We start from the raw sequence: 243,793 nt of genomic DNA, 5'->3' as shown, positions 1-243,793 counted from the left end.
CTGAACAGAGTACAGTCTAAGAGTCAGGTAAAAGCATTTCTGTAATGCATTAACGAGGGCAGGCAGCAACGTACTATGCAGCCATCAGGCTAGGGCTGCTGGCTCTCCCACCACCAGAGTAGGTATCACATAAATATCAAAAGCATATACAGTGATAAAAACTAAACGCTGGAAGAATTTTCAAGGCTGTAATTGCAGCAAGCTAAAAAAAAGTTATAGCTAATCTTGGGAGTCACGAGTCTGGCTTTTGCTACATTCCTTTTTTAATATTTGGAGTCACTAATAGTTCAAGACTGTGCGACAACAGGCTGTGAAGGGAATCACAACTGGTCTAGATTTAACAAAAAGAAAATCTTTTTAAGGAAAAATATTTTGCACTGAGATGGGCGGGAGAATGAAAGTGTGGGAGACAAGGAGGGATTCTTACCATTCAGAGAGCTCACCTCCACAGACCAGAAAACCCAGCCTCCTGAGCTTAATTTTCCTGTTTAAAATAGCAGTGGCAAGCTTGATGTTCTTGCCTGCCTTCCATGGATCACTGTGCGTGACTGCTAGCCGAGGATGCGCTAGAGGAGGAGCCCCTAGATCATCCCACTTGCCAGCTCAGCAGCTTGCTTTCTTTAAGCCCAATTTAACTGGTCCTGAAAGCAGATATATGCTGAATTCAGCAGTGCACTGCATGTATTGGAAGTGTCCTTTCTCCTCTGCAACAAGAGGTACACTGCAAATGTCTCAAAGCCATAAGATTTTGGTAGACAGATGGTGGCTTTAGGAAATTTTAAACCAGGAAAGGACAACTATCTTGACTCTGTTGTCAACCGCTTGAAAACCACTAACAGTAGCACTAGCAGATTAGAATCATTGCTTTATTCTTTTATTTTCATGTACATAAAGGGCAAAATAACGTAATGTATTAAGAACCACTGTCATGATTCATCCAATTAAGCAGTCAGCAGCAGAATTACCAAGACATAAATACAGCCTGTCATACACATTTATATATATGACCCTGTCCCTGATGATTACAGGCTTTTTCTTGATGGGAATGTTTACTGAAGCCTGTATAGGCAAGAGGATCCAATACACTGTTGTGATTAAGGTTAGCTAACAAAACAAAAAAACTAAGAAATCCCACCCTATAAGGTGACATCACACATGAAGTTCCAAGTGGATTTGGGTCTCAACTGCAAAACAAAATACATGAAAGAAATATGGCATTTTAAGTTTCTGCATGTTTTACAATATCTGGGAGAGAAAAACAATGCTGCTGTTTGGCTATCGAGGCTCTGTTCCAAGCAAAAAAAAAAAAAAAAAAAAGTAGAAGCTTCTTCAACTTTGCATCACTGCCAACGCAGCTAATATTATCCTTCTCTGCGTGCAACCAAGGTGGAAATAAAGACAAGGACTCCCCATTGCAATAGCACTTTCAATTGCAATTGCAATTTCAATGAGGAAGAAAAAAATTCGGGGTTTTCCTTTAAAACCAAGCATTGTTTTATGGTAGTGCCCATGTCGGTGAGTAAAGAGCACAACCTGCTTTTGTAATAAAAATAATAATAATAATAATAATAAAAAAAAGCACATCTGATGCAACAGAGACAGAAACACAAATAAAAAATGCCCAACCACATATGCTCCTGGAGGATGGCCTGATTAAACTGTGTAAATGGAAGATTTTTTATTTGAAACAGTCCACGCTAGGCACTTGATGACAATTTCTTGTTTAGTTCCAGAGCTCTAACATCTCCATTAGCTTTTGCATTTTCTACAAGTACCTGTGGAGAAAACAAACAACAGAAAACTGAGAACTTCATGGTTTTACTGTTAATATATCACCAGCTGTCTCAAAAGCATTTTAGTTTCTGCCATGCAGTTTCCCTAAAAACCCAAGTAACCTGTAAGTCCAGACAAGAAAGATATTCAACATTACACGTAGCTTGCTCAGACATTAAGCTCTAAAATTATAGTCACTTGCAATGTGCTAAAACAGCATCATTTGCTGCTTATGGCTGAGAAAAAGTCTGACAAGTAAGTTCCCTGCTGCCAAAGAAGCAAGTGGAGCTAAAGGAGACCTATCCCCCTGTAAATGCACGCTGGCCTCCTGCAGTAAGTATGTTCACTCCATTTTGGCAGACAAATTTGTATATTCTGTGCACTTACTTGAACAAAACTGCCAAGATTTTCTTTCTCCTCCCCCATCTAATTTAGATGTAGTCTTTCTCAATTTACTTTCCGTAACTTGCATTTGCAGCCTTTCTACTAGTTAAAATAGCTGCCATGTCAGTCTAATGTTCACAGACGTACCAGAGGCTTATGGCACTTCTCTTGTAATTGCAGTAATGTTATATATATTAAAAACAAAACAAAAAAGGAAATCTTTACTCTGGCCATTATTTTTATTGTACCCACTGGTAGAGAGTACAGATGGCTGCCCAAAAGCAAGCATAATGAGATCATATCAGGATCATCTGAACTCATTATTTCTAGCTCTTTTACAGACCTCTGTGATTGCATGTGGATTTTTGTCAATGCTGAGCCTACTTGATATGTTTTACCTCCAAACATACCTCACTACTGATTCAGAACTTCACTAAAATACAGCTGTTAATTTGGGCAAAAGAGCTCATTGTACCAGTAGCAGCAGTCAAGAAATAATTAATAGAGGGTATTAAAGTTGGAGTAACAAAATTCCAGTTACAAGACAAAAATGAACCACCTTAGTTTGCAGCATGTGAAAGAGCTGCATGGATTTTTGAGTTTGACCAAATACATTTGTCAAGCACTATGACCAGGAAATAATGCACTACTACACGTACAGTAAATACATAAAGGACAGAAGCATTGCAAGCTACTGTTCAGATCTTTCAGGTCAAGGACACCACACCATTTCCAGCCAATCTAGAGGGAATTAACATTTTCTTATTGCATTAACATGTTCTGGCAAAATTCTGATAAACTGGTCCTCATGTCTACTGAAAAGACACTTGTAAAACCTTTTCCAATTGGAGTTAGAGAAAGATTTTACTGTTGCTTTTCATTAGTATTGCATGGAGGAAGGGAAAACTTTCAAACAAACTGGATGCAATTTTGAAAACTGAGGTGAATTTTGCTAGTGTGGAATCCTTAGACCTGCAACCTGTAGAGCAAGAGAGTTACAATCTCCCAGGTCTCCCTCCACCCCAATTTCAAGTTAGAAGCACAGTATTTGATGGAAGTTGATTGAATTTCCGTATTAAATCGACTGCCTTACATCTATTAATTCATAATCATCTTTGGCATACAGATGTTGCAGAAGGTACCAGCGTGCAACAGATACTATGGTTTCTGGATTCCCAGGCTGATATACCAGTCTTTCCAACATTCGACGAGTCTCCCTAGAAGCATGAAAACACAATTCAAATAAACTACAAAATTTGGATGACTAGCTTGCATATAACTTTTAAGACCTTAGCGATTAAACCAGAATGCCTCTTTAGATCTTTTGAGCACACTAGTATCCCATATAAGCAACAATAATCAAAAGTAACATAAAGGAATGTCCTTGTTTCCATACTACCCAAGGAAGCGGGAGAGGTGAGATGCATATTCCTTTGTTTCCTATGTGACTGCTGCTTTCCACCTAGAATGCTAAGGAATACTGCCCCCATTATGTTTAACATCAGACATGTAAGTTAGTGCTTTAGCTAGTAGGTGACCCAGAATTAGACTGAAATAGCAGATTTTTACTGCTATGATAACATGATAAACCTCATGCTGTCTGTGAACTCAGCCCAACATCTGATTTCCACAGGTGATCTGCTTAACAATATAGCAGATATTCTGCTGTTTAAGAGCTATAAAATAAATCCTTTAGAAGACAGATGAGGCCATAAGACAGAGCTACTAGAACAAGAGTCTTACTAATCCCCAAATAATTAAATATTACACATAAACATATTTAATCCAGCACTCACAAAACGTACTGCAGTTTCTGTAACACACAACAGAGGCAAGATGTGAAATGGCAGAAGAGAGGAGAAATTTAAGTAGAGTACTATGGGAGACTAAAATCCTATTTAGCTGATACTGCCTTGCTGCTAACTTGTACCAGATCAAGACATATTCAAATTCACCACCATGTCGATAGAAAGCTGGTAAAAACTGGCAGTTAAGTTTAAAGATATGGTATTCACCCACTGGTGCTCCATCAGCTTTGGCTGTTGTTTCAAGAATTCTGTCCTTTGTAACTACTGTGATTTTCCATTGCATTATGATTTAGTGGGCTGTTGAGAGATTACATCTATTTTTGTTTTATTATTTTTAGTTAAGACAAAGTTGTTCCAGTATTTTGAAACATATCACAAGATCTATTTGGTCTTGCTAGAAGTCTATTGTTCAAGGAATTGAATATCTTCAATTGTAATAAAACTGATTTTAACTGGTTAAGTGAGTTTTCAGTCTTTTTTTTTTTTTTTTTTTTTTAAATGACAATGGCCACATAATCACATTAGGATGCCTGTAACTTTTCTACAAGTCCACAGAAAAAGTAAGCAAACTCAGACTCTGGAGAAGTTAGTTTCTTAGAAATATCTAACAAAAACATATATAAGTTATTGAACAAATACAGAACATATGTAATATTCCAGTTTTCCATGGTTAGTTAGGCAAAAATTTCACAGAATGCAAACTAGACTTAAAACCAAACTTAAAGTAGGAAGCTCCAAATCCTCTTCAAAATAAGGTACCTCAAAAAGACTCAATGAGCACGTCTGGTAGAATAACCTTCAGCTATTCAGGATTAGATGTGAAACCCAATGAAGTCCAATTCGAAATCAAATTGGATCCCAGCGCTGATATCTGTTTCCACGATGCTATTTAACAGGGTCTTAGAAAAGTGTGCACTTGTTGACTGTAATTTATTTGGATTACATGCCTTTTTTTATTGGGGGCGGGGGGGAAAGCTGTCTTTTCTCCTGGTATCTTGGTTATCTAAAAGCTTTTGGAGAAGAGGAGGGAAATTCTGCTGATTCCTTATTCCCCACACCACCACCCCCCACCCCCTTTCCCTTTTAACTGCCATGCTACTTCAATAATTCTTATTTTCAGTTTTCCTTTAGTTCTTGAGTTAGATCCAGGCATACTGACCACACTTACTTTTAGACAATGTGTTGCTTTCAAACATAATAGATCATTCATACCTTGCTCCCATTTTGCGATTATACTGCAGCAGAGCTTGCAGGAGTGCTGCCAGGGGGCAGGAAGAAAGTTTCAAGGCTTCAGTCGTTGCCTCCTGAACCAAGGATGGCCAGTGCTCATTTGAGACATTAGCCTATGATTAAAACACACGCAAAGATCAGAGGGCTTTACTGTAGCATAAATCAGTATTTGTTTGCAGCTGCCTAGAGAGTAGGTTTAATTCAAGCTGTTCTGAGTTACAAATCTGCTGTCGGGTTAGTAAGAGATTTGGCAGGTTAGTAAGAGATTTCTTAAACAAACGAAATCAGAAAAACACACACAAACTACGTTGATTGGAAGGGCCTGGAAAAATTATGTTAAATATCCTCAGAGCTGCCTTGCAAGCATTCCACTTGCTCATTTATGCAAGGAAGCTTTTTATTTTTTCTATACATGTCTCGACAGTGCTTGTTTTAATCACAAATCCTGGTCTGCTCTTCACTTTGTAAGTCTTCATCCCATATACAAGACTATTCTAGAAAGTACAGCTTATGCACAGAAGTGGCTGAGGAAGGTAATGTCTTATGAGAAGTAAAAACCAGTTCGATGATGGTAATTTAATTACTTAATGGAACAACTATTCAGCAAATTACTACATCTTCTGGCTTAAGGAAAACTTATTATCCTCTATATCTATCAGAATAGCATTTAGTTTTCTGTGCTTGAAGAGGTGCCCATGTTTTTAAGTGGACAGATAAGGGACACAAGCATTTTTGAAACAGAGCTTTCTCAGACCTGAGCAAGGTTTTGATCAGGCTTTTGCACATTTCATTAAACCAGTACAGATCAAAGCAAACCAATGGAAACCCACTTTCAACTGTTCTGCTCATGCAAAAAGTACTGAAGAGAGATAGTTAATTTAATAGAATATTTCATGTTAATTATGTTTTCTTATGGTTGTAAATGAAGTTTCATACATTCCCAAGCAGTTCAGGCCAACATCTGAAGAGGCAGTATTAGTTCAGTGAAGAGAGTATACAGAAGTACCTTGCAACCTGCAGAAACTTTTGCAATAACAGATTTAGAAGCTATTGAAAATGAGGAGCAAACCACTAGGAAAAGGACAGAAGAATTATGGGAGGAAAAAACCTGTCACTACTTGACAAATTCTGCCTTTTGAAGCACATGGCTCTCCCACTTGTGAGAAGGGAACTTGTCTATGCTCAGAAGGGTTCTCTTCTCCCCAGAAACAACAGTTCTGCAGCTTTATCCTCACTAAAACCGACTGCCTTTTCTTATATAAGCACTCCGGATATATGGGGTTCCTTTGCCTGATTTTGATTACAGCTGTTAGCTCAATTGACAATTAAAGTATACGAAAAAGTGTTAGCCAAGATCACAGCAATATCTGCCTTTTCAACTAGGCTTTAAAAAGCCTGCTAGTGCACTTCAAGTTTCTAGAGACAGACGGTGCTTAAAAAAAAAAAAAGACACTCTCTATGAATTTAGTTACATTCACCTGATTCTACAGTGCAAAGAGTACTGCAGTTTTCCTTATACCACAAGGTTTATGTTCTCTTTACACTTCAAGGCAGGGCACCTTATCTAAAGATGGCCATATAACAAAGTTACTTGAAACCTGAATGAAGGGTCCAAGCACCACTGCAGTAAGAGTTTATTAAAACTAGCTGCCTGAACTAAAAGACGGAGACTTGAGGGGTGGGTCAATCTGGATGATCGAACTGAACCTGTTATTAGAGAAATAAGCCATATTGAAAGAATCAGCCTTTTTAGGTACACAGTGGTTCTAGCTGATTATTTCACAAAACCTTTTCTATAAAGGAAGATTCTAAAAACAGCCCACTGTCCCTTAAAGTCTTATTTTATTCTCAAGTTGTCATTCATAAAATGCAAAGTCATTTAAACAAGGGTTTCATCTGGAGATTACAGAAGCCCTACATTACACGAACTCATGTTAAACCATATAGTTACATAATTTTGATTACCCTACCATGCAGATTTCCAGTGCAAGCATAGCTAGCCTGAGCAGACTGGATAACTTCCCATTCCAGCTGCCCTGCTGTGATGCCAACTGCAGACTCTTTCTGTAACACATCTCTGCTGCAACCATCATTCTTTGAGACTGATATACTTTTGCCAGCCACTGAAAATAAACAGCCAACACAATCAGTTAGGGAGCCACCAAAACATGCATATCATCAGGTAATACCATTTAGTTCAATTTATAAGAGTGCCAAAACAAACTGTTAGCTAAAACACAGCCACCGCCCTCCAATCCCTGTCCTGTATTCCAACAACATACTGAATACTGCCCTGCAGGAAAATGTAGTTTCCTGATTGCAAAGCTGGCAGTGCACCTCACTGCAGTAACATTTCATAGTCCTCTCAACCATTCACGGTCAACTATTTGATAGCTATTTTCATCTGGAGATTGGTCACAGATGAACAAATAACGTGGCTGGCTTTGTCAAAGTCACTCTTCAGACTAAGAGAGTACCGTGGGGTGCCTCGTTTGTCCCCAAAACTTCTGTAGAGATGAAAGGTTAGAGTTTCTCCCCTTGAACAAAGGTTCTTCCAGCCTACCTGAGCAATGTCAGGAACTTGCAGACATTAGAACTGGCTGTCTGAGCTCAGATAACCAGTGTACATCTTGGGCTACACAGCTTTTGACCCAGCAGACTCATGCTGGAGGAGCTACGTGGGGCAATGGAAGCAGGCACATAGATCTGCAGTTCCATGCTTCTGCCAGCATAAGCTGTCCTGGGATCTCTCACCAGGAGGAGCAAAAGGCTTCTCACTCCTCCCTCATTAATCCTGTAGCCATGTTACATTTATCAGAGCAGATGCAGTCACAAGTCTGCAAATCGCTGACATGTGCATGAAGATGTTCCAAAATGCGTAAGTTACATTTAGAAATATTCTTTGCTGGGACACCAAGCAAAGAAACTTTTTTAAAAAAAGGATTCTCTTACTTTCAACAAAGATCCTTAGACTTCTGTTACCTAAAGACTGCCAGGCATTAAGAGGGACACAATTCTAAGCCCTTTCTGATGCACAACAGTTATTAATCATTAAGTACTTTCTGGAGTTTCTGTTCTATTAGTACTAGTGAGATTATGCATTCTTGACCTCAAGCTGCAGGACTTCTTTGTGAAGTAAAGCATCCATTCAGGATGCTCAAAAGACTTCACTGGCCTCAGTACTTTGCAGCTGGAGATACCTAGAACTTAAGATGTGAAGGAGAAGACAGAAGAGGATGTTCATAAAAATAAACAATGGCAGCCCTAAAAGGCCAGCTTTTCACTATTTTCCCTGCACAGCATAAAGGTGGAACAGCCATCAGAAAAGCAGTTCAGCAGCACTCCTAAATGCTGCAAGAGAACCACTTAGACAAAAGCCAAGAACTTATGCAAAAAGTAAAGTTAATGGCCCCTCTAACTTAATAACACTGCAAGGCATCACAAGGGATACTTCCAATTAAGACAAAACATTTATTAAACCATTAAGTTTAGAGCCAGAAAAGATGAAAGCACAGATCTATCCATTATGAATAGATGTAGCAGCCATGGAAGCTTTTTCAGGACACCATCCAAGCCCTGAGATTAGAGTATCTTCTTCAACTGAATACCAGAAAGATCTTGCCCAAAGGTATCTGTTTTTTAAGTCTGGGCCCAAAGTAAAACAAACCCTTTCCCCCCCAAAAACCCACACTTCATTTTCTTTTGCTGTCTGTGTGCAAGATGACACTTGACCACTCAAGGGATGCTTGAAGAATATTACCTAAACCCCCAACTCCATTTTCAAGATTATTACTAAAATAGTAAGAGTATATAATCATGTCCCTCTCACATGCCCCCATATTTTGGGAAGCCAATTTGAGGAAGTACTGCAGCTAAGGAGAGATGAAGTCTCACAAGCTGTGATCTGCAGCCTTATAACAAGGGAGACAATGACCTCTTCGGCATCCTCTCTCTGGTCTTTTGACACTGAAATCACTTGAGTGAAACTTACTGCAAAGAGGTATTTACTTATTGAACAGGCAGCGGGACTATCATATATCCTACAGCTATCCAGCTACATGCAGGACCGCACACTGCTAAGATTAGCAAAGGAAGATAACGGCAACAGTTAGAAAAGTGAGTGGTCTCACCAGGGAGACCTACTGGCATCTGTGAGACAGTCTGAGAAGGCTGTCTCACAGAAGCAACATGAACCAAGTTATAGCATGTTCTTACTAACTAGAAACGCTTGCTTGGGATCCCACAGAAGGGAGTCAGCAAATACTGCTCCCGGATGACTTCTGTTCCTCGACCCCAGCCTCAACTGACTCAAAAGAATGAGACACTTAACACCAGGAAATTAAGCAGAAAAGTCAAGAAAGGCTTATTCTAAGTTGTCATACCCCAAAAAAGAAAGTGTATATTACTGTATTAGGAAACAATTTACTTCTGTCTATTCTTATAGGTTATGAAATATTTTACTGGTTTCTGCTCAGATTGCCAAGTCCCAGATTGCTAAAGAGATCAGTGTCAGAGGTTTACTCCCAAGTTTTTACTTGTCTTGCTTCCAAGTCTGCTTGTTCTTACTAACAGTCCCTTTTATTTCAACTATTACAGAAAATCCATATAGCATTACAGCTTTATAAAGAACTGAATATGAGATGGCTTCTCTCTCGCTGTCAGTGGATGACTAAAAGCAAACAGTGAAACAAGCCCACTCTCAGAGAGCTCTCTGAACAGGACAGCATACAAAAAAAATCAGGGAGAGAATCCAGACTTACTTGCCACGCTGCAACTGTTGAACTGGTCATGACTGTCTTGCGAAGCTCCTCCAGGACGGTATCTGGAAGCTCTTTGTGAGACTGTAACAGCTGCTTACACTGAACTTGTCTCAAAAGCAAGAACAGACCTGGGTGCTCTGGGCAGCTTTTTAAACCCTAAAACCAAATCAGAACTCTACAAGGTATCAGAAATATCATTTCCAAGTATCAGAACACACTTAGGTTTTTCCATTTGGGTCTTCGCAGAAAACCTAACATTGAAAACATTCCCAGGACACTTGCAAAAGAGCGTTTTCCTCCCCTTCTCTGTACAAGAGGTGGTCCAGGAACTGATGCATGGAAGTGTTTTTTCCTCTTCCTGTTCCCAAAATACATATGAAATCTACCCTAAGTTTTGCATATGTCCAACCTTTAGAGGTTTCTGAAAGCTAGACAGGAAAATGGTAAACCTGTACCTTTCTAAGAAAGGAAAGATGAATAAATCCTTTAGTTCTCTGGCTTCATGATCATTACGAGTACGGGGCTAATAAAAGCAAAAATCTGTCATAAGGCTAAAAGTGATCCTGAGTATTTCCCAAGTGACTTTGGTTCTCATAGCTAAGGTGTCCTATTCTCACTGGAATATAAACACCTTACTAAACATTTCCTGTTCAGTAACAGCAGATAAGAGTTTATTTCTTAGAACAAACTCACCCGAAAGAACAAAGCCAGAAAACTAGCCACCTGTTGCTTTATTCTTCTCAGGTGAAAGATTTGATATGTCTGCAAATCACACTATATTCTAGTTAACTTGTTCAAACCAGGATACATCTGAGAATTTTAGCTCAAATGAGATTTTTTAAGACAGAATGCTTACACTTTTCATCTCCTTCCCTGGCTCACCTTTAAGCAAAATATATTGCTTGGGGGTTCTTAACAAGCTTTTGTGAAGAACACACCTATGTAAGAGAATTTATGACAAAAAATATTCTAGAGGCTTAATTAGCCAGAGATAGGGCATGAAAGCCAATATAAGAGGCAGGTATTTGCTGCAATTTTTCCCCATTAGCAAGTGTGAAATTCACGTTGCCTGTCTCAGACTGAGAAAGTGGGATGCCTGACTCATCATCTCCAGTTACATTGTTTTCTGGTAATTTCGAGGCCAAAACTGTCAACGAGAGTTAGCAATACCAGAGAGTCTGATTCCCTGTTTCTTCCCAAACTGCAGGCACTGACTCTCTTCACACCAGACTAACTATTTAACCAGTGAAACAAAAACTAACCATAACCAACCCACGCCATCACCCTGAACTATCACTGTGTATGTGTGAGGACTTGCAACTCTTGTAAATATAAGACAGGTCAGTAGACATGTTGGTCAGAAAAGTAAAACATCTCCCAGCAAAGAAAGACATAGGAAAGGATTTCCCCCTAGAAAACCAGCATCTTTACTGAAGCTCATTTTTAGGAATTAACTCCTTTCCCAAAGGACATTTTCCTTTGTGAAAATCAGGGACATGTGACTGAGTTCAACTGTTATTTTGCTCATGTTCTGCAAAGTCTTCTATTCATGAAAACATGAAACAGACCCAGATATGTGTACTTCAGGCTTGCTAACACAATAGTTGCCAACTGCATTGACCCAAGACTTTTCTTTTTTTAAAATTATTAAACTTGGATTTGTTTTTCTTTAATGCTATCCTTAATGACTTAGGCAAGTCAATCTTTTTGTTTGTAGTCAGAACTGAATTTAGGCTCTGAAACAGAGAATCAATACAACTCAACCACAGAACAAAAGGCAGTTCACTTCTCTGACAGTCTCCTACCAGGATATGAAGCTTTGAATTTCTGTAATGTTTCACTTAATACCAGGTTACTGAAAAAAGGCAAGAAGGAGACACCAAGTTTTGCTACGATGTGTCATATCTTGCTTGCTTCAACTATTTAGACAGTTTTGGTATTGCAGGTAGAATAATTATCTTGGGTGTGGAGCTGGGGGGAAGAGATGCACCAGCAACCATTGCAGTTAGCAGCTCTCCTGGCATAGACAGTTGCTAATTCATTGATTACCTTTTTGTAAAGCACAGACAGACAAGACATAATTTTAATGCAATTCTACCACATTCTGCCAGCATGCTGCCATCATACCTTGCTACAAAGTGCTTCAGCATCTGAGATCCTACCAGTCTCTTCTAGACCAGTAATAGCTTGACATAGAGACCAACCTTCAAGAGCCTTGTTGTAATTAGCTGGAAGGTTGTTTTCTCCAGCTGCAAATACAGATAAAACACTTCACTATACATGCTGTAGTGCCATACTATGTCACATGCTCACGACCTACTAAGGGAGAGATTAGAAGTGTATTAGTCTGATAGGGCTTCCTTCATTAGCAAGAACATCAAGAGATGATGGAATTAAAAACAAGAAAGGGTGAGGGGTGGGGAAGCCAACCATTATGAATTAATATTCTGAATAATCAAACAAACATGGAATTTTAATTTCTTTGCAAAATGCTAAGGACCTCAAGCAAGAGTGAGGTCTATTAGTATGGTTTATCCTTCTACTGGAAGAGTTATACAGTTCATTGATTATTTGGGACTTTTTTGGTAAACTGTTCCTTTGGTCTAATATCTTCATCCAATCATTTAGATATCAGTTCAGAAGTATTGTTTCAAAAAAGCATTTGAGGCTTTGATGGGGGAGGGTTTGGGGGAGCTACGATCATGTTAATTAACCCTAACTCTGACATTATGATTTAGTATGTTTATGGGAAAAATACAGTTACAGCTCAAATCATTACCAAGGGATTCTCAGATTATTTACAAGCTTCTCAAATTCAGAAGAGAATTGCAAGCTTAGTGCATTTCAATTTTTGAAAGTTTTATATTGTCATACTTTTGGCTGAAATCGTAGATACGAGAGTCATCTCTAGATCCGTTCGCTTTGGCTCAGTGTTGTTTAGACAAACGACAGTGTTTTCAGCATGACAGGCTGCCATTAGCACTGCCCAGGCAGCAGGATTATCTAGAAGGAGAGAACTGTTAAAGGGAACTTGTGCCTGTTCTTAATACATTGGTATACCATCTAGAATGATCTTTACCACGTAGAAAACATAGCCATCGATGGAACCACATACTGTATAAAAGAGATAGCAAGAACAAGGCAAATAAATCAACCAGATCCTTACATCTGCTCCGCACATGGCAGTGGGTAACTATTTGCCACTAATACGTAAGACTCTTCAAGTCCTAAGACAAAGATGCTGCTTCTAAAGCCATCTAATAGTTTTTACATGGCTACTGCTATGCTGATCTGAAGCTGCCACCTGACTTCTGACTACGTAGATTAAACTTCATTGTCATTTATAGAAATAGCAGCAGCAAAAAAAATCCCAAAATACCATGATCCACAGCTTTCAGTCACACAGACTCAATCTTGTCCAACCACCAGTATGAAAGTTATGATGATCATGGATAGGTGCCTACTTCTCATATCAGCTAATTCAAGCTCAGCATTACCCTGACATAGGCAAGTCAGGAGCAACTGTGACCGAAAGGATCCTGCTTCTGTAGCCCTGAACCGTACAGAGCTCATTCAAAAATTTCAGCCATGTAAGTTTTCAGCTCAAAGATTATGAAATTTGTCTGGAAAATAAAACAAGGTTTGAGGATCTCAAAGTAAAGTGTAAAGGATAACGCTTATGAATAGTAGTCATGTATGTACCTGTGGGAAAGTAATTAAAGTTTTAACTTGCAATCCACATTGATGCATCAGAGCATTAACACTGCAGAAGGAACAATGTTTTGGTATTTCACTTTCAAGTGCTACTTTTCAAAGCCCTGAAAACCCCACTAGATTTGCATTTTATACATTTAATGAAGATCATCATTTAACCAGCATACTGTAACAGAACATTTCCAATCCAAAGTCTTAAGCCAGATGAATAGATCTTTTCTGCTCAGTGTCCCTGCCCCAGTGTTCTGTCCCTCACAGAACTTTTTTTTGTCTAATATATGAAATAATAGTTATCTCTCCTCTGACTACATGATAAACAAATTGCCAAAGTTTTCAGAACAACTGTAAAACTCAGTTTTGTTTTGTTTTTTTCCCCTTGTCTGGTTTAATTCAACAGACCTAAACTTAGAGTTGAACTTCTAACTATTATTCTAAGCATTCTCTACAAAACATACGGGTGATTAATCCAAGGGAAGCACATTCTTGCCTTTGTTCAGGCAAGAGTTTTGCTTCTGATAAGAAAAACAAACAAAAAAACCACTAGTATGTTGGAGAAAAAGAACAACCTGGACAGAGATGGATTGCCTTTTGAATATTCTTCAGAGGATTGTTTTTCTGATCTTCTAATGAGTGACATCCTGCTGCCAACTGATTAACTGCAATGTTCAGCAGAACTTTCTACAGAGAACACAAAAGTGATTTTTAGCAGTCTAATGTAAGGGACCAGATGGGATTCATTTTAGGATTGTTTATGGAATTATAAGTCTGCATTTCAAGAGAGAAATTCAAACCTTTCCATGGTTTAAATCAAGCATACATGCAACGTTTCCTGCCACAGCTCCCCCCTGCAAGATAAAAAATGTTAAACAGGTTAGATGACTGATGAATGCAGAACTTTTAAACAAAATACATAGCCAAGATCTTTTTGCCTGTCTTAATCAGAAATATAAACTAAGTTTTTACCATCAGACATCTCCCTTTCCTGCAGGACAATCTAGTTATAAAGAATTATGAAAAGCTATTCAAGATTAAAGCTGCCTTGCTAGTTTCAGCCCCATATAGAAAGGGATTCATTTTCAGGTGCTATTTCAGTTTGGATAATTGCCATAATTTAAGACAATGAGTATTTGGAAAGGAGTTAACAATGAGCACGAAAGCAGGAAAGAAACACTGGCTATTACAAAAAGTGATACTGACTAGACTAGCCAAATTCAACATGCAAAAATCTTAACAAAAAAGAGTTTACACAAGGACACACACACACTTTTTCTTTTTAACCACTCTGGGCTCATTCCCTATAAAAAAAGGCTAATGTGATCATTTCTGGGGATGACACATGGATTTAGAGTTTACTGTTTAACATGGAGGCATCAGCCAGAAATCAAAAGTTCAAAAAACTTTTTAAAGTTTTTGAAAAGAGAGAGAGAGTAAAAAGAGATGCTAAGCTTGTATATCTACAAGTTTCTCTCTTAAGAGCTTTTGAGTCCATTCGGGGACCCTTCTGTTAGCATAAGCGTGTTATAATGACTGCCCTGCACAGCAGGGCTACAAAGACAGCAAGTAAAAGGTCTTGTATAGCTTTTTCCTATAATTTGAGTATTTTTTTCCTGTAAGTTTATTTCAAGTAGGTAAAGGATCACTACCCAATGAAAGATGGAAATAATTGTGTCGGCAACTCGCTCAGTATTTACTTGTATACGTAAGCCTCAATTTTTCCTATTAACTAGTGAATGCACATGTATTGAGGCTTCTTTGTTGTTTTCTGGTTAAGAAACACACACACAGCTTCTACTCAGGACATAAACACCACAGATGTATTATAGCAGCTCACTTACTTTTGCATTCTGTGGCGTATAAAGTGGAACTAGTCGAGACAGGAGAGACCAAAGGGCAGGATTATCAGGGTTACTGGAAAAAGAACAAGGTTATTAGACTTTCCAAATTCCACATTAATCTGGTCTTCTGTGACTCTGTAGGCAGTTGCTATAAATCCCAAAGGGATTTTTTTATATTAAAAAGAAAACACACTGTGGTAGCAAATAGACATAGACAGTAATTTAAAACACACAGTCAACAAAATACCAAAAAGTTATCTTGCTAGTTAAAGAAATGAAGTATACAATATACATATCAATATTTACAGGCAGAAAAGAGAGACAAAACCTAGGATTAAAGATCTTGTCCTCACAGTCTAAGAAATATGGAATTTTAATTGTAGTTTGGGGAAAAACAGTCTACAAGCAGGACAGTTTCTGAAAACACCCAGAGAGAGTACCAGGTACTGCTTGCTTAAAGGCATTGATTAAAATCCTCCCTCCCTATGATGCTTAGGTTAATCATAATGCATTTAAACAAGGATATTTAGCAAACAGAATGAACTGCCCCAGAGGCCGTTAAATATTAAATAAAAGTCCTAGACACTTTTCTAGGTTGAAGGTTCTGCTACCTATGGTAAAAAATACTTTTCTAGAACAATCAACTTATGTAACAGTTAAAAAGCCAACAAACCAGAAACAGAAAGCCCCAAACAAGCCACAAAATTTGGGCAACTTGACCCCATAAATCAATAAAACTTTGTTTTTCAAGCATGCTGCAAGCGTGCAGAGATTTGCTTACTACTCAACATTAAACAAAATGACACATTTATAAGACAATTTAAGACAGACAGAATACGTACCTATGAATTGCTTTGCAGACTTGTCTCCGGACCCCCACGTTTCTACCTTGCAATGCATAAACAGCAGCAGTAATAAGGCACCTCTCATAAATGCTATCTTCCCCTTTGACATGCTTCAATAATTCTTTTAGTGCTGCTGTTGCAAGTGTAGCATCCTGCTTCACCAGCCCTAATGCGCACAGAGCCTTCAGACTTTCTGTACTGGGTTCCTTTAATGAGCTGTTGAAACAGAGGGAGGAAAGGAGACAGGTCATTGGGGAACACAAATTAAACTTGTTAATATTACAGTATTTGTTACTTTGGAGTCCTCTTGCTCCTGTGTATGTGTAGTGAGAACACCTGTGGAAGATCTGATGAGGAGTCAGTGACTGGCAGAGTATGCGGTAGCAGGCCCAGCATGTGAAACTACACACTGACCAAATTCCCACCAGGGCCAGGAATGCATATTCTGTTTTGTCAACAATGTCTTCATGCACAGTAGTCTCTCAAGGTTAGCATAGCTGAGATAAGGAAATAGTGCTAGTAGACTTAAGGGGCCCTTAGGATACAACAAGTTGAGTCCCACCTGGGCATCTGACCCACACGTCTGACCCATGCCTTCGGCAGCCTCCCATCAGCAACTCCTCTGCATGGTTCTCGGGGCTCCCCGTGCAGCTTGCAGTACAAACCCTTTATTAAATCTATCCTGTTTAACCCCTCAGGAACTTTGAGTCTCTCTCTTCACTGGTATCCGACCCTCACTTGCCTGACTTGCAGTCAGGGTATGAATTCCCAATTTATCAATTGTTATGGTATGCTGAATTAATGACATCTTAGTATAGGATGCTGGATCAAGCTAGATCAGTATTTCTGAGATCTTAGGATAAAGAAAGAGAGCAGTGGTGATGTGGTACTTCAGCACTCAAGCTCACTAACTATAAATATTTGGCAAGAATTCACACATTTGTTGCCCTCAGGAAGTAGCCATAAAATGAACAGTGAGAGAACATCCAACACCAACACCTATATCCTCTTCTTGAAGGAGTCTATACTTCTAACTAGTGCCAAACTAGTTGCAACGTTCCTATTTACAACTTTACAACAGAAGTCCAGTCAGAAACGAGCCTCTGGTATAGAGCTTTTCTTTCAATTAGACCGTTCGAAGAAATTAAGCCTCACAATTTATTGCAGCTTAAAGGTAGTTTGAGCACACTTTCCACAATCAATTAAAAATGAATCAGCCTTCACTTCATTATAAGAGGCCGTTTAACCTTGTATCAATAGTATTCAAAGCTTTATGGAAGAACTACTAGATACAGTTCAGCAAATTACTCTGGTATAGGTGGTGAAGTCTAACTCAAGTAAAGATAATCTCTTGAACTTCAACTCTGGTGAAAACACAGACCAAGCTCAGTACAAAACAACCAGAAACAAAGATCTTAACTGATGTACTAATTGAAAGTATTCTTACACCAAAGGTATTTCAATTGTCAAAAGTAAATTGCAAAACCAATTTAAAGGAGGCAAATAATGAAACAGTATGTGGCAACAGTTGTTACTGAGAGTTAAAAAACTGCCATGTCCAAAACATAATTACAGACTGAAGTGCTGCCTTGTTTCATTTATCGGATGAGTATTATGAAGTTCCTTTTCAAGCACCTAATTATTACTTTTGACTTCAAATAAAAGCAAAAACATAAACATCTTATTCTATGCTTTGTTTTCAGTTCCTACAAAAAAAATTCTTAAGAGTTGTTTAAATGCAAACTTGAATACTAGGAAAAAAATTCTTAAGAGTTGTTTAAATGCAAACTTGAATAACCAGCACTGAGTCTCTTACGTGATGCAAAGGCACATCCCTCCCATGCGTAAGTACAGTTTATCATATCAGCTATAAAGACATAGTCATTACCAAAATCCCTATGCCAAGCTGGCCATGAGAAAATACTAAAGGCAGCCCCTTGTACAATGCCCTGCTCAAGCCCTTTAGACCATCTAGCATAAATTCCATGATCTGTTTGAACAGAATGTACAGGGTTTTTTTCTTATTACTGAAATGCCACTGTATACTTTTGCAGGACTGTGCTTCAGATCTAAGTCTAGACAGATTTACTTAGTATTATTTTCTAGAGCGTTTACTATTTTTTTTCCTCCTTTAAACACAAGTGACTAACATCATGTAGGAAGTTCTCATTGTCAAAGTTTATCATAAAAATAGAACTCTGCAGTGACTAATAGGATGTAGGAAATATCAGCTCCCTAGCTAGTTAATCATCAGTTATGCAGGATTTAGAGCGTACTAGGTCACGGACCTTCACTATTTCAGTAACTTTGAGAATCTGCTGGCAAGATGGAGACAGTACAGCCAGTATTGGAGTTCTGTATTGACAGATATCTGCCCTTAGAGGCTGAGATATTAGACCTTAATTCATAGCTACTAGGAAATTAAAATGAGCGAGGGGTTTTTAAGTCTCCAGAGGCCTGAAGAAAAAGACATTCATGATGCAAGTGAACAACTGAAAAAGGTCTGCTTCGCTTCATAGGGAATGTACAAGACTGTGCTCATCTGTGATGCCTGGAACACATTTTTTCTGGGAATTTCTGACTATTTAAACTTAATTTGTTTTTATTAGCCACGTAGATTTATTACAAAGAACATAAGTATTCCCTAATGAGTAGGACAACTACAAGTTAACATCATCTTAATGATAAGCCTATTAACGCTACAATGCAGAAAAATTAGACACCCAAACTGCCCAGCCTACCAGTCCCTCCACTATACAGTGCTTTTTAGTATAGAACACCACACAGGACCTAAAACAAAACGGACAGCTAGCATTAATAGACTGTAGGGAACACTATCCACTCTTGTTTCTACTTCACAATACAAAGCACCTACCTGAGACCCAATAAAAAAAGTAGTCTCAAGGACTTAGCAGTACAATCAAACATTATACACTGATTATTTTTCTTTCCACTCACCATTTAAATAGCAGAGTCTTTGCAGCATCCACTTTGTTCTGTTTATATTCTATTATTGCCAAGGCAGTCAGGATATGGGCTTTATCTTGTTCAGACTCAGCAACAGACAATGCTCTCTCATAGGCTGGTAAAAAGTCAAGATTCAGAATTAAAGTAGGAGAAAAAAGAATACAAAGATTATAAAGCCTGTGGAAAGGCATGCTATTAGAATGCATACACAGAGAGGCACTGATTTTATATTCACTAAATTTTTCACACCTCAAATACACCTCAAATCGTAGGCACAGGACAAAAAAAGTTGACTAAGAGCTTAGGGAGCAATTGTGTGTTAGAAAATGTCAAATTTAAAAAGCTGTTTAGATTCTGGGAGCTGTTTAAGATGTAGCAAGTGGAAACAGATCTGAAAAGTCAATATCCCTATATTGATTTAAAAGAAGAAGAAAAGAACACCATCTAAGGATGCCCCTGTGGTAGTTTACTTAGGAAACTGTACTTGGTATGGACACACACAGCCCCAGTTACAAACTGGGGATGATTTAAAATGCTGAGCTGGCTGCTCCACTGTGAGTGCTTAAACTTGTAAACTGACAATTCAGTATGCCTTTTAGAAGCCTCAAATCTTAGCTATAGAGTGCTTTGAACAACAGAGTAGTCTCCTATCTAAAACTGTTTTTTCCAGAAAAGTCAATCCACTTGAGACCAAGGGAAGCTTAGAACACAACAGTTCAGTGGGCAAAAATTAAATACTTATAATGAAGAAACATAGCTTCCTTAAGTACGTTAGAATAGTTCTAGCAGCCTGCTTAGTCTACTGATTCAAATAACTATGGAAGTTCTACTTTACTCCTGCATTACGGACTAAAGAGTGCGGTGAGCTGAGCTACAACTTGGTTGGTTAGACAAACAAATTTTGGCAGTATTAATCTTACCAAGTGCCTGATAGTGCCTCAAATTAGGCAGATGCTTACCTTTAATACTTTCTTGTAAGAGCCCCTTCTTGAAGTAGGCTAATGCTATTCCCACAATGCCATGAAACTCAGTTAGGGGTATTGATGTGTAAACTTCAATGGCCTTATCACACTGACCAATGCCACTGTAAAAATAAAGTGTCACTGGTATGAAGATGTAGCAACATCTGCTATGACTCAGACAAGTTGTCTATCCAGTCCAGTATTCTATTTCCAACAGCAGTTGTAAGCAGACATACGGAAAAAAGCAAGACTAGGACAAGAATGTGCAGTATTCCCCATCCTCCTCTTCCTACACCAACTACTCTCCCAGACTACCTGTTGCATGAAGAATAGTGAAGAAATCCCCACTATCTGCGAAAGCTGTATTTAATGACGTCACCTTATGGTCAACACAGTGAAGTGAGGAGGGAGTGGGAGAAAACAGCGAAGATGAAATATGAGCATAAAAAAGCAAGCCAAAGTAGAGAGGCATGTGTGCACATACATATACACACACACACACACACGCACACCGTTCTTGTTCTAAGACTACCATTGAAAAACTCATACAGGATTGTGTTTTTTAGAACTAATTAGTAGTTACTGGAGCTTTACACTTGCTAAAGTTGCACACAGGAATCCCCATGCATGCAGCCTGGATCTGAGACTATGGGAAACTGAAGAGCCACTCCTAAGATCCTCCTTAAAGTTAAACTCCTCTCATCCTAGAAGATCCAGTGTCATGTATCAGAATTTAATCATATATGGAGTGTCCTTAGAGAACTGACAAAATCTAATCAGCAGAGCTTGAGTTCTCTCTCTTCAAAGAGCACTCTGAAATCTTTACCTGTTTAGATTTGTGACCCTGTGCTTCCTCAGGACTATAAGAAAATTGTGAAAGGAACTTACAATTCTAAGTAAACTGCACTCTTCAGAAGAAAGGTCGCATCCTTGCACCTAACACCCCAACCACACATGCTTCAGGTTATACTGGTCAATGCAAATACAAACGTCAAGTAGAAAAGATTGCTGATCAAGGTTGAAGCAGCTACTTTACACAACCTAAGACTAGCTGGGTTCAGATCCATATCTACAGTGTGGAGATCATTAAAAAGTTCATCGTTCTGGAGACCATAAGACCACTACATTGCATGGAGACTGCATTAAGGTGTTCAAGGATCAAACTGGGGGGAAAGAGAATCACTGATCTGTTATAAGCTGTGAACAGATACAGCAATTCCTTGTAGTTTGTTATGTATGCTACAGGTTTCTGAAGCACCTATACAGTTAAAACTTGTTTATAGTTAAAAATGGTTGGTTACTATATTCCTTTCTAGAGCTACCTTTCGCCTTTCAGCCTCACCCATGGTTTACACCACTGCATTCACTACATCCAAAGCTGAAGTTAGGAGTTGAAATAATAACACTTACCACAGTGATCTGCCATAGTTCTGCATTGCTATATTATATTTTTCTGTATCTTTAGAGTTTTTCAGCAATGAAGCCGCCCTTGAAATAACCACAATTATGAATATTTACCATATGACTATAACGCACATATTTTGACATTTGTTCTCAGAGCAGAACAGATAAATGTGTTACGCAGAAGTCTCTTACTATACTAATTAAGCACAAACAGAGCTTATTTTACAAAGTTTTAATGCATTAGCAAACATGCTCAGCAAACACTATTTCCTTCACCACCACCTCCTCCTATCTGAAAGGGAGAAAGCAGAAAATAAAAAACAAAACCCCAACAACCTACAGTAATTAAAGTGAGACAGAGACAGGAACTAAAACAAAAAAAGAGGCTCCATTAAAACAGTTCCATCAACAAATTCAAGATTACATCAGGGATCTGTTTAAAAACAAACAAAAAAAACCCTTAAATCTGGTATAGTGAGTTAACCAAATATCCTGGTAAGAAAGACACACAGTCTTGGGACACCTTTATTCTTCCAGTTGTCCATTCCCATATAACAACATCTCCCTAACCCCCTTACAGTACAGTTAGCTGGGATGTACTTTGGAATTTAGAAAATAAAGTTTATTACAGGAAAAGGAAAAAACCTAAGTTTTTCAGCTGGTATGGAAAAAGAAGTCAAGGAGCTTCTATCAGTAAATATCCCAGGATGTATAGTTTACCTCTGATAGGCATCTGTTGCCTGCCTTTTTAGATGCAGATATTCATTCAAATAACCAAGCATTGTGAAAGCAGATGCATCATCTGGATTTCTTTCTAGAAAAGCAGAATTGATGGTATAAGAGAACATGATCAGAAAGAGCTGTGAAAAAGTATTAGAAAAAAATGTTGCTACATTGATGCTACAGTGTATATACATATATGAAGCACTTTGCCAAGTGCTTCTGTCAGTTGCTCATTGGAATCATTTTGATAGGCTGCATGCAAATAAAGAAGAGATAAAGACCCACAGCATCAGGCTAGCTCAAAAGTATTTCAGATCTTATCACACAGATGTCACTGACAGGCCCAATATACTGTTTTTCAGCCTGCAGTGGCTTGGGTTTTTCTGGAATGAAATAAACTATCCAGCTTTTATTCATTCTAGTAAAATACTAATAGAACTCTAAGGTTTATTTTCAACAGTACAACTTTGGAAAGCTTGTGAATAGTTAAAGCACAGATTTGTCAGCTATCATCCCACTCGAGGCTTCTAACAGTTCTCCACACACTAGAAGGGGTCAGACAGGTCCCTCTTGCAATCTGTTTAAGAATAGGCATTTTATAAGCAGAGAATACACACATTCTCACACTTTTTTCATTTTAAGAGCTTGCACCTTATTATGTAGCTCACAAAAACCAGTAACAGATTACTATTCGAAGAATTTACAACAATAGATAAAAGAAAATCCACACTTGCTCTACCCATACTCCTGGCTAGACAGGCACAAGCCTACCCCCATAAGGAACAGTTCCCAGCCAGTGTGGCCTCCTAAGAAAAACTTCAGCAAGACACAGAATATTAACGCAATGGTGTGCATCAGTTAATGAAGTTATACAGCATCCAGGAACAGGCTTATGCCCAAACAACATGGCGCGTGGGCAGACGAGTTGGCATGTATCTGTGCCTATCCATACAGGCATACCCAAAGGAAATCTGTTACCAAATATTTGGTGACAGATATGACAAGGTTTTGGTGTTGTTTTGCCCAGTCTTTGAAACAAAATCTAGGGGAAGAACATGAGCAGAAAGACCGAACTCATATCACTATTTCATCTCAGTATGATCATAAGAACCAGTAGCCTATTTACCCTATTTTGGTTGTCAATTTTACAGTTCAAAAGCCTCTCCCCCAACCCTGCCAGATCACTCTTCATCAGAAGTGGTACATTCATTCATTCTGAATGCATCTTAGTCAGGTTTTCGATAGTTCAATGAGGCATTTAAACTACCTACCTGTATATTTGCTCAACACCACCTGGGCTGCTGGAATAGCATTCATTTGAACAATGTTGTACAAATACAGCTCAGTGTTTCTGTTGCTTTTATCCTGCAGTGTTGAACATACCCAATGGGCATAGCCTTTTGCTCCCTCAGTCTCAAGAAACAAACAAAGAAAAATAGGAGTCATTAAAACTGCTTGAGCAACAGTGAAATATTTAAAAAACAGAATTGTTCTTGTAATTTTTAAGGTAGAGCCTCAGCTAAAAATATCAGGGTCAGTGTTTTCTTCTTCTGTGTAACAACACTAAATGGAACTACTGCAAACACAGTTGTTACGACTTGTCATTTGGGCAAAAGAATTCCCACATTAACATATATTATACTGCACTACTGAAGGGATGACAGATGAGAAGAGTTACAAAGAACGTAAAAGTCATCCACTTTTGCTTAGAACTCAGAGTAGTGGCAATATCTTTGCTCTCTCCTGGAGCAGTTGTAATTTATGCTTTTGATTTCTGTCCAGTTTTGAGGAACATCAAGAATGCACTTTCATGACTTGGGAAGCAGATTTCTCAGACCATTCAGACTATAGCATTTATTAAAATAACTGCTTGCTTTTCAGTGTCAGAGCAGGCCAGGAACAACATCATGGAATCCAGACAGTCTCATTTAGAACAAGACCCTAACTGTTCCATCATTCAGTACACGCCTATTTAAATAAATAAATAAATAAATAAAAACATCACCTAAGTCGAGAGATTAGATATTTAGAATCTGCAGGACAAGACAACTATTATACTCACATGCATGCTAAGTTCAGTTGTGTGCCTGAAGAGATCCATAGTATCATAGCTGCCTACTTTCTCTGCAATAAGAGCCTACAGAGAAGAAATTGCTGTGATCAGGTACTTCAAAAATTATGACATTAACAAGAAACACATCGGAACACATCACTTTAAACACACCTTAGTTATTTAACATGAAGACATTTTCTTTTCTCATGCCCTCGAAGAAACATTGTTTTAAAGAAGAAAAACATCAAAGGGAGCACAAGCAGTCTGCACCGCATCAGTACTTGAAACTTAAGGTCTGCTGCTGCTACTTTACATTCTTCAGAAAAAATGTTTTCTTTCCTATGTTAATACAATCTATAATAATATCTGACAGGAGCTGAATTTTGACATGCGATGGTGCTAGTTCTTCCCTGGAATTCAGTTTCGAGTAGATATTAGCAGATCAGCAGCATGGGATTATAGAGGGCATGTATGGTGATCATAATAGTAGAAATACCCTGTGATTTGTACTTATTGTCAGATGATAGATGCCCTAAATTATCAGTAAGATCATATCCAATCTACAGTGGTAGAGGGAGGAAGTTACCTATAAGGACAGCTTTTACATCAGGTACATCAGAGACTTACTGCTTCAGGGCCTGAGAAGAGTTAAGCAGTGCCAAACAGTGAGCTTGTGATACAGCTGAAGTTTCTGAAGTAACTACTATGAAGACAGTGCTTTGTTGAGAAAGCTCAATAAAAAGCTTCAGAGCACAGAGCAGTGTTCGTTTATACCAGCTAGTTTCTTACACAGCTTTGCAACAGCATCAGCCACGTAAAAACATTATACAAAGACATATGAGTTTTCAGTAGCTTTCCCTACACAACACCATGGAAACACAGGGTTCCATCCGTCCCCTGAGGAAGTCGTTCCCTCTACTTAAAAGCTTACATTTAATTTTTAGGAACATGCTTAAGTGCCAATGAAGAGTAACTAAGATGAAGTCTAAATCCTCTCTACCTTGTTTAACAACTACTTTTGGTGCACAGTTTTATAATTTCTCATGTCCTACCTGCCCGATCCAACACATTAAGTAAGAAGGCTCCAGAGACTGGGCTGTCTTGAAGGCCTCATGAGCTTGCTGTAGAATCAAAGATAACAATTCTATTGAACTGTCTGGCATACTAAGACAGCACTGTTGAGTATACACAGTTACTGATATGCAGTAATGGTTTTCACGGACAAAATTAGGTCAGTGCTAAAAATATCTACTGTGCCATACCAAATTACAATGCAACACCCAGAGAAATTAAAGCAGTTTAGTCTTACTGAAAAGGTCTTTACAAGACTAAAACTCCCTTCCCTTCCAAATCTACTTCCTCCTCGTAACAATAAAACCATTTAAGCTGCCAAATTTAATTAGAAAAGCTAGCATTTTAAAGCCAGGCTCTGATTTTGGAAATTTCTATTTCTTCCATGAAAACATAGATAAACAGACATCTTTTTCAAAGTTGTTAAGCTGATTTACCACCTGCAAGTGATGTTTTGCTCTAGCTTGCATATGGTCAGTGTTCTTCCCTCAATGCAGCACAAGGTCAGCAAAGTCTTAGCATTAATGGCCTTAGAGGTAAGTAATCTGTAGGATCAAATTATTTTTCTTAAAAATAATTCTCAGTCTGATCACCACATTTCTCACATCAAAAATTTCAAAGATGTTCTGTAATTCTGACCAGCAAATAGGATTAAATGTAGTTTGAGCTGCATAACAAGTCTGGACTTCATTTAAATACTCTGTAATTTTTCTCCAGAGAAACCCTGAAAGTCACACAGAACTGTGGCAAATCATATGATATGCTGATGAGCAGAAATTAGCTACCTACGGGAAACTCAAAAATTTTAAGTTCAGTTTACTTGTGATCTACAAGTATAGAGTTCTTCAAACTTGGTATGCATTGGTTTGACTAACTACTTATCAGTCCTTTGAAACAGTTTTTATTTCATAAAATTCTTTGAAAAGCAACCTCAGCAATTTACAAAAAGGTTACTCAACTTCATCCACTCCAAAACAAATATTTAATTCATCTGTACGACTCAGGTATGGTACAGTTGCAGATTTTATTTCATACAAAGGAAGTATATTCCTTGAATCTGAGAAGGATGCTCTCACTGTTTGCCCATACTTCTGCTTCCATATACTCCCTTAAAAAAAGTAAAGGGAAGCTATATTTGAAGATAAGAAAAGGGAATTACCTCAATGTTTCCAGTTGCTAGATACAAAACCCCCAAGTTGGTCCAAGCAACAACATTCTAGACAGAAGAAATAAAGTTAAAATCAACATATTATTGCTATACTCAAAAATAACTCCGCACCAGGGGAAAGAAGTTTTAAATGCCCACTTGAAACAGATGGTAGCTGCCTACAGCACTTACGATTTGCTCAGCTTGAACAGATTTGATGAACGAATGTTGAGCAAGAGCATAATTTCCAATAGCTGGAAAAGAGAAGAGAGCTAGATGTAACTGCGTTTTATGAACAGCATTAGTCAAGTTGCCTTCTAATTTAGGACATTATACAGCTAGGGGCTTCACTGAAGACTCACCACTACAGGAAGCAACTACACCAAGTGCATTCCAGTGAAGATGATTTTTGCTGTCAAGCCTCACAGCTTTTTTGAGACACTAGAAGAGAATCAAGCATGATTACATCAGTAGAAGAGCAAAAATTATGATTTAATACACTTGCTTATTCAGAGACTTAGATTTTACTGAGGACAAAGATTATGCATAAAGGCATCAAAGCTGATTTAAATTTTATAGACTATATAAAAAAACCCCCACAGAGGCCATACCTGTAAAGATTTCTCTAGCAGTTCACTGATCTCATTCATGTCAGTGCCCATTGCTGTCAGGTGCTCTGCTTGTCGATAATAATTTATTCCTAGATCACACCATATGTTAGGCAAAGGCATCAATTTTAAAGCTCTGCCGTAACATCTACAGAAACATGAATTAGAGAAGCATTATTCATAACCTTTCTATGTGAAGACTAGAAAACTGAAAAAATACACAAACCAAGTAAATGTGCATAAATACAAACAAAACCCAGAAAACAAGACAAAGTCAATGACAACTACACAATTATAAATGAAGCAGGAGTGAAAGCTGTCAGACACTGGAGTGGGGTTTTTTTGTTTAATTCAGACAGTCACCTTCACAGAATCTATCCTGGTCTCAAGAGAGTCTGCACTGCCCACCAGTTGCGAAGCCACGAATGTATAATATATCAAAACTACGTTAGGTGTAATATGTATGTTATCAATTAAAACAAACATCACATACATTATTTTAGTCATTTGGGAGTTAAATGGACTTCACCTAGGAAGTATGTTATTTTATACAATTCTTTGAAAAGCAACCTCAGCAATTTATCAAGAGGTTATCATGTCACAGTAGAGATTTACTAAGCAGCTGTTTTTCTTGTCTGTCTCAACTTACACATCCAACTGCACGAAGCTCAGAGGGAGCCACAGAAGAGGCCGCAAGAATCCTATAATTATTTTCTATTGACATGAGCTTCCAGGGCCAGGAACAAGGAACTTCTGGTGTAATCTAGATCCAGTACTGAGGGCTAGAATTGATGACATTTTTATAAGAAAGCTTAGAGTAGTACCTTGGACTTTGATAGTCCTGGGAGAATTAGTTAGCAACTACTGCAACTTCTGCATTTAAGATAGCACAATTTGTTGAATGCCAGGCAGGATGTAGCCATGCTCTGGAGATAGAGGCAAGAAGCAGAGCAGTGCTACATGACAGTGCTGATATACATGGTGGCAACCCTGGAAACATACCCTGAAATGAGTGGTGTAATTTGGAAGAAGTGTGAGGCCCCATCTATCCACCTCCTAAATCTTCACTCAGCATGCAAGTGCCAAAAGCATGTGTTTACTTTTGCTCCTTCTAGTCTAGAATACTTGAGACCCTAATAATATGCACAACTGCTGAGAAGCACTCAAGAGTAAAGACTGTTACCTTCCTCCCAGGCTGAGCAGCTCACTTTTCTTCAGCATCTGTTTGTCTGCATTTTTACCAAGAAGGGATCCTAGAACTTGAACATTCACTTTGGTCGGTGAAACGACGTGCACACTAGTACATGTATCTCCAAGCAGCTTCCAGAGGGAAGATACATCAGGACGGCACTTTGTTGCTCTGTAAATTAATGATTTTAAGCAAATGCACGCAACACCTGTTCAGACATTGCAATACCCTTTTCTGGAGGGACAGGGGGAGAAATAGACAGAGACCAAGAGAAACAGACTACAACATGCCAATGTATCTCAACTTCATTGAGACTAAGAGACAGTTCTGAAAATTAGCCATTATTTAGTGGCACATCAATTAACTACACCCACTTTTGCATTTCAGAGCATCATATTTATTACAGACATGAGCAATTTGCAGAGGCCTGATGGACCCTCCTAAAAGAGCAGCTACACCAAGGTTTAACTTAGGATACTAAAGCTGTTCTGTCTGAAACAGAAAAAAAAAAAGATTGCGGAAGGGATGAAACAACCTCCTCTCATCCACCAACTTTGATAGGATCCCCCTCCCCCAAATATAAGGGTGACAGCTGAAGAGGAGTATGTGTGATTTCACACTTGTACTGTAACCAAAGGACTCAGTATCTTTAAACAGAAGACAGAAAAAAAACCAAAACTCTGAGACTGTTTGAGTGAATGGTAGTTAAAGTCCAGAATGCATTATTCAAACCATTTTCAGTAAGCACATGCTTATTTCTAGATTAGAAGCTTCGTCCATTTGATTTCAAATTTAACTGAAAGTCCCCAAACATTAAACTCTTACTCTTCTGCCTGCCAACCCACAAACCCAGTGGGAATTAAGTATTTTAATATGTAGTACTAACCTTGTAAAAAATTCAAGAGCCTGCTCTATGTAATCCACAGCCTTCCCATCAAGATATTTATCAAGGGCTGATCTTGCCAACATGAGATAGCACTCACCAAGTCCTGAAAATAAGACCAAAAAAAAAAAATCCTCTATGAAAAGATGCCTGCACGGTACTGCCTGATAAAGGCAACAGGGTGGGAGGGTGTAAGGCCTGCTCGGTGTTCTTCTTTATGTAGGGATTTATTTCTTGCATACACTATGCCAAAACCAAAGACCCACAGAGACAGACTCTCCTGCTCAAGATACTTTGCTTTTAATCTACCCTAACAAGCATGAAGTGTAGAATAATTTGAGCATTAGAACAAATATAGGTCATTATTAAAAAAAAAAAAGTATTTGTACTTTGGGCTTAACTAGAGCACCGACGAGAAAACCACTTTACATAGCTAAGTCTTTGACAACTAGAAGGTACAGCAACTTGCAGTTTACACTTGAGTGAAAGACATTATCAAATCATTTTCAAAGACAAAACATAAAAAGAAGAATGTCAAGCTGGGCAAAATGGGAAGTCTACTTTGGAATGCCATGGTTTTTACTGAGGTGATTGAAGCCAACACTATTTAATCTTATTTATGTAAGATTTTACCTCATACTGAAACAATTCCAACTATTAAAGGAACCGCATCTAATACCACAACTCCTAGCATTTTGGAACTAGTAAGGTACTGCTTAATTTATACTTTTGCTGGCAAAAGCCATCATTCCATCTTCTAGTAAGTTACCAAAAACAAGTCTCATGCATTCTTGGTATTTATTTGCAAAGTTCTTAAGCTACCTTGCCCGTACTATCCTGCCTTGTGCCTATATCAACTACTAATCACTGCAGATGCCATTTTCCTTTGTGAATTACAGCACTGTGACAAGCATAGTTCACTCAAACTAGCTAGCATCATGTTTTGCTAGCATCTTAACTTGCCCCCATTAGTTACTTGTCTCGACTATGAAGAAGTGCCAAGATCTTGACCTCTCCAGAGGTCAAGAAACTCTGTAATCTGAAAACAAAATATATAACTATAGGGAACAAAAGCAGTTAAGAACTATGGTGCAACAGGCACAGGACAAACATACCGTTTGGTAACACCAAATAAAGAGCTTAGAAAAGACACATTCAAGCAACATCAGTGCAGTTATTCTTTCACCTACTACATGTGCAGCAGCTCAGTTCAGAAAATATCTAAACTGATCCCAATGGTACCAAAAGTACACTGGTGTATGTTTCAGAGGGTTTAAAGAAGGTACACTGCAGATAGCAGAACAGGCAGAGCAAACATTAGACATTCTCTAAGATGAAGAAGATTGTTTTTAGACCAGAAGTAGCATCTGCAGCTAACGAGTCAGAGATTATGACATGAGGCATGATGAGAGAAGATGTGGGAGATTTAAGAATACATACATAGGGAGCTGGGGGTGGGTGGGTGGGGAGAAAAGTATTTTCTTGATGGAGTGTGTTTATGTCTTCTCTAAGCACTTCATTAGAGGAAAAGCAACATCCACTGTCACCTACAGGCCATAAACAAACACATATGTATACACAATTGTATATGACTCCTTTGCAAACTGCTACTGCCCTCAACTGATGCCTTGCTGGCTGACAATCAATAAAGCTGCCTACCCGCAATTCTCTCCAGTTCCATCATGGAGTTTTTGCCACGTCACTTTAGTCTGACATATTCCAAGAGACAAAATTTAAGAGGAGGAGGTAGAGGGAAAACTATCAGTGGCCTTTTCAGATGAGAATCTTCTACTGGTACGGTACTAACCAAACACTTCTGATTTAGTTTTAGAATAATTAGCTGACATTCATCCAAAAGACAAAGGCCTTTTACACAATGAAATAACATTCCATAACTTAAAAACTCACACCTGTACCAAGCAGGGTGCAGCCTCTGTATGAGAAGCAACTAAAATATAGAATTATTCAGATAGATGTACAGACTGAGAATGATTGAAGACTAAATAGCATAGATGATGTGAACAGAACAGTAATTCACTGGCTATCAAAATTTCACCTGCTCCCAGTATTACATATCCTGAGGATCATGGTTCAATATCACTAGGAAAGAGGAGTTCCTGTTCCCCTGTTCCACCCTGCTCCCAGCTACATACTAAAGATGCCTATCTACAGCCACCTCTAACACCTGTGACACTCCTCTGGATAGGTTGCTGCTATTTTTAAAGGCTTGAAGAAACTCACGGAAGGGTCTGAAACCCCAGGGTTAAATACAAGAGGTGAGGATCGCACAGTCAGGAGCAGCAGATGATGAGCACAGCCCACCTTTTAGAAACTGCAGCCTGGCTCATTGCCTATTGAGTCATACACAGCTTTTGACTACTTAAGTGGAACTGCAGCATCTTTAGCTGGCTTCCACTTTCAACTCCTCTACCATCTGGCTTGGTAGCTGCACAGGAATCCCACACATCGGGATTTAAGAACTCTTCAGATATCTGTAGGTTACTACACACTAGCCTTTTTTTTTGCATGTGGCTCACAGTACTCTACACATTCCACACCCAATCCTACCCTTCCACGTAGGCAAACCTCAATACATCTCAATAACCTCTTAATGAGACTGAAGCACTACATTGTGAGAAGGGAGAAAGAGTTAACACTTTCAAATTCAGACATATTACCTTTCAGTGCAGGCACGTACTCTTTTGTCTTTTTTAAGATTTGTTGATACGTAGCTATAGCATCTTCGTATTTGCCTAGAATCTGTTCAATTGCTGCAGCTCTGTAAATGCTGTACACAAGCTCTGGATTCAGCTCACTGGCCTTTGTGAAGGATTTTAGAGCTGTTGTGTAGCTACCTCTGCTCAAGTAGGCCTCCCCTAGAGACTCCCAGCAGTTGGCATCTTTTGGATCAGCTCTGAGAGCTGCCTGCAAACTGAAGATGTCAAGATATAAATTCATTTAAATAAAATGCACTACAATTTAACAACAACAAAAAAAGAAACTTTCCTTGCATTATGTATTCTAAGGACACACAAACAGAAATGTACAATTATACAGAGCTTTTAAACAAGGCATAGTAGCATTTTCATCTTCATAGCGCACATTATACAAGTTTAGACACTGTACCTAATTTTGGTTCATTATTCAGTGCTATACCGTGCTTGTCTATGATAAGGCTGTCACCAAGCTTGTTAGCACAGAACACTGCTATGGTGAAGAAACTACATTGTGCTAATTCTGGAACTGGAGACAGATGCAGCTTGCTCATTTCCTATTGTTTGGTAAGGCCATCCTATAATTAGTTAATTTATTTTCAAAATCTGCTAAGATCAAAGACTATTTTACTGGCATTTATGGGAAACTGTTTAAACCAACTACTACTTCTCTTACTCAGCCACTGCTTGTGATGGCTGACCAGTTCTCAGGTAGTAAAGTCCACGATGAAGCCAGGCCCATTTTGCTGTACCAGCACTTGCTTTTTCGGTTACTTCATTCAAGATTGACAGAGCAGTGTCCTAACAAAGCACCAAAAATGCCAGGTTAGTACATATCCATATGTGAAGAACAAAGTTATTGTTTAAGAAGAATACTTCTAATCCAGCAAGTCATTAGCCTGTCTAATCTGTTAGTTACTATAATGAAGAAATGTTACAGAGTCTTTTTTCCAAAGCCAGCAGGCTGAGTGGCAGAGTAAAGGAGGAAATTATCACATCTAAAGATGTCTTTTCGAAATAGACAGTAGCTTCCTGCAAATTTCTGTAGAGACTACTTTCAACTAGGCAAGGGTTAGGAGCAGCACCCTTAACTAGACAAGGGTGCAAGTCTTTGCAGCAAGTCAGATATTCAGTCTGACTCTCCAGATGTTCCAGCAGTCTGTCAAAGGATGCTGGATGGTTATGGATGCTTTCTTGCTTTGTATCACCATAAAACTAAGAACCTTTTTTATATGACGCTATATAAGAAATTAAAAAAAAAAAAGTTCTGAGGACTTTGTATGTTTTTTTCCCCCTCAAAGGATCAAGGGAGTAGAAGGAGAAAAGTAGTGGCACAAGTCACACATGAAAAGAAAACTTACCATCTCTTCATGTTCTCTATTGAAAAATCCTTCCATCTAAATCACATTTTTCATCACTACAGTGTTATGCTTTACTCCTCCACCCTTCTCCACAGAGACACATAATCCAAAATTGAGGCATAAAACTGAAGCTATAAAAACTGCTGAGCAATGACAAAACATCTGTTTTTAGATCCTATTCTCAAAGACAGGAGAAGTCTGAAGTGATTCCTCAAAGAGTGAGATTAACAGAAAAACAAAACACCAGTAATCCAAGACTGTGAATGTACAATACCATGTCTCCAAGTTCCACGCTCAAGTCTACAGCTGCTGTTCCTGATTCTTCATCAGTTCCATCTAGTTCAAAAGCTTTTTTATAGCAGCCACGAGCTCTACTTTTGTCTCCAGCAATGTCTCTGTAGTAGTTACCTAAACAGCAAAAGACACTTCCCAAGTAGCTGTCCAATTTTGCAGCCTATAAGGAATAATATGAACACAATTTAAGAGTGCATTTTGAAGGATTATAAATACAGATCCAGTGATAATTACTTGTATGGTCTCTGCTTATCAAGTTATTTAAGCTTCTCCTGTAATACATAGAATATTTAAACCTTGTTTAAATCTCAATTTTAGAAATATTAAAACATCTGCAGAATCTGCCAGAAACTTCACAACACAAAGCATTTTATATGAAGTATATGAAGTACTAACAAGCTAAATGTGTTAGCAACAAGCAGTTCCTTACTATATAGCATTTTTAAGAGGTTTTTATTGTTTGTTTTTTTTTTAAGGTTCACTTGGCAGACTAGTTTATACCACAGAAATCCACAACTCTCAAGCAGCAGAACAACTTTGGCAACAATGAAAAAAAACGCTCACATAAAATGCTTTAGAATTAAAGTATTGTTCACTTCAGATACACTGTCCAGTGCCCTCTGTTTTTATCAAACAAAAAAACATAGGCAATGGTTCAAGATGCCAAAACCTACAACACTCACGCAGTGAGTTTGCAATCTCTACATTCAGGCTTTGTATACTCGCATGTTCCCAGTAACGATGCCAGATTACATCTTTTCTATTCACATTCTTATCTACGTGCAGAGAAAAAACCACAACCAAAACCCCAAAAGATCAGGAAAAGCGTATAAATCAGTGGATTTTTGCAGACTTATTTCCTTGGATAAACTTTGAAACCTTAACACCATTCCCATCCTTTTCCCTTTCTCACTTTTGTTCAATTTGTATTTTGGCCTCCCCATTTCAAAATGCCTTCAAAGTTCTACGCTGGACATCTATAGGCCTCGACTCTACAGTCCTAGAGGAAAGAAGATCGAGAGAATAGTCACTACATTTGGCTACATCAAAGGCCAAATGAATTAGGTGAAAGGAGGAAAGAAACAGGGAGACTCCAAGTAATTGCACAGCTCCCCTGCAATGTCTTTTTGCACAGTTGAACTTCTCAGTTTACAGGCTCTGGAGGCTTGTAATTGGTAATAAGTGGACTGAACAAGCAGCCTCTCATTCCAGGCAGTGTATTTTCTATATTTGGATTCTGATACAGAAAAATGCTAATTCTACAAGAATAGTTAGAGAAGTTTTTACCTTCAAGAAGTGAGTGAGAGTTTTTCCTTTGTCTTTTTTTGTCTCATCACTCATGAACCAATATGTGAGCCCCAGATACTGATGATACTCTGCAGTTTCAGCCTTTCTTTCAATAGCATCTTGAAAACTAAGTAAAAGAAACAAAGGCCAGATCAGACAAACTCTCAGAAACTGAAACCCACTGTATTCTATTCTCCTCCATGTACCCCCATTAGAGAATCAAATGCAATACCTTTTTTCTGCCTGTTCATAGTTCTTTTGGGAATAATGGATCAAACCCTCAAGAGCATGGGCCTCAGCCAGATCAGGGTGGGACAACAGAAGCTCTTGTGAAATCTGCAAAAGGATATTATTCTTCCCTAGTTATTTTCATATGAAATTAAAAGTTTTGCTAAGCTTATAGCTTACAACACTGTACGAACCTTTGAAGCTTGATCCATTAAACCTTTGTTTAGATAAGCCCGACCTCTGAAAGCTAAAAGCACTGGATCACTGCTTGCACCTGTGATCTAGAAAACCAAGTAACAGACACAGTCAAGTTACTCTCTCTCCAGATTAAGAAATCAAAGATGTTCAAAGCAGGAACACTGCATGACAGTAAGGACAGGAGGGGAAAAAAACCAAGAAAACCCTACACACACACACACACCCCAAACACCCAAGAAAACCAACATTTAGATTTACATAGGAGACTCTTGAGAAGCCTTGGAAAGAAAAGGATTTTTGGTGGAGAACAGGTAGCAAAGGATAGAGAGCAAGGACAAAGCTGCAGAAGTCTAAACAGTGAGCAAGTACATACACTAAACCATGCAGCATAACAGCGGGAAGACTGAGTAAGAGAAGCAACCTCTGCTTAAAGCTTTACCAGTCAAACTTCAAGCAATTTGCTCTTGTCTATAGCGACAAGTACACAGAGGACAGAGAAGTAGCATTATAACCATAATTCAAATAAAGACAAACACAAGCCACAGAACTAGCAAGAACCCAGGAACACTCAAGCAAGACATGACAAGGTCAAAAGGGGCAGCTTTAAAAATTAGAATGGCCAGTAACAAAAAGTTGTAGGAAAGCCTAAAAAACAGAGAAGGACAGACTGTTTTCTCTACCATAGCTGGTAAAGAGTTGTCTAAACGTCACAGAAAGTAAAAAGGAGGGGCAAGAAATACACAGCTTGAGTTTTTAGTGCATAAAGCTGAGACCATGTTTTTGTAAAACAATGTTTACATCAACGAAAATACCTGTTCAAGAGCATTTATGGCCTCTTCTGCAGCATCAGCATCAGCTATTTTAATCAGAGCCTCTGCTTTCAACTGAAGGATAAGGTTTTTCTGCTGAAGACCAGGACTCTCGAGAGGTCCAAGAGTTTTGAGAGCTGTTGGCAAGAGAAAAAGTTTCATCAAATAAAAATGGAAAAGGAACAATAAAGAGGATCACTGTTCCCAATACCTTAAAAATCTTAACTAACAATTTTTAAGTCTAATGGAGCACCACTTGGAGTTAATTTTTTCTTTTATTTGGGCTTTCCCCCTTATTTTACAGAAACTATTCTATATTACCCATGTAATTTCAAAACTTCAACCAATTTTATAAAGGTGCTCTCAGACATATAAGAGAAACTGAATGTCTTCTAGCTGCTGTAGCATTGTAAATTGAACGCTACATTTTTCAGATCCAAGCTCCAAAGAAAAAGCAACTTCAAGAAATAAACTGTTTTACATTTCACTGTTTAATTAAAAATGTTACTATTAACATCAAGGATTTAAATTTGTACTTGCAACTGTAGTATTGGTTACTTCTCCAATAAACAGTAAAATCTTGCTCATCTCAGAGAAAGAGGACATCTCTGTTGAGCTTGAGCATTCCCCAAAGGCAAGTACTTGCTGAAAAACTCCAATTAACTCTGTTTTCACATAAAATGAACTTTTGTATAACTTGATACAGCCAATTTGTCCTAGTATCCTGCCTCTAACTGCATGTGTCTAGAAACAGTGCAAGACCAGGGCAAGCATATAGTGATACTTTGTCAGAATTCTCTCACTTTCCACCAACTTGCAACTCAGTGAGTTCCTAAGGCAGAGGTATTATCTTCCCACTTAAAAATTCTTGGCTGATTTTTCTATTGTGAAATTTCTCCACTCACTCTTCAGACTCAAACCTTCAGCATCCACAGCATCTTTTAGCAAGGCACTCCATAACTTAATTATGCTTTGTTTTAAGAAACAAACTTTTGTTTGTTCTGAGCCTGCCAGCTTTTAGCTTTGTTTGATACTAACTAGTTCTTGCATAGGAAAAGAAAACCCTTGACCTCTATTTATTCTATTCTATTTGTTATAACACCATTTGTAATTCCACAGATTTCAACCTCATCTCTTCTCTAGGCTGAAAAAGGACTTTCCAGGCTATTTAGTTGTTCTGATATGAAGCAATTTCCATACCTTTGATCATCCTTGTTACCCTTCTGTTAACCTTTGCCATTATTTCTGGCATTGTTTCTCACTCTGTGAGATAGTGTGGGTTGGTTTCAAAACTGTACACACAATTCACCATGCTGTGAAAGTCCTCAGTGCAACTAACATGTTGATGTTGTTTCACTATCCCTTTCCTTGTAATCCTAATATTTGACCTGTCTCTGAAGCTCCTGCTAAGCAGGCAGGGGGGAAAGAAACAGTCCTAATTTTTCGATATAAAATCACCTCTCTGTCTATTGCAAAGAGACATTAGAATAGCTTTATGAGAACATTTCTTCCACAACCTTTATGATTTTGCATTTATTGCTATGAAATTTCATCAGCTATTTTAAAACCTAGTCACCTACTCCAATAACCTCCTTTTACAATTTTTTTAGTAAGTTCTAACTGCATCAGAAGTAGGCTTGGTGAACTTATTATTCAACATTCATAATGGACTACAAAAGAGGATGAACAACACAGGTCCCAATGAAGATGGCATGGAGATCTCTTTCTAGTGCGAAAATTGACTGTTATTACTACGCTGTGTCCTAGCTTTTAACTTATTTAAGAAAAAAAACAAAAACACACAATACAAAAAAAACCATTCAATGCTAAAACTCTACTTCTTAACCCAACATTGTGTAATTTCCTTAGCAGCCTTGTGAAAACTTACCAGTTTACAGCTTGGAAATCAAATGTAAACTATATCGCATGTCCCTTATCCAAATGGTAGCAACTCTTTCAAGGAGTTCTAAAAAGCAACTTCACTTTACAAAAGCTATGCTGTCTATTCCCCAGAATCATTTTTCTACATTGATTCCCTAATTCTACCCTTTTAGTTTTTACTAATTTGTGCTTTAAATACATTGGGCTTACTAGTTTGCAGTTTCCCAGATCTTTCCTAAAGCCCTTTTAAAAAATTAGGGTCACACTAACTACCTTCCAAGTCTTTGGGTACCACGACAGTTTAAGCAAGAAATTACATACAACAGTTAGCACTTCAGCATCTTTATGTTCCTTTAGGATTCCTACGTGAATATTTTACAGTTTCTCAATGCTTGTTTTTCCTTTTATTTGTTTTATAGCAACTTCCACCAATGCTTTAATCTCAGACAAGTTCATTGATAAGGATTTCACCTGCCCAACTTTAACATCCTAGCTTCCTCTCTAGCAAGCATGTCACCTTTTGAAGGTTTCCCCCTTGTTTTTAATAACTTCCCATGACTGTTAAGCCAGGCCTGCTTACTTTTACTTCAAGTCTTTCCTGAGAAGCTTTTCACTGTATTTGTCCCGATCAGCAAAAAGTCCACTTTGTGGACTTTTGTTTATAACCGTTAAATAGTTCTATTCTGATTAGATAAGCATCACTAGATCAGAATGACTGCCCTCATTCCCAACTAACATGGATAAAAAGTTACTCTCAGGGTAAGGTTTCTTAAGATGTTGTACTATGCAACATCTCTGCATTCGACTGTATTTTATATTAATCTGATCAGTATCTTATTTTGTGAAACTAAGTATGAAGTCTATTAGCCTAAAAATTCATGATGCCTATACCTGTGGTCCCAGGCAATTACCGGTTGTTTGGCCTAGTTGGTCAAAGACCAGCCAAGACCATGAGAACATACAAGCTTTTTAAATATTGCCCATCAGTTGGCTTTCCTGTTCTGATCAGTCAAGCATCAACTCTATCCACCAAAACTAAGCAGCACAAGTTGTTTTTCAGCCGTCATAAACAAAACAAAAAAACAGAAGACATCAGCATGAGCAGTGAGACTGCAAAAAACAAAGGACTACAGGTGCTACTAACTCTGATCTATCATGCAAAAGCAACATTGATAGGATTATGTAGAGTGGTGTACCCCTGCATTTGCTCTTTCAATTAGCAGGCAGTTACCTTGATTGCAGGAGAGGACAGCTTCTCTATGCTTGTGCATTTTCATCTGTGCCTGTGCCAAATAATACCATGCTGCCGGACACTGGCTAGTCTTCTGCAAACCTAAGAGTAAAAGAGTTAAACAAACAAAGCTGCTTAGGGCTGCAAAGATGCTATAGGTGGTGGATGCTGTATTGCCATCAAGAACATTATGACTGGATAATCAGAATGAGACTTATAGTTATCAATTTTTTGAGTCTTATTTTAAAACTGTCCTTGACTTACATGCCCCCAAAATAAGGTAAAAGCCAAGAAAAATGTAAGCTGTTATGCTTACTTTTGCACATGCTGTATTATTTTCTGAAGATGTGAAGAGGAGATGGTGAAGAAATACACAACACCAGTCTAAAGTACACTTTTGTTTCAAAAGAAAAAACCTTCAGTTTGATCAGAAATCAACACTGAAAGCCTGCAGACTGCTTCATGAAGTTTTATTCAAAAACCTTAAAAAGTAGAGCAGTTCGGGAATATTAGGAATTACAAATTCCAAGTGTATTCTTAAATAGGATGAATGCTGGGACAGAACATCCAATAGTTTTGTAAGGCAGCGGTATCTGACTTCCACAGAGGACTTTTTTTTTTTTTCTCCTAGACACCTGAAATTTTTGTTTCAGTTTTAGCGCAAGACATATTATTTCAGTGTGGGCAGGCTACTCTAGCATACCCCAAAATCCAAATTAGGGAAACAACTTAGTATTGTTCAATTTATTCATCAATGACCTGGATGAAGGAACAGAGTGCACCCTCAGCAAGTTTGTTGATGATATGGGAGGAGTGGCTGATACACCAGAGGGCTGTGCTGCCATTCAGAGGGACCTCAACAGGCTGGAGAGATGGGCAGAGAGGAACCTCTTGAAGTTCAACAAAAGGAAGTGCAGGGTCCTGCACCTAGGGAGGAATAACCCCATGCACCAGTACAGGCTGGGGGTTGACCTGCTGGAAAGCTGCTCTGCAGAGAAGGACCTGAGAGTCCTAGTGGACACCAAGTTGACCATGAGCCACCAATGCCCTTGTGGCCAGGAAGGCCAATGGTATCCTGGGGTGCATCAGGAAGAGTGTTGCCAGCAGGTCAAGGGAGGCTATCCTCCCCCTCTACTCAGCCCTGGTGAAGCCACATCTGGAGTACCGTGTCTAGTTCTGGGCTCCCCAGTACAAGAGACACATGGAGCTACTGGAGTGAGTCCAGTGGAGGGCTACCAAGATGATTAATGGACTGGAACATCTCTCATATGAGGAAAGGCTCAGAGAGCTGGGCCTGTTCAGCCTGGAGAAGAGAAGACTGAGGGGGGATCTTATCAATGTGTATAAATATCTGAAGGGAGGGTGTAGAGAGGATGGGGCCAGACTCTCTTCAGTGGTGCCCAGTGACAGGACAGGAGGCAACAGGCACAAACTGAAATACACAAAGCTCTGCCTGAACATGAGAGAAGGAAGAAGGAAAAACAAACAAACAAACAAACAAACAAACAAACCCCCCCCCCCCACCCTTTACTGTGAGGGTGACTGAGCACTGGAACAGGTTGCCCAAAGAGGCTGTGGAGTCTCCTTCCTTGGAGATATTCAAAAGCCATCTCGACACAATCCTGAGCAACATGCTCTAGGTGACCCTGCTCGAACAGGGGGGTTGGACTGGATGATCTCCAGTGGTCCCTTCCAACCTCAGCCATTCTGTGAATCTTACTCTATCCCTTGGAAAAGGGAAGCAAGATGGCAGAGTGGCCTGGCTGACTCATGACTGCTTATATCCCAAATGCTTCTATTCCCAGCTTTCTCCATAAGCCAGTTTTGCCCTTGTCATGTAAAAGAGTTGAATATTCCACAGGCAGAACAAAAGTCGGTAGTCCTGTTTTCCCACTAGTATATTAAAGAGTAATTTTTGCAGGGCTTTGTCATTTCAATACAAGCAACATACATACTAAGTTGTAAGCCAAGGCTTTAGCAAATCTGGCTACTGTAAAAAAAAAAGTCTTTATTTCTTTTTAGACACCCAATACAAGTGTTCATATATTTACAGTAAACAGGTCTAAAATGATATACTGTAGGTTATAGAGAAGTCTTTTTTTCTTCTTTCTATAGAAATGCAGTGACTAGAGGAGTTGCATTATATTTTACTTTACACATTCTCCATTCCCTGATGCAATTGCTATTGCTATCTTTACTGCTTCGTTTAGATAGTCTCCAGTAACAGCCCGATCAAGCAAGTTTAAAGATGGTAACAGTACAATACTATAGAGCTGACTGTGATAGCACATAGCAATGATGTACTTCAGAGAAGTTATATTTAACTATAAACTTTAAGCTATATTTAACAGACATCTAAATCCTAAACCAATCTCAGAGCTGAGTATTCTTCTACAGGCTAGTGGGTCTTTTTGCTGCTTGCAACAAAACTGGCAAGATACTCTACGTATAAAATCCTCCAAATATCCACCATAAACCAGCTGCTGTTCAAGCTGAAGTATCTATACTTCATATTATATATTTACCTTCAGTAAGACTCTTAACAGCCTCTTCATATCTTCTTTCCTGGAGGCATTTTATACCTGAACCAATAATGCCTGGACCACTACTTGAGTCCATCTCCACAAGCCTAGAAAAACAGTGCAGGGCCTCTTCAGTGAAAGTACCTAGTTTCAGGAAGAGAAATATTCTGTAGAGCTGTAGATTTAAAAAAGAAAAAAACCAAACAAAACAAAAACCTGCAACAACATACCTTATCTACATAAATAAACGTCCTTAAAAGTGACACTTCTCATTTGAGCTCCAGGTAATGAGCTTTTAAAATTTATTAATTTCTTTTCCAAAGTTACTATATACCTAATAAATTAAAAAAAAAAGCAGCAGTAACCTAAATTCTCATTACCTCCAAAAAACTGTCAGTCCAAAACCTGAATTTTATCCACTCATGTTAAATTACTACTCAAATACTTCCTTTATTAATAGAAACTACTTCCTTGATATAGGATCCTTAGGCTTTTCGCCTAAGCCCAGCTGAATGCCCTAAAACACGCTGCCACAAATAAATCAAAATAGTTTCATTCCAGAGTGGGTGTTGCCCACCTACCAAATCACTGTGATAAGCTTGCTGAAACAGTCTTACTGTGAAACCACTAATCTAATGCTTTGGCTTAACTGTAACTGATTCCACTATTTTACACTTGTGTTGAACTGTAGATCTAGTAGTCCTTGTTCAAAGCAACTGCTAGGACTTGCAGCAACAGATTTTGAACTACTGTTTAGAAAAAAAATGTATGGCCTCATCTGACAAATGTTGCCTTTGATTTGCATTTTGAAAAGCTGACTAATATTGTAAGCCCACAAATTTGGGGCATTAAGCACTATGACAGGGCTGGAATGACTCAGATATAAACAGACAGCCTTACTAATACCTAAGCATCATCCTCCCCACCCCAGGATGACTGCAGGAAGGTGAGATGCTGTCAGAGAGTTGGTATAGAAAAAAACATGCCAACCAGGTTCTCCTCCTCTTTGGAAACTAGAGTCTCTGCCTTTCTCTCCCCCATCTGTAAAGTATCCTCATGTGGAAATGCAAGTTGAGACTTCATTTGTCAAGTTATGACTACGTATTTTTGTATAAATGAAGTTTAAAATTCTGATAAATATAGACACCAAGACCAAAGTTGTTTTCCCCCAAGCACAACTACCCATAGTTGCCTGAGCTCTGTAATAGTTCTTGGCATAGAGAAATAATTCTATCCTACAAAAAAGACTTAGGCTCATGTTTGCAGTTCTAGAGGAAGAGAAATTAACTCTCAGGTGCTTACTAGGCAGAATTGGTAGAAGGGAAAGACTTGTACGTTACCATAACAACCAAACTTCACTCCAAGATGGAAACTCAGCAATTTTACACCTAATGTGATTCATAACAGTACATAATGCACACAGCAGCAAGCTGTATCTTTTTCAATAGAGATTGTCAACTGCAAGAGATCTCAAAAGAGATGAATAAGAAAGGGCTTAAAAATTATCCCTTTTAAAGATCGGAGGGGGGGGGTATGTCTCTTTTTTCAGGTTTGTTTAAAACAATCAGTGTGTTCTGCACAACTTTTCTGTGAGGTGCACAAGCATTTCTTGCAGAAGTAGGATGCTGTTTGTTTTCACTCCTTCAAATGAAAATGAAAAATTCTCTTGTTGTTTTATCTTGCTATGTTCTTCCTCAAGCCTAACTTCAAAAGTGAAGAATGCAATCTGCTACCCAAGCAGAAAAAGTTACTTCTCTTTATTAAAAAAGGGTCTTTTTTTCTGATTTGCTTTTCTTAGTTAAAATGCATTTTAGGGTAGCCAACTTCAATTTCTGATGCCTTAAACAATCAAAGAAAAAAAAAAAAACAAATTAGTAGCTACCTTTGAAAACACAGAAGCAGCATACAACATTAATGACATGTTGGTCAGGAAACTCCTGAAAACAGCAGTTGTATACTTTTTCAGATCCCTGCAGTACTGAAGAAACTATACTATTTTTTCCTCAAAGATTCTTCTTCTCTACTTAGAGCAAACATCAAAACAGATTTGCTCATTCCCTATTCACCAGATACTCTTGTGAAGAAAGTTTTGTGAACGTTTCTTTTTTAGATGTCAGGGATTTTCTGGGTCAAGAATAACCTAACATAGCCCTTCCTCATCCCTAAAGTATTGACTAATGGTCTCCATGCTCTCTTCAAAACTTTGTAAGCTAATCTTCATTTGTCTGGAGAGGCTGCTTTTGAGTTTCATAAGGCATGGGTCCTTTGTGACTTCATACATTACCAGAATTGGACTTAACTGAGTATACATGTTTACTTATTTAGAGTCACCATAAAGTTAGAGCCAAGAAGTAGCAAAGCCACAGAAAGCTAAAGAAACAGCAAAACAATTTCACTTCCAGATAGGTAGAAATATAGCACAAAAAATAAACAATATACTTGCACAGGGCCCCAAAAGGTAAAAACTTGTAAGATGGTCACTAACTATAAAAAGAGATATTTTAAGTCCCCAAATATCTAAAACCATCCTACTCACCTGACTGAATAAAGTGCAAGCAAAGTACTTCTAAAGGATAACTCAAGGTAGGATATACAGCCATCATATCATCACAGGTCTTCTTCAACCTAAGCGTTTCATGAGGAAACTTGAAAGGAAAAAAAAATTTGTATGTGAACTATCAGATGTGGAATATTATGTCTATCCACTGAAGAAAATAGATTAAAGAATTCTTACTTTTGACAAAAACTGAATAAAGTCTTTGTAAAGATTTTGGTGCTCTTCACTGGGAATGCTGTCAGAAGAGTTCACTGCATGTTCAAATGCAGTCAAAAGCTGAAATAAGAAATAATTAGGAGTGCAACAAGCAATAAATCTAAGAATATGTATTCTTCACAGTCAAGTGCATAGTATTGTCTGGATCCTACTCACGAAGCTTATACTCATACTGTGAACAGAGAAAACTACAAAACAATCAAGTTTTACGCTGAAGTAGTACTCAAATAGGATCCAAAGCATGTTAGTCTACCAGTACCAGACGAAACAGTAATATACTGTTTCATAGCACAAGACAGCACAAGGAAAGCAAAAATTTGTAGGAAGCTAGATTCTTCCTTGTACCTAACTCTACATCCAAAAGAGGATTTGGTACCACAAAACCTAGGCTATTGCCTATGCTTTGCTGTCAGCCTTCCCCCCACTGTCCTGAAGAAATCTAGTCTTTTATTTCTTGACCTACAGCTTGTTAAAAGTGAAGCGCTGAATAAGAAGTTGTCTTCAATCCCACATCTTTCCAGGTTCAGGTGTCTTATTCTGAGCCGCAGAAAAATAAACTAGAGATCAGCAGGTAAAACCCATTCCTGAAGATTTCTGTAACTTTTTCCAAAATTCCTTTCCCTTTTTCCTTTAAAAAAAAAAAAAAATCAAAAAAAGAGCAGTGCTGCAAGCAGCACCTCTTCTCTGTAAGAACTCATAACTTAGAGCACTTGCCACCTCAGAAGGTACAGGATCCAGATTAAATTTCCTCTGTCTGAAATTAATTCAATTTATATCTTCTACCTTTCTAGAGCATGGCTACAAACCAAATTGGGGAAGAGAAGTCTCCACCCTTACTATTGAAGCAAGTTTGTTTTGAAAAAAACAGATAAATAAAACAAAATTTATTTCACCTACAGAGAACACAAGATCAATAATTTATGATCCTTCTGCTTGCTCCAATTAGTTTTGACATTCTCCTAAGAAGTGGGAGCTTACAATCTAGAGAAGAGAATTTAAACCCAAAGATTGCCTGTCTATGATAAGTACCTTACCCTTTGAGCTTCTTACAGAAAAATTCCCAGTGAGGTAGGAAGAAATAGAAAACCAGTGCAAAACTACCTGCTCAACATATGTGCGCAATAGGGGGTTACTGTTTTGAAGAATACTGACATTCTAGACTCTGACAGAGCTTATGAATACGCTAGGAGCTGTTCTATTCAGCCATGATAACACAGTGATGTTTCTGGTAACATGCAGAAGCACAGTGATGTGACACTGTTACAGCATAAACCCAGGCTTCTACAGAGTTCAGCTGGTGGTTAACAAGGAAGCTCCAGAACAATCATTTGGATTTAGGTGCCTTATTTCACCTAAGGTCTACTTCAGGGACCTGCACCCTTACTGTTTCTGTTTCCAAATGACTCAGAAGCCAAAAGGTAAAAAGAAAAAAAAAAGTCTACATTTTCTTGAGGAGCTTAGTACCCCTGAAAGTTAATGAGAAACACAGTCATAAGACTTCTATGTTTTTTTAATGCTTCATATAAAGTATGGCTGCATTCTGCATGTACATATCTAGATGAGTAGGAGTGATTAATATTACCAACTGCTCAGTCTCATTATCCTGATTTTGTGTACTGTCTGCCAGTAACTGGATCATCTTCTTCCAAAGCTGATGAAGCTCTGCATTATCTGCACCTCCCTCCTGTTTTATTTGTATAAGTTTGTGCCATGTTCGAGCCACCTGTAAACAGGACATAAATGAATCATGCTGTAACTCTTTCAAAAAGATTAGAGGTCTGATATGAGCTTTCCAATTACTGTCAACTCTAAGCAATGAGTTTCAGCTTTCTAGAGTAAGAGGTCAAACAGTACTAAGTGTTTGGCAAATAGGATTAACAAGTTACTGATGTACATTATTTTGAATAGTCAACAGATATCATAGGTTAAATACTACTATATTACTAATGTACTTCAACTTCTGCACTTACATTTGCATAATATACCATTGCAAAGAAACTCTTGCACCATTTCTTCAAAAATTTAAGTGAAAATAGAGCAATCATAATTCATACACAGAAAAGTGAAGAATTCAAGATGTTCTGACCTGCTTCTTGAAGAGCCAGAAAGCCTAGTGCCAGGCAGAGTAGTTAAGGAACAACTGACAAAAAAAAAAAATGGGCGTTTTCTATAAAAGGCTGAGAGATAGTTACACAAAGGTTGTAGAAGGGGAAGTGAACACTGGATGATAACACAAGACGAGTACACCAATAGTTTAAATTTGCCTATGCTAGACTAAGCTTTATGTTAAATAGTAATAGAATACCTTGAAAGAAGCTGTGGGTGCTGGTGAAGTCCTTCCTACGATATCTATCATGCACACAGATGGGAAATGTTGTAAACAGTAACAGATGAGTTAACTAATAGACCCTGACTAGGAGAAACAGAGGAAGGAGCTTGCTTCCATCCCAGAGCAGGCATCAGGGTGATGTTTTGAGTAACTATCAGGATTTACCCACTGTCTGATTAGAAGAACAATAGGTCTGAAAACACTGCATGGGGTTCTTTGAGTGTTCACTCAAAGATGTCTACCTTCCAAGATACAGTAAGTAAGGGAGACAACACCAATAACACAAATTCTTATTCTGGTTTTTGGAGGAAACCAACAATAAAAATTGACCTAGACAGTCTTGTAAACTCTGGTGAGGAGAAAAGCAGAAAAAAAGCCTTGTCAGATCTACAACACTAAGAACAGAAACAGAAAAACAGCAGCAGTACATGCTGAAATTTCAGTGTGGAAACATCAACAAGACTGAAAAAGAGAAAGCAGGACCCTGAAGCCTAACTTGTGGATCAGTGTGGTTTATGAATGGAGTCTATATACTAAATTACTGACACTGACTAGTTTTAGCAATTGGTGAACAAAAAAAGCCTTTGGAGCTAACAAATAGTCTTGAGGCTGTTAATACAAGACTTGAAAATGTTTTCATTTTCCATTGCTGGACGAAAGGTCAGAGGGGGAAGATGGTATAATGTAAGAGGATACACTGTCTTGTAAGAAAGCAAACTTTTGTAAGAGTAAAGAAAGAGCAAACAGTAACTGCAATAATAAGTATCCTGTATTACTACAGGCACAGTAGGCAAAGACAGAGTTGAGCGTTACAGCCATTTAACAGCTCCACCTAGTGGTAAGCTGACAAGGGCCACTTACTTCAGCACTAATGCTGACATGGGATTTGGGAGTGCTAGGTGGGCTGATGCCCTGCGACCAGCTTTGCATCTCCTTCCCACTGCGTATAGAATGCCTGCAGCTAAGCCACAGGCAATCGAGTTTAGGTTGTTGACAAATCCAATCTCACACTATGGCATGCAATATCAGAGAGAGTCCAGGAAGGGATGAAGAGCTAATGAGGTATCTGGAGCTGGCTAAACTAGAAAAAGTATACCCAGCTTGCACGTAAATGTGCGTTTGGGATCATGTTTGTGTTGACTTCCAGAAATAAAACAGGAGAATGAAGTCGCACCCTTTTCTTCAGCAACACTAACATCCTTTGTCAACTTTTGTCAGTTTAATGGATTGTCTCCGAGCCTGGTAAGCCGTGGAAAAGTCAGGCACATCACTTAAATCAGTTATGCCCAGTTGTGGTCTACAAGGAGACCACAAGCAATCTTGGGTTCAGAAAACTTGAGATTCCTAGATGAAGAGCAATTAATTCTTACAAAAAATATCCTTCTGATCAGTAAAGAGAAAGTGAAAGAGTTACCTACCTCTAAATATTTCTTTTCTTGATGATATAGCTCCACAAGCTTGTTACATACATCACACCATTTCTGCTTGTCACCACTAGAAAGGAGGAAGAAAAGCCAACACAAATAAGCTATTTAAGTTTTCCAAGAAATAGTGAAAGATCTTTCAAATTCTGTCAAATAAGTTTTTAATAAGTTAAGTTTGCCACGCAAATCTTTACAACAAATACCATGGATTATCCTAAAAATTTTGCTTATTGCTACTTTAACTGAATAGAAATGACTTCAAGGATTGTATTGTTCTTTCTGAGCAATTTTCAAATTATGGAAAAAAAACCCGTAACACTTCAGTCAGCTATGGGCTCTGGTGACAGTCAGTGAGTTAGCTGTGTTTAGAACCTTACCCATACAAACTAGATGACTTATGTTCTGTGATTCTAAAGCCAGAGAAAAACAAGCCTACCTATTAATGATAATAATGCAGACCACGAACTATTTAACTACAGTAAGTACTTCAAGGCAGTGAGTTTAGACAGTGGACATCAGATAATACACAAATTTTCTAAACTACTAACATAAAATACAGTTATTACAAAAGTTTTTCCCTTATTAAAAGGGACAGGAATAAGAACTATTTCTACTCCAACTTTACACTACAGAAAACCTGAGTAGTCAACTCTCATCCTTGGATATGACAAGGTTTAAAAAAACAAACAAACAAACAAAAAAAAACCCCAAAACCCCAACAACAACAAAAAACCCACAAACACACCTCACAGACTATCCTGTGCATAAACTATGGCATTCACTGGACTTTTTTAAAAAAAAAAAAAAAAAAAAAAAAAAAAAAGGAACTAGAAATCTTAGGTTGAATTGTGGTATTTGATATTCTTTACCTTTCATAGAGTTCCAAGAGCTTTTGGTAAACATCTGCTAAGTCTCCCTTGACATCTGTTTGGTTGGATTTCTCATACAAATTTGCTAGCCCCTTCAAAATAAAACAGATTAGATTTTTCAGAAACAAGTAACATTTGATGTTTGCAATTGTAAGTTAAATTTATATTGCAAATTTTGCCTACAAAAAAGATTACATTGCCTTCAGCAGGGTCAAATACCAATGCGCAATCTCTGAACAAAATTTGTGTTAGTACTTCCTGTACAACCTTCTGAATCTACTCATTTTAAATGAAAAGCTCACCTCATTTTCCTAACGGATGTTGACAACTATTTGAAACTAGCAAATACTATGTAATCTTGTTTGCATACCAGACAAAACATAACAAAGCACACTAAATGACAGGGTAGATGCTCTATATCCAAGTATTATACAGCCTTCCACAGTAACAAAGACAGACAGAGGCTGGTTGCTAAACAACTCATGAATTTTCAGTATTCCTTCAAATCAGGCACCAAGAGTTGTACTTAAAAATGTTTTATACTGAAAATGAAAGAAATTTTACTACATTAGAAAACACTGGATTTTGGTATCTGATAAACAGATACTCAACCTTGGGCTTCACAAGTCTCCAAATAACAAATAATCATGTCATGTTACAGGATATCATGCACAAACCACCAGCATGGCTATTCCAGATGTATATTGACTTTCACTGTGATGGAGAACAATAATAATGTAATTCATTCCATACTAGAGGCTAGAAAAATAAGTTATTAAATAAAACACTTTCTTCACTATGGGAGAAGCGATGTCAAGTGTTTCCTGAGCCATGAGCATGGCAATTCAGACTGCTTCTAAGCATGGACAAACTTATGTGTGTTTTAATTCTTGTGCTTCCCAGCATCTTTCACTGTTATCTAATGGAGCTAAAGATTACCCCTGTTACACACACAGGAAGCCTTTGGCTTTACTGTGGACACACAGATAATCAGAACTTCAACTACTGTGAAGCTTCACTAGAACTAGAAAAACTTGGAGGCCCTGAAGAAAAGATGATGCAAATCTTAACTCTTTTTTTCCCACATTTAGCTCCAGTAACACTTTTCATGGAAAGAATAAAGCTGACCAGAACGTGAATGTACCTGCCATGCCAGTAACTGGTTCGGTTCCAGTTCAGCAGCCTTCTTATATGCTCCTCTGGCCTGATCAGGCTGTTCCAACTCAGCAGCCGCCAGGCCAATAAATACCCATGCATTGTAGTTATTTTTCTCTTGCTTCAAGACTGCCTATAAATATGCAATTTTAAATAAAACTGATGAATAAAATGCATCTTACAGATTCATGTACTGACTTTTATTACTAAAGTTTTGTGAATTCTTCTGTATGGAAACATCAGAAGTTAATACATTTTTAGCAAAAGGCTAAAATTAATAACTTTAGCTTTCTTATGCCAGCAAAAGTTCATATTTGAACTGTTCTGCTAGCAATTGTATCTATAACTCAGCAATTAAAGCACTCCTGTGGAGTTCTTGATTAGAAATAGATTTTCATCACCACTGCTCTAGACTTAATATCCTCTGTTCCATATGCAAGCAAATGTAAAAAGGGAGAGGAATGGAGTTTACTTGCAGGCAAGCAACATGTGCAACCAGTCAAGTTCAAACTATGTCAACAAAACATAATTATGTCAACAAGATGCTCCACACTTTCTGCATTACTGTACAATTGTAGAGGGAAAGGAATGGCAAACACATACAAGTGCAAAAGTAATTATTTTCCTAGTAAAGAATTAATTACCTTGCAATGTTTTAAGGCTTCTTTATATTCTTTATTTCTTATTGCATCTCTAGCACTCTTTAATGCTGCTTTCACTTCCTTATTTGACATTGTGGCTACTAAGTAAAAAGAAGACACAATCAGCTCTTATAAAAAACATACTGCACTCAAAGCATTGTTTATATCCTACTGCAATTACATAAGAAAAAAAGAAAAGCACTCTAAGGCAAGATTCTTGCTGCAGTTATAGGTAGCACATCTGCACAAACACAGAAGTATAGTGCAACAGGCCAAAATGCATACTGTGTGATCACTCCACTAGAAACTCCTGAATCAAGTAATACTGTTAAAATACAGTACTGTTAAAACTACTTATGCTTAGATACAGCATAGGATTATGTCAATATTCCAAACAGTCAAAAGATACAAACTAGTTATCCCAGAATAAGATGTTGGTTCAAGTTTAAGACAAATTTAAATAGGATGAGAGATGTTATATGAGAGTCACCTTAGACTCAAAGAACCCTAGCATATGAAAGACACTGCGTACATGCTTTATTTCAAAGCAGGAATTCCTAAACAGTGATCTGTGCTTAAGACACATATCACACTAGGCCTGTGCTCAAGAGCTTCCTAAGGAGCGTGTGGCAGAGGGTGTTCTTGCATGCTGTTTACAGCGGTATCATGGTCTGCCTGCCATTTATATTCGGATGTGGGCCACAACTACCCTCTCCCTTCACACGCGTTCATGACAGATCCTGCTTCTGAGCACAGATGCATAATGATTTAAGGGCAGGGGGAAAGCATTTAAGGACAACTCCAAGAAGTACTCACGTTTACAAAGTCTGCTATAGCCATACAGTGTTTTGATGCATATGCTACATAGCCTAAAACAAACTTTAGAAACTATATAAACATCATAATCATAACTGTCTAAATAGGATGAGGCTGAAATTGTGGCTGGTGCAAGCACTACTGAGACTGAAAAAGTGACATGCTAGAGAAGAAAAAGCTTTGAAAAGCTGCAGGAAAAAAATATAAGGACTGGCTCAAGAGCCTAGCATGAAAATAAGAGGGAAAAGACAAAGGAAGGTGGCTGATTTTAAAGATTCTCTTACAACCTAAGGAAAAAAAAAACCTGTGAAACTTACATTGCTCAGCCTGTCCTGAGGATAGAGCTGGCCTGCTCAGAGGGAAAAGGCTCCTCAAATATCACAAAGAAACACGGAAACTTTCACGTCTGGATTCCATTTTCGCCTGCAGAGAAAGCCGGCCGTCACGCAAACGCACCCGCCGGCCCCTCAGCAGAGCCCTGCAGCTGCAGGGCGCCAGCCGCGCAGGGCAGCAGATCCGCCAGGCGCCTCCGCACAGCGACGCTCGCGTTTCCAGCCCCGCCAGCGGGCGCGGGGGAGCCCGGCACCGCCGCTGATCGCGCACCGCCCTGGGGCCACGGCGGGAGCGGCCGCACAGCCACCAGCGCGGCGCCTCTTCCCCTCAGAGCCGCCGAGCGCCGCCGCTCGCCCCACCGCAGGCCGGGCTGACCTCAACGGCCTCCTCCCCGCTCCGCATGGCCCCCGGCCCCCTTGCCCCCGCCGCTCGCCCCACCGCAGGCCGGGCTGACCTCAACGGCCTCCTCCCCGCTCCGCATGGCCCCCGGCCCCCTTCCCCCCGCCGCTCGCCCCACCGCAGGCCGGGCTGACCTCAACGGCCTCCTCCCCGCTCCGCATGGCCCCCGGCCCCCTTGCCCCCGCCGCTCGCCCCACCGCAGGCCGGGCTGACCTCAACGGCCTCCTCCCCGCTCCGCATGGCACCCGGCCCCCTTGCCCCCGCCGCTCGCCCCACCGCAGGCCGGGCTGACCTCAACGGCCTCCTCCCCGCTCCGCATGGCCCCCGGCCCCCTTACCCCCGCCGCGGGGCGGGACGCGCCGCCCAGCCCGGCCCGGCTCCCCCGCGGGGCCACGGCGGCAGCCGCCGTCGCCCGCCCACAGCCCGCGACCGCCTCACCTGCCGCTCCGCGCCGGGGCCGCCGCGCACCGCCGCCACTGCGCAGGCGCGCTCCCCCGCCCACCTACGCGCCCGGCTTCTCCTCCGGCGGCCGCCATTTTGCCAGCCGCGGCCTGTCTTCGGGCATTGTGGGAGTTGTGGTCCGTCTCGGGCCCTGCCGCCCCCGCCCCTCCCCGACGCATGCTGGGAGCTGCAGTCCCACCGCCCCGCGCCGGGCGCCGCCCTCCCGAGGCACGCCGGGAGCTGTAGTCTGGGGGGGCGGAGGGCGCCGCGGCCGGGGCGCCGGGTGGCTGCGGGGAGTGTCCCGTGCCCGGGCTGCGGCCCTGCGGCGGAGCGCTGCGAGGCAGCGGGGCGCCTCAGGCTGCCCTCAGGGCGCTGCTGCCTCGCCGCCCAGCCGGGAGCGGGGCGATGTGCGGCGGCGGGCCGGCGGGGCCGGGCGGCCTGGCGTTGCTCCTGCTGGCCGCGGGGCGGCTGGCGGCCGCGGGGCCGCCGCGGCCCAGCGTGGTGCTGGTGGCCTGCGACTCCTTCGTGAGTATCCGCGGCAGCGGCCGGGCGCGGCCGTTTTCCGCTGTCCGGCGGCGCCGCCCGCTGGGCGTGCAGGAAATCGCCGTCTTGATAAGATGCGCTAAAATGGTCCCAAACCGCTGCGTGACCGGTTCCGGCGGTCAGCGGGGGTAAAGCTCGTCTCCGCAGCTTGGCTGCGCCTGGAGACGTGTCCGCGGGACTGTACGATAGGGCGGCAATTAGTGAGCAGACCCGACACGTAAAACTAATGCTTTTGGGGGGCGTGAAAAGCAAGAGGAAAGGCGCTGTTTTTGCCATTGGAATTCTAAGAACTTCAGGTTTCCGCAGGGGATGGAGGGAGGTTGTTTATAGTCACAAATAAAATCACTGAGTTAAACTTTTGGGCATCATCTGCTGAAGCTTCAGGCATCGTTTGTGGGCATCATCGTCAGACTTTTAATGCGTACAAATGATATTACTATAAATTTGTCAGATGAGTTTTTACAGCTGAAACTGTATAGGAACCAGTAGGGATGTTTTTATAAATTCTAGTGGCTTTATTACACTCATAAATTTGTTTTAATCCCACAGAGTGGTAAAAAAGGAATATCTTTTTCATTCACAAATACATATACTAAATATATTTTTATGGTTAAGGACAGCACAGTTGGCCATATTTTTGCATTCAGAACTATTGGTCATTTTATATAAAGAAAGCATATAAACTAAGGGTGTACATCTACATTTTTGCATGGAATTTTAGGTAGTACATTCTATTTTACAATTTTTGTTCTTAATTTTAACTAAATCTGAAAAGAATAAGCAAGATTTTTTGTGTCCTTTTATCACTACACAGAAGAGATCTATCTGTCCAGAAAGCTGCCAATGTTTTTATCAAGGTTTTACTCTGAGGAAAGCCTTGCTTTTGGGGTGTCATCTGATTCTCACCTTTCTGTTAAATATAAGCTCCTTGTTTTCACATCCAAGGTCTTTTACATCCTATCACTTCTCATTTGCTGTTGAGAAATCAACACTTAGCTCCCAGTCAGCTCAGGATGCCGTCCTTGATTACACACTAAAGAGCACTTTCCTGCCTTTTTGCATGTTGCTTCTCATTCTTGGGAACTATTTTTCCCAAGTATTTGGGAAATGCATGTATTATCGTTCTTCAAACACTTTCTTAAAATACTTATTTGCCATGATATCAAAGATAAAGCAATAGCTTTCATATTACATCTCCTTATTTCCTTTCATTCCTCTTCACTGTATTCTTTGATTATTATTTTACTGTGAGAACATAAGCTTTCTTTACATTCAAAAGTAATGTGTGATCTTTTTTTTGATTTTCAGCTTTTACTAAAATAATTATTTACTAACAATTGCCAGATTCATAATAGTTTCGATTTGGGGATTTTATCAATGGCCAGTTTGTTTCAAGGGGCAACTCCTTTGATTTGCTGTTGGTCATATCTGCTGATTTTTGGTTATGATTCAGCAGGAGAAAAGTGGTAGTTCAGCTAAATATTTTCTGTTGAAGAGGTAATATCTCACTGAGTAATTCTTTTCCACATTTTTCACATTAAAAATACAGTAAAAGTCACTGTGCAGTTCTGTACTGAAAGTCATACAATGATGCTTACTGGGTCCAGCAGAAATCAGGAACCCGTTGTGCCAAATCAGGCTTGCTCAGTACATGGCCTGCAGAACGTTTTTTGTAGGCTGGTGATGCTTGTAGACGGTGTGTGGACATAAGTAAGTTACCACAGAGTAACAATCATTTGTCAGCTATTTTACTGTGGTTTCTGATATGTGAACTATTTTTCCTTAATAAAAATAAGATAATTTAAAGTAATTAGTAGGTTGGTCCACTGACTATATGTATTAGAGGTAAGAATTTGTCTGTTGGCATTTATGGTACAGAGGCTGATGTGGTGATTTGTACACGTTTGTATGTAGTCTTTGGTACAAATGAGCCAGTAGCTGGTGAATTTGTAGCTTGAGTTTGATGCACTCCACTGCCTGCCTACTTGCTCCTGCAAACTAAATGCTGTGCAAAACACAACCTTTAAGCTACCCATAAGCTATATCGTGGCTATTCATGCTACTGTCACAAAGTTAGGGGAGGGTTACTCAGGTGCCTAGAGTTGCTAGGGAGCTCTATTAATGTCTTTGCAGGTTCACTGTCAACAGTCCTTTCACTGAAGAGCAGTATAGTTTAAGACTGGCTGAGTCAAGATGTCTTACTGAACCAAGGGAAGAGACACAAGTAATGGAAAAAGATAGTGACCTAAAACAAGGCTGTGTACAATTACCTAGTTTCCCAACATTTTAAATTTTACACAGTAGAAGTATTTATTAAAAAAAAAACCCTCAGAACTTTTGCAGTCATTGATTTAAAATCATAGCTAAAGAAATGGATAAAATGAAGGGTCAGTAAAGTATCACAAGGGAGCCATTGTAGACTGTATTTCAATTGGGAGAATAGCCTCCCTTCAGCTTGCTAATCACTTTTCCCAGGTGTAGTTTGGAATAAGTTCACAGAGGCGTGGTGTGGAATAGGAGAGGGTTGAGGATCACAGTTCTGGTGAGACACACAGACGGGCATACATACCAGTGCACAAGTCTGCATCAGGATACTGTATGACTTCTTTTAATTTTTTTCCATGTCTATCTCTATTTAATGCAGTATGGTAGGATGGTGAAAGAGTAACAATTCCTGCAAAAATTGGAGCTTAGAATGCATATAGCAGTACAAAGGAAATAATTTTATTATGAAGTACAGCTATCTATAGGTATAGCCTTCTCAACACTTTCTTTTCCATACTTGAGTAGAACTGCCAGCATTTCAGTAATACCGCTGCAGAGTAACGAATGTGAGAATTACTGTAGGCAATAATTTGGGGTAGTGCTGATTACATAGGTTTTTTTTTTTCTGTTTGACTGCAGGATGGACGCTTGACATTTTATCCGGGAAATCAGACTGTGGCCTTGCCTTTCATAAATTTTATGAAGAAGTATGGCACCATCTTTCTCAATGCCTATACCAATTCTCCAATCTGTTGTCCTTCCCGTGCAGGTAGGACCAAATAAAAAATTTAATAAAAGAAAATGATAAATTCTTGGGCTTGTCAACTTAAATGTATCCTAATGATGGGCATAGTTCAGTTTTGGGTCTTTTTGTTTTGTTTTTTAGTAAGACCCAAATTAGTGTATTTCTGAATTTATATAGTCTTCTGATATTTGGGCCCTTTCTATTTTCTGCTTCTCATGCTTCTTCCTTTCAACCTTCTTGTTTTCTTTTTCCAACTACTTCTTAGCTCCCAAATTGCTTTGCAAACTTCTCTGAAGCTTCAGTATTTTCTAAAAATCTTCAGTATTTGTATTGAAATTGTCAGCTTGCCTGCTGCAGTGCTGAAGCTGCATTCAGAACTACTGTCCCTTCCCAGTACAAAGGTAATAAATCTCTTTCCTGCTGTCAGGAAAAAGTATTAAATAATAACAGCTGAATAAATGAGTAGCTTTTAGGAGTACCTTCAAGTGACATTTATTCCAAACATTCTGTTAAATACATAATGTGTCTTTCAATAGCTTTAACTGAATACTTCAGTATTTTTCTTGACTTGCTGCAGTCAGAGTTAGTGTCCTATGTGCAATTGCTGGAAATTTAGTAGTTCTTGAATCAAAAGTTACATCTTAAAATGTTTCTAGCCTTTTTAGTTGTTGCAAAGACCTCTAGAGGTGAAGTAAATGAAATTTCATCTACAGTTGAAGAGATCCCCCTTTTTCTCGTGCCTGCATTGGACGAAGCAACCTGTCCTGACTGCAGCAGAAACATGCTGTCAAATCTAGTGTTGTATTCCAGTTATGCATAACCTAGTACCCCTTTTTGTTTCTCTGGGTCACATTTTAAGCGAGTGAGATTATGTGAATGTGCTGTTGGTCCGTGTGTTGTTTTCTCATTAGTGATTTTTGAGCCTTTAGCCAGTTTCAATTGCTAAGAACAGTAATCTCCTGTTAGGTTATTTAACTTCAAAAATTTTTGTGAAAATAGCAGCTGGTGCTCGCAGTGAGGAAGAGAATTCAGCGTGATCATGGTCATCACAAGCATGGCTCTGAACCAAGGGGGTATCTCTTGTTTACCCGGTAGCTTGGAGACCTGCAAGGAACTGAGGGTATGTCTATCGTGGAGGGGTCAGAGATGATAGTAGAAGAGGAGGTGGCCAAGGAAGACTTGAGGCTGATCTGAGGCCTTATTGTGGACAGTAGGCAAGGAGAGTAAGAGTATTGCCATAGTATGGGATTACACTCTTAGTGCTTACAGAACATTTCCGTTGCTCATAGAATAGCCTAGTTTCATTTTAGGATTCCCTTTGACTCTTAAATTATCATTGGGAAGAGTAAACCATTCTTAACCAGCTGCAAAGAAACAGTTAGGGGATTTCAGTAAAATAACTTCTCTTATAGTTCCTTTGCAACTCTTATTTCGGTTTCATTTCTTGTTGGCCTCTCCCTTAATAATTTCCTTTGCTTTAACACCTGGCAGTGAAGTAGATTACATAAAAATAGTAAAACTAAGAGCATATAATATTTATATAAATAATATACTCTAATTCTCTCCACAAACATACTTAAATTTAAATTCACAAAAAATCTAACTAAAGTGAGGGGAGATGATGCTCTGAAGCAAATGTGAATACATGACAGTTTTGTCAGGATCTGTACTACTGTGGAATTTTTTTCTGCAGTCAATAAACATATTTCCTTGTCTAGAGAAAAAGCTTGATTTAATGACTGTACAGCATCCAGAAAGATGGGACCTTGTTCCATGATTGAGGCTTCTGGGGATTATTTAATAAATGTTATTTGCTACTCAGATCGATGATGAAAATAAGATTCAGGATATTAGAACTTTGTATTCCCTGTTCTATTGGCTCACAATGTAAACTTTTCACCTTTAAAATAACAAGAAGGTTGCCATTATCAAGTATATTCATTTTATTTCATCTTATTTTTAGATGGAAAGTACCAGTTATGCTACAAAAAAAAAAAAATCTTTTCTTTTTCCAGCTATGTGGAGTGGTCTTTTCCCTCATTTAACTGAATCTTGGAATAACTTCAAAGGCCTAGATCCAGGTTATGTAACGTGGATGGATCTCATGCAGAAGCATGGCTACCACACACAGAAGTATGGGAAACTAGACTATATTTCTGGACATCATTCAGTGAGGTAAGCAGATAGATTGTCCTCTCATGGTATGGAAACAAATGAATAAATCATGTAACAGTTTGGCGAGTGGCTTCTGTCTCTGAAATGGTAGTAGCTTTCATTTAAGAGGAATTGTGTTAGGAACCTAGCAAAGTTCTGTCCTGCAACTTTATGCAGATGCAAACATATCTCATGCCGATGCACTTTGTCTTTTACCTTTGTCTGGAAGATGAAGATCAAAATTGTGGTTTTGCCCAACATGAAAGAAGGTTATATTTAATAGTTGGTATTGCTCACAAAGGAAACGCAGAAGTGGTTTTTGCCTTTCCTTGAGACTTCTTGGCTTGATTATATTAGCAGTGTAGGAAAAACAGAATAGAAAAAAATACAGAATAGTATTTGAGTGTTAAGTGTACAATCACAAAACATTGGAGATTGGCTATATATTTTTATAGACTCACACTGGACATCTAATACTATAAAGTGTTTTTTTTTTAACATAAGACTAGAATGAAAGCAATTTATGAAAAATATCTACACCTTTAGGGACCAATTGCATTATGTTCAAAAAGTAATAAGCATAATGTGTCTGGATAGTTGGGACAAAATATAGTGGCTTCCTTCTGTGCAGTTGTTTTTTGAAGATGCTCTATTTGCCTTACTAATAATGATGTTCACTGTTGAAATATTAATGATAGGTACCATTTGGGTACCTTCTTTTTTGATATTAAGCTGGTGGTGCCTTCAGATTATAATATCCTCCCTTCCCCAGGTAAAATGAGCAATCAGAAATTGAAAGGACACATTAGTAATTAGTAGTATGTAGCATTTACACACTGCTTTTCATCTGCAAAGTGCTTTATAAATATTACCCACTTGAGAAGAAATTTAGCTGCCTAAATTAATAAACCTTTTCCAGTTTCGGATGACAAAAAACAGAAGGAAAAGCTTTCTGTTTTTCTGTTTTTCTTTTTTTCTTTTTTTCTTTTTTCTTTTTCTTCTTTTTTCTTTTTCCTTTTCTTTTCCCTTTTCTTTTTTCTTTTTTCTTTTTTCCTCTTTTTCCTCTTTTTCCTCTTTTTCCTCTTTTTCCTCTTTTTCCTCTTTTTCCTCTTTTCCTCTTTTTCCTCTTTTTCCTCCTTTCCTCCTTTCCTCCTTTCCTCCTTTCCTCCTTTCCTCCTTTCCTCCTTTCCTCCTTTCCTCCTTTCCTCCTTTTTCCCCAAGTGGCAAGTCTATACTGGAAATAAGGGATTATTCAAGTATAGACTTGCAGCAAAAGCTTATGATGTTCATGTTTATTTTCTTTGCTAAACAGTGTATATATTTAAGTACTGCTAATGTTTCTCTGTTGTCTCTGTCTACACCTCTGCTTAATAACATCCCATCTAAGCTATGAACAAATGGGTTTTCTTCCTCAGGTCTTTTGCTCTAGAATCTTAATTGAAGACTGCATTATCCTTAACACTTCTCTTTTTCAGTAAGAAACAATTAAATATACAACATGCTAAAAGTCATCTGCTTATAATATTATTTTGACTCTTTGTGCTTGTTTGTTTGAATGATAGAAAACTTTCTGTTGCTATCAGTGAGGAACATAATGGGAACAGTAAGATGAATGCTTGCAGTTGTTTGTGTTCTTGTAGGTTAAAGATGCCTTGTTGTGAATGCCCCAGGCATCTGTGCCATTTAGAAGAGCGTAGTTGATCTTAACAACATACTGTGAGGTGCCTGTTACAGAACTGTTCTTTGAGAAAGCAAGGGGTCAGATTTTGTACTATTTAGTAATGCAAGTCACAAGTGATTCTGTGGGTGCATCATTCTTAGGCATTTCTAGCACAGTCTTTCAGTAAATAAAAATTACTCTGAAAAATGAAAATTATCTGCATTATTGTACAGACTCTTGCACTTTTGTGCAGAGAAAATTTCATGTTGTTTAAATGGTATAGCAGGCACTCACCCTGCTCTTCACAGGGATAGAAGAAATGTCATAACTTTGAAATGTTTGTCTCTAATCTTAAGTCACTCCAGGTTTAAAGAAGAACAGTTCTAAATAATTCCAGGATGTCCTGGGTATTCAGATGATTACAGGAACAAAAGGTGGCACTGAAAAAAAGGTTGGTCACACATAAATATCTGGATTTCGAAAACCTTCCTATCATTTGTCTGAGCTGAAGACTATAGAAGAGTCTTGCTTCAGTGCAGTCTCTCAGGTGGGGAGTGCAAAGTGGAACAAAATATATAGTCCTTAGTACTCAGCAGAATTTTATTTTATTGGAACAAATTTTAAAAAAACCCTTAATGCACGACTATATAGAAGAGGAAGGTAATTTTTATGTTGTTTAACTTTCTAAGTTAGTAGACTGTGCCCACACACAATCTCATACTCACATACATACTTGAAAAAACAAAGATGTGTGTCCAGGTAGTATGAACAGGATTACTTACTTGCATGCGATAGGACAAGGGATGCCATCTGATGAGGTCTTGGTGTGTTTCTTGGCTTCTTGTTGATCAGCAATGATGAAGTGGGGTGCATAGGTCTTTTACACCTGTTAGGAGTCAAAAGTTGTTATAGTGTGATATTTTGCCTTGAAGTCTTGCTTACTTCATGCTTCAGGAACTTTAGTTTCCTCATTTGTGGGTATCTGACTGTATTCTGTTTTTGTGCTGGAATAACAGGAAGAGGAATGGCAGGTATAGTGCACTATAACCTTCTTGCCATTCTGTTATTGGAGTGTGAGTTCTGGTGACAAGTCATCTGCACTGAGGTCTCAATGCCGACAGCATCTTCCTCAGTGTTTACCTGTTTTACTGCTGTCATTCATGTCCTTGGCTACTGATGCATGCCATTGCTTTAACTTTGCTCTCATACTTATTTCTTCTGGTGCTTTCACACTTGCATGTTTTTGTTCATACCAATTTTATTATTTCTGTTACAAATCTCTACAGATTGAGAAATAGATTAAGTCAATTCAAGGTTCTGCGAAACTGTAGCAGCATCAATATCAATGGCGTCATGACCATGCACTCTGATTTTTCTCACTCTGCAATGTATAGATTTATCTGCTGTAGTAATGGGGTTTGAGTCCCACAAAGCAATGTATATGGATGTCGACATCCTCTAGCAATGTACAGGAAAGTTCATATCTATAGTAGAAGTTCTTACAAATTTCGTGCAGGCTTAGGCAAGTATTGTGACGTCTTTCAAATTCCAGTCATATCATAAAACTTATGGGCTTTTATTACTTTGAAGAGTTGACTTTTTCTATTAAATGAAAACTGCAGTTATGATGTAACCATATAATCACATAATGTGATCACATATTTCTTAGTCTCATGAGGTTGAATTCGTAGATACTTCAAAGGTAACAGAAAGATACTGTGAAGTATATGGTGTTGCACTTTCTTTCACCATCTTTTGTCTTAGGTCCTTATCAAATTTCTGATTTTTTTTAACTTGCCTTTCAGTGAGAGTTTGAGATCTGTACTTAACAAGATCAAGCCCTTATTATTACTTGAATAAATGTGGGTGGAGGTTGAGAATAAACTAAAACAAATACAGGGTTAGTCAGCCCTTCTGTGCCTACACAAGAGGAATATGAAAATGGGAGCTTACACATTTTTCTTTCATTTAAAAAATAAAAACTGCAAATAAAATTCCTCGGTCAGAGAAACTGTGCATCTCATTTCTAGCATGGCATCTGTGCAGACATTAAAAATCCTACATAGCTAATTAAGTAATCTATAAATAGTGTGGAATAGTTATAATGAAGGTGTCTATTCATTGTTGAAATAATTAGAAGTGTCCCGTTGTTTTAATTTCTTGTTAAAAAGGAGACTAGCAAAGGGAGATAGAACAGTTCAGCTAGCATGAGATGGATACTAGATTCAGTGGAGACCAGCTTGTTCCAAAAAAAAAAAAAAAAAAAAAAAAGATTTGACAACACACAGTGGGCAGTATTATCTCATTAGAAACTTATCTTAAGTGAATTTTGCTTAAACAACAAAAAACACCGCTCCCCCACCCCACACAGATACTTACCTAATAAAAAAGAATTGTTAACTTTCCTGCTGCAATATTAAGTTATTAAGTTGTTTAGCTGTATGGCATAAATGGATTTTGCTTTTTCCTAAGATCTTGCAAATAGTGCATTGCAAAGACAAATAAATCCTCTCTTTAGATATGGAAGTTTACATATTGTAAAAATAGAAATACATAATGAAATATACTAAGTATCCATTTGAATGTGATTTATTTGTAAGATGATTAATCAGATTTGAGGAAAATGGCTGCTAGGAAATACTTACAAAGAAATACATATAAATGTACATACTTACATACATACAGAGAAGGGTCTAGATCTTCAGTCTCTTGACTATTAAATATGTGAAACCTCTGCTGCCTATCTGTTAAAAAGACTGCATTTGTCCTTTTGAATGTTAGTGGCTGTTTTCACGTAAGAATTAAAATAGATGTAGGCATTGATTATTATATAATTATTTTCACTTAGATTAATAATAACAGTAATTCATTAAGCCTTATCTTCATTGTTAAACATTGTTATTTTCCCATCCTTTATTTCTTATTGGCTTTATCCATTCTATGCTTGTTATCTTTAGAGAACTGTCTGCTAGCGAGGGAGATATGATCCCCCTTCATTAGAGCTGGGATTCATTAGAGTTGGGATTTAATTTTGAAGATTTTAAATAATTACCTGTCAAGTCCTTGCTCCTTCTGTTTAAATTTGAAGGTCGAATTTAATACTGCCCCCTTTTTTCACCCCTCCACCTAGTCTTTCGAAGACACATATTACAGCATATCTTTTTCTCCTCCTCTCCTTGAGGATAACTTTTCTTCTTGGATGTGTCAAGACGTCGTCTGTGTTGCTCCAGAATGGGGGAATGGTCTGAGGGTTTTTTTTGGTTTGCATTTTTCTTTTTTTTAGCTTTGTCCTAACCTCACTCTGAGTGGATGATCAGACTGGTCTGTGGCCTAAATAATGTATTTTTCTGTATAAATCAACATTATGACATTAGATGCAGTTTGGCATTACACACATAAACCTTTACCATCATCTGATTTTTATATTTATCAAATATATATTTATCAAATATATATATTTCTCTGTAGGTGGTCTAGCTAATTAAATTTGTTCTGAGTAATTTGATTAAGCCTGTTTATATTGAAAGCATGTGTGAATCTAAACGAGGCATTCAAACAATAAAATATTTTTTGTTGTTACAGATAAACTTAGTAGTTTTTCTGGAAGTTAAAAATATACTGGTAAAATTCCTGTGAGCACGAAAGCAGTTTGATGTTCTTTAAATATAGATAATGATGTGTTTTAATGAAAGTACATGATCAAATCTTGAGCAGTTTCATATTTTCTTTTATCATTTCTATGGTGATGTTAAAATTGCCATGAACAAAGTGAAGATTAGTAGAGATTTTAAATTGAGTGTTTCTTTCCAACCTTTGTTTACGACAGTTTTGGTGTCATTCACTCTGGCAAAGAAATACGGACATCTGCAGCTCAGATTTCTGAGTGTTTCAGAGAGGCAACAGTTGTAATGATATTAGAAAATCTGCTCCAAAAATATTTTATCATTAAAGTGGTGTCTTTTTTTTCCCCCTTTCATTTCTCCCTAAACCCTTTTTTCCTCTGTTATTCCCTATTCTGTTATTCCCTATTCCCTATTTGTCGACTACATCAAAAGGAATTGTACAGGAAAAATCCCTGTTACAGATTTTTGTCCTAAGTGATAGTGTTTAAAAAAGCTATAAAAGTACAATTCAGAAGACAATTGTTGCTTCTAAAGGCAGCTACTCCAGGCATGTTACTTCCCAAAGGACTTTTTTGAATAACAAAAATCCAAGGCCCTGTTTACCAGATAAATGGCATATGAATCAATGGCAAAATATGGAGCAAGGTCAACAAGATGCAGGTGCTATTTCTGAATGTTATCTTGCAGAGGCAGGAAGATGAACCATTCTGACATGAAGTTATCATAAAAAAGAAAGAAGATTCAGAGGCAGAAATATATGACTAAAGCTATAAATATACAAAGCTTTTGGTTAACGTAGTAACAATTTCTTTTATATAGAAGTTACAAATAGAATGCAGCTACAAATGTAGGACAAGTTAATCTGGAATTCTTAACTCTTTTTACTTGGAGGAAAAGAGAAGAAACCACTTTTCACTGAATATGTATCTTGCATATTTGTTTTTAGTAACCGTGTGGAAGCCTGGACCAGGGATGTTGACTTCCTGCTCCGACAAGAAGGGAGACCCACGGTCAATCTTACTGGTAGTAAGACGCGTATGAGAGTGATGGAAGCAGACTGGCAGAACACTGATAAAGCAGTAAATTGGATAAAGGAAGAAGCCATTAACTTTACTCAACCATTTGTTCTTTACTTGGGATTAAATTTACCACATCCATATCCATCACCTTCTACAGGAGAAAATTTTGGATCCTCTACATTTTTAACGTCCCCCTATTGGCTTGAAAAGGTATGTGAAGATGGAATTTAAGTATAAATTCATTTATAACTGTATTATGAAAGGTATTTTATTCCTCACAGGATAATAGTTTTCCAGTTCAGACCCAATTTTCATATTTCAGTTTACTGTAAGAAATATTTGGATGAGATACTAGGTTTCCAATTAAAGACTGAACAAATAGAAGTGAAGAATTTCTGTTGGTTATGGGAAAGGAAAAGGTCTGTTGGCAGTAGTCACTGATTCAGTAAAGAAATTTGTGGTTCAATGGCTAGAAATATATATTAAACTATATATTAAACTATGAAATATTTCCTGTACTCAGTAATGATCTCAAGCTCGTTGTTTATAACATATTCCATACACTGCTTGTTATAAATGATGTTATATGAAATCAGTCTGTCTGATTTTTATAGTGAGAGATTGACTTTGCCTGGACTATTAAGCTCGAACTTGAAGCCGTAATGCACCATTTAAGTCTGTCTTTTCTGTTAATTGTTTTCTTTACTTTTCTAGCTCTTTCAGTTTTTTTAGAATGCAGAACAGTCCCATTATTTGCATATGTGCAAAGCCAACAGATACCATTCCATCCTAAAGGAGAAGTAAACATTTTTAATCTGTCTTTTATGTGGTCCCCAGGTGCCCTCATCTGTCACAGAACTATAAATAGATTACCAGAGCTTTCACTGCATAAAAGGCATTAGATTTTCTGTAGTTGAAGAACTGAGAATTAGGTTTGAAAAGATTTTACACTTACTTCAAAAAACATACACAGTTTATATAACATTTTTGGCCTTTTCTACTTGGGGAAATGCAAAATCTATTTATCCAAGTGCAACAAAAATACAGAGATTTAGAAAAAAGGATATACAAGTTAAGGTTGAAAGATGTGGTTTCTTTTATTCTAACAATGGTCAGAAGTTTGTGAGGAGAGAAAGAGCAGGAAAGAATCATATTTTTTTCAGAAAGCAAGATCCAGATTGGATATTAAGGAAAACTTTGTAGGTGCTAACTGCTAGGACAGAGAGAGGTTTCTCAGGAAGTGGTAGTACCTTCTTTCAGTGGGTTTTAGAACAGATTAACTATAACCTCTCTGACAAGTGTTAAAATTAATCCCAGTGAGGTACTTGACCTTCCTCATTTCTTGATGTCCTTTCCACCACTATGTATACATATCCAGTTACATGAACCACATATTATCATTTACTGACGACTTGCTGATTCAACTGGAATGTATCTGTTTTGGAAGAAGCGATCTTTGAAAATAACAAAGATCAATCTCATGGAGAAATATGAGTGCAAGGATGAAGAACTTGAATTAAATTATATGTTTACTGGGGACCTAATAAAGAGTGGAGTATCAGCATGGTATGTTTATGAAACCCTGTGTTGCTAAGCAGATGGTCTGCTGCATTTTGCACCAGCTGGCACCTTTCTGGGGCGTGTGGCTTTCTTCCTAGATATGAGTTACAACAAGGAAGCATAGAGATTTTGTGAATCCCTAAAACTAGATCCTAGTCCGATAGAAGAGAGTTCCATCTTCTGACCAGTCATGGATGGAGGTGGACTCTTTCTGCTGCCATTACAACTTAAGCAGCTAATAAATACCATTTGATGAATCTAAAATGTGACTTAATGTATCCAAGGACCTTCAGTGATGGGAGGATGTCTGAAGCAGTTGTCTGCCATGATTTAATCTTGCTTGATTTCTTCTTGTAGCCATTTTCCTATAGGCCCTAAGGAGACTTTGTGTTTGATATGTCTGTTTTGAGTATTACAAATCTGGGTTTTATCACTGTGTTGTGGGCACTTCAACTCTTGCTGTATTGCCAGCTGTTTAGAGGACTTCATGTACCTGTTGGGTAACTCAAGAGAGATTGACAGTTGTGGGAGGTAGGGCTTTGTAGGTATTGGAACATATGGCCCAGTGCAGTCAAAGGTATCATATGCTGCAGAGATGTACACACTATGCATGTGACTGTCCAGACAGCTCTTAATTATCCATACCAGAGACACAGAGATTGGACCTGCCTTTGGGCAAATCCAAGTTCAGTTCAGCAAGGGTTGGTACTTTAGGTGCTACACCAGTAAATGAGGATGTAATGCTTTTAGGGTACACTTGGATCTGATTATTTTTGTGCTGCACAGAGCCATGTGGACACTAAGTGTCTTAGTTACGTTATTAGGGAGAAGTGCTGTGAACGTGTAGGGCCAACCCAAACATGGAGCTGTGCCTGCAGCCCAGGGTGCATGCTGCCCAGACACCTGAGCTGCTGTTTGTGAAGTCAGCTTTGGTGCAGGAGTGCCAGTGCTGACTCACAGATGAGATTTCCAGCAGGACTCAGGACCAGACTGATGGTGTGAAGTGGGAACCTTTATCGGAGCTCTAAGTGTATTATTCTGTATCTTCTACTACAGGAGGTATGCTAGTATCACATTTCTCAGGGATAAAGGAGAATTGAGTATATATCTCTGAATAGGAAGTAGTGCTGTCTTTACCATATCTGGGCTAAAACCTGTCCTATACGGATCTGAAACTGGGGCAGGTGATAGGTAGGAAAGTCGGGAGGGAGACTTTGGTCACCAGCTGGAGCCTGGAGAACTCTTTCTGCTTCTGAATTCTCACTTCTGAAATCTCAGCTTTCCCACTGGCACAAAGCAAATCAAGTGGGAGCTCCATGCAATCACTTCCTCTTTTGTATTAGATTTACGCATTCGGTCAACATATTTCTCACTGCAAAATGAGTAATTTTAGCAACTAATATCATTAGAGCCTGTGAAATATCTTTCCTGTAATATTTTCATTAGAACACAGAAAAAAAAATGTTACTGTAGCTTTTTTGGATTATATTGCACACTGCTGTAAGTACTCTTTTGTACATGTCTTGACACTTTTGAGTTTCTCAGTACTTTAAAGGGCAAATATCTAATGTCTTTGATTTGCTTATTTATCAGAACTTGCTCTTGCATCATCATAATCTTGGCTTCAGCTCTGATTATTAGGGGAGATTTTTTAGAGATAAATGAGAGCAACAGGTGTGCTTTTATTATTTAATAAAGTCATTTTTTCCATATTAAGATTACATTCTTTTCTGCTTTGTAGTAATCTGTACTTTAAATCTGCAAATTAGAAGTAATTAGCTCCCTTAAATGTAGCACTTTATTTTATATACTTAAGAGAATGCTTACAAGTGTGACTGCCTAGGCAAAATACATGTGTTATAGATTGAAACACTAAAGCTCATACTCAAGCACACGAACTCCATGTAAATGCCAGTTTGAATATACAAATCTAGCGTTACATGTAATTGATTGGCTCCTATTTTTTCATTTCAAACTGATTTTACACCTCTCCTTTATAACTAAATAGCTTGACATCTTTAGAAACAAATAGAAATGTATTGGAAAATTGGACTACCCTGGTGAATTCTTTTTATCAAGATACGAAGACTTGTCACCCACCCTTCTGGAGACCTTCCCAGTAAATTTCCGTGTTGCTGTATAGGTTCATATAACACCCAGTCTTTTTGATACATATGGTTCATAGTTATCCTTTTATGAGGCACTATGCCAATACTTCTGTAATTACTCTGGAGTACAGTTCTAGAAAATTGTTCTGCAGTATCTCTCTCTCTTAAAAAAGATATCAGCTGGCAAAGCACATATTTCTGGCTCCTAGCCTTAGTTTCTAGCTGATTTTTATAGCCCTCTTGTCTAACTAAATGACTCGATACCTGTGAAAACAGAGGGAAAGTATGGAGGAGGTACCAGTACCCTGTAACAGATAAGCAGCTGGTGTTTCCTGGACCAGAACTTGAGTACTGTTAATTTATACCTTAAAGTTTTTAATTAAATGTGTTTGTAAAAAGAAATGTTTAATTCACTTCCTGAAGTAATTTAATTTTCACTTATTTTTAGGTAACATATGAAGCTATTAAAATTCCCAAGTGGTCTTCTCTTTTAGAGATGCATCCAGTAGACTATTATTCATCTTACACCAAGAATTGCACAGGAGAGTTTACAAAGCAAGAAGTGAGGAATATTAGAGCATTTTATTATGCTATGTGTGCAGAGACAGATGCCATGCTTGGTGGGTAATGTTTCCTAATACAGTGGGGTTTTTTGTTTTGTTTTAAGAAAATGCTGATATGGGGTTTTGAAAATAACAGTTCAGATGTGGGAGTAAGTCACTCTAGGTATTTCTTAATCAATCTATATGATAAATAACTGGATAGCTTTTAAGGCTATGTGAATTAAGGGCAGGCTGAAAAGTACTAACAAGAAAAAAAAACTGGAAAGAAATGTAAATTTGGGAGCCCAAGCAGTTTCCCTGGAGACGGATGTCATATGCAGAGATTGATCATGGAATGGTTGACAACTACTACTCATGGATTAAACAATAAGTGAGCTTTGGAAGCTTTCCATATTAGGGTATACCAGCATATTAGTGAAAATTAAAGAGAAAAAAATTAATTAAGTATTCAGAATTCTTTCTGGTTTGTTGTAAGATCTACATATGTAAAAAATTATAATACAAATTGGTCTTAATTCATATTTTATTTCTTGGTTTGAGAAGTGACAGTAACAGAGCAAGCATTTATTTGCATTCTAATATGAAATTCATGAATAAATAAGCTAGTTTTTTAGCAATGTTAGAATGATTAACTGATTTTTTTAAGAGACACATAGGATTAATCTTTTGCATTTATGAAAGAAAGGAGACCAACAGGGGCCTGACAGGCTTGAGGGAAAGAAGGTGTTGCAGAGTAACCCTGTACTAGGATTTAATTCAGCAATGTGTTTTAAGTTGGTAACTAGTCTCTTTGAACAAGAATCATCTCAGTGAATTAACATTAAAGATGTGTAAGTGTTTTGCTTAATTCCTGGTTTCGTTGATCCTGGCCCTGTCTTCCTTGCAGAAGCGTAAGGGCTCCTGTGAGGAATTAGGCACAGGAAATGGATGCACCTGCTGATTAGGTACAAGGACCGTCAAGAGTCTGTCACACTAAATCTAGTATCCTGACTTCTGCTGCCCTATTTACTTCAGTTGCGTTAGCTATCTATTATTAGTTATGATGGAAATTATCCAAAGGTTCTCATAGCAAAAACGCATCTCATCCTCTGGTATATCCTCACCCTTTGAAACTTTCACAGCTGTTGTTCCAGCTGCCTCCATGGTTCACTGGGAGGCAGACCCCTGCAACCTCATTTACTAGTGTATGTTGTTCGGGACTGGAGTCTTTGGGCTCTGGCTTCTATGGCAGAGAGAGGAGTTTCAAGGCCTTTGAACAGGATACTCCAGAGTTTGCATGCTGCTCTGCAGGTATACAGAAGTTTAAAGGAATATTCTGAACATATTTTTTCAATATATTTTTCTTGTTGCAGGTGAGATTATTTCAGCTCTGAGAGATACTGGGCTTCTTAAAAGAACAGTCATCATATTCACTGCAGATCACGGAGAACTTGCTATGGAACATCGGCAGTTCTATAAAATGAGCATGTATGAAGGAAGTTCCCATGTTCCTCTTTTAGTTATGGGGCCAGGCATCAAACAGCAGCAGCAAATATCAAATGTGGTATCTCTTGTGGATATTTATCCTACTATGCTTGGTGAGTCACATCATTTCAAATGGAATTAAAGTTTTTTCGGTTACTAATTAGTATTATGCTTCTGTATTACAGTCAGAATTAGGTCTCCACTTTCTGAAGCAAGTTAGAAGTACTAACACAATTGGAAATAACATTTGATCCACTAAACATGCATTCAGATTAATAAAAAATGCAAAAAGTGCATATAAGAATTAAATAAAGGAGCTGAAGATGTTCCTTATCACTGTTACTATCATCAACACAATTACAGAGACTGACTATATATAGAATTGTTAAAAATCTTTTCTTGTATTTATAAGATAAACAATCAGACATATTTTAGAAATCAGTAATCCTTACTAGCCTATTTACCTATCCTATATACCTAACAATCCTATATACCTAACAATTTACTATAGAAAATACATTGTAAGTGCATCCAGAGATGGGATTAAAGCTCAAAGGATGTTAACTTTATTAGCTTATCAAAGGAATTTCCTTTTTAAAGGGTCATGTGGAAGAAACATAAAGACCTTTCTATAGGAAATGTACAATTGACCTGGACAAACATTATAAGATATAAGGATGGATACATGTCTGTTATGGGACAGACAATCAAATAAAAATGACTGACATCAAATTACATATAGACAGATGGAAATTACTTTTTAAGAGTGAATTTTTGAATGTCTCATAAATCACATAAGACATAAATGCAATTGGAATATTAGGTGAAATTGCCATTTTAGGCATTATCTTTTTGTGATCTTTTAGGCTACTGATCAGAAAAAACTTTCTTTTTAAAGCAGTCTTCAAAGCTCTTTATTTAAGAAGCGTCAGGTGTGCACTGCAATTGCCTGAGGGAATCTGGTGCAGTAGATAAAAATGTACTTCTGTAAGTAAAAGCCAGTGAAGAACCCTTTTGTATCTTCTTTTAAGCTGTTTCCTATAAGTAAGTAAATTTATTTGCCTGCCTCTCCTCAAAACTTTCAAACCAGTTGGCCAGTTGAAAATGACATACACTTGACTGGCTTTCTTTTTGTGTTCCAAATTCTGAGATGGAACCTGTATATAAAGGAATGTGCCCCAGATATAGTCTTTATATAAGTTGTTGGTATCACACTTAAAGAGTTAAAATCTCTTTCTTTTTATTTGTGCCTTTTTGCCAAATAACGTATTTGATAAAGTGGTTTGCCATCCTTCCTTTTCGTCTCTTTCTCTTTTTTGTTCTCCCAGAACTCTGTAAGTTCTTTCCTTCTGTTCTATCTTCCTATAATCTGAATGTCGAAAAAGGTGAAAAATCAAGGTGAGCAGGAAGACATGGAGAATCATCTCTGTCAAATATTAACCCTTCAAGCAGCACGCTAACGTTCACTAGTGAGGAAACAGACTGCAAGTGTTTGTTCATGATAAATATAATCCCTTTGCTTTGCATTCTCTCCTAAGACACTGTCCAAAGGCTTTGCTGAATACTCCCTCCCTTACTGATCTTAAAGTTAGCTGCACCCCATACAAAGTGTTGTTCAGATGTTCATGATCCCAGCAGTACCTGTGTGATATAGATAATTCATCCAGGAGTGCTTCAGCTCTTCCATTTTTTAGCAGGTCGTAGCATAACCTTTCCTCCAGATAGCCCTAGCTTTGTTGGACTTTATGTCAGTACACTTGGAGCTCCACTGGAAAAGCTGGAGCTATTGAAGATACCAGCCTGGAAAATTCTTTAAGTTTGGAAAATGTGGTGACTGCAATTGATACCATTCCTGGTGTAGGATTCCAGAAGAGGAAGACATATATCACTTTTGCATTTGTTCAGACTCAGTATGTATTTGTTCAAGTTTTAGCCAATGTACTGGAAGCTACTGGATTTATATGTTACAGGTCTTCCTACTGCTAACTCAAATGCAACCTTAAAGTCTTTTTATTTACTAGAGCAAGAGCTACAGATTAATGACAGCTGTATATACTGTAGAAACAAAACAGAGGAGAAGAAGAAAGATATGTGCTGCTAAAGGGAAAAAGTCACCTATGGGCAATCTATATACACTGGATATCATTGTAAGAAATGAAGTAACCACTCTTTGTAGAACAGGAGATAAAATACTCCCACAGTCCTCTGCGAGATGCAAAATTTTGAATGACTAAATGCTATGTTCAGAAGGATGATTAAAAATGGCAGTACTTTCATACTCCATTTTTAGGAAGCACCAAAGTTTATGTAACATGGGTGGGATTCTCAACTATGCTTTCCAGCATATCTCTGAGGGATCTTTGCAAACTTCTGATATTGACCTGATCTTTCGCAGCTAGAGACACTTGTCCTGTAAATTGATACAGGGGGCCTGTCCATGTTAGAGCATCTTCCAAGGGCTGTCTAGTAGGCTGTAGTGTCCTCCAGAGTGTTTTCCATATGTGCACTGTATTGGTATCACCTATGATATCATCTTTATCTCCAGCCCTACCAGAGGAGCAAGTGGCCCTGCCCCTCAGTTTCCCTACCTGGAAGATGGTGATAACTACAGTGACCACTTTTTGTGAAGTGTTTTGTTATTCACTGGTGGAGAATGCTCGACAAGAGCTTAGCATGCTTACTATCCAAGTAATGGTTATGCCAGGTAGATTCCCTATCCATGTTGGATATGGAGCTTTTAGGGTCCTTTATGTCAATCTATTTATCCTACCTGAGGAAGTCAGAGCAGAAAGGAAGGGTATCAAGCCATGAATAAAAAGATGAAGAAGCACCATCCATCACTGGTGTTTTTAACATCAGTTTTAGCGAACATCTGTAAGGATCGACACTGTTGATGCTGCCTTTGATCAAGATGGTGGGCAGGTGACCTGTTAAATTTCCTTATGGACTTTTTGTTATTATTTGCAGATCTTTGGGTTCCTGTGTTACAGAGGGAGAAAAATTAGAAATGCGTGTTTTATTTCTGCAGCAGAATTGCTGTTTAAGCACCTGTAATATTACATTAGTCTCTTTTAATCAAGGTAACTGTGGTAGCATTTTGACTGTGTTTATCTTTGCTTAGATATAGCAAGAATTCCTGTCCTGCAGAACCTCAGTGGATATTCTCTTATGCCACTGTTACTTGAAGTGGCAGAAAATGAAGTGTCGTCTAGAAGGCCTCGGCCCCCATGGGTATTAAGTGAGTTTCATGGCTGCAATGTGAATTCTTCCACATACATGCTCCGAACTGACAAATGGAAGTATATCACGTACTCAGATGGCCATTCAGTACTACCACAACTTTTTGGTGTGTTATAACTTGTTATATCCTAATTGACTGATTGATTTGCCTAAATGTAAATTGGCTCTTAACTGACTTTTTGTTTGTTCCAGATCTTTCTGCTGATCCAGATGAGCTAAAAAACGTTGCCATGAAATTCCCAGTAGTTGCACATTCCTTGGACAAAATACTTCACTCTATAGTAAACTATCCAAAGGTTTCTTCTTCTGTTCAGGAGTATAATAAGAGACAATTTATCAATTGGAAACAAAGTCTGGGTCAGAATTACTCAAATGTTATTGCCAACCTCAGGTGGCATCAAGATTGGTTAAAGGAACCAAAAAAATATGAGGATGCAATTGACAAGTGGCTCAGTCAAAAGCAACACTAATAAATAAATAACCTATTGACTCTATGCAAAAAAACCCAGATTTACTACAACGGAGGATATGAAAACATTATATATTTGCAATAGTAGTGCTGTATTTCAAGTATTAAAATTACAGTGCTATATAAGCTATTTAAGGAAAAATGCCCCCCAAATTATATCTTTGTTTTAGAAAGTCAAAAGCATTCTATACAACTAGCCAGCTCCCCAAATCTAGATTGTACCAGATGTTGTTATTCTGTAACACTGAAGTATATATAGGAAAGATAGTGGATAAGTATTAATTACGTGTATGGAGTATTACAGCTTACTGCAAAAATGCACAAAATATTATGCATTAAAACCCAATAGGAATTTGCATTTGTAAGGACAGACGAAAGGAAGGACTACAAAATTTAGTTTATTATAACGGATTATAATGAAATGTGCTGGAGCTAACTTTGGATCAAGACAGATTTTAAATCCATAATGAGTACACATTCCTCCACCTTAGAGAGGCTGTAGAGGTTAAAATTTAATCAAAAAGATAACAGCTAGTATTGGTCTGAACATAAATGCAGTTTAGTCAAGCATTTATCATGTCAGCATTCCCTTTCATACATCAGTGATTTTCTGTGCTTTTAAGATGTGCCTTCTAATCTCTGCCTTTTGGATCTGGTACTTAGAACTCCTTGCTGTTCAGAATTTCCTAATACGCATTGTTGACTGTTCAGTGAACATGTTTAAAAATGAAGCAGAAATTGGTCTTACATACTACTGGAAATTAAAAAAAAAAAAAAAAACAAACCTAACCAAACTTGTGACTAGACCTGTTCTCTGGGTAATGCTAGTGTGTTTGCACAGCATAAGACAAAAATGGATTGAATAAATCCCCATTCTGCTGTTTAGATTCTGCAAGTAAATGTTATGAATGAGTGCAGAAGTGGAACCTGAAATGTATACAGAAGGGATACAGTTGAAGCTTGAAGAAAAAATCATCATAAAAAATACTGGGTTTCATTTTTCCAGGGATGTGACAAAAACAAAGCAGTTTTCAAAAAGGTAAGATTTAGCTAATAACTCTACCTTCCGTTTAATGAAATGCATACTTGTAGCAGCACTTGCATTTGCTTATTCTTGAATACAGATGTTGCTGCTATAGTAACAGCTCAGGATGACTTTACACTTCATACCTACATGCCATCTGGAATCTATAACGAAATACTCAGCAGTAAAAGTAAGCTAGTAAAAATAAACATGAAAAATGCATGTATTTTATGATGGCTAAGCACTGTACATGCATTTTGTAAACTACTTGCTACACTATAATTAGGTACATATTTATGTATATTTTAGCTGTGTTATATTTGTGCAGTCATAGGACGTTAAGGCTAACCTTGCACTACCAACAGCTATGTTAGCATTTTCTCCTTTTATTTTTGAGCAAAGAACAAATTAATAGTGCAAATAAACCTTTATGCCCTGTAGTACATCATTATAATTCTTTCTAAAAATGAGTTCAGATGGAATCATTTCAACATAAACCACATCTTAGCAATGTAATGTAAACTAGCTGTGCAAATTGAAATAAGAAATATACCACTGTGAATGCTCAGACAGCAAGAGAAGGAATAAATTAAGTGATCACTCTCCAAAGTTCTGGACAGAATGCAATATATTGTTCAAAATACAGCAAAATAAAATTATTGTAAGCCTTTAGAGTGTGTGTGTGTGTGTGTGTGCGCGTGCACCTATTTTTAATGACTGAATGTTTAAAGAAATGATCAGGGAGAATGGTACTGTTAGTTCTGTGGCCATGGTGTTATCTTTCTCTAAATGCCTGAGCCTTTAAAATGCACTTTTCAATAAATGTTAAGCTCACAAAATGGCAGTTTGTGATACTCTGAAGTGGCGGCAGAAATTAAAAAACAAAAACAAAAAAAACCCAACCCCACCTTCCTACCTCAATTCCTTGCAACAACTTCCTGTGCCACAGGCTGTCCCATAAACTCCAGTTAATAGCAGGTTTCCAGATAATTATGGAAAGGCCAGTAATGTGTTGGCTAGGACAGCAAAACTTGAATTTCAGGAGGTCAGTTCCTTAAGTGAGCTGGTTCAGAGGAATGTGAGCTAACCCGTAGAAAGAACACTGTGATCAGATCTTAAGTCAGTATATATCTAGTCTAGTATTTCTCTTGTAACTGGTCATCTTAAAATGTTTGTTTAAAAACAAAACATCTGTTTGTTAAAAACAAAACTTTGTCTACCATAAAGTGAGTATGTATTACTTCTTTGTGCATGAACCTTTGTTCTGAAGGATTAAAAAGAGAGAAGGCAAAGGCAGCCTAATATAATACTGCATCAATTTGCAACAGATAAGCAACCTACCTCTACTGGTACAAAACTGAACTAGTTTAAGTTCCAAACAGATACATTTAACAATGTGGCAATATTCAGCTACTCTGTTTTCCTCCTGGTAATGCATCTGCACTATCACAACCCAAGTCAAATGAGGTATGCTACACAGAAGTTTTGGTGAGCTAACAAAGGAAAAAATCTGTTCTTTGATCACACTAAACGAATTATGCAATATTAACATTGAAGAGAAACTATGATAGGTTCAAGTGTATTTATGTAAATTAGATATAGTCAGGTTAACAAAGCCTCATGAAGTTTACTTTAAGACTACTAAAAATACAGGTCTGATTAGCTTTGGAACTGTTGCGATTACCTTCAGGAACTCCACAAGGGCAGGTGAGGTACCAGTGTACTGAAGGATAGAAATGGGAAATATTTTTGTAAATACAAGGTTCTAGAGGACACTGCAGTGATAAGAAACTGCCCATGTGAATATACAAACAAATCACATCAAAATAATCATCAGCCTTCTTTGTCAGGATAACTAGACTAATCGGTAGGAGAGAAGCAGTAGATATATCTAGACTTTGAATGCAGTTTTAGACAAAGGCTTACCTGATCTTATTTGAAACAAGCTGCAGAAATAGAGTCTAGATAAAAGTACTATAAGGTAGGTGCACAACTGGCTAAAGGTAAATTCAGTAGTAGTTACTCAAAAAGTGGGAAGGTGGCTCAAATAGGCCCTGCCGAAATTTGATCTAGCACTGTTCATTGTTTTTTATAAGCAGTTCGAATGCAGGAGTATACATCATGCTTATTAAATATGTGAAGATGCACCCTGTGAGAGCTATAAGCGGTTCTGAAAATATGCTAAAACTCAAAATAGTCTTGATGAGCTGGAAAAATGATCTGAAATCAATCAGATAAAATTCAAAATGTATTTGTTAAAGATCACAATAAAAAGGAAGGGGAAAACATAAAATGGTGAACAACTGTCTAAGCTGCAGTGTTGCAGAAAAAAAGAAAAGTCTGGAGATTTTAGTGAGCCAGAAGCTGAGTAGGAATCAATAGTATAATGTGGTGACAAAAGAAACAAGTGTATCATTCCAGGATGATTTACAGGAGTGTTATATGTAAGACACGAGGTAATTATTTCATTCTACTTAACACTAGTGAATCCTTAGGGTATTATCTCCAGCTCTTGGCTTTGTATTTTAAGACGGATGTAAACAGCCAAGAAGAAAATAATACAAATAAGGGACTTGTGAATCATATCAGGTTTGTTTCACCCATCAGACAGAGAAACCTTGATAAGTCCTCAAATATGAGTAAGGCTTATGTAAGAAGATGGCAAGTCCCTGTCACCGAGAGTGGAAAAAGAAATGTCTTGATTTTTTCAGGCAGGGATCTTTTGCTGAACTATCTGGAAATTTTTTTTGACTATAAGGATAGTTAAACATTAAAACAGACTATCTAGAGTAGCTATGGAAACTCCCTGGAATTTATTAAAAATAAGTTGAAAAAATACTTGTAAAGAATAGCTAAAGTATGTGCAATTCTGCACTAGATCAGAAAGCTGGACGAAATGCCTCCTTGATGTCTTTTACAGCCCTTCTTTTCTGAATGCCAGGTGGTGATAAGGCTTAACCATTATTTCTTTCACTGAACAAAGTTTAATCCTTACAAAGCATGCTTTCAGCTTTACCCACCATTAAAACCCTTTCAGAGCACCAGTAAGAGTAGATGTGAACTATTACAATGAGGTTCTGTAAAAATATCTGTAACACAAGCTTACTGTTTTGAAAATGATGTCTCTTTTCCAGGTTAAGCCTGGTTAAGCCTAACTGTCTAGGAGGAAGCTCGTACTGTTTGAGAAGCTACAGATACATATTGGATAGACTCTGATAAACTTGACAAGTAACTAAGGCACATGAGCACATAATAAGAAACAGTATTAATACATGATACCCATAGAAAAGAGTGAAGCAGTGAAAGAAGATAACTTTTTGAGGATTATTGGATAGGTTGGTGAGAGTCAGACCTAGAACCTGGATATTATGAGCCTTAGTCCTAATGCTGTTTTGTCACTGAGAATACACAACAAAAAGTCCTGCCGAAGACCCAGTGAAACCTTGCACAACTGAGAGCCACTGACATTGGCTCTCAGTTCTGACATTCCTCTTTCCCCATGTTAGTAACATTAATGAGAGCCTAAACATATACAAGAACTAAAAAACCCTGCTTGACAACTTGCTGTTAAAGCAGACATTTCTATTAAAAATGCTAACAGCTGCAGCCACTGAAATCTATACAGATGGTCACACCATCTATCACTAGTAGTAGGTGTGCAGTAACCACAGCCAGAATCTTTAGGGGAGAAACAGACTCATGCAATCACAGCACAAACAGATTTCAGCCAATGTTCAAAACTGCAACTGCTCAAGGCCAGCAGGATGTGAATCAGCCTGAGAACCCATCAGAGCAACCAGTGCCAGAAACCCAGCTGTGCCTTCCCACTCGGCGAGGTCTCAGGGAAGGCCTCGGTGAGAGCTTCCAAGGTCTGACTGTGGACTCCAAGCAGGCTTCTCTCTCTAGATACAAAACTCTTGCTGTTATCCACTCAGAATTTTTCTAAGTAATTTTCATATGTATGAACTGTCATCAACATATCAATAATACTGATATGCATATGCTACCAGCTATAAACATTAAGCATGTTTATACATGTTGAGCTGTACAGAAACTGAACCCTTGTATCTCAAAGAAAAATCTAAGTTTAGCTTTTAAATTAATTTGTAGTGCCAACATGACAAAAAATATTCAGCTGAAGCGGGTATAATTGAAATCTTGAACAAGTGGAAGAATGCAGCTAAATGAGAAGGAAATGGTCTCAGTACACTATTCCTTCATTGCTCCTCACCATAACAGGGCAGACAGTAAGTCTAAAAATATTTTAAAGACTTCTGCTGTAAGATGGGATATGTTCTGTACAAGTACATAAATGCCATTGCAGTGTACCCCTCCAGCCCCCCACTCAGCCTGCACGAATAATTAACTAACGCAAGAATTTCGACCAGCCTGCCTGAAACAAAATGATCACATCCATACTTCGTAGTGGTTTTAAACAAACAAAATAAACCGCAGTCATTCCTTGGGATCCTGATCGATTTTATTTACGAATGAGATATCACAAAAATTCACAAAGTATGACCAAAATATTCAGAGGGCTTTGTAAAGATTACAAATAGCAGGGCTTTGAATGAGAACCACATTTGGGCAGTTTGCATAGCAACAGCCTTCCTGCCGATTCTGCCCTCTTCTCTGAAAGCATTTGACATGAGTACGCACCGAACAAGTAAAAAAGAAGAATAATAATAACAACCCTCTTAAAACAGTCAATGCTAAAGGAATATGGGCACAGATAAACCGCAGATAAATCGCTTCACAACGCACGGCCCCATCCAGACCCTTTCCATGCCCATCCTGCCCAGAGGATGCCCTGCCGCGGCTCCCACGTTTACACCCCCCGCACCCACTGCAGGACCCGGGGCATCAGCAAAACACCGCGCCGGGGCCGGGACAGCCCCGCGAAGCCCGCCCGGGCCTCCACCACACGCGGCGCCGGGCCGCGGGAGGCGGCACCCCGCCGGGTATCCGGGGAAGGGGCGGCGGCGAGCCGGGGGGGCACTGCCCGGCGGCGTCCCGTCTGGGGCCCCGCGGCGCCCCCGGGGCTCGGCGGCGGCGCCCGGCTAGCAGCGGCTCTCGGCGGCGGCGCCCGGCGGCGGCGTGGCGGGCCCCGAGACGGCGGCCGCGGCGGTGGCCGGCTCTGAGATGGCGGCCCCGGGGGTGGCGGGCCCAGAGATGGCGGCTCCGGCGGTGGCGGCCCCGGGGGTGGCGGGCCCCGAGATGGCGGCGTCGGCGGTGGCGGCGCCGGGGTCGGGGGGCCCCGAGATGGCGGCGCTGGGGTCGGCGGGCGCGGCGTCGGCGGGGGGGCGCCGGCGGGGCCGGTGCGGGGCGCGGTGGGTGGCGCGGCGCCGCGGCTCTGCCTCGAGGCCAGGGCAGCAGCAGGCGCCGCCGGGCCCCGCGCCGCAGAGGCCTCGCTGGAGGCGGCGCGCCCAGGGCCGGTGGCTCTGGAAGAGCAGGTAGGCGAAGGGGTTGAGGGCGCTGTTGGCCGCCGCCACGATGCCGAGTGCCGCCAGCGCCTCCCGCGCGCCGCGGGCGCCGGGCCGGGCGGGCGCCGAGGCGAGGCCGAGCTCCATGGCGCAGCGCGGCAGGCGGCACAGCGCGAACAGCGCGATCAGCACCAGCGTCAGCTGCAGCGTCCGCGCCCGCGCGCGGGGCATCCCGCAGCCGCCGAGCCCGGGCGGCGGCCCCGCGTAGCGCCGCCCGCTCCCCGCCGCCGCCTTGTGCCCGCGGGCGGCCCACACGGCGAGCAGGATGCGGCCGTAGGCCCAGCCGAGCAGGCAGGCGGGCGCCACGAAGCCCGTGGCGGCCCCGTAGGCGGCGTAGGCCAGGCCGTGCCAGCGCGGCAGCTCCTCGAAGATGCTGCGGCAGCGCGGCCCGCCGGGGCGCGGCGCCGGGCGGAAGACGAAGGCCTGCGGCAGCGCCAGCAGCGGCGCCAGCAGCCAGCCCAGGGCGGCGAGGCCGCGCGCAGGCAGCGGCGGCCGCGCCGGGCGCCGCACCACGTGGTGCCGCTCCAGCGCCAGCAGCACCAGGACGTGCGCCGAGGCCAGCGGCCCGCAGCCCTGCAGCAGCGGCAGCAGGCGGCAGGCGGCGGCCCCCGGCGGCCAGCCCGGCCCGCGCAGCTCGGCCGCCAGCCGCGGCAGCAGCGCCAGCCCGCAGCCACAGAGGTCGGCCAGCGCCAGGTGGGCGATGAGGAAGTCCATCTTGCGCCGCCGCCGCCGGCCCCGGCCGCAGCAGCCGCAGCAGCCGAGGCGGCGCAGCACCAGGCAGTTGCCCACCAGCGCCAGCAGCAGGACGGCGCCCGCCGACGCCGCCCGCGCCCGCCGGCTGGGCAGCGGCCACTGCCCCCCGGGGGCGGAGAGGTTGAGGCCGCCTGCTGGCTCCGGGACGCTGGAGACGTTGGGCACGGCTGCCGGGCTGCTCGGGCTGAAGGGGTCTTCCATGGCTCCCGCACGGTCCCGGCGGGGAGAAGGAGGAGGAGGAGGAGGGCGCTGCGCCGGGCGGCCTCGTGCTCCCCGCCGGGCACAAACTTTCCCGGCGGGCGGCGGCAGCGCGCGGCGGCGGCGCTCCCCGCGCCTATATAGGGGCTCTGCCCGTCATGGGGCGCGGGGAGGGGGCTGCGCACCCCCGCGGCCGCCGCGCTTCCCCACCCAGCGGCCGCCTCCCCCCGCCGCCAGCCGCCGCCGTCCTCCCTGGCGCCCGCGCACCGGCAGCGCCGCGCACCGTCCGCACTTGCCGGAGGCGCCCGGCCGCCCCCTCGGCCCGGCCCGCGCCGTCGGCGGCCGCTGCGCTGCGTCCCCCGCGCTGCCGCCAGCCCGAGGGTTTCGCTCACGCACCTGCGAGGACGGGATCCGCGCCCGGGGGGGGAGATGCCCGCGGCAGCCGGGGCCGCGGTGCGGGGCCGAGGTGCTAAGCACATCGCGGCGCGTGCTGCTCGGATCAGAGCGGAGCGAGGCGAGGGCTGTGCGTGCACCCCGCTCGGCAGGCGGCATCCTGTTGCACCGTCCCGGTGTGGGGTTAACACCGTGGGCTGCGCGGGGCAGCGGTCCCGCTCGCGCGGCGCTTGGCAGTCATTGCTGTCTTCCTTTTTTTTCCTTTCCCCCCAGGCACATTTCGAAGAATAGAGAAGGAATTAGTAAAGCTTATATTAATGAATTACTACTCATGAAATGAACTGTGTTTTCATCCAAAGGATGCATCCTTCTGCTACACCGACCGTCTTTCATTGTGATTTCCACCAGATGGCACTTTGATGCAGGGACGCCTCCATCCAGCGTCACGTAGAGTGACTCAGAATACATTAAAGAAGCCAAACTCTTAAGAAAATATTAAGAAAAATCTAACTAATTAGGAAATTCACTTAAAGCTTTGGGGGGAGGATAGCCTCCCTCTTTTGATCAAAATGTTTTAAATTCAGTTGGTAGATACGGTTCTAACTTAGGTTCATTCCAGGAATTAAGTTGTGCTTTGTTTGCCGTATTTTGATAACTAAGTAGCTTGGGGATATTCTGTCATTTTTTACACGTTTATTTCAATTGGCAGATAACATTTTATCAGTTTCGCTAGCTCCAGGAACTAAGTTGTGCTTAGTGAGCCACATTTTGGTAACTAGGGAACACGGAAAAAAGTAATTATTATGTTTACATTTTTATTAGCGATTCCATGCATCCCTTGCTTTCCAAACTTATTATTGTATGTATTCAGTGCTCTAAAACCACGTGCTTTTAACGAGGGACAGCTGCACATCTGGGGCAGTATGGAGAAAACAAAAAGCCACTGACTTGTCAGATGTCTTAAGTAAAGGGATCGTCTTATTGATCCCAACACTTAAACTACGCTACCTAATGATGTTTGTTCTTATAATTATGCTACGAATATTGCGCGTGTGCTGCCCAAGAACACAGGAATACGTCGAATTTTTACTGAAAGCCGTCGGGACGAGCGCTGTGATTTCACACGTATTTTCGGTGTGGAAAGAGGCCCGCGAAAACGCACCGCCCGCCTCAGCCGCCGGGCGGCCGCGCGGGGGGAAGGAGGGCAGCCGCGCGGGGGAGCCCGCCGAGCCCTCGCGCCCTGCCCCGCCTGTGCTTTGGGGGCCACGGGAGCGCCCGCGGGGGCCGGGCCGGGCCGGGCCGGGGTACCTCCCCCGTCGCGTTCGCAGCCGCCCGGCAGGGGCGGCCCCGCCCGTCGAGGCGGAGCGCGCGGCGCGGCCGTTACGCCCCCGGCGCGGGAGCGCGCCCGCAGTGCCCGCCGGGAGCTGTAGTCTCCTTTCCTCTGGCACCGGCGGGCAGCCGCGCGGTACGTGTGGGAGGCCCGCGGGGGCGGGGCGGGGGCAGCGGGGCGCGTGTCCGTGCCTGTGCCCGCGCGCGGCCGGGCGGGGTCCCCTGGCGCCGCGTCGCGCCGCGGCCGTGAGGGGAGGGCGGCGCCGCTGCCCGCGCGGCGGCAGCCGGGGGCCGGCAGCCGGGAGCCGGGCACTGGGCAGTCCCCGTCGCCTGCCTGTGTGCCTCGAGGCGTGTCTGCGGGAGGGCGCGGAGGGAAGAAGCGGTTCCCCGAGCCCTGCCGGGGCCCGCGGGGGAGGCTGGCGCGGGGAAAGGGAATGTTTGCGGATTTTTGGTGTTTGTTCAACTCCGTTTCGTCAGAGCCGGGAAGGGAGCTGGCTGTTCCGGGCGCTGCCCGTCCGCCCCTGCGAGCCCGGTGCCACAGAGGCAGCCGGCGGGGCTCAGGCCCTGCGGCGACCGAGGCGGCGCGCCGCGACCCCCGCAGCAGCGGGGCTGCCCGAAGGGGCACGGTTCGTTGAGGGCTGTGTGGTGTTTCCGAGCAGCTGTGCTTCTCCTCGCCGCGGTCACCCTGGGATTGTTGGCAGGACGCACTTTGGGTCTTGCGCTCCTGCCCTGCTGGGATGCAGCGAGGTCTGGGAGGCTTACGCGGACGGTTATACTTTCTGCCTCTTGTTTAAACAGAGGGATTTTAGCTTGGCTAGTGACCCGGAAACAGCACAATCAAGCAAAATGGAATTTTTAGTTCACCTTACGTAGTGTGCAATGGAAACTACACTTTCCAAGGAGCCCTAAGAGGGCAAACAAATAAAACGCCAATTTCATGTGCTTTTAATAGGTGACTGTTTACTAGCTCAGCAGTTTCATGGTTAGGGCCTAACGCCAGTAGTTTAACCGTTTTGGGAACGGGAGGGAAGCAACAGTTGCGGTAGGTTCCTGCCATGAGAGGCAGTGCTGCAGAAATGGCATCGCATCCAGGGCTCGGAGTTGCCTGCTGGAAAAGTGGAAAAGCATGTAAGATGACAATCAGCTTGGAGGGCTGTTAGGCTTCTCTTCCGTAAGGTCCTCGAGCCCACCCCAAGTCTCTCCCAAAGAAGAAGCTGTAGGCAAGAAGCCACTGCTTCCTTTTGAGCTTTCAGTGGCTACTGGACTGTTTCAGTTTGTTAGCACTTTGCAAGTATGCCTCCACTTCATGGATGAGAAAGTGTCCAACAGTAAGCTCCCAACAAGAGAGTCTAGTTGCAGGTTTTTTCTTGCTATGCAGCCTTTAGTTGCTCTTCTTTCCTAAGAGAAGATGCTCTTCTGCCATTGTACTTTTTCTTAAACTCAGTACTGCATTGACAAGTACACGTTGCCTTGAGGACTTTGTTCTGGGGGACCTGGGGCTGTTCTTATTATACAGTTCGTTGTAGATAAACTTCTTTACATCTCAGTCTAGCTGTAAAATGAAGCAGTTTGCTATTACTTACTCCAGTTAATAAATCTAGGGTGCACCATGCACGAACAGTCTCAGCCAGGTTTCAGTCTTGGGCAGCTGTATAGTATAGTATATGTATACAAATGCAGGCTGGCTGTAGAAATGAACACTAAATGTGTTCTCCACTAAATGAACAAGGGATTTGGTGCTAAGTGCTATTTTAATACTGGTCAGGACATATCTACATATTTATATGTGTAATTTTTTATTGATGTCTTAATAAAATTGTTTCTAACTACAGGCACCTGTGTTTTAAGATTTTGGCCAATCTGGGAAGTTTATACACAGAGTTAGCCAAAAGGTGATGGTAAAAATTGGGTGTTTTCTATTCCAGGTCTTATGATTAGATTGCTACATACTATGCTTATTTTCTAAAGAAAATAAGAAAAATGTGTGTGTTTTATTGGATAGTTCTGTGAGTCTGAAAACTGTGATATTTTGCTTTCTAGGCAAGATTTGGTAGAGCACCTGTATCTAAAATGCAAAGAGTCTGTACTTAGAGTTAATTATGCATAAATCAGAAAATAACTGGCCTTGAAAATACCATGGTGTTATTTATACCAGTCATCCTGGTATATCATCTTATTAGGAAACATGCAGTTGTTGAGCATGAATACACATGGGAATGTAATAAATGACTTCTAAGCATGGTTTTAAACTCATGTGACCCACTCAGTGGGAGGCAGTTGTGGAGTGTTGCCTATAAGGAAAAAGGCAGTACATCCAACTCGGAGCTGTTATCAGGGCAGCCCAGATCATCTCCTCTGCTTTATCTGTCCTGGCACAGTTCGCTCCAGCTGTGCTGAGCCTTGCGAAAAGCCTGCCTTTTTTATGCTCTTGGGGCCAGCCCCGCTACCTCACAAAAAAAGCTTTTTACATAAAGAAGCACTTTGATAAAAGCTGCTACGCGTGTGAACAAAGCAGGCCTAGGTGTGGTAGGAGTGCTGGAGAGAGCCAATGTTGGAACTCATTATTTTGAGCCTTCATTTCTTCATGTGTTTCCTCATCTCTGTTGTGATCTGGTGTGGATCTAAGGTACTGTGTGGTTTGCTGCGTGACTGAGAAGCTCTACTACTCTTTGTAACTCTGTGCCCTCTTTGCAACTTGATTGTGTCTGCCTGCAGTTCCTCTTTATTCTCAGTGTGTGCAAAGATTTTTTTTTTCTTTTAGCCTGATTTTCTGAGGAAGTGAAGGTGATATGGTTGTGCTATGAGAGTGCTATGTGTGTATGAGGAGTTCTAAGGTAACTGGAACATAGCAGCTAATTGTAACCAAATTTGGGAGGAAGATTAAAAGTCTCAAAGATAAGACATTCTTGCAGGTTTTGTGATAAAAGAGGGAGACGTACTTATTGAAAGACTCCTATTGAAAGAGAGAGCCTATTAGACATTTGAAATAAATAAGGGAAGAAAGGGAAAGGCAGAATATGTTTGCTAAAAAGCCCCGATTTGATACAGCTTCTCACTGAACGATTTGTTATCCCTTTTGCAGCCAATGTTTTTACTTTTTTATGAACTTACATCAGTTTGTATTTCTAGTCATAACATTATTTAAATAATACTGGATTTAGATGCAAATGCTAATTTTTATATTTACAGCAAATGCCGTATTTTACCTTTAGTGTGCTAGTATTTGTTTGCATATAGATTTTGAGAGAAGATGGTGATTAAAGCGTAGAGTAAATAAATAAATAGAGATTTAGAAATTATCTTTCTCTGCCCCAGGTATCAGTCTGCAACAGTCAGTATTACCAGTCCCAGTTCTGTTAATGAACACATTGGCTAAACATTGTTATGAAACTCCTGTGCTTTGTTTCATGTGCATATTGATAACCTGTTATGAAAACTCGTGTTCCTTTCATGTCACATGTTAGATGGATAGTGGCTTCTCTGTGACTAAGGCATCCCTTCTATATGTAAAAATCCAAACATGAATTCTTTTATAAAGTGTCTTTTTGATATTTTTGTGTTTTAAGGACATGGATTTGCGCAGCTCAAGCAAAGAAACAGTTGAAATGGAGCCTGATGCTCCTGTATATGTTGGTAAAGAAGACGACATAAAAAAGTCCCAAAGAATAACCACCAAGGTCAATGACAGAGAAATTGTCGTTTTCTACCATGAAGGGAAATTTTATGCTATGGACTCTCGCTGCTACCGTAAGATATTTGCACATATGATCTTGATGTCATAACAATTAACCGTAAAATTTGTTACATAAATTAATATCATTTTCTACTATGTTTTAGATGCAGGAGGTCCTTTACATCTTGGAGAAATAGAGGTATGTAAGCATAATAAAAGTAATGCATGTAAATGTAGTCATTTGAAATCTTCTGATGCATTTTTGAATACTTTTATGTGAATATAATGTTGAAAGAAAGAGGCATTTATGTAAGAATAACATTGCCTATCACCCTATTGAAGCTGACATTTTATACATGTTTTTATCTTGTGAAGCTAAAACGAAGTGAGAAATGGGGTTATAATCTGATTCCCTTTGCTGTATGGATGCACCCCGTAATGGTAGAATATTATTATTAGGCAGTCGTACTATGAACATTAGAAGGAAAGGCTGATGCTATTCACTTCTTGGACATAGTTCTCCAGCACCAAGTGAATCACCAGTCCAGGTTGCTACTGAAATGATGGTGCTCTTAGGAATCGAACTTTGTATTCCTGCGTGAATGGTGATTTAGCTGTACTGCACTGCACCAGGCATATCTTTTGGCATAGAATATTTTCCAAGGAAAGGAAGAGTCAGAAGTCAGTGGCTCACTTTCTCTCTCTGCTTTTTTTTTTTTCTTTTCAGGATATCAATGGTCAACCATGTATTATTTGTCCTTGGCATAAGTATAAAATTACTTTGGAAACAGGAGAAGGATTATATCAAGCCATAAACCCTATGGAACAATCACCAACACCACGGTGGCAATCAAAAGGAGTGAAACAAAGGATTCATAAAGTTACTGTAGACAACGGAAACATTTATGTGAGTCCCCCAGATTTGTCTGTAAGCTTTGACTCAGACTATTATGCTGACAAGTGCAAAAATAATGGTGATTTTGCTATGGAAAAATAAAGCGAATCGCACGTAGCACAACAAGTGGCGGCCAAGAAGTAGAATCCTGGTGAATGTCCCTTTGAAGAATCATAATCATCAAATAAAAATTTAACGTGGCTGTAAAGATTGTTTCCAGATGAAATTCTAATGCTAATGTTATGTTAAAGCATTGAACAATGTAGAAATGAAAAGACAGAAATAGAAGCTCCTATCTTCTCAGAACTGACTGACCTTGTGCCAGTGAAGTGTTTTTGCTCTTGCCTTTCAAAAAGACTTATGTACAGCAGACTGCTTCATAATACTTGACATTTTAGAAATCTTTCTTTGCTAGAATTCTTTTAATTTCAGGAGGCAAAATAGTATAGAATATTACTGCTTATAAAACACATTGAAAAGTTTAAGTTAAATAGTCTGGTGTAAAGGTTATATTTATATATTTAACAGTTTATACTTACAATACCTTCTGTATGTGACATTGAAATTTTAAACTTTTTAGATATGCAAGTAATTTCTGATCTTTATTAATCTAAAGAGCCAGGTTTACAAAGAGAAGTACAATGTGTGAACATATTTTAATGTGCTTCTCTACGCCTGTTTGTATGTCACTACTTTGGTTCCATAGAAGTATGTATTTTCTTCTTCCTCACTGAACTCCTTTTCGTAGTACATCATATAATGTCACCAATACTTGTCATGCATAATTCATTATTCCTGATTCTATTGTTGGGTAAGAAAGAAGTTGTTGGGTAAAAAAAAAGATTTGGTATATAATGTAGCGGTTCTTTTTTGTTTGGTTCTTGTGTGTGTTTTTTTTAAACTTATTTTAAACACATTATTATATATTCATTTAAAAAAATATCCTTTCTATTTAGATCTAAAGTTTGGTTTCTGCATGTGAATTCATTGTATAATATCAGATCTGCCCTGATAAGCCTGCTCCCAGGACAGAGAAACTTTCCCTCTGTTGTCTTGCATGATAGGTGGGCTGTGGGCTGAGACGTGGTGGAATCTCCTACCCAGCCCGTGCAGTCAAGAGTGCCGCTTCCAAGTTCACAGGAGATATTCTGTGAAAGCTTAGGATCAGCCTGGAATGCTTGACCTGTCTATCTGTTAACATGTCTGCATCATGACTCCAGTTCTTCAGAATGGCTTTTTGGTGCTTTGTAGGCTATTTGCAGAAATTCTGTTTTATTCAGGTTCACTTTCAAGCTAACTGGTCTTCATCTGTGAGTTTCTCTCATTCATTCATTGGATTGTCTTAATGTACGTGAATAGTAAGTAGATCCATGTCAGAATCACTTTTCATATAAATATATTTATAAGTACTGAGGAGTAGAGGAATAACAAAGGAAAACATTTGTGCCTGATTCATCACAAAAAAGCAAAGCACATTATCAATTTATGTCACTATATGAAGGATTCATCATGTTTATATTTAGATGTCTGCATCTGATTATGTCCCCTTATATTGGTTTTGTGGTCAGTAGAGAGAAATTGGCAACTTTAAGATTGCCTGTTTCTAAACTTTAAGGTAAATCTGATCTATTTAAGTTGTGTATTTTAGAACTGCACCATAGAAATGCATTCCTTCTCCTCTCATTGACCGTTAAATCAGCTGGTGCTGAGTAGTTCAGATGTAAATGCCTGCCTTCTGTCAGATGAATCACATCTTGCTCATGTGCTAGAAACTGCTGTTGTTTACTGGCCAGTTTTGTGTATTTTTTTGTGTATTTTTCTTTCTTACCCTTCTTGCAGCCACAGTGTAGATGGTAGGAAGGTAAGGAAGGAAGGTGATGGAGTGGTACGGCTGCTACTGCATCATATAAAAGAAAAATATTGTACAGCCCTCCAATATACCCTCATTGATTAGTATGATTGCTACAACAGGGGGGTTCTTCTGCTTGTTTGAGAGTTTTTTTTCTAGCATAAAGAAACTCTGGAGACATTATGGTGACAACAGATATTGCAGGTCCGCTCTCTGATCCAGTGCAGAGTGAAGGATGCGAATACTGACGCTAATTTACCTTTCAAAAGGAAATTCAGGAAAGCTTTGTTTCTCTAGAGGGTATACATTGTAACTTTCTCCATCTCTCTCCTTTTCATCACTGCCATTTTTAGTGTTTTCTCTTAGGGATTTTTCCTCTTGAACAATATTTTTTATTTTTCATTTTTCCAAGTATGGCTTTAATAAAAGTTGTCTATTTAAATTAACAAAGATACAGTTTAGCGTAAGAAAGTTATGATTTTGAGTAATATGTTATTGCCTATTTGACTTTCAGTAGAATGCTAGTAGCAGGAAGTTTTACCTCAAAGTTTCATGTGCATGTTCATATTAGTAGAATAGTACTCAGTCTTTTGTAGCATTGAATTTTCTAGCTAAAATCCAGTGAAGTGCCTGATCATACACTTACTGTTAGCCCTGTGAAATCAGGGGGACTTCATGTTCATGTTTAGGTGCTTCGATAGGCCACTTCTATTAAGCATTTCTCTACTATAATAACTGCATACTATTTGCAAACTTCTTAAGAGGTTTTGCTTTTACTTTTAAATACATTCTTATTCACAGGGAGATGGCACTTATTTAATTCCTAAAGTTTGTCAATCAGTTCATTTTTCCCTCAGTTCTCTTGTTGATGGTCACATAAAGAATAGAGAATTATTAACTTAAGTGGTTATGGACAAAGGAGGGAGAGTTGGCTGACTGTTAAGTTTCTGGTTTTTTGACAGCAGAGAAGAAAACCTGCAGCATTTTAAGATTGCTATGTTTTTAAGAAAAAGTTCCATTTCATTTTATTTGTTTACTATTGCATATTAAAATATGCACCTACCTTAAAAATATTGTAACCTTTTAGTGTCAGAGTTGGACGTTTCTTTGTCTAACTTCCATGATAAAATTGTGCTCCCATACAACAGCTGTGTAAAGTACTAAAAAAGTTGTAGCGAGATGATGTGGAAAAAATGCTAGAAGATAGATTGTGATGACTTCTAATGTAAGAAATATAAATATTTCACTTGCTTGACAGTTACTCCTTCCAACTTCTTTTCAGAGCAATGCTTATGCTTTTCCAGAGTCAGATACAAGCTATGTCTCAGTCTGTGGCCCAGGCCAGCTCCATAGTATTATATGGCACTTCCAGAAGTGCATGGGTTAGGTATTTTACAGTTGGCAGCTTATCTCCAGATTTGCTTATATCACTTTTGCTAGAAAAGACCAATTTCTGCATGCTGTCTTTTGTCTTGCCAACCTATTTTTTAGGTACAATTCAGACATCTTCATACTAAGCAATATACTCCAGAACTTGGGAATGTTTGGTGATGTATATGCTTATGTTCAATTCCTAGTTAAATATACTGAAATATTAGGCGAATAAATGGAAAAGACTGAGGTTAGCTTGAGAAGGGAACCAGCTTGATAAGAATGGGTGGAGAGAGAATACCAAGGGAGCTAGGATGTGATGAGGGAGCTGAGACTGGCAGAAGTAGGATGAGGAACTGAGACCAAGTGCAAAGAAGTTAGGAGTATCAGAACAGGTATTCAGTTGGCAGGTAAAATAGAGAAGGTGATTGGAAGTCATGGGGGAAAGGAAACTTCAGGAAAAACAGAAAATGCAGCAAAAGATACTTCAAGAACGAGGAGACTGAAAAGGATGGGGCATCTAGGACTGAGGAAACACTGGTAGCAGTAAAGGAAGATTGGGACACAGCTGTTTGAAGGGAGAGACTAACACCTGAATAAGGACATGAGGTGTAGTTAAGCTAAGGGAGTGGGACCAAGATGATGTTTAAGGGACAGTGAAGAGATGGAAGGAATAATAGTTGTAGGCAAGAGACCAGGAAGTCATTGGCTGCATAATTTAAGCTTCCTGGAGAGATGTGTTAATGCGGAATTGCAAAAGCTACCCTCCAGATCATTCAGGAGAACTGTTTTGTTGGTGATAGTTTTGGGGGTTTAGTTTAGTTTTGACAAATGTGCAAACACCATCTGTTTTCCCATCATTAATCAGCCTAGCAAAGAACAGAGAAACGTATTTTATGCTTTGGCTTGAAAATTTTCATGATGACTCTGCAAGCTCTGTAAGCTGCTTCTAAAAGCAGCTTGAACAGAATAAACAACAGTTATATTTATCCTATCATGAAGCCATCTTTCTGAAAAAGCAAGATAAAACCTAAGACTGCTGTGGTTTGAACTGCAGTTTGAGCCTCGACCTGAGGTTGCTGTACCATAAACATTAATTAGACATTGTTAATCATAGGGCTGGATGCTGTAAGTTTTCCTTGCTGCATGTAATACGTTGTTCTGCAATGTCCCATTGACTTCATTGGTGCTGTACTCGAAATAAGGTGCTTCAAGGGCTAGTAAAGTCAGGTCCAGAATTGCAGGATATGAAGCACATATTATATTGGTGAGAGCCAGTCTTTGCCAGATAGGAGATCCCATGAAGCAAGGAAAAATGTCTAGTCTGTAGGTAAATAGTTTTCAAACCAAACACTTATTGTCAAAGTATTAAACCTTCTCAGAAGCATTGTACCATTCCTTATTTTCACATTTAATTTTGAAATTAAATAAACCCTGAAGTTTATATCTGTTCTTTTTTGATATGATTAAGGAAAGTAATTCATGTTGTTACTTCTGCTGGTCATGCAAATGTTGGTTTAGGGTGCAGGACTTCACCAGTTCTCTAAGCATCCCATTAGTCTGCCCACTTAACTAACTTTTTAAAGGTTACTGGAGGAAGTAAGAGTTGGGGAATGGAAGCAATATTGCTGAAGAGGTGCTAGAGCCCTCTTCTTGTGTGGGAAGAGGGGATATGAGTGCAGAGATTCCCTTCTACTTGCAGTTTTGTAGGACAGTCAAGCTGCAGCTCTGAGACGGCCTAGGCTGGTCTAAATGGTAGGTGCTTTCCCCTCCTCAGCTGCGTGTACCCACCTCCCTCCCCTCGGTTGCTCCGGTGCTTGCAGTCTCCTTCACTGATCCATTTCACCACGCCAACCCTGCAGAGAAGTATTCACTTTCTTAGCTGAGCAAAGGGTTCACTCAACACTGGAGTCGGCGTAAGGGTGAGTATAGGAGCCCGTGGCCGGTGGCAAAGAAGTGGGCCTGAGTAGCCAGCAGGGCAAGGTCTCTGATCTCAGCATGAGGTGACCAGGCGTATTCACCACCTTCCACCTCCCCCAGGTCCTTAGCTGTGGTACTCGTGGGATCTGTCCTCCAGCAAAAAATAGCAGGTAGTTTTCTGTTGGGTCAGTGAATTCAGTCAGATCAGTGAATGGTTGAACGAGGGTCAGAAAGAGCACAGTGTGAGTAGTGAGGGAATAGGGAAGGAGGAGCATGTGTGGAGTAAGGGAGTGTGATCTGTTAGATCAGTTCTGTGTAACTTCACCCAATGAGTATTGTTTCCTGTAGGTTTTACTCATGCAAACCTATTAAGTGGAATTGCTCACTTGAACAAAGATTAAACAGAGTTTTAAATTACTAAACTGTGCTAAAGATGGTGAAGTTGACAGTTTTACTTGTAGTAACACAAACTGAGAAATGGAATATTGTTAGAAAATCTAACTATTTTCCTACATTACTTACAAAGAATGTCCGGAAAGGTCTTCATTAGTGTTCAAAGACCCTCTCTCACCTGAACCTTATAGAGAGGGCACTTTGGCGTGCAAATATTTTTCAGAAGGTAACCAGATATGGTATTTAGCCCTGCAAATTTTTGTAGCAGTTCTGGTTGCAAGAATTTGACAACAAATTTTGAAGATGCAGATATTCTGCTTAGCCCATTAATGACTCTTACTGTGTGAGATGAAGAGAGTGCCCTGACAGGCACTGGCTGTGATGCTTGAACAATGGGATTGTTCTGATGAAAGACATGCTTGAGAAATATGGTTTATTATTGCAAACTCTAGTAATTAAAGCATGAAAGCCTATGGAGGAAAGACTATTCCAGAAATAATTATCTTATATGAAAGTTATGGTAAAATGTGTGTTATTTTATTAAAAAAATTAGTTGTGATTAATTTAACCATCAATTAGTTGTGATTACTTTTTCATTTAATGTAAAAAAATGAAACTATTTCATTTGTGGCTTTCCATGTTCTGTTGGTATTTTGCTGAGGCTGTGATGGACTAAGGACCTAGGCAACACAAAGACTGTAGGTAAAGGTTTTATTTTTTATTAAGCCAACTGCTGCAGTTGGGAAAAACTACTAAAGTTTTTCAGCACACTGAAGTAGGGCTCTAGTGCCTGAAAGCTTTTCAAATTTTTCCATCTATGCAAGTTGTTTAAAGAAAAATATTGTCGCTGCTTGCAAATGACCTGCCTTGATTTGTGTTAACACTCAAGATACCAACACATCTTGTCCCCGTTCAAGTAATAGGTATCACATTTTTATGATGCTATATACTTAATATCTTGAAAAAATTCTATGCTTACTTAGTACAGATGGCTCCAGGGAAATAACATACTTTTACACCTGCTATTCGGCCCAGGAAAGCATAGAGGAAGAGTAGAGTGGTAGCCTTCTCTGTAATTGTTTTATTGCCTTTCAGTGTTCCTAGCTCTGTACTGGCTCAGCACCCAAGAAACTGGCTATCATCTGAATTTAAAAAGTAGTAGGTGTTCAGGATGCTTAGCACTTCCCAGGAGACTGTGTCACCTTGCACTGTATTTTCCATGAGAGTCAGCATCCAAAGAAAACCTGAAGCTTGCTATCAGAAAAAGGTGCACCTTGCACCATTTCAGTGGTGCAGGTGTTCATGGGAATTTTTATTATCAGCTCAGAGCATAAAGGGCTTGATAGAGAATGTGTTAAGCTGAAACAGTGCTTGATCTTACCTAAAGTCATGTAATGTTTGACTCCTGATGATTTTATCTATTGTTTTTAATTTTTTTTAATAGCATTGATAACTGGTTAATGTAAGGACAGGCATATTAGAAATGCTTAAACTGTAGAGGCTAAGCCTACTAGTATTTACAAACGTGTGCTACCTCTGTGTTCATCTCTAATCACAGTGGGCTTTGCTCCTGTCACTTGGACAGTGCTAGCTCTAACAGTAATTATCTGTTCACTCCTGTGGACATCTTTTACAAGATGCTTCTTTGCTGACCCAAAATGGCACTGTTAGTCTGCTTTGTTTCCTTCCTCTTACTCCAAACCCATTCTTTCAGGATAACTTGTGAGATTCTTGCTCTTAGCAGTGGACTGTGCTGGGTGAAAAGTCCCTGTTTTCTCATGTATCACCTGCTTTGTGTACTGAGTGCTTATTTTTCAGTAGAACTATTTATATTCATACATTGTCCAGCATAGAGGAAGGTGGTGCTTCTTGTCCATTACTGTTGTCCCTACGAACAACCTTCAACTTGAAGCTTCACAGGAAATTTAATTCTTTCTATTCTTTCAGTTATTATTAAGTAGAAGCCTGACTTGTTATCCTACAGACAATAGTATCCAAGCATACTAAAGAAAATCCAACAAATTAATCTGTGTAGTTCTCCTCTGAGGTAAAAGGAAAGCGTGAAGAGCTACAGCTGGATCCATAGAGCCTTACTTAGATGCCCAAATCAGAATTTAAGCCCAAGCTTGTTCAGTTGTTTCTCCGTTAGCCAGCTTAGCTAGCTCCCAGTCCAGCATTTCAGATGTGGTGGGAGGAGAGGTGGCTGGACTCTATCCGAGGAAAACCCACTCCGCAGGGGACATCAGCAACAAAGACTTCTGCATTCTGCTACCCAGCCCTTCAGCGCTGTATGGAGCTAGTAATATTCTGCAGGGCATGGTATGTTCACAGTTGCAGCAGCTTCTCTCCTTTTTCAGTTAGGACATACACACATCATCAGTGCTGAGATGCATAAAATTCCAGCTAGGCTGTCACTTGTTGCTGAACACACCCAGGTTTCTGCTTGTGAGCTGTGCAAGGAAGGGTGACTTGATCCCCATAGCACTGCGGGGGCTGAGGATGAAACTTCAGCTGGAATCTCCAGCTGGCATTTCTTCCTCTGTCTCACATATGCAGTGAGACTAGAGTGTGTACGCCAGTTTAGCCACAGAAGGGGCTTTATTGGTGGAGTGTACGCCTTTAGGGCTTTTATGGTAGCCTGAAGAGTTTCTGAGATTTTGTATTTTGATCTTAGGCACCAGAGTCCCTAAATGTATTTGCCTAAGTATTTTTGATAATCTGGGCCTTACCGCAATTTTCCTGATTGATGATGGGATGGCTTCTCCCCTCTGCCCCTCCCCCAAGAGTTTTGCCACTGGAGGAAGATGTTTTTGCAATGAATGATGAACAGAATACATTTACAATACTTTTAAGTCCACAATGGAAAACTTATTTGAATACATTTACAATACTTTTAAGTCCACAATGGAAAACTTATTTGTGAGAACATTCATAGCAGTAAAATACAATGAGCCAGTAACGCTGCCTCCTCTACAGTAACAATTCTGCATTTTCAGAAGAGTAAGTTTTATCAATCAATCCTTTTGTGAACAAAGTTATGCATACTTTGTGAAACTGAAGCAGAAACTAAAACTAACATTTGAAGTGTTCCCTAATTCCGGTCTAGATGAGTATTCCTCTAGAAAAGACTGCAAGTACTGAAAATGAAACAAAGTAATTCAAAATTGATTTCTGGCATTTACCCAAACACTGTCCCCATCTCATTACAAAATGGAAACAAAGAGTCCGAAATTCCTTCAGGCTAAACAAAATAAATCTGATTTCCTGTGTTTTTTAAGTTAAAGAGATAGAAAAACAGAATGGTTCTAACTCCCTTTTCTGAGATTTTTACATAAAGAACACAACTCAGTTGTTGCCCTTTGCAAAGGGCAGCAGTTACACTCTTTCACTGTAATAATTAGCTTTTCCATTAATTAAGCAATGACATATTTAGCCACTTTTTGTATGTACTAGGCTGGATGCCAGCAAGTTAATGAACTCCCCCTGAGCCTGGTTCTTCAGAGTTCTTCCCAGAGCTCTGTAGTCCGGACTCTGAAGGGATAGTGTATTTCATCACAGGCTAATCATGGCTTACCAATGAAACCTGTAAATCAACAAAATAAATTTAAATTCAAATGGCTCCTCCTCCTACTTATATTGACCTAGGTAGTTGCCAATACCAGAGAACAAAGCTAGAAATGTGTGTTGGTAGTCTAGGTATTCCTTAGGTGACTTTAATCAGCATGTGTCACAAAGAGCTTTTTGATAGCTGTGTGGCAAGGCTAGGTAAAGTACAGTGGTAGTACTGTTTGTGGACCTGCTGAAGGGACGCCTGGTTATCTGTCACCAGGGACAGGATTGTGTTCCCACTGGTCCCAGTAAGTCCCATGACAAAGGAGATGCAATGGGGACAAATGGCAGTGAGACTTTTCACCTGTTTGTTCAGAGTTGTTCCAGATGAAACAGTGTGTGCAACTTCAACTTGGGATCTTTGACAAACTCCTAGTGTTTCATGTAAAACAGGCTGCTGCAACTTTGTATTTGTACCTCAGGAGCAATATGAACATTAGTAAGGAATGAATACCACTAACAGAATCACTACCAACATCTTCCATACACTGGCCATCTCCTGGTTTCCTTGAGCCAGGGAAACAAAACAATAGAGGGCAACATGCCAGAGAGGCAACAAAGTTAAGGTTGTTAATATCAAAGTGGAGGAACTGAGCTTCCAAAACAAGAAGTCCTGTTTGGAAGATCTTTATTAAACCATTTCAGAGCAAGCACTTCTGAGAATTAATTTTAGTTTTATCTCACAGAAAATGGGGCATGTTGCTTACTCACCTGAGCTGGGATCTTAAGAGTCTTAGCAGAATACTTCATGGTACCTGGGAATGCTACTTAGCCACAGGATACAGGCTTCTTTTAGTTTTCATTAAGAGATGCTAAGGTGCATGATTATATTTTAAATACATATATATTTCTATGTAAATACAGCTCTAACTGCTAGGCTATAACTCATGGTGAATGGGAAATGAGGTAGTTGCAAGATAATTTCTTTATTCAAATGTTGTCCATCTTTTAAAAATTGGAGAACCACACTCTAATACATAAACATAAAACATAAGGATATTGTAACAGCTTCAAACCAGTGCCTTTTTATGAGGGCATGACTTATCGATACTTCTTTGCAATAGTGCTTTCATGTTGCTGTGAAATACAATTTTAACTGTATTAGTATCCCACTGTATTAATACAGACAACTCATCCTCTCTTAGGATTATCAACTGGGGTAGAAGAATAGTGTGTCATACCATCTTCAAATACAAAACCACAACAGCATCACAGTTAGGAGCAGAATTTCTGGAGTAACAAAAGGAGCTAAGAGGTTTTTATGGGATGTAAATCCTTGTAACAGGATTTAGGAATCACAGACTGATCCCTTATTATTCCTTGCTGATACAAAGACAAGTTTAATAAAAGTCAATAGGTGAATAAAGACACAGACATAGATACTGTTTTTCAGGATTAAAGACCTAATGTCCAGCAGTTCACTTCTGGACTCACATATTTATTTAATATTCTCTGTCAGAACTACTGAGGATCTTAATTGCTCTATATGTAATTCATGCTACATTTACAATGTATGCCTTTGGGACAGGAACACTGTAGTATACAAGTTTTCATTGAAAAACTATGACAATTTTCTAGCAAGATAAAAGGATAATGATCCCCATTATTCCTGGCAGATGAGGCAAAAATTAAAATCAACTGTGCATGTTAATTTTAGTGCCATAACTGAGTCAAGATACTGAAAGCCTGTTTTTCCAGAGTATATAATAATATACAGCTCTTTTATATGAAGAGCGAGCTTCCTTCATGGGGGTTTCAGGTGAGCACCCTGTGCTTACATAAATCATGACATTTTTCTCATTTTCTTGAGACCTTATGATTAATCATTGCCAATTAAATTTTTTCAAGTGATTTTTCTGTATTTAAAAATTCTATAAAGGAAAAAGTTCTTTAATAGTAACTGGAAATTTTTCAAATATATAGTAAGTTTACAAGCTGTAAGCTTACAAGCTGTAAGCAAGCTAAGTGACACTGTACTACGTACATTTGAGACAGTGTTTATTTGATTATCAGTGTTTATAGGTGCTATTCCAAACCTGTGCTACAGTCTTGGTGATACAGATTTGAGAATGTCTCTACATCCTCAGTTCCTCTTACTCTGGGATATAAATAAAGAAGTAAACCCCTAGAGGAAAAAGAAAAGCGGTAAATGAATGTTCATCTAAATTACATAAATACAAAGGCTACTTAATGGGAACTACAGCATTAAGTGACAATCACCATGACTTTCAATCTCTGAGCAACTCCAAGTCCTGTCCAAAACTTTTAGTTTCATGGAACTTGATTTCAGTCCTTCGTGAGTGAAAACCTCGGCATAGTATCATTCCTACATTCCTCTGATGCAGTGTTGTAAAGGAATGAATTGCCCTCTGCAGATGTTCTGGGAGAGAGATACCATTTTGTGGAGTCAAAGACACAGTTTGGCTTTGGTGGAAAAGTTGCTTGTTCAGAATGCCAGAAGCTGCTGTCTCTTGGCTGAAAACAGATCTTAATCAAGGTGTACAATGAACAATTAAATGTACAATTGAATTCAGTCAGCAAAATGTCTCTCCTATGCTCAAGGAGGTAAACTTTATTTTAAAAACCTTCCTCAAAAATATAAAACCATGAAGATACAGGTTAGCACGGCCAAAAAAAAGAAAGAAAAAAAAAAACAGGACAGAAAAACAGACAAGTTTGCATCAACTGATGCTATTACAACATAAAGATTGCGAAGGAAAGGCTTAAATTAACGTTGAAAACAAATGAGCAAGAAATAACAGCATGAGATTCATCGTAACATTTTAACATCAGTCTGCTCATGTTTCCCTTTCTTTTACAATTGGTTTTTACATTTGCATTTTCCAGTAATAATGCTCATTATTGTATTTTTAATGTTCTTTTTTGCCATTATTTTTAATAATCAGAAGTTACTTCAAAAACAAAATTTTGCTATCACTTATGGTACTACCTAAGAGGTCTTCCTTCTAAAATATCAAAAATGTCATTTAAGCTGTATTCAAGGCATCTCAGAAATTCCTGTAGTTCTCCATCTAAATAGCTAGTTGCATTACATCCTAACCAGTTGTCCAACACATGATATCCAATTCCAAAGCCATCTGATACCACTGGCCCAAATCCACCAAGATTAACAGCAGGACTTTGTAATGTACTAGTCGAAATTATATTATGATTTATATTCTGGTAGGCAGTGTCAAGAAAGAAATCAGGCGTAGGTTCACCTCTGGACACTGCAAGATGTTTCAATGCAAATAAATGGCGATCAAATCCATTTCCTAAAAAAACAAAAATGCATGACCTGTTTTAAGACCTGAAAATATGTATTTTACTAATTATGATGCAGTATTATTCAGAGATTTTCTTTAAACTTGTAACAGGCAAATACCAAAGCTAAAATAGCTAGAAATGGTACTTCTACACTTTGGTATTTCCCTTTAGTATACCAGATTAATAAAATACCTAGGTTAATAATTTTGAGCATCTTTATTAGTTGTAATGAGATACCTGACATGTGATCTTGCACCTTTATTCAGGTAACAAGACTTCAGCTGAAATCAGCAGAATGTACTTATTCAACATCAGATGCATGTCATTTATATAGATGCCTAATTTAGACATCCAGTTCTGAAAGTCTGGATTTCACAATGGGAACATAAATTTACATAACCCCTCCTCCTAGCAATTTCACTAATGTGGCTTCTTTTCCTCCTCCTGCATTTACAAAGGCAACAGATTAAAACAAACTGAATTTTCCAAAATTTTTGATGGATGTTCTGAAAAGATGAAAGCTGAGAGATGTACACAATTATTCTTCTCCTGGGCATCTGGCTAGGAGAGCTGAATAAACTGTTCTGCAGTTATCTCCTTTTGTGAGCCACCGTATGGAATAAGAATCACTTTTTGTGCAAGAGAATAGCATTATTCCAAATGGATCATTGTTTTGGCATAGCTTTATTCTACAATAGCATTTACCTATGGAGCTATTGAGGAACTGCCATTGTTAAGTAGCTGGTGAGTAGCTATTTCAGTTAATTTCACAATGTGAGTAGCTCCCCACAAAAAAGATGAATATTATATTCTGGTTACTTATTTGACATTATACAGCTAGTATTTAAAGTTATTTTTAAAGTTACAAAAATAAACATGGATTGGATTGCCCCCCAAATTAATATTCTAATAACAATTAAGTTACTGTATGAACTTGTTTTAATTCTCTTAATATCTTATGCCAGTTTTTCTACCTTTTAAATTAACTTTTTTAAAAGTTGTCTTAACTATCTAGTTATGATTCTTTACCTCACTTCATTTGGTTTTTTTTTTGCTCATACATTTCTGCTGCTTTGCTGTGATGGCAGTCCATTATACTGTGTGAAAGCAGAAATGACTTTTAATTCTAATCCTCACATAGCATTCTAAAAAGAGACCTAGAAGGGAGATACATATGGAAACTGATGCCTTCTCTCATTTTCAGTTATTTTAAGTGTCTCAAACTGTTAAGAAATGAGTACAGATTCTGCATGCTATGGTACAGAATTTCTTTTTTCGACAATTAAAAATTGAAGTCTTATCATCAAAGATATATGGCAACTGAAATGAGACAAGGAGAGAGTACTGAAAGACTGGCAATTCAGAATCAGAGGAATTCTTCATTAGAGTTTAAAACCCACCTTTCTTGATAACAGTTTGAAGACAGCAATATAAAGAAGGAGTCTTTGGATTTAAGGTCTCTAGCTTGATATGTTAATGTATACCTTCTATATACATAACAGAATTATAAGAGAGACTAACACTCTTAAATTCTGCTCCCTAGCAATAAGGGTTGACATTCTAATGTTTTTTTAGGTAAAATCCACCCTCCACAAAACATAATTTCAGAATTTCTGTACAGATTATAGAGCAGCCAAAAGGGCAGAACACTGATTCTTAAAGCATCTTTTGTAGTTTGTTTGTAACAGCAAGGACTGAGATCTAGATGCCTCCTTCCCATTACAATGAGTCTTAGGAGGCCTTCAAACGCCAAGAGAATCATGTAACATTAATAAAATTTTAAAAGACTTCATTGGCATGGAACTAACCTAAGGCAGCTTCCATTTGCAATCGTCTATGATACTTTGAACATTCATCAATCATATTTCTCAGTTCTGCTACACTGCGTTTACCTCTTTCTTCAACAATTGCCTGTGAACACTGTTTTGTGAGCATAGATGTGGGTCGAATGGTTTCTGTGCGTCCATGTTTAAAAGCAGCAGTACTACATGCTTCATATGAAGGAACAACTTTTCCAAACTGTCGATAAAAAGTAATCTGACATGCAAGTTGAAAGATAGCATCAGGACTCATCCTCTGTTTTACAATATAGTCTTTCCCAAACTTTCTGAACTGAAACCTTTTCATGGACATTTTCTTCTTTCTTTCATCAAACTTCTTATGTGCAACATGTATAGCAGATTGGATTGAGTCATTCAATTTAAACTTCAGTCTCTCACATGTTATGACAGTAGTTTCTGTAGACCTAGAATGTGGCAAAAGAGCTGGGTGCCGTGTACTGTTTCTATAAACTTCATTTACAAAACGGAGAACTGCAACTCCATCTCCCCAAGAATGCTCAAAGTTTATTCCTGCACGGCCATCACCTGTAATAATCAGACTAAAAGATTTATCAAACCAACGATTGAAGCCATTTCCATGAAGCAAGCAATGGGAGAGCTCATCCTCATCCTTTGGAAAAATATTATCTAAGCAGAGACAAAATATTGCACTATCAATTTTCTTTAGGTTTTCTTCATTACCTGCTTCAAGAAGTTGTTGTCTGACTGTTGCCCAGATATTCCTGTCTTCAGTGGTCAAGTATGAGAGTGCAAATTCAGGTAAACGATCTGCCTCTTGAATAATATAAATTAAATGAGCCACAATTTCAGACGGATGCAGAATATTATCAACAGAATCCAACACATCAAAAACATAAAAGTGTCCATTTCTCATCACCAGCAAATGTCTTGAGCATTCACTTGTAAACAGTTCATCTTTGTTTGGTTTTGGAATTCTGGAACTTCTGAAGAGACGGTTATATTGTGACATATCTAAGGGATATGCATTTACCATATATGCTCCATACCATGACACAGAAGTTGGAAGAAGACGAATAAAGTTTTTGAAGAGCCTACTCTGACTCCACTTGGGGTTTCCATAGTATATATCTGGCCTTAAATAATTATTTTTTAGAGAGTTCAGAAATTTTATGGATGATATTATCAGATTTGTTGCTCTTACCAACTGGTTGTTGTAGGCTTCTCTTGGATCAGGAGTTAAACTAATAAAAGGATTGAAGTTTAAAACAACAGGTTCTCTAGCAGAAAGATACATATTAAACCAAGGATCTACAAAAATAAGATTAAAACTCAATTAAATCCCAGTTAGCTCTCTGTAGAAATACATCATATAAAATATTTCTATATAGCAACTTGTTACTTTGCTGATACAGTTTTAAGTTTGTACAAGTGTTTTGACTGATATAAAGAGAATGTAAAATACTCCTAAAGATTGAAGCTTTTACAGTAAGTTCCATTTTTTATTTTAAATTTTCACTATAAATCTGACTTTTTTTTTTTTAAAAGGTCATGTTTTCATGTAATGAATAGGATATAAGAGGTAGGTCTACCCAGTAAGTAACTCTACTCCTGGAGTTAGAGCAGGAGTTATTTTTACTTTTACTAGTCATGATGCTCTGTATCATTTTGTTTTGAATTCACTTAAAAATGCTTTTGTTAATAAGCATGAATTGTACACCTCATTTCACATAAACTTCACTAAACATTGGCTTTCGGAGGGGGAAATTAAGAATAAGACCAGAATATTCTTTTCCAGCAGAATACAGTTTTTGACAAAAGTAAACCAAAGGAGAGATATGCAGCAGTAACAAAAGAATAAAACTATTTTGTAAGAGTGTGGTGAATGAACTGATGTTTGTAAAATACATAGGAAAGCATTTACACCTCAAATTTTACAGATGAAAGCCATTACTGTTAAAGAGAAAACATAATTGATTTTGTTCTTTATCCTTACACTGTAAATATATCAGAGCATATTAGTGATTGCAGCCTTATTCACAGTGCCTCTTAACTGGAAGTAAGGTGAAAATAAGGCCTTTGGCTTTATAAAATTGATGCTATTTATTGTATGTTCTTTCCATCTTCAATTTGAGACTGGAAAGTGAGATCTCATCTCTTAGAAACTGATTTTCATGACAGGTTCAAAACCCAAATATGTGATTTTTGAAAAAGTACCATTTGGTTCTTTTTTAAGATTAAGTAGAGAAACAGTTAACATTAAGAGAGGGGAAAAAGGAAGAAATATGAAATTTAAACAAAATTGTTATTATTTTGCATTATGAAGTTACACAAAACAAGATGTTTTCCTATGAGGTTAATAGAAGATGAAGAGATGGAAGGAAATTTATGACATGTGCTTCAACATAAAAGCACCACACTTGCCATGAAAAAGTAAATGCAAGTAGTCCAAAAGCACATCTAGACAGCTTGTTGATTCCAATTTCTGCTACACCTTAATAAGATATTAAGTGGAAAACAAACCTGATATATAGCTTGTATGCGTGTTCTTTTCATCTAGCTCAACCAACTCTCTGTGCAATCGCTTGCCAGCTCCTTTTTCAAACTCTTTGGCAATTCTTTTGGTATTTCTACAGTATTGAGAATGGTACATTATTACACCATAGCAAAATTCTTCTTCCTTATTTTTTTAAATGATCATTTTTTGCGAAATAAAAATTAAACCCTTAAAGCTAGTCTATTCTGATTGTCTCTGAGCAGAACATCTTTTATGTTGACCAGTCTGTCATTCTGGCTTCATTTTTAATTGCAGCTACAATACATTTAATAAAGTAGTGGGCACTGAAGCAAGCACCACAAACCATCAAGTTCTAGTTAGTCAGTTTATATCTGTTCAACCTCTAGACCAATAACAAATGCAAGATAATTTGAAGTTACGTTTCTCTCTCTCAGCTTAGAGGAAAAAAGCACATAGGTAAAATACTTAAGGATTTTATGGACTGAGTCAAGACTGCATCTTAAGCTTCCAGAGCTGGCATTTGGAAGTATCTTCTTACTTGAAAACTTAGAAATTCGACCTGGCCTGTCACAGGGTTTTCAAATGTGATTTTTTTCAAGTGCAGTTGTGCACTTTAAGTAAAATAATAACAACCACCTGCATTCCAAGAAAATACTGTGAAAATAAAAAGTGACACTGGGCTTAGAATTTGTTTGCCACTTCTTAAGAGGGAGTGCTTGCTAGCCTAATTTCCAAAGTAAACAAAGCTTAGACGGTCACATTGTCTGTATCTGTCTGTCTGTCAGCCATTAGTAGTGAACTTTGGCTATAGTCAGCTGACAGTGAAAGAGTCTCAAAGATATTAAACTCCTACAAGTTTTGTAAAAATAGGCTGCTCAGTAGACAGACCTTAATTAACACTCCTATGGAGAGAACAGCCAAAAAAAGGCAACTATTCTGTAACTATACAGTATATACCCAAAATTTACTATTCTGTAACTATACAGTATATACCCAAAATTTCAGGCAGGGAAATAGCATTGTGAATGCCTGAACTGTTAGAAAGCTTTGATCAGAAGTGGTATCTTATTAGAGAAGCGGTAATCCAAACTATCAGACAAAAAGCCATGGAAAATGAGGCTTCACAGCTTAGGTTTCATGAAAATAAGCCCATATATAAACTCATTTTCATTTATATTATTTTATCACATGCCACTTCTCACACCTGTATTGTTTATCATCCAACAAAGGTTCCTGGGCAGCCAAATACCTCTTGAGAGTATGCTCCAGTTTTGGAATAGGTAATCTAGAAATACAGAGGTATAGAAAAGGTTATTAGATGAAATTAAGTAATTTTCTATTGATATGCAGAAGGCAGTAATGATAACATTCACATCCACAAGAAACATTCTGTCTCGGCACACACAGCTCATCCTCTCTCATGCTATCTCAATACATGCTTCTGTAGGAAGAGAAATGTTGACAGCAGATCAGGAAGAAGTTGGGAAGTACTGAGAACTAGAAGGAGAATTAAATAGATGTAAATTCATACCAGAATTAAGAATAAATACTATCAACAGCCCACTTAGAAGCATACATCTGAAATGGACCCCTGAATTTCTGGAAACCAAAAAAAATTTTTAATTCAAAGCGGTCATCAAATGACCAGTTGGAAAGTTTTTGCATAAAGATAGCTAATTATTAATAGACCTTGTATTTTAATTCTGGAGAAGTATAGTTTTATAAAAAGAGCCAGAAAGGTAATTTAAACAGAAAACTTACTCCTGACAAAGTTCTGTTTATGACTCATTGAGAACTTACGACACTGACAGCTGAATAAATCATTTTGTTAGGCATATACTACATAGTGGATTTTTTAGTTATCTAGGTATAATCTTTATCCTTAGTTTTCTCTTCTCACAGTGCACATCACCTCATATTAACTGATATTAATACACTGTTTTCATTTACCTGATATAAAGAATGTTATCTGCACCCATGTAATATATATTTTTAGTAACAAAACCTAGAAACTTTATACATTACTTAAGAAAACTGTTAGTAGTCAAGTAAAGGACGGAGCTCCTGCAAAAGCATATTATGTAGTTCTGAGGCACTTCTCTCTGTGGAGTTCATCTGTTGGGTCACTCATTCTTAAGCACTTATCCAGGGGATCATAAAATGGATAAAATGGTCTAGCACTTTCAGAGTATGCTGAATGTATGCCATTTCTTCCCTGACCCCAAACTACGGCTGTTTCTTCGGGAAAAATGCTCCCATGCCTCTTTGAGTATGTTGAGGCCACCTGCAAGGCAGAGATCCGCTGAACAGTGTTTATCAGTACTTCTGTTTGGGCCACCCTTAAAGAGCGTTTCCTCACCTCTCTGGTTCCCTAGCACCCACTCCTTCCTCCCTCCCCTTGGTGACTGCTCCAGAACCACTGCCCTCCACGGCTCAGCAGCGGCCCAGCACCAACCTAACACACCTCAGCAAGGACAACGCGGCCCAGGCCCACGCTCGAAGTCCTCGGGGAAGGTTAGCCGAGGGGAGGGGACCGCCCGCAGCCCCCTCCTCCCCACAGCACAGCTCCGAGGGCGCGGGCCACCCTCCCCACCGGGGCGGCCGCCGAGGACGACCCAAGGCGAAGGGAGGGGAGGGGGACGGCGCGCGGCCCCCACCTGGGCAGGCTGTCCTGGAAGTGCATGGTGGGGATCGTGCTCCTGTGCACGAAATGATGGTCCGTGTCCACCTGCGAGACGATGCCCTCCGTCAGCCCAACGCTCCGCCAGTACGCGCGGCGCCCCGCCGGGCCCAGCCGCCTGCTCCAGGCGCCAAGGCCGCGCAGGGAGCCCGGCCGCAGCATGGCGGCGCGCGCCACTCCGCGGCCGTTAGCACAGCGCACCCGCCGCCGGCGCGAACCCGCCGCCGACCGTTGGGACCGTTACGCCCTGCCCCGGCAGCGTGGGCGGGGCGCGGCACGTGAGGCCGCCGGGAGGCCTCGCCCGGCAGCGAGCGGCGGGGTGGGGCGCGGCCGTCGGCACCTCGGCCCGGGGTGTCTGCGCCTCCGGGGATGTCCGCCGCGAGTAGGTAACTGGAGGACTTCGGACTCCCGAGAGGCTCCGCTGGGGCGGGCGGCGGTGAGAGGCGGCGGAGGGCGACGCTGCTGGCGGAGCATCTCCTCCGTGGTGGCTGTCGCGTTTGTGTCGCCCAGGTCCGGGCCGCGGCTCCGGGCTGCTCCCTCCTTCATTGCTGCCGGCGGCCGGTGACGGGAGGCCGAAGGGGGCCCGCGGCCGGGCTCTACTGCGTGCTCCGCTGGGGCCTGGGGAGCGCTGCGACCCGCAGCACCGAGTTCATCTCCCTCTCCCGCGGGCCTCCCGGCTCTCGCAGTCCTTCGCCAGCAGAGCGCTGTCTGTTTTGAGTTAGTTTTCGAAAAACTATTTTTTCCTCGGTTGTGCTTGTTTCTGTTTCTAAAACAACAATAAATAAGCATAAACCTACTTTTTTAATACTTTGACTTGTGTGGTAATACAATTAATAAATTTTGCTACAGATATGAGAATTTTAAGGTGCATCTGTACATCAGTCTTTACAGTTGTGCATTCTTATCAGTGTGAATGGGTGTGTCTTCTCACATAGCATTTAATGTTGCTTTGGCCTTTCATCTCTATTTTAAAACATTGCTGCAAGTTGGAGGCATGTATGCACCGGATGATGCTTATGGTCTGGAAACTTGTACCATGTACTGCTGAAGGACAACTTGGAGGGCAGCTGTTACGCTGGGCTTTTTCAGTAAGAGCTGGCTTCTAATCCGTTAATTATCCATGCCATTTTTTAGGTTTTCACAAATCTGTAGTTGCTTTCACAATTCAGTTCTGCCATAACCTAGATTATGTTTATGTTAAAATACACATTCTTTTTCATATCTTTTCCTCCTCCCGTCAGATCATTTCCAGTTGCCCTCATACCTTTGATTTAATATTGTGTTACTATTGCATTACTTAATTTGATATTAATATTAGACCAAATAGATTAAGTAGATGTTAATAAGTCACTGGGACTGGATAGCATTTGCCAGTGTTCTTCAGAAACTCAAATAAGAATCTGGAGAACTGCAGGCTAAGGTCTGTAATGTATCATTACAAATTGTCGCTGTGCCAGGAGCTTGCAGGTTGCCAGTGTCACCTCTATGTACAAAAACTGCTTTAGAGGGGATCTGGGGAAACTTCAAAACAGTGAGACTGGCTATCATTACTGATAAGATGGTAAAGTCTGTAATAAAGAACAAGGTCAAAGAACACATGGATAAACACAGTCCTGCTGGGAAGCAGTCAATGTGGCTTCTGTAAAGGGAGGTCCTGCTTCACTAACCTGCTGGAATTTGAAGGAAGGGCAGTATGTGAATAAAGGGGATTTTGTGAATATAATAATCCACTTGCATTTTCAAAAAGCCTTTGACAAAGCTTTCTATAAAGCTTATTAAGCTTTGTAAAGAAACTAAGTTGCCACAAGATTGGGCAAGAGGTCAGTTTTTGAACTGAAAGCTGGTTCAAGACTAGAAAGTGAAGGATAGGGCTTAATGGTCACACTTCAGATGGGGGACAATTCATAGAACAGTTCAGTTTGGAAGGGACCTCTGGAAGTCATCTAGTCCAACCCCCTGCTCGAACCAGGTCTAATTAGATCAGATCGCTTAGGGACATGTCCGGTCACATCTTGAGTGCCTTCAAGGATGGAGATTCTACAACCATACTACAAATGTCCTGGGATTTGTACTGGTTTTGTTTAATGTCTTTGTTAGTGACTTGAGGAAGGTGGTGGACAATGACAACTCCAAGTCTGCAGATGACACTAAGTTTTTTTTTTCAGGTAGTCAGATGCTAATGCTGAGAAACTTCAGAAGGACCTCACAATACTGAAAGAGTGATAAATGATCTTTGGTAGATAAATATGATATAAAATGGTCAAGGGCATGGAGCAGCTGCTTTACTAAGAGAACCGAAGAACTGTAGGGCTCTTTAGTTTTGGAAGCCAAAGGCTGTGGGGGATTGCGGTTTACAAAACTGTGAAAGTGATAGATGATGTAAAGGCGGAGCTTTCCTGTTCACCAAGTCTAGCAATCCTAGATTTAGAAGCCACTATATGAAACTAGTAGGAGATAGTTTATAACAGATGGGTATTCTTTTTACCCAGTGAGTGGGAAACTTGCTGACCTTGGTTCCCTAGGAGGTTCTGGGGGCAGTCAATACCAGCATGCTGGAAAAGGGATTAGACAAGTTTATGGACAACAGGGCTGTAAACGAATACTTATGGGGCTATGCAGGGGTGCACCCTCTGACTTCCCTATTGCAGTATCTGTGAATGCTGGAGGAATGTGAGGGGAATGGACTTCAGACAGCAGCCTAGCTCTCAGGCCTTCCCTAAACAGCCTCTCCTGTAGCTGCTGTTGGATATGATATTGGATTAGATGGAACAGTAGCTTGACTCAGTGGGGCATTTTTTATGTCTTGTATTTTATTCCATTCAAATGTAACTACACAAATGGCTGAGTTGGCGCACAGAGACTGTGGTTATCACTGTTATCATTAACACTGGATCTGTGCACTCTGGATTACCCAGGACTACTAAATTGTAGTACGTGACTGTGTTTTATGTCCGGTCAGCTGATGTAGCTGATACAAAGTTAATTCACCAATATTTTTAAATGACTTTGGACCAACAGAATGAGTTCATACTGGATCAATACATTGCATCATTTGTGGTGATGGTTTAGATACAGTATTGTCAGATCAGAGTTTACTGAATTGTTGCACTGCAACTCTGAGGGCTCGAGGGACAGTAAGCTCTGGCAGGGAGTGGCTGCGCAATCTCTTGAAAAGGCTCTGCCACGTAAGTATTTATGTGGAACTGTGCTTTCAAGTCAGATCAACCCTACAAAGTTTTCCTGGCACGGCTGTACTGAAAAAATATTAGTGACCCGTAACAGCATGCCGTCACTTGTTCCCACTGTGCTTTTGTTGGCTTGAATTTGACAGATAACAACAGTGACAGAAAAACTCCTTTTGTTCGTTTATACTTTATCTATGCAAGACATCTTGGCTGTTAGAACCTGTAGCAACAATCTCTGTAGTATAGACAAACACCAATAAAATCAAGCCTAAGAAAGATTGTATTTTGTGTCATTAGGAGAAAACAACTCTATTCACCAATAATATTACTGTTATTTGAAGTGATCTTCTGTCTTCTTTTAAAAACAACTTGAAAATTTACCTGTCCTGGAACAATACACTTAATTTCTTGTGTACCCAATGCTGTTATTAAAGTCAGTGGAAGCTCCATGAATCAACAGAATTAGAATCAACAAATCAACACAGAATCAACGAATCAATGTACAGAATCAATGAATGGGTAGGACTGCCCACAACTTTGAGTTCAAGAGCATCAAATTGCCTCACATTTGTGAAAATATGGGATAGTTAGTCATATTTGAATCAGTGCAAGTAAGACTACAGCTTCCATGATGAGGAAGTCCTTTTCACTGACTTGGCTGCAGTTCTCTCTTTGCCATAGAAAATGGCATTACCGTTTTGTCAGCAAAGACTAGATATTTCTTTTAATTGTTTTGTCTGAGATAGCCACTGGAAATCTCCATGAGAAATCATTTGAAACAATGTAGTAATGTTCTAGTATTAAAACCCATGAGATCAAATATGTCATTGTTTTCTGAATCCTGTCAAAGACACTCTCTGTTTTCTGTAATTTTGTCTTTGTATGTCAGCAGTAGTGGCAAATGTCTGCTGGATGAAGTGTTTGCTGATCCTAGGATACTCAGCCTCCAGATTGCGAAACAGGAAACAGTCAAGCAGTCTTTTATAATTCTGTTCTTTTAGTTAAGCAGTCTTTTATTGCTTTCGTTTGCAGTGCCCACATAACTGCATCTGAGGTAGAGGTACCAAGCAGCTTCTCAGTTCATGATGTTTATTGCAATGGAACAGTTAACTTTTTTTTTTCTTTTGAAATGCCTTAGATAATCACTCAGCAATGCAGAGGAAAAAATGGGGCAATGGACCTGTTTACATAGAAGAACAGGCAGTACTTTCGTCCTATTTTCATACTTATTCGTAAATGTTATTTTATGTTTTCTGGTTTTAAGGTGTTACTAACATAGTACAGTATTTTAATCTGGAAGCCTTAAGTGGTGTGTCTCAGGTGAGATGAATCCCACATCCACTGTCTGCAGAATACACTGCCTGCAGAATTAATGTTCCTGGCAGTTCTGATTAGTTCCCCAGATGGTTCAAGGAAGGACTGAGAGGAGAATAAATGTTCTCTGTGACTCTTCAGCTCTATCAGTACCCCAGGCCTTCTCACTCTTTGAGCAGGACTAGGTCTAGAACAATTGGCTATGCTATTTGGAATTTGTATCGAGTCACTTTCCCTAGGTCTGCCTTATTTACCAAGTCAATTTCCTTCCTGGTGTTGCAACCGAATATGTGTGTGTATATGTATCTGTCTATCTATCTCAGTTGGGGAGTCAGAGCTGACTGTGATGGCAGTGTTTAGAACACTAATAAATCAGACTGGTTTTAAAATTTAAAACAAAACTTTACTAGACTGGCATTCATTAACAATACACTCTTTGCTAATAGTTCTTGCACATTCATCATTATCACTATTATTATGTTTTAGTTCTTGCACACCATCAATCATTATTACTACAAAGCAGTCAGCCACTCATGTTTATATCCAAAATTATCTGTGAGTATGAAATACCACAGAGCTGATGGTGTAAAGTTAGCACTGATTGCTCCAGGCTTGGTCTGAGTTGTTGAGGTGGACAGGCTTGAGAGCTCTTTGGCAACAGGAGCTGGCACCAAAGCAGGTAACTTCTTTCTCCCCATCCACTCCTTCCCCAATTTAGGATTTTATCCATTTATAAGACAGATGAATTTCTAGACAATTCCCAGGCCTTGGCCTCTACCCCTTGGCCTAAGTACTGAAAGATGTGTTGGAGGTTGGCTTCCCAGGCCTCTGCAGGTGTCTTAGCCTGCTTCCCTGCCTTGCCCCCTCCCCCCTGCTTGCTTAGCTGATTCTTCCTTTCTTAGAGCAAGCAGCTTTTCCCAAGCTCTCAAGGTTGTGCTTTTTCAGTGACCAGTAACTGACCATAAGTGGGCTGTTTACGGTTCTGAGATCTCTGCTTTCAACCTGTGCCCATATTTATCATGCCTTTGCTGTTATCCCATACTTAAATTATATAGCAGAAGACCTGATAAAATTCCAGTTCATGCAGCAACTTCTCATAACATGTTGATAACAAGCCAAACAGAACAGGGCTAGGACCTTGCACAGATAGCATAAGGCTTGTGACCTGTTTTTACTGGGCTACTGAATATGGAAATATGTATACAGTTATACTAAATTAGTGTGCTTATGTTGGGACTCAGAACAAGTAAAGTCTCTTTAGTGTGCCTCTGCCTTTATGGGTGCAACAGATTTCTGCTTTAGCTATGTGAGGTTATGTTCACTAGTGTTTTAAAGAACTCTCCTCTCAGAGAACGTTCTCTCATTTTCGAAGCTTAGACTATTACAAGCCCCAATTCCTCTGCTCAAACCTAACATTTCCAAGGACTTTATTTATTCCTCTTTAAAAAGTACACTAATGGATGCAGTTGAAGGAGTGTGTTCCCTCTAATGTATTAAACGTAGATATAGTGTTTGGACACTACTGAAGAATTTAAATGTGGAAGGCAGCACATGACAGTCTGAGGATCATCTAAGGAAAAAGCAGTGGCTTCCTTTGATTGCCTGCTCTTGTTTGAGCTGCCTAAGAAAGCAGGATTCAAGCTTTTTTGGGATATTCCCTCCCTCCCCCCAAAAAAGAACAACCACCCATCTGTCATTAGTCTTTTAGTTTTCTAAGGAAAGCTGGATTGAAAAGTGGTAGAATCTGGAATGTGGTAAAACAAAGGAAAGGGAAATGACTGTTAATAAATGTTTGGTTTGGTTTACAGTAAGTCCTATAGTATTTACAATAAAAATTTTAAAAATACTATTTGACTTCATTAGCGTACATCAGATATTAATGCTTATGGTTTTTAAAAATAATCCAGCTAATAAATACAACACTGTTGTAAAACTTCAGTGGTAATATCAATTGATATTCTCCCACATGTAGCTTGTCATCTTACTAATAGTGGAATAGTACCTTTCTAAGAGTATGGATTGTTGCAAAGCAAAGGTCAGTCTGTTAATTATTCCACTGATTGTCTTATCAAGACCCATGTTAAGTGACTTCATATAATTTAGTACCTTTACCTGTGGGATTAGCAGAAGAATGTATTCTCATAATAGGGAATGTTTTTTTATCACATAGTATACCCAAAGTATTTTGACTGTATTTTTAATTCTAATGTGTTTAGTGATAGCTGATAGAGAAGATGCCATTTAGACTGAATTTGATCACAGATAAAATTATATTTGTATTTATTTTATTGTAATTAAAAATTGTCCCTTTCAAAACAGTGTTTCAAAAAGCAATATAACACTGAAAAAAACACATGGGTATTTAAAAATGTATCGACCTAATATTGAAAAATTTAAATATTATTAAACAAGGGTTGAATTACTTTAAGAGGATTCATTACTTCACATTGTTCTCTTCTTTAACTGAGACTGTCCTTTACTGCTTTTCTCTCATTTGATATGGTTCAGCACACTGCTAATGCAGATTAGCTGGCAGCGAGCGATTTTCTGTATTTATGGGTTTTTTGCAGAGCAGCAGTAGAAGTGCACAATGTAAATGCCTTCAGTGCAGTCAGATGCTGCTTTGCTGAAGTGCCTTTGTCTCTTTTTGCTGACCTGGCTGCATTATGTTGGTTCTGCAGAAACGTCGAATCTCCCTCCCCATTGCGCGTATTATGCTCTTAGACGGAGTTTGCTGACGTCAGGATGCAACGGCTGTGACTGAGCTGCCTGCTGCTCAGTTTACATGCTGAATTCACCTACAGTAGCAGCAGATTAGCACTGTAGCAAACATTTGTACTGTTGCTACTGTCACATGCAGTTGCATTCATTGACTTGCGGGGGCTGAAGCATTGAGCAAGAAATTAGAACACATTGCAAGTACAAGAGGATATGCGACAGGAATTCTGGAGGTTGCACCAGTGAGACTGAATATGGAAACGGGCAAATTAAAAGCCGAGCAAGCTGGGGATTTATAATGCAGGCAGCATTTCCAGGTTTCTTTTCCACTTTGCTCTCATCCTGCTATTGGATTTGAGATCATGTATGTGTTTTGCTGTTGATTACTGGGGGTGTTAAAATCTAATGAAAGAAGAGGATTCAGAAGGATTAATATGCTTTGATTTAAAGGGATTTTTTTTCTTATCCTTTTTGTTGATCTTTGTTAACACAGCTATGTCTTTATTACTCTTGTTTTAGGTCTGTTAATATTGTAGCCTTTGGAAATGAAAGAGATGGTTTTTCTGAAGACAATCAGCAGTCAAGTCTGATCTGGAGCTATCTAGGAAGAAGTGCTCTCATTTCAGAGACTGAAAGCAGTCCGTTGCTGAATTCTGCCAATCACATCAGAAATCCCGTTTTTACTGAATATCAAGCCTGTGTGTTTGGAAATGTCAGATTGGTGGTACATGACTGTCCTCTTTGGGTAAGAGATTGGTCTGAAACTTATTAACTGGAGTTGACAGTGTAGGCTGTCTTAATCAAATGAAAAAATATTTTTATTTTGAATGATTTTCATTATTCTGGGATTTTACTCATATTTTACTCATAAAAAATAATAAAAGCATATAAAATGTAACTAAGGCAAATACCAAAAATTCTCTGGGGAATATGACAGAATGTTCCTCATTAACAAGCCAATGTATTTCATAAGTATGATGATGAGATTTTCAGTTTGTTGTTTAATGAAATCTGTATTGAAAATAATCCAGAGTTAAACAAGAATGTCTTTGTGAAACTTGAATATAAGCCGTATCTCCACAACAATATTTATCTACAACAATAAAGCAAAACACATACTTTTTTTTTCAAAAATGAAAAAGGAATCGGTTTTCCAACTTTGAGAAATGACAGATATTATAATTTAATCTATTGCAAAATACAGTATATGGAGTCATTTTTTATCTGTTATAATGAATAATCACGTCTTTACTTGCCTTCCAATATAGGAAATAATGTTAAAAGGATTTTGGCACTGTTCCATGCTCTCAGCACTCTTGTTAGTAAGTGAGGCAGCTTAAGTGTGAGCAGAACAATGATTACATAAGAAATGACATTGATCATCTGAATGTGTTAAAACGTATTTTAATAACTATTTAGTTGCCTAATTTCAGGTACTTTACTGAGTCCTCGAGGACTGTACCTTCTGAGCTAATTTAAGGACAGTTTTGCATCTCCTATCAGTTTGTATCTTATCTAGATTAAATCCATATGGTTAAGGTGAGCTAGTCCTAGGCACAAATTTGGCAACTGTGTACACTGATAGCTCTACTTCAAGTGAGGCAAACTGCTCTTCATCCTCTACACAGTTCCTTTTAGCTATCAGTGTGGAAAAGCAGAGGGATGCATATGTGCAAAGTCAAGTCCCTCAGTGCATAGGTAGGCCCTTTTATAAGATAGTTTGCAGTAGAGGGTGAGTTTACTTATTTTCCTTTTTTGATGCTAGGAGAATATTTCTTTATTCTGCCATTGCATGTGTCTTTGTCAGCCCAGAATGCTGCTCAGCTTTTTGTGTATGTAGCATTGGTCAAAAGCTCAAGTGTGTTGGATGAAGTCTCCTGACTATAGCCCCATGTTTATGATATAGGGCATTTTACTATGCTCCATAGGTTTCTTTGAAATAGATTTATTAAGATCTTTCAGAAGTTCCCAAAATGCTCATGCACTGATGGGTGGAAAAATATAACAGGTCTGGGATGTGTGAGGAATGCTACAACAATTGCACTGTTTTAATGTGCACATGATCTGTAAAATAAAAGCAATGCTATCACAGGTTCACATTACTTTGTAAGCCTAAGATGACCAAACATGGCTTCCAAACAGCAGTATTAGGAAGCAAGGCTTTTAGGGCCTGTTTAAGTCTCTTTCCAGTGCTATGATTGAGATAGCAGCCTGCTTCTATAGTGATTGATATGGGCTGCTGAAAAATGGTTGTCCAAGATGACTACATTTTCTTAGTGAAGCAGTTTGATTTGGCACATTCAGCTGTTGATATCGTGTCAGTTTATGGTGCTGTTGGGAATGCTGATTCCTGATGCTGACTACCCATAAGTAATGTCTGACAGTTGTTATGGATAAATATTGGAGAATGGTATTTCCAATCTGCAGTGGGGCTACCTGCACAGTTGCTCCATTTCCCCCTCCCCAAGAACTGTAAATGTGTTAACTGACTGTACAGTGTACTATCTTCTTTGATATTGCTGGCCTTAAAGAATTAAGAGATTTCATGATTCCCAATGTGGAAAGTAATAATAGTGTGCACACCATATTTTGAGAAGATCTCTTTCCCAGTGACATTTAAAGAGTGCAGGAGAGAAATGTTGAGTTTAGGGAGCATGTTTATCATTTACAGAGATGACATGGAGTTTGAGAGATAATGGTGGAGCATACTTTTCAAAATCTGAAGGCAAAATGCCACTGTTTCCAAAATCACTTTTATCTCAGTGTATCGAGCATTGAGTATGTCACTCTGGCCTGCTATGTCCTGAACTGTGTCTATAAAGCTCTGTGCTGGTATCTTCCATATGGAGTGGACAGATACACAAATAGACAGATTTCTTAGTGATTGACACAGCTGGAAAACATTTTGACAAAAGATACAGACCTAGGCTGAGATGAAGCTATAAAGAACTGAGGAAACTGTATGTGCTATCCTTATTGCTACATATTGTGATTTTAATAACTGATCATTGCTAATGCATGCTCAATTTGTGATGTCATGTAGCACGCTGAACTAGTATGTGCCACTTTTTTTTTTTTTTTGGTAAACCTCAGTATGGGGGCAAGTAACTAATAAGGCAAGTAACTAATAACTAATCTGTAAGATAAATTTTATGAATTGCTTTGGTAAGAGTTGATTTATTTAGCAAGGTATATCAGATTTGACAGCCTTGGGAGCTGAGGTGCTGTTTCATTGGCTTGCATATAGTTTGCAGCCTCAGTCGCTTTACGCTGAGTTTTGTTAAGCTTGTGCATATGTACAAATAAAAACTGCAGAAAAAGTGCGGGGAAATTCTGTAGCTAATGGCAAGTAAATCATGATCAACTTCAGAAAAAAACATAGCACGGAGGCCATAATTCATGTTTTGATTCTTTTAATTATGATGCTGAACACTGGACAGCAGAATGAAAGCTTCACTGTTAGTGATGCTTCCCAGTTATGTTACCTCTTTTTTTCTTCTTTTTCTACAGCTTAGAGTAGTGCTGTATGGACATTAGGATGACTCAGTCCTAGATGGGAGTCTACTGTCTTTTTCTACTTTTTTTTTTCCCCCTCTGTGAATCATCTTTTTCTTTCTCATGGAACAGTACCTCCAGAAATTTGTTGTTTCCCCCAAGTTCATAAAAACTGTCCAATTTCTAGAGAACCCACTGACATCATCATGTTCTAGGTAGTGCATGTCAGTGCATATTAGTGGTGCGATGGGAGAAGGTAGGACAGCTGGAGTTTGAAGAGTACCTTGTGCTTGGTTAGGCACTCTGGAGGGGAATGTTGTGGGAGCCATGTTTATGAGGACCTTTTCTGGGTCATTGCCAGCGCCTGGTCAGAGACTTGCACAGAGCTGCAGACCTCCACGGGACTGACTAGTGCTCAAATAAATTAACTGCAGTTTTGAAAAGGTGTTCCATGAATCTTTTTAAAGAACTTCTCCCTTTCCACAGTCTCTTTCCATGAGTCCTTTCAGCTTTTTCAGTCTGCTTTTTTTTACTGCACCAACCATACTAGTTCCTTGAATTTGGTGAGTTTTCTTGTAAATGTGATGCTATCCTTAGTGTACTTTTTCTCTTCCCTCAGCAGCATCCTTATGCTCAGATTCCTGGGTAGGCTGGCTGGCCCTTTGGCCCCTGATCTTCTTTTTTATTTTATTTATTATTTTTAGAAATCCATTCATATTACTACTTCATTATAAAACTATAGATTGCAGCTTTTTGTTGTTGGTACGTCATCCTCATATTAAGGCTTAGCTGTCTGAGGTTGGCAGTTTACAATAATTGATCAGATCCTGTTATTTTCCCTACTTTTTTTTTTTTTTTTTTTTTTGATAGCAGAGCAATGCTAGCCTTCATGCATTTTTTTGGTCAGCTCAGCCCATTAAAGATACAAGTATTTTGGAAAGCCCTGAGTAAAAAACAAATGTGGCTTTTCAGGGTTGTGGTATGAATTGCTTTGATTTATGAAGAAGATACTTATATGCTGCATGTTACTTCGCTAAATTTGTTGAGGGGTCTAGTAAGTTACAGGCAGTGCACCTACAAAATTTGCCTTGCCCACTAGTGGAAGTGACTGATTAGAATTCTGTTGCCTGACAAACTTGCAGAGGTCACCTTCAAAGAATAGAGAAGGCTCATAGAAGCTGATGTAGAAAGTGTTGTTTGAAGGATTTTGGTTTTTTTTTTTTGCCAAATCCTGCAATACAAGAGCTAGGGGACACTAAGTAAAACTAGTTGATGAACAGTTTAAAACAAGTAAAAGAAAATGTTTCTTTATACAGCAGGTAGTTAACTTCTGGAGCTTGTTGCCACAGGAGTTTGAGAAGGCAGATGGCAGGCTCAAAGTTGATCAGTTAGTGGAGAATGAGTCCATAAATGGATTCTGGACAGCTCTCTAGCTTTTCAGCAGGTAGTCTGCACGTTCTAGACAATTTTCTAATATTCCTAATAACAGCAGTTTTGGATTGTGTGGAAGTACAAGGGGAATGGAACTGAGTGTGGCCAGGCTCCTGTGTTCTCACTAGAGAGCATCTGCTATTGCTACTGTTGCAAATGAAGTACTGAGTTAGAGGGACCATCAGGGCATTTCTTACATTCCTACTAACAACTTTTAGAAGGAGTGTGGGTATTGCAAGAGCAGAGTGGATTTCATTGCGATTCCAAAAAGGCATTCATGAATTACTTTTAACAATAGAAATATTGTCCTTTGGAGGAGTCATATGATTCTGTAGGGAAATTGCATCTCCATTGCCTGTCAAGGCTTTTTAAACTTCAGTCCTTGACAAGTATGATTTGCTGATGGCAGCAACGTGTGCTGAGACATGTGTGTATCTAAGACATGTAAGAAAAGAACAAAGCTTTTTTTTTTTTCCTAGTATGTCTTGAGAGGAAGCAACAGGATTATAATTAAAATTAATAAGGTTGGAAGACCCTTAAGGTTGGGTCCTTAGTTGTGCCATTAGTTTTTTCTTTTGTCACTGGTTTTGTCAGTGGCTATCTTGGGAAGTGAATTGTGCCAAGAGCAGGAGGTGAGGAGAAATAGCTGCTAGATAAGTTTTATAGATGGTGTCTGGAATCTGGTTATTTATCATCTAAAGAAATCTCTTGCACTATTTTTTGCATGAAAACTGCCTTAAAGGTGATAAGCAAGGCGTGCTTAACTTGGCTAAGGCTCCAGATGTTCTGTCTACATGATGTGTTGGGCAAATAACCCTTCATTGACAGACACATTTTCAGAGAATTTTCCCAGTACACGAGCAGTAATCTAAACAAGCAACTGCAGATTTGCTGCAAGATGAAAATAATCACAGTAAGACCTCTGAGAGCCTATCTTTCTCCTTTATGTGTGTAAATGTAACATCCATCTTCAGGATTGGGGTTTGGGGAGGGCTAAGTTTAATGTGTAAGAGCATAGGGAAACTGCATAACTGTAACAGAAAACAGGGGTGTTGTGAGACTTTGGCTTGTTGCATTCTGCCTGTCTTTATAGCTGCTTGATATTATCACGGTTGGCTCTTACCTTAGGAATGGGTGGTGAGGGAGAGAGGGCTGGAATTGTACTAGACGACTGCTCTCCTCGGAGAGCCAAGAGGGGGGCTGGTGTCAGAATGGGGCCTGTATCTCAACAGGTGTTAGAAAACTGGAGTTTGGTCCTATGCTGAAGATAGGGTTAGTGCCAGGGGCTAGGACTAGGGATCTGAGGGCCACCCAATCTGTACCAGAATATCAGAATGCTGCCCCAGCCAGAGAGGTAGCTTGACGGCTCGTGTCAGGATAAAGCCACATCTCGGTACACATTGGTATCTAGGAGTCCTGTCCTCTGCTACAAGTTAGGACTATGGTTATGATTGGTTCTTCCCTTGTGCATAGTTGAGTTCATACTCACTAAAAACTTAGAAGTCTTGCCAGGATCTTTCTTTTTTTGTCTATCTTATGACATGAAAACATGTCATAGCATGGAGGTGTAAAATTGCATGTTACATTCTGTAAGAAATTCCCATACCTATTTTTTATTGGTAGTGCTCAAACTTGTTGCAGAGTTCTTGTATATTTGTGCACCTGTACGTTAGCCCTCAGTGGGGATTTTACTGGTTTTCCCCAAGCTCATACAGATGGACATGTACAAACTTGGGCTGAACTTGAAAGCAGGCACGTAGGAGAAAAGTGCTAAGGAACAGCCACTTATTCTGTCTTCCAGCATATGACAACTAAATATTCTTCTCTTATTCATGTTATTGTGATTATGAATAACCTTTATTATTTTGGGGGTTGTATTGTATTGCTCCCTCTAGCCTTTAGTTGTGTTAAACGTACACCAGTCTACTACAAGATTTTCTGTTGAGAACTTCACCAGCTAAAGTATTAGACCTGCCCCTAGATATTCTTGATTCTTACCTGACGATATGATAGGTTCTATGAAAGCTCATCTAGTTGCCTATCTCAAGGTAATGTAGCTGGTAATCTTACTACTACTGATGCTAAACTTGTGTTTATGTATTATCAACTTACTAAAGAGCAAGTATTGGCTATTAAACTGGACCTTTTTGTTTGGTCGAGCAAGGATTCTTTGATTGTTAGGAGTCTAAAGAGGTTCTGCTGGTTCTTGGGAGCAGCCCATGAGAAAAATTCATGGTTTAAATGCCACGCATGAGGTTATAAAATACTGTGCAATTTCTAGTGACGGTAGCTATCCAGTTTCCATAAAATAGGAGGCAGACAGAAGCTGAAACACATGGGTACAAGTATGAGCCTTTTGATGAAACCACACTGCAAAACAGTTGTGTAGAGAAGTGAATCAAGACTGAAGTTGATATATAGCTGGATTAACATAGTCTAAATGATGTTTTTAAATGCTGGTGGAGATCTAACTGAGTTGATTGAAAAAACAAATACCAAGAATATTGCTCTTAAAGCTCTTGTCAACATGGTGAATAGCTTTAGAATAGCTATTCTTATTAACTTGTTAATTAGATCTCTCTGATTCTCTCATTCCAGAACAAGAACATCTACTAAAGTAATTCATAGGAATACCTATTCTGCTTTAAGCTTATTTCCTGATTTAAGTCTTTGTAGAGACAAGGCCTAAATTGGGTACAAAGTGCACTGACAGTCTAGACAAATATTTGCCCATTGACATACTTCTGTCAAGTTAGTGTTCTCTTACATTTAAGAGTACTGCAGCTAATTCACCACAGATTTGGAACAATGATTATTTTGAAGTGATGAAAAATATCTACTCTATTGAGAATGAAAGCCACTTCACTTGCTGATAGCGATGATCTTTTTATATATTTTTATATATATATATTTCTGCCTCCCATCTCTAATGCTCTTATTTTTGTGATCTGTTCTTCACAGATCACATTGATCTCCCTCCCCTACTCCGCCACTGAACTTTGAGTTCTGTCCTTTTGTCACTTCTTCTCTGCCCATTTATTCTTCTATTTTCCATGTTTTCTTTATATCATTGCTTGTTTCTGGTGTCTTCTCAAAATCACAGGTTTTTTTAGTTTCTCCTCATGCTCTATAGGTCTGTTCTGAGATGGGTTCGAGTTCATTTTCAGTTCCCTGGATCAGGTCTAGATTTCTGTCAGAGTTTTCAGTTGAGTATATTTGCAAAACCAAGGCTTTCTTTGGTATTTACGAGCTACCTTCAGATAAAGCAGAAATTATGAAATTACAGTTCTCATGCAAATTACAAATATACAGGTAATAACTATATGTTACATGTAGATGGAGCACAGCTGTATATTAATTGAATACGAAATAACTTTAGGGTATAAATCTTAGTTACAGAGCAGATCAATGACAGGTGAGTAGGAAGTCAAAAAAGAAAGCTTAGTTAAGTGATTAAAGTCCTAATGCTGAAGACATTAACACTTGTTACTACATGGAAGCTTTTGTGAAGCAGATGAAAATTATACCTGACTGACAGAATTTTCATTTAAAGATTCCTAGGTACATAGAAGAGTTCTGTGTAACTCTCTTCCTAAAATATTACAATAAACAGTGGTTTTATATGAACTGCTGCATACCTCTGCCCCTGAAGTTGCTTTTATTTTCTTAACAAAAACATTTGAAACGTAAGTGATTAAAACAGTTTTTTTCCACACCAAGTATATTCCTAGATAAATACAATTTCTTCTTCTCAACTTCTGAATTCTTAAGAAGCAATTTATTATGCTGTGTAACTTGTTTTCCAAACAAGAAAATTATAAAGCACAAGTTCTGCTCTTTTCTGTGTTGCCTCTCTTCATATAAGAGATTGAACTGTCTGTCGAAGATGCTTCTGTGAGGTTTTGTGTTAAAGAATATTGTATAGTTGGTGTTTTCATTTATAAACAAGAGGATTCTTGATCAGTATTTTTTCTGTTTAGGATATATTTGACAGTGACTGGTATACTTCTCGCAGTCTCATTGGAGGAGCTGATATTATTGTGATTAAATACTCTGTCAATGACAAGACTTCATTTCAAGAATTAAAAGACAGTTATGTCCCAATGATAAAAAAAGCATTAAACCACTGTTCTGTTCCTGTAATAATTTCTGCTGTTGGTGCAAGAAAAAATGGTATGTATTCAATCTCATGTAGTAAACAGTAAAAATATCATTTGGAAGTTAGTTGTATAGTGAATTTCAGTAGAAGCTGGTTATTTTTCCGGGATGCTAACAGAAATAAATACTAGTATGCCTCTTCCACAGTCTTTTAGAATGACAGTAGTATGGTAATGTATTACGGTTCTGGAGACTGGTATATTGATGAGAACAATATGCTTACTTAACACTGGCGATGAAAGGCATTCTGCTTTGACCTCTACAATGACTCCTCTTATTGAGTCATACACTGGGATTAATTCTAGTGCTTTAAATTTACAAAAACAAGTTTGAGTGTATGAGACGAACTCTATAGTGTTGTCTCTAGTCGTTATCTCTAGTATAAGATATCTCTAGCGAATGAGGTTAGAATGAGGTCCATTAGCTTGGAGCTACTGGAGAGGAGGGTAAATTCTCTAGAATGCTGTGAGAATAATGAAATCACCTACCCTACAGATGGATGTTATGGTAACATAACCACAAAACACAGTGTGCTGCCATGTTAATACAGCTAAACTGTCATAGTAGAGTAGCTATGGTATAGCTCTGTGTTAACACAATGTTCTGTCCAGGCTAGTTAGTAGGTCTGGTGTGAGAACAATGAAAATTACTTTAGACTGATTATATACTTAGCACAGAGGGATTTTTGGTTTTTGGCTTTTTTTTTTAAATAAATATGAACATCATAGTCACACAACTATGGATAGTGATTCTGAGAACTGAAAAACTGAGTGGGCTTCAAAGTGGCCCACTATTGACTGGCATAATTCTGATGAAAACATGTTTATGGTTTGGATAGGTATTAGTACCTTTGGTCTGTTGACATCAAGGAAATAAGCTTTAAAAAAATAACAGATACTGATAGAACAAACACACAAACTTTATTCTGTATTTTGAAGCATTTTATATCATTCTTTGGTTGATTTTCAAGCAAGTCTATTTGGTCATAGGGTCCTTTTTTTTTTAGTTTTTTAGTTTTGCTTCTAAGGCAAAACAATGAATGTCAAACTTGTACCTGTGGGTTGTCTTTTGCTTTTAATGTTTGGCTAAAGTAAGTGTTTCTGAGCATCCATCCTGCTATGAATAAGGGACAGGATTTATGAATGTAGGTACAGATATTTATTTTGTTACATGTGAATAAATATTAAGCTATATGAAATTTATCCTCTCTGGACATAATGTTCCATTTTGACAGGGTTTATTTATATATTTCTTTGGTCAGTGACCCAGAAAGGGCTGTTAAAGAACTCTCTAAATTAATTTCTTTCTTTTGTAATTCACTGATAATGATAAAATGTAACTGCACAGATTTATACAAGGATAATAAATATGCCATTCTAATGGGATTGACATAATGAAGTCAAGGTTTGCTTAGCTAATGTTTTTTTCCCCAACTCCTTTTCTTTCTTACACCTTTTCTTTTTCTTTTGAGCATATTATACCACCAATCTGACTGACTCTACTACTGGCATTTTTCTTTTCCATTTTTTGTTTTTTGTCTTCCTTCTCAATAATCTCACTGTAAGAGAAGTCAGTATTCTCTGATCATAGTTTTGCTTTGTGATCTGTTTGAGTAAACTGCTATGCAAACACAAAGCCCTTTTCTTTGAAGAGGTATGTGTGAGCACAGCAGTTTGCTCATACAAACTATTAGGATGTTAATCCTTCATAGGAGCCAATGGTGCCACCAAAGAAAAATAGCTATGTTAATACATAGATCAGAATACAGGAAAGTAATCTAAAACATGTATGCCATATTTCAAAGCATGTTCATAGCTGTCAAATTCTTACCAGCATCAAGCAAAGTTGTGTCAATGTGGCTCACATTTAGATTTTTTTCAGTTAAAATAGGAATAATCTTTGAAAATATATATAAAATGTGTAATCAAGTCATATTCTGTAGTATATACATGGCCAGGACTGTAGTGGCAGTTTATCCCTTCCATTATTTTGTATGCTTCCTCCATTGACAGGTAATAATAAAATAATCTTAAGGATGTCATTAATGTATAATAGCACCTACAGGTCTAAAAATTAAAGACTAATATAGGACATATGAATATAAGCATACTTAGAACCCACACCAAACCTGAACTCTAGAAGTCCTGCTTGACTTTTCTACTTTAATAAAATTTAATTTTAAAAATTGCTGATGTAATACAAACGGATTTTGTGTTGTAGTTAATATTTTGAACTGATTACAAAGTTATTTTGCCATACTGATAGATTTCTTGCTATAAGATTATTACGTTTCTCTTTTCCTTCTTTGTTATTTTCTAAATAATATATCTTTACAATTATTTAGAAAGTATTTTGGATTGTTTAACGAAAACTACTTATGCCAGTCATTTATTTTCTCAGAAGTGCCTTGTACCTGCCCACTGTGCACTTCAGACAGAAGGAGCTGTGTTACTACTTCTGAAGGAATTCAGCTTGCTAAAGAACTAGGAGCTACATATCTTGAATTGCATACCCTTAATGACTTCTATATACAAAAATATTTTGGAGGAGTGGTAAGTGAGAAATTGTAGTGTTGTAACTACAGTATAGAGCAAATCTTTCCAGTAATTCATTCAAATCTTGACTTCTGTTTATAACACTGTAGTGCAAATGGAAAGTACATAACTAATGTGATCACTTAAGAGAATAAGTAGAGTTATTCCATCATGCTTCCCACTGAGAGTGAATTCCCACTGGCATTAGCAGAATTAGTAATACTAGTGCCGCTCCAGTTTTAACTACCTTTTTAGAAATTTTAAGAAAGCTGTACTACACAGGACAAATTTTTTCCCTACTCCTAGCCTTTCTTTTTGCTCAGGTAAGATAGTCAAAACTCAACTGTGAAAGGCCCTCAGCAACCTCAGCAACCTTTGAAGATAACTCCTGCTTTCAGGAGGTGGTTTGACTAGGTGACCTTCAGAGGTCATTTCCAATCTGAATTATTCTGTAATTTCCTGAGATTTCTAGATTTTAACTGCTCAATCTCTTACAGTTGTTCTACTTGTAAAGTGAGAATGTTAAAGTGCCTGATATTTTTAACATGTTCCTGTGGTTGCTTGAGTTGCAGTCATTAAGCAGTTCAGAACCCTGCGCAGAACCTGTAGTCACTTGCAGTAAAGTTGAACAAGGCAGGAACTGCAAAGCTTGTTAAAATGCATCATCTATGATTAGCTCCTTCCCCCACCCCCACAGTCCTGAAAACGGAAGTCTGCTGTGCAGTTTCTGGCTTTAGTCTCTTAGATGTCTTCTGAATAAAATTATTTCTGATCTTTATACTAGTAGTTAATTTTAAACGTTATGAGATGTTGTAAGTTCAGCATCATGTTGAACCGTACCTTTACTTTCCTGGTAGCATTTGGGTTTAAAGAAACAATTGTCGTTTGTTTGGCATAGTAATTTCACATGATCTTTACTGTTGTTGTCCCTGATGTATAGGTATAGTGTGCATTTCACGGGATTCGACAGTAACTTGAAATAGCTGGCACAAACACTTGGACAATCTTAGCTGAATCCACTCGCTTCCACTTAAGAATAAGGAATCCACTCAACATCTTGGCCAACCAGAAGATTTTTTTAGCCCTCTATATACTATAGTAATATCTGATGTGATAAAAGTGTTTATCACATATGTTAACTAGAACCGAACTACCTTTTTTGTTCTCTTTGTTCTTGTAAAACGGATCATTTCACCTCAGGTACATTCTTATTATAGCGATCATGCTTGTCTTCTGCTTCCAGTAAAACAAACCTTGGTCAAACACATCACATTTTAATGTGGCTTTTTTAGAAGATAGTTTAGCATTGTGTGGTAGCATTGGTTATTTGCAAACTGAAGATCCTATGTACTGTTTTGTTATTTCCATCACTCGCACCTGATCATAAATTCATCAAGTCTTATTCTTCTCTGTAATTCTATAGCTAGCATCTACTAAGGTTGGTAAAGTGACTTTGTTTCTGGTCACATACCTGTCATTTCTGCCAAAATTATGTACAAGAGAATTAACCATCATCATTTGGAATTAATAGTCTTTTAAATCATGCTGATTCCAAATACATTTAGTATTGTCTAGTGGTAAAGAAGTACTAGGACTCTGATGACCTAGATTACTGTTCATAATGGCAGTAGCTTCAGTTTTGCATATAATATTCACTCATTGTTCTTAGTTTGATGTAAGCTTGTTCTTAAATAACTGGTATTTCAAAAATGCACTTCATGTTTTAGCTGGAATATTTTATGATCCAAAGTTTGAATCAGAAGTCATCTGAAAAAATGAAGAAAAGAAAAAAGACCCAGAAGTGCCATCGAGTTAAACCACCTCAGCTTGAACAACCAGGTGCTCACTAATACCTGATCTCTACTATATTGTTTGTTATATATATATAGTATTTTTTATGGAAGTAATGTTTTGTCATAATTATTGTGCTCACTATTATCTATTATCAGCTACTGTGGTTATCTTGCTATAGTTGCATAACCTTTTAGTGATGCTTTAATTTCTTTTGGGAGACTTTTGTAGCAGTATGTAGCACCACAATGGATCTCTAATATATTTATACAAAAATCGTATCAGTTTTCTGGTCCATTTGATGAAATAATGCAAATCTATCAGTTAATAAAAGCTTTATATAAGAGCTTTACTGATGAATTATGAAAAATCATTATATGATGCTTTATTATAATGTAATATTATGAAGTAATAGTGTTAATTTGCTGTAAATAAAACATGGGGGAGGTGTATGCTTTCCTGCATTTGATTTCTGAGTGTCTGATAGGCATGTTAAGTGAAAATATTATTGACAAGTATTTAGTTCTAAATATGCAGATGTTTTTTCTCAGTCTTGCTAGAAATTCACTCAGATCCTTTAGGCTTGGTAATAATTTATTTTAAACATAAGTGCCTACAGAGGTTTTGTAAAATGGTGGACATTTTTTACTAAATAGTTTAGTTCTATTAACTAGTTCCATTGTTTTACTAAACATATTCAAGCAATATATAAGATATTTTCTTATAAAATATTTTTTCAAAAATTGAACTTCATTTGATCAGATCTCTGGGAAAATTTGTACTATAATTAATGCCTACTTAAAATTTATAGATCAACTCATTGTCTTTTATAGAAAAAATGCCGATCTTAAGAGGTGAAGCCTCGCATTACGACTCTGATTTACACAGCTTGCTGTTCTGCTGCCAGTGTGTGGATGTGATATTTTACTCAGAAGACTTAAAGAAAGTAGTAGAAGCTCACAAGATCATTTTGTGCTCTGTAAGCCATGTCTTCATGTTACTTTTCAATGTGAAGAGTCCAGCTGATATTCATGATGCTGCTATCATACGGACTGCACAGAGTCTCTTTGCAGTGAACAATGAGGCTGTGTTTCCAGTTCCTAGCAAGGGCTCATCATGCAACCCACCAGTAAGAGTCATTGTTAAAGACTCTGTCTTCTGTTCTTGTTTGTCAGACATTCTACACTTCATTTATTCAGGTATCCTGTGGGAATGGTTCCAGCTAATTACTTCTTTTACAGCAAATGTATTGCTAAGGTGTATGTCTTTTATCCTGAGAAATATACTTCTGTTAGGATAAATTTTTTTGTGCTGTATTGCTACATCTATTTATCCTGTGAGTATTAGGAACAATGTCTAATCGAAAGCTGTCCACCTAAATTTCATTAAAATACGTGCTTTTTGCATATTAGCTATTATAGCCAATGCAATGAACAGAGATTAAGTGCAGTATTTTATTTAACCAAATCCATAAGCTACATCAAAAACACTTAAAAGCTTTACCAACAAAATACAGCATTTGAGACAGTTTCAGACCTCAGACCTCTAAAATATTTAAAATGGTTGCATGTTCTAAATACGCTGAAGAGAATGCAGGGTTATTTAAGTAAAACTATGAAGTGCTTTCTCTTCCTGATGCTCTACTACTGAAAAGAGGACAGCATTAACTGACTTGAGTGCAGGGGACTAAGATATACTGCATATGGCTTGCTACCTGTTAAGTATGGGCAGTGACCTCAGCTAACTAAAATTCATTCTATCTGTTAAAACAGCACTAATATTTTTCTACCTTTTAAAATGTTGCTTAGTAATCCTCAGGTGAAAGAGGAGTTTTTTCATAGAAGTACCTGATATTTGATGATTCTTTCTAAAGTATTTTACAAGCTGTCAGTACATAAGAAAATATATTTTATGTTTGTGGAAAGAATTAGCAGACTTCTTAATGATGCATTCTGATTTTAGTTATAAGAAAAACTGAATAATTATATTGTTAGAGATGCATATATACAGAAGCTTAGTTAATTCCTGTAGAATGATGCCTGCATGACATATGAGAAGGATTTCTGCCTTAACCTCGTTTATGGGTAACTGAGGTGGACATAGGCTTGTGAAGCCACAAGGGAGACTCTTTCATCTTTCACTTACAGTTTGTACCTTGAAAATCTCCTGGTTAGTACTTTCAAAACCAGCATGGACCATAGAGAACAGATGCAGTGGTTTGTCTGGTGTAAATGGATATGAATATAAACATATTTTTTATATATATACATATATACATATATAAATTTATTACATAACTAGGGGATTAAACTTGAAATTTTATTGGATGAAAGATAAGTGCAATATCTTCATCTATGGTAGTTTACAAATAGAGTTTGCTACCCGCTGCATTTTAATTTCACTTTTGTTCATGTCAACCATCAACCAAACAGATGAGAAACTTTGTACATGGCATAGGTTAAACTCTGGCCTGAGTCAGTTTGCCATCTGGTGGGAATTGCCCTGAGTCACTGCACTGTTCGGTACATTTGAGGGGTAACATTTGAGGCATAGATTGAGAACAGATCAGATCATGCATGTGTCACTGCTGCCATTAAAGTCTGTTTATGAGGTTATAAAGACTGACCATCCCATCTGTTTATGTAAGAGCTGATGGAGCTTTAGATGTCCTATGCTGTATCAGTTTCTGAACTGTTTCAGTCTTTTGTATTGTAGAGTGCCTTGAGAGCTATGCTGATTTATCCTTTATCCTGAACTGTATTCTGTCTGTGAATCCTCCTTATTACAGACTTTTTTGGCGCTGTGGATGAGGACTGAAAAATACTAAAAAAACCCCATGCATATCTGGGAATTTTTTCAGCAAAGAGTATAATCTTAAACCATGGTGTTTTGTAATCTGTGTCTTTGACTACTGTCATCTGAGTTGCAGTTAACAAATTTGGTAATAATGTATATTTTATTTGCTGTCAAGAAATTCTTGACTGTTTGGGCTAGATTCTACTCCTATTCAAGTCAGCTAGAAGCCTTCTCAGGGTATCAGAAGAAAAGTATTTTAAAGCTGGACCACACTTTCTGTTTTGTGGAAAAAAACATTGCGAGAACTAAGAGATCACTATGATTATGACTCTGAAAACAAGAAAGAAATTCCATTGCAGATGTTTTACTCTTTTTAGTTACTGGTATTCAGTTGTGTTGTAAACTTTTCTGGTTCAGACACCTACCAAGTTATGTAAGCAGTAATACACTTTCTGAAGAACTCTGATAAACAGTGATACATACAGTATTTTTACTAAATGTCTAGCTGTGATACATAGTGATTGAGCAGGGAGGAATCACAGAAAATGATTCTGAAAGCAAGGGAGATGAGGATTGCCTTAATCTTCCATTCTGTAATAGGGCAATTTTTCTCTCAAATTAATATGCCTTTAGGAAAGCATGACTGGACAGTTGACATGTCTCCTAAGGATTGCATAGGAGAAAAGCTGTGGATTCTTTTTTTTTCCCCCTCTAAAAATCATTTCCAAATTTTACATTGTTATATGATTGTATTTATGAATACTTTACCATACTATTCTTAAATTTCACCAGAGAATTAAATTTCACCAGAGAAGAAGTTTCACCAGAGAATTTCACCAGAATGATTTGAACAATGACTTTTTTCTTCTCACTCTGTTCAGCCCTGCAAGAAACTTTTAATAAATGTCTGCAGTATTACCTTTGTGCATTTGGTAAATAATTGAGACATGAACTGCGGGTTTAACTTTCATGTAGAGTCAAAATGAGAGAAAGCTGCTTTGTAAAGGAGGATCCAATGGCAGTTGAAGTTAGCACCATGACCTGTGAACAATAGCTGAGATGCTAGCACACTTCTGTGTGTGTCAGCAGTCATGAGGCAATAACTTCCAGTGAAAGAGCAGTGCTGCACCTTTTGGCTGCCTGGAAGAGATCCAGCAGAGGTTATTTAATGGAGACTAAACTAATAGATTCTGGTAGAAACATCCTTCTTTCCAGGTTTTATCTCAGTGTTTCATTGAACAGCTGATCACAGATATTCTATTAAAATGGAATTATTTATAATACTAAATATTGTAAATTATAATAATGCTATTTAATACCTAATATTATGCTCTCAAGTAGTAGATTTCCTTTAAATGCTCTTGGTCTTCTTCTTAATGGCTTTGACTAATTTTAAGTGTTCCTATTTCTAAAGTAGTCCAGGACAGCTAGATGCATTCCTGCTCTCTTCTTCCTCAATTAAATTAACATGTCTGAATCCTCTAGACAGCACTGAAGTTCTAAATTCAGACATACTGTCTGTACTTCATAGAATATTTGTAAAAGTCATCAGCCATTTACTGCAAAAGTTTGATCGTGGCAGAATTGCATCTTTAACTTTCTGAGCATAAAGATCCAGCTGACAGAAGTGCTAAAAATATGATTTCTGTAAGAACTGTTTGGCATGATGTCATCTTTCTTCTGCCTGCTAAGTCTTGTGCCTATTCTATTTATAAATCAACTTTATTTGCTTTTGTGACAGGTGCTTTCCAGTGGGAACAGTTAGAAGAAGATATAAAAAAGAAGATAAAGGATCCTGAAAAAATTGAACATGTGCTTGAGAAAGTTAAATGTATCCTGAAAACTCCAGGAAAGGTACCTCTAGCTCTTCTGTAGTAACTTTTAGTATTAGTTAGTTAAGTTCTTAAAAAATTCTTTTGTAGACATTGTTTCCTTGTCAATCTTTGTTTTAATCTTATTTTGGTTTACATAGTCTTTTATTTATCAATGGGATGCTCATATGAATTTACAAAATAGAAAGACATAGATGGTCATCTAATGTGCAGAATTAATATAATCAGTAAAAAGCACATATTTTCTTAAATAAAGGTCCATTAAAAGGATTACTTTTATTTCCTGCTTTGCACATTGTCTGACAATATGATTATGTTTTCCTAATTCTCATGTAGTAGAGGCTGCCCAGGAAAACTTTGCTGTCCTGGATGTATGCCCCAAAGCTTTGCTTCTGCAGTAGCTTAGAAGAGATGGTTTCGCTTATAAATCTTGTGATATGGGAATCAGTCTATTGGCTAACATATTCAATTCAGAAAATCACTTCACAGTAAGATGTAATTTATGTCAGATTATGTTAATAAATAGTTACATATTTGAATTAGTTTAAACAGCTATTTAGAGGTAGAATTGCAATCCCTGGTATTGTAGAGATTGTACAAAATCTTTCTGTCAATTTAAATGGGAAATAGTCTGGGACCGTCTTGAGATAACATAAAGATCAAAAGTTACTTAGCTGTTTTAAGCTTTTGATCTTTCAGTTGTAGGCTTACTAGTCCTAAGTGTCCCAAACTAAAAGTTCAAAAGATCAGATTTAAAAAGGCCTGAAAACTTAAGATAAGAAGTCAGAGGGTTTTTTTCCTTTGGATTTTCATCATGTCTTCAGCATACATTTATTTTGCATTTAAAAGTTTTTCTTCAAAGGCATGAGAACTAGAAATGAATTGTGATTTTCTTGGTAAAATTAAATATTCATTACATAAAAAAGATTTTTACTGTTTAATTTAAGATTTAATTCAACCTCATCTGGATTTCATTTACCATAATCTAGCAACATAATTTTGATATTGTTCTTTTTAGATACAGAATGGTAGTTTTAAATTCCATTTTTAAATTAAGAAAAAATCGGAAAAAAAAGTAACTGAAAATATTAGGTTTTGAGGATCTCGATCCTAGCATGCCCACATTATTAGAAGTCACTGGTTAGGCCTGTGAATTCCATCTGCCTTTGCGGCAAGCAGTCTCCGGGCTTGTCTAGTAAAAAACATGACTTCTCAGCTGCCTCGAATCAGTATGTGGCATTGCTGTGGAGGGAATATGTGGCCACAGTATGGGCAGCTCTGGCACACTGCAGAAGGGTGTGTGCTTAGGTCTGCACAGCTCAAACATGGACGTAAGCACTCTTCCTACAGTGCCTCAAAGCTTGTGTTATTACAGGTTTGTGTCCAAACAGTGTATATATGAATAATATTTGGACTTGAACAAATTTGTAATGCTGCATAAACCTGCCCAGAGATAGCAGATGGAAGAATTTGTAATAGGTCAAAGAATATCAGGACAAGACTCAGAATGCGTGGGTGTAGCAGACATGCTTTAGATCTGTTACACCATGAAAAACAGGATAAGAAATGTTAAAAATCATTTCAGAATTATATGCATGAGAGATGTGGTTGAGTAGCTTTAGCAAAAGAATGTAAAGTGCGAAGTGAAAGGCTGTTGTTTAGTTTCCCCACATAAATGATATCTAGTAGTCATTTACCCTGTGAGCAACTATACATGACAGTACTTTATTAATAATTTATTTTGCAGCTCAACAATTTAAAGGACTACAGATCTCACCAGATAAAACGATTGTGTAATACTTCTCTCAGGCTTTTCTTTAATACACCTGTGCTAGCTGATGTCATCTTCAAAATACAAGGTACAGTACATCTGTTTTTGTTGCTATGGATGCATCTGCGTATCCAGCGTTTATCCTCTCTGTAAGAAAGTGGAAAATGGAGCTGATTGTATTTTCTGTTGCGTCTGCATTAAAGTCAGAATTAAGAAAATGTATACATTTATTTATCATTGTGAAAACCAGTTATTTGCTTAGAGATAATATTGTTCTGTACTGATACTTTAGAGCAGTGTCCACTTGCAACGCAGTTTATCAGGCCTGCGCCTCTACAAATGACATCTGCCTTTAGGAGTAGACTTTGTGTCTCTAATTCATGCATACTTCTAATTAGTAAAGTGATGCATCTAGTGCAGGAAATGCTGTTGCAACATTATAGCAACAGTGTAGCAAAGCTAATTGACAGATGTCATAGTAGGGGAGGGATGGTGATTTTTTTTTTTTCCACTCATATTCTCATGTCTACGTACGCGCAAGCACCCAGACGTGTGCAAGTGGTCTGTCCACCTTTCAGGCTCTGAGACGCATGTATTCAGGTAGTCTGGTCTAGTTTCCTTGCAGTGACAGGACAAGGAATGCTGACAATTTTCTCCTGATCACATTTTGTGTATACTTTGGTTGGTGCTGGCTTTGGATGTGCCTTTCTGTACCCTTTACGCAGCTGACAGTAATTCATTTCCCACCTCTGTGTCTTTAGGATTTATTCATTGTCCTTTTTCTCTTAACCTGGGCATCCTTGGAAATGCACTTAGATGTGCTGGGATTTTGATGATCTGCTAGTTTGGGGCCATCAACACCTGCCGGTTTTTATTGCCCTTGCTTCTGGTGTTTCCACGCCTAGACATTTGCATATCAATCTTAACATTTCTATTACAGTTCTCTACAGTACAGCACTCCACAATTGCCTTAGGACAGATGACTTCTTATGAAAGCAGCCTTCATCCTTGTGAAAGCCTGCATTATAGCTGCCTACTGCTTAATACTATAAGTGTGAAAAGAAACATTTAAAATGTTTTTAAAAGATCTGTTGAGAGAAAATAATAAGTATCTATGCCTCTTCATAGCTAGGAGCAAAATGTATATTAAGGTGATTTTGGGGAGCAGAGGCTAATTTTCCTTACTTCTTTGCTTTTTATTTGGAATCCTTTTGCATTTTATTGAGGAAATTCCAAATTGGAGAGAGACAGCCAGGATTCACTTTCTTCATGCCCCTGAAATAGCCTGGAGGATCTAGCCTTCTACAAAATTTAGTACAGTACTAGTGTCCTTAGGATAATTCTACCTTGTTAACTCAGAGAGATTGCTGGTGGAGTTTCATAAATCTGCTTACAAAGACTGCTAAGTACTCCTTGGCAAAAGTACAGGAAAGAACCACACAAATGAAACTGTTTGTTGTTCTGCTCTTATCTGTAAAGGATATATTAATATACTAGAGTATCATGGATGAATTTTCCAGAAATTAAATGCATTCACCCTTAAAAATAAAAAGAGAGATGGAAAACAGCATTGCGCACTTTGTGAGAATAAGAATGAGATGTTTTTTAAATGCTAATGTTTTTCTTGATTTGTCCACACCCAGCCTCCATGCAGAAATGGTCTTTTAGGATTAGACAATTGTTTAATTATTTTCAGCTTTAAATCTCAGAGCCAAATATGAAGCATTAATCCCTCGAAAATAAGCACATGGGGACAAGCAGATTCTTTCTAGATGTTCTGTTTAATATGCAGGAAAAACAAAAAGACCTTTGAAAAAGAGAACAAAGTACTAAGGCTGAGTTTGATGACATAAACAATTCAGCTCAGTGTCCTGTTCTTGAGAGAGGCTTTGTGGGAAGTTGATGAAATTGTAGCACCACTATATATTTTATAGAAAAAAAATTACTGTTTTATGAGTTGACATTTATTTGTTTATTTTTTAAATTATGCTTATCAGCTCACAACGTTGACTGATTTTTTTAATGCTTGATAATTCTCCTAAGCTTTTTTTCCTACTTCATCAATCACAGTAATAATTGTGATATTTTAATAATAACTAAGACAAATTGAAGACTTTAGTCTTGATCTGGCAAATACATTTTAAAGTCTGTGCCTAATTCCTAGAATACTGGGAGTTCCTTTGATTTTCTAACCTACAAAAGTATTCATGTACCGTTAAAAATGAGAGCCCATTAAGTTTGTGTAAAGACTCATAATGCGATTGAACCTCCAAATTAGTAGGTGAACATACAGTTGCATGCAGATACAAAAATGCATACCTATTTTATATAACATCTGTATTGCACAGTGTTCATATTGCATATATAAAAATATACATAAAACTATTTACATGTGTTTTCTCTATATAGAAATACATAAATTTTGTATGCAGCATAGACAAATTGAAAGTAGAAGCAAAGATGAATAGAAGTGGAATAAAAATGAAGAAGTGACAGATGCCTTCAAGGAATTAGCTGGCTGGCAGGGATATGATTGAGGAGGAAATTAAGACTGGAATTTATATCTAAGTGTATATAGTATCTTATATGTCAGTTGATCTGTTTATTACAATTTTTATAATTTTTTATGTTTGACTGTAAGTTCTCATTCTGTCTTTAGTTGCTGTTCTGTCTGACATTGGTTTATCAGTTTCTTGTGTACAGGACTGTATTATTGAGGTCAGCTGGACTCTGCAGAAGTCCATGAGAGCTCAGAGAGTCAGGACTGGCATCTTAGATTGTTATATTTTCATGAAAAGACTGTAGGGCATCTACTACACTGGACTGTTAATCTTATTTGCTCTTCAAAGTGCTGTAGTAGAATAAATGATTTACTTGTAAATATTACAAAATGGAATAATTTCTGGAATTGTCTATTATTTGTAAAAGAACATCAAGAAATTCCTTTTGGATAAAATACTTAAGTTAATTCAGATTAATACTACTGATTTAATGATTTAATGGAATTTCATCTGTGAAAATTTGCCCTTCTCTATTTTCTGTGGTTACATGGACATTTGATTTCTAGAACACTACTCACATTCATTACCAATGGGATCACTAATGAACATGAATAATTCATATGCATGAGCATTTAAAAAATTGTGTATTTATACTGGACCAGAGGTTGAGTTAGTATAAGCTGCTGTAATTCCAGTACTGTCAGGTATTATGCTAGTTGAAAGCCTGTTTCTGTCTGATGAAAGTTTACCCTATTTGGAACACCTGCTGTTGGGAGCAGGGTGTAGTAATAAATTTAGTATTTCTTTTTATGGTCTATGTGCTACTTTTGTTTGCTGGTAGCTACTATATGTATGTCAACATTGACTGGTATAAAGTGAATGCATCATTAATTATCTATTTGATATTTTTATTTCAAACACTCTATAAAATTATTTTTAATCATGCTCAGTGATGTGTAAGACTTATATGAACCTCAGTATTAAAGTCTTACCATGTATATAAGTTTATTTTAAACTTTTGTCACAAATCTTGCAGGTGCAACTGTACCAGCCCACAGAGCAGTTCTGATAGCTCGCTGTGAGGTAATGGCAGCTATGTTTAATGGTAACTATCTAGAAGCAAATAATATTCTGGTTCCAGTGTATGGAGTTTCCAAAGACACTTTCCTCTCCTTTCTAGAGTATCTCTATACCGACTCCTGTTGTCCAGGTAAGCAAATTTAAAAACACACATATATCTGTTACACATTTTTCCCACATTGGGGCATGGAGAATGAAGGGATAGAGACCAAAGTAGCAGCATCTTTTAGTTTCCCTTCTTTTCTTGTCCCCTGATACGGATTCATCTTTTGTGTAAAATGTTATAAACACAGAACTTCTCCCAGTGCACTAGATACTGTAAACTCACTAGAAAACCTGCTTTACATTAGTGGAAGTATTTTCAATTGAAGATCTGGTATAATCTGAAAATATTTGTTGAAAGCATTTACTTCATTGAAACATGCCAATATTTTCCTGTATGATCTGCCTCAAGAAGGAGTATTCTTTCAGATTTTACAAATAAAGAATTTGTATTATTCAAGTAAAATCAATAAGCAGCCAGTACAAATATCACTAATAAAATACTGTAGTTATCTTCTGCTTACATAGCAAGACTCTGAAAAATGTTTAATTTCATTTCTGGTCCATTCCATCTTCTGAAACTCTCTTTCCACAAGAGAAAGAACATCGCTTTCTAATCTTAGTTCTAGGTTTTATTTCAAAATTGTCATTTTGTTTGGCATATGTTTTGTTAAGTTTAATATTAATAAGCTTAAATTGCAAAACTACTTTATCTATATAAATAGATATTTATATATAAAACGAGAAAAATCATATGAACTAAAGTATTTGTCAGGAATAATTGAACTAAAATATTCTTAGTTTCTTAACCATTGTTGTTTTTAGTGAGAAGAGTATCTAAATACTAAACCTGAAATCTTAGTTAGATTCAGATAATTTTGCTTTTATAGAATGAATGGTGGTATGATACATATTTTTGCTTTTGTTTTCTTTTTTAAATAGTTCTACAGTGCTCTTAGGTTTTTTATGTTTCCTTTTTTTAATCTTTCTAACATTTCATTAGTTTAAATATGCAAAGAGTATATCATATTTTAAAAAAAATATTCTTACTCTGTTCCTCTTAGGTCTTATTATTCTGTTCTCTTTTACATATTTTATAGATGTTTCTTTTTTGAAAGAAAAGTTAGAAGGCTAAATCCTTTTATTAAATATCACTCCCTTTAAATAGACCAGCAGCATTTAACTTAGCATCCTTAAGATGTCTATGACTATGTAGTCAATAGACTACAATGTATTACACTTGCCTTCTGAAAAATCACTAACTACTCTTTTCCTGTAAATTAAATAGGGGGGAGGAGATCAACAGCAGTTTGATTTTGTGTACATTGTTAGAAGTTTCTGTGAAAAGTGGCTTTCATCGTGTTGTCAAAAAAGTAAAATAAATATAATTTATATTTTGCTGTTTTTCAGCTAGTATTCTCCAAGCTATGTCTCTCTTGATTTGTGCTGAGATGTACCAAGTAACGAGACTCCAACATATCTGTGAGCTTTATATTATCACACAGCTTCAGAGTATGCCTAGTAGAGAATTGGCATCTACAAGACTCAGTATTGTTAGCTTGCTCAGAAAAGCTAAGGTACGTATTTTTTATGTTACGTAAGATTATATGTGTTGATTCTAAATAATAGAGGGTTTTTTGTTTTTAAAACATAATTGTTAAGATTTTTAAGATCTTAATTCAAATTTCAAGGACAAACATTGGTATATTATCTATTGATTAAAGATGTCAGGTGTCACAAGGGTAGCTAAAATACAGCCTGATAAGACTTTTGCAGCCTTTCATTTCTTTAAGAAGTAAAAACTTTATTGTAGGATATGCAGTCATAGCATATTCTGTCTGATTTTGTTCCTCAAAAAGACACGAGTAATTCAGCTTAATCATAACTTCTGTCAGAGATGATGTGTTGTAGGCAACTGAAGGTGCACTGCTTCCTCTTTTAGTCAAGAAGAAAACTGTGTTATGTCCAAGTGGCAGAGAAGATCTGGATTGAATAGAAAATAGAGTGAAATATATTTTAAAAAGTTATGAAAAGATTAGAGGCTGAAAAAAGAGAAAATAAAGACAGATTTGGAAGAAAAGAAGAGAATAAAAAATGGAGTAATGTTTACAAGTCTTAGATAGTATCTTAAAGAAAGAGAACAAAAGAGCAAAACCAACATGCCATGCTCATAAAAAGGGAATAAAACAACTCCAAATTATAGTATGTTGAGAAATACCTTACTTAATAAGCCAAGTGTTAATTTATAGTAACAGATTTTTTTTCTCCTTAAATGTGAACCCAATTCTGAAATTTTTTGATTGGTAATGTAAGCAAAATAGCTGGTATCTCCCTGTTTCTGAGTCTTCACAGGAGATAGAACACAAGTTTAAATACTTACTAGGTTTTTCTCTTTGTAAATGCATGTAATGATTAGAATGTCATTTGTAATACAGTGCAGGTTTTTTAAAATGTTCTCCTTTTGTGCATTTATTTCAGTAAATGTGTAGACATTCCCATGATCTTTCCTTCACTGGCAACACTATATAATTTCTTACCAAATTTTTAACTATGAATATCACTGTTTACTGCTGTTTCAAAATCCACCTTGAGCTAAATAACTTGAACATAACATGGATGTATGCTAAAGCTTTCACACAACTGCTGCCTAGCGCTGTAGGGTACCACAGTGTTTCAGTTACCATATTTCATGGCCTCAAATTCCCCAGGTGTATGAAAGCTTTAACACAGCATTAATACCATTAGGTTGTGAGAGGACGGAGTAGTGCAGAACCTAATTCATGCCTAATACAAATCAGGATCCAAAATCCCGAACTGAGTGTACTGTCTGACCTGTGTGGGGTTCCATCCAGATGGTGTTTGTATAATGGTCCAAAAACACTCCTGCCAGTATTAAGTTTTTTATAGAAATACAGTCCTGGCTGCCATTTTCCTTTAAAATGCATGCTGTAGTTAGAGTAATTGTATCCTTAATATAATAACCTGGCATGAAAAGTACTCATAAAATAAGTTACCCAGAGTGCCTTTTGTGCCTTAGAGAGTTCAAACCACAATAGCTCTGAGAGTACGCAGCTCACAAAGACAGAGAGGAGGAAGGAGACACTCCTCACCTTTCTTTTCCTGAAGTTCTGCTACTGTGCAGAAGCAAAATATATCCAAGATTCATGGGACCAAAAGGAGACAGAGAAAAATGAGAATCTGTAGCACAGGGGTTAGGTCACACAGCTGGGGGAGGGGAGTTTTAAAATTCTTTCATGGGTCTGCATCTGTTTATGTATTTCTTTCAATGACTTTTTCGTCTTTATCTCATACTGTCAAAACTTTACTTAATAAACTGCTGTGTTGACAGTTGTAATCCAAAATAATGTATTTCAGCATGTAAACTGTGTTAATTTTTTTTTCTCTCCTACTTTTACACCTGATAGTATTCAAATGTTCTGTGTATTTCCTTGCTTCTTGCAGTTTCACAATTCTGATTGCCTTTCGACTTGGCTTCTTCATTTCATTGCCACTAACTACCTCATCTTCAGTCAAAAGCCTGAATTTCAAGATCTTTCAGGTAGTTTATCAATTATTTTTTTAAAGAGAAATGTTTTTCAGTTCTGCTTAGATTAGAAATGAGATACCAAATAATGCTGCTTCTGCATGAGGAAATGAGTAAGATTTTTTTAGGATATACAGTCTAATCCAATCCAAAATCATTCTGAGCCAGATGGTCCACCAACCTACCGTGGGACTAGCATATGACACATAGAAGAGTAATATAGCTAGCGCTGCATCCACTTGTCTTTTGGTTCCTATGCTGATGAGCAGGTTCCCACCCATTACTGAATTGGCTAGGGCAGTTTGCTTATCATATTTCAGCTCTTCCATACCTTTAAGTATATAACTTTGTTTAGTTTATACATTTGACTCAAGATAATGAGCTACTTTCAGTAGCTTCTGTTTAAGATATTTTTTTAGGAAGAAGGTAGATTACTTGTGGTATTCTGCAGCAGATCTTATGAAATCAAGTAGCTGACTGATGTCCATTCAAATCAATAAATCCAAGTTGTTCTGAGGAATTGATGTTTATTTTCCAAAAGAGACTGTATTTGTTTCCTGACATGTAATTCTAGAATGTTTTGCCCACTGTCTGTGGGGGAATGTCTGTTCACCACTGATGAGGGTGATCTCAATGGATGTGTCACTTCTGCCTGGAGATAGTATTCAGACTATTAGTACAGGGCCAGTATCTTCAAAATGGAATTTTCTTATCAGTGGGCTGATTGAGTCCAAAATACATTAAAGGTCCTCTTTCCTCATTTGCAAGGCTCACATATGCATGGGATGACAGATGACTTTGCAATTGTTTGTTGAACAAATGTTTGAACAAAAAAAGGAGAGCTAGGTCCTCTTTGCTTTGTTTGGGACATGGGGCAATTCCAATGTTATCTGCCTTTCAGTGGTCCATCTGCCCAGATTCTGAAATGCCCATTTTATAAATGAGATCTGGACTGCAAATCTGGATTACAAATGAGAGATCAGCTACTGATGATCAGCTATGCTGATGGATCTCAGCTACAAGTGGGTTCAGTTCATGTAGGACTTGGTTTGCTTCACTTCCTTGTTGGCTCAGGTGGCAGACTGTGTTTGAAAATGCTCTTCGGTAACTTTCTTCCTTCAAGACTTTGGTCTCAGCCATCCTGAGATTCCCTCAAAGCTGAAGGAATCAGATCTTTCAGTCTGGTAAAGGTTCAAGTGACAGTTGTCTCTGTCTTCCAGTTGGGGGGTATGGGACCAGAGACTCAAAGGCTTGTAGATTCCTGCAGATCTTGAGCTAGGCACAGCTACTTACTCATTTTGCAGTTCCCCAGTAGGATATCAATTTTGTGCTGTTTTTTTCATGGGATTTTCTCTCTTAAAAACTTTAATTCTTGCCCCTGTCCTCATCTTGTCTGGAAAGCTGGCATCACTTCCGTCAGAACAGTATATGAGATTCAGGCTTTCCTAGGTAACCTCTAATGTATTCTGCGTTCTTCAAGGACAGTGTGTCTCTTCATGCTCACCTTAAATTTGTATCTTGGTGGTGCCAGATCTCTGTCAGGCAGGAGATTAATCTTTAGGTAGTCTTCCTAAAGCCTTGTATTTTTAGGGATGGAACTGCTTCACAGTACCAGCTGCAGGAAGGAGCTCTTATTTTCTTATTGCAGTTTCAGACCTTTTGAGAGGTTTATTTCTTAAGCTCTTTGTTCCTACTGTGAAAAGTTCTAAGAGCTCTTTTGTCTCCATACTGCAGTTATCCAGATGGATATCAGATTGCATGTGAACCTGTTATGAAACTATGAAAGTGATGTTTCTGACAATGATCAGAATGTGTTCTAACAGAGCCCAAGTGACCTAAGGGATGAGCTATATAATATTTCCATAATGAATATTTGCTGTGAGATCATCCGGAAGATTCCTCCAGGCTTTCAAGGTTTCTGAAGCACCCAGGGCTGATGCAGAGTGGTACTACAACTGTTGGTTGTTTGATGAAGTTTTTCAAATCTCTGCCAGATGACTGTTACCAGAGTAACTGTTTGGAATCAGCCACTGGTAGAAAGCAAGTGTAGATTCACTCAAAGAAAAAGGGTACCTTCCCGATAATTGATATTCTTTGAGATGTGCTATCCACATGCACATTGGTCTACCCTTTGCTTTTCTCTTTTCTCTGAGTCTCTTCCAGATGATTCTTCACTGAGAGGTAGACATGCTCTGCATCATAGACCTTGCACTGGGCAAGATGGGGGGAAGAAATAAAAGTTCAGGGAAAAACTTTCTCTTCTGGCTTGTCAGGATGCAAATATTCTCACAGAATTCAGATATAGAGTATACTTCTCGAAGAACAGCAACTATTGGCAGATGACCTTGCTTTTTTCATTGAAAAGGATGTTTACTCTTCATTTCTATTATCTTAAGTTTCGAGAAAAACAATGATACATGAGGTGGGTGATTTCTACAGTTACTTTGTTAAAGCTAAAATCTTTAAGTGCAACTCTGCAATTTGCATAAGACAAATGAAATAGCCTGCATGTTGCCAGTTATTAATGGGAGTGGCCTGTCTTCAGCATTTCTCAAGCTACAGGTCTCTCTGCTGTCCTTTAATCTCTGTTCTGGTTGGTCTGAATCTGTAAAAAGACTGGGCAATTGCTGCTGCAGACTGATTTGGAAAAGGCTGGGATATAGGGGTGAAAAAGCGTATTTTTATGAAGTCAAATAGAATTCAACTAAACAATAAAACTTAAAATTCTGTTACGTTTTTATTTTATCAGAGACAAAAGCATGTGGAATCAAAAGACAAAAATCTTACTAAGTTCTAATTACCCTCTTCACCTTGCTTTTTGTAGTGGTCTTCAGACAGAGATTGAACTGCATTCCTTGGTAGTGTTGCAGCGTAGGAAAGCTTTCACTGTTGATTTCCTGATTATCTTTTGTGGATAGAGAGCATCCACCTCTAGGATGATCTCTTTGCTCTCTTTAGTTTGTATTGTATTCATTTTAAAAAGTAGCTTATAGCAAAGCTTAATAGCAAAGGAATATCATGTAATAAGTTTTCACATTGTGTATAAGAGCTAGGCAAAATGGACAGCTTACTTTTTTATTATATTTATATCCTTAATATTTTTAAACCTATTTTAAAATGTTTTTTCCAGCTTGTGCACTTGTGCCTGTATGTTTGTGTACTATGTTTAATTCATGTATTGCTTTCTTTAGTGGATGAGCGCAATTTTGTTGAGATGCACAGATGGCCCTCCGATATGTACCTGAAGCAGCTTGCTGATTACAGGAATTATATCCATTCTCAGAAATGCTATTGCACAGTAATGTAAAAAGACTGAACATACTCAAAGTACATCTCAACTGGGAAATTTCAGATTGAGAATTATCTGAAGTATAAAAATCATATCAAGAGCAAAAATAAATATTAAGCACTGTATGCTATGCTGTAGTGCACTTACTAATATTCCTTGCTTTGATAATAAATCACTGGTTTTTCTTAAAGGGGTGAGAAATATCATGAGGATTTATTTCAAACATGAGGATTTCACACCCATTAGGATTAAACCTAGCATGGGACTGTGGCATAGCTGCCATCTATTTCCCCTTTCAGTTTCTTTATTTCTTATTTTATTGGTCTTTATGGTTATTTTCAGCTGCTAAGACGTTGAAAACAGTTTTTTTTTAAATCTTGTGTTTGGCCACAATCGCAGTGCAAGAAAGTTGGGTAGCCGACTCATGAGCTCTTTGAATATCTCAGAATGCAGAAATTTACAACCTTTATTGGCTTGCAAAATTAAGGGTCCATTTAATAAACATTCAAGTAACTGTTCCTTTTCTACATCAGGTGAAGTTTGTAGTTCTCATTAACAGGACTTTTATAGTCATATGAGCAGATATTCTTAATTCCAGCAGAATGCTTGTGTGGCACCATCACTATATTGTTTAGTGTTTCCCAATTATCTAAAAATGGAAATACTTTCTCCTCCCAGTAAATAGGATAAGGAAGTCAGTTTTAATAACTTGCCAAACATCTTTGCTAGTGTGGGAATATTTTATGTCCTTGTATGTAAAAATTCAGGAAAAATTTAAGTCAGCTAAGAGCATATCTATTCAGTATTGGTAGAGACAGGGAGGCACAGGAAGGGGGTCCACAGTCATTCTTATGTTTTGTGGAAGAAGACTCCCTAGCCCTAGTGACTTTCTTCAGAAAAAGTTTGTCTCATAAGCAGAAGTTTCCTCCAGTAGCTGATACCGTAAATGTTTCAAATAGATGTCATGGTCATGGACGGAGGTGACTTTTCAGATAGATATGCCAGTCCTATGAAGGACTTCCGCTATTGTAACATGACATTTGGCTCGACTTTCCTTGGTGGGCAGTCAGTATAAAATGAATTATCATAAAGCATTCATAAGCTACTACATATTATGCAAATCTGATTATATTTTTCTGAATGTGTGGATTCTTTTTCCATTATAAGTGATAAATCTTGAATATTATGAATAGGATGATCCTTGTAGGCAGGTATTGACAGTATTCCTTAGGTCACAGGTCTAAATCATTCATTTAACTAGCCCTTATGTTATATGTATGTAATAATAATGATGAGGACGAAATGAACCCAACCTACACATTAAGGTGTCTATCTAAAGACAGATACTTGCTGTAATTGAAACTCTTCACTGTCAGTCTTACTATACTTTTATATCAGTTCTGTTTTGTCAGCAGCCTTTAATTTCGTTTATGTAGTGTCTGAGCCTAGAAAGACACAAAAATACTGAAAAAATTACTTAGTATTTCTCCAAGCACCACAGCAGACCATCTCAAAAGTACCTCGAAAGTATAGCTGTGAGGTGAAGCTGAAACTGCAAATTGCTGGAACTGAATCCTTTTTTGTATATAGAAATTGTTTCTGTATTTCAATGGGATTTCATAGGTCAGTTGTTCTTTTCAAATTCCTTGTTAGAATCATAGGGATTTTCTTTTTTGGTTACATTTTGCAGAATCAAGATGGTATTTCCTTTCCTATTTTGGGACCAAAAAAAAAAAAAAAAAAGAGAGAGATCGTGACTCAACTGACTGTTGCAGGTTCAAAATTCTAAGGTTAGTTTTATATCAGAATAGTGGTGATTGAATTCAATTTTTATTTCTGACTTCTCATCTGGAGTTCATAAACTTCTTCAAAATATGAGATACAGTTATCTGCATCTCACATATAAGGAGACTTAAATGTAGAGCTTTAAGTTGCTTTTCAGGATCACTAAAGAAAACTGTTGAGAAAAAAAAGTAAGTAGAAAAGTAAAATATACAGAACTTAAAGGTAAAAAAGTTATTTTCTAAGGCTGTGATATTCATTACAGTAGAAATTAAAAACTTTAAACATAAACTAACTGCATGGATAAGATTAAAACTTACAGTTTTTTGAAGCATAAGGCCATAGACAAAAATGAGCATACAACTAGAAACATAACTTGTGTGGATACCTGATAGCATGCTTGGTCACTAGCTGTGCTTCTATCAGTAGGCAGCTCAATTATTTAAGTTGCAGTTTATATGCCTCATACTAACTTTTAGTATAAAAGTGATTACAAAAGTTATATATGAATATTGGTCTGTATTGCATGTAGTCCTAAATTTTTAGTATTTTGAAACTTTACCCTATATGTTGTAGGTTTTTTGCTAGAAATTAGTCTGTTGCCAATAGTTTAGATATAGATAAGATGCCAAACAAAATATTATTTTTAACTTCACCTAAATGTTTTATAAGCATCTAAACAATAGGCTTAATGGAAATATCAACACTTTGTATCCAAGCAACAGAAATATTTTGATATTATATATTTTAATTAATTGTTATAAGCACAGGTTTTATACAGAGAAGGCAGGCAATGTAAAAATATTTATTATTTATTCACAAATTTACTGTAACTTACTAATCAGACCTTAAAATAGCTTTCCATCTTACCAGATATCCTCATAGTGCCACCTGTATCAGGTACAAACATAGAATATATGTGATAAATTTATGAAAAAGTTTTCTCCATTATTTTGTATGATGTTTATCTGTAAAAATGTATTTATCTTAACATATTTTTAAAATGAATACTTTACATAGCATTATACTTTAGCATTCAAAGACATAACTGAAAGTAGATCATGATGTTTGGTTAGTTACTGTAGGTAAATTTTGTTAACAGAATATCTTGTTAGCCTTTAGCAGCCTACAGATCATGGATATTCAGGAATTAGAGCACTACTGAGTTTGGTATTTATGACAAATTTTGTATGCGTAATACATTAGGACCTTTGCTAGGCTATGAAGTAAAAATTAGGAAGCAGCTGAAAAAATTATTCAAACAAGTAATTATACTTTGAAGAAAAGTATAATGTGTGAAGATGAAAACTTACATATTAGTTCAGGAAACTGCTAATAACCTCTGCTCCTCTTTAAAATAAAATGTTAATGTCTTGATAAACAGTTTAATATATTATCCAGGGATTTCGTTTTCTAGTTTCATAACTGCCAGAAGAGCTTTTTGCTGTGCAAGAATTAGGATTTGCCTGACCTCAAAGTGGAATCCAGAGGATCAGTGACCTTCTTAACTTGATGGGGTTCAAACCTGCATTTCTTATATCCAAGTATGGTACCCTGACTGTTAAGCGATAAGTTAATTGCTCTTCAACCTTTACGTTTCCAGGCGTGCCATTTACACAAGAAAAAGCAGTGAAGGGAGCATGATTCTGGAACCTCTTGGGCCAATCAGAGGGAGATGCTTTCTTCTCAGAAATTTAATATATTCGATTGGTTATCTGTTGAACCTTACTAGCAGAAACAGCCCTAAGAACAAGTCATGGAAAAAGATTCTTTTGTTCCTGTGGAAAGGATTCCCTCGAATAATGCGTGTTCTTCAGTGCTATCTCCCTTTCTGACTCCAGGTTTCTTTCCAGGCTTTTCAACCCAGTGGCTGGGTCCAATCTTCAAAGCACAAGACTGTAATCACATCAACTTTTCCTCCTTGTAAAACATGCCTCATTTTCATATTAAGGCCGTTCTCCTCTTTATTAGGCATGCTCAGAGGCAGCTTACCATCTACAGCCCTGGAGCTGATCCTGATTTCCCAGTTCCAAGCTACTGAGGCTTGCAGTTCTAAATATCCCTGGAAACAGAACTCCTAGAACATGGGGAATTTTAAGGTCAAGGAAGACAGCAGGGGTTGAATTGGGGTATTATCAGGCAGTAGCTAAGCAGCCTCTAGACAGTTTTGGATTACAGTTTTGGGCAGACATTTAAGTGGAATTTAGATTTCCAATTCCTTTATTAGATCTAACTCTCAAAATCTACTTTTATAGGACAATTAATAATTAAGATATTTAATAACAGATTGCACCATAAAATTTTTGCTGTATTTGATACATGCTAATGCTTGTCCCAAGCTGGCACTGAGCTTTATATTGAAAGGCTAACAGAAAGCTTTCTGCATTAATAAAGTTTTCCGCATGATAATTACAGATTCTCTGCTGTAGTCCTTTAGGTCTTGATGTATTTGATATGAAAAAATGTTAGAAGGAAGAAACAGTTATTTTATTAGGTATGTGTTGAAACTCAGCCTTTCATATGTTTGTCTTTTAATATAGCCTGACAAAAATTTACATGTTTTTAGATTTGGCAGTTAACATTTTGTTAAAAAATAAACTCTTTTTTCTAGTCAGTCTCATGTGATTATTTACCCATTTGTGTTAGAAAATTTGAGCATTATGCTGTGAAGATTTTTCGTAGCTTATTAACTTATAATTTATTTACAAAGTTAGAGTGAGCAAAAAGTGTAAATAATTGCTTGTACTGCAATATTCCCCCAGGTCCTTAAATTAAGACTCACTGCATCAGACAATGTATGCACATATACAGAAGTGGTTTTGTTCTAGTATTTTCTCCTTCTTCACATGACTCCTAGATGAATTCCGAAAATTAGTTTTAGTGAAATATTCCATATTGAATCAAGGGATTTAGGTGCTTAATCATGTCTAAAAATCAGAGTCATATTGGCATCCAGTTTTTTAACTTTCCTCTAACATACTCAGAGAAAATCTTTGCTCCAGCCTCTCATATAATGAAGAAAAAGAAAAGAAAAATATGCTTTGGATACCTTTGCTTGTTAGTGATGCAGCAAAGAGCAGCTAACCTTTATCTTGGTCAGCTCCTGACAATGCTTATTATTCAGAAATAATGGAAGGCGATCAAGCTGAGTAACTATAAAAGAAAATTATGCCAAACACCTTCAGATAAGAGGCAGGAAGGTCTCAGTATTTAACCTGCATAAGAAAAACCTAAGCATTTAGGATGTTTGTATTAGAGAGAGTCCTTGGTCAGGCTGAAAATATTTTTTGCATTTTGAAAGTTGTAGTGGAAAGATTCTGTAGAACAGGCCTGCACAGCGCACAGCTCACAAAGCAATTTCTTTGACCTGCCCTAGTGTCTTGATTAAAAAAAACCTCACTTACGCTTACCTTGCTTCATTCCCCTCGGCATACTGCTAAGCACATGGAAGGCTACCACATGGACTGCAGCTTCTTGCTCATTCAGCTGATCTTTATTTGATTGGGGTCACCCAGGTTATTTATTTGAGAAATTTAAAGGCAGAAGTTCAAGTTTTCACTTCAAGTTTTGCTCTCAGCATGTTGAGAAGTGGGGCTAACTCCTCTGCTTACTGAAGATAAAGTAGCAGTGAGACAGAAAGTGGTGCACATGGAGAAATGTGGTACCAAATGAGAAGAAGCAAGGAGAGAGCATGAGTGGGAGATACTTGAGTTGTAGTCCCTACCATTAGAAGAGGGATATGAAAAAATGTAGGAAGCTGATTTGGTTTACCAGAAGCGAGAGGCAGTTTACCAGAAGCGAGAGAAAAATACCGAACCAGAAATTGAGGAAGAATGCCAAAAAACTCATTTTAAGTCACATGAGAAAAAGAAAGGAAAAGACCACAGTAACTGATTTGTATGAGGGCTGAAGAAAAGGAAGAAGAAGTAGAGCTTACTTCAATGCAGAAGAGCAACCTGTAGAAAGAACTGGTGTTACCCAAGTTACTTTTTGGTGCACATGTTCTGTGGCTGGTGAACACAACAAGAAACCATGAGTTGGCTCTTTTGGGCCAGTGTCCTGCACTTAATCGCAGGAGAATTGCTCAAATGGCTAAATTATGTTACTTCACATGCTTACTAGCTTAGGAGCTGAAAGGCAGTAGTAACTTGCAGGGGCTATGCCTGCCTTTCCTTATGTGTCAGAACACTTTGTACAGTGACTGCAGTGCCAAAACCTACCCTTTAAATGAGGACAGAAGATGATGAGAGGAGGCCAGTTTTAGAAATATGAGGAATAGGGGAAATTCAGGCTGAAGTGAGACAGAGAGCATCATGTCGTTTTAGGTAGACATGTAGATTTAGCAGCATGGAAAGAAAACCCACCCCAGATCTCTTGCTTAACATTCTTATTGCATGATTCTCCTGTCCCTCAAATTGAGAAAAGCAAAATAAGTCAGTTTTTGTTGGTACTTAATCTTGTCCTTTTACTCTGTATTGACTTGTGTGGGGTATATGGTGCAGCATCCATCTAGAAACCATTATTTCTGAAGAAGAGTGCAGCGTGTCCTGATGGCTGCAGGCAGGTGTTAGAATCTGCAATGGACCACTTACTCCTCTGAGTGTTGAATCCTGCCAGGGAAAAGGTAAGAAATCTTTTTGCCATCTGTATACAGCTTTGCCTTTGCCTGACCTACAACAAGACTTAACAATTGGAAATATTTCAGATTCTTTTACAGTAAGTTAGTAAGGCTGATATTTGCAGTGCAGCATTTTGTATTTCCTTACAATAAAGTATGGAAAGACTTTGCAAAAGAAAACAGAAACAATTACTGAAGTGCTTTTGATGCTAAACTAGTGAAGTTACACTCCTTTGAGTGTAAGCATTTCAGTCAAATTATACACAGTGTATTTAGCCTCAACTAGGCACAGATTGTTCAGGAGCATTCATGGAAGACATTCAGGTCAACCTACTGGATTCTGCATGATTTACTAGCGAAGTGAGGACATTTTGCCCTTGAAGTGATGTTCTGCCAGAGCTACTTGAGTGAGGGTTGTATTTTTTTTCTTCTGTGAACATTTTGTTACTCTTAAAATGCCCAGCAAGTAAATTTTATAGGAATTTTCTTTTAAGTGGAAATAGATTGGACCAGAAAATGTGAAAGATTGTGCAGCTCTAAAAACTTTGCATGTTTGAATCTGCCTGTTTAATAGTTTTCATATAAGACTATCCACACCTATAGAATTCCTGTGATGATAGTCTCCTTTCATGGGTTGCATTCTTTACACGTGCTTGTCATTTTAAAATGCTATTTTATATTTGTATATTAACTGTGAATTTCTTTGAAAAATCATGTTTGGGATTTTTGCCTACAGCCTAAAGCATAAGTAGCTGCTAAACAGGAATCTATCTGAAGGCTGTCCAGTGCGAGCACAAAATTCATACCCTATGATGGGTTTTAAGATCTAGTAAGCTAATAAAATTTACATTTGGCCTTTCTGGAAAGATAATAAAGCCTATGGCAAGTGCAGGTAGGTTTATTTTTACCTGCCAGGCAGGGATACATTGCTGGACCTCTTTGTAAATTACCGTAAGGCTTCTGGAAGATGGCATTCCTTTTCTGCTTAACTCATTGCTAGTTAAGTGTTTTGAGAGTGAGTTATTCTTTTTGAGTTACGTGTAGGGATTATCCTCAAGCTGGTTGGCTGTTGGTGGATATTTCTCTTTTGAAGCAAGAAAAATAAGGGAGAGATTTGATCGTAATTTTGCCTGGAGTCATTTACCAATTGAGGCTACTGGGGTATGTAAGATACTGGAGTGTGTTCTTAACTGTCTGTTTCTAGCAGACTCATTAACATGCCCGTTACCTGCTAGTGTCGTTCATCAAGGTAAAAATGATTCAGCATGGTGATTTCATATATTCACTGCTGTTTTCTGTTTCCTGGTTATTAGAAATTCTGATTAATACCCTGGTTGCCTCATCTGTAATAAATGCTTTAGGAACTAATTGAATATTCAGAAAAACAATGGTATGCTTTGCAATTACAGTTTAATGCAACTCTTTGTGCATTTGTCATGCACCTAAACAAACCTCTTGTTTCAGAGCCCCTAAGAAACCCCAGATTCCAATTTTATCAATGTTAGTTTATTACTTAACTATATTGAAACCAAGAATTTGAGACTTCAGAAACAGCTATGGTAAGCTACTGTAACTGCATTTTATAATAAATAGTGTGATTCTGATTATAGGTTATAATCAAAACGAGCAAGAGCCTTTTTATTTGAGGGGAACTTGATGAGCCTGAGAAATGGTGTGTGGACAGACCTAAAACAAAAAAAATGGAAACCTGTTGAAGTTGAACCCTGCTGTTCTCAAAATGTGAACAGTGTCTCTTGTACGATACTGAGAATTTTGGAATTAAAGCATGTATTTAGCTATTTCCGTTCTCCTGCCACAGTTGTGTGCATTGTGCTTGTTGGCAAGCTTTGTAAAGGATGAGGCTAGCAGGGCAGTGCTGACATTGTAGCCCAAAAACTGGGCTAGATCCTTCTCCTTGGGCCTTTTCTGTTCAGCAAATCCTAGAGGTTAACTTGTTTATCAAAAATAAAATCAAGTTCAGGTGCTAGACTTTAAAAAATAATTTTTGTTTCACAGTTTTTAATTGAACTTTCAAAAAAATAACAGGCTTTTAATTCTGACAAAAAAGGAGAAAAAACAAGGATGAAGAAGAAATGAAAGATGAGTGAGGAGTATTGAGGAGGGTTTTGTTCTTTTGTTTTTTTCCTCATCCCTGAGTAAACCAAATCTTTAAACTCTTTTTTTAAGATAGTGTTATTTTAATGCCAAATATTTGAAGCAACTCTTCATCTAGTTTTACTTTGCAATAATCACTCTGATTTCCTCTAAATCTGTTTCCCAGAACAGCACTGTGTGCTTTTGGCCTGAGCTTGGCCAGTGCTATCTTAGTGGCGTATTCTTCAATTGACAGCCTCTTAAACAGGCTACACAGCCCCAGGCATTTTCTATCCCAAACAGCCCTCAGTTCAGAATGATTACAGTCAGAAATGAAAGATCTGATACATAACTTCCTGCCAGCAGCTGTGCTGTAACAAAATATTTACAAAAAAGTGCTGCTCAGACTAGTCTCCATGTCCCTGCCATGAGACGTGAGCCAAAAGACCGTGGGTCATAAGGGCAGGGGCAGTGCTTACAAGCTGCAGTGGTTATTTTCAAGATTGCATTCCAGAATACCAATGTTACGGTTGTCTGTGTACACTTTGAGCTTAGTCTATTTAAAGAAATTCTTATACTACATAGAGAACACTGAGAGTTCCTAGCAAGTCATTTGGGAAAGAGAGGCAGAAAGAAGACTGAAGAGAAAAGAGAGGGGCATTTAGAATGAGTGTATGAATTGATCTATACAAAAAAGAACCAGAGGAGTGCGCACACTGAGTGCAAGCGTATTTTATTTGGCCGAGATAGATCTCATTCTAGACTTCTTTCCAGCATTACAGAAAGGATGAAGAAATGTAGCACATTGAAGCACTTATCAATGAAATCAAAAGAAATTGCATTCCCCCCCAAAAGATTCTTCTGATGCCACAGTAGGAAGTTAGAAGGAAGTTGTTCCAAAGGAAGTTGTTCCAGGAAATACGTGTGTCAAAATGTCCTCATTTGTTGTAGCTGGTGGTCATCTTTCTCCTGAAAGTAGAAACAGTAGACATAAAAGATACAGATTCCTGCTGTTAGGAATTAGTTTATTGATAAGCTATGTTTATAGAAGAGACTTTGGAGACCTTTTAAATAATGTTTTTATGTGTGTATATATATGTATTCATATATATTTATTTACAAACACATGTACATGTGTATCTTTGTATTTTTATATATACATATTATAAGGAAGTCTAGCCATCTTTGCTAAAAATCATTGTACAAAACCAGTAAGTTTGCCACATGATTGCTTTTATATTTGGCCAAGGATACCGACTACCATAATGCTTGTAAGCTTGTTATTGTGGAGAACACACAATATTTAAAGTGCACATACATGCACGCACAGGCATCCTTGTCTGTTTTAACAGAGTTGGTTGCATTTTAACTTTGGAGTAAGCAGGAGCTGACAGAGGACCAATCAAAAAATGTCTAAAGTCATGTTAAATGGTTAACAGATTTCACAGCTATATCATCCTTTTTGGTCAGCATAGAAATAATGTCCTAAATGTCTCTTCACCTGTACGTTTAAAAGGAGGAAATGGATATTCTCTTTTTGCATGATAATTAACACAGCAAGCGCATTGACACAGCAGGGCTATAGCTGGCTGTCACTCAAGTGTGGAGATTTGGGGGTTCCAAAGTGGCTTCATGCTGCACATTCCAGAAAGGGGCCTAGGCCATTATATCCCCGTCCCGTGCAAGAGAGATGTTAATTATGGTAGGGCTGAGATGTGCCACATAATGCCATTAGTTGCCCTTCTTCCATCAAGTGTGCCCTTCTTCCAAGTCATGAGTGACAGATACATCCTTTGGGACTGAGAAGCTCATTGCTGTGGTTTTATAACACAGGAGGAACAGAAATTTCGTACTGAACTCTTAGAGGTTATCAAGTTCAGAGATGATTGTCAAACATCGGAAAGCAACTATTTACCTGTAAAGAGAAACTGTTACTTCTAGGCACTGTACAGATAAATGAGATGGGGCAAATCTTCCTCTCCTCTGTCAGGAGTTAATGCACGCAATATCGAATATATCTGTCTGCAGCTCGTTGTCTGTGCTACCTTAATGCCTTAGCCAGTGATCTGAATTGTTTCACAGGGCCAGGAAGTATCCAAACATATCCTGGCTTTGTAGTGAATGTGCAAATGCCTGTTTTCCACCAACTGATCCAACCTCCAGATTCCAAGGGTTTTGCTGAAGGTAAGACTTAGGGAAATATGAACCTGGCTCAGGATGTTAATTGACTGAACTAATTCTGGTGTTTGGTTCTCCTCTAATCTGTCAGTGATTAGTCCCAGAAACCTGCTCTTTTAGGTGTGCCTGCAAACCCAGGGTCCCTAAACCACCTGAGCCGCGTTGTTATCTACTGCACACTGTTCCACTGTGCAAAAGGTATTACACAGGTGATGGAACCCTTACAAATTTAATCGGTATCCATATATTGTTTCCGTAGTCCACTGCTGCAGCGTTCGTCCATACCTGTAACTGCAGTATACACGAGTCTGTCAGGCTTACACTGTGTAACAAAATTACATGCAAGAATACCTTAACAGTATTTCTTTAGAGACACAAGTTAGTATCTCTGTGAACTACTGTGGAAGACTTAACTCAATCTGTTAAGAATTAGTTAAGGGATTTCTAAAGGTTAGTACTGTGCCATGTAGACAGGCCTTTACATTCTGATTAGAAAATTTTAGCTCATACTTTACTAGTTCATACCTAGGGTTCTACAGAGCTCTTGTGCTAGCCAAAATGGAAACCATCATACTGCATGACTGAAAAAGTATACCCATGCCACTGTCTGTAACACGTACATTAGCATGGTAGCAGAAAAGTGCAGCAGATCCTCCAGAGTGTCCAGAAGTTTTTTAAAGCCAATGAGAATATAAGACCCCATCTTCTCTACCATTAACAGTCAGACTAAAATGTCGAGGCTTTGGTTTTAGACCAACAGACTCAATCTTCTTATATGGAGGGGAAAAGAAAGATCTCCTAGCTGAACCATTTTGCCTCAATCCTTTTACAGGCTAGCAACTATGGCCTATAGTGTCAAACATTTTGGAAACATTTCTCTCAAGTATGCAGTAAGAAGTTCACAGTGAAGATAACTGCAACTGAGAATCTCAGAAATGAATTCACACTTCACTGCCATGTAATGGTATACAGCACTGCTCAATCAAGTTGTCCCTTAGTATTAAAAGTGGAAAAAAACCCCACGAAAATTAGCTGCAAGAATTTTGTAGTTTCCAATCAGAAAAAGATGACATAGGAAAAACTAAGTTACGGATTTTAGATAAGGGACAAGTCTGCAAGGGACAGTCCTTCAGTCTTGTAGCCAGAGCCTTTGTGCTGCATATCGAAATCAACTGCATTGTCCCCTATAAAGCTGCAATACACACAATACCCGGTTACGTAGTCAAACATTATCAATGTCATGGATGCCTAAGCTAGATTGCTCAGTACTATACTCACATTTCATCTACAGTACTGAAAAATCGTTACTGTTGGCCAGAGAGTGTTCCCCACTACTTACCCTTCTGCTACTGTAGAGCACCAATTTTACATAGCATTCCTGGGAGTTGTCCGTGTAAATCTTGCAGCCGTGAACATCCACCAAAGAAGTCTTCTCCAATAAACACCCAAGGGACCTAGATACAAAAACAAGGATATGCATTGGTCTGTGAAGAGAGACCATTTGTACAGCTGAGTCACCGAAGACAAAGAGTGAGCAGACTCATCTCCTGGGCAGCAAACTTCATGTTAAGGAGGCTGTAATTTACCAAAAATCTCTCTCTTCTTCCATCTCCCCCCACCCCAAGTCTGTCTGAAAATCTACTGTTAGGAAAGATGAAAGGGTAGAGGAATATTCTACATTTTATAGAGGGTGCAGGACATCTGATGCTTTGAACAGTATTGGTCCTAACTTTCAAAACTGTTTTTAGGATAACAAAAAACCTTGTGCCAGGAAGAAAGCAGTGCCATGACTGAATGCACCTGCTTAGCCCTGTAAGACACATTCCTGGTTCTGAATTAGGCAGATCGCTCTGCTGGCCAAAGTGACTTTTTAAAGCCTGTTATATTTAGCACAGCATGAATGCTGATTTCTTGCAAAGAATTTAAGAAGTCAGGAATGTTTATGACTGTGAGAAGTCCAACAGCAACTGACTTGCAAGAATCAGCCTGCAGCTCACTATGCAAATTCTTAACAGAGAAAAATCTGTTTATTAGTCTTTGGGTGTTTCTATGTTATTATTTTAGTACATGGCATTTTTGAAGCAAATGTGCAGTTAATCCAGATTAACCCTTTTTAAGTCACATACAGAAGCAGTCCCAAAGTATGCAAACAGGATTTCTTCAGATGAAACTAAACTGGGAATTACACTCTAGGATAGCACTAAATGTGCTCAAATACTGATGATCTCAAGGCTGTGAGCGAGCAGCTCCAAGTGCCAAGACCTTCAGCATGTACTAAGCATGTATGTGCCAGTAGGATATTCTCAAAATACTGAGATATCGCACCGTCCTCTAAAGCACTTCCTATGCTATAAAAAGGTGCCAGGTGGCACATGCACTTTCATATCAGTTGCCAGTTGCCTGATTGTCACAGTTATTATCAAAGTCACTGGTTAGCAAACTTCTATTTCTGGCACAATCCCTGCTCTGCTTACACTTCTTCTTGCCTTCTGTCCTCTTCCTCCTTTATCAGCCCAGCCATCTGTTTTAGTTTCTTCCCTATGCTGGTCCTTTTTCAGAATGCCTTGCCTTTCCTTTCACTTCCTCTGTGATTCTTTTCCTCTTTGCGTTGATTGAATTCCTCTCATTGCAATGACAAATTCAAGCCCTGCTGAATTACAGCACATTCAGTTTGGTGCTCCCATGGCAGGTACAGCAACCAGTGAGCTTGTTAAATCTGTGCCACAAGAGGCGCAAACTTCTCTTCTGGACAGATTGCCTTCCTACTGCTAAGCTGCCAATCTGATGACTGTCATCTGGGTAGAAGAGGACTGGTAATCAAAGTGGAGTCAAATTTAAGAAAAAAAAAGATGCTCCTGAAGACCAGGAACAATAACTGAATCTCAGCTTCTCAGACCTCCTGAAGGCATGCATGATCTTCTCTCTGCAGTAAGAAGTGAAAATTGTTGAGCTGGGAAACATTGCATCTGCTAAAGCCGGGCAAGATAAAAAGAAGAAAAACACAGGCAGAAGTGAAATTATAAAGACAGTAATAGCTCAATGACTCAAGAAAGAAAATTTGGACATGAAGAAGTGTAAAATTACAAAAAAAAAAAAAAAAAAAAAAAAAGAGGAAAAAGTACCCAATAGGAAGATGGCAGCTTGGAGATATCAAGGATGAGCCTGTTCCAAGGAGCAGTGGAGGGAGGCCAACCCTTTCCTCCCTGACTGATGACTACATGGACAACATAGACTCATTGGGTGTCTCATCGACAAGATGAGCATATGAATGCTTACCCTGTAGCGTGTCAGTCATAGCTGGTCAACAATTTTAGTGTACTTTTAAATGGTGTCCCTTTGTAAAGGATTTGCTAACAAAAGTGACCCAGTGAGGGAGTGCTACAGGCTTGACAACAGCTTCTGGATCAGCTAGGTATGTGGCTGTGTGAGGCACAAAGAAAAGGAGGCTCCTGGCAGGAGGTGGGAGCAGCAGTTTCTGCACTAAGTCTGTAACCTCCTTCTGGAGCCCCTATCCCCTGCTCCTATGCAGCAGTAGGCAGGTCTAGCTTCTGGAGGTGCTACTGGAGGAGGCAGAAGGGCATCAGAGCCTGAGGACAGATACCTTCTCCCCCATCTGTTTCCTGCTTAACCTCTCTAGGCATCCATGCTGATCCAAGGGAGGACCATTTCGCGGTAAGCTGAAGTAGAGCAGTAACTTTCAGAACCTCTGCTGCTCCCCCTTCCCCAACATGTGAAGTATGCCCTGTCAGGTGGGCCATGTTGGCCTTTTTCTGTTGGTGTTCGCAGCACAGGGGACAGATTGGCCCATTAGGAACATTTTTGTTAATCTTCCCCCTTGCCCTATCATGCTACCTTTTCCTGGATTTCTTGGTGCTGTTAGCCACCTCTTCTCCCTCCCCCTCTCATCTCCTTTTCAGTTAAGGGCTATGTTAGCTTCTGAAGGAATTAAGCGTTCTTGTTCTTAAGCAATGCTCCTGGGCTGTTTCTGTTTTGTTTCCAGTGCATATCCCACCCACTCTTTAACTCTTGCCTGCACCAGAAGTGGGAAGAAGGCCTACTATGGGGGATGGCAAGGCATGGTCCTTTCCCACACGGCTGCCTTTAGTCTTTGTAAAGGGGACGTTTTCTAGCTCTGAGGTCTTTGGTGGCAAAGTTACTTCCTGGTACTAAGCAAGTCTTGCTGCAAGATCTCTTGTGGCAGGCAGCCTGCTGCATCGTGACATGCCTATGGCTTGCCAGGAAGGGTGGCAGGGCAGGGTCTCTCCATGAGTAGGGTGCCTAAGGCAAAGCCTAGGTAAAGAACAGAAGCATTCCTTTGGCAGGACTGGCCAAAGGGAGGGAAAAGGAACAAAAGCGCTTGTGCTGCTGGTTGGAGGAGCAAGAAAAGATTTCTTTCAAGAAAGCACGGGGAAGTTTGTTTTTTATCCGGCATGGCCAATTTAGTGAACAAAGCTTTCCCTGAGCATAGCAAAATCCCTCAAACCACAGCACCAGCTAAGACAAGCCCTGCAGAGCACAGAGAAAGCAAAACCTCTTCCTCCATCCCTCTTCTGCTGGGAAATTACCGCCTGCTTTCAGTAAGTTATTTCTCTCATTGGCAAAGCTCTAGCTTCCCCCTCCCTCTCCATTCCTTGTCTGTTAGGAAATTTGCTTTCACTTTCCATGGCTGTCTTCTTTCACTAGTAAGGCTATCAATCCCTCTCTTGCTGGGAAATGAGCTACTACTTTCAGTATCTCGCTTCTCTGGTAAAGCTGTCCAGCCTTCCTCTCCCAATTCCTCCGCTGCTGGGAACACACTTCTGCTTTCCAGTTACTGCTTATATTTTCCAGCATCACTCAACACCACTGCTGTGATTTAGCACTCTCAGACATAAGACTGAGGTTTCTTTAAGTCTGTGGAGACAGCGATAGGCACATAGCAGTATATCACAAAGGTCAAAAATGGTACAGGTGCGGGGCCCAGGGAAGACATAGTCAGATTAACCATGCTTGCCTGAAAGGTGTAATGGGTCAAATACCATGGAAGGTTGGGGCAGAGGGAAGGCACGTGAAAGACATTTATTGGCAATCTAATTTCATTAATGGAGTCCCACAGAGCAGGAGGCATCTTCATGCAAACACATGCCCCTTTCCCCTTCCAGTCAGCCCATCTCATGGCACACCTGCCAGCTTTGCCATCCCGTTTGCCTCCGAAGGCACAGCTGGCATACCAGCCACGGGGGCATCCTTGTGTGCCCTAACTGCTGCCATGAGGCCCAAAAGGCTACACATACAGCTGCCTGAGAAACCGGCCTTTGTTGTTCCAGCTGGAATCAAGAATCCCATCTGCATCTCCATCCAGAGAGAGTACAGCAGGAGTTCATAATCTGAAGGACTTGGGGAACGCTTGTATCTTACCTGTCTGTCTCGCTGTGCCATCTTGCAGTGACTTGACTGAATGTATTCTTCACTTGGAAGTGGCTGATACTGAGAATGCAACTGAACTGGTCTCCTTCATTGTTGGGGTAAAGTGTCATGATCCAGCAATGAAGGGGGTGCCCAGTATTTCTGATGCTTCAGGTTGACGCCTGAGTGCTACAAACAACCATTTCCATTTGTGGAATAAAGGTACCAGGGTCTTCTTGTGGCCCAAAACTTCAGAACGCTTGGGTGTTGCATGCTTCCATGAGGCTGACCAAGATGCCTGCCATGGTCCTGTGTGCCGTATAAGGGGTAGCCCTTGCTGTTAATGTAATCGTAATCACACCATGCTAGGGGCCAGGCTGGGCATCAGGCAGTAGATGCAGACAGTTTGGTCACCTCCAGAGAGTAAAAGCTTTGATGATCTTGTGCACATCCCCCAAACAATTCATCTACTCGAATGGGATTTGGAGGCTGGGCTCCAGCACCTTGCTAATGAACTCATCCATGACAGACTTACCTCAAATTGCTGGGCCATATACTGATAGGAATTGACAGGCACAACACCCTAGAAAGCAAATCCCAGCCTCTTGAAGACAGCTAAGGGATCCCAAAGTTTTATGCAATGATAGCAAAGCTGTGGCCAGCTGACAGCAGCAGACTCCACTGTGCTTACACATCAAAAGCACTGAATTCGCTGTTGGTCCTTCTGTGTACTAAAGTTGAAGAGATGCCATTAATGTGAGCTCATTTCTTGTGCTTAAAATTTCTGGTCAGTTGAGAACAGCAGTCACAGTAGCAAAGTCTCATAGGTGTCTCCCCTCCTTCCACTTCAAGACTTCCCTCCTGGACTATGAGCCCCAGAAGCATCAGTAAATCTACTTGTGCCTACCTGCTGGCCCCCACATGTGCTCAGTTTCCAAATTCACTATGGCGACAGGGAGATAAGCATGCCATAAGGTTCCCTCTGTCATGTGTAAGAGGTTAAAAATGAGAAAGCAGGGTCAGAAACAAGTCAGGAACAGACCTAACTTTGTGAGTGAGGATTTCACAGGAGGACAGTGAAAGAAGCGATGTATTGCCATCATCTATGCAAGACAGACACCATGGCACTTTTTAGAACAGCCATCTGAAGAGCCTGCTGTCTTCAAAGCAGAAGTACAAACTTGGATTTATCCTGGACTGATATCCCACATGTCTGGTGGGGATATTGCATCCATGGTAATGCATCAGGGCAGAGTAAATTCCCCGAAACTCAGAGAATGTAGATACTGTGTCCTCAGCATTTCTTTTCAATTTCAGTTCACAGAGCCAAACCTGCTATATCTTGCTATTTGTTAAGGCAGACTGCAAAAAAAAAAAAAAAAAAAAAAAAAAAAGAAAGAAAAGAAAAGTTGCGCAAAAGCCTAACTAATGCTGAAGTGTCAACTATCTGACCTGTGTGACAGCATTTCTAAATGAATTATTTCCTGAAACTCATACACATCTTATAATGTTGATACACTGATACAAATCCAATTATTTAATTAAGCTTTGAAATAAATGGCCTTTAAATTTTGTAAGTGCAGTATCTATTTTACTGCCAGCTAAAATGAGGCAACTCTGAACGCTTTATCTGCTCAAAGTCAGAGGGAAGGCAAGTGTAAAAATTCAGATAAACTCCCATCTCTGTCTTCTCTCACTTCCACTCAGGCTGCTCAAACACATTTTTGTTTTGCATGTGTGTTAACTATTACAATTTTATGGAAAGATCTTTGAAGGAACTTCTGACCGCTATCTAGAAAACAGAAGATTGCCTTCTACATTAATCCTTCTCTAACTAGTGGAGTCACGAACTAGGAGTTAATGTGGGGCTCGATTACTTCCCGGCTTCTGCATGTCACAACAGCAAATACATTCCACACAGGTACAAAACATTCTTGGAGGTGTCACGGCTCCCCAGGAGGCAGCTTGCGTAGAGCGAAGCTTTGCAACGAGGTCCTTATGAAGGGGATTAGTGTGCAGTTCTAGATACGGAAGCGCAGATTTGTGCAGTTACTCTATGAGAAGGCACTTTCCAGGGAAGCAGAAAAATGAAAAGAATATTACAAACATTTAAAAAATAAAATGAGGATGTGGCTTCTCCTTGTGATGTGGCTAGTTTTGCTGCAAAATTTACTTGGGAAAGAGACCTCGCTTCTGCCTCAGTAGCAGCTAGCACTATTTTATTTCTGAGAAAAGAGTAACAAATTCTGAAATAAGAATTTGAGAACTTACTGTTCTTTGCCTTGTTACTTCCTGGAGGTAATCCTGGACTTCATCCATCCCAGTAATATCAACTAAATCCAGACATCCTTGCCTGAAGTTAAATTTTCTGAGGATTGCCATCGCGTTACGGTAGTAAGGGCAGCTTGGTTTCATAAAAACAGTTACTTTGCCCGCTCCGATTCTGCTACTCACAAACCTGTCAGCCATGCTTCTTCTCAAAGATGAACAGGAATGCTGCACTCTACGAACTGCCTCACAAGCAGACGGGATAAAAGCAGCGATCTCAGTCTGGGATATTTATGAGCTGCACAGTGCCTTCCTCCTCGAAAACTCCTCCCCAGAAGGCTGGACTCTCTTCACAAGATCGTACACTTTAAAGCAACGATACTTCTACATCCTGTGTATTATTATAAAAAGTCTATGTTTGTGAACGAATCAATAGTTTAAAAAGAGGAGGACACTTAACTATCATGTGTTCTTTCAGCACATGACCTTTCATACAAGATCTGCAGTAGCTGCTCATTAACTAATGCACTGGCTAAGGTCTCCATCCTACACAGGCTTGGAAAGTGTACTTAACATTATGTACTTTCTTCATGACAAGCTATCCCTGCACCCAAAACTTTGCCTATAACAAAAGAATTAAATAGTATCCTAAAAGCCAGAGGGAACCAGATTTAAGAGAGCAGAAGTGAATCTGCATCCCCCTATCCCAGCAAACTTTTTAATCTCTGCGCTGTGGCTCAAAAGCACTGCCAGTGACCCCAACATCATCACTGTGTGAAATACAGCTCCGTAATTTTTTTTTTCAAATACCTTTCTCTCAGCTACTAATTTCAGCCCTAGAAATGTCACCAAAACAAAAATTAGAAATGAAATATTTGCTAAAAACAGATGATAACGTCTCAACTCTAGTGCTTTTTGCAGTATTAAGCATTGCGTTTTAGGGGGGTTGTGGGTCAGCACAGAGACAAGTGGTACGAATGATCACAATCTCCAAAAAACGAGTGAAGTAGTTAAAGAACTAGGTTATTCGGCTTGAAAAAAAGAAGGGTGGGGAGAGAGAAGAGGGGAAAAAGCAACTGAGGGAAGACGAGGGCACTAAACACTGGTGCAAAGAAGCACACTAAAAGCAGAGAAAGGTCTGATGAGCTTAAACTGCAGCAGAGGTTATGGGTTATATCCATACCCTGCCCTTCTGTGCAAGCTGGCCGCCGCAAGCAAGGCGAGCGGAGCAGAAGCCGAAGGGCTGCCGGGCTGCTTGGCCCCGCGGACAGATGCCACCCCCTGCCGCCACTGCTGCGAGGAGCCGGTGGTGGTTTGCGGCTGGCAACCACACAGGCTGACCCAGGCGCTCGCGTCCTCCGGCAGACAACGCCACCCGGAAGCCGGGCGAGAAGCTACATTTTAGGCAGCGTCATTTAAAAATAGGTCCAGATCCAAACAGCTGAGATGCACTCAGGTTATCTGCATTTTCCAAAATCCGGTGGGGCTGGAACCCAGGTCTGCATCTCTCTGAAACCATCGAACTTCAGCTGGACGTTAGGAAGGACCTTTATAGATACAAGCAGAGCCAAATCAAGAAATAGATAACTTGGAGAGATCGTGGAGTTTCAGTCACTGGCTGACTTACGTTAGACAAATGTCTGTCAGGAGTGATGTAACTGTAACTTACCCTGCTGTGAGCAGAGTTATGGACTGGATGACCTTCTAAGGTCTTTTCTAGCCCTATTATCTTTGACTTTAAAATAAACACAGTTTTGAGCTGCTTTGAGGGTTGTACTGCCTTAAGCATTCTTGGCTAGCTAAAAATCATAAGACTCTGGACTTTAAGTACAAACCCAAATAACTTGGAAGGACAACTCTCATTGTATTTTATCCCATGGAGTTTGAATTTAAATGAACTTTTGCTTCTGAATCTCTTAAGTTTTTGGGGGAATCCTATATATATTTATAAATGAAGTACATACAAGCTATCTGCAGACTTAGAATATCTGAATATTTGCGTATTTGCATGCTAAATTTAGACACATGAAGCTCTGGAAGTCTAACAGGTAAATATTGCTATGCGATTGCGCAAAACCTCCGCATGCACATATGTGTGCACACACACGTGTTCTACAGCAGTATACTTGGAATTCAGTCTAATTTTCTAACTCACTTTGATGGTGGTTTCAATTAAATGGATGAAATCTTGGCTCTTTTGAAGCCAAATGGGAGGTTTGTCAGCCAGGGTTTTATCCTATGCAGAGAAAATTGTGACTAAAAATAAACACAGTCTTACAGGCTCTTAATGTAGGGAAAACAAAAATGAGTCCAAGTGTTCAGAACCTGAATTGTACATGTTATTTACCTTAAATCAGAAAAGCTTTGGGGATTTCTTGAAAAACAGCTGAGTAATTCAGGGACGTATTTGGAATATATACCATTGGTAGGATGTGAAGGACCATGGATTCTTAAGGTATGTTGACATACCCCTTTTAAAACTGTGAAGGAAAACAGATTTGAGATTCAGCGTGTACCCGATGCACCCTTAACTGGAGTGGCCCTAACTCAGAGGGGAGGCTGATGAGTCGTAACTTGTCAAGCTTTTGGCACATGCCCCTGCCATGGGCCAGACCTCTCGAACTTAGCACCAACACTTGTTAAGTTTTTGTTGAGTACAGGACTTCATTAAAGATGATACTGAAATTAGTTCTGATCAAGAGTTTCTCGAGCTTTGATTGAGGCCTGACTGTGACAAGCACGTGTGTTTGTTGCTGATGACCTTCTCAGCCTATGCTAGTTCCTCGTTACAAGTATAGGGACGGTCACTCTAACTTTCCCCAACACGGCTCTGAAAGAGGAGTAGAAGTAGAAAGCTTGGGTACTGCCCCAACAAATACATAATTGCAGGTCGTGAGCTCCGCACAGCGCTTAGTGAATTTAAGCACCGCAGTGCTGATCTTCTGTGACTCTAGTCCTTAGTTCTGATGCCGCTTCCAAAAGAGGACTCCGTGACTCCACCTTGCATTGCGGAGCAAAGCAATGTCCCGATACCTTTGGAAATATGAACTGCGTGTTTATCTTCCTAAGCCCCTTCTGTCCGATGGAAGGCACTGAACTGAAGTTAAGGGTAAAGAATTGTTCCATGTTTTTTCTGGCAGGAGGGCCATAGTTCTGAGGTAGGCAAAAATGGTGGAGAAATACCCCAGAGGACTTTTTTTTTGCATTGACTCAGCAAATTCCAATGATACAGCCACATGCATAGCTAGAAGCTATTTTTAGCAACCGGTTAGTGTTCAATGAATATCCTGTTCAAAAGCCAATAATACTACCACAATTTAGAAACTGTTTTACTTAATGCTGGCTTTGCACCAAAGGGGAAAGAATATTTGGGATCTCAGCTGAAAAGAGGGCTTATGGGGACAGACAATCTGAATATCTGTGGGAATTATTTAAGGACAGTGCAGAGTAATCAGAGTAGGCCTACAAGATACAGTTCCTTGTATTATGCCGCGTTGTTTTATTTGCAGAGTAAAAGGTTACGCTTCCTAGGATTTTGCATGTGGCAGGACCTTGCTGTGATTAGCAGCAGATGAACATCAAGCACTCGAGAGATCTCTGTGCTTTGCAGTTCTTTTCCTTTATCCTTTAATAGACAGCTGGCAGGAGAAAGTAACATTAGTTGGATGTCCCAGTGATGTGAAAGGAATAAATAGTTGCATATATTAATGAACCATGTTTCTTTTAGCCAGGAAAGTAGTTTTACTGCCATTTTACACATGGACACCTCGACAGCCAAGTTCTTAGGCTCTCCCTTCCTATAATTAGGACCGTATTTTTATTTATTTTGTTTTTCCAGAAATACAGTGCAATGATTAAGATGCCTGTCTAGTCTTGGGAAACGCAGTAAACTCTGTGGGTCTTCCAGGATTAGGAAGGTCTTCTGCTCTCTACTGTGGTTGGAAGTACTGTCAGGCTGCTCTGGCAGGGGAGACGAAGAGAAAAGCATATGGGGGCTTCACAGACACCGTATGTCTCTTACAGTACTTGTCACTGTTTTGCTGGTTAGGTCATTATTTATACCTGTTCATAGTGAATATTGAGCGTTACCTGGTGAGCACGGCTGTGTTTATGCTCCTGTTTGTACGGATGGATGTGGCTATGTGCTGGTGTAAGCAGTGGAGGATTCAGCCCTATTGGGTACAATTTTAATAGCGGACAAACACTGGAAAACTACTGTCTGGATTCAAGCTATGTTCTCGAGGAGCTTGAGGCTGCCTCTTACGTCAGTGCAGGTTAGACCCTTTGATGAAGGTCAGCAACTTTTTTGCAAGAAGCAAGCACAGGAATCGGCCAAGCCGGAGAGATTCCCAACACCCCCTTCCCCAGAAAAGCCAAAGCAAAAGCAAAGTGTTGGCTAGTTTTTAATGCATACCTGTCATGAGGGGTTATTTCTCTGTAACCACCATGCACGTGACATAGGAGAAGCTGATGCTATGCTGGTTGTAGATTTCAGTGTTGTAATTGATTTTATTTGCCTGCAGTGATTTAGACTCGCTATTTCTGCTGAACTGAGTGACGCTGCTCGCTTGCTCCTTAGGAGAACGCCGTAAGCCAGGCGTGAGCTATGCTCGTGTTTCTCCTGACAGCAACTGAAAGCGGTTCGTTCTCCGAACCGCCGTCTCCAGTTGGATGGGACCTGTGTCCGCAGCTGGCGGCGGCGCTCGGCCGCGGCGGTGGCCGGGACACGCTATGCCGGCGCCGGGCGCAGCTCCCGGGAGGCGGCAGCAGCACGTCGTGCGCAGCGCTCCGCGCCGCTGGCTGCAAACGCAGGGCTCTGACACCAGCTTACGCTGCCGTGCAGAGCGAGTGCTTCGGTGGCTTGGGAAAATATCTGGTTCTGCCTTTTGCACAAGTAAATCATGGCGGTGTGTGTGTGTGTGGGGGGGGGGGGGGGTGGAAGCTGAGCCGGATGCGGTCTGGTATTTTCCGAAATACCTATTTTTGTGGTTTGTGTAGTGGAGCAAGGGCGTGGTCCAGCATCAGCCAGAGCTCTAGGGGGATGTTACCTACTCTAGCAAGGCTGGGTTTGTCTCCAAATGCAGAATTAAGCTGATGCCCTCTGACGAGGGCATATTTGTGTCTTGCACCTTTCAAAGTGTGAAAAAAGGAGAGCATGCTTTCTTTTTTCTTTTTTTTCTCTTTTTTTCTTTTTTTGGTCAGCCTCACTCAGGCTAGGATGCCCAGATTTTAAAAACAACACTGTCTAACAGACGAGGGAAGGTGAAGCCCAGAGGAGGCTGTAGGTATTTTCTGGGAGGGCACGGCAGCTTGGTCTAGATGGGCGGGAATGTTAAGTGTCAGGGTAAAGAAAGTCATTAAAAGACAAGTGGAAAAACTACCATGTCTGTTGGGGCGGGCGTTGGGGGGAAAAAGGAAGCTGGTTTGTGACTGTGGGACTAGAGAGGGGAAAAGGCTTATGGAAGAAAGTCTTATGGTGAAGTTTTGTGGCCAAGCTGACTGCAAAGAGGCCTTTTCGTAGTCAATATTTACAGTGTTTGCATCCATAATTCTCTGTGTGCGTGACTGAGAGGAACTGATGTTCCTCATTGTACTTTTCTAAGCTATAAAAGAAAAAAACCTTTCTTTGAAACCCTTTTCTGCTATAATTTTCCCTGTGCTGCTCACCAGAGTCGAATGATTTTTATCGGCTGACTTGAATAGGTATTGCATATGCACGACAGATGTCACCTGAAAAATGTTTTTCTCTAAGCTGGTCTTTAATGCCTCAGAAGTAAAATCTGGTTAGATGGAGGACCTCATTTTTATTTTGGCACTGTTTTGGATCTGCCTTTTATTAACTTTGATATCATTAAAAATATCTCATTCCTTCTCTGGTTCCCCTGCAGAATATGTCAAATAAAAAGGACTAGGTGAAGACAACAGGATTTATTTAAAGAAGAAAAAGGGGGGGCAAGTCCAACCTGTTCTTGCTCTGTTCTGTTGTGCAGTTTGCTAATGAGTGCTGAGTAACCTACCCGGTATGTGAGGCAGAAGACGTGCTGGTTGGGTCCTGTCCCTTTGAAGAGCTGTTGATGTGAAAGAATTCAACGAATCATTATATCTTGGTTAAAATTTTGATTTGCCTTTGTAAATAAATAATTGCTATCTACTAACAACATTAGATATTTTCACTAAACTTAAATCTGTGAGTTAAAGTCATTTAAGAACTATCACTGATATCATTCAGGCATTAAATTTTTGTAGGTTTTTTTAGTAGCACTTGTAGTGGTTTGGTCACCTCTATGATGCAGAGAAGCAATACTGCCTCTATTTTAGAAATCCCAAAGCTGGGTTGCAATAAGGTTAAAGGAATTTGCTACAAATCACACTCGAAATCAAGACCAAGAAAATCTTCACTTTTAACACTATATTAGCACAATATAATCACAAGCCTTCCTTCCAATGAACTTAAACCTTTGCTTTTTGTGCAGATTAGTTTAATAGTTTCTGGTAAAGCCTGCTGTATGTTTGTTCAACAGAATAAATAATCCTCATGTTTGTTTAAAAAAAAAACTTTCTTGTCTATGTTTGCTAATTGGGTAAAAGCCAGTGTTTTTATTTGGTTGCACTAATGAAGACAGGAGACCAAATTCATCTTTTGTGTTTCAACATCAACTTCAGTATAGGGGTATTGGGAATCATTTTGGTCGGGCATATTCCACTTGCCCTGGCTTCTATTAGTAATTTCCCGTCTTCTATTTCTATTCTATATTTGACTAGCTGAGTACATTTCCTGCCTTTATGTTTCTCTAAGTGTAACATTCCCTGGGTGATTGAGTGTTTATTTAATTGAATAATATTACAGTTGAGAAGTGCCTGAAGTAATTTTTCATATAATGATACGTGTATCGAAACGGGATTTCTTTTGACTTCTGTACCAATGTTTTTTATATTTGCGTGAATTTTTGAGGGCACCATATTTGTGCATGACACTATTATGCAATGTAGGTTTCTGAGAATTCTGGTTAAATAACTGAGTTAACATTTTTGTCTTTGCTTTTATGAAAAGCCGCATTATTTACTCCAGTGTTAACATAGGCATTGTTTTGAGGAAAAGCAAGGGAACATGATCCCCCCCACCCAGCTTGTTTCAGAGTGTAGAAAAGTGATTTGCAAATCCGTCTGTCTTTCGTAGTTTGCCATTTGAGTCGGGAGATCAAAGCTAAAACTAATCCTTACTTTCAGATGTGTTCTTGCCTGTGTTACCTGAGTAGATAAGGTTGAAATAGCTTTGTAAACATGATCTTGTCATGTTAAGTGTTTGTAGACTGGTCTGATGCTATTGCATCCTATTAATATATTCTGAAACTTCTGCTAATCTTTTAACTGAGAAAAGTAGATACAAAGAAGAAGGCACAAGGTTTACATGTATCCATTCGGCCAGTTTGGGCTTTAAATAATGCTTAACACCAAATTTAATTCCTTTGGTTCTATTTTTCTGTCAAAAATAAATTCAGTTTTTCAGAGGTTTTGTGTTCTGGCTGAAGCTGGGGTTCGAGTCTGCTGGTCGTACTCGTCTTGGTGAGCACTCGCTCATCCAGGCATTTCCACAGAGTCTTCTTTCTGAAATCGCACTCGGGAACAGATACAAGTTTCAGTCCTGCAGCGCACAGACTGGCAAAACCAAGACCTCTGCAGGAACCACAACGAGGTGCTGTGTGATGCATGTTCCCAAAGAGGGTGCCGGCAAATGCTAAAGCAATTATGTCCGTTGCGTGGTTAAGTAGGCAGTAGCCTAACAACTGCTGATAAATATCTTCTATTAGATGACAGAGCCGGATGTTTATTTTACATGGTTACCATGGGACATGTACTTCCCAGACAAGTATCCAGGTAACACTGCTGTAAGAGATTCTGGAGGAGGAACAGTAGTAAATAAGCACAGAATATGCAAGGAATTCACAAAATATATTCATATTTAAAAGCTTTTCAGGCATGAAAACAATTTTTTCCTCTCCATGTTGAAATCCTAGAGAGGGTCCACTCCTGTCGCGTACCAAACGTCGATGACTGCAGCTGACATCAGCTGGTGCTGAGGTTGTATTGTAAAACCTTCCGTCCTCGGGCTCCATCGATAGCACAGTGCCACCAGGATTTTGTTGCCTGTCTGACTGAACTTCTGAAAAAAAGAAACCCCAAACATCTGATAACAAGATGTAAAATACCACTTCCCTTTCTTCATGTTTCTTTACTGCTCCTTAAAGAAAGATTGTTGAAGCACCTGCAGAGTGATTTTAAGGGGAAGCTGCTTGGGGTGTGTTCCCTGGATGCTAGGTTTCCTAAGCAGCAGGTGACTATGCAGTGGGACATGTCTAGGTGTTCCTGGGTGTCTCACTTGGAAGGAAAATAGAAATGGAAGAGGCCGGAGAGCATCCTTGATCGGCATCTGGATTGACCACATTTTCAACTTGAATATGCCCTCAGATAGTTCGATTTTTGGGATCATTTAAAATGCAGCTGTTGCAGAATTTTAATTTATTATCCTGCCTACAGGAGAGCAGTCTGTTTTCCTCCAGACATTGCTGAGTTCAGACCATCAATGCTCGACAGTGGCTGGTGCACATGAACAGCCACAAGATGATAACTTTTTATTGCTTCCTGGTGGTTGGCAGGGAGAGAATTTTCAAGACAATTTATCTAGGTTTATCCCATTTATTGAAGTAACAAACCAAGAGGCTTACGTTTCAGAGACATGCCCACCATTGTCATGGGAATGCGGCTGGGGAATGACTTGATGGGAGCTTCGGGAGTTTGTGGTGCCCCTTGCGTCTGTGGTGGGGCTGCTAAGCGGTGGCAGTGTGCTGGGGAGGCCTTGGTGGGCAAGCCTTTGGCACGGCCTTGCTCAGCGCCCTCGTGGCAGGTGTGAGGGATAACTGGGGCAGCACCATAAAAAAAGGCTGAGCATCTGAAAGGGCTGTAACCCCTCGGTGCTGCTGCCTGAAGTGCAGTCATGAGGCTGAAGGAAGAGGACTGAGAGCCCTCCGGCGCCTGGGGCTGTTGGGACCGGCAGCCCCCAGCGCCCGTTCGCTCTGCAGCCTAGACGCCAGCCGCCTTTACCTAGAACGTGACCTCTCAGATCCTGTTTTAGCACAGATTTCATGTTTCCTGTTAATCTCGAAGGAAGTGCAGAGCTCGGGGCGACGTCAGGAAAACAGCAGAGTCCAGCAGCATCTGACGCGTCAGAAAAATCCTGTTGCGGCACTGTTGTGCCGCTGGCGGCCGGCGCTCTGGATGAAGGCTGTGGCTTTTTGGTTTAATCCGAGTTCCAGGCACGACCTGTCTCTGAGGCACTGTCAGCGGGGAGGAGGAGGAACCAAGCGAGGTTTTGGGGAAAGCGTGCCCCGACGGCTGACCTGCCCTCGTGTGGCGAGGGAGGCCGCCCACGCCAAACAGGCCTGCTTAGTCAGAGCTCGGCCCTGGCTGTGCTCACCAGCTGGTTTTGGTGCCTCAGGAAGCTGCTCTCTTGTCTGCAAAAACAAAACTTCCCCAAACCGCCTTGCCGAGTTAAAGCAAGCAAGGCTGCTGGGGGTCACTTGCGCCGGCAGAAAGGGCTGCTAGCACCGTGCACCTAAACATACCCCTGTAAAAACAGAGGCTGGCTGGGCTGGTTCAGCACTCAGGTTGTCAGTCTCCAGGATGCAAGCCCAGGGATGGGAGGAGAAGGGGGGAAGAGAGCGACAACTGAAATTCCCAGTAGTTTAACTTCCCTGGAAACAAAGCTATGGGGGAATGGGGATCTACTAAATACTGTTATGATTTTTACCCCAATATATAGCAACAGTGTATGTATATAGTATAATACGTAGTATTCCTCCAAACTATGTGCGGAGCATTGCAATTTCTACAGAAAATAAACTTTGTCTCTCTGAAATCACATCTAGGAGCTTTTTTCTGTTTAAGCTGGGTATGATCCTTTCCAAAGTAACCAGACTTCAGCTTTCTGAAGTCTGGGTAACACAAAGACTCTTTGTGAGGGTTAGCAGGCTGCCTACAGCCACGATCACCCTTTATGTGCCGGGGCAAAGGGTGCCCTGAGAGGCCCCTGCCATTTTAGCTGGGTACAGCAGCCCCCAAAGGGGTGAGGAAGACATGAGATACTTATTAGGGAGAGGTGGTGGTGACACTGACGATTTCTTTCTCACCTTTTTTTTTTTTGGTTGTCCAGTACTATAGAGAAAATGACTTTTTTTTTTAAGTATTTTGGAAAGTTGTGCCTCATCAGGGTGATAAGCATTTTATACACGCAGGAATCAGAAGGTATTTCCAGCCGTGCCGTAGCTGAAAGCCTGGGATTGTTGTGGAGAGATGCTGTGTCACTAAATATCACGTTGATAGGTGTGTTAAGCGCAGAAATAATTAGGCAGCGCAGTCGGTGGCTGTGCATACCTTTCACTTTTAGAGCGCCGGAGTCACTAGGGAAGAAACACACTTGGCGCAACAAGCGGTGAAGGTTGGAGGGGGTTAATCGCATCCTTTTTTGTTCCAATTACCCAACTTCTCCATGATCTGACGTGATAGGAGGACACCCCTCCCGGGGCCCATGTGAAGCTATTGGACCAGCGTCTGGTTTGTTTTAACGGCAGATGTTTATGTAAATGGTTGCTGAGATCTCGGAGCCCAACTGAATCTGTAATTCTCCTAGGACGACAGGGTACTCGCCCTTGCACAAGAGCGGCTGTATGCAATAACCTGGCTGTTAATTACAAGCAGGCTTCCCAAGCCTCCACGTACTCTTCAGTGAGATTTCCTGGCTTGCCCGCATCTCGGGGATGGCACTGCTGGTAATTGCTACATCTCGTATTTATGTTTGCTTCCCTGCTTCCCTTTGGGATTCTTTAAATAAAAAGAAATGAAGCTGTAGCTTGAGAAGTGGCAAAATAATTTTGGTCCTCAGAAATCCTTTTCACTGGAAGCCTGACCCACTACTGCTGTGTGAGCTGAGGAGGAGACGCTGAAGAGGAGACACTGAGCAGGTTCCTTATTTTTCCAAGTGCTCTGAGCACTTTCTGCTCTCAGCTTTGAACCCTCGATGCTTCCTCCTCGTAACACATGATTTGCTAGGAATAAACTTGCAATAGCTAAAAGTAATCTGACATCACTGTCTGAGGTCTTGGCACGCTGACAGCCACGCAGTCTCTAACTGCAAATTGGACATCTCGGCTGGCTCTGGCACGGTGAGGCTTGCTGTGTATATGGTGTCTGAAGGTGGTGCAGGAAGTGGCATGACTGATGATTCGGTAGGCGACACAGCTCTTCCTGAGTCAATGCTCAAATTATGATTTAAGTGTGGAGTATTAAGAAGCTGGAAAGATGAGGCATAACTTAAAGATCTTGTTTTGTTCTTCACAAAAAGTAAAAGCATTAAATTCTAGTCTTGGCTTAATTCTCATTTCTAGAATAGTTTTTGCCTAAAATTGCCGTGGAACTTCCACTGAATTTTTTTTTCATTACTTTTCCTACAAACTTCTACTCCGCAACATACACCCAACAAAAATCTGTTTTCTTCGGGGTTGAGAAGTGAGGGGGGGGAGAAAGGAAGAGGCGAGTACTTCCCCTCCCCACCCCTCCCCCTTTTTGGTAAAGGCAGAGAAGATGTTGCAGAGAAGATGCAGAAAGTCAAACTAGCCACCTAATTTAACATATAATATAGCAGGTAGTTTGGAAATAAGAGCAATGAGTCTCTCAAATTCTGTCCTTACACTGCGCGACTCCCTGGCTTTGTCAAGGTTTGTATGCTGGATGAGGGAGGCAATGCACTTCATCAGTCTGCTTCATATCGGAAGCCAAGTCTGGTTGCTAATTGAGACACTTTTATTTTTTTTTTTATGGCGCCATAGTTATGCAAGGCTCATTATCTATAAAGAAACGAGACAAAGCTATTGCCCCTAGGGATTTACTGAGTAGTTTGGTATCTTTTCTCAAGTAGTGTGCAAACTGTAGGTACATGAGGGCTAAAATGAAAGGGCAAAGGCGGTGGTGTGACTCCCACTGTTACCTGCCTCTTTAGGGCCTGAGCCCCTTTTGTGAAGCAGGCAGGTAGTGTTAGGATAGTTTGAAGTGTTCGTATTACAGACAACATACCTATCTGATTTGTCTGTGTGTATAAACAGGAAGACTTTTCTGATTACAAGAATCAAACGTAATGAATATAACAGATGATTCAACTCTTCTCTCTTGTTCATGGCTGAGCTTTAGCCAGGCTGCGCTAAGCTGTGAAGTTCATTAAGCCCTGGTTCAGCGGAGGCAGTGCAAGGTGGGCAGATATTTACTGGAGTGACCTTTCTGGTGATGAGCTGCAGAATTTTTGAAAAGGATAAACCTTTTATTTCAACTGTGGAAAAAACATTCTTGCCAAATGACTTGAGGGTATTCCCTTGCTGCTGTCTCCTCCCTCCCCTTCCATAAGACAGGCATCTATTTTCATGTTATATAACCTGACTCATGGTTGATTTGGACTTTTTTGCTCAGCTAGAGTGGACAATTTCTGAAGCCCAAGATGTGCATGCAGGGAAGCTGCACTTGGTGTTCCTGAGGAGATAATAATTTATTTCTCTATATATCCTATCACGCTGTCAGTTCCAGCAATTACTCGCAGAGAGACCTTCCACATAATGTGCTTTTCTGTGCGTGTACCTCTGCAGGAGTTAGGCTGGAGGTTGATGGGCAATTGGAGACTTGTGTTTTCTGTGCCTTGACACAAACAACCAGACAGCTTTGAAATGTGAGCGAGTGAAGTTCTGGAAGATGTTGTGTGATTCAGCTTGACCTCTAATCAGCAAACCATGCTGTTCTTCTCCAACGGAGTCTGACCTATTTTCTTTTCATAACATTATAACCCTTTGAAAAGCTCTGGCAGTCCTTTTTTTAGCAAACACTGGGTCACTGACTGAAAACGTCATTAGTTTTAGAGGAAGTTTTTCATGGGTAAATGTTTGGCAGCTTTTATAGAAAGCTTGAGATCCCACTGCTGCGGATCCAACACGTGAATTCATTAGGAACTGGAGAAAATTAGAGTATGGATTAAAAATGACAGGGGAAGGAATTGGTGTGTGATGTACTAATGGCCCATATGCTACATCCATAAGGTTAAAATCTGCTACTGGTTTAGGAGAAGATGAAGCTCTGTTCCAGGAGAGTAAGGCTGCCCTGATTGTAGTAAAACGGCAGACCAAATCTGATCAAATAGATGTAGGCTCCTGCCCTCTCCAGCCAAAGCACACAGGTTAGGTACGAAGGTACCTGCCCACTCGGGAAGAGCAAAGCATCAGGCAGAGCAAAGGCCAAGCTGTCCAGCAGCATTCCCAGCAAACGTGCGCAACATTAACCTGCCAGACAAGGAGAGGGAGGAACAGGCGGGAGTAAGGGTGAGGGGCACTGACTCAGCCGCTCAGCGTAGTGAGAAACAGGCCTCTCTTTTTATGTTTGGAAAACGTGGCAAGTTTTGTGTTGCAAATATTTTTTACTCACCTTTGTGCTTTCTGGGTATGACCAAGATCAAAGTTTATTTTGTAACACTTCCGGCTCCACCACAACCTGAGCATCCTGTAAGGCTTTTTCGGAAGATTGATCTTGCCAGCAAATCTTTGGGTAGGAACAGGCTGAACGTCGGGATACCTGTGGAAAACTGAACCTCTCGTAGTCATTGCTCAACTAATTCCTGAATAATAACAATGATAAATACTGTTACAGTAGTCTGCTCCTGTGTCCTGGAGAAACGCGTGACACTGCTTACAAACGCCTTGCGGACATACCGAAAGGCTCGGTCCTCGCAGGGAGTATGCCGGTGCTTGTCAGCGCGGTTCAGCACGGCACGCTAACCCGGTTTCGGTCATGGGAGTGGGGGGGGTACCTGCTGTATGCCTTCGCTGAACTCTTCTTGTGACAGTCTTCCTTTCACTGCTGTTATTTCCTTCTCCTGTGGTATTTTTGTCTCTAGCAATATGCTCTTCAGTGTTTCATCCAGTAAAGCATTAAATCCTGACTGAATCCTATGTAATACTGCAATGAGCTGTTTTGTTTCTGGCGGAGGGAAGGGGAAGGGGACTTTTATGATGGCATGAGCTCCATCTCCTCCACATGCTGCACGTAGGTGCCCTGGATGCTCATAGCCTGCTACCGCGAGCACCTGAGATGACTCTGCTGGAGTCACGGGGATTACGTAAAGCATTGCTGAATGCATTTCTGACTGATGCCAGAGGTGAATGCAAATATGGGTAATAACTCTGGAGAGAGAAGGAAAAACAAAAAAAGCGACCCCCAAAACCCCAAACCCCAAAGCCATTGATCGATTCTGCTGAGGCTAGTTAGTTAGTTAGCTGCATGAAATTTTTAGAGTACAGACTGCTGTTGGCTTCCTTTAACTAGACAATATGGGTGTACATCACTTCCCCCTGCCACTTCTTCCCCTCTTACCTCAGCTGTGGAAAGCCAGAGAAGTGTTATTAGTCACTTTTGACATATGAAGTCATTTGAGGTGAAAAAAGTTGGTTTTGTGGGTACTGGAATTAACAAAGTCTGACTTCCTACACACTTGGCTTGCATGGCTGGTTATCACTGGGGCAACTGAGAAGGATGAAAGCTCTGATGAAGATTTTTCCTGTGGCTAAAGGAAATTATATAGGCTTTTTCCCAAGTTGTTCTTCTGAAATCTAGCAGGGCATGAGTTCATTCTGCTGGTGTCCCCCCGCCAGTGCTCACACAACAGTCTGAAAATGCCCCAGGTGACTTGTTGGAAAATAATCATTTTTGAAACTGTTGCTTTCAACAGGGGAGAGAGTCTCCCATCTCCTCCTCCCCTCCCCCCCCCCCATATAATCAGTTGCTGTTGTACCAAAAGTATCAGCTTAGAAACAAGAGAAAAAATAAGATCTTGAAGAGGTATTATGTATAATGATGTTGGGAAGGTCTATGGATTACGGTCTTCCCTGTACCCACTCCCCCCCCCCCCCCCCCCGTAAAAAGAAAAGAAAGCAAAGGGAGAATACAGCTATAAATAAGATTCCTTGATGTGTTAAAATTTAAACAAAAGAAAGACCTAACAAGTAGCTGCAGCTCTTGGAGATGAGGCAGCGACAGGTGACCTGCCATCACAGCGTGGGCCACGCGAAGGTGGAAGTTTTTCCGATTTCCCCAACTCCCTGCCCCTACAGCTCTGGTTAAAGCCGCTGAGGCTGAAGGCAGCAGGTGATTAAAGCCGCTTCAGTTGTAGCTCTTGAAGTCTGAACTTATCTGGAAGTGGAGGCTGCAATTTAAGCTGTGGTGTTTTCTAGTAGTGTTAATCTTGGGAAAATAAAGATCCTGGGTGCTGCACAGTTCTCTGCTTCTCTTTATCACAGAAGGAAGTGTGGAACAAGGTGGTCTTTACGTTATGTTAAAACATGCTGGAGGCATGCATTCAGGAAGGTTGACATCAATTTTTCACAAAGAAATACCCTTTGAATAAAGGTGGAGCAGAGTTAATCGTACTTGTCACGTTGAAAGCAGCTTTAGGACAGCCTGTAGAGATGGGAGAGTCGAGCACGAGTGGCCTCTGGAACAGGTTTTGCCACGTGTCAGCTTGCACTTCACCCCGCAGGAGCAGAGATGCTGCAGAAACATAGGCTTATTCCTCTTGTCCTAATCGAAGCATTGACTCTCGCTGTGCTCAGCATTTGCTTTGCATCAATAAACGTAGGTCACCTCCATGGTAGTCAATATTTGCTTATCAAAGGCTTCCACGTTCTGTCACCTCGGGGGGATCCTTGGCCTGCCTTTCCCTTTGTCCCGTCATCATGCAATACGCTGGCTTTAAAACAATCACAAACTTAATCGTTAACTCTTTGCTCTCAGCACTACTGTGGGGATTTACTGAATCAGAAGTCCTGTTTAAAAAAAGCTTGAAGAGATTAAAAGGAGGTTCTTTTTTGGAAGGAAAAAAACCATTTCTTTTTCATTGTTTTTTCCTTCTTTAACATTCCAGTCTCAGGTTTTCCGTAATTATTTGGGGATGGCGAGGAATCAAATGAGCATTTAAAGAAAATCACTTACTCGGGGCTGTCTCTTACCATCACATGCTATCCCATTTGCTTTCCCTGATACATACACCTGTGACTCTTGTAGTTGTTCATGACCTTCTTTGTCATTGTTCATGATGTTATTTTTCATAGCAATGTCCCCCGTAGGCCTGGGATGGTATCATAGCATCAGTCATGATTGGAAAAGTTGTGACTGTAACTTGTTCAAGTCCTCCCCTAGAGGGTCAAGTTCAGGAGGAGAACAGAAACAAGTAAGGTTTGCATCTGTGTAGCAAAACCATTTTTATCACCAAGAAAGGTGCTGGGTGTCAGGTTCAGCTTGGAGCCCCTCTGAGAGTTAAAACCCTTTTGCCTAAGGACACAAAGATAAGTGCCCAGGGAAGGGGACTCCTCCAGTGCAAAAATCATTGCTTCTAGCTTGTATTTGCAGCCGTGGTTGAAGGGTTCCCAGGGTTTGAAAACTTCCATGGCTACAGTACAGTGGCAAAAAGTCGGCATCTGACACTGTGGTGGAGCATCTGAGCAAGTGGAGAAAATGGTACTGTAAGAAATAGTTTCCTGAAGAGGTGAACAAAGGAGCTATTCGATGATCTTGGGTTTCACTTAACTGCACTGGGAGGCAGGACGGAGCCATCTGGGCGTCTCTGCTTTCCGCCTTCCTGTCCAGCCATCGCGATGAGACGGGGCCTGAGTGGTGTTACCCTGGGGCCTGTGGGAGGACGAAGGGGGGGGGGGGGTGGCTGGAGCTAGGCTGGGCGGCGAGGTCCCCTCTCCAGGCCAGGTCTCCACCTCAGAGCTCCCTCGGGGCAGATCTAACTGCAGGCGATTTTCAGCATCCTGAAGGTCCTCTGTGACAGGCCCTGTGTGATGGCGGGCTCTAAACTTTTATCGACTGATTTAGTTAACATGCGTTTTTATATTAAGGCATCATTGTTGGAGCTATACCTTAATTCTAAGCACATGTATTTCCTAAGAGGAAATGATCTTGAGGAGTTTCAGAACTCTGATCAAAAAGGAGGGGCGGTTTCAGTCTGCTTTTCCTTCCTGAGTGCTTTATCTCAAAATGCCTTAATAGCGGCAGCGCTCAGTAGTTTACAGAGGAAATCTTGTCAAAGAAAACACACCGCGTAAGGAAAGGGCTCTATGCCCTTCATCATAACTGTAGCTTTTAATTCAAGCCTTCAGCTAATTCTCTTTAATTAGTGTGATCACAGAGAAATGAACAAACGAGCACAAGTCCAGCTGGTTGTAGCATTGGAAAGTCAACACAAGCCCTCTTTGAATCATATAAGTTTAATATTGCTTGCTGGAATCAATGTGCTCCTATTTAAGCTTTTTTCTTAGCAGCACTTGGAGAAGTGTTATGAGCATACAAATGAGGGTCTCGAGAAAGGGAGGAAGAGACTGTGCTGTTGGACAGCCTTTTTCTGCATTATAGTTGGGCCAATGTTTCTGTTTTTGCAAAACTTAACCAAAGAGTTTTCTCACTCTCAAAGGATGTGATTATGTCAACAGCCAAATTACTGATATGAGCAAATGACTAGATCACGTATGAGACTAGCAGCTGGCTGCAGTAGCCTGCCCGTTAGCTGGGTGCTGCGGCCTGGGCTTTGTCAGTGTGAGCTGTGGCCAACAGGAGGTCGGGCTGTATCCCGATGCTGATGTGGGATGCACGCAGGACCCAAGGAGGAAAGGTGCTTCCAGATGCAGTTGTGGTGCTTTTCTGCCAGACAGAGAGGAGGATGCTTTCAGGGGAAAAGCACACGGCAACTGTGCTCTGAAACACTGTTATTGTTTCAACACATCACCCTATTGTTTCAATTCTCAATGGGCCTTGAAAGGAGCTAGAAAGGACAACTTTGTGAGTGTTGCTCCACAATTGTCTGCATTATCTGCATGGGCTACTTACGGCATGCAAGAGATCCTAAGGCCACCTATCTTTTGCTTCTCTGGAAGCACATTGCCCTTCCTCTTCTGATCTGCAAAGTTTTCACTGGCTTCCAGGTCACACTGTTCTGCCCTTCTCCATCCTATGCTGGTTCTCCTAGTGCCTTTTTTGATGTGGAGGGGCTTTATGAATATCAGTATCTTTGTGCATTTTTTCATTGTCTGCCAGTCTTTTTCAGTGTTTCTCGATGTGAAAGGTATTTCAGCCATGGATACTGTGAAGTCTGTTATATCTTACCTTTGCTGTTACTATTACTACTGTACATCTGTGAGAACCTGCTCTTCCTCACTTTTCCAAGAGCTCAGTGAAGTATGTAGTGAAGTATGGTGAAATTTTGACTTTGCTGTGACAAAAACGTGCAACTGCAAGCAATTTACTGTGGAGTCTCTTGGAAGCACAGAGGTACCTACTGGGGGCAGAGGAAGCTTGTGGGAGGCGCCTTGGTGTGATGGATGCTTAGTAGTGCAATGAAATGGTGGTGTTTGCTGCAGAGAGTGCTGGTAACATCCTATACCTTGTTTCTGAGTTTGTGACACGAGATTTAGAGATGGTGGATGCTGCAGAGTCATCACAGAGTTTCCTGGGGCTGGTTTGTGCCCACTTCACAGCAACGGTAGCAGGGGAAGGCCTGCTTTTGGAGTGCAAACAACAACATTGCTGCTGTTGTTTATCTCGCATAGGAAAGAATCACAGTCTTTCTTAGAAAATGCGGTAGAGATTGGTGTCAGGGTGAAGACAGACATACTGATGAGTCTTGGTCTCTTCCAGCAGCCTAGGACTGCAAGGTAAAGAACACAAACCTCCTAAGGCAGGGGTGCTTCACCCGAACATGGCTGTTTGACTGAGGCAGGGGACTGACTTCTGGTCAAAGCATTACATTCATAAGTTTATAGTTATTTTTCCTCCCGAGTCAGTATTTTTGTTTTTCCAGTGAAGAGAAATCTTTGTATGTTTTTGTTTGACACCATTTAACTGAATGGTTCTAGTATCATCCTATTCTATTATTTGTAAAATGGGTATTTTAAAACCACGTATTTCATGTTCTTAGCCTGTGCACACAGGTATCTTATCTAAAAAGGAAGAATAGTGACGAAGGAAAAAACTCCTCGGGTATTGCTTTTAGCTGAAGAACTTTCCCTTTTCCCTGTACCCCTCTGGTTCTGTCTCCTCACTGAAGCCCAGCAGGGCAGGGAAAGCGCAACCCACCCGCTCCCAGCTGAGCAGCCGAAAGGTTGCTGAGCTGGCTTCACCTGGGGCCTCACCAAGGGCCTGGACCGAGTGTGGTGTGCGGCTCTGTGGAGCGGAGGCGTTCCTCGGAGGAGGCTCCCGTCCATGACAACGCCATGGAGTATCACCTTGTATAACTGTATGTCTTGTTCTCTACGTAGGCTGAGGAAATGTGTAAATTCCAGCTCGAGATAGGAGGTTTGATGCCTTTTTCTTTATGCACATTTCTAGCTGCCAATTTGCAAGGGCGCACTGATAGGGATAGAGCCAGGGTAAGGTTTTTAACATGAAAGAGAAGTAGAGGTGTGATCTGCAGGACACTGGGGCAGCAGAGATAAAAATGATGTCTGGGAAGTTTGCTGAGACTAATGGGAATATTGCTGCATCCATCTCCATCTTGTATTGGCTCTTGGTCTAAGGCTTTTGCTGGTGGGGAAGGTAGACTTGGCTGGCAAGAGCGCGAGGCTTGCTTTGTCAAGTGTGTTCACGAGCACAGGCAGAGGTGAGGAACAACTCTACCGAAGATCAAACCATAATAAAAGACTATCTGTTGTGGTAGGAAGGACTGCTTAAGCAAGGACCCCCCCACCCCCTACCCCCTCCAAAAAAACTCTCCAAACAAAATAATAAAAAAGAAAAAGCAAGCTGCCTCACTCTCTTATTGACAGAAGGGCAAGGAGTGTTTCCTCTGCAGGAGAAAACCCAATTCTCTTCTTGCCATTAAAGCCTCCTTCTTTAGGGCAAGGGTGGTGGTGGGGGGGTATCCTGCTTTTTGAATGGTGCGGTAAGCACTCCTGCAAAACAAAGCTGAGATCTGAAACTTGCGGGAGAAAAAAAAAATCATAGGTGTGTTTGCAGAGGTGTGAATGGTGCTTAAAAATCCATTTGAATGTCTCTTAATTTTACTTTTGTGATGTGGAGAGGAAGGCTGGGCATCCCTTAATCTAAAAGCTTTTTCGTGTGATCTAGACATTTAACTGGGACTGTAAAGGTGAAGAGGAACAGAATACAGCAAGTTCTTACTATTCTTTGTTCAGGGTAAAGACTTTAAGGCTTGTAGGCAGTAAGCAGATAATCGATAATTATATCGAGTCTTTTAAACATTCAGTCACTCAGTTAATGTGAAAAATAGTTGGAGGGTGTCCAACAGCTCATGTCCTTTAGGACAGCCACATTAGCTACGGAGGGCTGAGAAGATCATGTTCACACATGAGAAACTTCTGAAGATGATGGTATTTCTGTACATGACGTTTTTCTCTTTTTCCTATGCTAAAAGTGTTACTGGTGTTCCACAAGCTAGCTGCTTTTGTGGTGTGAGAATTATGTCCTAAGGCGCAAGCTGAGGCAGTCAGTGAACTAAACACCACGTGGTATAGGCTGTACTTGTTCAAGCTATTAGAACAGCCATCATCTTACTGGTGATGTTATGTCCTGCAACTTTGTCTGACAGCATATACCCCCCCTCTAAGATAACTCTAAGGGTCTTGCGATCTGTTTGTGTTTCCAAAACCAGGCCCTGAAGTTTGTCATTCGAGGAACAAATTCCAGACCTCTTCTCATTCCTAGCCTTTAATAACTGCAGTAGTCAATCCACCCCCCCCCGTCAAGGGGAGCAAAGTTAAAGACCTGGTCAAGCATAAGGCTGCAGGTGGCTGCTATAGGCAGCTATGGCCTAAGCTAGTCATAAGAGCAGTATCAGCAGTAGTGGTGCAGGGCCTGAAGCCTGCATCTCCTTTCTGCCTTGGTTACACCAGCTGAGGGCTGGCTGGCGTGGGACACAGAGCTGCTCACAGTGTCCTGGCAATGCCAGCAGGGCGGTCATGCTCCTGGCCCCTTGGTACCGCTGCAGTCTACTGACTTGCAGAAGACCTGCAAGGGACTGCTTTGTTTCTGGGCTAGTAGTACCATGGAGTAGCAGAGTTTAAAAAGTTTAACCATATAAAAACAGCTAAGCTTTTGACCACAACGGCCTTCTTAACATTGCATTTTTAAACCAGGTTTAAATGGAATTATTAATGGTGATGCCATTCACCTGATGCAAATCCACCTCTGTATGACAGTGGAAATGCACAGCTAACCCTTAAGTCAGTAAAGAAATAGGAGCAGGAATCCAAATTCCTCAGCTGGACAGTTAGGCACAACTAAAAGTTATGATCTTTACAATGCTCCTAGCTTTCAGCCTACTGCTATAGCACAACTCTTTCTGTACAAGATTTTGACCAAACAGAAAAAAAATGACTACTTCTATACCTGTTTTGTCAAACTTTTTACATCACTTTCAGAAAAATGTAACCTTGTTTCAGGACTAGGACTGTATAGGAATATACATGTGAGATGAGTACTTGGCATGAGGGAGCACAGAGAGATTTGGATCAAAGCTCTATGTAGTTTACTGAGGGCTGTAACCAGCATAATACTGACTTTTTGTGCCAATACAAGCTCATCATCATAGGTGTAGAATGGCTTTTCTAGTAAAAGTCATTAGTCAGTACCTTTACACCAATTTTGAACAGGGATGGATAGCAGCTTTCCACCTTTCAGTCAACTATAACTTCTTGGACCACTTTTTTTTTTTTTTTTTTTTTTTTTAAAGGTGAAAACCTTAACTGTTTTGGTGTTTTGGAATAGCCAGCAATGCCCAGGCCTACTCATGCCTGGAACTTGCACCTTCTAACAGCAGCTTACTGGTGCAGTGAGATGTGAACCACAATCAGGATTTCTGCTTGTAAGACCTTTATCCATGCTACAGTTTTCACATTTATAACCAACTGTTGAAATTGATGCAAGTGCTGTACCAACAGTTACTGATAAGCAATTTCTGTAACAAAAACCCTAGCCTTTCAACTAGCAGCTGGACCTTCGTAAGACAGTGCTGCTGCTTCTTTCCCTGACAGGGTAGTATGTCTAGTGGCAGGAAAAAACCCTATTGCCATTGACACTTTCCCAGATGGTAAGTTTGATGTATTTCAAAGTGTTTTGCAAGGACTATATCCTGTGCTTTGTAATAAAGAAGTAGCGCCAGAAGTTAAGCCCACAGTTTAAACACCAGGAAATAAAAAAGCAATCATCCACATCTGAACATTTTGGGTTTAGCTTAGAAATCAGTCTCGGCACCAGAAGACAAGGAATACAGGTCACTTGTCGGCATGGGAAAGGGAAGTGAAGGAGGTAGGATATTAAACTGCAAGCAAAAAAAAGCAGACTAATTAGAAGACGACAACTTGAAGGAAAAATATATATATGTATTTAGTTTTCAGCTCTAACTAAAGCAGCATGTTTTCACTCAGGCTGGAATAAATTACCTTCTGTTTACTGACAAGATAAATTAGATGTGCTGAGGCACTTTTTATGCACATCTTCCTCATTTTGCTATCTATGCTTGACAGCAGCACTTCTGCACAATAGTGTGGTGTCCTCTTCATAAATTAGTTGTAGAACACCACAGTGAGACTCTATACCCTGAGGTATAGAAGGCACACCTTGAACTCTGATCAAAATTTGCCTTACACTTCAAAGGTAAGGCAGTAAGCAGTCCTAGTGCCAGAATTAGTGCTTCATTGCAAAGATGCAGGAGTACCCCCTTCCCACCAAGAAAACCCCCAAGTCTCAGAATTGCAAAGTTAACATTTTATTGAACTTAAATTGATGTAGAACAGAGGGGCAACAATGGCTCAAGTGTTCATTAACAAAACGCCCCAGGATGTTTCACTTACAGATTTTTAATACAGTTTGTATGGAAAAAATTGAAAAAAGTTTTAAAATAGTCTCCAAGTCAGAAAGGGGGATTCACAGCCCTGTTTTAAGCCTTCACACTCCCAAATATTGTCCTCCTTTATTCAATTTCATACTTCATACCCTTCCCTAAAAGAAAGGTGGTTATGGAATTGCTGGCCACATCCCTCCCACCTCAGGTACACAAACAAATTATATTAAAACTTATGAAAAGAATTATACTTCAAAGTAGCCATAGGTCTCAGCATGAATCAACATTTACATATTCAGAAAGACTGGTTGTAACATAACTATTTAAAAAAAAAAAAGCTAATGGAATGAGCAAAGTTACAATATCAACGTTTTAATCCAACTTTTGTTTAAATCCTGTTTAAGTAACTTGCCTCCAACACTTATCTATCTGTTTTTACAAAACACTTCCAAAAGATTAATTTTTTTTTTTTTTGATAACTGACAAGGTCAACTGAAGACTTAAAAGCAGTCAACAGTGAGCTACTTTAAGTGACAGTTTAGAGCATATCTACAATTGAGAGAAAAAATTTTACTTTGAGCACAGGTTTTCCTCCCCCAAACTATAATAGAATTGGAAACCAATCCTCCTAGCCATTGATTTTTTTTTTTTTTTAAGCCAACTGGAAAGGGCTACTGCCTCCCGCTTGACCCCCCCCCCCTTTTTTTTTTAAACTGCAGAGATTCACAGTTTCCATAAAGGAGACATGCACCGTTGCCCCTTCTCTACATCAATCTTTTGTTTCAGATTTATAGTAGTGTAACCCGAGCCAAGATGCCACCATCTGCAATGTCTGTTTCTACGAGTGAGTAGGCCAGTTTTACAGGAAAGGCAATACAGTTTAGAGGCCCTACTTATGGGCTCTCCACATTTGCTGAACAGGAATGTCAACTCAAGGGAAACGAGATATGTAGGTTTACAGCACTATTTTGCAATATGTAGGCTGCTAGGTATACTTGCAAGGCTTCAGAAATGCTCAATGCAAATGGGCAAAATCTTCAATTAAGGCCTTTGCAGTAGCTTGTCAGGTCTCATGATGATACGCAGTGCTGGACCTCTGAAATAGTATTAGCCTCCAGCTGCACTAGATACACAGCCTGTAAACCAGAAGATGCATGCCAATACAGGTCACTTCTCTACACAAGAGGAGGAAAAAAAATTAGTTAACTGCACTGGGCCTCAGTTATACAGTGACAGTACTGTAAGTGGTAACAACACATTTAGACAGTTGCAGCAGCATTGTGTGTCCATTTTGGCAGCCAATGTGAGATTGGTGCATATGGTCTAGCTAAAAGAACACTTGCTGCCTAAATTGGTCCCAATATCAGGAACTTCACATTATTTTAACCTTAACAGACATTTTAAGATTGAAATCTAACCATCCAGTGCAGCTGCACCAGAACTGCAGCAAAGTTACCAACTCCTGCACTTGTATTTGGGCGTTGCTCTGTGTGTACAATCTGGCTTGAATTCAGCCCCAAAATCCACATGCATGCAACTGTCAATGGGAAGCAAGAAATCTCATTTTACTATTTGAGATGTGAAGTTTAAAACAACTGTACTAATCTAAGGGACCCAAAAATCAACTTGGTCTCAAATAAGTAATAACACATAGCTATAATGCACACTGTGTGTAGTGGTACACCTTGCATACTATTTCATCCTCATGAACGTAACATTTTTGAACACAAATTTAAGGTGAAAATTCCAATGCTCCCATTTACCTGAATGCATGTTTTCTGGCAGTTTTCAACATTTTCTGGTTTACAGTGATACACAACAGTTTTTTTGATGCTGGAGACAAAGTTTATTAGAGATACTACCAAAATTTTGGCAAACATTCCAAAATCAGATTTGTAAACATAATGCTTCCCTTTTCAATTGGCAGCACTTTGAAAAGACAAATACAATAAGACAAACAAAGATTTTGCTTAATTTTGACCAAATAACCTGTGTTTCCACATGATAAAGTAAGCGATGGTTTAAATCAAATTAAACCAAAAAAACTGCATGAAATGAAAGTTTGTGCTGTTTGGTGATCACAGTATTTTATAGTTAAATACATCTGTTCTTTGTTAATACTCCTGGCACCCAGGACAAAAATCTTTAAATATACATTTCATGTAGGCAATAGCTTCTTTGCATATCTCTCTTCAAAAAATACTTTATAGTAGTATATAAATAGGTAACCTACATGTTTAATTTTATAATCTTGCCCAAAAACTATATATCTGTTTAATTTTGTAAAGTATCAATTTCCAACATTAATAAAGCTGACAAACTATTGAAATGGAAATGCTCTCATCTTCCACAATAGAAGTTGCAATTTTATAGGAAAAAACCTACAGCAACACTCATCAGTTGTTTTAACCTGAGCGTTTGGCCTACTTTAAGAGTAGCAGCTTTTTTTCCTTCCCCCATCATGCATGCTCACACCCACACATTCTTGCACACATACAGTACAAGCACACACTTTCAGACACTGGTAGGCCACGTAGTGCTTCCCAGGTGCTTCAGTAAAGCGGGAAGCAGTGTAGCTAATAATTTAACTACACTAAATATACACAAGCAAACACCTTAAGGCAATCATTGCAATGGGGGGTTTAAGTTGCAGGGGTAAGTTTCTGTTGTAACAAAGATGGGCTGTATATAGCATTTATATACATGCCTCTTTTAACCCTCCAAAACAATGTTTTCTTTTTTTTTTTTTTAATTTTTGTGCAAATTTCTAAACCTTCTACCATTTAAGGCAAAGAGTTTGCATTAACAAGAAAGGTCAGAAAACAGCCTTATATTTATCCAAAAGCATTTCGATTTGCTACAATATTTTCTTAAAATGTGCACAACTTCAAAGTAGATGTACTGGATCCCTAGTGTCTACTGATAAAATGATTTCCATGGACAAACATAAGTCTTGAAGAAAAGAAGGGACCAGAAAAAGCAGCTTCAAATATGCATATAAGCAACATCAACAACAACAAAAGTAGTAACTCAAGTCTGCTAATACTGAAACTTTTGTAATGCAAAAGTTTAATCTTTTTAGAATCTTAGAGCAACTCATTTGGAATTTTAAATAAATAAGCTTAGGTTCATTCACATCTCCTGGTCCAAGCAGAAGACTAATGCCATGACTCTGCTTGCCGTTGGTCAAATTCACCTATTAGTCTTTTAATATGAGCCAGCTTGTTATGAAGATATTCACATCTATACTTCTCTTCATGGTAGTTGGGGCTAGACTGTAAAGATAAAAAGAAAGTTAGGGCGTGGAAATATTTCTAGAGTTTAATTTTTCTATGTCCATTGCTTAAAAAAAGGCCTCAAGCCAGACTCAGTTCTTTCCACCTCCCACAAATCAAGTTGTTGCACATACCTGTTTTATCTTTCGATACTCTTCTAGGACTTCCTCGTGAAGGATCTTCAAGGGAAAAAATGTGAAAACAATATGAAGGACATTTCACTACCATAAAATGCAACTCTACTTAAAACTTTAAAAAAGAAAAAAAACAGTTTTACTAAATATATTTTCTTTTCCATAAGCCACCATTCCTGCTATGTTACCAAAAAAAAGAGCAGCACTGAAATTAAACCTGTAAATAAGCAACCAAAGCAGCATGTGTTTGAAGATTCCCTTTATGAAGTCACTTTAATGCCACTGTAAAATACTTGCGCTCGCTGTCAGCTCAGAAGTGGGGGGAGTCTTGAATTAAGGACTAAACAACTTGTAGGATTTTGACAAGCTACAAAAACCATAGCTGGTCCCTGTAGGGTCAGAGCACAGATATGGGTAACCAGCAGCAGTGTAGGTATGTATCTTGTCACTGCCATTGTGGAACTACTAATTATAGGGGAGTTCTGAAGGGTCTTCTCATTTGTCAGACTGTACAGTATCTACGATTTTAAATTATTCTTTCTGCTCACAAATACGTTTGCAATAATGTCCAAACATTTATAAAAGCCAGATGCCACCAAAAATCCACAGTATATACACAAAATTGAAGAATTCTCGTACTGAACACTTGGGATTTATTTGTCCAAAAACCAGCAATCTAGGCTTGAAAGCCAGAATACCAGGTTTTAATACACTTCGCTAAAAACTTTGGCTATGATTTGAGCCAGCCAACTAGGTGCTAAATACATTTATGAATCTAGGTCTAGGTAAGCATATAATTCCTGTTAAAATCAAGGTGAATGGAGCTTCAGGAAAGCCTTAGCATTACAGTCATTTGATTCCACGTGCTTTTTTTCCCCCCTGCATCTGTATAGCAGCACTCTTTACCTCACCAGGATACTGCCAAATGTTCATTAGAGCTTGAGGTAATCTGATAACTCCAGTTAGATGACTATAGACATTCAACCTGACAAGTCTTTTAAAACTGTATCAATATAATTTAATAGATTTATATGTTGAAGCATCTGTCTATGCTGAAAATGTGGACATTTGGAAGAGATTTATTCTTCTTTACCTGATATTCCTTGGATCCTGGAGAAAGAAGTTTCCTTTGTGCATCAAGTTTCATGAATCTCCTAGTGACATTCTCCATCCGAGCATGCAAATTCCTGTACTCATCATACTCTGCATTGAAATCATCCTTGTAACTCTGGCGTTGCTCATATGAGACTATAGCTATGTATTTTCTAATGGAAAAAATAAGTGTACAACTTGAATTTTTACACCGATTACACTAATTGATAATTAGTTCATATCAAACAGATGCCCAGGTTTGCTTTTAAGTCAGTTAACTATCTGACTGACTTGGCTTTTCTACATGTAAGCGCATATGACCAAGAGAGCATATTTATGTAATTATAATCGTCATAAAAATCTACTGTATTTTTACAGCAATGACTTGGTAGTATTTTGCTTTTGAGAGGTTTCATTCAGAAGTTGTGCAAAATGTAGCAGACTTACACAACACAAGCAATCATTCAAATTTAGAAAGACTAAATAATGCACCAGCCTAAGTGAGAGGGGAAACTTATAGTCTGGTTCTGTGAAGGGACAGATTAATAGTCTTATTTCCTTCTGAAAATTCATTTTGTTGAATTTTTTGAAGGGACTAAATTTATGAACTAGGATGCAGTTTAGGTTTTTGCTAGGTTTGTGCCACCCTAACAAAAATAATAGTTATTGATAATATTGATTATTTTGGTAAACAGAAGTTCAATTCACCTATCATACTTAGAATACAGCAAATTGCAAGGTAAGTCTGAAACTGGGAAAAAAACAATCACATCCCCTCCTTAAGCAAACACAACATAAATACTTAAAGTCACTGATGCTACTGACACACTTTCCTTATTGTTCTCTCCTCCAAATAAACATAAGAGGATATAACAAGCTCATTATACAAATTCAAGATAAGGTAGCAATGCAAGTAATAGATACACTCCTGGCATTTTTATTTTGTTTTGTTCTCTTCCAGTCACATCAATACGGAAGGATGGAAGGATTTCAGGTCCTTCTTGCCCAAAGACTTAACTCTTTGGATGACATAGGCACCTTCCAAGAGGATGATTCTTCAAACCACCCTTTGATTAATTTTAACATGCTGTAAAAATCAAACAAGTTGAAACTCTGTACTAACACAGATGACAGCTTCTAGCAGTGATGTATAGCCTAGTCCAGATGCACCTGATTAGTTATACAGTCTCTTAAATAAAACTAAAGATGCCCTTCAACTTTCTAGGCGATACGAGTGGAGTGATAGTGTGGAATATTGGCTTACAAACAGGTACATCGCATGGGCTGGGCAAGCAACACCACAGCAACACAGTGCGAGCAAAGGACTTAAGTGCCCCAGCAAAGCAGTTGCAATCTAAGTGTGCAGACAGAAGTAGTAAGAGTAGAAGAGGGAAAAACTGAATTTATTTTTATAGCTTTTGCTTTGTTTGCTTAAAAAGTTTAAAGTTATTTTGCTCTCATAACCTTTAAGATGGAAAGAATCTTTATACTAAAGCCATGATCACACTCATGAGTTATATGGTACTTAGAGGCAGGCAGAAAAGTTGGAAATAAACTATTAGAGTCCTTTGTACTGGATCATATTGTGGGTGCTTTCATGTTTTAATATTTCTATATTGATCAACCAGATTTCTGAAACAGTCATACTTCAGTTTTTTTCCAGGATGCAAAGGCCACTAGCTTATCTGGAAGATTATTCCAAAGCTAGCTCCCTTCCCAGAAAATTCTATCATTAAAGTTTTTAATCCCCAATCAGTCCAAAAATCCAAAACAAAAATCTTACTCGAAAAGTTTTTTTCTTATTTTATCAGCAATGCTATTGGCATCCAACTTGAATATTAAATTGCATCAAATAATCACATACTACTTCTGAGAAGATGAAAGAAGATTTCAAAGCATTTTGACAAGGTCACTATCACAGCTCTCAACTTATGAAGCAGCAGCCAGCGAATAGCTGAATCTGTGTATTCACCCAGCAGAGGCTCAGAATTAAATCTAGGTTTGAATCCTCAGCCTAACACTTTAAGCGTTAAACTGCTTCCCTGCAGGGCTAGACTTATTTTCAGTCTTTCCATAAAGTATCACTTACTATATTAAATACAGTGCAGGGCATTACTGTGCCACCTGCTTTAACACAAACAGAAGATGCACCAAAGTTAAAGTGCTTGGCTGTAGGGAGGCCTCAACTCACTTACTTAATACTGCTGACATTATTCCTAGTATAACTGATCTTTTCCTCTGATAGAAGTCAGAGATCCAGGCAATTAGCAGCATTTTAACAGACAGAGACAGCAGTCTCTCCCCTTCTGCATTGCAAATGTGACAACAAGGGCCCAGCGTCACTGCTGCAGCTGACGCCACGCCACGTAATGGCACTGCCAAAATGCCTCAAGCACCCACTGGCTGACAGATCGTGTTACTCATTCAGCTTGGAGCATTGCAACAGCCATCAAAACCTTCTCAAACTCATCTTTCCAGCACCTTCCCTCCTCCACACAGTATTTTGTTAGAAATTCAGGTTGTAGTGACCAAAGCCTTCCAATAATTGCACAGCAGCCATTTGACTTTTTCTTTTTCTTTTTTTTTTTTTTTAAAAAGGCCATCAATGGAAAAAAAACATGCACTGGCTATTTACAGAAACTATTTCTCTGTGCAGTTTTACAACAGTAAGAAAATAACCCTTCTGGTAAAAATGATCTTTAATATTATAAGAAAAAAGTATTTAGGCAATCAAATGATTCGACTATTAGAGCTATTTCATTCTTTAATATTTGTCTTACTGCAACAGTGGCTGAAAATTCTCTTTAACAAGTAAATTCTAACTTTTGGACATATTAAATTATCTTGTGTGTGACGACTGGTTAAGGAGCTAAAATTAAACTTACTGGCAAGTAATTTTTTCTTTTTTGGAAGTTTATCGACTGTAACTCCCCAGTCACTGTAGATACATTATTTCACATAAGAATTTAATACATTTTTATCTCTAATTATCATTAAGAAGCTAAAATTTAAAATTTGAGCTGAGATTTCTCTATTTTCTCTAGCTCCTTGCTCCGCAATTGTATAGCAAAATGGGGTATTTTGCTGTACCTTCAAGTTCAGCAGTAGCCACTTTATATGGTTAACTCCTTCTACTTTTATTATATACGCTTCATAGCACTGGACTTTGAGGTTGCTATTTTTCCCTCCCACCTTCCCAGCTTAGATGCTCTAATCAGTGAAAACACAGAAAAGATGCCTGAACTTCACATATTCAGTATTTTAACATTCGGTTGTCCTCCTGTGTTGCCTCACCTCTAAAAAGAAGGCAGCACATGTTGATATTTATTTTCTATTCTGCTATTATGAAGAAAGAGGATGAGATTAAATGACTTCAGTCCTCTTCTGAACTATATAAAAAAAAGTCTTGGTTTTAATGCTTTTTGCTCAAATTAATTAAGGACCACCTCAGAGTTCAAAACTTACAGGTATTCAAATAAGGCTCCTGGTTGATTTAAAATTAAGGGAACCTGTCATTATTCTAGAGACATATTTTGGCAAATTTTATAATTTGTAGCTAAACAACAGTTTTTACAGGCATTTTTTTCAATTGCTTCAATGAGTGGTGAGAGATTCTTGATTATGATTTTACTCACATGAAGTAATCTGGTAGTTCACTTGTTGATGAAGGAGGATCTGTGGAGGCAGTGCAAGTTTCTTTAACTCCTATAACAGAAAAGCAGAAGTGTGACATTCACGATAAACGGTTTCATGACATTCATGAAATGGATTTAATATAGCCAAACAATACCAATCTGACAGGCCTGAAAAAATCCTTTAGAGTTTTATTCTCATAGTAGGTTACTAAGAAAAAGCTCTGCAATATAATAATAGAGCTCACAAGGCCTTCCCCATAGTAGGCAGTACCAGAGTTTAAAAGCAGGACACAACTACTTTAGTCTACAGGTAACACTATTAACTCAAGGTCAACCTTTCTTATTTCAAGACTTGACGTGGCACCTGTGCAGCAATTCAAGTTATGCAGCAGCAGATGTAGCTGCACAACTTAAGACAGCTTGATATACATCTCTATCAACATCCAGGTTCCAGAGGACTGCAATAAATAGGGTAGAAAGCTGAAGTTCTTTTCAGGCCACATTTTCTCCCTCCTTCCCTGGCAACTACAGATATGCAAAGTTAGATTTAATTTCAGCACTCTTCTAAACAGAGAATAGCACTCTATACAAGTAACTGGCATTCAGGCTTCAGTTATGTGCAACAAAGATTTTCTCCTTGTTAATGCAGCAATACTGGATTTGATAGTTTTTTGCACTTGTAAATTGCTCTTTGAGTTGGCATTATGAAAACAGAGTACACTTAACCCCTAACCCCTCTGTTTAAAGTAATATTTTGAGAACCACTTATTGTTTTGATAAATAAGGAAAAGTTACCTGGAACAGGAAGAAGTGTTCAATATCCTGGTAATACATCTCTACTTTTCATTTAGGGATTGTTGGGAAGTTTTAGAAAGTCCCACACAATCCTTTGTGTTAATTATCTTACATTGCCACTGTTTAAACACAGTATTTCTGACGAAGCTCAGACATTCTTACCAATCTCTAAGCTATTTGAGCCTCATATGTCGAGGAGAGTAAAAAGCTATCATACCATGTTCTACTCCATTCTTTTGCTTTTAATAATTAAAGCATTAGGTGGTATAAGAGGCAGAAGTGGGGAAAAAAAATCTCTAAGAGATAAATGCAAACAGCAGTACAACTCTCTATTGTACACATATTCTACATGTAGTAGAACTTAGGTGAATATGGTTTTGCTGTGAACATTTGATTTCCAGAAACTCAGGAATTATTTGCTTGAATGACTTAGTACACTTAGGAACTTCAATATATAATTTGCAAGTTTGTTTAGCTTTGCAGTGGCATTTTAAAAGTGTTTATGTCTTTTTATTTTATTTTTTTTTGAAGTAAAAAGTTTTTGTAGCCAAAAGGGACAAGAGTTTACAGCACTGTCCAAACCAAAACTCTAGTAAACCACATGCCAATTTATGCCCTAAAGGCAAAGTGCCATGAACATTCACATATGGTGAAATACATCTGCATCTGTTCCATGTGTTTCAATAAACAAGTAGATAACAATAAGGATTGTGACAAGCTGTTAATCATGTAATTTGAGTGTGCAGGCTTTAAAACTTGCTGATTTAAGAAACAGAGTAGGTTTAAGTGAGCGACCAATTTAATGGAAATCAAGGAAAAAAATAACCTGTTGTGTTTTTCTAATATCTAGCCCTCCCTTTTAGCCAATTACTACCTAATAGCAATCCATTTAGTATTTCTTTGTTCTAATGTTTTGTTCTTACTCTGTAGTATGGAGTAAGAATTTATAAAAATGAGTCTAATTTTAGCTAAGGATCCAGGAGAACAAGTTCAGATTTTTTTTTAATATATAATAATAGTTACAATGCAATACAATGGCAGACAAACAATTGTTTCCTAACTCTTCACCATAAAATAGTGATAATGGTAAGTAACTTAACTAGAGCAAGGGAGAGCTAGATCATTCCCTCTTCCAGCCCCTGGTTTCACTGATCAAATTATAAGGGTTACCCATAGGTAGAAAAAGCAGCATATTAATACCTTCACTTGACTCCAAACTGGAGGAGCTTTTCAGCTTGGCAGTTTCTTCTTTCCTAAGGTCTTTCTCCTTTTCGTCTACACTCACAGTATCATGCTTTTTGATTTGGTCCTTCTCCTTATGCTTTTTTGCTTTCTTTTTGGACTTTTTGTGCAACGCTGAATGCTTCTCATCTGTGGACTTTGGACACTCTAACTGAACTGTAGTGGATGCTGGGATTTCCAAAGGAGTCCTAGAGGTATATTTTTCTTGCTGGTCCTCATAGATGCTGCTGCCATTCTGACTAAAGCTGTCTACAGGCAGATCTTGAGTCCCCCGGCCTTCGGGAGTGCTGGGGGAGTTGGAGTTAGAGTTTACAGTCTGAGGAGGGTTTGAAACAGGAAGGTGAGTAGAGGGAAGCGGTGGAGGAGTGGGAGTAGCAGCAGCTGCAGGGGGAGGTGGCGGCGGGGGGGCTGCAGCAGCTTTCTCGCTGGAGGCAGGCAAGTGACCGTTGAATGTTGGCTGAACTCGATTGGTAAGGTGAGATATCCTTGGTTTTTTATTCATTAACGGATCGATAAAATCAGAATCCAAAAGCCGTTTCTGTAAAAAATAACATTAGTTTTTCTCTGATGCTGAAAGGTACATTTCCAAACAGGTAACTGCTGAAAACATCTTTCTTATCCAAAAATAACCGGCAGAAAAATTACTGCAGCTAAATATATGCCTTATCTCACGCATGGTTTTTAACTTCTTACAATGCGGCAAGTTCTTCTTCAGATCTACAACTAAGGTTTCTGGAAGAAAGATGCTCCACTCAGATGCTCTATCAAAGCCTTTACTAAAATAAGGTCAGGTCAGTAAGTATCAATTTCAGTACAGATATATCTGGTAAGAGTAAACATTTGCTGCCACAAAATGATGTTATTTATTAAAGCAGTTCTAAGTAGCATGTGACACTGTACTTATCAGAACATGTGAAGAGCAAAGCAGATAGAAAGTAGGTAAAAAGCCAGGTTTTGCTATAGTTGTGGTTCTAGCTTTTCTCCAGTTTGTGTCCTCTTGTTTAACGAGCGTATACTGCTTATGTTGACATACAAAGCAGCAGCTTTTACCAGAAGTGCCAGGCACAGCTTTCTACTACTCAGCTGAAATAATTCCAGATTCTGTGTACGCGAAAGTGGATGTGAAGAGGTCCATGACACTTGCACCATTTCACTGTTTCTGACAGGCAGCTAAGTAGCAAGAAGCAGGAATGTGACACCCCCCCCCCCCTCAATTTTTAAAACAGAAATACCTTAAGGGTAAGATATGTTCGGTACTTACTAGTTCATCATTCTGTACAGACAAGCTCGTGTCCCCCACTACCTTCAAATTTCAATTACATCTACTTAAGTGCAGTTCTAGTCACAGAAAGTATCAATGATATTTTTCCTCAAAGTAATGCCTTCTATATGAAGGTTTTCAAGCTCCTTCTAAAAAGCCTGTATTGTCCTGTTTTATTGATAATAAAAGAGGACATAAGCCTTTTAAGTCTGAAAAGCCTGAGAGAAGACTGAGGTACCAAACATTGACTCAGATGCCTTAACACCTAGGCTACACTGAATCATAAAGGAATTTAAATAATGCCTAGAGAAAAAAGAAATATTCCACCAATATCTCAAAGGAGCAGAATGCTACTGTCATTTGTTGCTTATTCTGGACTTCTCTGAATTTTGTATTTAAACAGTCCTTAAAAGCAGCACAAGACTGCTTGTGCATATTTGACATATTAAAACTAACATATCACAAAGAACCTTGAACACATGTAGTGGTCTAACGGAAATACGTATCACTTGTCTTTAGAAGAACTCCCTATACACAGAGATAAACAAGTCATTTGGCAATACAAAACAATTTAAAGCATTTAACCAGAAAACCTGTTATTGTTACACAATCATTTGCAACTAAGAAGTTAAGCTTCTACCGACAAGTTTAAGCTTCAGTAAGGTCAATATACCACTGATAGTCGCATTCTAGGTCGACGTGTTAGCTGTTCAAACATTACAGGGATAGTCACTGTCAGAAGCTATGCATGTATTTACAAAATACTGCCTACACAGGAATCATTTTTCTGAAGATTTTAATAAATATTCTGAAATACAGAACACTATTTAAATATAACAGTCCTTAGGCTACGTGACCGTAAGTTTTTAAAGTCTTCCACAGCGCAACCATTTTAAAAAGTAATCATCCAATTAGAAATAAATGCATCAATTTTTTGTATGTTAAAGACAGTATTACTGCCTCACATTGCAGCTTTTACACCAATATAAAGTGCTTTAAATCTTAATACACTAAGTAATGTTAAGAAAGCCACAAATTAAATACCTGGGAAGGAGAAGTTGATGCAGCATCTTTATTAGAAGTTACTGGAGATTCCATATGACTGCTGCTGGTGGCATTCTGAGATGAATTTACTTTTCTGTAAGGATTACCCACATTTCAGGTTACAAGGCAAAAATGTCTGTGTCATAGTTTTTTCATTATTTGGGAAGACATACACTCATTTTCCAGCAGACATGTTTTAAAGATTGCTACTTTCCTTCCCCCCAAAACTGAACTTACCTAGCAAGTATTAACTCCAATGACTGCTTATCTATTTCATTGTATCCAGGCCAGTCTTTCTGAATCTCTTTAAACACATAATCCTTCAGAGTGTAAGAGTTATCCTTGGGATTCAAGTTGGCTACCTACACAGGCAGACATTTGAAAAGCAAATACATTTATTATACTTAAATACATTTCTATGCTCACAAACTACAGCAGTAAGGTTAATACTGGAAAGCTAAATATAAGCTGAAAACAAAAGCAAGCAACAGTTTTCCAAGTTTTAGATTGTTTTTAATCAAGGTAGTTCTCATCTAATATGCGCTAATTCTCAAAACATGGTCAACTTTGGATCTAAAAAATTTAAGTGAATCCAAAATTACTGTGTATATATGAAATGTATTTTGTGAAAAAGCTCTCTGAACCACATAACTGTATTTTCTCATCTTTAATACAGCATTAAGAATCAAGACAAACTCCACCAAAATTTTCAGTTTTCACTGCACTAATTATGTTGAGATGCCCAAATATGTACTTCCAAATACAAATTCGGTTTTGTTTAATTTCAGCAGGATGCCTCCTGTTCTTTTGTTTCGTACAGGTATACTGGGTAAACAGGATACTCTTCTATCATAAATGATTTCAGAGCACAAACTATTCTTGGAACAATGTATGCTTTCCATCATCATATTAATTGCTGTACTACAAGCAATGGCAGCTTTATGTGTCATCATTCATTTTGATAAATAAACAGCTTTTCTTTCTGAAGTGACTGACTCATGTAGTTTAGTACATGCAATGCATGAGGTATATATACCTTTCTGGGGAAAGTCCTAAGTGATTACTTAACTAGCACAAAACTTTTTCTTCTAGTATAAAGATGAATTGTTCATCCAGCTCATTAGTTTTAAGCCATATCAAAGATTTACTGATGCAAAAAAGTAACTCCATTCATATACCTAACAAACAATGCTTTGAATACAAAATTTAGTGCTAAAACAGTTGAAGAGATGTACATGCCCAGATCCATTCTTCATTTTTACACACAGCGTTCATTATAGCAAAGCAACTTCATGCGATGGTTATGTGCACACATTGCTGTACCTTTGAGAGTTAGATGTTTTTGTATTTTCCTTAGAAAAGTATACCCAAATGTTAAAATAAGCTAGCAAAATACTTATGACCGTGGGCACCTAAAGTGTTGTTTTAGACTTCCTCATCTGAGACCTGTTCAGAGTTTCAGAGAAAACCTGGGAGTAAAACCATCCATGGCTGTTTACCCTGGACAAAACGCTAGATTACTCTTCAACACAAAACCACTGCTTTGTGTAGCTTTGACTGTTTTCCCCCTCCAAAATATTTGCTCAAAATGTAAATGTAGGTGCTCAAAGAAGGATTTCAATATGTGCTAGTGGATTAAAGCATGCTTTATCTTCTGATGTATTTTCTGACATTCTCAGAGCTGATTTTAATTTTATTCTTTGTTACACTGCAGGAAAGCAGATACCAGACACTCAGAAACAGCAATTTGTTAAAAACAGAGTTAAAGCAGTATTCCCAGAGAAGCGCATGTGTGTGTATTAGATCTTTAACAAGTTTAGGCTCCAAACTTTAGATTTCTATGAAAAATTGATTATGAAGATGAGAAAAATGTAAGCATGACTTTTCATGGTATAGTGCTTGACCATTTCACCAATGAATTAGAAGTAAAAGATTGCAACGCTATTGTACTGTACTCATCCTGTTAATTTCCGATGGCAAATTGAGCACCTTCGGGTACTTTGCACTGCACACTGGTAAAAGGTTCCAAAACAGTTTTCTTAAACGTTGCCAAGAATAATGGGACACAGAAAAATTTTCTGCGTCCTCCAGACAGCTGCGCTTTTAAAATGTTCTAATCGATTTAAAGTATAAATCAAGTATTTCAATTCATGTAAGAACATGGCTTTCACTAAATTGTAAATACCTTCAAGGTCAAACAAACTACCTTTGCACTAGGCAAACTTAAAGCAACAACGTTAAACATCTTCAAGCAATGACTTAAAATTGAATGCAAGATCAAACAAAACTGTAAAAATGTTGAATCTTACTTGCTTTAGTTGTTTTTAAAATGCTTGCTTAGACAAATAGGAAATATTCCTACTTTAAATATTAATACATGTATAATTCAGCCACAGTACATGAGAACAGGTAGCATTAAGAAATAAGGGAGCAGCCACAACCTTATATCTTAACAAGCCTTCTCAGAGCTGTTTTAGTAGAAAATTAAATGTGATACTCTTGAATACAGAACCTATATAACACTACAAATTTACCAAAAATTTTAATGACTATGATAAATATTAGTTGCACTTAACTCAAAGGAGAATTAACTCATTGGAAAAGCTACTTAATAAAAAAAAGCTTCCAAGTAAGATAAAGACAGAATTCACATGATAGCAAAGAAAACCTATGCTCAGAAAAACTGACCACTACATTTACTGTTAGGCTGAAACAGCCTTTATAGGATTGCAATTTCAACGCAGAGAAAAGAGAGAAGTCAAGTATCACTTACAGGCCACCGATACATTCAAATGAAATACCAGTCTATTTGATTACCAAACTTCTCCCCCCATAAAATCAGCACAAGAAATAAAGCACTATGATGAATTCTATCAAGCAATTGAGAGAAAGTATGGCCCCCCATTAAGCAGTCCAAAGTAACAAAGAAAAGGGAAAAAGCCATTAGGAGCAAAGGTAAAAATAGTTAGTTACTGCCTGACATTTTAACAAAGTGAAAATACCCCCAAATTTTGTTTTTAGCCTTTCCCTTCTTCCCTCACTTTATACAAATGCCTCAAACTGCAAGTCAAAGTTGATCGGGAAAAACTTAAATGAGAAGAGTATCATATAAAGTGTTTACCATTTTCTAGCTTAAATATGGGGCAACATACCTCAAAGTTATGATTAGAAGAACAGGAGAAGAAGAAAAAGCTGGCAAGAACTCAATGGTCTCACCTGTTGAAGGATAGCTGCAAGGGAATTCTTGTCCTTTTGGTTAACACCATCTCTCTGTAAGCGAGCAAGCAACTCTGGTTTCTTGTAAGTCTTTAGTGCGAGCAAGTGAATCACCCTGTCCCTGTACGGTCGCTGAGAAACAGTGTTATTTATATGAGTCTTTCGTATTGTATTTGCTGGGTTCATGGGTGTTGATCTCTTCCTCTCAGGCACAGCATCTGGAATGCTTTGTGGTGCTTTTCTTATCTGTACTCTTTTTCCTAAAGTAAAAAAGTGACATGAGAGGTCAGAAAAAGACAAGGAAGGTAATGATAAAGAAATTACTAAGCCAGATAAATTGTAAAAGCTGTATTTATTCAGCATTTTCAGATCAAGACCTATTAGCATATTGAGGTAGTAAAGATGCATCAAGCTAGGAATTAACCAGTAAACATCCAATATAAAAAAAACATGCAGTGAGCAGTATTTGTAGGAAGATTTTGCTAATATCTTCATATAGGTGCTTTTATTTTTTTCGGTTTAGAGGCTCGAACTCTGAGTATCCCCAAATCAAACTACCTTTAGAACAAGAGTACTCTGAAGTATGAAGCAAAGGTCTTCTATACAATTAAAAAGTTCCCTACTAATGCCTACAGAGCACAAGTCTATACAAATAATTGCATCGCTGCTTAAAAATAATACCAACACTTGGTATTAATCACCCAAGCTGAAATTTACTCCACATTTCAAACTGAAGCGTTCACCTCTACTACTTAATACACCCATATACATGGCATCAAGTTTGTCAGAAACAATACATCAAAAATTTAACAATTCTTGGGACCAAGTCCAGAGAGGTTTTAAAACAAAGCCTGCACAGCATTTTGATTCACACTCTATAAAAAGGCATGCCGCTCCTCAAATGGAGGAACAACTCTGTAAACAACACATCCAAAACAAATAACAATGTCTACCCTAAATTTGAGTTTTCTGGAAAAAGTCAGAACTTCTCTACATTGCAAGCCATTTCTAACAGCACTTGCTATAGTGCAGAACAAGTTTATCAAAGCATTAAAGAAAATGACTGCAGTGAAAATTACCTGCAATCCAATAGAAGAGGTGAGATAAAGTAAACATTTTTTCAAACTAGCAACTGATGTGTTTTGTACATGACGAACTAATGAATTTGTGTGAGAAAATGTGAAGCTCTACCTCTGCCAAACAGGCTTGAAATTTAGGAATCTTCTGAAGTAATACACATATGACTGAGCTGTATCTGTATTGTTATCCTCAGGAATAGTAAAAGTTTGTTTCATTTTGCAGTGCAGACCAAACCTTTGTAACCTTTCTTAGAACCATGCATGTTCCCTGGACCTTGCCCTTCTGGTTTTCAAGAACAAACCTAATCATGTAAACAAACATGGTTACATTTTTAGCACAGTATGAACTTGTCAGTTGTTTAACTGAATGAATTACAAATATTTTGACAAGTTAAATTCTATTTAGACACACACACACCCGCCCTTGGCATAACAGATAAGAAAGTGTTTGAATGCTACTTACATTGTCGTTTCTGTAAATCACTTTAGAAGAGTTAAAACACAACCAAACCTTAAACACAGTTAACACTGGTTCCTAATTTATACTGTATTAAACATATTACAACATTTAAGTAACTCTCGCATGCCTGAACAGCAACTAGACCTGTCTTGTATCAGAGCCTCATCTATGCCAGTCTGAAACAAAGTATCCCACAACACTGCACAGTGTTACTGTCTGTGTTTAAACCCTATTTAATATATTCACTTAAGGTCTATTTAAACAACCACTGAGAATTATGTAACGATTTACATGTAAAATAGAACTGACAAGTGACTACCCCATCTCAAGTTAAGTGGCAGATCTTAAATTGCTATTAAAGACCAGTTTAGATAACACATGGGAAGCAGATCTGATTTCACATCCTAACATTAACGAATGCCTTGTCCAATGCCATTAGTGCCAAGGCCACAAACATTTAGTTTTGTATTCCAGAAAGCCACAAAGGTGCCTACTTAAAACGCCCTGCAATAACACAAGGCATATTGAGCAAGCATTGCAACATCACTGGCATGAACGTCCATGCTGGCGGAGGCCTTACAGTTAAAGGGAAAGCTTGCCTGTACATTACAAAGATTAATGAACACAGGAGTCCAGAGGATAGGGCGAATGGCAAACGACTCGCCCAACTGTGGAGCAGACCGCAAGAACTGCCTGTCATCAGGCCACCTTTGGTTTTGCCCGACAGGATAGAAACTGTGCAGCCTTTACACTTTCCCCAAGTCAGAGCGGTAACTCCTGTAAGGGGCGCAGCGCAGCACCGCGGGCAGGACTGCCGTTGCCTACCGTGTGGAGTACTTGTAAGGCGGAGTCCTCATCCTGGGCCTATTTCCAATTGACTTTAGACTCCCCAGGGAAACAGTACACAGAACAGTTCAGTAACAGTATCACCTAAGCAATTTGTTTTGCAGAAAACTACAAAATCCTCAGAAAGACTCCAACCTTGCTTAACATTTTTATTAAAAACTGTCATGGTCTCACAGTAACAGTTGCTTATTGATGATGAAGTTGTAATTAGAGGCAAAACACCAAACCATTGTTGAAAACTAGTCTTGTTAAATAAATTCTAATTAGCGTAAGTATTAGCATATGTGAAAAGCAAAGTTTTTCTCCAACAATTAAGCTTATGAATTTGTGTACATGAATTTCCCAGTGTTAATTTTTTTAGGTTATATGTTATGGTAATGTTTAGCACAATATTTAGGTATTCAGAAGTGTTGTTACAAAAACATTAGTTAAAGAGAATTTAAGTGTGCAGGAAGCTAAAAACTCACACCAATGGACAAAATTTCCAACAGCCAAGCAATATGGGAATAAGGAAGAAAAGACTGGGATACTCTTAGGGAAAAAAGGTTACATCTGAATGGAGCAACAGGAGACTACCTATAATGTGAAGGTGAGCTACCTAAACTTGAGATCTTTGAATGTACAACTTTGCCAACAATAAGCTGACATGATTAATTACTGAATTAGAAAAACAAACAAACAAAAAAATCTTACAGCCGTCCATTAGAAAATTAAATACAACCGTACCTACAAATGGTCCACCAGGCTTAATAACCTTTGCACTTCGATTGCGTGATTCCTCTTCTGCTTGGGTCATGCGCTCTCTGGTCATCTGATAGGAATCATTTGTTGCACACACTGTAATTTTATCCTGTATAAATCCCAGGCAACTGAGCTGAGAGGCTCCAGAACTATAAGAACATTGAAAAAAATAATTGAGGCCAAGCATCATTTCAAGTTTGGAAGTGTGGAAGAAACTTTAAAGCCTATCTTAACAGGCAATGAGAAGTGTTTTTCAGTTCCTGACTGTTAGCTAACATGTAAATATATTTCAAATGTTTCAGAACCTCTTTACATGAACACTCAAATTGTACTGATTTTACCTTCCAACTCAACTACACTTTTCTCATATAGATATGCATGGCAACTTCATGATAGTATTAGTGGCTGTACCATACTGATAAATATTGCAATAAAAATTAAATATGAACGGAAGTAGTTATATTGGTATCCTAACTGTACACATATTATGCCTTAAGGGCTTTTTGAATAATGTTCAACTCTTAATGAAATAAACATTTGAAAGTCACATGCTTCCTCTGCTTGTCAAAAGGTAGTCTGTCTCACTTATGAATGTTTGAGTTCTTAAAAAGTTGAAGAAGGTTAAGTCAGCCACCCTGCAAAATACAATTTTTACTTGTTACTTTGCCATCTAGAATTCTCTTCATGTTTCTTTCTTTCAGAAAGATTCTCTTTTCTCTTTGCTTACTTTGTACATTTGATAGCACTGAAGAACGTTTATGGTTAATCTCTCTGTTGCTGCGAGGATTTATATTTAATAAGAGACACTTAATTCCTCCCCCCCCCCCCGCAACTGGAAAGAATTCAAGGGCAGATGCAGTATCTCTTTGAGAGAGAGAATATAGCCCCTAGATTTCAAGACAAGTTTCTTAAAGAATATGGTTCTTAAGGAATACTTTGCATTCATATAGGCAGCAGATTGCAGCAGCGGTTCACAGACAGAATTGCTAACTGAAGTTCCCAAAAGGTGAGGGTTTGTTTTACTGACCCAGAGAGGGGGGTTCTCCCCAGAATTTTGTGCCCTCATTTCGTCTGGGTCAGTTTTACATGTGCTGTTGTAACACAGTGCATGTCTATACTCAGCCAAGAGAGCACGTTCAGCAGCCGAACAATGACTTCATTTAAACTGGCTCAAGTATTATAGCTGTAACAAATCTTTTGTGCTGCACTTGCCATTGCAACCTCCAAATAACTCTGATCAGAGAAAGGATAACAGGTTTAGCTAATCTGAAGCATTTTTAACAACCCTAAAACTCTCCAGTTAGGGTTCCAAAAAGAAAAGTTCAGGAAGATTTGGCATCTAGTTTCTCACCAGGTTATTTCTGAAAGTCAGAAAGCTGGATCGGGCCAAGCCTTTATACTGCACAGTATTTAAAGAATTTACAGTGATGATTTGTCTAAATGGAGGCTATTAGACATTATTTCTTGCCCTCAAATCACACTATTTACCCATTTACCCAAAACACAAGTCCTACCCATTGCCCAGTTCCTTGAATGCTGCTGTCTTAACACTTCATTCAAATTCAAAATTTTAAAAATCAATTAGCATTTAAGCACTGAACATTACTCAACTACGTGGCATGGTATCACTTCCAAGATTGCAGTGGCCAGACTCCAAGTGAAGCTGCAGGAGAAAAAAGGGCCCCACTGGGGAAGTCTACAGCATGGATTAGCTCCTAAACTAACTTGTCCTAATGCACAGAGTACGTTCATCTACATGGGAGCGTGACACTCAGCAAGGCAGATAAAGCTCAGATGTAAGTGAGACAGAGACCAAGGGGCTGTATGATCTCCCTCCTCGGACCGGAGATTTTAAAAACTTGACTGGTCAAGACCTTGAGCCAATTTTGCGACCAGACCTGCCTTGATCAGAAAACTGGACTAGACAGCCTCCAGAGGTCTTTCCTGACCTAGCTGTTTATGATTCTATAAGCTTATAACACCACACAAGTCTTGCATTATCTTTGCAAACACTTTGTACAGAGAGTTGACTACAGAGGAACTCGAAGGCTAGTCTGAATTAGCTTTTGAGGTAGATTAGTAAAGTCACATTAAAACTACATAGGCATTTTCTTCAGAGAATTAGAGTGACTTTAAATTTAATTTCACTTACACAATGAATTCAGTTTAGCTTAACTGAAGCAACTACTTCTCAAACAAGAAAGCGTGCACACAGAAGTTCAATGAAACACTTGAGTCAGACTTGAGTACCCCTATACATTAGGCTTGTCTACACATGGCAGGTTATGCCATTTCTCTGAGAATAATGAGCTATCTTACACAACGGTTCTCTTGAAGGCCACTTAAAGGTTTTCTAACAGGGAGTTTCAGTACACCAGCTGCTGCAGGAGGCCTTTGGGACTGCTTCGTTAGACACAGAGGAAGCAGGACCTTCTTTCATTCTCTGCATGCACTCTGGCTCCTTACTCTGGGCCAGCCTCATCAGCTGTCTGACCCCTTTCAGATAGTTTAATCCCCACCACCCCAAAAATACCCTAGTCTGGCACAAAACCATTCAGCTTTTTGCCACTCCTATCAGTTAAATCAGTTCACAAAAAGGCTGTGTTATAGTAGAAGTGAGCTGATACAAAATAAGTAGGAAGAAGATGAGGATATTCAGAGACCTCCCCACCTCAGGTGGCAGAGAGCTATTAAATTAGCTCATTTGCTTACTGCTTTCAAAATTCTCCATCTAGACAAATCCCTATTTCAAGAATGAGAGCAGCAGCCCTCCTGTGACCAAGGACCTCAACAACATCTTTCACAGATACACATAAGACATAGCTGTTTGATCTTAGTTTCCCAGATTAATACATAAAACCTGCCTGCAATTTGCTACTAATCAAGTGGGATAGGCAGCTGCTCTACAGCACCCAACTTCATCTACATTAGGGGTAAATATCATATTCCAGGAGCTGAAGCAAACTTATTGTGAAAGCATGGTACTCTCTTGCCTAATAGGTAGACATTAACACTGTTCACTTTGTTACTAATTCAAATGAACCAGGACAAGGCACTCCTGTATTGCATTTGGGTTCTGAAACACGATAGACATGCAATTATGGATGAGGTCCTTGATTTATGTGGTTCTTAAAATAAGACAACTATCCATCATGGCCAGCATGCTAGCATGCTGCCAGCTATAATCATATTTACATATGGTCATAGAATAGATCTGGTTTACCTTGGACGATGCTTAACTCCAAATAGTTTTAAAAATAGCACCAAGAGGTGAGAAAGGACTCAAAAGGTTACTTTTTTTAAAAAAAGCAAAACCAAGAAGAGTTCTGTGTAAAAAGCAGGTATTTATAATTAGCAAAAAATCATGCTATTGCTAGGAATTAATTTTCTACTGCAACTCATGACTAAGAACATGCTTCTGGTAAACCTTTCCACTATATGTTCAAAGCCACAGAATCTACTTAAATTTGCTATGAAAGAAAACGTTAAGTAAGACTTACCTTGAGACCATTTGCTGGACACAGTCAAAGCTTCCCTGAGGATTATCTTTGCCAACATTTGACAAGTAGAAGTTAAAATTATGTACTTCATTTGGGAGATCAACTTTGGGAATTTTAACAAGCTAAAATGAGAAAAAAAAGTTTATGTAAAAAACTTCAATCTACACTCCTTTGCTCATAATAAACTAGAATTGTAAGCCTTCAGGAGATTTAATTTTAAAATGACAAACTGCATTTAGAAAGCAGTTTTTTTATATGATTTCAGTCATATCACTATAAAGTCTGCTTTAGCACAATTCTCCACACTGGCTATGTCTTACACTTGTAACCATACTAGAAAAGCTGCAGTCATTCAGGGTCTAATTCAGCAAAGCATTTCTTAAAGAAGGAAACTTCATGGAATTAACATGCACATACTTAACTTCACATGCAAGTGCCTGAGTGTAATCAAATGAACCAAACTTCAGCTAACGAGACAGATTACAGCAATTCACACAGAACCTATAGGGTACCTTCCTGACTTTCTAATTTACACAGTCCTAATGAAGTTCGTACAGGATTCAGTTATAGGACAAAATAAGAAAACAGGAATGGAAGAAAGAGACCATAACCAAGTTACAAGACTAAAACTTATTAAACTGTAAGCAATGAATTTCAACTCCAACAGGCATTAAAATCTTTTCTTTTGCTCACCTCTCGATCAAATTATTTGTGTAAAAGTGAAATGTACAGAGTTTTTGGTACATTTAGTCAGAAGTAACAAAAGTTGCTTTCCTTGGTAGCATAGATCATTTAGTATAGGGCGTACTGTATTCTACTGGAGCTTGAAAATGTAAACTATGAGAAATAATTAAAATGCTTATTGACGTCAATACATTTTTCAATGTGCTGCTTTACAAAAGCAATACTGAAGCAGAGAAACTACTGCCATTCTGAAGGTAAAATCAGCTTGCAATAAGTCTAAAAAGCTATTCTTCCTAATTTTGCTTGAACTTTTAATGGATTAGGAAATGCATTGGACAAAGGAAGATATTTAAAGCAATATTCAATAGTTACAAATCCCTCTTGACTTTTTGCTTGTTAAATTGGCCAGTCTTCATAAATGTCATGTCATTTGCATGAAGTACTAATATAAAGCTAAGAAATTCTATTACTATCTATACTTAAAATTATCAATACTGGCAGAGTCCAGCAACAGCTTGGGACAATGAACAGGCACCAAGAAGAGAGACAAGTTACCTGACCACCATATTCAGTTACCTAAGCTTAAAATATCAGCATTCTTAAAAAGAGCAATTTGCACATTTGAAATAAGAATGAAAAGAAAGCAGTTACCAAATGCAAAATTTTTTATTATGTATGCAACTTTACTGTAAGCTTCATAATAATTAGAAGGTAGAGTATATGTCAATCTAAAAAAATCAGACACCCAAATGAAACTGTAAAATTTATCTATATTCTAGAAAATTAGTTAACACGCATTGAAAGTTTTATTATGTTGACTTTACAATATATTTGGCAGATATGAAAAATCCCCACAGATGTGTATGTATGAATTTGACAGCAACATAAATAGAAGGTTGAGCATTCAACCCACTGAAGAAGCAGTAATGCTTTACATGATACACCTTTTGGAAAACCAAGAAATATGTACTACAATCAATCAAAGACTGCCCCTCAAAAAACACAAGCAGATAGGGAAGTAGACAATTGTTGCCATATATGCTCGGACTTCATTTTCAAAGCTTATTTTGTATAAATCTTTCTCTATTTTCAGTTGAGCATCCTAAAGACTATATATGCATGCAAACACATTAAGCATCAGAAATACTTGCACTCTGATATTTAGATTTAAAATATAAAAGAATTTCTGTGGATATTAGGTTATATAATGGCTAAATGTGTTTTGATGTGATAATGTGAAGACAGAATTTGGCCTAAGAGTACATTTAAAAATATACAGAGGCCTATGAAGCTTATCACCAACAATGATTTACCAGGAATAAACTCCAAGGGAAGACCCGATCTACGACAATTTCACAGCTTCCCATTTACCTCAAGTGATTTAGGAAACAGGACTCTCAGACCACCCCAATACCCACGCAAAAATCTGTAAATAAGACGGTGATGATGATGAGGGAACCAATCACTGCAGCCATTGAGAAAGCTTTTTTTTTTTTTTAAATTATGCAATTAAATGACTTAGCAATTTACTTTCATTCTCAAATTTTTAGAATATCTTTTTCAAAAATTTCACTAGAACTACATAATCATTCCTCAAGCATTCACTAAATCGGACAAAGCAGAAAGAAGAATTGTGGGGGATGTTTACTGCTATGCTTATGACTTCAAAAGTTGCACAGCAACTAATCTGATGACAAAAAATCTAACCCTTTCATCTTCAGTTTCAACCATCAGATTATTTGTTACTTCCAATTTCAAATAGAGTAAGGAAGAGATATAATGGAGAAGGTTTCTGACCACATCTAGAGTATTGAAAAAATTCTTAATCATTCTAGATTAATATGCAGTTGTCTGTTTTATTGCAAAACTGTATTATTTCATCTGTAATGCAATAATTCCATTCATGAAAATGAGGAGGCCCTTTTTTAAAGTCTTACAGTTAGAAGTAGTAGTTATTTTTGAAGAACTCAAACAAGAGCACAATGGGAGAGAGGGGACGTTGATATGGTGTTTCTCACTAAGGGTATCTGAATCCAGTGGAATGAAGGACCCGGCAGTAGCTATCATAGCATTGGAAAAGAACCTGTTCAGATTATCCAGAGTCAAAGCTCTGTCCCTCATACAAGCAAATTTGTTGAAGAAAAATCCGTCATAATTCAGATAACGTAATGTAGTAAACATTGCAAAAGCTCCGAGTGAAAAAAGCATTTTAAATTATATTGCACCAATTAAATCAGATAAGCCTATTTTCCACATTATGGTTCAAAATGAAAGCCAAAACATTTATGAAGTGGAATGAAATATAATTATTAAATCTGCAGATAAGACAAAGCTGGCAGGGACAAAATATGTGATGGAATTAAAATTCAAAGCAGTCTTGAAAAATAGGAGAAGAGGTCTGAAAATAGAAGTATACTACTATTCAAAGAGACAGTGTAACATACTTTAAAGATAGGAATCAACTGACTAGGGAGGCAGTTCTACAGCAAATGATCTTCAGGTTACAGTCAAACAGAAAATGAACACAGGCTACTAGTATCACGTTTTTGTGATACTACGATGCACAAACACAAATATAGCAACAAGAAATAACAGCAGGAACTGCACGCAGCAAGATGATGCGAGATTGCACATGAGAAGCAATCTTTCTGCTTCTCAGCACTGAAGAGGTCTCTATTGTAATACTAAGTCCTACTTAGAGCCCACAGCAGAAAGACAAGGGCAGGTACAGCCCCAGAAAGCTGGGCACCGCCACAGCAGGAGCCGTGGGCCAACCCGAGGTGGGAACATAGACCAGTCTGACAACAGGCTCCAAACACAGAGCTGCGTCAGAGAAGGGCATCATTTGCTCACTGTGCATGCGGTGGGAGGGCAAGACTTCGCTTGCAGAGATGGCTGGTATTGTCCCTGAGGCAAGATGACTGCGGAATAAAGGATCTCCTGAAGGACTAGACATATCTCAGAAACTGTGGGCCTGTGTAACAGAACTGCTGCTGAAACCAGAGGATGGGAACAGAGAGAGCACATGCCATGCAATGGACAGTAGACGACCTCATAAGAGCCTTTCAAATCCTAACTTTTATAGAATAAATGCCTTCAAAAATCCTACAATGTCACCAAAGTGTCACTCTGTTTCACTATCCACTGCTGCTTTTTGCAGTTCTGGCCCCCTCACATCCACATCACATACCATCTCTCCAAGGGAACGCAGGGCTCCCTGAGCCCCTCCGGGGAAGTCCTAACCCTGAGGTGCTAAGCTCTATCAAACGCACTCCTGCCACACACTACTGTAGAATTTAATTCAACAGGCTTCAAGGTTTTTTCCTTACTTCCTCACAAGGAAGATCTTATCTCCTGTTAAACTGAGTCAGCTCCTCTTAGAGGCACAAGCATAAATTCTACCTAGGCAATATGCAGTCTGGAATATATCTGCTAGAGTTCTATGCTATTTACTCACTTTTAGCACAAATACATAAGCCCGTGAACAACACCGAGGTTTGCAGAAAGCAGACCTACTGTCACTTCAAATCCTTAAGATCAAGTTTTGATGCAGCTGACATCTTTTGCAAAGTAAGGGAAAAAATGGTGAACAAGTAACACTTTAAACTAGTCTATAGATTCATCAGCTCCTGCACATAAGCTTCCTATTTTGAGTACACAGTCCTGCTTTTATGTTGTAAATTTATATAGCCCTTAGAAGTTCAAAAGGTAGTTCAAGGACTTTTCATTTAATCAGAATTAAGGAATAGCATTCAACTTCAGATAAGCATAGTGATCTAAAGTTTGTTTTTCCTATTTGAGCTACACTTTCAGCAGAAGGTCAGGGAGCCTTAATTAAGAAAACACACATTGCAACTGTATTAGTCCAGAACAGAAATTTTTATTGGTATCAGGAAGCAGCACCACAAGCCAGTTGTCAGTACTTTTGTTTTTAGAAAGCTCCTTAATATTGAAAAGGAATTTGCTATATTCCCTTGCAGCAAAGATTTCTAAATAGCAAACACCTCCTCTAGCAATAAGAACTGATGCAATGCATTATTTATAGGTGATCTATGCTCCTCTAGAAATAGTGAAGTCCTTGTCACAAGCCTTCATTAGATCTACTGTATCCTTACTAGCAGGCAACCAAAAAGGCAATGAAAGTAGAAACCTCTGAAGGGAAGTTGCATCTATATACAGCTTACCCACAAAGAATCACTTGGGTTGTGTCTAGACAACGAAACAAGCCACCTCCAAAACAAGTTCTTATAAACACATTTCAAAACAACTTCTCCCCTTGGTTTAGGCACGGTTTTATTAACATGAACTACGCATCTTCCTCTTAACATTGCCCTTCCTTCTAATTCAAAGCATTTTTACAAATAGGTCTGAGGTGATAATTCTGCAGCCTTTACACTTTCCAGAATGTGCGCTAGCTCAGGAAGGCAGGGCATCATTCTCCTCCCATGCTTCTTCCTCACGTGCCCAAACGCTTTTAATCCATGTGCATACTACCTTCCCCATCCTTCACAAGGAGCCCATCACATGGAATATTCTTCCCACCACCAACGAATGTATCAATATAGCGAGCTGTGCTAAGCGTCACTCCAATCCTCCCGTACATCATTTCACATTAAAGATACAAGTCATACAGATGACTTCTGCCTGCCACCTTGGCCCTGGACAGCCTCTACTAGGCAAGCAGCTCCAGTTCTGCTGACATGCAGCTCAGATCTGCCTTCATACTCATCTCAGGAGATAACTGATAGCTAGCTTGCAACCAATAGACTGGTAATAGTCTTAAAACAGAGTACTTTTTTCAGAAAGTAACTTATGCAGGCAAATTCTGATAGACAAGGATTCACAAAACAGAATAGTGCCCGTTCACAGCCACAGTTCCTAGGACCAAGAAGAGGCTAATGTGTATCCCCACACCTTGACTCTCTTGCACTGTCAGAAAACTACATAGGGAGAACGCAGAGACTGAAGACAAGAAAAAGCAGCTGAAGATGTAGTTTATGCATTGACAGGTGAACACTAACAGTTTTCCAACAGCTTTGACAGAACTTTCTGCTCTCTAATGATTAGCTATTTGTCTCAAACCCTTCCTTTCTCATACTTCCTCTTAGCTTTGCTTCAAAACTGCCTCTTCACACCATTTTATGTATTCCCTCACCCTCATTCTTTCCTACTTAAGGAAATTGGCTCTTTAGTGAATCCATCGATTAATAGACTTTGTCAAAGGTAAAGTCTGAAAAAGGTGGTCAGAAGCAGGTCCAGGAGAGTTATTTTCAAATCCCAGAAATGGAGCAACTGCAGAGATTCAGAGAGCTAGCCTGGCAGAAAATTAACCTTACAGAAGAAAGGTAAGTTTTCTACTAGGCCAACTTCCTGAACTACTACTCACTGCAGTCATCGCACAGTGACGTTATTTGCAGAAGGGCCTTCCCTTCTTAGAGCATCACTAGCTAAAAAACAAAAAACCAGAACAACGGCTGTGTTGTAGTAAAAGGTAGCATCAAAGGGCAAAGAAGTGAAGTACACCTGTGCATAAGACAGTAGGGATACCAGATGTATTTATTTATACATAATGAAAGCTATCAAGTTGCCAGCTTGGATATGCTCAAGAAAAACCCAGTAGGGCAGAACTAAGTTAGTAAAGGGTCCTTTGGAATTAACAAAAGCTTTTAGCTGAAAATACAGTAGTCAAAATGGGAGAATGAACATTTTGTAGGAGTCTAATGTTAAAAAACTCTTATGTTTTATGAAATTTGAGACTTCGGATAAAGCAGTAAAGCTTTCTGCAAGCTGTCTGAAAACAAAAGGATGCAACCAAGAGCACTTTTAAATCTTCAAAAATGAAAATAAGCTTCCACGTTTAAGTGACCAAAAAGGCAAGACTTAGAGCTGACTTAAGCTCAGATTAAGTGGTCACGTGACCTTAAAACAAGCTGGGCAGATGACTACATTGACAGAACTGTGCCTTTTGGTACACAACTAGCACCCTGTTTTTGCCTCTTTTATCACCCTTCCATAGGTACAGTTTTCCCTACAAAAACTATACTTACAGAACCTTTTATTTGCATCATCACACCAGCCAAAGGGTACTCCAACCTACATGCTGTGCTGTTCCTGACCCAGCCTTAGTGTCACAAACTACCAGCTTGGAGGACTTGAGCATGAACATCAAATGCTCTTGTGACCCTCTGCAGTCTCATTACAAAATATTTTAAAATCTACATCCCCAAGTTAATTAACAATTTCTTACAATCTAATGGATTTAATAACATAGGATACCTACTAGAACAACTCAGACCCTTGACTTTAATCCCCTGCCTCTTTATAAATTATTTCCAGATGTATCATTAATCTCTTTTACTCTGTCATATTGTCCTGACTCTTTAACATAAGAATAGCTTTTAGAATTTTCTCCTAATGTTTCTCCACAGCCTCCGTCCTTTCATAAGGAAAGATTCCACTTTCGCCAGCTTGTAGCCCTTCTTAACTTTTGTCCTATACTTTTCCATTACTTCTGGCAATACCATATACTTTGATAGTGGCCTTAATTAAGGATAGACATGTTTTGCTTTCCAAGCCCGACACGTTTCATCTTCCTTTCTGAATACATGTACTCATTCTCTCTTTTTGCTCTTCCATGGTGTAGTAGCATGTCATACAGGCTGACAGTATTTACAGTGCTCTATTTCAAGCTGCTTCTGCTTGATAGGTAAAGCCACTCCTCTTATTTCTTCTCATCATTCCTACCACTACTTTTTCCCCCCTCTAAGCCTTACTTACTTTTAAAAAATGTTTGGTAGTTCACAGGCCTAAACTGACATCTGCTCGCTGTCCTGTGCGAGTCATCCACAAAAATACACATCTCACTCCATAAGCCTCTACTAGATCTACAATAGGTTTACAGCCTCCCAGCATAAAGAAAGAAACAACAAACAGTTGCAGGTCTCAAAAATTAGGTCCCAGCTTCTGGAGATAAGCACTTCAAGGCTATGCATTTTCTCAGCAGCTCTGTCAGTAACAGGCTGACATTTACTAACAGCTTTTTTAGCTCAGAGTGCAAGTCCCTATTTTGTAAATAAGTAACTTTCCTCAACACTTCATTTGTAAAGAGGCAAGTAAATGTGTACCTCAACAGCAAAATCCTGTTACTGGAAAAGGGCAGTACCATCCTCAGCTGGACCATTCTATCATATTTTACATACCTTCCAGTTTTACAAATCCCCAAAGGGACAATTTTTACCACAGCAGCCATTGGCTCTTGGCTGCAGTAGCTTTGCCCAAGGTCCCTTGCTCACCAGTTCAAAACTTTGCTCATTCTCTTGTGTCAGCACAGATCTCTGGCCTGTACCGTCAAGGGGACAGAAGTGCTCCAAAAACCAGCATGCCCAATTTGAAACATCAAAAGACTTAAGTGCAAGAAAAAGACTTCAGCACTGATTTGTATTTTTAATTTTAAAATACGCAATCATTTCATTTGCAAAATGCTGTTTCCTTCAAGTATTAAGCCTCCACCTGTTAAAGCTGCACTACAGAACTTCAAAAATGGTCAATGCCCCCTTCTAAAGGGAAACCGAGATGCCTTAGCCTTTCTACAGAAATAATGTGATTACATGTGGCTGCCCTGCAAACAAATTTAAGCATCTTCCTATACAAAATCCCTTTGTGATGCATATATTTTACTGATTATCCTGATCTATAGACCACTGGAGGATGCTAAAGGAAAAAAAACAAAAAACAAAAAAAACCCTTTCATCTAGCTTCAGTCTCCACTCCTTCTCCCTTTCTCAATTCTCTGGCCTCTCTTCTATCCTTCAGCAATACTTGCTTGCTCTCTTAAAGTTCACACAGCTATCTTTATGAATTTTAGAATTAAGAACAGTGCTGTTTTCACTGCCTCCCAACAAGAATTCCTCATCAGCTTTCTAAACCCGCTGCAGAAAAGTTCTCTTCACACCGAGCTCTCTGACACCTACACTGCTGTACCACCCACCAATTTGAGATGCCGTAAGTTGGCCACTAGATTCCTTTTGCTGCTGTGAAACTATATAGTGTAGCTGTGTCTACTATCCTTCTGCATTGTTTCCAGTGAAGTGTTAAGGCTCTTTCTGGCAGCTTTGCATTTCTTCCCAAGAGGATATAAACTTCTGGCTAGCAGTGAACGGGGATTTAATCCTCCAGAAACTGCATAGTAGTAGATATTTAGTAACACAACACTTGGAGGTCTTTTTTTGTCAGGGCAAGGTACATAAGCAACATGAAGTGGGATAATAATATTTGCACAGCAAGTAATTACAGTCAGGGAGAGAAGACCAAAGTTTTGTGCAGGAACAGAGAATAAGACAAGTTGTCCTTAAACTAGGGCCTGACAGTTTCAGCACTTGCAAAAATGAGTAAGAAGGAATATGACCACACTGACTCTAATCTGTAATGCCACCACACAAGTAATATATTACAAAAACATATAAAACAATGGCATTTTATATTCTGTGTTTTCAGAAAGGCTTTTTATGAGATTACCAATGAATAAGCAATAATTCCTGCAACATATGAAAAAGTATAAAAGATTTGTTTAAACAGTAATGGGTAATTGAACTTGAACAGTTTAAGATACCACTTAGTAAATTTATGGAAGGAGCTGCACAATTAAGATGCTTTGTATCTGACTTCAGCTTCCAGGAAGGTGATGAAAATTCTGCAGGGGTTCAGCTGGCTGCCTGCAGCTTCCAGAAATAATCATGTTCCTCTCTCCCCATCACAAAGTTTAGACTTGTTGTTTCCATGCATATCCATGCTCCTGCCAATACATAGATTTTTCCACAGCTAGACACCAGCTCACTAGCTGGATGCATTGATACTCAAAACTGGTACTGAGAGAGTTCTCAGATGTTCTCTCTTGCTCTGGTTAAAAATCATTAATAGATCTGGGGTCAAAGAATTGTTTCCCTAGTGATATCAGCAACAGTTGATAACATTCTGCTTTGCTGTGTGACAGGGTTATACGCTATTACTAAGAAATGTCTAGCAGTCTTTGCCCAATAAACCTGTAGACATCGCTGAGACTCAAACTGTAGTAACACCTCTAATCACTCCATCCCTACACCTGGCACCCTGCAGACCCACACCTTTGTGTCCGTTTTGTTAGCCTTACATCAAGGTGCTGGCAACTGCAGAGCTAATGCTTTGCAAACTAACCTGCTTGAAACATTGACCGATTGCAGAGGGAGCACCCATTCAGCCACAGGCCTGACAGCAGTCCAGCACAGGTAGAGCTAAAATAACTCAGAAAGTTAACATGCAAGGCACTGTCTAGATTTCGAAAACACCTGCTTACTATGCTGCGTTCAGTTACTCACAAACAAGTCTCATCTCCAGACACGCAAGTAGTGTTTAGAGAAGTAACCAGAGCTGGTATTTCTCAGTTCAGGGTTGAAGGTAACCATCTTGTCAAAAGCCCCAACAGATGACATGTATGAATTCAAGTAAGGCTAATTTCAAATTGTTTTGACATGATAGTTAAGCAGCACTTCAGTTCTTAGATGAAAATAAATGTTTTTGTTTAGGTTACTGATCTCACAGCAAGAATATTTCCCTTAAGTCAGTTGAAAACTAGGACTCAGGCACCAGACTGGCACGATGTGCATGAAATGAAGTAGTATTTGACAAGATGAATACTGTAAGCATTAGTCTAGAAACAGATATACAAAGGAACATAATTAGACCTTTTTAGGCAATCAAATCTTCTTCTCCCAAGAACCGTTTACCCTGTAAACTGTCATAGGGCTGTTTCACAGAAAAAGTAATTTTACTCTGCAGAACAGAAGAAATAATTGACCTAGCTACCAGCAAATTTCAGCATAATACTCAATTCCTCAAACTAGACAACTCAATTTATAAGCTTACTGGAGAAAAATAAGCCTTGTTGCAACTCCCCCAAATGCATACAGCAACCAAAGTAGAGACATGCTCAAGGCAGATGTATTACAAAAAGAAGCCAAGAAAGCTGCCAGTTTGGGATATAGTGTACTTTCCATCAATTTTGTCTTTAAATTCCCTACGTAAGAAAGGTGTCAGCAAGTTACAGGTCATGGCAAAGAAACGGTTAAAAACATAACAGTGAAAACACAGGAGGGAAAAGCAAACTTGTTTAAAAATGAGTATCACTATGGACAGTATACTGGACTTAACAGATTTCTTTACTTATCCCTACTGCGTTATAATGAAGCATAAATTGACAATATTCAAATTAGTCAGGAATATTTTATCTAAATCAGCAAAGCTGCTATATTCTCCAGACTAACATCGTGTAAAATGCAATGTTTAATTAAAAGGTATTTCTTAAAAATTATTCTGCATCATCAAGTTGTGTACGCACTCCAGAAAAAAAACAACCACCCTCCATATTCTCCATTCTTGTTCTGTACTTTGTGGATGCTTGCTCTGAATCTAAAAGAGGATAACAATCCATTTTTTTCAGTTTCATCCTACAGCTATCTCAGAAGATACAAGAAGTTATAGCCCAAACAGTTTACGAATAAGATGTTCCAGGAGAAAAGCTCCCCCCTCTTAGGGGTTGACATGTACCCTGGTACAAAAATTTATTCTAACACTCACATGTATTTTATTAATTCACAAATAACTGAAAGTTGTTAGCTATGCATTATTCAAACTGTTTTAGTACCGCTTCAATGGTATCTTACTGAAAAGCATCAAGGCTTTTTATGCTGCATATACAGAAGATTTCCAATCATTTCCATTTCAAATGTACACCATCTTTCTGAATCACTGGATTTTCTATTGTACCTTCTGAGGCTGCCAATATACTTCCACCCCTTTTCAGATCCCTTCAGAGCAACTCTATCCTACAACAGAATAAAAATTAAGCTTGCTTTTTAAGTGTTTGTATGCGACATGACCCAGGAACCAAAAAGGCAAATATTCAAACTAGGAAATACATAGATACAAAGTCTGGCTTTGCAACATGTCAGACTTGATCAGCAGCAGTTTGATTATGTGTGAAGAATGCCATTTGTATTATTGTAAGTTACTGGTGTGACATGATCCCTAGATCTCTCAAGTTATTTTTTTTCTTAACTACTTTCACAATACTCCTATGTTACCATCAGAAATACCAAGGTATCAGCTGCAGCAGCATTTGAGCAATTAAGAATTTCATAATCCAGGTAAACTAACTAGTTGTGGTTGAAGATATCTGAAAAAACAGATGGTGACCAAGTCTCCTCTTGAATATTCTGAACATACACGCTGACAAGATTTCAGAAGGCACTTATGTAGTTGTACATCTAAAGTTTTACATTTTTGGTCCAGCCTCTTTCACTCTCACCACACTGACAGCATAGCCCAACCACAGAACAAACATAAGGTAACTTAAGTATTAAAATTTCAAAAAAAGTAGGACTTACTGTGGATCACTTAAAACAGTAAGGGCATTAGCTGACAGAGTCCACAGATTTGAAATTACCTTTGAGGTGGGGTAGAAGAAACCAGATTTGTGGAAAACAAATTTTGGATCTGACACCAGTCTTAGCTTTGAATTCAAAGATGTGAATAAAACTCTCCCAACTTAAGGCTTCTGTTCCAACGCTCAGCTTTCAATTCCTGTATCTTACACAGTTTTAGATCACCTCAAGCAGAATCCTTTTTTCCCCCCCCCCCACTCAAGCCCTTCTGATCACCCACAGGGGAAGCAGTCTAGAATGTGCAGTAACTAGAGATGGAGTATTTTTTTGAAACTTTTTTTTTTTAACGTTAGTATTATAGTCTCTGCTGAGAGTTACATAGCTGCTTGAATTGCAGAGGAATTATTCTGAAGATACTAAATACAAATAAAATCAATACATGCTTTTAAGAACATTTTCAGGGAAAGGAAGATACTTTTGCCATCATAGATAACTTGCAACGTATTGGCACGTAAGTAATGGCTACATTCTGTAGAACGCACTTCTAGCACACTCTTCACCCCACAGAGCTCCAACTGTAAATTAGGTAGCACACAAAGGCCTTCCAAAGCAGCTAGACTAGTAGCCTATCATGCAGTTTTGTGCACTCCAGGAAACTTAGAACATGGCCACACAATATGCAGAAAGAATGAGTGAGATTTTCTTCCTGTTGTACACACAGTAGTAAATTTATTTTGTAAAATTTAATCACCTGCCTTAAGGAACTTACATTTCTGTCCCTATTGCAGATACTTAGGATGAAGGATTCTCCTTCAATAAATTTCTCAGTTTGAATTTCATTAAATATGAGTAGATCTGAAAAGTTCTACAAGTACTTCTTGCTACAGAAGCAAAATTTAAGTCCTTGCAAACACTGCCACCTCACACAGTGTGGGAGCTGACTTTGTTGTTGAATTTCGCTCTTGAAAAAGCTCAGACCCTGACTAATTTTTAACAGAAACAAGGATGACAACATAATTGGACATTTGTCACTTCATCAGTCTCGTAAAGTGTTCCTTTGTCTTTAAAGACTAGCAACTGATAAAGCAATTCTTTCTTGCTGACTTGAACACAAGCTGATAAACATTGCAAGTTACATTGGAAACTTTCTGTAGGTCACATTTTTGTTAGATACAGGTATGATTTCAGATGTGTGCATGAGTCCATGGAGGAAGAGAGGGAAGGAAAAAGTTTTCTGACTCTATTTCACTCTATAGCATCCTGTGTCGACCAGACTCCAAGGTGGTTTTAAGTGTCCTCCCTCAGTTTCTTCATTTTCTACCTGGTAGACGTACTGGGAGGAAAGAGGAAAGAGCAGAAAACCAGGGAGCCTCTCCCCCTCCCCAGCCCAGATCCAGCATTGCTGGAGCTGAGGAGAAACTGAGGAAGGAAAACAAGGAACACTGTCCACTGCAGCCCCTGCTTTCCCCATGGAGAAGCGAAGCTGGGTCAGGTAAAGCAGGTCACCCCCACATCATCCCACCCAGAACCCATCAACTCAACCTTTTTCCCAATTCAGATCCTCAAAATTATTTAGGCAACTGTGCAGGCATTGAGTACATAAGCTCAGCATTTCCTTCCCATATACAGTACTAGTTTGAGCCTCCAGAATGCTCCGATATATTGATCTAGCAATCCTAACTGCTCCAATTAGAGTACTCTTAGGGGCACACACATATTTTACATGCAGTGCACTCAAAAGCTCTAATAGCTATTGTACTGTAACAAAACCCTCAGATTTTTACAGCTTAGGAATAAAGTCACCTCCAGACTACCAATGTCTCAAAACACTTACACTACTGCTTTAAAATAGTTACTTGAAAAAAATATAAGACAAGCACATAAGCTTTTGCAGAGAGAGTATGCAGGGTAGATAAGAGTGCTGATAATTTTTCTTTTACAATGCAATACTTGCAGGACTTCATGCCAACAGACGGGTTAATTATTTATAAACTGAGGACTTATTTTGAACAAATGAAGTAAAACCATAACGTGTTTTAGGTTTTGTAAACAAGAAAAAAAAGTAAATAAAATGCACTTCAGATTGGTTATATGGCCATAGGAATACAGGAAAAATCCACGCTAGTGCCTAAAGGGATGCTGCTGCATTTCTCCTTGCTGCCTCTCCCTTTGTAAGCACGGGTATTTGGGCAGACAGCAAGCCAGGTGAGGGGAAGGTGATATTTTTCAGCAGGATCACTTCCCTGATACAGCTCACTATGGAGCTGCATAACCATTAGCACTGGTCCAAGACAGCACATAAGGGCAAGACTTTCCCCTCACCAGCCAGCCCTGAACTACAGAAATTTTGTAACCCTGGCCTAAGCTTACTTACCTACACTAAAGCACAATTTCATGAGAAGCTTGAGCCAGTTTTAGGTCCAACATTCCTTCTACCCGCCTTGTGGCATTAGCACCCCTGCTGTCACAGTCAGCAGACCAGGAAGCTGATCAGCTGGGCTGGTTGGTTTGCTCTACTGGATCACTTTTCAGCCAAACTAGCAAGTACAACTTCCCCTTCTGATGGCAGCATGGATTCAAATTGAACTGTACTCCCGGTTACTCTATCCTTGAGTAGTTTCTGGTACAGCTATTTTGGCTAACCATCTTAGCCAAGATGGTTATTTATTCTGGCAAGGAAATTCTTTTGCCAGCATAGTTTGTATTGAGAATAAGCTATACTGAGAAAAGATTTTCTTAGAAGTACTCCTGAGTTAAGAGGATTTTGCCCATATAAATGGCTTTGTTACAGATATGATTCTCCCAGAAGTCTGATTACTATTCAGTCAGACTTATGCTGGAACAGGACGACAGTTTCACATACTTCTGGCAGAGATACTATCTTATAATTTATTTTCCTTTCAAATTTAGGCTAAAAGGTGATAGAAACAAGGGAAAAAGTGTATTTCAAGCATGATTCTTTTCCATGTTGAGCTATAACTCTCAGCTAAATATACAATGAAACATCTGGATCGAAACACATGAAAAAGTTCACAGGATTTTTTTTAAATTTAATCTATACTGCATTTATTTGCCAATGTAACAAGAACACAAAATACTCACCCCTTGGAGTCCTTGAAACTGAATTGAAGGTCGAGACGAAATAAGATCCTATGGGAGAAAGAAAATGTAAGCAGTGGAATTTAAGTAGCTTCATTCCCACCCAAACTTGTCATTAAAAAAAATAGTGATCATGTGTTTCTGTACTAAAGATGCTAGAAATTATGCCAAAAATTCTCAAACTCTTGCATATATTGATATTGAACTTCGTCCCCAAAGTAGATATACATACAAAGAAGTCAGAGTTTATATAAAGACGTAAGAGTCAGATATAAGTATTGGTAATTTACAGATTCTCTGCATCTTCCAACAGTTTAACTTCTTATACGTAAGTTTGGATTACCGTACAATTTTTATTACTGTCACACATTAGAAATTAATGATTAGAAACAGATAAAGGCTTAATACAGTCTAAGTTTTTAAAGTTACTCAGTGCAGACTTAAGCCTTCAATCTTGTAATTTGTTTTCAGATGGGTGTTCTTTCATTCAATTTTACATCTCTACAATTAGACACTCACTTGCCCAGACATCAAGTTTAAATAACTTGTCAGTACTGTTTTTTAGCTTATCTTCAAATTATACACTTATTCCAAGTTACTTTAAAGGCAGATAAAAACATTTAAAACTATACAGCTTAAAACCTACTAGAGAATAAGGACAACATAAAAAGATTCTTTTTTTTGAAAGAAAAATTTGTCTAACAAGACAGGCACACAGATGACAGCAAATTTAGTACTGGAATTAAAGTATTCAGGACAACGTGAACCATGAAATCTATTTCTCACGTACTAGAAGCTAGAGATACAAGTTATCTATACAAAAATGAGACTGTTGGTTGACATTTATAGCTCACGACCTGTTTAGAATGCTTTAACTAAACTCACAAACAATAAATTCTAAAGTACCACGAAGCACAAGCTACTTCTGTACCTGTTATACAAAAAGATACTGAACAGGGCAAGAAACTATTTGTATAACCAGAATTATTAACTCAAGATTTACTCCATCTTTATTTGAAAATGAACATGCAAGTTAAGAAAAACAAAAGACTTGCACTTCTATTATTTTTGCTAAGGACACACAAAAGTGCAGAGGCAAGGTGTTTTATTAGACTAACTAGTACAGGAAAAAAGAAGCAGAAAAGCTTTGTACAGGAAAAAAGAAGCAGAAAAGCTTTTGGATTTAACAACCCTTCTTAAGGTTTCTCTAAATAAGCCATAATAAATGTAAAAAGATTAAACTTCTCTTTAACATTCTACACATCAAAATTTAAATAGAAACTTGAATGGGAAATGAATATGTAACTGACTTGAATGGGAAATTGAAAATGCAATTAAGTTTCACTAATAAACCAGATATAACTTTGTCTAATAGTACTATGACTGAACAACTAAAAATAGGAAAAGGGTTCATGTTGCAGTGTTAATGATTTTGAGCAGTACTAATCAAAAAAAAATTTTTTAAACTAGTTACTCATTTAACTGCCTAAAAGTTTTTAGAAAGCTAAGAGCAAAATTACAAACCCCCATGCTTTAGTAAATATTTTGCTGCATGAACAGAACACATATGATGGATCCAATCACAACCAACTAAACTACTTTTCAAATGCCTTCCTATGATGCAGACCCTCCACATGAGCAAACACCCAAGCTCCTGCCAGTCGCTCCCCAGCAGCAAAACCAAGCTCCCGCCAGTCGCTCCCCAGCAGCAAAACCAAGCTCCCAGCAGCTCTGAACAGCTCCACTCAGCACCTAAAAGTTCGAAATCTGATGTTTTGCCATTCTCAGCTAGGACACTCAGGCACTGTGGAGAGTCCAAAAAAAATTATGCCCAAAGTTGTACTTGGGCATACTTGGTACAGCTATCACTGAAAGAAAAAACTCCCTCTCTCCTCTAAATATTACTTAAATATAAGAGTTCAAAAAAGGCGTTTTTTTTTTTTCCTTCAAACACTCTGTCCTTAAGTCCTGGTCACTTACAGTTTGGTATTTGTTTAGTTTTTGAAAAGACTATTCAATAACTAGACTGAGTTTTGGGTATCAGCCTACTTGAAAGATATGAAAAAGCATGGCCTTAATCACTAGGATAGCATTAATGCCTCTATTGCTTCCCAGGTTTGACAAACTACCAACGTTAACCAGACCCCTCCATATATACAGCGATCACGGTTCTGATAGAACAGAAAGTTCTGTATCACACAGAGAGAGGTTTTGAAGCAGGGGTTTTAACTTACATTCTGTGCACCAATACTGTGAAGAATATCTGAAATGTTGCAAGCAAAACTTCCCATCAATGGAACTTCCATGCTGTGCTCAGCAGCACAGGGCCCCCTGCTTTCCCCACAAACAGAAGGATCACCACCCTTTTGAACTTAACTACTCTTAAGCGAAGCTAACTATCTCAGCTCACATACATTTTAAAGATGAAAAAAGATGCAACATCATCAAGCAGGCTCCAATAAGCTCTGAGCTCCCCCAAACAACCCTGACTTCTTCAGCTACACATCTGCCAAAAGAAATATGAAATGCAGCCAAAAAGCGTAAGAGCTGCCTGTGCCTTGCCTCTATAATTTCACAATAGTAAGTGCAGCTTATTCCTGAATACTGAGGATGGACATGTCCTGCACTTCTGTGCTGACGTTACAGTCCATGAAGACTTACAAGCGTTGAGTAAAATCAGGAAGCTTGTCTGGTTGAAAACTACTTTTCTTTGTCATAAACTGGCTTGTACTCAGATCAACTCCTTTATGCATCTCACCATATAACAGCAAAAACACCAGTGCCAGCAGGAGCTTGCTAGCAAGAATATCCCCTTTGAGTAGAAACGCTGAATTTGTTCAGCTTTAATGACTTCTGAAATTACACTTCTGAAAACAAACAAAGAGACCCCCCCCCCCCCAACCCTTGGCTAACTCAATTTACCAGGCTTTGTCAACTGGATTTTATAGTTAGCCTACTGCAAACATTTTCATAGTGAAAGAGTCGCACCAAAGTATGAAATTCTAATTAACATACCTTTTACTCCTGAAAAAGCAAATATAATAGCTCATAATCACTAAAATGGGAAGTTAGGTCCCACTTCTGCTCTCTCCTGCTTCTTTACTAATTCCTGCCTCACCCCTCTGCAATAAAAATTCAACTTGCTAATCCAACAGAAAACTACCTACTTCAGGCTTGCTAATGAACTGAACCTGTTCATGGAGGAGTCTGACAACTGTTAGAGCCAGCACAGGATAAGCAGCAGGAGCATAAGATTAACAGCCGAGTCTCACACTGAGTGGCAACAAGCCATTACATCAGCTCAAGCAGTCTCAAAAGTTCACCCTAAGCAATGCTGAGGTATCACCATCAGGGAGGTTTTTTGTGTTTGGGTACTGAGCACTACCTGGGCCCACAAGGCACATATATGCAAGGAGAATCAACTCAAGTTCAGTAGAGCCTGAAAGCACGTAATATTATGCCAGTGTTCAATGTGTTACCTGTGAGCAGCATCTAGCATTACAAAATCCAGAAAAGCTCAAGCAGAAATAATACCATCATATACACCAGGACAGAGAAAGGTGAAGTTCCCAGATGAACAAGGTAGGCTGGGGGTGGGGGACAGCATCATTAAAAGTGATCATGCTTACTTTTCATGGTAGGAGATTCACACATCTTGTGTTGCACAGTAACCAACAAAACATACAACCTTAAGCACAGCAGGGCCTGAAATGGCTTGCTACAGATTTATCTATTTCTGGTGAGGTTTCCCATTCACAAGCCTTCTGGCTTAAAGCCGACAAGTTTTTAAAGTGAGCTCACTTCAAAATTAATTCATCTGTTTATCCAGCAAGAAAAACGCTTAAAAATGTGATAGGTTACATGTGTTACTTTTACATACTAACATACTCAGTTACAAATCCTAATATTCATCTGCAGCTTCAATTTTCCAAAGTAAAATTTAGTGTTCTGTACAAAAAGTTATGTATGAAAGTACTTCACAAAACACTGAATCAGACATTGTAATGCAATGATTGTGTAGGCTAATGTGGTAGCCATCGTGCTTGTACAATAGCTCACAGAATTTAACATAAGCTAGTTTTTGATCCAGAGAGGCTGAACCAACAACCTTTTCCACTTCAGTTACAAGAAATGCCATAAAAAGTCTAAATTTAGCAGGTTATCAAACAAAAAGGTTTCACCAGCTCACTAGCACATTATCTGTAGCACAGGACCTTATGCTGGGGAGAAGGGAAAAAGACTACTCATAACCAAACCTTCTACTAGTCTCTATTTTAAATTCTGATGAGCCTACCACCTTGAACAAACATTTCTTTCAGAGACCCACATTAAGCTTAAACTTAGGGCATGATTATTGGAATAGAGCAAACGTCCTCCTGGGTCAGACTGGTGGTCCACCCAGGCAGTCAGATGGCTAATACTGGGCAAGCTCATCATTAAGCTCACCAAAAGAGGGGATCTTGAACTTGGGTGGGAGAGACACGTGGCAAAGGTGGAATCCCAGCAAACGTGCAGCCTGTTTCCACTCTCCCATCCTAGCCCATCTCTTGACAGAGCACTACTGTGCAGAAGCCACTGGCCCTCTGGACACACTACATTAGTGTCCTGTATGGTGTTCCCTTCTGGTTCCCCATTTTTTCACTTTTCATCTCTTGCCCAAATGCCCATTCTCTTTATTTCATTTCTTGTCCCAAGGTCACTCGGTTTCCTCTGTATTTTCTTTTCTCACAGAGAGGAACGTGAAATTTCTGAGAAACCATGACATGGCATCAGAAGAGGCTCTTTAGGGAGAGAGCACATAGGATGCCTCTTTACCCATTCACCTCATACTTCCTGATGACCCACACTTTTGCTAGGTGTAGTAGACAGTATATTGCTGCATAGTCGTTTTTTGAATCCATTTATGTACTTGTTTTCTAGGAAATGTGTCTAATCCTCATTTTAAATTTATCCACTAGTTTCATCAAGTGCCCTCTAGTTCCAACATTGCAAGATATGGTAAATATCAGCTCTACCTTCACATCATCTATCCTTTCCACAATTTCTTAAGCTTTAGTCATAGCCATCCCATCCTTCTCTCCAAATTGAAGAGCTCAGCCTTTCCAGTCTCTCCTTGTACAGCAGCTGCTCCATCCCTTTGATCATTTTGGAGAAGGTGCAGAGGAGGGCAACTCCCCTCCCTTACAGCCATCTTCAGATGCACAAGTCAATGTCACTAGGGATCCACCAGCTCTGGATGCACCAGAGCTTCAAACAGCAGTGAAGTTACACCTCTGCATATTTCTTAACGTCCTTCCTGATAATGCCCAACGTATTCTAGCTTTTCTGGCTGCTGCTGCGCATCGAGCTCATGATTTCAGAGGACCGAAAATCATGACTCTAAGATCTCTTTCTTCACCCGCTACTGCCCCGAGTTTAGCATCATGCATAATTTATTTTTCCATAAGTGCGTCACCTTATATCTATCTATGCTGCAAAGTCACCTGCCACCTTTTTTGCCATTCATTCAGGTTTGTGAGATCTTTCTGGAGTTCCTCAACATCAGTCTCTGATCATCTGAAAAAGCTTAGTATTACCTGCAAGCTTGGACATTTCACTGTTCAATACCTTCTCCAGATCACCACTGGATGTGCCAAAAAAACCAAACCGCTCCAGGACTGATCCCTGGGAAACTAAAGCTGACTTGCTTCTATCCTGAAAAGTGACCACCACGCCCTACCTATTTCTTCATATCATTCCTTCAATAGTAATTTGACACTCTCACTTCACTTGCATCCAGCTGATCGCTCCTCTGCCCCCCCCCCCCCCCCCCCGCAGTGATCCTGGAAGAACTGCTAATAGCCTAAACAAATAGCTGAAGCGTATTGCCTCATTGAAGTAAGAGTAGTAATAATCAAATGTCAGTTCAGCCAAAAACCGAAGGTGCAAACAGCTCTAGGCATAGTTTACTCAAGTAATTACTATTTGCATCTGAAAATTTTATTTAAGATAAAGACTTTCCTACACAGGACTGGTTTAAAAAAATTACCAAGAGGAGGTATTACATTAAGATCTGAAATCTCTAACTTTGGAGGAAAAAAAAAAATCAAGGGCTACCCAGCTTGTTCTCTCCACATTCACTGTGTTGTTCAACAGTCTTTGGGCAGGGACTATGTCTGCTTGTAAGACTCAAGATCCATGCACACATTTGGTTCTTTGTAAATAACTCAGCTTTTGTAAGGTACCATCCTTGTGTATGAGACTAATTATTTACTGTTTTCCAGGCAAGCTGAGTCAGAGTGAACAGAAGATACCTTTATAATCAGCACATTAGAGATTCTGACATATAATAAGAATTGTATATGTTTTGATAACTTTTAAAGAGCTGTCAGGCAGAAGGAGATTAGGACAAGATGCAGTTCCACAATACAGGTGCTTTGGTAGTGATGCCAACCTAGGGAGCTCCTCCCTTCCCTCCTCAACCTTTCAGCAGGCTCTCATTCCTGCCTCAGGGTTTACAACCACTCACCGGGCCTGTAAAAGCTTATTTGTTCAATTCACAGCATGGCCGTATATCAACACAACTTGTTCAGAGGAATTACAGAGGCCTCACAAAAAGAAAAAGAAGCACCATTTGGAAAGAAAGACTATACACACTGATTAAGTCTATTAAACTATTACAGAAACCGTATCACTACCACCTAGGATATTTCTTATGTAGACATTCTAGCAATCAGTTCAGTCAGGTCACGCTTGCAAATTAGTGCAAAGGTTAAAACACCAAAATAGCCAGCTAGGCTTCTTTCTAATGAAGTTCAGCTAGCTAATTTTAATCTCCAAATGTTTAATATACTGAAATCACTATGCTGTGAGATGACAAAGCCATTTTAATACATGGATATGGAGATACAACATTAACTTGGACTTCTTTGGTGTATGCATTGTGATTATTCTTGGAATTACACGGACGTTTTTCTCCATACACAATGTCTTCACACAATCTCCAGACAGTACTTGGTAAGCAGGAAAACCCAAAATATTGGAAAAACTTAACATATGCCTCCACAACTTGATTCTGGCACACTATACAAACCCTAAAGACACAGTGCTCAATTATATGATGAGTACTTGTGACAGTGTGCACCTTTCCCCCTCTTGTGCTCTCTCCCCTTCAACCTTACCTCCCCGTAAACAGCAGGTAGGCAGGGTCTAATTGAGCATGCACCAACTAAGACCCATCTAGCATGCAAATATGACTATGAGTCAATCATCTCCCCCTCCCATAAACAGGGGGCAGCCCAGAGCCCATTGAGCTCTCCCACACAGCAGTGAGCTGCACTGCGGAAACTCCTCCTGAGCAGGGACGTCTCTCAAGGTTACTCCTCGAGGTTGAGAGATTCCTTACCCGCGACAGATCCTCAGTAAGTGACTAAGAGCGCACTGAAACTTTGCAAAACTTTGCTAGGTTGTATCTTTGATTGACTGTGCACATAATCCCTTAGACATAAACCGTTGACCAAGTCTCCTTTGCACACTTTACACAATTCTTAGACATAAACTGTTGACCAAGTCTGGGACTAGGACTGGACCCAGCCACACCCAGACTCCCTTCTGAAGGAGTTTGGAGAGCAAGGGGGTCCTTTCTGAACCTCACGACTCAATGAGAGGGTTTCCTTGACACTTTCAGTTGACCCTGTCCTCCACGCAGTAAATAACTGAGTGAACCTTGCCATCAAACCTCATTAAATCATTGCCTTGTTTACGATTGCACTTCGTTAAGTCACTGTCTTACTGCAATAAAACATAGCGCTGCTTCTCTCCTATGAAGGAAGTGCATTGCTCTACTTATCCACAACAGTACTTCACAAACATCCATGCATTTATCCTTGTATTTGCCACAAGGGTTATTATTACCATTTTTACAGGCAAAGAACTGGAGGACAAGAATATTATGAACAGTATTATCTGGTAGTTTTGAGTGTCAGCTTGAGAAATCCAGGCTCTAATTTTAACTGACACTCTTTGGCACTTGATGTTCTTACATACAGCTCCTGCTTACTTTCATTGCAACACAGACCAGCTTACGGTAAACTGTAGTCCAAATGAAGACTGCTGCCAAAACAGGCTCTCCCACTGCTCAGTGCTAAATCTGGACTGCCTGTACTGGTAGCAGTACTGGAACAAGACAAGCAGAGCAAGTGTGCAGTTGCACGCAAGGGGATGGACCTTTCTGCAAGAGAGAGCACTGTATCAGCTCACTGCATCTCCTGGAACCACACCATCGGTTTTATACCTGTGGAGTGAGACAGAGACAGCTTTGGTACAAGTGGTAGAAGTACAGACCCAAAGTGAAACTCAGATCTACTTAGTTATATTGGGAAAAAAAATATTGTATTATTGCTGCATGGCCATCAACCGCTAGTACCAATAGAAGGGTGCATGTGCGTGTTGGAGGGTATAAAAGATGACTCCTTTTCACAGCAACCCACATTTCAGCTTAAATTGATGTATGAATAAGTCTCAAACTAAGGGTAGAGTCACATCAACTCAGGCATACAGCTTAGTAGCTCGCAGTTCCTAGAACAGGAAGGTCTCACTTCTCTCCGTGTATTCTGTCCCCTCTGGCATTTGCAGAACTCTTCCGGGGCCATGAAAACTCAGATCTGTTCAAGCCACTTCACAATTTCATTCCTAATATTCAGCTCAGTTATGACTTTAGTGAACATCTGTGCAGAGTGCAGATAAAGAATTAGCATTAAAGCAACCCCATGGCAAGGGCAGAAACAATCCAGTCTGTTAGGACATTGTCTGATTGCCTCAAGTTTTTCCTGTGGCCCCATGTCTCATTAACTACAGTCTTCTGACATTAGCTGATCTTCACCTTCATACTAGATTGCTGTACACTAAACAAACAAGGTAAAGGGGTTTTTTTTTTTGGGGGGGGGGAATAATGCTATTGATAGTACTGGAAGAAAAAAAACCTGTTTTCTAGAGTTGTGTGTCTCACAGTAGATTGGTTGGTTTGGCAGCAACACTGCTCTAACTCAACCAGGCAGTCACCCTTCCTCCCAATTCAGTTTCCTGCTGGTCAAATCTTTGAGGGGAAAAAAAATGCACCAGAAGGGTAAAAAAGTAAAGAAAGAGAATAGTAAGTGGCAAGAAGGGCGTCTGGGCTTCTTTGTAGCAGAGCCAGCTTAAATGTGTATCAAAATACAGCATTATTTTTCACATAGACCAATTAGCCAGTATGATATCAGTGCAGCTGTGCAACACATCCATCAGCTCACAGAAGGGAGCAGAGATAAGAGCTCAGGGGTGGGCACTGCTTAAACAGACTCAGTCATTTGAACTGTCTCTCTCCCATGTGGAGCCTGTTGTCTCTAACAGAGATGTGAGCTCATGCTGCAGCCTTTTTCTTAACTCACCTGTTAAATGGTGCCTCTCCTTCATTTAGCTACTTCATAGAAATTGCAGGAATTAAGATTTTTTCCACTAACAGTTTGTGAGGACACAAAAACATGCAGAGTAACATCACCCAGGCCCTGTTGCCATAAGAAACCAGGCTAAAAATAGCTTGTGATCAGCCAATTAATGATGAAAATGTATTTATAATGAATACTTGTATTGCTTAAATCAGTAATTAACTTTGCAGTATCAATTGCGTCATTTTAAGATACATGCAGTCTTAGACTTTGAGAAATCAAACAAAAATATATTACACAATGTATCATCAACTCTTAATCAGTACATTTAGACCGGCAACTTAGAGGCAAAATGCAGAAACATCACAAAGGCATCCCTTCTTTTGCATAGAAGTGAATATTACTCCCCTGTAAGACTAGTTTACATAGTGGTAGCAAATGTACTAGTAGTAGATTTTTACTTATTTGCTGACAGCAGAAGGGAGTGACTTGGGCATTCTTAGCTCCACTCTAGGTTCTGGAAGTGCACTGTGGTTAAGAGACCCTTTTGCATACTCCCATTCCTAAACTGATACTATGTTTCTTAACATAATTCCTGCTCTCCTTTTGTCCAGTGCTAGCTCATTTCACTCCTATTCTCTTCCCTTAGAAATCTGAGGAATGGGAATGAACGGACCTCAGCCTCAGGGCTCCTCACTTAGAGCTCCAAATAATTGTGGCTCCCAGCTTTCTCAGTCAGTCCCAGTTACCTCAGTCTGCAGTCTGCTTGTTTTGGTCTTCTAGGGCTTATCTTCGCTATCTTCTCATTTCATCATCTTTAGTTCTCCCTCTAACCCTTTTTCAGTCCCTCCTACCTCATTAACTCCCAAGTTGCTCATCTGGAGGTAGCTCCTCCCTGTGGCAGGCTCTCAGGGTCCCTTGCACCTTTCCCAAGTCCTACAGCCAGTCCTTATAACTCCATCTAAACATCAGCATAACTCTTAGCATATGCAAACTGCAGCTTTAAAAAAAAAAACTAGCAATGCATCCACTTCTGAGCAGACTGATAAGCAAACAAAATGTAAAACCTAAGAAAATTTCCACATCTATGAACAGAAGTTCACCCCCATTCAAAGCAGAACATTGGTAGACTTTTCCAAAAGGCCAAACTTTTAAAACTAAGTTTCTCAATCACCCACCCCAAGCCCCAGCAGTTTACAGCAGATATTAGTCATGAAGATTTCAACCCTGCTAAATCAAATATGGCAGAGTCCTATGACTCCATTTCAACTGCTTGGAAGACAGTGACATCAGGCAACTTGAGCAAACATTGCACTTCATATACCTACTAACTCTAAAATCTCTACAGCTGAACATCTGAATGATTATTTGAAGAATAAATACTCACCTAAACTCAAAGCAATTTGGAACTAAGGTACTCAAATACAAGGAACGAAGTCCCAAGAGTCACAACTATCCTCTGATCTGAAAAACTCAGATTTTGCAGGCCAAAACCATTTGCTTTAATCCCATACAGATTAAGACTTACTATTCAAATTGTTTTTACGTGGGGAATCAAAGCTGAAACTTCACTGGAGATAGATGTTTGTTTTGCAAAAAGCTATGTCAGTTGAAGACAGTACTGCCCCCACTGCTCTGCAAAGATCAGTGCAGTATTCCCTGATCTGCTTCAGAAGTAGTCAGGAGGTTAGGTCAGCCCATCACCAGTGAGAACCTAGGTGCTCACTATGCATCACAGGAAGATGAATCCATTTCTTGAACCTGTTCTCGTTATACCACTTCTGATGATCACAGAGTAGGCCAACTTTATAGCTAAGCCAGTAAAAAAACAATTTTTTAGTTTCCGCTGGACCAAGGGTAGAGTTGCATGCTATGACTTGAGCTAATCTAACAGTCAGCTGGCACTGAAAAGGCAGGTTCTGCTCCCATCTCTTATCCTAGACACATGCTCTCTACTTCCTTCCATTATGTCAGGTCTCACGCTTGTCAGTCCAGCACTAAACCCACAGAAAAATGAACCCTGCAACTAAATAAAATGGTTCAAGCAAGCCCCAGAGTAGTATGCAAGAGATCAGGTGGGGAGGGAAATGTATCATGGCTAGGAAAGTCTTTTTTGGCAACGGTGAGATGCCAAACCACCTAAGCCTTGCTGTGTGGCCTCACCCGCAGGCACCCCTGAGCTAAGCCACATGGCTGTGCCTGAAGCAGATGAGGGACTGTTCACACTATGTCCTTTTAGGTCTGCCTACCCTAGCCTCAGCTGGCTCAGCCAGATCTAGAAAGCACCATCCTTATGGTGTCATGTACATTTACTTCTGAGGAACGTTGTGTGTGGTTTAGCACTACTCTTTGTTCAGATGTGCCAACTGAAGACCCCAGAGAGTCTGCATCTAAGCATCGCTGACATTGTGCCTGTATATCCTCAGACATGGGACAAATATGCCATATTCCTGTAAGTGATCTTGTACTTCTCACTATTCCCTTGTTCTCCTGGGGGGCAGCTGCAACACACTGCTACAGTTCTACAGTTCTGATTTCAGATGGCAACATGCAGCACTTCACTGAACTAAAGCCAAAGTATTACTTCCTGCTAAACAGAACTTGATTATAAAACATTTAGTCATGCTTTAAATTAATACTGTCACAGATAATGCTCAAGTATTTTTACTCATACTACTTAATACTATCCAAGCGATTCTAAACAAGAATGTTCTCTGTCATCCGAATTCAGTCTACCCCATGCCTTGAAAGCAGAGTGTATAAAGCTAAGTAGGGAACCAGGATTTGTCACTACCTATACTAAGCTGAACAAATCAGGCCTGCTGAAAATATGATCTTTATCTATATTTCTGAAGTTGGAGGTGGAGGGGAAGGGGAACTCAAAAGAACTCAAGAACCTGAGTTTTCTTTAATTTTCATACAAGCTAAACAGATCCTTAGCAAAGGTAACAATACAGAGCAAGCATGTCATTGAAATTTAAATAGTTTGCATAAAGAATGTTCAGGAATTACAGAGACTGATTACACGTTGCCTAGGTTCTACAAGTGATGGGATAAGTAGGTCATTTGAGGGTTATCCTGAATTCTCACCTCTACACTCTTTTTGAAATATTGCTTGCATTACATAGATAAGATCTTTCAACACAGAACAGGGGCAACAGCAGAGCTGTAGGTTGTTCTTTGCATTCACTTTATAGCATTCTTCAGTTCTCTACAATGTCTTTAAGCCTTCATTACACATTTTTTCAATTGCACAGTGAGAATTGAGAGAGGTCAGCAATGTAGCTGAGCATTAAACTAGAAGAAAGGTATTACCAACTACAGATCTATAAATTCTGCCCTCCTCAGGCACTGCAGAGATGTGTAAACTGGTAGATCATAACTGGAGCCATTTAAAAGTTAAATGGATAGTGTTTCTTCTCAGCTCCCCATTTTCCCCCCCCCAAATGCAAGTTTGCTCAAATGCGAGAACCTCGCCAAAACCGAAAGGTATCTCAAATGTAGTAACTCTGAGGACCACTTCTTGAATAGTGTTGAGAAGTTTTTTTTGTCAGTGCAAAAATTAAGATCATTTGACTCAATTTATAAAATGACCATTTTTAAAAACAGATATTTCAGTGGCTAAAACAAAGTTTAAAGTTTTACATGACAGATTTATTCTTTCACTTACCACTATGCAAATGGAACAGTATGCACTGCCCCTCACATTCTAGCTCCTGCAGTATCAGATTATGGTAAATGGGTCTGCTGGACAAGCTGGAGTCCCATTTACAGTTATGGAGATGAAGAAATAATGAAATATGAAATATTATTTCAATATTTTCCTGATCGTAATCACAAGTAATTCTTTATTCAGTTTATTATATCCTGAAGACGAGGCATACTCATTTTTACATAAAGTGACATGAGCTTGGAAATTGATCTTTGTTTAGAAAAAAAGACAGGGAAATAATTAAACCTCTCCCAGTAAAGAAAACAGTTTTATTGCAGTCAGCACAATTTCCAAGCTGTCATATGTTCTAACATGCAAAAGTGTCCAACTTCAAACTACAACATTACATAGATCACTTTTATAGTGTGTGGATAACCTTTCAGAAATCAACTCTAAATTACAACATTAACTTCTAACGTTGAATTATTTGAACTCCTTGATGCTTGGCTCCAGTCACAAGGGGAATATCCCAGTCTGAAAAGTATGTTTCATGTGTATTATACTACCTGGAAGAAGGCAACCTTTTCCAAAACCATAGAACTTGTTCATCCTGAATAATTACTTTAAATTAGCTTTATGCTTTAAGGATCCTCACACCTTGAAAGATGGCTTAAACTGCAAATATCAAATACGTTAGTCACTTTTAAACACTGTATACACATATGTTCACTTCAAACCTTTTATAGCATTTATAGTGATAAAAATCACTTCCATAGCCAACTTTCATGATTACTTAACCCACCATGACTTTCAGAGGCCAGCAAAGAAATGCTTTCTAACTGTATAAATAACGAGACTAACCAATTCAGTCAGAAAGCATATTGAAGAGCTCCTAAAAGTTTACGAATTAAGTGGCACAATATGGAGAATATGCAACAATTTACAACTTTCATTTAGCATTTAAGACCTGAAAGCCATCTTTAAGCCCGTCGTTCACAAGAACAGCTGTGTCTTTAAAAGCCTACAAAGCATGAGTGACATCTAACTCTGCCCAGCCGGCATTCTCCGGAGCTGGCTCCGGCATCTGAGCTCTCACTACCGTGAATAATGCATAAGACCCAAAGGGACTGAAAGGGTGGAAGGGATGGCTAAGGCTTAGGGTTGCAGTAATCAATGCACTCCACCAGCACAACCTCCACCCAGAGAAGGAGAAAGGAGGGTGGCGGGGGGTGGGGGGCGGAGGAAATTCCAAAACTAAGCATTTCTCAGAAATAGCTGCAAATCCCCACTCAGAAAAAGGGTTGTAACTGCAAATCAAAGTTTGATTCCCCTGGAGCTGGCAGCTTTACAGCTGGTAAGAATCACAGACAGGCAAGAAAAGAAGTCAAGCAGTGGTGTAATTATGCAGCAGGGAAACGGGGGCCAAGTAGACACTGCTAAATCCTAAGTGCAACATGGAAGCAAGCTGCCAAACATGTTAAAACAAACAGAGGATGCTGGAGGAGACAGAACAGCACACTTGAATGCTCTATTTTAAAGTAACCCACTTATTATGGAGGAAGGAGAAGCAGTTATTAGTCATAGGGAAAGGAGCAATTTGGGGGTCAGTTCTGGGAAGCCCAAGTCTGAGTCAGTCCTTAGTGTGACGGAGGATGTAAAGAGAAAAAAAAAACGGGTTTGGAGAAGAGAATCTAGTGTCAGTCAAAAGCTTATTACTTGCAAACAAGTCACCATCGAGCTTTTATGTCTCATTTTAACACAATCACTTTTAACTTTTCTCCTATCTTTAAGACGTGTTGCTAGAAGCTGATTCAAGGCCTTTTGGATAAAAGCCCGCTGGCACAGAAAGAAAAAAAAGAGAAAAGAAAAGAAATGCTACATCAGCACCTCTCTCTCCCCAGCTTCTGCATTGCACACTATCAAGAAAAACACACCACTCCCCAAAACCCCACTACTCAACATTACACAGAAAGTGGGAAGTATAAAGAAAAAAAACCGAAATTGGTATTTAAGTTGAAAAGTAATAGAAAGATATAGGCGAATTAGAGCTTAATCCTTCCCGTACTCGCAGCACACAGCAATACACAGCCACTGTTAACTCCACTAAGTGCACTGAGGTCTCAAATTTCTATCGGAAAACTACGGTTAAAAAAAAAAGAGAGAGAGAAATTACAGAAACTACCCCACCAGTGTACACAGCTTCTGAACAGCAAACAAGATTTAAAGTTAATTTTGGCAAAAGTTATCAAGATTTTTAAACCGCTCAATCACCTTTCTGAAAGAGGTGAGCAGAATCAGGTCACCCTCGACGGGAAAAAAGTGAAATAAAATAAAAGAATATAATATAAGAAGTCAAATCACCTCTCACGGCGCACTTCTGGGCGCCCACGACGCCTCCCCCGCGCACCGGAGGGTCCCTTGCTAACCCTGCGCCTCCGCGGGAAGGCGCCGAGCCCCGCAGCCGCCTCTGCGGGCGCCGGGCGAGCCCTGCCCGGGGACAACCGTGAGGGCGACCCGGTCCCCGGTGGAGGCGGGGGGGCGTAGCAGCCCCGCCACGGAGGCCGTTGCCCCCCCGGCCCGTGGGCACCTCGGCGACCCCGGAGCCACGTCGGGGGGGGGGAGGGGGATGGGGCAAGTTGCCGGGGCCGCGGGGAGGGGAAGGGGAGAGCAGCCGCCGCCCTGGGGCAGCCCGGCCAAACCCGCCGCGGCCGGTCCCCGCCGAGCGGGCGAGGGCCGCCCGCCCCCCGCGTCCGCCCCAGCGCGGCCGGTGCCTACGTGACGCGGGGGCGGCCGCGAGGGGGCGGCGGGCGCCACAGGGGGGACAGGACAGGGCGCCGCCGCCACCTGCCGCGGGCCCCGGGCGGGCGCGGCGACCGGGCCCCCGCCTCACCTTGCTGCCCTGGTAGCTCTCCAGAGCCCGCACGGCGGTCTCGGTCAGCTTGACGTGCAGCACCGTGATGTTGTCCGCCGTGACTCTCCCGCAGGACACGCCGTACCTGCCCCCCTCCCGCAGCGCCGCCATCTTACGCTCCCCTCTTCCGCCGCCGCCGCCGCCGCCGCCGCCGCCCCGCTACTGCCGCCGCCGCCGCCACCGCCGGGGCCGCGCGCCGCCGCCGCCGCCACCTCCTGCCGCTGCCGCCACCGCCGCAGCTACAGCCATCCTGGCGCTGACGTCCCAGCCATCCCCGCCACCGCGCAGCCGCCGCCGCGCCCCGCCCCCGTCGCGCCGCGGGCCCGCCCACCGGCCCGCCGATTGGCCGAGCGGGGAGGAGCCCCCGGCGGCCGGGGCGGAGCTCACCGGCGGTTAGCGGCGGGGCGGCGGGCGAGGAGGAGAGGGGCGCGGGGGAGGGGCGCGCGGCTGACGTCAGCAGAGAGTGCGTTTAAGCGCGTTTGATGTCATTGTTGACGTTCCCGGTGAGTGGGACTGGGGCTGTCACGTGATTCTCTTCGCGCGCGGCGGCCGAGGCGGTTGGCGACAGTTGGGCAGCAGCAGCCCCGCGCGCCGGGCGGGCTGTGCGCGGCCACGGCGCCTGACGCCGGGGGTTTCCCTGGCGGGGGGTGCGCCCACCGCGGCGCCTGGCACCGCAAATACCACAGATTTACAGATATTTCCCTGGAAAGTTTTTTAAACGCGCCCAGGCTTTTCCCTAGAAAACAGCTGTGTTACCACAAGAGGCAGGTGCGGGTCCTCAACCTACCTAAGCTGCAGGGGCTCTTCTCCACCCTTCCCCATGCGAAACTGGTGGTCGGGTTCAGTTTTGTTTATTCATTTTTCTCGGAAAACATGCTCTCTTGTTTCCCTGGCTGCTGGCACAGTCTCTCGGTTCACTTTCCTGTCACAGGAGATGCTGGATATTCCCACCTGAAGCAAAGCAGTGGCAAAACAGAACTGTAAACCTGCATTTCAATATCCCGGGCTGTTCAAAGTTACTACTGCTGCTTCTCCTTTAAACCACATGCGCTTCTCTGCTAGCCTCCAATTAGACTCTTTCAAAATAATGTAGGTGCTAATTACCACACTGGCCTTCCAAAACATCACATCACCACCCTATTTGACTTCATCTCACCCTTCCACAACTAAGTAACCCTCTTGGTTTCCCCTGATTGGAATCCTCTAATTTGAGTTAATTGATTAACAAGGTGCATTTAAGATCACGTGTGTCTCTGAACAAAGACCCCCATCTAGGAGGTGGGGTCTGTGTCCTAGTATACAGTAGTAGTAAAAGCTGTTAGTTTGATGCTGTAACCAAAGGGTGAATGCACTACACAGCTATCTAAGTGAGGATCAAATCTGTAAGGTGTAAAAATGTACTGCCTTAGTATATAATGTAAGAGTAAGCTTCTAAAGATGTTCAGATATGGTGACATATCAAAAAAGGTTGTTATAAAAAGGGAAAGGATTTGGAAAAAAATGCAGGAATGATTAAAGGTTTGGCTAACTTGCCTTGTGGAGAAGTTTAAAATGTTTATTTTATTTCCTTACCCAAGAGCTGGCTATGAAGTGACTTGACTAGGACAAGCAGGCTGCCTAAAATGAGGGAAAATGTTCTGATGACAGCTTCTTAACCTAGAGGAGAAGGCATTGGAAATAGCAGCTGGAATATGAAGTTAGACAAATTCGTGTAGAAGTAAGGTGTACATTTTTAACAGAGATGCCATTCAACAGTTGGGAAGGTCCTCTGTCCCCTGAACTCTTTCAGGGCAGGGCTGGTTGCTATCCTAAAGGTACTCTGTATGTCAGATGGAGCGTGTATAGGAACTGGATGTAGACTGTAGCAAATTATAGTCTCTGGCTTGTGTTATGCAAAATGTCAGACTACACTGGCCCTAAGAACCAGCCAACATACCCACAAACATCAGAAAACATATTGCCTAGCATGTTTTAAAAATATGACCTTTTAATAAAAGGTGTTAGTACTTCAGTATATTTTTGCCAGCTTTGCACCTGCCTCTCTGCTATGACAAATTATTGTTTTTTAAAAGAAGATGCTAGCTATTCAAATTGTTGAAGAGGCTTTTGTAGTTTGAATTAAGTATAACTGACTGCCTCTCTAGAAAACTTTTTATCATGTCATATATAAAACAGCAGCTTAATACTTCTAACCAGAACAATTACATATAGCTTTTTCTAAGAGAGACTAGTCCTGATTCTTAGGTGGGTATGTCAATCTGCAAGGAGCCTGGAAACTACTAATGCACGTGCCCCATGAGGATCATTTAAATGCCATCTATTTAATTCCTCTTGGAAAAAAAATGAAAGGAGAGATCACAGGCCACTTGTTTCCTCTCATCCCACAATTTTTAAAAAAGAGAAAAGCCAACAGAATCCAAAAGCTTATTATATGTGCTTTGCAGAAGAGGAGCTAACATTAAAGAGCAATTGGTCTAGCACTTAGCAAAATCATATGCTGATAATCCTACTGACTGCAGTTGTCATTCAAGTTACTTACACACATGGAAAATATTTTGTAGGGAGCTTGAAATAGTTTTACTTTCATTTCTCCCATTCCCAATCTTATTCCTGCTCTATGATTCAACTCAATCAGCTGACACTAAAAAAGAACAAAAAGAATTTGCCCAATCTTTACAGGGTTAAAGCATGTTAGTTAAAATAGGTTTGCTATCATCTTCAAAAGCTTTTTTTTTTTTTTTTTGGTAGGGGAGGGGCTGCTTAGGATACCCTTTATCATGTCAGAAATTGAGAACTTGACTTTGCCTTCAAGACCCTGTCCTGGTCTGGCCTCACCTAACTGCTATGTTCGGATTCTGATTTACCATCTCAGCTTTCATCTCCACCAGTTTTGTTCTTTTTCTCCCTTAGTAGTTGCTGTTTCTTCTACACTGCCCTAGAATAAAACATCTTTTCTCATTGTATATGTCATATAACCCCCTTTCTTCAGATTATTTCTCAGTATATAACTCTTTAGCTTCTCTTTTTAATGATGTTTATTTACTGACCAAACTAAGCAAATAAAATGCATAATAATAATAATAGAAGAACTGTCACAATCTTTTGACCATATGATGTTTAGTTCTATCCATATTGTGTCATTCCTTATTTAAGGAAGGTTTAAGTAACTGCTATATAGATTATACATATAGGTGTGTCTCTGTGCAGTGCTCTGCTGAAATCAATGTTGCCTGTGTATATTTCTTTGCAAGACTGGTTCTCTGGAATGTAAATCTTCCTTAACGTGACTATGTTATTATATAAATAACATCACAGGAAACAGTAGGATATAGACAGCAGGCCTCAGTGATTTCTTCAAAACATCTCAATATGTAGGTCTTGAAGTAGGGCACTAAGGTACATCTTACCATGTCATACTATATGCAGCAAGTGGCAATGCAGAGCCTGTACGGAAATAAAGAGGAGAAGGTAGAAGGGAAAGTATTTTGTTTGAGGGGGTTGAAGAGAGTTCAAGCTTTTGAGAAACCAGTGCATTCATTCTCCTTATCCAAGTTCTCTGTTCCCTAACACATTCTGTTATTTCTCAGTCCTTTAGGGAATACTTTTTTACTTTCCTTCGTGTGTGTGTGTGGTGTGTGTGTTATAATCATTTCCTCAATATTTTTAGATACTGAGAAAACCAAAAACAGAACTGAGCAGTCTGCTTCAGGTTATGACTTTGAGACTTTTCTGTCAGTCCCCCCTTTAGTAATCTCTCAAACACTTCACTGCTGGAACTCTGGCAAGAACGCAGATACATTTTTTTCCCCAAACAGCCCCATGAACAGCAACAAGAACCTTGTGTGTAAGCTATAGAAATAGGGGATGTAATAAAATAGGCTGTGCCAAATGTTTATGGTGAGAAAAACAAACACATTCAGCAATTGCAAAAGCAAAGCCTATCTT

The 243,793-nt window shown here is 39.4% G+C and overlaps 7 protein-coding genes and 1 non-coding gene across 18 annotated transcripts; 3 read left to right on the top strand and 5 right to left on the bottom strand.

Annotated features, from left to right (window-relative positions):
* Positions 1 to 852: 852 nt before the first annotated feature.
* SKIC3 (SKI3 subunit of superkiller complex) lies at positions 853 to 53,187 on the bottom strand. Of its 3 annotated transcripts, none has more exons than XM_064500222.1 (42): positions 53,059 to 53,187; positions 52,206 to 52,311; positions 51,076 to 51,173; positions 50,421 to 50,564; positions 49,277 to 49,368; positions 48,402 to 48,477; positions 46,237 to 46,377; positions 44,616 to 44,714; positions 44,418 to 44,526; positions 41,885 to 42,025; positions 39,360 to 39,461; positions 36,251 to 36,384; positions 35,435 to 35,521; positions 35,245 to 35,348; positions 35,013 to 35,139; positions 33,706 to 33,885; positions 32,747 to 32,871; positions 32,035 to 32,288; positions 29,360 to 29,462; positions 28,468 to 28,644; positions 27,288 to 27,432; positions 27,039 to 27,117; positions 26,869 to 26,930; positions 26,689 to 26,745; positions 25,511 to 25,579; positions 24,468 to 24,542; positions 23,677 to 23,818; positions 22,403 to 22,496; positions 21,689 to 21,766; positions 20,276 to 20,400; positions 19,308 to 19,431; positions 16,347 to 16,565; positions 15,505 to 15,577; positions 14,461 to 14,514; positions 14,236 to 14,347; positions 12,830 to 12,958; positions 12,083 to 12,204; positions 9,956 to 10,111; positions 7,166 to 7,318; positions 5,178 to 5,308; positions 3,251 to 3,374; positions 853 to 1,775 (listed from the first exon to the last, which is right to left on the bottom strand). In XM_064500222.1, the coding sequence occupies exons 3-42, from the start codon at positions 51,163 to 51,165 to the stop codon at positions 1,698 to 1,700; spliced, it is 4,686 nt and encodes a 1,561-aa protein (XP_064356292.1). In that variant the 5' UTR covers positions 51,166 to 51,173; positions 52,206 to 52,311; positions 53,059 to 53,187; the 3' UTR covers positions 853 to 1,697. The 3 variants fall into 3 exon arrangements, with proteins under 3 accessions (XP_064356292.1, XP_064356293.1, XP_064356294.1); XM_064500223.1 differs by having other exon boundaries at positions 52,958 to 53,071; XM_064500224.1 differs by lacking the exon at positions 53,059 to 53,187 and adding an exon at positions 52,597 to 52,666.
* Positions 53,188 to 53,264: 77 nt separating this feature from the next.
* LOC112980271 (arylsulfatase K) lies at positions 53,265 to 76,170 on the top strand. 2 transcript variants are annotated; one of them, XM_026094992.2, is made up of 8 exons: positions 53,265 to 53,586; positions 56,509 to 56,638; positions 58,630 to 58,789; positions 64,998 to 65,280; positions 69,187 to 69,358; positions 70,654 to 70,878; positions 73,887 to 74,111; positions 74,198 to 76,170. In XM_026094992.2, exons 1-8 carry the CDS (start codon positions 53,467 to 53,469, stop codon positions 74,473 to 74,475), a joined length of 1,593 nt encoding a protein of 530 aa, XP_025950777.1. In that variant the 5' UTR covers positions 53,265 to 53,466; the 3' UTR covers positions 74,476 to 76,170. The 2 variants fall into 2 exon arrangements, with proteins under 2 accessions (XP_025950777.1, XP_025950778.1); XM_026094993.2 differs by lacking the exon at positions 53,265 to 53,586 and adding an exon at positions 57,614 to 57,734 and having other exon boundaries at positions 56,550 to 56,638.
* Positions 76,171 to 80,558: 4,388 nt separating this feature from the next.
* On the bottom strand, positions 80,559 to 81,935 carry LOC135324475 (probable G-protein coupled receptor 150). The gene has a single exon (XM_064500968.1). The coding sequence runs from the start codon at positions 81,933 to 81,935 to the stop codon at positions 80,559 to 80,561; it is 1,377 nt and encodes a 458-aa protein (XP_064357038.1).
* A 1,741-nt stretch (positions 81,936 to 83,676) lies between these two features.
* On the top strand, positions 83,677 to 94,330 carry LOC112980277 (Rieske domain-containing protein). Of its 5 annotated transcripts, none has more exons than XM_064500806.1 (4): positions 83,677 to 83,790; positions 87,221 to 87,401; positions 87,492 to 87,526; positions 88,055 to 94,330. In XM_064500806.1, the coding sequence occupies exons 2-4, from the start codon at positions 87,224 to 87,226 to the stop codon at positions 88,322 to 88,324; spliced, it is 483 nt and encodes a 160-aa protein (XP_064356876.1). In that variant the 5' UTR covers positions 83,677 to 83,790; positions 87,221 to 87,223; the 3' UTR covers positions 88,325 to 94,330. The 5 variants fall into 5 exon arrangements, with proteins under 5 accessions (XP_064356876.1, XP_025950791.1, XP_025950789.1 ...); XM_026095006.2 differs by lacking the exon at positions 83,677 to 83,790 and adding an exon at positions 83,867 to 84,401; XM_026095004.2 differs by lacking the exon at positions 83,677 to 83,790 and adding an exon at positions 84,409 to 84,782.
* A 4,882-nt stretch (positions 94,331 to 99,212) lies between these two features.
* Positions 99,213 to 107,793, bottom strand: LOC112980280 (carnitine O-palmitoyltransferase 2, mitochondrial-like). Its single transcript, XM_064500807.1, has 5 exons — positions 107,606 to 107,793; positions 106,153 to 106,233; positions 104,954 to 105,060; positions 102,440 to 103,741; positions 99,213 to 100,639 (listed from the first exon to the last, which is right to left on the bottom strand). Exons 1-5 carry the CDS (start codon positions 107,788 to 107,790, stop codon positions 100,311 to 100,313), a joined length of 2,004 nt encoding a protein of 667 aa, XP_064356877.1. The 5' UTR covers positions 107,791 to 107,793; the 3' UTR covers positions 99,213 to 100,310.
* Positions 107,794 to 114,936: 7,143 nt separating this feature from the next.
* LOC112980285 (rho-related BTB domain-containing protein 3) lies at positions 114,937 to 149,505 on the top strand. 4 transcript variants are annotated; one of them, XR_010385587.1, is made up of 12 exons: positions 114,937 to 115,209; positions 115,365 to 115,590; positions 123,752 to 123,944; positions 126,330 to 126,481; positions 128,191 to 128,302; positions 129,088 to 129,453; positions 132,792 to 132,904; positions 134,630 to 134,741; positions 138,191 to 138,364; positions 139,687 to 139,853; positions 141,739 to 144,242; positions 145,012 to 149,505. XR_010385587.1 is itself a non-coding variant. In XM_026095014.2 (12 exons), coding segments are annotated over exons 1-12 (1,827 nt in total). In that variant the 5' UTR covers positions 114,937 to 115,207; the 3' UTR covers positions 145,128 to 149,505. The 4 variants fall into 4 exon arrangements, 3 of the variants coding, with proteins under 3 accessions (XP_025950799.2, XP_064356096.1, XP_025950798.2); XM_026095014.2 differs by having other exon boundaries at positions 126,333 to 126,481; positions 141,739 to 141,835; XM_064500026.1 differs by having other exon boundaries at positions 141,739 to 141,835; positions 148,495 to 149,505.
* Positions 149,506 to 154,319: 4,814 nt separating this feature from the next.
* Positions 154,320 to 163,831, bottom strand: LOC112980287 (uncharacterized). The gene is made up of 3 exons (XR_010385578.1): positions 163,625 to 163,831; positions 157,121 to 157,235; positions 154,320 to 154,572 (listed from the first exon to the last, which is right to left on the bottom strand). It is a non-coding gene; the product is annotated as an uncharacterized LOC112980287 (transcript).
* Positions 163,832 to 186,276: 22,445 nt separating this feature from the next.
* LOC112980281 (RNA polymerase II elongation factor ELL2) lies at positions 186,277 to 240,162 on the bottom strand. Its single transcript, XM_064500334.1, has 12 exons — positions 239,828 to 240,162; positions 223,888 to 223,935; positions 208,688 to 208,809; positions 205,173 to 205,336; positions 202,062 to 202,321; positions 199,083 to 199,207; positions 198,846 to 198,939; positions 196,499 to 197,078; positions 194,504 to 194,573; positions 190,870 to 191,041; positions 189,777 to 189,821; positions 186,277 to 189,642 (listed from the first exon to the last, which is right to left on the bottom strand). Exons 1-12 carry the CDS (start codon positions 239,957 to 239,959, stop codon positions 189,526 to 189,528), a joined length of 1,929 nt encoding a protein of 642 aa, XP_064356404.1. The 5' UTR covers positions 239,960 to 240,162; the 3' UTR covers positions 186,277 to 189,525.
* Positions 240,163 to 243,793: the final 3,631 nt, after the last annotated feature.

Source organism: Dromaius novaehollandiae, chromosome W, assembly GCF_036370855.1.
Source record: "Dromaius novaehollandiae isolate bDroNov1 chromosome W, bDroNov1.hap1, whole genome shotgun sequence".
Classification (NCBI taxonomy): domain Eukaryota; kingdom Metazoa; phylum Chordata; class Aves; order Casuariiformes; family Dromaiidae; genus Dromaius; species Dromaius novaehollandiae.
Note: the sequence above shows the minus strand (reverse complement) of the source record. Positions and strands in the feature narration are given on the sequence as shown.

What these genes read in the sequence shown, in the direction of transcription:
- SKIC3 (XM_064500222.1), bottom strand. Translation starts at nt 51,165, where the DNA reads ATGTCAAATAAGGAAGTGAAAGCAGCATTAAAGAGTGCTAGAGATGCA. An exon ending in TGTTAAGAGTCTTACTGAAG is followed by an intron (nt 39,462 to 41,884) that starts GTAAATATATAA and finishes TTTTACTCTTAG; the next exon opens with GTTTGCAGAAGACTAGCCAG. An exon ending in CTTACAAGAAAGTATTAAAG is followed by an intron (nt 19,432 to 20,275) that starts GTAAGCATCTGC and finishes ACTTTTTACCAG; the next exon opens with CCTATGAGAGAGCATTGTCT.
- LOC112980280 (XM_064500807.1), bottom strand. Translation starts at nt 107,790, where the DNA reads ATGCTGCGGCCGGGCTCCCTGCGCGGCCTTGGCGCCTGGAGCAGGCGG. An exon ending in GCATACAAGCTATATATCAG is followed by an intron (nt 103,742 to 104,953) that starts GTTTGTTTTCCA and finishes TTATTTTTGTAG; the next exon opens with ATCCTTGGTTTAATATGTAT. An exon ending in GCAAATGGAAGCTGCCTTAG is followed by an intron (nt 100,640 to 102,439) that starts GTTAGTTCCATG and finishes TTGTTTTTTTAG; the next exon opens with GAAATGGATTTGATCGCCAT.
- LOC112980285 (XM_026095013.2), top strand. An exon ending in TACATGACTGTCCTCTTTGG is followed by an intron (nt 115,591 to 123,751) that starts GTAAGAGATTGG and finishes TTTTCTGTTTAG; the next exon opens with GATATATTTGACAGTGACTG. An exon ending in ACCTCAGCTTGAACAACCAG is followed by an intron (nt 128,303 to 129,087) that starts GTGCTCACTAAT and finishes TGTCTTTTATAG; the next exon opens with AAAAAATGCCGATCTTAAGA.
- LOC112980271 (XM_026094992.2), top strand. Translation starts at nt 53,467, where the DNA reads ATGTGCGGCGGCGGGCCGGCGGGGCCGGGCGGCCTGGCGTTGCTCCTG. An exon ending in AGAGACAGATGCCATGCTTG is followed by an intron (nt 69,359 to 70,653) that starts GTGGGTAATGTT and finishes TTCTTGTTGCAG; the next exon opens with GTGAGATTATTTCAGCTCTG. An exon ending in AGTACTACCACAACTTTTTG is followed by an intron (nt 74,112 to 74,197) that starts GTGTGTTATAAC and finishes TGTTTGTTCCAG; the next exon opens with ATCTTTCTGCTGATCCAGAT.
- LOC112980277 (XM_026095003.2), top strand. Translation starts at nt 86,203, where the DNA reads ATGTTGGAACTCATTATTTTGAGCCTTCATTTCTTCATGTGTTTCCTC. An exon ending in TGATCTGGTGTGGATCTAAG is followed by an intron (nt 86,281 to 87,220) that starts GTACTGTGTGGT and finishes TTGTGTTTTAAG; the next exon opens with GACATGGATTTGCGCAGCTC. An exon ending in TACATCTTGGAGAAATAGAG is followed by an intron (nt 87,527 to 88,054) that starts GTATGTAAGCAT and finishes TTTTCTTTTCAG; the next exon opens with GATATCAATGGTCAACCATG.
- LOC135324475 (XM_064500968.1), bottom strand. Translation starts at nt 81,935, where the DNA reads ATGGAAGACCCCTTCAGCCCGAGCAGCCCGGCAGCCGTGCCCAACGTC.
- LOC112980281 (XM_064500334.1), bottom strand. Translation starts at nt 239,959, where the DNA reads ATGGCGGCGCTGCGGGAGGGGGGCAGGTACGGCGTGTCCTGCGGGAGA. An exon ending in GCCTGGTGGACCATTTGTAG is followed by an intron (nt 202,322 to 205,172) that starts GTACGGTTGTAT and finishes TTTTTACTTTAG; the next exon opens with GAAAAAGAGTACAGATAAGA. An exon ending in CATCAACTTCTCCTTCCCAG is followed by an intron (nt 197,079 to 198,845) that starts GTATTTAATTTG and finishes TATTTTTTACAG; the next exon opens with AAACGGCTTTTGGATTCTGA.